A 288,358-nucleotide genomic window follows, 5' to 3' on the forward strand; every position below is an offset into this window, starting at 1 on the left:
GAATTCTCAGGGTCACCTCTGCCTCTCCTCTCCTCTCTATATCCAAACAGCTCCCTGCTCTTCCCTATACCCCCTGCCCTGGGTCTCCCCCATTCACCCTTCCCTTCTGCTCCAGGGCCCTCAGCCCTGGCATTTCAGCTGATTCCTTCCCCCTCCTCTCTAGGCGCTGGAATCTTGCTGTGGTTTAGCCCCTGCCAGGCAGCTTCTCCTGGAGACGCCTTCCTCTACGTCCAGAGACTCCCCACGGCCTTCCTCCGTAGCACTTCCCACACTGGTGTCCTGTGGAACACTGTCCCACAAGGTATGCAGAAGTTTCCATGATCCACTGCGTTTGGGAAACACTAAGCTAAAGAAAGTTAGGGGTTTATTGTTTGTTTGTTTTTTGTTTACTGTGGACTCATCAGTTTGATGTGGGTATAATAGGAGACATTTTTCAAATTTGGCTATAAGAATCTTGTTGATAGAAGTATCTCTTAGTTGAGGATTCCATGGAAAACAATTGGGGAAATATTGGTTAATGTTCAGACTGCTTTACTCTACATAACTGTAACACTTGCAAATGTAACAGAGCACTGTGTGTCAGTGCACTGTTCTCAGTGCTTCATACTTTGTAACTCAGTCCCTACAACAACCCTGTGAGTCAGATACTATTATTATCCCTAGTTGAGGAACAGAGTCCCAGAGAGGTTAAGTAACTTGCCTAAAGTGGCACAGCTGGGAAGAGGAAGAGGCAGAATCCCCGCCATCCAGTTCCACAAGCTGTGGTGTTTCATCTCTCTGCTAGGCTGCTAACGTTCAAGGAGCTCGGTTGTGTGACTTGCTCTGACCCCCTCTGCTTGCCTTTTCTCCCCAGCCCAATCCCTCTGCTCCAGTAGGTCAGGCATCTGATGTGTTTTCCCTGCCTGTAAGCCTTTGTTTCTGGAGTTCCTGTCACCCAGCACATCCTGCCCTATGCTCCTCCCACCTCTATCCTCATTTCCCCAGCAGCTATGGCTGCGGGGAACTGCAGTGCACCTGTCCCTGAGGCCACAGGGCCCCTGTTCCCTCACCCACCTCTGTTGGATAATGCTTCCCAGCTGGGGCCTGAGGCAGAGGGAATATGGAGCCTGGTCAGCAGTTACCCTGCTCGGTCAAGGATTTGGGCTCTACTGGGCACTGGTCTTGCTCCTTGTGACCCCCACAGGCTAGCCCTGGGTCCCTTCCTCAGGGCCTGAGTCCTTGCCCTTAGCTCTGCACAGCAGAGTCTTGGCCTGACTCCCATACCCCATCGCTAGGCTCTTGCCTTGCAGCTTCTGAGTCAGGATTGGCCCAGATACCTGCACTCACCCCACCCACAGCCGTGACAGGCATTGCTAATCAATCACAGGACTCCTTGCACTGAATCCAGAAGGGGCGTCAGAATCCGTATCAGCTCAGTGCTGGATGAGCCCACCTCCAAGTAATTCTAGGTGCCTTTTCTAGGTGGCACACTCTTTGCCACTCCTGTGCTAAGAAACAGACCCTAAGAACCCAAACTGCCATTGATTTTGTCTCGCTGGCCTGCGAACGTCTAAGGTTTTTGTCAAAGACTAGAAATCAAAGGGGGTTGGAGCAAAGAGGGATCCTTGCAAAGAATGAACCCTGTGTAAGTGGTTTGTCCACTCCGGGTTTATGTATTGTTTATTTATTCAATCAAGGGATACATATCGAGTACCTACTTTATTACTTGGCTTGGGCCACCATAACAAAGTACCACAGACTGGGCAGCTTAAACAACAGAAATTTATTTTGTCACAGTTTTGGAGGCTGGAAGTCCAAGATTAGGGTGCCAGCATGGTCGGTTTCTGGTGAGGTCTCTCTTCCTGGCTTACAGAAGGCCACCCTCTCACTGTGTCCTTTTATATGGCAAAGAGAGAAAGCAGCTCTCTTGGTGTTTCTTTTTTTTTTGCGGTACGCGGGCCTCTCACTGCTGTGGCCTCTCCCGTTGCGGAGCACAGGCTCCAGATGCGCAGGCTCAGCGGCCATGGCTCACGGGCCCAGCCGCTCCGCGGCATGTGGGATCCTCCCGGAACGGGGCACAAACCCGTGTCCCCTGCATCGGCAGGCGGACTCTCAACCACTGTGCCACCAGGGAAGCCCTGGTGTTTCTTTTTATAAAGGCAATAATCCCACCACCCTCCTGACTTCTTCTAATCCTGCTTACATCCCAAAGGCCCCATCTCCAAATACTGTCACATTGGGGATTAGGGCTTTAACATATGAATTTAGGGGGCACACAGTTCAGTCTGTAACACCTACTATGTGCTGGACTCTGAGCTAGGCAAGGGGACAAGCAGTGAACCAGACTCTGTAATGAGCTAAAGAACTGGAAACTTCCTTCAAGAAGAGGGTCAACTGGGGAGGGAAGCCCCAACAGAGACTGGATGGAGGTGGCTCCTGGCAAGGATTGCTTGAGAGGAGGGAAGGGGAAAATGACTCCAGCAGGGCTTGTGGGGCACCCATATGTGGCCTGGCCAATGGATTTTCTGAGGCTCTTAGTAGATTAGAAAGTGAAAATAATGCCAGAATAGGATTATACAAATTGCCATTTAAACTGTCGTATATATTAACACAGAATACACTGTAGTATCAGGTTATCCACTAGATAATGAAAAGATGTTTTTTTTTTTCAACGAAAGCCCAGTTCAATCATTTAAAAAGCCATTTTTATTCATATTTGAATATTTTTATTTCATATTTGAAAGCGCCAAATCCTAGTCACTAGACCACCAGGGATATATCAAATATTTGAATGTGACTGCGTGTTTTTACATAAATTAGTTTTCTTGAAATACGTAGATTCTGTGTTCTTCTATATTTAGTGTAATAACAATCAACATAAGAGATATATTCATCATTTAAAAAAAATTATTTTATTGAAGTATAGTTGATTTACAATGTTGTGTTAGTTTCTGGTGTACAGCATAGTGATTCAGCTCTACATATATATATAATAGTTTGCATCTGCTAATCCCAAACTCCCAATCCATCCTGCCCCTACTCCTCCTCTCCCTTGTTTTCTATGTCTGTGAGTCTGTTTCTGTTTCATAAATAAGTTCCTTTGTGTCATATTTTAGATTCCACATATAGGTGATACCATGGTATTTGTGACGTACTTTTTGTTTTACCCTTTCTGACTTCACTCACTATGATAATCTCTAGGTCCATCCATGTTGCTGCGAATGGCATTATTTCTTTATATTTTATGGCTGAATAGTATTCCATTGTATATATATGCCACCTCTTCTTTATCCATTCATCTGTTGATGGACATTTAGGTTGTTTCCATGTGTGGTTATTGTAAATAGTGCTGCAGTGAACATAGGGGTACATGTATCTTTTCGAATTATAGTTTTGTCTGGGTTTATGCCCAGGAGTAGAATTGCAGGATCATATGGTAGCTCTATTTTTAGTTTTTTTGAGGAACCTCCATACTGTTCTCCATAGTGGTTCTACCAATTTACATCCCCACCAACAGTGTAAGAAGGTTCCCTTTTCTCCACACCCTCTCCAGAATTTGCTGTTTGTAGACTTTTTTTTTAAAACAAATTTATTTATTTTATTTTATTTTATTTTTATTTTTGGCTGTGTTGGGTCTTCGCTGCTGCATGTGGGCTTTCTCTAGTTGCGGCGAGTGGGGGCTACTCTTCATTGCAGTGCATGGGCTTCTCATTGCGGTGGCTTCTCTTGTTGTGGAGCACAGGCTCTAGGTGTACGGGCTTCAGTAGTTGTGGCACGCGGGCTCAGCAGTTGTGGCTCGCAGGCTCTAGAGCACAGTCTCAGTAGTTGTGGCGCATGGGCTTAGTTGCTGCGCGGCATGTGGGATCTTCCCAGACCAGGGAAGGTGTGGATTCTTAACCACTGCGCCACCAGGGAAGACTGTTTGTAGACTTTTTAATGATGGCCATTCTGACTGGTGTGTGGTGGTACTTCATTGTAGTTTTGATTTGCATTTCTCTAATAATTAGTGATGTTGAGCATCTTTTCATGTGCCTATCGGCCATCTGTATTTATCATTTTAAATTAAGCCCTGGCGGGATGGCCTGGTCATGGACTCCTTTCAGTCACATGACTATATGAGTGACCTCATTTGGAGAGATTAGTAAAAGTCTACATTGGAAGCCCTTTCTGGATTGGAGACTCCTGTCCCCCTCCTGCTGCCCTCTGCTGCCCCCTGCATGTGCCTGACCATGAGCAAAAGGAATTGAAAGGGCTTCACTCATGGAAAGGGCTGGATGCCCAGAGCATGGTGAGAGCAGGGCTGGCTCTTTCCCAGGCAGGGCTGGCTGTGGCTGCCCACGGAGCTGACCACAGACAGGCTCAGAGCAACCAGAGATGTTGCCCCTGGGGGCACCGCAGAGGGGCTGTCCTGCCGGGGCGATGCGGGGAGGTAAGAACAATATGCCCTGTAGGGAAGGTCACTGTCATAAGCTCAGTGGGATGAGGCCCAGACAGGAGCCCATTGGTGGGTCCGGGCTTCATTCTGATGTCTGGGAGTGAGGGGTACATGCAGAGCGGGTGTGAAGAAGGGAGCAGCCCAGAACACCAGAGCCTGTGTTAGGCCACACCCAGTGGGGTCCACTCTGTGCTGAAGACTGTTTCCCCCCCAATTCGTCCTGGACCAATACTTGTAAAAAGGACAATACAAGTGAATTACTGGGAAAATAATAATAAAGGCATCTTTATTGTTACATTCAACACACATAAGATTACTCTGTCAAATTGCTATGCAGTTTCTGCATGTCACTTTCAATATTGATATTTACATTATTATAGATCTAGAAGCAGATGTGGACCACACCAGTCCATGCTGTGAATAGCTCTGTCCTATAGCATTTTCTGTTAATGAAAACTCTTCAGAGAATTGTTTCCTCAGATGATTTGTCCTGCATTTCAGATTCTCTAAGGGGAATTGGGAAAAGGCCATGGAACTCTGGTTGGAATCTATGAAACCTGCCTTTCATATGAAAGAATGCATGCAAAATTGCAAGGACAATAGCAGAATTCCAAATAATTTATGCAAATGCTCCCCACTCAAGGAGTGAAGCATAACTCCCCATCTCGTAAGTGTGTGCTATGCTTAGTAACTTTCTTCCAAAGAGTACAGTATGGAAATGGGGGAACAAGAAAGGAACTTTGCTGTAGAGAAGTCTGGCAAACACTTCCTTAGCCAGGTGGTCATGGTTAACCTCATCAGTGGTAAGTCCAGTTGATAACACATACCTTTGATATGTTGTGTTGAGAAGGGGACTTCACCTCTGTGGTCCTCCTCCCTGAAGCCCATAACCCCAGTCTAACCATGAGAAAAACATCAGGCAGACAAATTGAGACAGTCTACAAAATATTGATCCTCAATAATTTTCAAAACCGGCAGGGTCATTAGAAGCAAGGAAGGTTTGAGAAACTGTCACAACCCCAAGAAGCCTAAGGAGACATGACGACTAAATGTGTATTGTAGGGCTTCCCTGATGGCGCAGTGGTTAAGAATCTGCCTGCAGATATGAGGAACACGGGTTCGAGCCCTGGTCCAGGAAGATCCCACATGCCGCGAAGCAACTAAGCCCATGCGCCACAACTACTGAGGCTGCACTCTAGAGCCCATGCTCCGCAACAAAAGAAGCCACTGCAATGAGAAGCCCGCGCACCCCAACGAAGAGTAGCCCCTGCTCGCCACAACTAGGGAAAGCCCACAGGCAGCAACGAAGACCCAACACAGCCAAAAATAAATAAAATAAATTTTTAAAAATGTGTATCGTAGTGGGTTGAATTTTGTCCCCCCCAAAGCTATGTCCATAGAGAATGGACTTGAGGACACGGGGAGGGGGAAGGGTAAACTGGGATGAAGTGAGAGAGTGGCATTTACTTATATATAATACCAAATGTAAAATAGATAGCTAGTGGGAAGCAGCCACATAGCACAGGGAGATCAGCTCAGTGCTCTGTGACCACCTAGAGGTGTGGGATAGGGAGGGTGGGAGGGAGATGCAAGAGGGAGGAGATATGGGGATATATGTATATGTATAGCTGATTCACTTTGTTATACAGCAGAGACTAACACACCATTGTAAAGCAATTATACTCCAATAAAGATGTTAAAAAAAAAAAGCTATGTCTAAGTGCGAGCCCCCAGTACCTGTGAATGTAACCTTAGTTGGCAATAGGATTTTACAGATGTAATTAGGTTAAGGATCTCAAGATGAGATTATCCTGGATTTAGTGTGAGCCCTAAATTCAATGACTGGGTGTCTTTATAAGAGAAAGGAGAGGGAAATTTGAGGCACACAGGCACGGAGATGCACAAATAAGGCCATATAAAGATGGAGGCAGAGATCAGCACTATCAGCTCCAAGATATAGCCCACCCCATGGTGGCAAGCCAAGGAGCACCTGGGGACACCAGAAGCTGGAAGAGGCAGGAAGGCTTCTTCCTTGGAGCCCTTAGAGGGAGTGTGGCCTACACACTTAGGACTTCTGGCCTCCAGAACTCTGGAGAGAATACATTTCTGTTGTTTTAAGCTACCAAATTTGTGGTAATTTGTTCCAGAAGCCCTAAGAAACGAATACAGGTATCTTGGATGTGATCCTGGAATGGAAAAAATGACATTAGGGAAAAACTAATGAAATCCAAATATAGTATGGAGTGTAGTTAAAAACATATTAATAGCGGTCCATTAGCTGTGACAGTGTACCATGGTAAATGGGTGAGGGATTTATAAGAGCTCTGTATTATTTATGCAGCCCTTCTGTAAATCTAAAACTATTCTAAAAGTTACAAGTATATTTTTAAAAGTACATGGGGAAAAAACCCTGCCTTGACACAAGTGCTCTGTAACTTGTAAGTCAGCCTGTGTGTAGCTCTGTCCTAGACAATGCACGTCCCGGTAGGCAGCCCACCAAGTCTGTGAGTTGATCAATGAGCCACATTTACTCCCTTTCCACCAATTCTTCCCACGGCGCTGATCTCATCTCTCCCGACCCCTCACTTTATTTCAATAATGTGCCTTCAGCTGAATATGAATTAGTCCTGGCCTCTTTACAACCCCATGAAGAACATCATCTGCTTGAAATTACTTTTGACTCAGAATTAGTGAGCCCTGAGTTTGGACAGGACCCTATATATCATTTTGAGGGTGTTTGCCCCTCCCAACTTTTCTGAGAATTTTTATACCCACTGCATGGATGATCTCTGTCATCATGCTTTTATGTTTGAATCACAAGACTCCACCCCCATGACTATCATTGATTGAACAAGTACTGAATACCTGACTCAGGAGAAGCAAAGCTACAGTCTTGCCAATGGTCTTTCAGATTCTTGGGAAAGATTCAAACTGAAAAAAAAAAGAAAAAGAGAGAAAAAGAAACAGAGCTGAAAGCTGAGTCACCACAGTGGGCCTGGCTTGGAGCTGATCTCATTCCCACCCTTCCTACAGCCTAGTTGCTCAATTTTTCCTCTGATTCAATGAGAGCTGAATTCTTTCCAGAATCCCCTCTAACCTGAGCTAATGTGAGAAGGTTCCTTTTACTCCGCAAGCAAGAGGATGCTGCCTAGGAGAGCCACATTGTCAAACTCCCCATTCTGCTTGGAATCAAGTGGTCATCATCATTTCCTTGAATACCATCCAAACAAGAATCTCATTACCTCTCTGTGCAACCCATTTCATACTGGACAGCTCCACTTCTTAGAATGTTCTTTTTGATTTTGCATCAAAAAGGGTTCGCTTTTGATCCCAGTTTTGCCATTCTCAGATACTCAGAACAAGTCCAATCTCGTGTGTGTGTCTTTTTTTTTTTTTTACCAAAGTAATACTTGCTCATTGGTTTTATTTATTTATTTATTTATATAAATTTATTTATTTGTTTTTATTTTTGGCTGTGTTGGGTCTTCGTTGCTGTGTGTGGGCGTTCTCCAGTTGCGGTGAGTAGGGGCTACTCTTCGTTGTGGTGCACGGACCTCTCATTGTTGTGGCTTCTTTTGTTGAAGAGCACAGGCTCTAGGCACGCGGGCTTCAGTAGTTGTGGCACGTGGGCTCAGCAGTTGTGGCACGTGGACTCAGTAGTTGTGGCTTGTGGGCTCTAGAGCTCAGGCTCAGTGGTTGCGATGCATGGGCTTAGTTGTTCCGCGGCATGTGGGATCTTCCCGGACCAGGGCTCAAACCCGTGTCCCCTGCATTGGCAGGCAGATTCTTAACCACTGTACCACCAGGGAAGCCTGCTCATTGGTTTGAAAAAGTCAAATTTTGGGACTTCCCTGTTGGTCCAGTGGTTAAGACTCCGTGCTTCCACTGCAGGGGGCATGGGTTCAATCCTTGGCCAGGAAATTAAGATCCTGAATGCCGTGTGGTATGGCCAAAAACCAAACAAACAAAAACAAAACAATAATAAAATAAAATAGCATTAAAAAATAGTCAAATTTTATAGAAACCTTGTGGAAATGTTCTACTTCCTCTTCCACAAGACAGCCCCTTCAACTGTTAGAAGATGGCAACCATCCAGTCTTCCCTTCTGTGAGCTGGGAACCCTGAGTTCTTTTAGTTGTTACTCACATAGCATATAATAGTTTCAAAAATTGCCCCAGATCTGATCCGTAGTTGTTCTGTACTCATATACAGACAGTTCATGAGTCACGAGCAAATCCAAGGTTGAAGCCATAGCACAGGGTGGTAAATATGGGTGTAACCAAGATGGTGTGTTGGGACTAAAGACTAGATATAGCCTTGGGGAGGTATTTAAAAGAGGCAGACCTATTAGGAAGGAAGAGTGTTAAGAAGCTACATGCCTGCTTCAGAAATCCTCAAAGCTGATGGCTTGCGTGTTGAGAGTGAAACACCAGGAGGAGTTGTCATGGATGGAGAGAATGGAAGAAAGTCTTGGCCTAGATCGCAAAGGGGACCAGAGGTAGGATAAGAATGGTGTGGTTGGGACCTCATCTATTGGGACATCTATTATAACTCCTACTTACCCACAATCAAGGGTACAACAAGTTCCTAACTTGCCTGGGAAGTGATTTCCATTCCAGACGTGGAGGGAAATTGCTGCTTTGGACCAAGTTCTGACGAAGATGTGGAATGGTGAAGTGGGAGTAACCATGCCAACAGGGACTATGTGAGTGGAAATGAAGGAGGGGCTGACATAGCCAGGCACTTATTCCACACTTGAAAGTACAGGCATTCAAGAAGATGGCTCTGAGTGGAAAGTCAGAATGGAACTCTAGTTCTGCTGTAGTAAAATATCCCAATGAGGAAGGGAAGGCAGAGATGACAGAAGAAATCAGCACGGGTATAAGTGAATATCAGGAACCCGGCTTACAAGACTTTCAAAATAACAGACACCAAAATCTGACCGAAAGACACATGACCCAGCGTAGGAAAGATGGTTGGTTGTCCTCCAATAGTCATTCTCCCCCTTTTCCCTTTAGTAATAACTACATATCTAACTGAGCCAATGGCCTACCTTAAAGACTATATTTCTCAGTCTTCCTTGCAGCTAGGTGTGGCCATGTGACTAAGGTCTAATCAATGGAGTGTGAGAAGTCCAGCAGGCAGCCTCCAGATCATGCCCTTAGAGAAGGGGCCAGCAAAATTTTTCTTAAAGGGCCAGATAGTAAATATTTTGGCCCATATTATATCTTTTGCAACTACTCAACTCTGCCCTTGTAGTTTGAAAGCAGTCATTAGACAATATTAAACAAATGAGAGTGGCTATGTTCCAATAAAACTGGGTTTTCAGAAACATGGCCTACATGCAGTCTGTAGTTTGCTGAACACTGCCTTAGATGAAGGGACGCATCCTCCATATCCCTGGTACATTTCATAATTTTGCTCCATGCCAGTTGGAGCACAGATGGGAAGGTGAGCCCACTTAGGCAACGGAGACAAAGGCAACACTCTAGGGACAGGGCACTCACCAGTTAGAAGGAGCTTGAGCCCCAGAGGTCTTTGTAGAGCAAGGCTGCCGTGACAATGCAGACTTTATGTGAGTGAAGAAGAATGTCTATCTATCTTGTACATATTATTTGGGATCTCTGTCACACACACCCTGCCAATGGACAAGAAGAGCAAGACAGGCAGGTAGAAAGAGCAGGTTTGCTGCTCTGTGGGGTTCTTGATGAACAAATGGGAAACAACGAATGAGAACCAGCCATCAACCCTGGCTGGTTCTCTGGCAGTGTGGGTGGGTACAGTCCACTGGAGCCTGAAAAATGACCACTCCCACCAATAAAGTCCAAGTCTGAAATATAACACTCACTGGCCACCCAGACTTAAAAGAAGAAAGAGAGAAAAGAAGAAAGAGAGAGTCCTGATACACATGTGAGCGGAAATGGAGAGAGAGCTACGTGGCCAAACTGTAAAGTTTTCCAATTCAGCTTCATGACAGGAGAGCACGAGAGAGAGAGAGAGAGAGAGAGAGAGAAAGGAAAGAAGGAAGGAAGGAAGGAAGAAGGGAGGGAAGGAGGAAGGAAGGAAGGAAGGAAAAAAGAGAAAGAGAGAAAGGAAAGAAAGAAAGGAAGGAAGGAAGAAAGAAAGAAAGAGAAAGAGAGAAAGGAAAGAAAGAAAGGAAGGAAGGAAGAAAGAAAGAAAGAGAAAGAGAGAAAGGAAAGAAAGGAAGAAAGAAAGAAAAAAGAAGGAAGGAAGGAGGGAGGGAAGGAAGAGAGAAAGAAAGAAAAAGAAAGAAAGAAAGAAAGAAAAAAGAAAGAAGGAAGGAAGGAGGGAGGGAAGGAAGGAAGAGAGAAAGAAAGAAAGAAAGAAAAAGAAAGAAAGAAAGAAAGGGTCGTGGTAGGGTCATACCAACTCTGCGCCTCAGGCTTCGGGAAGCAGGCAGTGGAAAAGAGGCCAATCAGCTGTACAGAACCTGTGACTGTACAGTGACCTAGCCCACTAGTAAACATGGCCTGATCCATAAGGTAGACTCAAACCAAATAGACCTGCATTCCCTCCTCTTGGAGAACAGCGGGATGGAGCTAGAAGAAGGGCATTCCTCCCCACTCCTCAACCAGCTCCCCTCCTGCCCGCCAAGTGTTGCAAATTGTGTATAGAGCTTAAAAGAACAAGGAAGAGGTAAACTCACAAGGACTGTTTGGAAGAGATTTTAAATTCTCATACAAGTTTATGCTGCCATCTGACTTCTCTCCAAACAGTCACCTTCCTTGTCTTTTCAAGGTGGGGCTCTTTTTTCTTTTCTTTTTTTCTTGGCCACACCTCGTGGCTTGCGGGCATCTTAGTTCCCCAACGAGGGATTAAACCTGGCCCGGCAGTGAAAGCACTGAGTCCTAACCACTGGACCAGCAGGGAATTTCCAAAATGGGACTCATTTTTCATCTGTAAGTAAGATAGGTAATAACTGACGGATCCCGACCGGCACCCAGAATGCTACAGCTCTCCCAGAGGTCAGTACACACTTTGCATCCAGTGACTGCATGTGCTTAAACCAATGTGAGTGAGTCTGATGAGGCTTGGGAAGCTATCACACGGACTGCTTCTGTCATTCAGCTCCAACTGACAAAGGACACATGTTTTCCCAAGCAAAAATTTTGTTTTTCTTTCCAAGAAAAAAAGATAAGTCATTTAGGGTTGGGATGGGAAACTCACTTTGTAAACTAAAGATTGCTTTTATCTCCTGAAAGTTAGTTTCTCCATAAGATTCTTTTCTACTTTTAGAGGCATCACTTATTTATATTCTAACCGGAACTGTTTTTTTTCAAAGCCAACTCCTCAATTAGAGGAGAAATAAACTGTATCAAAGCACACAGCTCTCAAGGGATCTTTTCTTCCCAGTGCCCTGAGGGCAAATATCTCTAATCTCCTCTAATCTCCTTTGTTGGGGCCTGGGGCAAGCTGGGTTTTGCAATGTCAGCTGCTCTGAGCCAGAGTGTGGCCAAATGCCGGAGGCAGGGACCAGGGTCATACTGGTGAGAACAGAACCCATAGGTGAGAAAATCTGGTGGCTCGTTTGGGAAAGGAGGTGGCCCTCCAACTGAAAAGTTTCATCACTCAGTGAATCAATTTCATCTGTCTAAACTGGAATGGATTGCAGGAAGCTCAAGTCAGCAGCTCTCAACACACCCGTGGGCTTTATCACTTGGGAGGTGTGTCACAGTCATTTATTTGTTTCCCTATAGCAGCGAAAGTACTGGAGTTTATGAACAATTTAACTTTTTAATAAAAACTATATAAGTCAGAGTGGTATTTTACTCAGAATTCTTTTGGTTGTAAATGACAGAAAACAAATCAAATAGTTTAGGAGAAAAGGAAATGAGGGGCTGTCTAACCGGGAAGTTGCAGGGGGACAGCTCCAGGCCTCGGGACTCAGGGGTGGGTCCAGGCCTCTCTCTGTACCTCTCAGTCCCTGCTTTTCTTTGGATTTGTTTCTTCCTGTGTACACAGTGACCTCCTGCTGTTGACCTGGCTTTCTCCCTAAGGCTGGGATCCTGGCCATCAGAAAATCATGGATTCACATGGGAGCTCACTTCCCTGACAGCTAGTTGGGAAAAAAAAGGGCAAATCTTCAAGAGTGTGCTTGATCCTCTGGGGTCATAGGCCCTCCTCCAGAGCAACCACTAAGGCCTGGAAGGTGGGGGTGTAATGGTGGGTCCAGTCTGGCTCTTTGGTCCGCTCCCCCATCTGTCACTGTGACCCAGGAGGCAGAAGATGGTAGCTCCTGTTGGACAGCATGGTTGGAGACAAGGGGTTGGACAATTCCCTCAAAGAATGGGGGTGTTGTCCTCTGAGGAAAGGCAGCTATTTTTTTCTATATATCTGTAAAGACTTGCAATGGTAGCACATCTTTTAAAAGTTTTGAGATAATAGAAATAATGGAAATTCAGCTTTTGAAATAACCTAGAGAAAAGGGACTAACCTTTTCTGAATGCTTACTGTGGCATAAGTTATTTGCGTATGCCATCCTGTGTAATCCTCAAAAACAAAAACGAACACAACCTATGAAGGAGATATTACTCTCCCCATTTGGCCAGCGAGGGAACTGAGGTGTACAGGAGTGAGGTGGTGTCCTGCAGCTCAATTTTTTGAACTCAGTTCTGTTTGACTTTAATCCCAGACTCTTAACTATCGTAATGCTTTGGCTTCCTCGTTAATCTACCCAATGAACAGATATATGTGTAAAATACTTTAAATTATTCTCGTTCTGGTTAATAGTATTGGACTTCTGTGGCGGCTTACAAAGATGGCTGCACATTCCCTTTCAGAGGCCACTCTATGTCCCCTCTCCTTTCATCTGGGCAGGCTTGTGACCACTTTGACCAATAGAGTCTGGGGGAAACAATGCTGTGGGACTTCGGAGGCTGGGTGTCTCAGTCAGCTTGGGCTGCTATAACAAAATACCACAGACTGGATGGCGTAAGCAACGAACATTTATTTCTCACAGTTCTGGAGGCTGGGAAATTCAAGATCAAGATGCTGGCAGATCTGGCGTATGGTGAGAGCCCTCTTCCTTGTTTACAGATGGCCACATTCTGGCAGTGTCCTCCCTTGACTGAGGCTGGGGGGTATGCTCTGGTCGCTCATTTGTCTTCTTATAAGGTCACTAAACCCATCATGGGATTCTACTCTCATGACCTCATCTAAACCTAATTACCTCCCAAAGGCCCCACATCTAAATACCATCACATTGGAGATCAGGATTTCAACAAACGAACTTCGAAGGGACACAAACGTTCAGTCCATAGCACTGGGTCATAAAAGGACAGGCAGCTTTGGCCTTGTTCACTGGGATATCCGCTCCTAGCACCCTGATCTACCAGGTAAGAGGTTTCACTACTCTGAGACTACCATGCCTTGAGGAAGCCCAACCCACAAAGAGGGGTCACATGGGGGCACTAAGCCAGCCATCCCAGCTGAGCCCAGCCTCCAAGTCATCCAGCCAAAAACGCTAGATATAAGTGAAGGAGCCTCCAGGTGGTTCCAGCCCCCAGCCATTTGCATCTTCCCAGCTGAGGCCTCAGACATCATGGAATAGAGAGACAAGCCAACCCTGTGGAACCCCATCCAAATTCCTGACTCACTGAATCCTAGAGCATAACAGACAGTGGTTGTTTGGTGTGACTAGGTTTGGGAGGGTTTATTATACAGCAGTGGATAGTTGGAGCAGCTCCGGAGTAGGAATCAAAGATGTTTGGTTGCAGAGTGTTTGAATTAAGAGGAAGATGAAATTGAGGACTAGTTTGTAACAACCAAGTAGCAAAGTAGTGCTTCTTCCCAACAGGGAAACTTTTGCAAAAATCCTGGACTCCAGGCTGCAATCTCCCTTCCTCCACCAGGTGGAGTGGGTGCATCTGCTGTTCCCTCCCGGCCGGTGCCCGAGGCACTGTAAGAGAACAGGTCGGTGCTGCCAGACTGTGATGACCCCACCCCAGCCTGGATCCCTGGCTCCAAGGCTGCAGAGAGCAGAACCCCAGGAGGGCCTGGGTGAAGCCGCTGCTGGGAGCCACCTCCTTCTTTTGAGGAAGTCAGCGCCTCTAAAGGAGTGCAGGACCTGAAAACAAAATTCTCCTGGCAGGATCTACCATCCCACTACAGGAGGGTTCAATCTCCCCATAATGGGAGCCCCTTCCAATTGCTCAGTTTCCCCTCCCATCAATCGGATTTCATAAAGGGGCATCGTCCCCAGCCATCCTGATTCAAGGCTGGGATCCATGGAGAATTCCCGATTTATTCCCTCCTTCCCTCATTTCCTTTTTTCATTCCATCCAAACCAGAGTACTCCATATACATGATTTAAATGCCAGACAGTACCATAAGGTTTATAACAACAACAGAAAAGAAATTCCAGCAATTCCCTACCCCACTTTCCCCATCCCTGAATCCCTCCTTCAGACTCTCAGTTGCTTCTTCTGGTAGTTACCTACATATTTCTAAATAATGTACTCATATTGCTTTTTTTTTTTTGAAGTATTGATTTTAGATGCTGTATTTTTACTCCCCGTTATGGAGGATGAATCATTGACTATTTTATACCACTCATGCCCTACTTTTCCTTCTTTCATCCTCCCAATATGGTAATATCACAATTTTTGGTAAAGACCGTATTCCATTAATGCTTATTTACCTCATTATGGCTATATGTCTTGTTCATTCATGAACCACTATAATTACATTTCCTTCCTTGCACATCTTTTTATCCTTCTGGAGATATCACTATAATTCTCCTAATCTAATATTGTAAGATGCACCATTATTTATGTACCACCAAGAAACTAAACTGTGACACTCCATAGTTTGCAGGATGCATCTCAGTATCAGAAATGTTATAATGTGTACATTTTCAAGTTCATATAATACAATGTTTGCCTCCTCTTTGTTGCTGAGTTTTCTTTGCAGTTATCATTAATTCTTCCTAAATTTTTAAAGAATACTTTTTTTTTTTTAAGCCAAAGACCTTGAGACCTAGTTTCTGTAGGGTCAAACACATCAGACACTATATCTGATTCACCTTTTATTTTAAATTAATTAAGTTTATTTTTGGCTGCGTTGGGTCTTCATTGCTGCACATGGGCTTTCTCTGGTTGCCACGAGCGGGAGCTACTCTTCGTTGTGGTGTGCGGGTTTCTCATTGTGGTGCCTTCTCTTGTTGCGGAGCACAGGCTCTAGGCTCGCGGGCTTCAGTAGTTGCAGCATGCGGGCTCAGTAGGCGTGGCTCTTGGGCTCTAGAACACAGGCTCTGTAGTTGCAGTGCACAGGCTTAGTTGCTCTGCAGCATGTGGGATCTTCCCGGACCAGGGCTCGAGCCCATGTCCCCTGCATTGGCAGGTGGATTCTTAACCACTGTGCCACCAGGGAAGTCCCTGATTCACTTTTTTCCTGGAGATATTCCTTTTGGAGGCTTCCATCCACTGACTCCAGCCTGCTGTACAGCCGTCACCTGGGACCTTCCTACACCTCCCTCCGGTGTGGATCAACTATTTTCTTGTCTTTCTCATTTTGGTGGAGAATGCATACACAGGAGATAACATTTTCTGAGGCATCGCTTACCTGAAAATGTCTCTCTTCTATCATTACGCTAGGTTGCTAGTTTGGCAGGGAATGGAATTTAAGTTTGGAAATAATTTTCTCTTACAGTTTTGAAGACTTTATCCAGCTGTATTCTGGCTCCCAGTGTTGAGGCTGAGAAAGCTGATGCCATTCATTCTGATTTTTGATCATCTCTATATGAATGGCTTTTTCTTTCCTGGAAGCTTTTAGAATCATTTCTTTATCCTTGGTGTTCTAATGTCATAATGAATCTTTTTCCATTCATTGTGCTGGGAATTAGGTGGGCCTTTTTTTAATTGATGTATAATATTATATGTTACATGTGTACAATATAGTGATTCACAATTTTTAAACGTTATACTCCATTTATAATTATTATAAAATATTGGTTATATTCCCTGTATTGTGCAATATATCCTTGTAGCTTATTTTATACCTAAGAATTTATATCTCTAATTCCCCTACCCCTATATTGCCCTTCCCCCCTTCCCTCTCTCCACTGGTAACCACTAGTTTGTTCTCTATATTTGTGTCTGCTTTTTTGTTATATTCACTAGTTTGTTGTATTTTTTAGGTTCCACATATAAGTGATATCACACAATATTTGTCTTTGTCTGACTTATTTCACTTAGCATCATACCCTCCAACTCCATCCATTTTGCTGCAAATGGCAAAATGTCATTCTTGTTTATGGCTGACTAGTATTCCACTGTGTGTGCATCACACACAGTGGAATACTAGGTCTCACATCTTCCTTATCCATTCATTTATTGATATGGGTACTTCCATATCTTGGCAATTGTAAATAATGCTGCTATGAACATTGGGGGTATGTGTATCTTTTCAAGGTGGGCCTTTCAATCTGCAATTTTGTGTCATTAAGCTCTGGGAAGTTTTGTTTTGTTTTTGAATTTATTTATTTATTTTTGGCTGCATTGGCTCTTTGTTGCTGCGGGTTTTCTCTAATTGAGGTGAGCGGGGGCTACTCTTCATTGCGGTGCGCGGACTTCTCATTGTGGTGGCTTCTCTCGTCGCCAAGCACGGGCTCTAGGCGCATGGGCTTCAGTAGTTGTGGCTCACGGGCTATAGAGCACGGGCTCAGTAGGTGTGGCGCACAGGCTTGGTTGCTCTGCGGCATGTGGGATCTTCCCGGACCAGAGATCGAACCCATGTCCCTTGCATTGGCAGGCGGGTTCTTAACCACAGTGCCACCAAGGAAGTCCTCTGGGAAGTTTTTTTTATCATTCCTTGATAATTTTCTTTCACTTCCTCTATTCTTTTTTCTGGAACTATTATTTGACTGTTGGACCCTCTGGATTTATCGTCTACTTTTCTTACCTTTCTTCTGTGGTCTCTTTGTTTGTGATTTTGTTTGTTTTCTGGAAATTGTCCTTAAAGTTATCTTCCAACTTCTCTCTCAACTTTTTTCCTGCTGCTATGATTTTAATTTTCAAATTTCTTTCTTATGATTAGATTTTCTTTGTTTTTAACATCTTGTTTCTGTTTCATGGGTGCAATACCATTCCCTATGTCTCTGAGGATATTAATCATTCTAAGGCATTTTTCTCTGTCCATCTGTGTTGTCTCTGGGCCCTCCATTCCTTTTTGTTTTGTTTTTTTAATTTATTTTAATTTATTTATTATTTATTTATTTTTGGCTGTGTTGGGTCTTCGTTGCTGCACTTGGGCTTTCTCTAGTTGCCGCGAGCTGGGGCTATTCTTCATTGCGGTATGCAGGCTTCTCATTGTGGTGGCTTCTCTTGTTTTTGAGCACAGGCTCTAGGTGTGCGAGCTTCAGTAGTTGTGGCATGTGGGCTCAGTAGTTGTGGCTCGCAGGCTATAGAGCACAGGCTCAGTAGTTGTGGCGCACGGGCTGAGCTGCTCCGCGGCATGTGGGATCTTCCCGGACCAGGGCTCAAACCCGTGTCCCCTGCATTGGCAGGCAGATTCTGAACCACTGCACCACCAGGGAAGTCCTCTAGGGTCATCTGTATCCAGTCCCATACTCCCCTTCAACTCAGAGAAGTTATGAGTGACACAATGAAGCATTTCTTTGAAACAAGAACTGATATCCATCACTGCGTGAAGGGCTCACGCAAAGGGGTAAAGGGGTATATGGTGGGAGAGAATGCAGCAGCTTGGGGTCCTGGCTCCACCACACGCATGGTGTGGCCTTGGACAAGTCCCCTCTTGCCAAGCCTGCTTCCTTCTTTGAAAAGAGAAGCTGGATCACAAAATGTTAGATCTAAAAAGGACAGGGAAGTTCATCGGGTGGCCTCATATGTCAGGTAGAAGGCTTTGGGCTGCAGATAACAGAAGGCCCAACTAAAAATAGCTTACACAACGAAACTGTTTTACGCCACTTAACAAGGAGTTCAGATGTTGGGCGGTTATGGGATTACACTCAGGATAGCGAGGACACAGGTTCTGTCCATCTTTCTACTCTGCCACCCTCAGGTGTTGGCAGCTCTCCCTCATGGTGGTCAGGTTGCTGAAACAGCACCAGGCATCCCTTTCTTGCCCACCCATTCTGTAGGCAGAAAGCAGTCAGGTGTCTCTCTCGTGTCTCTATTTTCAGAGTGAGGAAAACCTTCCCAGAAATCCCTCTCCGCACCATCCCCCAGAGACCCCCTACATCCCATTGACCAGGGGTGTCACGTGCTCATGACTAAACCAATCCCTGACACGGGGAAAGGAGTGACTGCGATTGGCTGGAACCCATCAAGCATCACCCCATGGGCTGGGAAGGGCCTGGGAAGCAGGTGAGAGGAGAACGGCTTCCCAGGCCCTTCACGGTGTGTTGGGGAGGAAACACACCGTGTCTGCCATGGCTCAGCTCCTCCTTTCATAGGTGGGGACTGGAGGGGGAGGGGGACTTTCTCAAGTCAGGTCACACAGGAGCTGGTGGCAGTCAGGGGTGAATGCAGTTCTGACTCTTGGGCAGGCTATTTCATCACAACCTGTTGGTCCTGGCCTAGGTGATCTCGAGTCTGGAACTAAAATTCTGATTCTCTGTGAAAACTTTTCTCTCTAGAGCCACCTTAAGTCCATGGGCAGCCTGGGATATAATTGTCCAGAGTTAACTCAAGCCCTTGAAGTCTGGCTCAGTAGGAGGCAGACAGGCTTCCCTGCCTTAATGAGAAGTTGCTATGGCTCGGTACTTAAAAGCTCTGAAGGCAGGCAGAGCAAGATCAGACCCCATCCCTGCCATCCCTGCCTTATCCGCTGTTTGTTGAGCCCAGCGGACTACCCCGGCAGCAGCTGGCAGTAACACCTTCTGCCAGTGAGACTGTTCACAACAGTCACCCCATCAATGATTACATCAATCCATGGCCAGCCAGCAATATACAAACCACTCGAGATATCTCAGGCAAAGCAGTGTTGATGAGAGGAATTGGCTAAAAGGTGTTGGAAGAGCTGGAGACACAGAAGCATGACAAGGGTGTTTCCAAAGGGATCAGGAAGCCGCCAGGCCCCAGGAGGACACACACCTTGCTGCTGAGCTGCTAGAGGTGCCGCCCCTATGCTCACCGCCAGCTACTGTTGCCACCAACCCAGCTGCAGCCACTGCCGTGATGCTGCCAGAGCCAGACTGGCTTTTCCCTTCCTCCTGCATTCTAACCTCTTCTGTGCCTCCATGGGCTGAACCCAACTAGAAACCAGCTGGTCAGAGGAGTGGGATGGAAAAGAAGGGACGGAGGTCCCGTTAGATCCTATGTGGGACAGAAACACGTGAGATGAAGGTCAACAGCATGGATCTCAGAGTCAGAGAGGCCTGGGTTGGTGTCCTTATTCCGTGACCTGGAGCAGGTCACCTCCCCTGTGTGAGTTTTAGTTTCCTCATCTATAAAATAGGAATGGTAATACTCATCTCAGAGTTCTTGTGAAGGCTCAAAAGGAAATGATCGTAAGGAGCTTCGGAAAAGTGGCCAACAGCTTAGAAGGGGCTAGTTCCTGAACCTACCCTGCTCCTGCCTCTCACTTCAGGGCCTTTGTACTCTGTGCTTTCTCTTACCTCTGCCTGGAATGTTCCTTCCTATATACTTTTTAATGTAATTACTTTGTAGCCCAGATAGGACATTTTTAATTGCAAGAGGCCAAAATTTAGACCCAAAGAGGCTTAATCAAAAGCAGAAGTGGTTAAAGCCGAAAAGTCCCAGCATAGTTCGGACTTCAGGTATGGCTTGATCAGGGGTTCAAGCAGTAACATCAACACACATTAACTCTGGGTTGGATCACGTGCCTATCTCGAAATCAATTTCTGTGGCTGGGGATGTGGTACATACTAAACATTCCACCCAAATAATTTGAGTTGATACTAGGCGTGACTGTGGTTTCCCAGAGGAAAATTAGGTAGCTATAAGGATGAATGGGTGCTGGGCAGGAAAAACAGCTATCCATTCATATTTCAGCTCAGGGAAAACATCCTGGTGCTCACTCTCCTCTGTTCAAGGTTAAGTCATTTCCCACTGTGCTACACAATCAGAGCTCCTTGGACGTCACAGCATTCATCAGCTTATAATTATACTCTGATGGAGTTGAATGAAGGAGCCTGCCTTCCACCCCAGATTATGAGCTCCATTGATAGGCAGGGGCTATTTGGCCATCACTGTATCGTCAGTATCCAGCCCAGTGCCTACACTTGCCAGACGCTCAACAGAGTCTGTACATGAAGGGATGAATCTGGGACCCCGGTTATTATGAGGCCCAGCCTGCTACTGTGACTTTTTCCAGCTGCACTGCTTCTTAGGCTGGAGTCTTTCCCCTCCAAAGTCTTCTCTCCCCTGCAAGCAGGCTTGGGCACACTTATACAGGACACCCCTCCCGAGAGAAGGGAATGACAGTTTTCCCATGGGAGGTGGGAGGCCTGAGACCCAGAACTCAGGGCGGGTGATTCAGGCCATCAGAAGCAACTTGATGAATCAGGAGAGAGGCCAGAGGAAAAAGGAGGGTTACTTTGGATCAAGAGCTTTAAGAGGAGTGATTCATGATCGTTGCGGCTGACATTTAAAAAGCCCCAAATACTTTTGGTGAACAGTGTGCTGCTTTGCATTTTGCCTCCCGTTTATCCTGGGACTGAAGCAGCCCACAGTCGCTCTGGGGTGTATCATATTTCACTTTCTGCTTCTCAACCATCAGTGATGTTTCGCTCCTCAGTTTCCCATGTGTAACTTACTATCGCCAAAACTTATGTTCATGGAAGTGCTTGCACAGTAGAGACAGGTTGGGCTTTGGCGTCAGTTAGGGCACAGTGTGCACCCAGGTTCTGCCCTCTGCTCTCTGTGTGACCTAGGACAAGTTCCTTAACCTCCCCGAGCCTCCATGTTCTCTCCAATAGCGAAAAGATGACAACATCATCCTCTCAGGGCTTTGGGGATATTTAGACGGGGATGCTTCTTTGTAGTGCAAATTCCAGGTTTAACGAAAGCTGTGGCAGGTGGATGGAAGGGGTGGGAAGGAGCATGTGCGTCAGGAGAGGGAGGAGAACGGGGAAGCCACAGGGCTCTGGGGTCTCCCTGCTCTACCCAGGGGTGGGCGTGAGTCTGAGTCCCCAGTAGAAAATCTGTGAACTGACGCTGGAAGCGCTCTTTGCCCAGATATAAACTCTGCCAGACACAGGGCGCAAACAGCATGCCTTCAGGGCCTAGGAGACAAAGTGAGACACTGTGTGTGTGCGCACACGCGTGTGTATGAAGGTGTAGGGTGACCGGTCGGCCTGGTTTGCCTGGGACTGAGGGTTTCCCAGGGTGCAGGACTTTCAGTGTGAAAACCTGGAGAGGAGAGTCTTGGGCAACGTGAGACGCGGCTGGTGACCCTGTAAGTGTGTCTTTTCCCCGACTTGTGCCTGGAGCCCAGAGGAGCTTCAGCACCATGAGGACTCCAGGGCCTCAGCTTTCACAGCCTCAGGAGTCGGTGCCAGGGCCCAGCTGTTAACATGGTGTGGGGTGCCAGCAAAAGAGAGAGAGTGGGGGGTGATCTCACTGCCTCACCCCAGACCCCCTCAGACACTCCCAGAAGCAACTGGCTGAAACTTTGCAGGAGGCTGGAGGCCTGCCTTAGTAGAGGGGGAAAGAGCCAGCAAAATGTGGGTCATTACCACCATGGTGACCAAGGTGGGGTCCTGGGAAACATGGGTTCCATATAAGGGCCGAGCCAGAACCCGGCATTTGGTGTGATTTTTGTCATTATATTTTCTATTGGGCCATTGATAGTCTAGAGTACTACTTTTTACTTTTAATCTGGTCACTGTAGGGAAACCTTTCATGTTGATAACTCTTGAATTGATTTCTGAGTATCCTGAGTATAAAGCGACATTACTTGCCATTAATGATCAATTTTATCTCCAGTTCCAATATCTGTGCTCTAATTTCTAAGCCACGTCTCATTGCACTTCTCAGACCATCTAGATAACATTGGCTAATAGCAGCGCTGGTTGTTGCCTTTCGTTTTATTTCTGAATCCATTAATTATGCTCTAGTCAAGTGCTTCTTGGTCTTGGGGCACTCTTTAGAGTAGACCCGCTGAGTCCCAGCCCTGGGGAGTGTTCTAGTGCTTCACTATTAAATATCTTGAAAGCTCTTAGCTGGAAATAAATATGCTTCATTGTATTAAAGAAGCATCTTCTGTTTTTAAGAGCCTTTGTAAAGGGTGGGTATTGGGTTATTAAAGACCTGCATCAGCTCTCGTTCTAAAAAAACCTCAGTGTCTTCGTCTGTAAAATGGGGGCAGGGGTAGGGGAGCGGGAGGAGCAATAGTGACCACTTCATGGGGCCGTTTTGAGGAATACGTGAGCTCACACACGTGAAGTGCTTGTCACACAGGCTGGCCGGTGTCATTGCTGTCACAGGTTCCATCTCAGGGCTGTCTGGACACACTGCTCTCCTCCTCCAGGCCAGGAGCCCCTGTGTTGCTCCCCTGCTCCTGCCCTGAAGGAGGGGCAGTCAACAGCGATCCTGGCCCCCAGAAACCAAGTGCTCTTTTCAGGTGGAATTTGGCTGAGAGCCACAGGCTGGGCGGTTGGGAGGCTGGCTGGGTTGGGATGAGCCCCCAGGGAAAGAACAAGAGCTGGAGGACTTCATGGGTCCTGGCTGTGGCCCATCCAGCTGTGTGACCTTGGCGTGTCACTTGACTCCCTGTGACCTGCTTCTTGAGATGGCCATTCCTGAGGAAACCTGAGGCCGGTCCCACCTACCCGGGAGGTGGAGTGAGGCCAGGGACGGAGCCAGGGCTGGGGCAGTGGGTCCAGGGTAGAGGGAGGCATGGACTGTTTTTATTAAATAACAACATGACCTGCAGGGCAGACCCTGTGAATTTCCCCCAAGATACCAGATTCCTCCCCCGCACTGCCCCATGCTTGTCTCCCCCTGCACACACCTGGACAGTGTACTTTTCAGAGGAGGTAGGCAGAACTGGCCACAGAATTTGTGGGATCCAGTGCGACATGAAAATATGGGGCTCCTCATTCAGCACTTATTAAGAATTTTAAGATGGTCACAGCTGAGCATTAAACCGAGATTGGGACCCTTGTAAGCATGGGGCCCTGTGATGGGGGCCTGGGATTAGGGACATAACAAATTAGGAACTTGGGACAAGGAACTCCCTGTGGTGTGGAAAGCAACGGTGTTGCTGTGGGGCTGTGGAGGTAGAGACTAGGGCTCCCAAAGGCCATGCTCGCAGCATCACAGCAAACTGCATCTGGAGAGCTGAGGTGTCAGGACAGCGAGACGGTCCTAGTGGCATCTGGGTCCCTGTATTCTTCTCTTCCGGTATTCTTGGGAAATGAAGCAGTAAATACCTACCCTGGCTGAGCTAGTGGAGTTGGTCTCTGACCTTTACAAACAAATACAGCAGTGTTAGGAATTTGGGACTTTCTCCAGTAGGTGGGAGAGGATATGACCCCCTGGTGTGGTGGGCAAGTGTGGATGGAGCCAGGGAGCTGGCACTGGGGGCAGAGCTCCTTGTTGGGGGTGGAGGAGTCTGAGACGGCCGGAGCTAATAAGGTCGTTTTGAGGAAGGGGGTCCACATTAGGTTGTCAATCCTGAGCTCCAGGAGAACCACGAGTACCAAGGTCTGGAGCCAAATAGAGGAGAGAAATGCAGGTGTACGTCTGAATTCTGGAGCGAGAGGACAGCATCTGGGGGCTTCTCTCTACTGTTCTCACCTATAGGAAGTGCTGCTCCCTCCTTACAGTTCTGGCCTAGGGGTGGATCATCCAGTCCCTCCCTTATCTGAGAAAGGCTGGAACGTTCAAACACTTTACTAAAGGCTTGGGAGTACAGACAGAAATAAAGATAAGGAGGCCAGGGGCCTGGAGAGGATGATCAACAGAGGCCTTGCATCTGGGGGTGGCTGGATCCCCCTTATCCAGGAGCAGAGGGCATGTCCAAAGAGCTCCCCCTTCTCAGTCCCTCAGCTCAGCCAGGCTCTATGTTTTCATTTCCCCTCATCCCTTCTGGAGCTGCGGTGGGCTGAGGGGTACATAACTTTTTCACCAAGCAATTCAACTTTTAGCAGTCCACCTTACAGGAAAAGATACATTCAAGGATGTTCACGGCAGCCCTGTTTGTGATATCCTAATAGCTGTGTGTGTGTGTGTGTGTGTGTGTGTGTGTGTGTGTATAATATTTAACATAGAAACAGGTCTGGAAGCATATGGTCCAAACTGTTAACAGTAGTTACCTCTACGGAAGGAAGGGAGTGGGGAAGGAAGAGAGACTCTCCTTTGCCTCTGCACACTTTATATACTTCTGCTAAGTTTGATTTTTTTTTTTTACTATTTTTCTAGCACGTATTAATGTGTAAATTATAAAATGTGTAATTTTAAAACAATTTGAAAATTACATTGTAGAAATCTAGGGCAGGACAGGAATAAAGACGCAGGCGTAGAGAATGGACTTGAGGACACGGAGAGGGGAAAGGGTAAGCTGGGACGAAGTGAGAGAATAGAATTGACATATATACACTACCAAATGTAAAATAGATAGCTAGTGGGAAGCATCTGCATCGAACGGGGAGATCAGCTCGGTGCTTTGTGATCACTTAGAAGGGTGCGATAGGGAGGGTGGGAGGGAGACGCAAGTGGGAGGGGATATGGGGATATATGTATATATACAGCTGATTCACTTTGTTATACAGCAGAAACTAACCAACATTGTAAAGCAATTATACTCCAATAAAGACATTAAAAAAATTACATTGTACAAAAGTTTGAAAGCTAGAGAAATGAACCTGGTGAAGTCTGATGCCACAGATTTGTAGGGGTATTGAACCTCGGGGTCATTTCATTTCCTCCAGCAGTTGCTGGCAGTCTGTGCGGAGACCTGGAGGAAGGTGGTGTGGAAATGACCCAGGAGAAGGTGGGAGCTAAGATGCAGGCGCTCAGTAATTATTCTAGGCACCTGATGTCAGTTAGCCCATTTAATCCCTGAGAGGTAGATACCCTTAATCCCAGATTTACAGTAGAGGAAAGCAGCTTGGAGAGGGGATGTTTGGCAGGGCTGGGGTTCACACCTCAGGGTGCAGGATCTCTCCCACTTGTGGCTGCTTCAAGTCCAGTTCAATGGGGAAGGCGAGGAGAGGAGTAGAAAACTGAGTGCCAATAGCAGTCTTTGAACGCTGACTCCTGGGTGGAGGAGGAAATAAAGCCAGGAGGGAGCATCGGTTGTAAAAATGGTCAGCTTAAGTGTAAGAGGTGTGGAAACGGAGTCGGTTTGGGTTTTAGATAGAATAAAGCTGTGTGGGACCCTGCATCTTCATGTCTCTCATGAACTGGTGAAGCGGCCATGAGGACTGAGGAGTCTCCTGGGAATGGCCTGTGCTAGTGGGTGGGTGGGGGCCCAGGCTGGCCTCTGTCCCTTGGGTGACTTCTTTCCCGGCCCCACTGACCTCATGCCTGAGACCTCAGAGTAAGAACTGCTCGAGGGGACTTCCCTGGCGATCCAGTGGTTGAGACTTCGCCTTCCAGTGCAGGGCTATGTGGGTGGGGTGGCGTGGGGTGGGGTGCCGGTTGGATCCCTGGTTGGGGAGCTGGGATCCACTTGCCTCCGGCGAAGGAGCCAAAACACAAAACAGGAGCAATATTGTAACAAATACAATAAAGACTTTAAAAATGGTCCACATTAAAAACCAAAACCAAACTGGGGGCTTCCCAGGTGGCGCAGTGGTTGAGAGTCCGCCTGCCGATGCAGGGGACACGGGTTCGTGCCCCGGTCCGGGAGGATCCCACATGCCGCGGAGCGGCTGGGCCCGTGAGCCATGGCCGCTGAGCCTGCGCGTCCGGAGCCTGTGCTCCGCAGCGGGAGAGGCCACAACCGTGAGAGGCCCGCGTACCGCAAAAACAAAAAAAAACCAAACTGAAGTTGACCTCCAACTACAATTCTGAGCCTGGTGGGCGTCAAGCACCTCTGCTTGGGGGAATGGATTGGGGGGGTGGTGGAGGAGTATGTTCTCCTGCGTGCCATGGAACTTCCGGGTACCCACATGGCTGGGGGTGCCTCTCCTGCAGCAGGAGTGGGATTGTTCGTGAGCCCCCTACATACCGCACGGGCTGGGATTCTTCATAGGGGATCAGGAGTCCTGGGTGAGCCAGTGGGTGGCCCATGCCAGTGAGGTTTGGGTTAGTTCTGTCATTGTGACCCCTTTTGTGTCCCCTGTCACTGAGGTCTGGGGAAACTGGGTAGAGAAGTGTTCAGGGACCTCAAGGTGCAGATTATGGCCAGGGAAGGAGGGGTGGGATGGAACTGATGTTAGGCAGTTGAAGCTGAGATGGGGGGTGGCGGGGAGAGACTGACTTCCTGGAGTGTCCCAGGCTGAGTTCCAGAGTATGGATGAAAGTGAGTGGGCGGTTGTTCCTTGTGACCCCAGAAGTGGGCAGAGGACTCCTGCCGTTGCTGTCTGCTCCTGCTTTGTTCTTAGCCTTAGCTTTCTAAGTCTAGAGTCTCCAAATTGCAGAGCTGGAAATCAGTTAACGCTGCCATCCAACAGGTCTCTGGCAACAGAGAGGGCAAGAGTCCAGCTCAGGACAGCAAAGGGCAGCGCAGGAGGCCAGCGAGGCAGGGCTGGGGATAAGGGTCCCCACCCCGAATTAGAGCAGGGATCAAGGATTTCCAAGGTGAGCCCAGGACACCGAGGTCCTACCTGCGAAGGGGAACCCAGAGGGCAGCCTGAAGCCCCTGGAGGAGGCAAGGTCAGTGCCGGGAGTCATCAAGGCCTGGCTTCTCAGTGAGGTGGGGAGGGGAGGACAGAGGGCGTGAGATAGACTTTCAAGCACTCTGACGGTTCAAAGCGTTTTCTTCACCAATTACTCTTTATTTAGAAGAGTGCAGATTCTGCCTGGAAAAATTACGTTCAAAACCCAGCAAAACAGAGGCAGAAAACACTACAATTGATGGTAAATTTCTTTTTCTGTGTCTTTCAAGACATCTTCTTTGAGCCGCTGGTACTTTTATAAGGCATGGAGGCACACATAAGATTGCTAAATGTGCTTATGCTAAATGTGCTTAAACTTGATAGTGTAAGTCAGGTGCCAGTGGTTTGGGCCGGCTCGGCTAGTAAAGAGGGCCAATAGCACAAAACTGCCCTCGGGTTACCCGGCCTTTGAGCTCTGCCGCCCTCGGGAAACTGCCCGGTGCGCACCTCCGGCCCGGAATATCCCGGCTCGAGGGACGCCAGGGCTGTGGATCTTAGGCTCGTCTTGAAGCCCGAGTCACCGCAGGGAACCCGCCTCCCGAGCCCGTCTGGCAGTCTCAGCGCTGCAACAGGGACTCCAGCCCGGAGCACGCGTCCGGGTCTTTACAGTAGCCGGGCTGGAGGCGGGAGCCCTGGCACCTCAGGGTCGTGCCAGGGCCGCGCTAGGAAAGGTGTGGACGGCGGGAGAGGAAAGGGACCCGTCGCGCCGGGGTCTCGGCTGACCGGGAGCCGCAGGGAGGGCGGGAGAAAGGGCGGGTCCGAGGTGGGCTTCTCCGGGGTCCTTGATGGACGCCCAGGAGTGCCACCCTCTAGCTGATCGTGGGAGGAGACCCAGGCACAGAGAGGCTAAGTGATTCGCTCAAAGTCACACAGCGAGCCGCTGGCGATATGTGTGGGATGTAGTTCTGCCAACGCGTCTCGCGTCATCACAGGCCGCGCCCGGCACGGCGGACGCCTGGTTCTGCTCCCGCAAGCAAGGAGCCTTTGGGGCCTTGGGCGCCCCGTCCTTTGGTTAAGAGGAGAGTGGGACGGCGTCCCCAGCTTGCCCCTAAATGTAGCTTCTTAGCATCCCAGCATCACAGCCTCCCGGTCGCCTGTGTAGGCGGGCATGGTGCTCCAAGTCTTGGCGCCAGAGGGAACGCACAAGGACTGCGGCCCCCGACAATGACGCCCGGACCCCACCTGCCTGGGACCACCGAAACAGAGGTCCTTCCACCGGCCTTTTTTAATGGCTCCGAGATAGTGACCGTTATCTCTACTGATGTATTAGTCATGCAGCTGCTAAGTTATGGAGCCGGAGCCGGTTTTCGAACCCATTGGTCTGGGTTTTGGTGGCCGCAGGCCCGAGATCAGAGCCCACCGGCCCGGGGTGGCTGTGTGTGGCCTTGGGCAAGTCTTTCTCCCCGCAGCCAGGCAGCGCCCCTCCCGTTGTGGCCGCGCCTGCTCAGTGGCGGGAGGGGCCCGGGAGGAGGCAGCGGGCGCCCCAGCTGCTTTGCATTGACGCCAGCACCCGCTGGAGGTCACAGCTGGGGGCTGGGCGCGGCGTGCTGCCGGGAAGACCCGGCCCGGCAAACGGTGCCGGAGCCGCTCCGCCCGCAGCTCCCGGGTGAGCGCCGCCGCTTCAGCGCTTCTCGACGGCACGGCTTCAGATCCGACTGGAGCCGAGGTCTCTCCTTCCCTACCCGGGCGGACGCTGCCTCGCTGCCCCGACCGGCTTCCTCCGACCCCTACCCCTCAACGGCGAGAGATCTAGGCTAGCTTTCTCCGCCACCAGCCCTGGGACCAGGAGCATTTATTTATTCGCAGGGCGGCAGGCGGAGCGGCGTGGGTGCCCGAGCCTCGAGAGTCGGCTGCTAAAGCGCCGCGGAGCGGGAACGGGCCGTGAGCGGGCGCAGCAGGGAACTCACCTCCCTCGGGGGTCGTGCCGCCCCACGGCGCGGACTCGCATGCTCTCGGGTCGGGAGAGCTCAAATCTCCTCCCCCGAAATTCCCCGGAAGCGCGGCGCGGCGGAGGCGAGCGCGGCGATGTGAGGGAGGAGGCTAACGGCTCCTGCTTCAGGAAGGGCACGTTCGGAGGGGCGGCCGCGGTGCGCTGCCCGACCCACCGGCCCCTCCCCACCGCCGCAGCTGCTGCTCCCGCACCGCGATAAAAGGTGCGGCCGCACTTGCTGGCGCGAGACCGGCGCTCGCCGCCGCCCGCTCAGGCGGCCGCGAGGCGCCGGGCTGGCCGTTTACTGACCGTTTCGCGGCTACCCGCCAGCGTGTCGGCGACGCCGCCTCCAGCATGGGCTGTGCCCAGAGCATCCACGTTTCCGAGAGCCGGGTGGTGTACGACGGCGGCAACGAGGCCGAGGACGCGCCGGGCCCCGCGGCGCCGCCGTTGCAGCCCGGCGGGCCGCGCCTCCCACCCGGCCAGACGACGGCCGCCTCAGCCCGGTCCTGCGGCTCCAGCCTCGTGGAGTCCGAGTCAAGCGTTGGCAGCAGCAACGGCAGCACGGTAAGGGGTGCCGGGCGGGCAGGGGCTTCGAGTCTTTGGTCCGCGGTGAAATTCGGGCTCCGTGACGCGGCAGCTTTCCCACAGGGACGAGTGGGGCTCCCTCCCGGGCCGCGGTGTCCTGTCGCCCGGCTTTGGATGACTTTGACGGACGCCAGCGGGCCGTCTTTCCAGGACAGCGACTGGAGGCGTACCAACCCTAGTCCTGGGCACTGTGCTTAGTAGAGTTGTGCTTAAGACGCTTTCCGAGCCGCGGCTTCGGTTCCTGGGACACATCCGACCCGACGTGTGGAGCAGGAGGGACCTCTGTGAACTTGACCCAGGCGGTTGCATCCATTACCTCCCAAACAGAGGAACCCCCCCCCCCCGCCCCGCCCCAGGATATTCTGGCGCGACCCTGAACGTTAAGTCAGTGTGAACTTTGTTCCTTTGGTTCTCGTGGTGGAAAGGGAAGGTCGGCTAGCACTGTGAAGCCGGGGTACTGGACCCTACCACCGTGTTGCGTTTTCCCTCTGTCAGCTTTGCACAAGCATGCAGCTGCAGTTTTCCATTTTCTTTGGGACTATTAAAATGTAATCCGGAACATCAGCTTTGCTTCATTGCACATGTATTTGAGGTTCACTTTCATTAGCATGCATGTTGTACCTGAAGCATATGTAATTAGAATATAGTATCAGAAACGCGATTTTTGAAGCATTCAGCAGAACAAAGTTAATTTTTTATTAAGCGGTCTTACTGGGACAGTTTGTGACTGTGTTTTTAAACTGCATGTCTTCTCCAGCGCCTATTGCCTTGGCTATGTTTTGTCAGAGTTTCTGGGCTTAGTCTTTGTTAAGGTTTTCTAAAGGGAAGGTATTTTTCCTTTTTAAAAAAAGGAAAAAAATGTTCATGAAGGCAGACTGCAGCAGCTTTCGGGTTCTCTGATTTGAAATGTTAGAGCTGGAATTTCACGCGTTTGTTTATGTGCTATTAAACTAGGGGAAAATATTCCTGTATGAATGGCTGCAGATTGTTGAGGATCATCCCTCTGGTTGCTGCTGTGTTTTAAAAGAGTCATTTGCAAAACTGTCTTGATTTTCTTGCTTATTGAGTACTGCTAGACCTCCCAAATTAGAGGGATAGAAATTGGTTCATTTTCTGTCTTAAATTACTAGCAGTCATCATGCCTTTTCTATAAAAGTGAAAAGTCTTTTTCAGTGTTGCATAACACAGATGAAGTGATTTCTCCCCGTCTTGCGCTATCTGAAAATTCAAATTCATTCTGATGATCAGATTTGGATTCCTTCTCCTACAGAGTCTTTGTAGAAACCTGTGATAGTTTTAAACTATTAACCTAAGCTGCTCTTAATGTCACTGTAATGCTTGTATGTTAAGCTACCTAACTGGCTTAAAAAAAAAAAAAGACGTCACAGGTGAAGTTGAATATGGAAGCTTTAACAGCTTTCAAGTGTTTGACCCAAATCTGATATTGGTTATCTTGCATTAAGTAATATTAAACTTTTAGTCGCTAACGTAGCTTTTTAAGAGAGAGTCCTGGGTCCTGGGTCCCGAATTCACCCAGGTGTCTTGTAAGCATTTCCAGTGTAGCAGCTTGCTCTTCTGCCATCCACATTGCCTAGAGGTCCCCTGTGTTTCTAAGAGTCTCAAGTATTCTGCCCATTGTCAGACCATTGTCTTGAGTTGGGGTCCAGAAAAATACATTCATCATTACAGTGCTTAATCCACTGGTATGCGTATAGTAGGTGCTAAATAAATGTTTGTTGAGTTTTATTTTTGTTGTTAACTGAAGAAACTTTTTCAGTCCCTGGAATTGGATTCCATGAAACCTCCAATGTAGGCTTTAAGGTTAGGTTTTTCAGGAGGAGGAGTCAAATTATAAATAACCCCACAACCATAGAAATAATAGTCCCATGCTTGTTATTCATGAACTATATATGTTGATACCACATCTCAGTTACAGATATTTGTAATTAGGCATATCGGATAATAGCCAGAGGTAAATATCAGCATTTTTTTAGCTCAGTATTTTTTTCTTTAAGGAAATGAATCTTTTGAAATTAAGATATTCAATATACTTTGGAAATTTAAAAACCCATGTTTAGGGAAGATAAGTTTTCAGCAGTTTAGCAAAGTCAAATTATTGTATAATGAATTTGAATTCCTTTATATTAACATATCAAGATCCAATTTTAGTTCATTAAAAATATTTTTCTTAAAAATATATTAAGTTAGCTTATTGTTGAGTGAATTCCAGTCAGAAATTCATTGGGGAAGTTTTTGTATTTCTATAGCATATAGTAAACACCAGTTCATCAGAATGCTTGGGAGTTGATAATCAATTGCATTCTCGGATTAATCATCCCCTACACCTGTAGCGTATCCCACATGTGTTCCATGAAGCAATTTGTGAACTGTTAATAAGTATTAAATGAATAAAGTGTCCGTGGTCAAATTAGTTTGGGAATTACTGGCTCAGACTAAGTTTGGCAGATTTCTTTCATACAGGATTTGTCAGAAAGCTTAATTTCCTAAAATGCACTGTGAATCTCCAAGTGGTGTTTAGAGTGTGTAACATTTCCCAAACGTGTTTGATTATGGAGCCCATTTGTTGAGGTATATCTTAGGCCGCATGTTAAGACACGATTCCTAACATGAGATACTGATATTCAAAGTACAAGAAATGTACTTAACAGTAAAACTCAATAAACATAATCTGCTTCTTAATGATTCCAAAGGTACTTTAGGATCTTGTAATACATTAGACTGGGTCATCTTTATGAACGTATTTAAGTATTACTAAAAAATACTCTGGCTGTTTATCCATTTCAGGAGTTATAGTCTATGTGGTTACAGATAATGAATGCTGTGTTCAGTTTGAACACTTACAGTTTTGTATCAGGATGCACTCTAAACTGTAACATTTAATATTTTCTTGTCAGTCTTTAGATTTACTCCGTTTTCCCTTTCCTTAGCTAGGACTTTGAGTTGCCCTTGAAAGATTTATGTGAGTATCTGAGGAGACCCTACGCTCACCCTCCCTCCCTTTTTGCGAACACCTAGTACACTGCTAAAGACGGATGCCCTCCCCACCCTGTGTCACTGATCAGCTCTGTGAGGGGCAGTCGCATCTGTTTTGTTCCCTGCTGTGTCCCCCCACACATTAGGCCTTCCACAAACATTGGTTGAATTGGAGAGTTGTGTGGACTAGACTGTAGAAGTGAAAAATCCAGCCAGCCCATATAAAGGAGAAATAGAAACCAGTTTTAACTAGAGTGGAGGCTGTAGAATTTAGATTTGGTTTTTGGAAGTCTCTGGTACTGCTCTTTCAGAGCATTTGTGCTCAGGGAATAATATATTTCCACCCTGGTAAGCCCAGTAGATTTCCCTATAGAGATTTAAGGATTAGTGCAGCTGGGTGGGCAGAACACAACAGGTGACAGATGATGGCGTGGTCACACGCTAACCTGAAGGCAGGGGTTACTGCCTTCAGCTCTCAGACCGATTCTCCATTTGTCTATCTCTAGTATTTGCTTGTGTCATTTTTTTCCCCCACGTAGTTTTCTCTTATTTTTCACCACCTTCCCCTTCCTCCTAGTCTTCCTCCCTCCTTTTCCCTGCCAGCCCACCATCCTCCACAAAACTGGTGAAATTACCCACCCTAGTCCACCAAAGTTTAGTGGTTTCTTGGTGGTTCCTAGCTATGGAATAAAATTTGTTGCCTGCTCTTGACATACAGCGTGGATTAATCAAATTTTTATATTTTCCTAAAAGAAAGTGAATTTTTCTTTGTGTGTGACCTGAGTGACCCCCACCCCTGCAACTAGGGGTCACCGGCCCTTGGTAGATGATCTGGAGTTACTGAAAGTTTCCCTGTGAAAGTGTGGTTGAGAAAATGAGACCCAACTTTCTGTTCCTGAAATAGTGACTATAATTTTATCTTGAGCTCATGGGCTGTGAGTTCTGTCATCATTGTGTTCTTATGCCTTTTGGTGTATAGAATCTCATTATCTTGCCAGGCCTAGCTATAAAGATAACTGCTTTTAAAATTTTTCTTGAATGCCTATTATATACATAAAGTGCTTTGTATTATATATATATATATATATATATATATATTTTAGTGCTTAATATCATTGCCACCATAACTCTAAGTTTGGTTCTTAAGAGTGATGTTATGAATGTCACAGCTCTATCGGCTCAGACCTGCCCTGGGCTGGCCCTGACCCTATCCTTGCTGAAGCGAGTGTTGGGATGGGACCTGTGGTCCCTTCTGGCACAAATGTTCCCTGTGAAGTGGCTTATGACACTGGTTTTCCCTTGGACGGCTTGCCTGTTTGGATTGAGTTCTTCAGTAAGGGAAGGTTTGTGATGTGAGACTGCAGGGTGAGGCAGACATCTCAGAATAACCTAAAATGCCTTAATGGGCAGAGTATTTTTAAAAATTAACATAAAAAGAAATCAAAGAACAGAGGGAGAAGTTGCTTAGGACATGAGTAAGCCCTTGGTGGTATCCAAAGTCAGTGGCTTCAGCCTGGTTTCTCAACACAGTGGGATGGTAGGAGGCATTGGACTCTGAAGTTCTTGGAGAGTAGACTGTTCATATGAGTAATATCCCCCTTTCCTTGATGCCTCCTACGTGGTAGGCACTGTGCTGGATGCCTTTCAGATATAATCTCATCTCAACCCTGTGAGGTGGCTAGTGTCATTTCCCTTTTGCAGATAAGGCACCAGAGGTTAGAGACTCACCCAAGGCCATACATTAAGCTGGGGTTCAAAGCCATTGCTCCTGGTGCTTACCTCCTGGCTTGTTGCTCTGAGAACCACCTGTCTCTATTACATCTACCATTCTGTGGCCTTCTGCTAGGCAACAGACATCGCAGGTCCACCTGGGTTTTAAGCAGGCATCCTGAATCTGTGTTATTAAGATTTTGTTAACTCTTGACTTACTGGGGCAGTTGGTTCCAGCCCTACCTTAGGTTCCCATGTTTGTGGAAGTCGCAGCCATATTCAGCCCTATCCCAGTTAATTCCTCAAGTAAGGCATTTTGTGAGGCCCTCTGATCTGTCCTCTTCACTCTCTAAAATGAGTTGGCAGGCATCCCTCAGGGGTACTTTTTCCTCTCCCTCGTGGTCAGGCTGCAGGTAGCCTTCCTTAGCCAGGACCTCCGTAGGAGCCAGTCTGCAGTGCAGCCCCTCGCCCCCTTCTTCTGCCCACAGTTCTGCACATACATATCCTCCCAGACTTAGGCCCAGCTGAAATCTTTCTTGAGGCCCTGGTTATGCTTGCACTCTCTTTCCCCTGCTCTTGGGACTTTCTCCTATAGCCCTTGTGGGCTCGGTTTTCTCTTTCGAGCCTCCGGCTGGATTATAGGCCACTTGAGGGCAAGGACTGTGTCCTAGTTTCATTACGGTTCCCCAAGTGTCTGGCACACTAAGTAAATGTTCGGATAAATACACCAGTCTCTAAGGCTGAAAGGGCTTTTATTCATATTCCACGGGTCTATCTCACCTGTTTAAATTTAACCAAAATTATTGGAGTGTGTTGTTAAATGTTTTAATAAAAAGCCAAAATACCCTGAAGCCAGTGATTCATCTGTGGAGGGATTAGTAAAGCTTTTGCCTCTCATTTTGGCCGTGTCAGGGTTGAGCAGTGTTCCTGGGTCTCGTCCTTCTCTTCTACTTTTGTTCTGCTCTGGTAAGAAGAGTGGTGGAATATCTTGTCAGAGAGCTGTTTTGACAAGTTTTGTGTTGCAGTTTCTTAGCTACAGGCCTCGTATGCAGTTTGCCCATCTATATAGACAGGAAGGGTATCACAGATTTCCCCAGACTTTGGGGATGGCCTCAAAGAACTCAGCAAGGGGGGCTTGCCAGTTCTTTTATTCTGTGTGGGTTGGAAGCACACCTTCAGTCTGTTGAGTTCATGTTCATTTACTGTCTGCGTGCCTCTCCCTTTCATGTCCTGCTAGTGTAAGTACAACAGCTGCTTCAGCCTTGTCACTCTGCTCATGGGACAAGCAAAGGGCTGGTGGCACATCAGCAGTTTCCACGTGGTCTTCAAATGTTTGCGGTTGCCAGCAGGTCCCTCGTGAGGTGTGTTTGAAAGAACGGAGGTGGAGGAGCCGGAGGTGTTTGTTTTTAAGTCCAGCACTGTGAGGTACCGGCTGTGTAATATTTGGCAAGTTCTGATCCTAAGTTTTCTCAAGCATAAAATGAGACTAGAATACCTGGGTTTTGGTGAGGATCACTTAAAATAATCTGTGTGAAAGTGTTTTGTAAACTCCAAAGCACCAGTACATATAAGGATTGATCTTTTTCTTTCAGTTACCTTTTTCAAAGGCAAACTTCATTTAAATATATATGCTTCTTTTTGTTTTTTGCTAAATTTTTTTTAAGATTTTTGTTTTTTGATGTGGACCATTTTTAAAGTCTTTATTGAATTTATTGCAACATCGCTTCTGTTTTATGTTTTGGTTTTTGGGCCACGAGGCATGTGGGATCTTAGCTCCCCGACCAGGGATCGAACCCACACCACTTGCTTTGGAAGGCAAAGTCTTAACCACTAGATCACCAGGGAAGTCCCTATCTGCTTATTTTTTAAAGCACATCTCTTCCTTTTTAAAATATATTTTTGTCTTTTCCCTAATTACCTACCACCTAGATTCTGCTGTTAACACTTTCTTTTATTTGCTTTACCACTTCTCTCTATCCCTTTATCCACCCAGAAATCCATTTTACTTTTGGAGTCATTTCCAAGTAAGTTCCACATATCAGTATATGTGACTCCTGAACACTTCAGTATGCATATCACCTAGAATTAAAAATTTACCTTTTTTTTTTTTTGTACAAGTGTGTATGCTCGTGTAATGCAAATCTCTGTCAGGATACAGAATATTACCATCACCCCAGAAAGTTCTCTGTGTTCCTCTTGCATTCCTAACCCCACCCACTAACAACCACAGGTTTTTTTTTTTTTAACATCTTTATTCGAGTATAATTGCTTTACAATGGTGTGTTAGTTTCTGCTTTATAACAAAGTGAATCAGTTATACATATACATATGTTCCCATATGTCTTCCGTCTTGTGTCGCCCACCCTCCCTATCCCACCCTTCTAGGTGGTCACAAACCACCGAGCTGATCTCCCTGTGCTATGCGGCTGCTTCCCACTAGCTATCTATTTTACGTTTGGTAGTGTATATATGTCCATGCCACTCTCTCGCTTTGCCACAGCTTACCCTTCCCCCTCCCCATATCCTCAAGTCCATTCTCTAGTAGGTCTGTGTCTTTATGCCTGTCTTACCCCTAGGTTCTTCATGACATTTTTTTTTTTCTTAACTTCCATATATATGTGTTAGCATACGGTATTTGTCTTTCTCTTTCTGACTTACTTCACTCTGTATGACAGACTCTAGGTTCATCCACCTCATTACAAATAGCTCAATTTCGTTTCTTTTTATGGCTGAGTAATATTCCATTGTATATATGTGCCACATCTTCTTTATCCATTCACCCGATGATGGACACTTAGGTTGTTTCCATTTCCATCTCCCGGCTATTGTAAATAGAGCTGCAATGAACACTTTGGTACATGACTCCTTTCGAATTATGGTGTTCTCAGGGTATATGCCCAGTAGTGGGATTGCTGGGTCATATGGTAGTTCTATTTGTAGTTTTTTAAGGAACCTCCATACTGTTCTCCATAGTGGCTGTACCAATTCACGTTCCCACCAGCAGTGCAAGAGTGTTCCCTTTTCTCCACACCCTCTCCAGCATTTATTGTTTGTAGATTTTTTGATGCTGGCCATTCTGACTGGTGTGAGATGATATCTCATTGTAGTTTTGATTTGCATTTCTCTAATGATTAATGATGTTGAGCATTGCTTTCATGTGTTTGTTGGTAGTCTGTATGTCTTCTTTGGAGAAAGGTCTATTTAGGTCTTCTGCCCATTTATGGATTGGGTTGTTTGTTTTTTTGTTATTGAGCTGCATGAGCTGCTTCTAACTTTTGGAGATTAATCCTTTGTCAGTTGCTTTATTTGCAAATATTTTCTCCCATTCTAAGGGTTGTCTTTTGGTCTTGTTTATGGTTTCTTTGCTGTGCAAAAGGTTTGGAATTTCATTAGGTCCCATTTGTTTATTTTTGTTTTTATTTCCATTTCTCTAGGAGGTGGGTCAAAAAGGATCTTGCTGTGATTTATGTCATAGAGTGTTCTGCCTATGTTTTCCTCTAAAAGTTTGATAGTTTCTGGCCTTACATTTAGGTCTTTAATCCATTTTGAGCTTATTTTTGTGGATGGTGTTAGGGAGTGATCTAATCTCATACTTTTACATGTACCTGTCCAGTTTTCCCAGCACCACTTATTGAAGAGGCTGTCCTTTCTGTACTGTACATTCCTGCCTCCTTTATCAAAGATAAGGTGACCATATGTGCATGGGTTTATCTCTGGGCTTTCTATCCTGTTCCATTGATCTATATGTCTGTTTTTGTGCCAGTACAATACTGTCTTGATTACTGTAGCTTTGTATTATAGTCTGAAGTCAGGGAGCCTGATTCCTCCAGCTCCGTTTTTCGTTCTCAAGATTGCTTTGGCTATTCGGGGTCTTTTGTGTTTCCATACAAATTGTGAAATTTTTTGTTGTAGTTCTGTGAAAAATGCCAGTGGTAGTTTGATAGGGATTGCATTGAATTTGTAGATTGCTTTGGGTAGTAGAGTCATTTTCACAATGTTGATTCTTCCAATCCAAGAACATGGTATATCTACTCCATCTATTTATATCATCTTTAATTTCTTTCATCAGTGTCTTATAATTTTCTGCATACAGGTCTTTTGCCTCCTTAGGTAGGTTTATTCCTAGATATTTTATTCTTTTTGTTGCAGTGGTAAATGGGAGTGTTTGCTTGATTTCACTTTCAGATTTTTCATCATTAGTGTATAGGAATGCCAGAGATTTCTGTGCATTAATTTTGTATCCTGCTACTTTACCAAATTCATTGATTAGCTCTAGTAGTTTTCTGGTAGCATCTTTAGGATTCTCTATGTATAGTATCATGTCATCTGCAAACAGTGACAGCTTTACTACTTCTTTTCCGATTTGGATTCCTTTTATTTCCTTTCCTTCTTTGATTGCTTTGGCTAAAACTTCCAAAACTATGTTGAATAAGAGTGATGAGAGTGGGCAGCCTTGTCTCGTTCCTGATCTCGTTCCTGAAACCTGGAAATGGTTTCAGTTTTTCAGCATTGAGGACGATGTTGGCTGTGGGTTTGTCATATATGGCCTTTATTATGTTGAGGAAAGTTCCCTCTATGCCTACTTTCTGCAGGGTTTTTATCATAAATGGGTGTTGAATTTTGTCAAAAGCTTTCTCTGCCTCTATTGAGATGATCATATGGTTTTTCTCCTTCAGTTTGTTAATATGGTGTATCACATTGATTGATTTGCATATATTGAAGAATCCTTGCATTTCTGGAATAAACCCCACTTGATCATGGTGTATGATCCTTTTAATGTGCCTTTGGATTCTGTTTGCTAGTATTTTGTTGAGGATTTTTGCATCTATGTTCATCAGTGATATTGGCCTGTAGTTTTCTTTCTTTGTGGCATCCTTGTCTGGTTTTGGTATCAGAGTGATGGTGGTCTCGTAGAATGAGTTGGGGAGTGTTCCTCCCTCTGCTATATTTTGGAAGAGTTTGTGAAGGATAGGTGTTAACTCTTCTCTAAATGTTTGATGGAATTAGCCTATGAAGCCATCTGGTCCTGGGCTTTTGTTTGTTGGAAGATTTTTAATCACAGTTTCAGTTTCAGTGCTTGTGATTGGTCTGTTCATATTTTCTATTTCTTCCTGATTCAGTCTTGGCAGGTTGTGCATTTCTAAGAATTTGTCCATTTCTTCCAGGTTGTCCATTTTATTGCCATAGAGTTGCTTGTAGTAATCTCTCATGATCTTTTGTATTTCTGCAGTGTCACTTGTTACTTCTTTTTCATTTCTAATTCTGTTGATTTGAGTCTTCTCCCTTTTTTTCTTGATGAGTCTGGGCTAATGGTTTATCAATTTTGTTTATCTTCTTAAAGAACCAGCTTTTAGTTTTATTGATCTTTGCTATCGTTTCCTTTATTTCTTTTTCATTTATTTCTGATCTGATTTTTATGATTTCTTTCCTTCTGCTAACTTTGGGGTTTTTTTGTTCTTCTTTCTCTAATTGCTTTAGGTGCAAGGTTAGGTTGTTTGTTCGAGATGTTTCCTGTTTCTTAAGGTAGGGTTGTATTGCTATAAACTTCCCTCTTAGAACTCCTTTTGCTGCATCCTATAGGTTTTGGGTCATCGTGTTTCCCTTGTCATTTGTTTCTAGGTATTTTTTGATTTCCTCTTTGATTTCTTCAGTGATCACTTCATTATTAAGTAGTGTATTGTTTAGCCTCCATGTGTTTGTATTTTTTACAGATCTTTTCCTGTAATTGATATCTAGTCTCATAGCATCGTGGTTGGAAAAGATACTTGATACAATATCAGTTTTCTTAAATTTACCAAGGCTTGATTTGTGACCCAAGATATGATCTATCCTGGAGAATGTTCCATGAGCACTTGAGAAAAATGTGTATTCTGTTGTTTTTGGATGGAATGTCCTATGAATATCAATTAAGTCTATCTTGTTTAATGTATCATTTAAAGCTTCTGTTTCCTTATTTTCTTTTTGGATGATCTGTCTATTGGTGAAAGTGGGGTGTTAAAGTCCCCTAGTAATAATGTGTTACTGTCGATTTCCCCTTTTATGGCTGTTAGTATTTGCCTTATGTATTGAGGTGCTCCTATGTTGGGTGCATAAATATTTACAATTGTTATATCTTATTCTTGGATTGATCCCTTGATCATTATGTAGTGTCCTTCTTTGTCTACAACCACAGTTTTTTTTTCCCATTGTAAATTATTTTTGCCTGTTCTAGGTGTCATATAAATAGAATCTTAAAGAATGTATTCTTTTGTGTAAGGCTTTTTTCATTCAGCATAGTATTTTTTTTTATAAATTTATTCATTTATTTATTTTTGGCTGAGTTGGGTCTTTGTTGCTGTGTGCAGGCTTTCTCTAGTTTCAGCGAGTGGGGGCTACTCCTTGTTGCGGTACATGGGCTTCTTATTGCGGTGGCTTCTCCTGTTTCAGAGGACGGGCTCTAGGCACGTTGGCTTCAGCAGCCGTGGCTCGAAGCGTCTAGAGCGCAGGCTCAGTAGTTGTGGCGGACGGGCTTAGGTGCTCCGTGGCATGTGGGAACTTCCCAGACCAGGGCTTGAACCTGCGTCTCCTGCATTGGCAGGCAGATTCTTAGCCACTGTGCCACCAGGGAAGCCCCAGCATAGTATTTTTGAGATTCATCTATGTTACTCTTTTTTCTTGCTGAGTATTATTCTGTTGTGTGACTAGATCACGATTCACTTATTCATTCTGTTGTTGAGGGATGGTAGGGCCGCTCTTAATTTTTGGCTATTAAGAATACAGCTGCTATGAATATTCTAGTATAAATTATAATGTGGGCATATGCTTTCATTTTTCTTGGGTAACTACCAAGAAGTAGAATTGCTGGGTCATAAGATAGCTATTATATTTAGCTTTTTAAGAAACTGCTTGACCTTTCTCCAGGGTTATACAATTCCACACTCCTGCCAACAGTATATGACAAAAATGCCGTTGGTCTACGTCCTTGCCACCGTTTGGTGTTATCAGTCTTTTAATTTTAGCCATTCTGGTGGGTGTGTAGTGGTATCTCCTTGTGGTTTTGATTTTCATTTCCTTGATGGCTAATAATTTTGAGTATGTTTTCATGTGCTAATTGATTGTTTATATAACTTCCTTTTTGAAGTTTTTATTTTAACTGTTTTTTATTAAAAGGAAATGTAAATATTTTCATGATCTCTGGGTAGGGAAGGACTTCTTAAACAAGTTACACAAAGCAGTTACCATAAAGGAAAGGGTTAATAAATTCAACTAAGTTAAAATAAAGAACTTCTCATCAAAAGAGAGTGAAAAGGAAGGAAACCATAAACTGGAAGAAGATATTTGCAACACATAACACCAGTGAAGGATTGGTATCCAGAATAAATATAGAACTCTTACAGTAGATAAGAAAAGGACAGCCCAGTTGAAAAATACACAAAGACTTAGGGAGCTTATCAAAGAGGAAACCAAATGGCCAATACATGTGTGAAAAGATGTCAGCCTCACTGGGGAAATGCAAATTAAAACCACAATGAAATAACATTTTACACCCACCAAATGGGCAAATGTTTAAAAGCCTGACAGTATTTTTGAGGAATTCTTCAACACTGTAAGTAAAAGCATAAATCGGTTGGAAAACCGATTGGAAAACCATTGTCATTACCAAGTAGAGTTAAACATGTGACCCTATGACCTTGCAATTTCAGTCCTAGAGACACATATGTGTATTGAAACATGCATAAGAATGTTCATAGGAGCATTGCTTTTAATAGCAAACTTTCTGATAAAACCCAAATATCTCTCAGCAACATAATGGATGAATAAGTTGTGATATGCAAAGGAATGCTTTTCAGCTTTGAAAATGAATGGCTTAAAAAAAAAAAGAAAAGAAAATGAATGGCTTATAGGTACAGATATGAACATAGATCAATCTCAAAAACAATGTTGAAAGAAAGAACTTATAGAAGAATTTATAAAGTATAATTCTTTTTATTTAAAGTTTAATAGCTAAATCGTATGTTATATAGGAATATATGTGATGTACCTATAGATATTAAAACTATAAAGAAAACTAAAGAAATAATTACAATAAAATTCAGTTAGGCAGAGAAAGTTTATTTTACAGACTAAAATGATTAGCAGGTTAATTTGAGTGCCTAGTACAGAAGATACAGGAGCCAAGCAGGAGGCCCTGCCCTCAGGGCAGAAAGAGTCCTCTCTGGAAGTGTGGGGCAGGCCTCTGACCTGGAAGTGAGGATGACGCCTCAGGGATGGAGTGGGTGTTCTGAGAACTGGCAGGAGCTTGGTCTCAATTGGTCAGAAGGTGCAGAGGGAGGAAGGGAGGGAGGGGTTTGGCCTGGGCTAAGAAGACTGGGAGGACCTGGATGGGTAGAAAATGGGGGTGTGTATGGGGTGGGGGGTTGCTGGCTTGTTCCACAAACAGCGAGGAGGTTGACCAGGGATAGGAGGGGAGGCTTGAAAGCCAGGTTAAGGAGTTTGAAGTCCATCCTGTAAACTTCAGAGAACTTTCATTTTCAGCATTGTAGTTACAGGATGAATGTATTTTATGAAGATTAAGTTTTAGGAGGAAAGTGCACTGGGTGGGGTAAGGAAAAGTTAGAGGTGGGGCATCACCCAGGGGGCTATTGTGGTGGTTCAGGCACAAGGTATGACCAGGTGTAACTACGTAGTACAGTGGTTTGGGAAAGGAAGGAAGGAAGAGCTGGCAGGCTAGGGAATGGATTGGATTTGGGGAGTGAGGGAGGAGGGAAGTGGAGGGTGACTCAGAGGTTGGGGTTTACCAGCTTAGAAGGACTGTGATAACATGCTCAATTTCTACAGTGCCGTATAGTTGACTGGGCGCTATTTTTTTTTTTTTTTAACTGAAGTATAGTTGATTTACAATGTTGTGTTGATTTACAATGCTGTGTTTTCTGGTATACAGCAAACTGATTATATATATATATATATATATACACACACACACACACACACACACACATATATATTCTTTTTCATATCCTTTTCCATTGTAGTTTATTACAAGATAGTGAATATAGTTCCCTGTAATATACAGTAGAACCTAGTTGTTGATTTATTTTATATGTAGTAGTTTGTATCTGCTAATCCAGAACTCCTAATTTATCCCTCCCCCCTTCCCCTTTGGTAACAGTAAGTTTGTTTTCTAATGTCTGGGAGTCTCAGAATTGTTTCTCTCCATGGAAATCTTTAGTAAAAGGCGAAAGATTTATTTGATCTGAAGAGAAATCAGAGTATACTGAGTGCAATTTTTATACATGATCTCATTTGATGTTCACCAAACTCCTGTGAGGTAGGAAGGAGGGATTTTATTTTCCCTGTTGAAGACCTAAAAGAAGCAGAAATTTAAAGAGATCAAATGACTTGCCCAAGTTTGTGGTGACTGCTTACAGAAACAGGTCCACTATAATAGCATAGGGTAGAAGTCAGAGGAAAGAGAGGTTAGGGAATTTTTAAAAGCCTTTCTTGTATCTTGGTTCTGGATTTATTTTATAAAAGTAAACTTTTATTACTTTTTCTCTTACAAAAGTAATGTTCATTTTAGAAAACTTGAAAAAGAAAAGGACCTTAAATTGCATAATCAGGAGATAGCTACTCATAAAATGGTAGTATGTTTCCTTCCATCCATGTAGATCACTTTAAATAACTGTAATTAAAAACTATTTTTTAAAATGGTTTTATTCTTTTAGTTCTAGGAAACATTTAATAGTTATTTCTTCAAATGTTGTCCCCCCCTTCCATTTCCTCCCTTCCCTTCTGCAGATTCCTCCAAATGATCGGATTTAGGCACATCTTTGATCTGTCCTCTGTATCTCTTCAGTTTTCTTTTACTTCCCGTCTCTGTGCTATAGTCTGGGAGGGTTCTTTAGCTCACTCTCCTAGCTCATTGATTCATTCCTCAGGGTCTACTCAGCTATCTAGCCCTTTGAGTTTTTGTTTTTTAAATTTATTTTATTTTTGGCTGCACTTAGCCTTTGTTGCTGCGGGTGGGCTTTGCTCTAGTTGAGGCGAGCAGTGGCTTCTCTTGTTGCGGAGCACGGTCTCTAGAGCGCAGGCTCAGTAGTTGTGGTGCACGGGCTTAGTTGCTCCGCTGCATGTGGGATCTTCCCAGACTAGGGCTCGAACCCGTGTCCCCTGCATTGGCAGGCGGGTTCTTAACCACTGAGCCACCCTTCGAGTTTTTAAATTGGACAGTTTTTGTGTTCAAGATTTATGGTGTGTTCTTTTTATAACTGCTTATTCATGGGTTGTTTTGTTTTGTTTTGTTACAGCATTCTCGTTATCTTTTTGAGTATATTAATTATATACACTTTTTTTTTTTTTTTTTTTTTGTGGTATGTGGGCCTCTCACCGTTGTGGCGTCTCCCGTTGCGGAGCACAGGCTCCGGACGCGCAGGCTCAGCGCCATGGCTCATGGGCCCAGCCGCTCCGCGGCATGTGGGCTCTTCCCAGACCGGGGCACGAACCTGTGTCCCCTGCATCGGCAGGCGGACTCTCAACCACTGCGCCACCAGGGAAGCCCCTTAATGAGACTTTTAACTTTACCATACCCAAGTTCCTCACTTTATGGAGGAGGGAAGGGCAAAGTATTCTCTTGTCTAGCAGTTTTATTGTATCAGAAGCAATAAAGAAATTGAACACTTGAAATTTCTGGTATCATTTGGGTATCAGAATTTGGATATCATTAGTGAAGTTGCTTGATTATTGCAAAATGGTTATTTTTTCATTTTAAAGTCATATACAGATACTATTTTTTTTCTTTTAGGTTTGTAACCCATACATTTGGAGTTGGAGTTATGCAGTATTTATGTAGTCATTCACTACATATTTGACTGGCTTCCTTTACTGCCCTAACATTTTTATTTTTTATTTTTTAAGAATAAATCAATAAATGAATATTTATTCATTTATTGCTGGTGTTGGGTCTTCATTGCTGACTGTGGGCTTTCTCTAGTTGTGATGAGCGGGGGCTACTCTTCTTTGCTGTGTGTGGGCTCCTCATTGCGGTGGCTTCTCTTGTAGTGGAGCACGGGCTCTAGGCGCGTGGGCTTCCGTAGTTGTGGCACACAGGCTCAGTAGTTATGGTGCACGGGCTTAGCTGCCCCGCCGCATGTGGGATCGTCCTGGACCAGGGCTCGAGCCTGTGTCCCGTGCATTGGCAGGCAGATTCTTAACCACTGCGCCACCAGGGAAGCCCCCCTAACATTTTTAGATAAAAGCAGGAAGTCTTGTTCCTTTTGCCTCCCGAAGCATTTATGCCATATCTTTTTGTTATTCTAGTGTTAAGGGTCTTAACACTAGGGTCCTGAAAAGCCAAAGATTCCAAGTGAGGTGAGTCTTTATTGCAATAAAGCCTTGCCTGGGATGAAGGCAGGCATGAGGTCGGCCTGGCACTGCGGTCCAGCAGTATTATCAAAAGTTCAGAACACCATTATGGGGGTAACTGATAGTTGACGGTATGAGCCAACATATACTTGTTTTTAATACTGACAAACATCAGTACTTCTATTAGACACTCATCTCTACAGTGAGATTAGTTTTCAGAGACTGAGTTAGAAAGTGTTTTAGAGGCCTTCTAGTCTCACTTCTCCCCCATTGTAGGAATTCACGCATCAACTTTGCATCTACACAGAGAACTCTGGTTTGGTAAGTTTACGTGATAGTCACCCATTCTTTATTAGACAACAAAGTATTGTATCACAACAAAACCTTCCTTCCTTCATTGAAGCCACATTTATTTAGAGCTTACTGTGCACTAGGAACTGCACTAGGCATTTGCAGGTAATGTGAGATGAGTGACGTAGCCTCCCTTTTTAGATGATACACTTGTTAGGGAATAGGCTTGCCTCTATTTGTATGTGTTTCCCTGACCCCGGATTCTCCAGTGCTTGTTCAGAAATCTGAATATACCATTGCTGTGATACAAAGAGGGCAGGAGAATTAGCATCAGACTTGGATTTGAATTTTGGCTTTGGTACTTACTCAGCTGTGAGCTGGGGCAAGTCATGGAACTCATCTGTGAGCCACAGTTCCTTGTATATAAAATGAGTGTATGGGGGCTTCCCTGGTGGCGCAGTGGTTGAGAGTCCGCCTGCCGATGCAGGGGACACGGGTTCGTGCCCCGGTCCGGGAAGATCCCACATGCCGCGGAGCGGCTGGGCCCGTGAGCCATGGCCGCTGAGACTGCGCGTCCGGAGCCTGTGCTCCACAACGGGAGAGGCCACAACAGTGAGAGGCCCGCGTACCGCAAAAAAAAAAAAAAAAAAAAAAAAAGAATCTGCCTGCCAATGCAGGGGACATGGGTTCGAGCCCTAGACTGGGAAGATCCCACATGCCGCGGAGCAACTAAGCCTGCGAGCCACAACTACTGAAGCCTGCGTGCCTAGAGCCCGTACTCCACAACAAGAGAAGCCACCACAGTGAGAAGCCCGCACGCCACAACAAAGAGCAGACCCCACTTGCTGCAACTAGAGAAAGACCGCGCACAGCAACCAAGACACAACGCAGCCAAAAAAAAAAAAAAAGCGTATGAGAGAAGGTGTGAGAAGATACCTGTCACGCACCATAAACATGACAGATTTTTCTGGTTTCTCTTTGCTTATTGATCAGAATTGTGTTTTCTCACCAGTAGGTCAGGAGAGAAGGAAGCTCTGTTAAATACTTTCAGTGCTGCTGAATATACTGATAATGGAAAAATAAACAGGGGTGCAGTGGTTTTCTGGCCTGTAAACCAAAAAACAGTTTTCAGTGCCAAAAGCTATGTTTGTCTTGAGAGGCCAAGAATAGTTCTGCAACGTAGGACAGCTTCAGATCCCACATGAATCTCTCTGGTAATGGCACAGTTTTGGTTTGGGTTCACTTGTTTACAAGGCTAGCTTTGCTACACCGTCAAGTTTGCTTACTGTGCTCAGTTTTTTGCTGGAGTAAAATAACGTAGGCTGGCTGGAGAGGGTCTCTGGTCAGGGCTAGTAGGAATTGAACTTGTTCTTCCAGTGGGCAGTCTCTGGCCAATCGGAGCAGCGTGCCTGTCCCATTGCCAGGCTCTAGAAAGCCCTGCGAGCGTGACACTTTCTCTGGGCCCTGGCTCTTCCCCACCAGGTTGCTTTGGAGTCAGTGGTTTCTAATCGGTGGCATGAGGGCTTTGCCCCGCTCCCAGTATTCTCAGCCTTCTCTACTACTCTAGAGCCAGGTTGCTAAAATGATCTACCTTCTTCTTATTTCTCCGTCATGAGGAAAATTTCTGGAATTTCTACCCTACCTAAGCTATTCTTCTGAAAAACACGTCTTCAGACCTTATTTCTCTGGTTCCCAGATAAGCTGATCCCACATGCAGACGTCTGAGACATCTGCTACCCTGCAAGCAGAGGTTCAGAGGAGGTGCAGGGTGATCAGATGCAGACCTGATTATGCCATTCCCTGCTTCAAACCCTCTGTGGCTTCCCACTGCCAGATTCAGACTCCTTTCCATGACCTCAAAGCCCAGCCTGATGTACCTTCTGCCCGCTTCTCTAGCTTTATCCCATGCTTTTACAGACTGAATGCTTCAAATACTTACTTATACTTCTAGGCACTTGAAGACCTCTGGGCTTTTGACTGTGCAGTTTCCACGAAAGTGCTCTTCTGAGACTTTCTCCCCAACTTAATCAGCAGAAATAGCAGAAGAACTTTGGCGAAGGTAGAGCTCTGTAGGAAGTATCTTGTGTCTGGAAAAAATGCCGTCAACTTTTTGTGTTTGTGAAATTCCATTACTAAAAAAAAAAAAAAAAAAAGACAAGCCTAAGATGGACGAAGGTTTCTAACTGTCGAGGTCATGCATGCTCAGAAGATGGAGAGGTCCCTGTATGCTGCGCTGGGGCAGCATTTACCCTCCTGCCTGTTTCACTGTGGCCCTGAGGGCCCGGGGAGTTGAAGGAGGTCGGAGAGAATGGATGTCCTAGGGAGCAGAGGAGCGTGCTGGTGGCTGATACAGCTTATCCTTGCTCACCTCCTGGAGGGTTCTGAGACTGCCGAACTGGTCTTTCCTTGGTGGGCCCCTGAAGAAGTCCCTTCATTACAAATGAAAGAGCATCTGGATTTGATGGTGCACTGCTGAGCGTCAGGTTGTGTGGGACAAACATGCTTTTTTCTCTGGTCAGCACCTATTTTCACCTGGCTGGTTCCACCTTGACTTACTGAAAACACGGGACACTAACCTGAAAATCAACTCAGATTGATCAAATGTAACAATAAAACCATCATGTATTGAATGTTTACTACATACCAGGTACTGTTCTAAGTACTTTATGTGTATTAACTAATTTAATCTTTAAGAAAACCCAGTGGGCTTGGTGTCACCCTAAAGGTTCACCTTTAAGAGTAAGAAAACTGAGGCAAGTGGGAGGTTTAACAATTTCCCCGAGGTTTCCTGGCTAGAAACTGGCAGCACCTGGATTCAGTCCCAGTACACTGATTTCTGAGTCCATACTCGACATTGATACTTCTGTACTTTTCATTTTACTTTTGGAGATTTGTGAGATATTGTGAATTTTTTTGTTTATCTGTTTTTTGAGGCAATTTTCCTGATTCTGTTGGTCAGGATTCTTTTGATTGCAAGTTACATCAACCTAATCTAAACAAGCTGAGGCCCAAAGTGAAATCTGTGGGCCACCATGGCCTGGCTTACGTAACCAAACCATGGGAAGGACAGGGGTGTGCCCGCCTCTGGGCCACGTGAAACCAGGACCCTTCTCCATCTTTCCCTTTCCTGTGGTGTCATCTTCATTTTCTTGGGCTGCTGCTTTCTGCTCAGCAAGAAACAGTGCCCCCCAATAGCTCCTGGCCTCATATTTCACAGCTTCATTAATGGGGAGGGACTGAGCCTCTTCCTCTGATTCCAATTTGAGAGTCCCTGGGAAGAGCCAGGACAGCCTGGCTTGGAACACCTGCCTGCCCAGCGGCCCCTGGTGGCTTCTGTGATGAGCAACAGCTTTCACAGAAGTAGGTAGGTGGATGGGGAGCAGCTCTCAGAGGAAGGGAGGGTGCTGGTCAGACAGATGGTAGCTGCCCCTGCACTGGGGTTCAGCCCAAGCCCCACAAATGCTTTTCAGCTTGAGAATTAATACTGCTTTTTATGTGTAATGACAGTTACAAAGGCCTGGTTATGCATCTATTATTCCTAATTCTGACTCTGAGGCAGTTTGCACTCTCAGTTATCAGAGAAACTTTCCAGTAATTCTGTTTGCTAAGAGAAGAATGGATAACTTGTGGGAGATAACTTGTGGGAAAATTTCCACAAGTTTTGACATAGAAAGGGCTTTCCAGTTGACCCGCTTCCTCACTTGTGCATTCTGCCTAAAAGATACGTAGTGTTGCTGTATTGCTCATTACGTCTCTTTTTATCCTGTGGTTTCATAACTATTACTTTTTCTATTATGTTTTTGCATTCCAGTGGCAAGATCACTGCATTCTGTGTTTTTGTGTTTGTTTCGTCAGTTAACTGTATCTTGGGCAAGTCATCCAACCTTGTGGACCTTAATTCCTTCAACTGTTAGGATAGGCTGACTGTTGTAACAAACCCCCAAATATATAAAAGTCTCAACTTGAAAGAAGTTGCTCAGTCACGTGAAGTTTAAGATAGGTGTTCCTGATCAGTGGAGGACTCTTCTCTAAGTGGCGATTCAGGGACCAAGGCTCCTTCCATCTTGTGGCTCTGCCATCTTCAACACATGGCTCCCCAAGATCATTGTGCACATCTGCACGGACAGCTTGCAGAGGGGGAAAGAGCATGAAGGACTGTGGGTGAGAGGTTTTTAGGGACTAGATCTGGAAATAGTCCATGTCTGTTCCATTGGCCACTTGGCCACACCTGACTGCCCTGGAGGCTGGGAAATGTGATCCATCTGTATCTGTTTGTGCCCAGGAAGGAGAGGAACTGTCTTTGAACAGCCAGCCAGTCTCTACCACTTCTCTTTGGTAACTTTTGTAATTCTTCTCCTTTTCCCCTCTCCTGTGCGTAGCAGTTGTGAAGTTTGGGTGGGATTGAGCCCACCTCCAGCGCCAGGGTGGTCCCTCATGTCCTTATTGCCACAGTTATTTATTCAGTAATAGATGCATAACCCAGGCCTAAGTCAGACAGGACATGAAGTCCTCTGGTCCCAGTCACTGGTTCAAAGGCAGGCATGTGATATGTCTCAATTGGACTGGAGTGGTTATGGGATAGATGTCCCCACCCCCACCCCACCCCCCAGTGAGGACAACGCCAGCTCCTGGGCAAGAACAAGCTCAGAGAATTGCAGAGTCCCAGAGCCAGAGTCCCTACCGAACCTCTCCTGAGGCTCGAAAGATCTCACTCTGCACTTCGTGTTTGCATGAGTCGATAAATCGACTTTATCACACAATAATTTGAGGTTAATTTTCCTTACTTGCAGCCAGAAGCATCCTGACTGATAGAACTTAAGAAAGGGAAGGGGAGCAGGGAGAGAGAAAGGATAGAGTCTGGATGTCTAAGTTCTGCTTTGGCTCGTTGCTACCACGTCTGTGATGTTTCTCCAAATACTTGAACACCCAAGCAGGGTCCGAATGGATGTTATCCTAGTTTGACTTCTGAGTTCCCTGGAATTACAGCTGAGATAACTATTTTTTTAACATTCTTCTTTTTTCTACCTTTAAACAATAATTTCTCTCTGGATTGAATGACAGTTTCATTGAAGGATCAATTTGGACATTTTATTTGTCTTCTACCAAAGTGAACAGAGCATAGTTCATATGCTTTCTTTTCCCATGTTTTATTTCAGCAACTTCTCTAAAGTTTGCCTTTTCATCAAGAAAATATATGGAATAAATGTACACATTGAAGAAGACATTTGGTTTATATAGCTGGGTATTATCTCTGTATTATATAGGCCTTCTTTATTTCTTGAGTTGAAATGTTCCAAGCCCTTTTGAAATTTGAACAGTTTATCAAATTTGTTGATTTTATAGCACCTCCATCTTGAAAAAGAATGCCACATGGTGTTCCTGAAAGAACATTTTGAGAAAATTATATGATATTCAATAAGGCAGTTGAAAATAACCTGTTAAGTATTTAGGAATTGTTGTTCAAGAAACTAACTTGCACAGCCAGAAGCCATTAGCTCAGTGCACAGACACCTCATACTGCTGTGGTGACAAATGTGAACCTGAAGGTCCAACCTGACTCATTCAGAGTATGGAGAACAGCAGAGGGCTGACGACCTCTTCATTAGAACTGCCCTCCTTTGCTTATTCAAAAAAGATTTGAGGTAAAGAATACTTACTGTAGGATTAAAAAGAAAGCAGATAAAGAGAACTGGGGCCAAGGGAACACAGGGGTAGATAACCAGTTGAGTCAGGTGTCAGGTCGTATGTGGCAATGCATGCCACAGAGACTTGCATGGTTGCCAGGGGGTGGGTCACACATTTGGCTCTGAGCTTCTACAGCCTCAACAGATAGGAAAGCAGCCCCAGAGTTCCTGAGATTTAACAGAAGCCAGTGACTCAGAAGAAGTGTAGTTTCTGAGCCTAGGCCTGAAGAAATCACTCTCCCTTTTTAAGGGTCAGGGCTGTCAACAATGTTCCCATAATAAATATGGTGGTGAGTGTCCCTCAGTGCAAGCTGAGGGCGTGATACTTGTGGACTCCAGGTCAGGCCAGAGCAAGTGGACCCAGGCACCCTGCTAATTGGATTCAGGAATTAAAATTTAGTCTGTTTGGAAGAATGTGACATTATCAATTTTTAATCTTGGCCAATTTTATTTACATTTGTTTGATTAGAAGTGAAGATCAGTCTTTTGCCAAATGTTTATCAGCGATTTGTAATTTCTCTTTTGTGTATTGTCTGTTACTTTGGCGATTTCCTATTGGAGAACTAGAGGGTTTTTTTTTCAATTTGTACGTAATTTTTTTTAAAGTTACGAATATTATTAGTCTATTTGCCACTTATGGTTAATAACTTTTTTTCCTAGTTTGCCTTTTAAATTTGCTTATGGCAAATGTTTCTAGGATTGCTTACTGAAATGGGATAAGCAGTTGTGCTGGGAGTGGGAGGATGGGGTTAGGGAAGCTGGCCTGAGAAGGGGGAACGTTTGGAATAGCCTCTCTAAGGAGGGGAGAAGGTGTGGTCGGGGGCGTGGAGAAAGCACCCTGGGCAGCACGTGGCACCCAGCTGCCTTTGGACGTCACGCATTTACATTCCATTCTGCAAGGTCGTGTTACTCTCCGGCAGGGCTCTGCCACTCTTGTGTATGTGGGCATGAGCAGGACAGTTGGGCTGATCTGGAATTGGAGTTTTGCTTTTCTCAGAATGTCCACTAGCTATTGACAAGGCACACAAGAGAGCAAGAGTAAGGGCTGTGAGTTTGGGTTTGACAGAAGTAGCTGACCCAAGAAGAGATCTGGGAGTTTAGGATAACAGGTGAGCTAAGGCCTGGTAATCTCAGTGAAAGGCACACAAGCCTCGTGCTCAGCACAGCGCCTGCTGTGTAGAACTGCTCAGTACCACTAAGTCTCCCAGCAGCGTGCGCTGGCGGTGAGCAGTGAGGATGACAGAAGAGGCCAGCCACAGAGGCCCAAAGACGGGTAAACAAATCCTGCTGTCGGAGGGCACAGGGTGGCACTGGAAGGGGGGCCCGAGGAGCTTCCAGTATGCTGGTAGTGTTGCTTCTCCATCTGGGTGCTGGTTATACAGGGGTGTTCAGTTTGTGAAAATTCATCTGTTTGTACACTTATGATATATGTACTTTTCTCTGTGTTCAATAAAATGTAAAGAAATGAAAGAGAGAGCGAGTGCACACTTCGGTGCCAGACCACCTGTTTTCAAATCCCAGCTCTTTATAGCCACTTTATAGCTGTGGGACCTTGGGAAAATTATTGAACCTCTCTGTGCCTCAGACTTCAAATCATGTAAAATGAGGATAATAATAGCACTTAGACCCTAGGCGTGCTGTGAGGATTAAATGACTCAATACATGTCAAGTGCTCTGAATAGTGCCTAGCAAATAGTAAACACTCCCTATTATTAGTTATTTTGGTTAATAATGGTTATTGCTATTATAAAATGAAGAGGTATGAGAGAGAACTGATGAACTGGGAAGTTGTGGTCAGAGAAAGCTAGTGGACATTCTGTCAGATGATGTCCTGAGTGTGGCCATGCAGTGGTGCCTGAGTGGGGTTGGGTGGACCGGACCGGGGGTCAGTCAGAACTAAACGGAAGGAACTGTCGTGGGGTGGCGTCGCCACGTGAACCTTGACCTTGCCTAGGACGTGAGGTGGAGAAGACTGATGTCAAGTCCCAAGGCCCCTAGTGAGTGTGAGTAGCTGGTGGCCTCGCGGGGTGATGTGAGCCTCAGAGGGTCAGAGCTGGGGTCGCTGTCTGGGAGCGACAGTGGGGGCATCAGGAGCAGCCTCCCTCTGACAGAGTGGTCTGGAGGAGGGCAGCTGTGGGCTTTGCGGAGTTTTATTCCAGGGCTTTCCCAGCAGTCTCTCTGTTGCGTAGTTAGTGGCACAGAGAGGTGTCAGAAGCCAGGTGACATTCGCTGTGTTGTGACAGTGAAATATAGGTTAATTACATCTGCTCCAGTGTTTTTTCCGAATTCCATTCTCAGTCGGCTGATACCTGTGATGGTCTGCCTGGCTCCCTGTCACTGCCTTTCTCCTTGGACCTTGGCTAGATTTGTTTTGCCCCACCAGACAGACCCTTCCTCTTCACCGTGTAACGCCCCCCCCCCCCCACCAATTTAGTTGCAGGAAATTAAAGTCATCCTAGTTCCACGCTCTGGGACAGTCTCATTTCTAGTAACTGGCCCTTGTTGCTGCGGACACACTGCCATCTTTAATTCCACTGCCGGGTATGGGTCTTGCTCTTATATTCTGTCCTAGTTCCCTGCCAGTGCCCTGGCTTCCCCACAGCTGAGGCTTCCTTTGCATTTGGCCATCCCCCTTTTTTGACTGTAGGCCCCAAGGATGAGGTCCTACCACCCAACCGTGACTCTCCGCCCTCACTTGACTGTCTGCCCGAAGCCATGGTTGGGGAACTAGATGCTGCATGCATGCCGCAGCTAAAAGAAAAGATCCCGCATGTTGCAACTAAGACGCGGTGCAGGCTAAATAAATACATAACATAAAATATTAAATTAAACAAATAAAATAAAAATGTTTTCAGTTAGCATTTTTGACTTAGTGGGTGACACAAAGTAGAGTCAATAATCATCAAGCTACCTTAATCTTTATCCTCTGACGGATTAGGTATACTTCCACATTTAAATAGATGTTTCTTTTTTATAATTCAAGTCGCAAAGTCACATTTACATACATTTTGTGATTGCAGTCCATTAGGAGTCATTTAATTTCATAACAGAGTTGATTTTTATCACATCGAAAATGAAAAAAACTGCATTATTTCATTGCAAGGTTGGAAGCATAGTCTGCTAAACATTATATGGTTGTAAACCACTAAGACTCTGAGTTTGCCTGTCACTGCAGCATAACGTAACGAAAGCTGACTAATACAGCAGCAGCCTAAGGGGGTCCGAGTACCCCAGGATGATGTTGGGTGAGGGAAGCTCCAACCAGGGAAAGTCACCAGGTAAGACTGGCAGATGACAGAGCCAGCAAGTGTGTGAGACTGACAACAGCAGTACCTGTGACAGTAAGAGACATGCCCTTCCTCATGCAGAAGAGGCCAGATGATTTGTTGAGATATTAACTTTGATTTCCTCCCTCCCCTGGCTCTTTCAAGCAAGGAGCCAGTCTCTTGGTATTTCCTTGCTTTGGGTATTTTGGGTGGTCAGAGCACAGAAGCTTCTGGAAGTCGATGGCTCTCTTTTGTAATAACCTTGGGTCTGTGGAGATTCTGTGACACATCCTAGAAGAGGAAGAGAGGGTGGGCTTTTAAGAGCTAAAAGGAGGGAGAGAGAGAGATTTCTACCCAAGTCGGGAAACGGGCAGAGTGTGATTAGGGCAGGGAAGGGTAGGGAGAGTCCCCACGCCCTGATTCTAGGCAGTGTGCAGGAGGTGACAAGGCCTTGGAGGGAAAGGCTGCCAGGTGCACTCAGGGAGGGTCCACTAGACGCAGAGTGCACACCTCTTGCCTGCAATTCCCACACCCCGAGGGGCACCCCAGATCAGCTGAGTCCCCACGCCTGAGGGGGTACAAGGGCTGGGATAGGGGACAGTCCTGCAGCCACTGTTATGACCAGAGGGGTCACCCCAAGGCTTTGGTACTGTCTTAAGACCCCGGCACCTTGACAAAACATTGGAGTTGGGGGAGGGAAGCTCAATGATATGCCTGAGATTGAATTTTCTTACCAGCTCAGTGGGATAGTGACTTAGAGTCAGCTTTAAATTGAATTAGAAAAAATAAAGAAGCATGCCAGACCGCTGCAGCTTTGCAAAGCTCCTTGCAACCCTCCCCCCAGGAGTGGAGGCCGACCAATTGCATGTCCCTGGGCGAGGGGCCCCCAAATCCTCCATCCTGAGGTCCTGCTAGAATGGGCTGTCAGAACATTTCCTGACCAGAGGGAGGTGGGGAAGCAGGGCCCAGGTCTGGGAGCAGGGGACAGGCTAAACCACCCAATGGCGGGCATGAGGCACAGGGTGGGACATCTGTCACTCCACAGCGTGGCAGTGGGCAGGGCTGGCTCATCTTCAGCTCTGGCCTGACCAGGCAGGATACCTTCCTAGGGGTCCAGCTACACTCTTGTCTTCTACTATCAGCCACTGCCCACCAGGCCAGTTCATGATGGGATTGACCCAGGACAAGCCCTGGATGACAGCTGAGAGTACAAGGGCAACTGGGTGGTTAAGAGGCAGATGGCCCAGGTGGTCCTTTCAGGCAAAGTGCCAACTCCTCATCATGGCTCATGAGGACGGTTGTGATCCAGCCCCTGATGACCGCCCTCATTTCATCTCTAGCCACTTCCCAGCACAGCCCCTCCCTTCTCCTAGTTCCAACCTCCCTGAGCTGCTTCCAGTCCCTTGAAGGGACCACATTCTCTCCTGCCTTGTGGCTTTTCTACAGGCTGCCTCCTGTACTGGAACACTCCCTTCTCCCACTTAGCTCATTCTACTCATCCGTCAGGACTCAGCCCCTACTTGTCCCTCAGGACCAAATTTGGTCTTCTGTTCTAGGAAACCCTCCAAAACCCCAAATCTGGATTGGGGATCTGTTCTAGGCACCCCACAGCACTGGTTTTCTATCTTGGTCCTTGTCATACCTGTTATACAGGATTGTTTCACTGTCTGTTCCATAGGCTATTGTGTAATCTCTTGGATGCAGGAACTGTGTCTGTTTCATTTATCATGGTACCTTTAGTACCTGATGTCTGATAAGGAGGATGGAAAGGTAAAGGGAAGGAAGAGAAAGAGAAGGGAGGGGAGGGGAGGAAAGGGACGGCTGTTTTTGCCCTTCTTGCCTTGCCCATGAACCTTGAGACTTCCTTGCCTTTGAAGCTCTTCAATAAGGAAGCCTAGCATCCGGCCTGGGTGGCAGTTTAGTTGAGGTGGTTCAGGAGGCTGTGACTCCAGCAGTCCAGTCTCCGGCCTGGATTAAGCACAGGCTGGGGTGACGATACCCAGGGCAGCTGGGAGCCACATTGCCGGAGGGAAATTTTAACTGCAGCCAAGCAGAAAAATAAAAGTCAGAGGCAAGGGGAAAGCCTGCATCTGTGTGAGGTGCAGCAGCAGGACGTGCTCAGCGGGCGGGTTGGGATGAAGGAGGGACACCAGCAGGGACTGCTTGTTGATCCCAATATCTGTTTCCCCCTCTTTTCTTATATTAAGTGTTTAACTGAATATATGGCCACCAGAATAAAATCGCCATTTCCTGGCCTCCCGTGCAGCTAAACGGGGCCACGTGATTAAGTTTTGGCCAGTGAGATAGAAGAAACATGTTGTGTGACTTCCACAAAGTGTCTGAAGGGAGGGTCCGTGCGCTTCGTCTAGGGTGACCCACTCGTCCTGGTTTGCCTGAGACTCTCCTGGTTTTAGCACGGAAAGTGCCACGTCCTGGGCCATCCCTCTGTCCTGGGCAAACCAGGGGAGTCAGTCACCTCCTTCTGGCCAGCATGGGAACGTGAGAGAAAGCGGCCTGGAACCATGAGACGCAGCCACGTGCCGGGGATCGAGAAGGCTGGGCTGCTAGACCGGTGCCTGCGCAGTGAGTTCCGGCCGCTCAGATGGTCCTGAGTCTGGATCACCTGAGCCTGCATCTCTGATTACTCCCTTTGGGCTTTGTTGACCAGTGAGAAAAATCAACGTCTATGCTGTATAGGCTGCTGTTAATTAGGCTTCTCTGGCACATGAAGCTGCACCTAATCCTGATGGTAGGGAAACAGGACTAAAGCCTTGACAGGTGCTGGTTTGTTGCGCTGCCAGTTGTGCAGGGGGTGGGGGCTTGGTGGGCAGTCCTGAAACTGCTCACTGTTCTCCGCAGAGCTGCCTCAGGGGCTGCCCCTGGGAGTGAGGGACTGATGAGTGGTCAGATTTCTACTCCCATCTCGCCAAAGGCTTCAGTGCTTCCTGCGCTTATATCCTTTGACAAAATTGTTCCCTTCCTAAGAAGCAACTTGAAAGCCACTGGCTCTCCAATGAATGGTGACAGCCTGACCCACTGTCCTTCTCCGACCCTACCGCTCCCGGCTGTTTAGCTACTTCTTACCCGCTTACATAGGAGTTGCACAAAACTCATTCAGACACAGGCATAATAACGAACATAGAGACCAAAAAAGAAAAAGGAAATTAAATCCTAGAAAGAGTTGCATAAGCCTAAACCCCCAGGAGAGACCTGGCACCAGACGATGTTGCTGGCAGCAGCCCTGTATGGGACTTGCTGTTGCAGGGACCTCCCCGAGGGCCACTTTGGGATGGAATCTACTCCTGGGGGTGCTGCATCATGCCTCAGGTGGCCTTGTTTCTAACAAGCATCGCTGTTCCTGGACATACTGCCTTCAGGAGCACCTGTGCAACCCGGGAACTGTCTGGGTTTGTGGATAAGGCTGAGGGTGAGTTGTCAGCTCGGGGATGCACAAGGCAGGGTAAGTGCAGACATGGATTCAGCGAACCTGGGAGTAAAGATTTCCCACTGGCCCCACCAGAAAGCTAGGCAGTTTGGGAGGTACTAGCAGAGCCCTATACTGGAGGAATAACTGGGGTCCAAGACACCCAGGGCAAGTGGCCTAGAACAGGGGGTCCCTGAAGTGCTACAGTTAAGCAGGAGATGGGGCAGCTCTCCCAGCCTGACCCCTAAAGGGAGGGCTTTGTCTTATCCTATCTCAACCACCTCCTGGTTGTGCCGTTTCCTGCTCTGCAGCATGAGGAAAATAATAATGCCTACTGCATGCACCTGGTGAGGGTGATGTGCAAAAACTCAGTCCACGGCCCAGCGTGGTGTGGCTAAGCCGGTGGCTCCGGTCCGGTTCTCTCACAAGGTTGTGGTCAAACTGTTGGTCGGGGCTGCAGACTGCTGAAGGCCTGATCAGGCCGGAGGATCCACTTCTGAGATGGCTCACCCACGAGGCTGTTGGTAAGAGGCCTCAGTTCCTCTCTACATGGGCCTCTCCTACAGCTGCCTGAGTGTCTTCACCCCACAGCAGCTGGCTTCCTCCAGAGCAAATGATCCAAGGGACAGAATGAGGTGGAAACCACAGTGACTTTTACCATGTAGCCAGCCTTGAAGTCACATGCCGTCATTTCTGCAGTGTCCTACAGGCCACACAGCCCTGCGCTATTTTTTAGTATGTTTTTTTTTTTTTTGCCGCACCGTGCAGCACACGGGATCTTAGTTCCCCAACCAGAGACGGAACCCGTCCCCCCTGCAGTGGAAGCCCAGAGTCTTAACCTCCAGACCACCAGGGAAGTCCTCACAGCAGGGCAGGGGCTACACAAGGGTGCAAGTACCAGGAGGTGGGGCTCGTCAGGCTCTGTTGGGGGTTGGGGACCACGTGACCGCACAACCGCTGAACCAGTCCTGGAGCATCTGTTGCCTGACTTCTTGTCATGTGACATAAGAAGTCCTGTTGTTATTCTGCTGCTTACAGCCCAAAGCATCCTGATAGCCCTTCCCCAAAAGTCCTTCGTTTTTTTGCTTAAAACAGCCAGTGTTGGATTCTGTGACTTACAAACTAAAGTCCTTGACTGATACCAGAGAGTAAGTTTAGACCATCAGCCTTGAAGAGGGAAAGGTGGGCTCCTGGGCTGCAGGCATCCTCTGTGACTGTCACTCCAAACCTCACAAATGTGACCTGGTTGTCCAGGGTCTAAGAATAAGCACTGTGAGGGGAGAGACAACCCGGCTTTTCTCTGCCTAAATAGTCATAGTTAGGTAAAAATACTAAAGAAAAATCCTTGCTGCAGTGACACGACTTTGATTCTGCCTGATTCTCCAGCTAGCTCTGTGGCTGAGTCTCTGTGGAGGGATGGAATCCTTCTCCTTCTTTCTCTCTGGGCTGAGATTCCCTGCTTCCCTTTGGGATGGGGCTGATTCCAGCAGAGATTCCCAGGTTCTATCCCTTGGGTGGCCAGCAACCAGGAGGATCTCACAAGTTGCCACCGTGGGCCAGGAGAACACTAAATTTACACAAGTCTAGTCTCCTACCAAAGGGAGGCCAGAAATCAGGATTCTCTGAGCTCTCTGTAGCCTTCATGTGGGACTGGCAAGTTTTCACATTTCAGGAGGAAGAGGAGCCTCTTTGAGCTCACCCTCTCTGATCTTCTGGATCAGCTGCAGCTGGGAGCACCATCACTGCCAAGCTTACTAATTATGTGCTGGGAAAGAGTCAGACCCCACCCAGACTTCTGTATTCTGCTGGGTCCCAAGGGCACCCATGCAGAGGGACAGGCTGCAGGGTGGGAAATTATATAGGGTCATCTTTTTTCATTTTAATAAATTTATGTATGTATGTATGTATTTTTGGCTGCGCTGGGTGTTCGTTGCTGCGCGCGGACTTTCTCTAGTTGCAGCGAGTGGGGGCAACTCTTTGTTGCGGTACACGGGCTTCTTATTGCGGTGGCTTCTCTTGTTGCAGAGCACAGGCTCTAGGCATGCAGGTTTCGGTAGTTGTGGCGCAGGGGCTTAGTTGCTCTGCGGCATGTGGGATCATCCTGGATCAGGGCTTGAACCCGTGTCCCCTACGTTGGCAGTCAGATTCTTAACCACTGCGCCACCAGGGAAGTCCTCTAGGGTCATCTTTATCCAGCCCCATACTCCCTTTCAACTCAGAGAAGTTGTGAGTGACAAATGAAGCATTTCTTAGAAACAATAAGTGATGTCCATCACTGCGTGAAGGGCTCGCGCAAAGGGGTAAAGGGGTATATGGTGGGAGAGAATGCAGCAGCTTGGGGTCCTGGCTCCACCACACGCATGGTGTGGCCTTGGACAAGTCCCCTCTTGCCCCTTTGAAAAGAGGAGCTGGATCACAAAATGTTAGATCTAAAAAGGACAGGGAAGTTCATCGGGTGGCCTCATATGTCAGGTGGAAGGCTTTGGGCTGCAGGTAACAGAAGGCCCAACTAAAAATAGCTTACACAACGAAACTGTTTTACGCCACTTAACAAGGAGTTCAGATGTTGGGCGGTTATGGGATTACACTCAGGATAGCGAGGACACAGGTTCTGTCCATCTTTCTACTCTGCCACCCTCAGGTGTTGGCAGCTCTCCCTCATGGTGGTCAGGTTGCTGAAACAGCACCAGGCATCCCTTTCTTGCCCACCCATTCTGTAGGCAGAAAGCAGTCAGATGTCTCTCTCGTGTCTCTATTTTCAGAGTGAGGAAAACCTTCCCAGAAATCCCTCTCCGCACCATCCCCCAGAGACCCCCTACATCCCATTGACCAGGGGTGTGTCACGTGCTCATGACTAAACCAATCCCTGACACGGGGAAAGGAGTGACTGCGATTGGCTGGAACCCATCAAGCATCACCCCATGGGCTGGGAAGGGCCTGGGAAGCAGGTGAGAGGAGAACGGCTTCCCAGGCCCTTCACGGTGTGTTGGGGAGGAAACACACCGTGTCTGCCATGGCTCAGCTCCTCCTTTCATAGGTGGGGACTGGAGGGGGAGGGGGACTTTCTCAAGTCAGGTCACACAGGAGCTGGTGGCAGTCAGGGGTGAATGCAGTTCTGACTCTTGGGCAGGCTATTTCATCACAACCTGTTGGTCCTGGCCTAGGTGATCTCGAGTCTGGAACTAAAATTCTGATTCTCTGTGAAAACTTTTCTCTCTAGAGTCACCTTAAGTCCATGGGCAGCCTGGGACATAATTCTCCAGAGTTAACTCAAGCCCTTGAAGTCTGGCTCAGTAGGAGGCAGACAGGCTTCCCTGCCTTAATGAGAAGTTGCTATGGCTCGGTACTTAAAAGCTCTGAAGGCAGGCAGAGCAAGATCAGACCCCATCCCTGCCATCCCTGCCTTATCTGCTGTTTGTTGAGCCCAGCGGACTACCCCGGCAGCAGCTGGCAGTAACACCTTCTGCCAGTGAGACTGTTCACAACAGTCACCCCATCAATGATTACATCAATCCATGGCCAGCCAGCAATATACAAACCACTCGAGATATCTCAGGCAAAGCAGTGTTGATGAGAGGAATTGGCTACAAGGTGTTGGAAGAGCTGGAGACACAGAAGCATGACAAGGGTGTTTCCAAAGGGATCAGGAAGCCGCCAGGCCCCAGGAGGACACACACCTTGCTGCTGAGCTGCTAGAGGTGCCGCCCCTATGCTCACCGCCAGCTACTGTTGCCACCAACCCAGCTGCAGCCACTGCCGTGATGCTGCCAGAGCCACACTGGCTTTTCCCTTCCTCCTGCATTCTAACCTCTTCTGTGCCTCCATGGGCTGAACCCAACTAGAAACCAGCTGGTCAGAGGAGTGGGATGGAAAAGAAGGGACGGAGGTCCCGTTAGATCCTATGTGGGACAGAAACACGTGAGATGAAGGTCAACAGCATGGATCTCAGAGTCAGAGAGGCCTGGGTTGGTGTCCTTATTCCGTGACCTGGAGCAGGTCACCTCCCCTGTGTGAGTTTTAGTTTCCTCATCTATAAAATAGGAATGGTAATACTCATCTCAGAGTTCTTGTGAAGGCTCAAAAGGAAATGATCGTAAGGAGCTTCAGAAAAGTGGCCAACAGCTTAGAAGGGGCTAGTTCCTGAACCTACCCTGCTCCTGCCTCTCACTTCAGGGCCTTTGTACTCTGTGCTTTCTCTTACCTCTGCCTGGAATGTTCCTTCCTATATACTTTTTAATGTAATTACTTTGTAGCCCAGATAGGACATTTTTAATTGCAAGAGGCCAAAATTTAGACCCAAAGAGGCTTAATCAAAAGCAGAAGTGGTTAAAGCCGAAAAGTCCCAGCATAGTTCGGACTTCAGGTATGGCTTGATCAGGGGTTCAAGCAGTAACATCAACACACATTAACTCTGGGTTGGATCACGTGCCTATCTCGAAATCAATTTCTGTGGCTGGGGATGTGGTACATACTAAACATTCCACCCAAATAATTTGAGTTGATACTAGGCGTGACTGTGGTTTCCCAGAGGAAAATTAGGTAGCTATAAGGATGAATGGGTGCTGGGCAGGAAAAACAGCTATCCATTCATATTTCAGCTCAGGGAAAACATCCTGGTGCTCACTCTCCTCTGTTCAAGGTTAAGTCATTTCCCACTGTGCTACACAATCAGAGCTCCTTGGACGTCACAGCATTCATCAGCTTATAATTATACTCTGATGGAGTTGAATGAAGGAGCCTGCCTTCCACCCCAGATTATGAGCTCCATTGATAGGCAGGGGCTATTTGGCCATCACTGTATCGTCAGTATCCAGCCCAGTGCCTACACTTGCTAGACGCTCAACAGAGTCTGTACATGAAGGGATGAATCTGGGACCCCGGTTATTATGAGGCCCAGCCTGCTACTGTGACTTTTTCCAGCTGCACTGCTTCTTAGGCTGGAGTCTTTCCCCTCCAAAGTCTTCTCTCCCCTGCAAGCAGGCTTGGGCACACTTATACAGGACACCCCTCCCGAGAGAAGGGAATGACAGTTTTCCCATGGGAGGTGGGAGGCCTGAGACCCAGAACTCAGGGCGGGTGATTCAGGCCATCAGAAGCAACTTGATGAATCAGGAGAGAGGCCAGAGGAAAAAGGAGGGTTACTTTGGATCAAGAGCTTTAAGAGGAGTGATTCATGATCGTTGCGGCTGACATTTAAAAAGCCCCAAATACTTTTGGTGAACAGTGTGCTGCTTTGCATTTTGCCTCCCGTTTATCCTGGGACTGAAGCAGCCCACAGTCGCTCTGGGGTGTATCATATTTCACTTTCTGCTTCTCAGCCATCAGTGATGTTTGGCTCCTCAGTTTCCCATGTGTAACTTACTATCGCCAAAACTTATGTTCATGGAAGTACTTGCACAGTAGAGACAGGTTGGGCTTTGGTGTCAGTTAGGGCACAGTGTGCACCCAGGTTCTGCCCTCTGCTCTCTGTGTGACCTAGGACAAGTTACTTAACCTCCCCGAGCCTCCATGTTCTCTCCAATAGCGAAAAGATGACAACATCATCCTCTCAGGGCTTTGGGGATATTTAGACGGGGATGCTTCTTTGTAGTGCAAATTCCAGGTTTAACGAAAGCTGTGGCAGGTGGATGGAAGGGGTGGGAAGGAGCATGTGCGACAGGAGAGGGAGGAGAACGGGGACGCCGCAGGGCTCTAGGGTCTCCCTGCTCTACCCAGGGGTGAGCGTGAGTCTGAGTCCCCTGTAGAAAATCTGTGAACTGATGCTGGAAGGGCTCTTTGCCCAGATATAAACTCTGCCAGACACAGAGCGCAAACAGCATGCCTTCAGGGCCTAGGAGACAAAGTGAGACACTGTGTGTGTGCGCACACGCGTGTGTATGAAGGTGTAGGGTGACCGGTCGGCCTGGTTTGCCTGGGACTGAGGGTTTCCCAGGGTGCAGGACTTTCAGTGTGAAAACCTGGAGAGGAGAGTCTTGGGCAACCTGAGACGCGGCTGGTGACCCTGTAAGTGTGTCTTTTCCCCGACTTGTGCCTGGAGCCCAGAGGAGCTTCAGCACCCTGAGGACTCCAGGGCCTCAGCTTTCACAGCCTCAGGAGTCAGTGCCAGGGCCCAGCTGTTAACATGGTGTGGGGTGCCAGCAGAAGAGAGAAAGTGGGGGGTGATCTCACTGCCTCACCCCAGACCCCCTCAGACACTCCCAGAAGCAACTGGCTGAAACGTTGCAGGAGGCTGGAGGCCTGCCTTAGTAGAGGGGGAAAGAGCCAGCAAAATGTGGGTCATTACCACCATGGTGACCAAGGTGAGGTCTGGGGAAACATGGGTTCCATATAAGGGCCGAGCCAGAACCCGGCAGGCACTTAGTGTGATTTTTGTCATTATATTTTCTATTGGGCCATTGATAGTCTAGAGTACTACTTTTTACTTTTAATCTGGTCACTGTAGGGAAACCTTTCATGTTGATAACTCTTGAATTGATTTCTGAGTATCCTGAATATAAAGCGACATTACTTGCCATTAATGATCAATTTTATCTCCAGTTCCAATATCTGTGCTCTAATTTCTAAGCCACGTCTCATTGCACTTCTCAGACCATCTAGATAACATTGGCTAATAGCAGCGCTGGTTGTTGCCTTTCGTTTTATTTCTGAATCCATTAATTATGCTCTAGTCAAGTGCTTCTTGGTCTTGGGGCACTCTTTAGAGTAGACCCGCTGAGTCCCAGCCCTGGGGAGTGTTCTAGTGCTTCACTATTAAATATCTTGAAAGCTCTTAGCTGGAAATAAATATGCTTCATTGTATTAAAGAAGCATCTTCTGTTTTTAAGAGCCTTTGTAAAGGGTGGGTATTGGGTTATTAAAGACCTGCATCAGCTCTCGTTCTAAAAAAACCTCAGTGTCTTCGTCTGTAAAATGGGGGCAGGGGTAGGGGAGCGGGAGGAGCAATAGTGACCACTTCATGGGGCCGTTTTGAGGAATACGTGAGCTCACACACGTGAAGTGCTTGTCACACAGGCTGGCCGGTGTCATTGCTGTCACAGGTTCCATCTCAGGGCTGTCTGGACACACTGCTCTCCTCCTCCAGGCCAGGAGCCCCTGTGTTGCTCCCCTGCTCCTGCCCTGAAGGAGGGGCAGTCAACAGCGATCCTGGCCCCCAGAAACCAAGTGCTCTTTTCAGGTGGAATTTGGCTGAGAGCCACAGGCTGGGCGGTTGGGAGGCTGGCTGGGTTGGGATGAGCCCCCAGGGAAAGAACAAGAGCTGGAGGACTTCATGGGTCCTGGCTGTGGCCCATCCAGCTGTGTGACCTTGGCGTGTCACTTGACTCCCTGTGACCTGCTTCTTGAGATGGCCATTCCTGAGGAAACCTGAGGCCGGTCCCACCTACCCGGGAGGTGGAGTGAGGCCAGGGACGGAGCCAGGGCTGGGGCACTGGGTCCAGGGTAGAGGGAGACATGGACTGTTTTTATTAAATAACAACATGACCTGCAGGGCAGACCCTGTGAATTTCCCCCAAGATACCAGATTCCTCCCCCGCACTGCCCCATGCTTGTCTCCCCCTGCACACACCTGGACAGTGTACTTTTCAGAGGAGGTAGGCAGAACTGGCCACAGAATTTGTGGGATCCAGTGCGACATGAAAATATGGGGCTCCTCATTCAGCACTTATTAAGAATTTTAAGATGGTCACAGCTGAGCATTAAACCGAGATTGGGACCCTTGTAAGCATGGGGCCCTGTGATGGGGGCCTGGGATTAGGGACATAACAAATTAGGAACTTGGGACAAGGAACTCCCTGTGGTGTGGAAAGCAACGGTGTTGCTGTGGGGCTGTGGAGGTAGAGACTAGGGCTCCCAAAGGCCATGCTCGCAGCATCACAGCAAACTGCATCTGGAGAGCTGAGGTGTCAGGACAGCGAGACGGTCCTAGTGGCATCTGGGTCCCTGTATTCTTCTCTTCCGGTATTCTTGGGAAATGAAGCAGTAAATACCTACCCTGGCTGAGCTAGTGGAGTTGGTCTCTGACCTTTACAAACAAATACAGCAGTGTTAGGAATTTGGGACTTTCTCCAGTAGGTGGGAGAGGATATGACCCCCTGGTGTGGTGGGCAAGTGTGGATGGAGCCAGGGAGCTGGCACTGGGGGCAGAGCTCCTTGTTGGGGGTGGAGGAGTCTGAGACGGCCGGAGCTAATAAGGTCGTTTTGAGGAAGGGGGTCCACATTAGGTTGTCAATCCTGAGCTCCAGGAGAACCACGAGTACCAAGGTCTGGAGCCAAATAGAGGAGAGAAATGCAGGTGTACGTCTGAATTCCGGAGCGAGAGGACAGCATCTGGGGGCTTCTCTCTACTGTTCTCACCTATAGGAAGTGCTGCTCCCTCCTTACAGTTCTGGCCTAGGGGTGGATCATCCAGTCCCTCCCTTATCTGAGAAAGGCTGGAACGTTCAAACACTTTACTAAAGGCTTGGGAGTACAGACAGAAATAAAGATAAGGAGGCCAGGGGCCTGGAGAGGATGATCAACAGAGGCCTTGCATCTGGGGGTGGCTGGATCCCCCTTATCCAGGAGCAGAGGGCATGTCCAAAGAGCTCCCCCTTCTCAGTCCCTCAGCTCAGCCAGGCTCTATGTTTTCATTTCCCCTCATCCCTTCTGGAGCTGCGGTGGGCTGAGGGGTACATAACTTTTTCACCAAGCAATTCAACTTTTAGCAGTCCACCTTACAGAAAAAGATACATTCAAGGATGTTCACGGCAGCCCTGTTTGTGATATCCTAATAGCTGTGTGTGTGTGTGTGTGTGTGTGTATAATATTTAACATAGAAACAGGTCTGGAAGCATATGGTCCAAACTGTTAACAGTAGTTACCTCTACGGAAGGAAGGGAGTGGGGAAGGAAGAGAGACTCTCCTTTGCCTCTGCACACTTTATATACTTCTGCTAAGTTTGATTTTTTTTTTTTACTATTTTTCTAGCACGTATTAATGTGTAAATTATAAAATGTGTAATTTTAAAACAATTTGAAAATTACATTGTAGAAATCTAGGGCAGGACAGGAATAAAGACGCAGGCGTAGAGAATGGACTTGAGGACACGGAGAGGGGAAAGGGTAAGCTGGGACGAAGTGAGAGAATAGAATTGACATATATACACTACCAAATGTAAAATAGATAGCTAGTGGGAAGCATCTGCATCGAACGGGGAGATCAGCTCGGTGCTTTGTGATCACTTAGAAGGGTGCGATAGGGAGGGTGGGAGGGAGACGCAAGTGGGAGGGGATATGGGGATATATGTATATATACAGCTGATTCACTTTGTTATACAGCAGAAACTAACCAACATTGTAAAGCAATTATACTCCAATAAAGACATTAAAAAAATTACATTGTACAAAAGTTTGAAAGCTAGAGAAATGAACCTGGTGAAGTCTGATGCCACAGATTTGTAGGGGTATTGAACCTCGGGGTCATTTCATTTCCTCCAGCAGTTGCTGGCAGTCTGTGCGGAGACCTGGAGGAAGGTGGTGTTGAAAGGACCCAGGAGAAGGTGGGAGCTAAGATGCAGGCGCTCAGTAATTATTCTAGGCACCTGATGTCAGTTAGCCCATTTAATCCCTGAGAGGTAGATACCCTTAATCCCAGATTTACAGTAGAGGAAAGCAGCTTGGAGAGGGGATGTTTGGCAGGGCTGGGGTTCACACCTCAGGGTGCAGGATCTCTCCCACTTGTGGCTGCTTCAAGTCCAGTTCAATGGGGAAGGCGAGGAGAGGAGTAGAAAACTGAGTGCCAATAGCAGTCTTTGAACGCTGACTCCTGGGTGGAGGAGGAAATAAAGCCAGGAGGGAGCATCGGTTGTAAAAATGGTCAGCTTAAGTGTAAGAGGTGTGGAAACGGAGTCGGTTTGGGTTTTAGATAGAATAAAGCTGTGTGGGACCCTGCATCTTCATGTCTCTCATGAACTGGTGAAGCGGCCATGAGGACTGAGGAGTCTCCTGGGAATGGCCTGTGCTAGTGGGTGGGTGGGGGCCCAGGCTGGCCTCTGTCCCTTGGGTGACTTCTTTCCCGGCCCCACTGACCTCATGCCTGAGACCTCAGAGTAAGAACTGCTCGAGGGGACTTCCCTGGCGATCCAGTGGTTGAGACTTCGCCTTCCAGTGCAGGGCTATGTGGGTGGGGTGGCGTGGGGTGGGGTGCCGGTTGGATCCCTGGTTGGGGAGCTGGGATCCACTTGCCTCCGGCGAAGGAGCCAAAACACAAAACAGGAGCAATATTGTAACAAATACAATAAAGACTTTAAAAATGGTCCACATTAAAAACCAAAACCAAACTGGGGGCTTCCCAGGTGGCGCAGTGGTTGAGAGTCCGCCTGCCGATGCAGGGGACACGGGTTCGTGCCCCGGTCCGGCAGGATCCCACATGCCGCGGAGCGGCTGGGCCCGTGAGCCATGGCCGCTGAGCCTGCGCGTCCGGAGCCTGTGCTCCGCAGCGGGAGAGGCCACAACCGTGAGAGGCCCGCGTACCGCAAAAACAAAAAAAAACCAAACTGAAGTTGACCTCCAACTACAATTCTGAGCCTGGTGGGCGTCAAGCACCTCTGCTTGGGGGAATGGATTGGGGGGGTGGTGGAGGAGTATGTTCTCCTGCGTGCCATGGAACTTCCGGGTACCCACATGGCTGGGGGTGCCTCTCCTGCAGCAGGAGTGGGATTGTTCGTGAGCCCCCTACATACCGCACGGGCTGGGATTCTTCATAGGGGATCAGGAGTCCTGGGTGAGCCAGTGGGTGGCCCATGCCAGTGAGGTTTGGGTTAGTTCTGTCATTGTGACCCCTTTTGTGTCCCCTGTCACTGAGGTCTGGGGAAACTGGGTAGAGAAGTGTTCAGGGACCTCAAGGTGCAGATTATGGCCAGGGAAGGAGGGGTGGGATGGAACTGATGTTAGGCAGTTGAAGCTGAGATGGGGGGTGGCGGGGAGAGACTGACTTCCTGGAGTGTCCCAGGCTGAGTTCCAGAGTATGGATGAAAGTGAGTGGGCGGTTGTTCCTTGTGACCCCAGAAGTGGGCAGAGGACTCCTGCCGTTGCTGTCTGCTCCTGCTTTGTTCTTAGCCTTAGCTTTCTAAGTCTAGAGTCTCCAAATTGCAGAGCTGGAAATCAGTTAACGCTGCCATCCAACAGGTCTCTGGCAACAGAGAGGGCAAGAGTCCAGCTCAGGACAGCAAAGGGCAGCGCAGGAGGCCAGCGAGGCAGGGCTGGGGATAAGGGTCCCCACCCCGAATTAGAGCAGGGATCAAGGATTTCCAAGGTGAGCCCAGGACACCGAGGTCCTACCTGCGAAGGGGAGCCCAGAGGGCAGCCTGAAGCCCCTGGAGGAGGCAAGGTCAGTGCCGGGAGTCATCAAGGCCCGGCTTCTCAGTGAGGTGGGGAGGGGAGGACAGAGGGCGTGAGATAGACTTTCAAGCACTCTGACGGTTCAAAGCGTTTTCTTCACCAATTACTCTTAAGAGTGCAGATTCTGCCTGGAAAAATTACGTTCAAAACCCAGCAAAACAGAGGCAGAAAACACTACATTTGATGGTAAATTTCTTTTTCTGTGTCTTTCAAGATATCTTCTTTGAGCCGCTGGTACTTTTATAAGGCGTGGAGGCACGCATAAGAATGCTAAATGTGCTTATGCTAAATGTGCTTAAACTTGATAGTGTAAGTCAGGTGCCAGTGGTTTGGGCCGGCTCGGCTAGTAAAGAGGGCCAATAGCACAAAACTGCCCTCGGGTTACCCGGCCTTTGAGCTCTGCCGCCCTCAGGAAACTGCCCGGTGCGCACCTCCGGCCCAGAATATCCCGGCTCGAGGGGCGCCAGGGCTGTGGATCTTAGGCTCGTCTTGAAGCCCGAGTCACCGCAGGGAACCCGCCTCCCGAGCCCGTCTGGCAGTCTCAGCGCTGCAACAGGGACTCCAGCCCGGAGCACGCGTCCGGGTCTTTACAGTAGCCGGGCTGGAGGCGGGAGCCCTGGCACCTCAGGGTCGTGCCAGGGCCGCGCTAGGAAAGGTGTGGACGGCGGGAGAGGAAAGGGACCCGTCGCGCCGGGGTCTCGGCTGACCGGGAGCCGCAGGGAGGGCGGGAGAAAGGGCGGGTCCGAGGTGGAGCTGCTCCGGGGTCCTTGATGGACGCCCAGGAGTGCCACCCTCTAGCTGATCGTGGGAGGAGACCCAGGCACAGAGAGGCTAAGTGATTCGCTCAAAGTCACACAGCGAGCCGCTGGCGATATGTGTGGGATGTAGTTCTGCCAACGCGTCTCGCGTCATCACAGGCCGCGCCCGGCACGGCGGACGCCTGGTTCTGCTCCCGCAAGCAAGGAGCCTTTGGGGCCTTGGGCGCCCCGTCCTTTGGTTAAGAGGAGAGTGGGACGGCATCCCCAGCTTGCCCCTAAATGTAGCTTCTTAGCATCCCAGCATCACAGCCTCCCGGTCGCCTGTGTAGGCGGGCATGGTGCTCCAGGTCTTGGCGCCAGAGGGAACGCACAAGGACTGCGGCCCCCGACAATGACGCCCGGACCCCATCTGCCTGGGACCACCGGAAACAGAGGTCCTTCCACCGGCCTCTTTAATAGCTCAGAGATAGTGACCGTTATCTCTACTTATCTATTAGTCATGCAGCTGCTAAGTTACAAGCCGGAGCCGGTTTCGAACCCATTGGTGTGGGTTTTGGTGGCCGCAGGCCCGAGATCAGAGCCCACCGGCTCAGGGTGGCTGTGTGTGGCCTTGGGCAAGTCTTTCTCCCCGCAGCCAGGCAGCGCCCCTCCCGTTGTGGCCGCGCCTGCTCAGTGGCGGGAGGGGCCCGGGAGGAGGCAGCGGGCGCCCCAGCTGCTTTGCATTGACGCCAGCACCCGCTGGAGGTCACAGCTGGGGGCTGGGCGCGGCGTGCTGCCGGGAAGACCCGGCCCGGCAAACGGAGCCGGAGCCGCTCCGTCCGCAGCTCCCGGGTGAGCGCCGCCGCTTCAGTGCTTCTCGACGGCACGGCTTCAGATCCGACTGGAGCCGAGGTCTCTCCTTCCCTACCCGGGCGGACGCTGCCTCGTCGCCCCAACCGGCTTCCTTTGGCCCCTACCCCTCAACGGCGAGAGATCTAGGCTAGCTTTCTCCGCCACCAGCCCTGACACCAGGAGCATTTATTCGCAGGGCGGCAGGCGGAGCGGCGTGGGTGCCCGAGCCTCGAGAGTCGGCTGCTAAAGCGCCGCGGAGCGGGAACGGGCCGTGAGCGGGCGCAGCAGGGATCTCACCTCCCTCGGGGGTCGTGCCGCCCCACGGCGCGGACTCGCATGCTCTCGGGTCGGGAGAGCTCAAATCTCCTCCCCCGAAATTCCCCGGAAGCACGGCTCGGCAGAGGCGAGCGCGGCGATGTGAGGGAGGAGGCTAAGGGCTCCCGCTTCAGGAAGGGCATGTTCGGAGGGGCGGCCGCGGTGCGCTGCCCGCCCCACCGCCCCCTCCCCACCGCCGCAGCTGCTGCTCCCGCACCGCGATAAAAGGGGCGGCCGCACTTCCTGGCGCGAGACCCGCGCTCGCCGCCTCCCGCCCAGGCGGCGATGACAGGGCGCTCGCAGCAGCCGCGAGGCACCGGGCCGGCCGTTTACTGACCGTTTCGCGGCTACCCGCCAGCGTGTCGGCGACGCCGCCTCCAGCATGGGCTGTGCCCAGAGCATCCACGCTTCCGAGAGCCGGGTTGTGTACCACGGCGGCAACGAGGCCGAGGACGCGCCGGGCCCCGCGGCGCCGCCGTTGCAGCCCGGCAGGCCGCGCCTCCCACCCGGCCAGACGACGGCTGCCTCGGCCCGGTCCTGTGGCTCCAGCATCGTGGAGTCCGAGCCAAGCAGCGGCAGCGGCAGCGGCAGCAGCATCGGCAACGCGGTAAGGGGTGCCGGGAGGGCGGGTGCTCCGAGGCTGCGGTCTGCGGTGAAATTCGGGCCCTGCGTTGCGGCAGCTTTCCCACAGGGATTGGTGGGGCTCCCTCCTGGGCCGCGGTGCCCTGTCGCCCGGCTTTGGATGACTTTGACGGACGCCAGCGCGCCGTCTTGCCAGGGCAGCGACCGGAGGCGTACCAACCCTAGTTCTGGGCACCGTGCTTAGTAGAGTTGTGCTTAAGACGCTTTCCGAGCCGCGGCTTCGGTTCCTGGGACACATCCGACCCGACGTGTGGAGCAGGAGGGACCTCTGTGAACTTGACCCAGGCGGTTGCATCCATTACCTCCCAAACAGAGGAACCCCCCCCCCCGCCCCGCCCCAGGATATTCTGGCGCGACCCTGAACGTTAAGTCAGTGTGAACTTTGTTCCTTTGGTTCTCGTGGTGGAAAGGGAAGGTCGGCTAGCACTGTGAAGCCGGGGTACTGGACCCTACCACCGTGTTGCGTTTTCCTTCTGTCAGCTTTGCACAAGCATGCAGTTGCAGTTTTCCATTTTCTTTGGGACTATTAAAATGTAATCTGGAACATCAGCTTTGCTTCATTGCACATGTATTTGAGGTTCACTTTCATTAGCATGCATGTTGTACCTGAAGCATATGTAATTAGAAAATAGTATCAGAAACGCGATTTTTGAAGCATTCAGCAGAACAAAGTTAATTTTTTATTAAGCATTCTTACTGGGACAGTTTGTGAAGTAAGCCTTTCTTCTTCCTCCCCTGGAAAATTACCCCAAGCAACTAGGAGGGGGAAGAAAAACCCAGAAATGAAAACTCTGTCTTTGAAGAAGTTAGGAGATTTCTGAAACCCCAAACCAGAAAATAAGTGGAAAGGGTTTTTGAAAGATTGGACCAGGAGTATGAGAGGAAGTAGACAGAAGACACTTGCAGCTGCAGAACTTAGGAAAAGAAAACTCAAGTAGCAAATAGTACTTTCTAAGGTGAGGGATGCACCCTGGGGTTCAAAACCAAAATGTTTAGTTTGAAATGGTGGAAATGAGTGCACAGGCTGGTGGCAGAAGCTTCACCGGGTGCAGTTTGATACCAAGATGCAGAGGAGCATGGACTGAAGGAGGACTTATCTCAAGTAACATTTGTGGGGAGCAGGCTGAGCTGTGACGACAGGAAGGAGAGGACTCTGTGCTGTGAACAGCCCTCACAGCTGCCTGTCTCTTTGGAGAGAGAGAGAAGCTCAGGAATACCCGTCCCCATTCTGTGTGTCCACGTATACCATCCCGCCAGAAAAAGAAAGAACACTCCCGTTCCTCTGAACATGGCTCTGGCTCTTCTCCCAAGTGAGTCTTCTTCAAATAACTGGTCTAGAATAAACCACCTTCAAAAATGAGTAATCAAAAATGGACCAGTTCAGGATCTAGTCAAACATAATTACTTAAAAAAAGATGAAGAAACATGAAAAAACAGAAAGATGATGATGACCAGCACTCACTAGAAAAACACTGGCACAGAACAAGTGAAATTATGATGAAATATTTCACAAATTAAAAAAAAATGTCAGTTTACTGCTGTAAAGAGCTGGAGCACAAATCGGAAGTACAGGAGCTCAGGGAAGAAATGGCAAGTCAGTAGGCAAAAAAACCTAAGTTCAAGAAAGAAAGTGAAGGGAAAAATAAAACCCATCAAAGAAATGAAGGCAAGTTAAAAGTTAACCAAGACAGGGCTTCCCTGGTGGCGCAGTGGTTGAGAGTCTGCCTGCCAATGCAGGGGACACGGGTTCGTGCCCCGGTCCGGCAAGATCCCACAAGCAGCGGAGCGGCTGGGCCTGTGAGCCATGGCCGCTGAGCCTGCGCGTCTGGAGCCTGTGCTCCGCAACGGGAGAGGCCACAATAGTGAGAGGCCCGCGTACTGCAAAAAAAAAAAAAAAAAAAATGTTAACCAAGATAGTGTATAGAAAACAGAAAAGGAGTGAGCAAAGTGAAAACAGAAATAGTTTAGACTTATGAATGAAAAGTACAAAAATTCCCTGAAGAAGGAAACAAATAATAGACAAAATAAAAATTTAAAGGTTTCCAGAAAGGAGAACTTGAATCTACAGTTTGAAAGGACGCACTGTATACCCAGGAAAAATTAACATAGAACCGTCAGCATTGCAGTGTATCCCAGTAAAGTTATTGGACTTAAATTAAAGAATTTAATTTAATTTAATTCTTTAAATAATTAAAGAATTATTTGGACGGCCAGGCCAAAAGATCAACTAACTTATAAAAGGGGAAAATTTGGCTGTTCCTTATCATCAGTCAACATGGGAGAAGACTGACAAAATCCTTAAGAAGAGTAAGATTGACCCAAGGATTTTATATTCATTGAAATTGTATTTTTTTAAAAAACAAGTTTTGGGCTTCCCTGATGGCGCAGTGGTTGAGAGTCCGCCTGCTGATGTAGGGGACACGGGTTCGTGCCCCAGTCTGGGAGGATCCCACATGCCAGGGAGCAGCTGGGCCCGTGAGCCACGGCCGCTGAGCCTGCGCATCCGGAGCCTGTGCTCCGCAATGGGAGAGGCCACAACAGTGAGAGACCCGCGTACCGCAAAAAAACCCCACAAAAAAACAAACAACAAAAAAACCCAAGTTTTTAAATATAAGATCTTGAGAAAAAATATCCCCATGAACTCTTCTTGAGGAATCTAGTGAAAGACAAACTTCAGTCCACCAAGCGGTAACTGGAAAAACTCCAGCAAAAGAACCGTTAAAAGCATTGATCAAGTCTGTTTACCTGTAGATTAAAACAAATTTGGAGATTAGTGCAATAGAACAGAATGTGACGGTTGTATGACCTGACAATATGAAATTATCTAACCGAATTTGAGAGGAGAAGAGGAAAGAAGATGGTAGTAAATTTAGAATATTCTTTCCTCATCTTTAATAGGTAGGGTTCAAAGGGTATCGTTTAAAGCTAACAGACAAACTACTGGAGGTTTAGGTATATTTAAGAGTACAAAGTTAAACAGGATGTAGTATGATGGACTAAAATAGGACAGTGGAGGGATGGTGCAAGAGAAGAAAATATCTTAATTTTATTATTTCTCATGGGGGATTAAATAGATACTGTCTAAAGAAATAAAGGCTTTCAGATATTAATAAAAGTAACCAATAGATTAAAAAATAAACCATCTGAAATATCAAAATATACACACAAAGGAAAATGAACAGTCTCTACAAAGGATAACAAAAATAATTGATAGAACTAAGGCCACTATCTGTCATATCAGTAAATATAAATGGAAATTGGAGGTCATCAGCTTGGTCATCAGGAAGTCGAATCACATACTCCACTAATATGGTTCCCTAACAGAAGAGGCACTGCAGTGGGAGGGACACAGCAGGACACTCCAGAGAAACCACAAAAATGCTCCCTCCATAAGAGGAAAAGCTTTAAAAATCCATCAGGCTCCTAGAGTGAGAAATCGTCTAATAGAACCAGTCGCATGAGACCTTCTCCCTGGTCCTTTCTTATGCTCCCTGCCGCAGAAACAGCAGCTGGCAGGTAGGGGAGGAAGTGAGGGGGAGAGAAGCAGCACCTGCTTCTCCAAAGGCGTGCTGCCCCGCAACTGGCCCTGCTGGTGGAGAGAGAATCTTCTTCAGATGAAAACTGAAGTGCTGTTAAGCTACTGGACTGATCGTTTTCTTTTTAAAGTACCTAAACTCTTTTTGAAAGTTAATGCAGTTAATGCATAACTCATCAGTGTACAACTCGATGAATTCTTGTACATGTAACTAGCATCCAGACCAAGAAGTAGAATATTCCAGGAACCTATAAGTCTTCCTGATACTCTCTTTCAGTCACCTACTAGGCTACCCCCACCCCCGCCAAAATATGCTGTAGATTAGTTTTGCCTGATTTGAACTTTATGTAAATGAAGTAGACTGATCACTTTTAATTACTAAATTGAGGCTGTATTTGTGACTTAATGAGTGTACGGGGTTGAATAGTGTCCTCTCAAAATTAAGGTCCACTGGAACCTCAGAATGTGACTTATTTGGAAATAGTCTTTGCAGATGTAATTAGTTAAGACAAGGTCATACTGGATTAGGCTGGGCCCTAAGTCCAGTGACTGTTGTCCTTATAAGAAGTTCATGCCATGGCAGAGGCAGAGATGGGAGTGATGCAGCTACAAGCCAAGGAAAGCCAAGTATTCCCGGCAACCACCAGAAGCTGGGAGACAGGCGTGAAATAGCTTCTCCCTCAGATCCTACAGAAGGAAGCACCCCTGCCTACACCTTGATTTTGGACTTCTGGCCTCCTGAACTGTGAGAGAATAGCTTTCTATTGTTTTAAACCACCTAGTTTGTGGTAATTTGTTACAACAGCCTTAGGAAACTAATAAAATGCAACTCTAGGACTGAGTATTAAGAAAGAGAGGGCAGAAAATTTATGAGACTTGTCCTCATTTTAGGAGTGGAGGAAGCACTACTTCCATTAAACAGGTTTAAAGCCGGAAAATGACTTAAAGACCCTTTTGTTTACCCTGCAAGAGCCTTGCATATTCAACGTACCAATTATAGAAGCAAACTATTGGCTCACTGGAATATCAGACTCTCAAATGTTCACCTTCCAGAAGGGCAGTGGAGATAAGACTTTCCCCAGATTTATTTCATGCATTGCATTCACTACCAGGCTCTTTATTCTGAGTCCCATGTTCCCAAGCACATTCACCTCTGGAAGTGGGTTCTGTGAGAAGTTCTTCAGGGATTCCTGATGGGGCCCTGTCCTCAGACCCACCACAGGTCACAAGCCCGCAAGTTCACATGCCCTCTCTGCCATGCAGTGCATAAAGCTAATCCAAGTTAAAAGGTCGTAAAAACAAAACCACGTATTCAAACTTTTTGTTCTCTCCTGTTAAAAGTCTTTCTTCAAACCACCTGTGGTATGGTGGGTTAAGCCAGCCCCATGGACCTGTCCCACAGTGTCATTCTCTTGAAAAGTCTTCAGTGTGCTAGGAATCTGTATGTTTCCTCAAGTCCTCAGCTACCTGTTTACTGAAAACTATTTAGGAAAAAGTAACATATAATAGGTGAAACTAGCTACTTACAGAAGTCATCTGCCCTAATTTCATTTCTGAGGATAATTCATGAATATAGCTTCATGTTTTAGATTTATTCCTTATCACTGCCATGTATGTTTGTTACGTTATCTAATACTTTCTCTAATAACTCTTTTAAAAATAATTAATTTTTTTGGCTGCTTTGGGTCTTCGTTGCTGCACGTGGCTTTCCTCTAGTTGCAGTGAGCTGGGGCTACTCTTCCTTGCGGTGCACAGGCTTCTCATTGCGGTGGCCTCTCTTGTTGAAGAGCATAGGCTCTAGGTGTGTGGGCTTCAGTAGTTGTGGCAAGTGGGCTCAGTAGTTGTGGCTCATGGGCTCTAGAACGCAGGTTCAGTAGTTGTGGCGCATGGGCTTAGTTGCTCTGCAGCATGTGGTTTCTTCCTGGACCAGGGCTCGAACCTGTGACTCCTGCATTGGCAGGCAGATTCTTAACCACTGTACCACCAGAGAAGCCCTCTAATAACTCTTTTTACTGGAAAAATTTTAAGTCAGCATGATAAAATTAAAGTTTCATTTAGCTTGATACATAAAGATATTTTGAGTATATATAGATATACATTCAAAATTTATTATTAATCTCCAAAATAGTTTTGCTGTTATTTGTTATTGGTCTTACAAATTTTTCTACAAAATCACGTGGTCACATCCTAACCTTTTTTTTTTTTTTTTTTGGCCGTACGCCGGCCTCTCACTGTTGCGGCATCTCCCATTGCGGAGCACAGGCTCTGGATGCGCAGGCTCAGCGGCCATGGCTTACGGGCCCAGCCGCTCCGCGGCATGTGGGATCCTCCCGGCCGGGGCACGAACCCGTGTCCCCTGCATCGGCAGGCGGACTCTCAACCACTGCGCCACCAGGGAAGCCCACATCCTAACATTTTTATATGAGAATTGTGCCTTTGAATGAACTAGAGAAGGCTTACTTCCAGTTTTTTGTATATCATGCTTTCTTTTGAGATTCAATTACGTGTGCTCAAAACCAGTGCTGTTTTTCACTTATTATATGTTATAATTTAATGGCAAACAATTTTTCAAAAAGAGGTCAGGCACTTTCTATGATATCTAAACAAAATGTTGACAATAGCAGTTGACCTGGGGAGCCAAAATACCCAGAGTAGCAACAAGATAAGAATCTAATCAAGCAGAACTTCTCTTGAGTATTTGGCTAATTGAGAAGACACTCAACTGTAACAAAATTAAAGATTGGATCATTTCTTTGGAGACCTTTGAGAGAGAGGTAGAATAGCCATTCAGCTGGAAAGATCTCACAGTGAAATTGGAAAGAGAACAGAGTGATACAATATAAGCCTATCAGGAAACCTAGTCAATCTTGATTTTACTCTAACAGCTGGGATTTACTCTTTTCTTTTTTTCCTTAGGTATTTCCTTTAGGAACATTTATTATGAAAACATGGGGAAATGTTGGGGATTATAGTTATTTAGTAATTGAATTCAGAATTCAGTAATTCATTCAGCAGTTACTGAGCACTGTACTTTCCTAGGTTCCAGTTTTATGAAAGTGAATAGAACTCAGAAGCCAGTCTGGTAGGTGGGGAGACAAGTGCATATAATCCCACTGTGATGAAGATAAACCCAGGATGCCTTGGAAACACATAGGTGTGGCAGCTCATCCAGATAAGGGTTGGGGCCAGAGGCATAGGTAGGGTTTCCCCATGATTGGGTTTAGAAAGATGAGGAGGAATTAGAGGAGAAGAGGAAGAAAGCAGGAGTGTGCCACACTGAATGAGTGACATGGCCACGGCAAGCGACGTGGGCTTTCAAGGAGTTCTAAGTGGTTGGGGCAGCTGAAGCTTAGGCTTCAAGCACTACAGGAGCCTTGAATGCTATATCAGAGTGTCCAGGCTTTATGTAGGGCAATGTGGAGCCCCTGAAGGATTTTACATGTACTATATTTATGGGTCATATATTTCCCTCCTTTTGAAACGTAACATTCTGATGTTTTTCTGCTTTGGATTAAATGCATTCCTCACCCCCTCCCAACACCGACAGTATACAGTTTATCTATTAAATTCAGGTAGTGATGACAGAAGGAAGATAGAACTGACTTTTTTGTCTTGCTGTTCACACCGTTAGTACAAGAGACTGTTTAAGTGTAATAGATATGAAATGAGCAGAAAGATATTTTGAAATGTTTTGTGTTAGTTCTTTATGTATTTTTGTACATCCTGTAAAAATGTCATTCCCTATATGTTTTCAGGCACTTGTGAAACTTTAGAGGTATGAATTCCTTTTTAGGACTTGTGTGGATGTATTCTCATTATTAATTATTACTGAAGTGAAGAGGAAATGATATCAGCAGATGTGTGGAGCTTTTATTCGCACTGAATACACTATTCATTTAGACAAAAGGATCATTTCTCAATTCAAATCGGAATATTCTAATTTAAGGCCTAAATCAGTTGTGTCATAATCTCTATGGAAACAAAGCTTTCTACTGTGTAGTAATTGCATAAATAACTCATTTCCCCTGGTAGATACACAAATTGTAGATGCATATGCTTCTTTTTCCATTCTGTCAAGAACTCCCTTAAAATAGAAGAGACTTTAGCCAATGACATTTGTTTATATGTTTTATATATAACTTTAAACTTTATATAAAGTTTAAAATAACTGTTCAGATTTCCTGCTTACATGGATTTTTGTAAAATTGTTAAGACTTAAAAATTGTTGATGAGCTCACTTTCTTTTCCTGGTTGAAATTCTGACGCAGAGGATTGAATTATCCTTCTTAGTTCTTAGCGTATTAACATCATCTGCCTGTGCAAGGCTCTCTCCAGTTGGGTTGTCTAGTTTTGTCTCACTGATCTTCAGGCATTCATTATATATTATGGGTATGAGTCCTTTGTCGGTTATATGTTTTGCAAATACGTTCTCCCATTCTGTGACTTACCTTTTTAGTCCCTGACTGGGGTCTTTTGATGAACAAAATTCTTAATTTAAAAATCTAGTTTATCAATCTTTTCCTTAATGGTTATTGCTTTTTGTGTTTAAAAATCCTTGCCTACTTCCCAAGATTCCTCTCTTTTTTTGTTGTTTGGTTTATTTATATCTGGTTCTCCACTCCCTCCGTGCCCACCATTCTAATGTGTTTAATGTATGTCATTTTGTTTTTATGTGTTCTTATAAAGTATGTACTGTTAATGTGCTTATGTATTTTAATTTATGTAAGTGGTATTGTATTACAGATCCCATTCTGTTTTCTTACTTTTTTCACTTAGCATATGCTTTTAAGATCTACCATATTGGAATTCCCTGGTGGTCCAGTGGTTAGGACTCTGAGCTTCCACTGTAGGGGGCACGGGTTCAATCCCTGGCTGGGGAGTTAAGACCCCGCATGCCACATGGTGTGGCCAAAAAAAAAGAAAAAAGAAAGAAAAGAAAAGATCTACTATATTACTATCCCCCAGTTAGACATACCCATATTGCTTGCAATTTCCTGACACCACTACGCATAACCCTGGACAGGCATCTTTGCTCATGTCCCCTTAAAGATCTATGTGAATAGACCCAAAATTCTCACTTCTGGGACATAGGGTATGCATAGGCAGTTTTGGCGTAACCTTAGTGATTGGTTCCTGAACATCACATACTCTAAGTGAAAATTTCAACTAGGAGTCATTTCTTACTGTTTTGAATGGGAAAAATTACAATTCATTATAAGTCAACTCAAAACCCTGAACTTATTTCCTAAACCATAACTGTAACTTACTAAACCACTGTACATGAATAAGTCTAGCATATTAGAATGTAAAATGCTTAAAATAACACTTTTTAATCACCAATAGTTATTAACAAGTGGTTGCTCTGAATGCGCTAATAAGGTCAATTTGCCTGCCCTCCTTCCCCTCCCCCCCATAACCTGTCAAAGGAAGCAGAGAGCGGTCTCAGGGAGGATGGTGCTGGGATGCTCTCTGCACCAGTTTCAGAGATGACATTCCCTTTGACACTCCCTGCTTTCCAGCACTCTTATACAGTTATGACTACTATGATCTAACAAGTATATTCGGACTGTAAATTGAGACTTCCTGCACATAATTTTGTTCAAAATGTATTAGACTTCTGGTTTCCAGTTCTGTACATAAGGAGCTTGGAAGTCAACACTCTGTCCTAACAACAATTAAAGCTGAACAGACTGAAAAGTTAACAACTGTTCTTAAATCCATAATAGAGGGGAAGGCACAGGGTAAACTGTTGCCCCCGAGATTGGATAGCTAGGCAAATACAGGGAGTCACTGCTTACCAGAGACTCATGCAGAGAAACCTCCACACCAAACAGTGCCAGGTAGGAAAACCTGAACTGTGACTAGTGAATTGCTGGCAGCTCAGTGCAGGTAACTCAGAGTTAAAATCTCCAGGGGAACCGTGGCATGGCGGCCCCCACGACATTGTGAGGTTTATCTGCAGGAGCTTGAGCAGATTCCCACAGTAAATAGCAGAAAAAAATGTTATCTACAAGAAATCCACTTTAAATATAAAAGCGCATATACATTAAAAGTGAAGTGGATAGAGAAAGATGTACCACGCTAACACTAATCAAAAGCAAGCAGACTAGCTACATTAATTTCAGACAGGGCGGACATCAAAGTAAGGAAAGTTATCAGGGATAAAGAAGGGTACTACATATGACAAAGAGGTCAGCTCTCCAAGAAGTCACAACAATTCTTGATGTATATGCACCCAACAACAGAGCATCAAACTGCATCAGGCAAAAACCAATAGAACTGCAAGGAGAGATAGTGGATTCTTCTATCACAGTAGGAAACTTCAGCACCCCATTTCAGAAATGGACAAATCCAGCAGGCAAAACTATGGAGCGACATAGTTGAACTCGACAGTACCATCAGTTAACTGGATAAAATTGACATCTATTGACTACTTTATCCAGCAACAGCAGAATGTACATTTTTCTTGAGCTCATATGGAACCCTCACTAAGATAGACCACATTCTGGGCCACAACACCTTAACAAATTTAAAAGAATAGAAGGCATACAATGTCTGTCCTCAGACCACAATGGAATTAAACTAGAAATCAATAACATAAAGGTAACTGGAAAATCCCAAAATATGTGGAGATTAAACAGTACACTTCTAAATAACACATGGGTCAAACAAGAAATCTCAAGAGAAATTTTAAAATATTTTGAACTAAATGAAAATGATACAATTTATCAAGATTTGTGGGATGAAGCAAAAGCAGTGCTTAGAGAAAAATTTGTGGCATTGAATACATATATTGGAAAAGAGGAAAGATCTAAAATCAGTAATCTAAGTTTTCACTTTAGAAAACTTAGGGAAAAGGAAGAGCAAATTAAATCCAAAGTAAGCAGAAGAAAAGAAATAATAAGAATTAGAGCAGAAATCAATGAAATTGAAAACAGGAAATCAGTAGAGAAAATCCTTGAAACCAAAAGCTGGTTCTTTGAAAAGATCAATAAAATCTATAAGCCTCTATAGAAGGCTAACTAAAAAAGAAGACACAAATGATTAATATCAGAAATGAAGGAGTAGACTTCACTGCAGAGCCCACGGAAACTGAAAGGTTAGTAAAAGAATACTGTGAACCAGCTCTATGCCCACACATTTAATTACATAGATGAAATGGACAAATTCCTTCAAAGACACTATCTGCCAAAACTCACATGAGAAGGAATAGATCTGAATAGACCTATATCGATTGAAGAAATTGAGTCAGTAGTTTAATAACCTTCCACAGCAGAGAGCACCAGTCCCGTATGGTTTCATTGGTGAATTCTACCAAACATTTTTTTTTAATTTGTATTTTCTATTGGAGTATAGTTGATTAACAATGTTGTGTTAGTTTCAGGTATACAGCAAAGTGATTCAGTTATACATATACATGTATCTATTCTTTTTCAACTTCTTTTCCAATTTAGGTTATTTCAGTATATTGAGCACAGTTCCCTGTGCTATAACCATAGGTCCTTGTTGGTTATCTATTTTAAATATAGCAGGGTGTACATGTCAGTCCCAAACTCCCAGTCTATCCCTCCTCTCCACCCTTCCCTCCTGGTAACCATAAGTTTGTTCTCTAAGTCTGTGAGTCTGTCTGTGTTTTGTAAATAAGCTCATTTGTATCGTTTTTTAAATAGATTCTGCACATAAGCAATATCATATGACATTTGTCTTTGTCTGACTTACTTCACTTAGTATGATAATTTCCAGGTCCATCCATGTTGCTGCAAATGGCGTTATTTCATTCTTTTATTTATTTGGCTGCACTGGGTCTTAGTTGCGGCTGCTGGGCTCCTTAGTTGCGGCTCGTGGGCTCTTTAGTCGCAGCTCACCAGCTACTTAGTTGCAGCACGTAGGCTCCTCAGTTGTGGCAGGTGGGCTCCTTAGTTGTGGCTCACTACCTCCTTAGTTGCAGCATGTGGGCTCTTTAGTTGTGACATGCGAACTCTTAGATGTGTCATGCACATGGGATCTAGTTCCCTCACCAGGGAGGATCGAACCTGGGCCCCCTGCATTGGGAGCATGGAGTCTTATACACTGCGCCACCAGGGGAGTCCCATTATTTCATTCTTTCCAATGGCCGAGTAATATTCCATTGTATATACGTACCACATCTTCTTTTTTTTTTAAATTAATTTATTTTTGGCTGCATTGGGTCTTTTTTTTTAAATATTCAATTTTTATTTTTATTTATTTTTTTGCGGTATGCGGGCCTCTCACTGTTGTGGCCTCTCCCGTTGCGGAGCACAGGCTCTGGATGTGCAGGCTCAGCGGCCATGGCTCACGGGCCCAGCTGCTCCACGGCATGTGGGATCTTCCGGGACCAGGGCACAAACCCGTGTCCCCTGCATCGGCAGGTGGACTCTCAATCACTGCACCACCAGGGAAGCCCTGCATTGGGTCTTTGTTGCTGCGTGCGGGCTTTCTCTAGTTGCAGCAAGAGGGGGCGACTCTTCGTTGTGGTGCGCGGGCTTCTCATTGCAGTGGCTTCTCTTGTTTTGGAGCACGGGCTCTAGGCGCTTGGGCTTCAGTAGTTGTGGCACACGGACTCAGTAGTTGTGGCTTACGGGCTCTAGAGCGCAGGCTCCATAGTTGTGGCGCACGGGCTTAGTTGCTCCACGGCATGTGGGATCTTCCTGGACCAGTGCTCAAACCTGTGTCCCCTGCATTGGCAGGTGGATTCTTAACCACTGCGCCACCAGGGAAGTCCATGTACCACATCTTCTTATCCATTCATCTGTCAATGGACATTTAGGTTGCTTCCATGTCTTGGCTATTGTAGACAGCGCTGCAGTGAACATTGGGGTGCATGTATCCTTTCAAACCGTGGTTTCCTCCGCATATATGCCTAGGAGTGGGATTGTGGGATCATATGGTAGCTCTATTTTTAGCTTTTTAAGGTACCTTGATAACTGTTCTCCATAGTGGGTATACCAGTTTACATTCCCACCAACAGTGTAGGAGAGTTCCCTTTTCTCCACACCCTCGCCAGCATTTATTGTTTGTAGATTTTTTTTTTCTTTTGCGGTACACGGGCCTCTCAACTGTTGTGGCCTCTCCCGTTGTGGAGCACAGGCTCCGGACACGCAGGCTCAGCGGCCGTGGCTCACGGGCCTAGCCGCTCCACGGCATGTGGGATCTTCCCAGACCGGGGCACGAACCCGTGTCCCCTACATCAGCAGGCGGACTCTCAACCACTGCGTCACCAGGGAAGCCCTGTTTGTAGATTTTTTTTTTTTTTGTGGTACGCGGGCCTCTCACTGCCACGGCCCCCCCCTGTCGCGGAGCACAGGCTCCGGACGCGCAGGCCCAGCGGCCATGGCTCACGGGCCCAGCCGCTCCGCGGCATGTGGGATCCTCCCGGACCGGGGCACGAACCCGTGTCCCCTGCATCGGCAGGCGGACTCCCAACCACTGCGCCACCAGGGAAGCCCTGTTTGTAGATTTTTTGATGATGGCCATTCTGACTGGTGTGAGGTGCTCTCTCATTGTAGTTTTGATTTGCATTTCTCTAATAATTAGCGATGTTGAGCATCTTTTCCTGTGCCTCTTGGCCATCTGTATGTGTTCTTTAGAGAAATGTCTATTCAGGTCTTCTGCCCATTTTTTGATTGGGTTGTTTGTTTTTTTGATATTAAATGGCATGAGCTGTTTGTAAATTTTGGAGACTAATCCCTTCTAGGTTACATTGTTTGCAAATATTTTCTCCCATTCTGTGGATTGTCTTTTCATTTTGTTTATGGTTTCCTTAGCTGTGCCAAAACCTTTGAGTTTAATTAGGTTCCATTTGTTTATTTTGTTTTTATTTCCATTACTCTAGGAGACGGATTGAAAAAGATATTGCTGCGATTTTTGTCAAAGAGTGTTCTGCCTATGTTTTCCTCTAAGAGTTTTATAGTATCTGGTCTTAAATTTAGGTCTTTAGTCCATTTTGAGTTACTTTTGTGTATGGTGTTAAAGAATGTTCTAATTTCATTTATTTTTAAGTGTAGCTGTCCAGTGTTCCCAGCACCATTTATTGAAGAGACTGTCTTTTCTTCATTGTATAGTCTTGCCTCCTTTGTTGTAGATTAATTGACCGTAGGTGTGTGTGGGTTTATTTCTGGGCTTTCTATCCTGTTCCACTGATCTGTATTTCTGTTTTTGTGCCAGTACTATACCATTTTGATGACTGTAGCTTTGTAGTATAGTCTGAAGTCCGGGTGCCTGATTCCTCCAGCTCTGTTTTTCTTTCTGAAGATTGCTTTGGCTATTCAGGATCGTTTGTGTCTCCATACAAATTTTAAGATTTTTTTGTTCTAGTCCTGTGAAAAATGCCATTGGTAATTTGATAGGGATTGCATTGAATCTGTAGATTGCCTTGGGTGGTATAGTCATTTTGACAATATTGATTCTTCCAAAGAAGGACACTACATAATGATCAAGGGATCAATTCAAGAAGAAGATACAACAATTATAAATATATATGCACCCAACATAGGAGGATCTCACTATATAAGGCAAATATTAACAGTCATAAAAGGAGAAATCAACAGTAACACAATAATAGTGGGGTACTTTAACACCCTACTTTCATCAATGGACAGATCATCCAGACAGAAAATAAATAAGTAAACACAGGCCTTAAATTACACATTAGACCAGATGGACTTAATTGATATTTATAGAGCATTGCATCCAAAAGCAGCAGAATGCACATTTTTCTCCAGTGCACATGGAACATTCTCCAGGATTGATCGCGTGTTGGGCCACAAAGCGAGCCTCAGGAAACTTAAGAAAATTGAAATCATATCAACCATCTTTTCTGACCACAGCACTTTGAGATTAGAAATCAACTACAAGAAAAAAGCTGTAAAACCCACAAACACATGGAGGCTAAACAGTATGCTACTAAACAACCAATGGATCACTGAAGAAATCAAAGAGGAAATCAAAAAATACCTAGAGACAAATGAAAACATAAGCACGATGATCCAAAAACCAATGGGTTGCAGCAAAAGGAGTACTAACAGGGAAGTTTATAGCAATACTGTACAATCTTATCTCAGGAAACAAGAAAAATCACACATAAACTAACCTTACACCTAAAGCAACTAGAGAGAGAAGAAGAAACAAAACCCAAAGCTAGTAGAAGGAAAGATATCATAAAGATCAGAGCAGAAATAAATGAAACAGAAACGAAGAAAACAATAGAAAAGATTAATGAACTAAAAGCTGGTTCTTTGAAAAGATAAACAAAATTGATAAACCTTTAGCCAGACTCATCAAGAAAAAAAGGGAGAGGGCTCAAAGCAATAAGATAAGAAATGAAAAAAGGAGAAGTTACAATGGACACCACAGAAATGCAAAGGATCGTTAGAGACTACTACAAGCAACTTTATGCCAATAAAATGGACAACCTGGAAGAAATGGACAAATTCTTAGAAAGGTACAACCTTCCAAGACTGAACCAGGAAGAAATAGAAAATATGAACTGACCAATCACAAGTACTGACATTGAAACTGTGATTAAAATACTCCCAACAAGGGAATTCCCTGGTGGTCCAATGGTTAAGACTGCGGTTTCACTGCCGAGGGCCCGGATTCAGTCCCTGGTCGGGGAACTAAGATCCGCAAGCTGTGTAGCAGCACAGCCAAAGAAAAACAAAAACCAAAACCTCTCAACAAACAAAAGTCCAGGACCAAATGGCTTCACAGGCAAATTCTATCAACATTTAGAGAAGAGTTAACACCTCTCCTTCTGAAACTATTCCAAGAAATTGCAGAGGAAGGAATACTCCCAAACTCATCTGTGAGGCCACCATCACCCTGATACCAAAAACAAAGATACCACAAAAAAGAAAATTATAGGCCAATATCACTGATGAACATAGACGCAGAAATCCTCAACAAAATACTAGCAGTGTGAATCCAACAATACTTTAAAAGGATCATACACCATGATCAAGTGGGATTTATCCCAGGGATGCAAAGTTTCTTCAGTATTCGCAAATCAATCAGTGTTACACCACATCAACAAACTGAGGAATAAAAACCATGTGATCATTTCTACCAAACATTTAAGGAAGAAATTATACCAGTTCTCTCCAATCTCTTTCAGAAGATAGAAGAGGGAGTACTTTCTAACTCATTCTATGAAGCCAGCATTTCCCTCATGCCAAAACCAGACAAAGACGTTACAAGAAAAGAAAACTATAGACCAACATCTCTCCTGAACATAGATGCCAAAATTTTTAGCAAAGTATTAGCAAATCAACTAAAAAAGATATAAACAGACCCAGGTAAACAAGACTGCTCCTACATCAGAAAATTAATCCACAACATCAACTGACTAAAAAAGAAAAATCACATGATCATATCAGTAGATAGAGAAAACATTTGACAGAATCCAAAACCCATTCATGATAAAAGTTGCTCAGCGAACTAGGATTAGAGGGGAACTCCCTCAACCTGATAAAGAATATCTGCAAAAAACCTACAGCTCATATCATACTTAAATGGCGAGAAACTTGAAGCTTTCCTGTTAAAATCAGGTACAGGGTAGTGATGTCTCCTCACCACTTCTTTTTAACATCATACTGAAAGTCCTTGCTAATACAAAAAGTCAAGAAAAGGATATAAAAGGTATACAGCTTGGGAAGGAAGACATAAAACTGTCATTGTTCACAGATGACATGATTGTCTGTATAGAAAATCCAAAACAACAGACAGAAGAACTCCGGAAACTAGTAAGTGATTATAGCAAGGTTGCAGGATACACGACTAATATACAGAAGTCAATTGCTTTCCTATATACTAACAATGAGCGAGCAGAATTTGAAAATAAAAACACAATACCATTTACATTAGCACCCAAAAAACAACAAAAAAAACTTAGGTATAAATCTAACAAAATATGTGCAAGATCTATATGAGGAAAACTAAAAAATTCTGAAGAAAATCAAAGATGAACCAAGTAAATGGAGAGATATTCCATGTTTGTGGGTAGGGAGGCTCAATACTGTCAAGATGTCAGTTCTTCCCAACTTGATCTATAGATTCAATGCAATCCCAGTCAAAATCTCAGGAAGTTACTTTATGGATATTGACAAACTGATTAAAGCATTTACATGGAGAGGCGAAAGACCCGGAATAGCTATACAATATTAAAGAACAAAGTTGGAAGCCCAGAAATAGACACACATACATATAGCCAACTGATCTTTGACAAAGGAGCAAAGGCAATACAATGGAACAAAGATTGTCACTTCAACAAATGGTGCTGGAACAACTGGACAGCCATATCCCAAATAATAGATTTAGATACAGTTGTCACACCCTTCACAAAAATTAACCCAGGGTGGATTATAGGCCTAAAAGTAAAATGTAAAACTATAAAACTCCTAGAAGATAACATAGAAGAAGACCTAGATGACCTTGGTTATAGTGATGCTTTTTTAGATACAACACCAAAGATGTAATCCATGAAAGAAATAATTGATACACTGGACTTCATTAAAATTAAAAACTTCTGCTCTGTGAAAGACAGTATCAAAAGAATTAGAAGACAAGCCACAGACTGGGAAAAATATATGCAAAAGATGTGTCTGATAAGAGACTGATGTCCAAAATACATAAAGAACTCTTGAAAACGCAACAGTTAGAAAATGAACAATCTGATTAAAAAATGGGCCAAAGACCTTAACAGCCACCTCCGAAGAAGATATACAGATGGCAAATAAGCATATGAAAAGATGCCCAACATCGTCAGGGAAATGCAGATTAAAACAACAGTAAGATACTACTCTACACCTATTTAAATGGCCAAAATCTGGAACACTGACAACACCAAATACTGACAAGGATGTGGAGCAATGGGGTTGGAGGGTGCAAACAGTGCTGGGGGAATGCAAAATGGCATAGCCACTTTGGAAGACAGATTGGCAGTTTCTTACAATACTAAACATACTCTTATCATACGATCTAGCAATTGCTCTCCTTGGTATTTACCCAAAGGAGTTGAAAACATATCTATACAAACACCGGCATAAGCATGTTTATAGCAGCTTTATTCATAAGTGTCAAAACTTAGAAGCAACCAAGATGTCCTCCAGTAGGTGAATGGATAAATTTTGGTACATCCAGACAGTGGAATATTATTCAGTACTAAAAAGAAATGAGCTATCAAGCCACAAAAAAGACATGGAGGAACCTTAAATCCGTATTACTAAGTGAAAGAAGCCAATATGAAAAGGCTACATACTTGTATGATTCCAACTATATGGTAGTCTAGAAAAGGCAAAAAACTATGGAGACAATAAGAAGATAAATGGTTGCCAGTGGTAGGGGGTGGGGAGGGATGAACAGGTAGAGTACAGAGGATTTTTAGGGCAGTGAAAATACTCTATAGGATATTATAATGGATACACATCACTGTATATTTGTCCAAACCCATAGAATGTACAACACCAAGAGTGAACCCTAAGTAAGGTAGAGTATGGATTTGGGGTGATTATGATGTGTCAGTGTAGGTTCATCCTTGGTTAAAAAATGTATTGTTCTGGTGAGTGATGTTAATGATGGCAGAGGCTGTGCCTGTGTGGGGGCAGGGGGTATAATGGAAATTTTTGTACCTCCCTCTTAATTTTGTTGTAAACCTAAAACTACTCTGAAAAAAGTCTTAAAAATATATTTAGTTTGGAGGATGTAGATATACATTTTAGAAATATAAATACCAGACAACTTCTGGTCAAGATTTTACCTTAGGACTTCCCTGGTGGCACAGTGGTTAAGAATCCGCTTGCCAATGCAGGGGACACGGGTTCGAGCCCTGGTCCGGGAAGATCCCACATGCTGCAGAGCAACTAAGCCCGTGCGCCACAGCTACTGAGCCTGCACCCTAGAGCCTGCGAGCCACAACTGCTGAACCCACGCACTGCAACTACTGAAGTCTGTGCACTCTAGGGCCTGCGTGCCACAACTGAGTTTGGAAACCCACTTTCTGTCAAAACCTACGTTTTTAGCTTCCATACCTAGTAAGGATTTCTTCAATGCTCTAGAACCAAACCAGGGGCATCATGAATGCTCATGCATCCCCTTTCACTAGTGATAATGGCTACTCGCTATGGAGCGTTTAACTGTATGCCAGGCACCATGCAGAGAGCTGCATATCTGTTACTCATTTCATCTTCACAGTCACTAATTTCCAGGTGAGATTTAGCAAAGTGAAGAAACTTGCCTAAAGTTACAGTTTTTCAGGGGAGAGGAGTCAGAGTTCAAACCCCTATGTGTCCCACCTCAGGAGTACTGGTGAAGGGAAGTTTGGATGATTCTGGATAATTCACTGTGTTGCGTGGCTTGTCATTCTCAGTGTAATCCCCTTCAGACAGCACTGAGGTCCATTAAGCAAACCCAGTAAAATCTAGGCTGGGGCTTGCAGTCGGGTTTGTGGGAGTGGTCATGTGGGCGGGCAAGCAGCTGTGGAGCCTTCTGAATAAGGCTCACTGCTGTCTGAGTGTGCAGGGTGTGAGATAAACACGACTGATAAATGTAAATACGCCTGAAATAGACTTGTCCCAGACAGAGGCAGGATGCTAATTTATTAATTTATAAGTTAGGAATATTCCTTTTGATATCTAGATCATCCATGCCTGCTGGATTCAGTTTTTCTCTGGGAGGGAGCTGAATCAATAGCACTGAGTTCTCAACCTCTGGCTTCCCTCTGCTGGGCTGCCTGTACACCCTCCTCATTCTGACAGGAAGATCCAAGTGGTCAGTCTTCTCTTTTTGGAGGGGGTGGGGAAGAAGTAGATTCTGGTCTTGCCTCCATGATGTTATAGCTAGATTTCTGCAGTTGGATTTGAGGATTCTTAAATTTCACTGACACAGTGAAAGAGAGGCTCATGGGTTGGGTTAATCCTTCAGTTGACTATCCTCAATTTTTCTGGGTTGATTCTGTTTTCACCTTCCGAGGCAGTCTCCTTGCAGGGTTTCTAGAAAACCTTTATTTGTCCCCTGTATCAACTACATTAACATAATATTTAAGAAGTGGGTCCTATTTTGTACAGTATTTCAAGGTACTGTGATGTTAATGGTTCTTATTAGAGATTAAGTGCTCTGAAAGAAATAGCTCTTTGGAAAAATATAGTTTTAAAAATGCCTCTGTGTGTGTAAAATTATAGTTTCATAGCAAAAACTTCTTGGAAAACCTTTTCTGTAGATATTTAGAATTTATTGGGCATTTGCTCACTGTCAGGAATTGTGATAAGCTCTTTATTTTATTTATTTATTTATTTATTTATTTATTTATTTATTTATTTATTTATTTGCGTTACGCAGGCCTCTCACTGTTGTGGCCTCTCCCGTTGCGGAGCACAGGCTCCGGACACGCAGGCTCAGCGGCCATGGCTCACGGGCCCATGCGCTCCGCGGCATGTGGGATCTTCCCAGACCGGGGCACGAACCCGTGTCCCCTGCATTGGCAGGCGGACTCTCAACCACTGCACCACCAGGGAAGCCCCATGATAAGCTCTTTAAATAGTTCATTTAATCCAGACACCATTTTTTGCCCAGCACTATGGGTTTGGGGAAAAAGGACCTGAACTGTTTCACCCTAGCATGTGACTTGATTTTGGCATCCAGTTGAGGTAACATATAAAAGCCTTCGTGTAAATATGTGCTGTTTAAATTGACTGAAGGGCATATTAAGACCAGGTAAGGGGAGAAAAAAGAGACTGGGACATTGAGGATGGATAATGGAGTATTTTGCTTGCTCTGGGAGAAGGACCAGGGGAAGCGGCTAGGAAGGAGCTTTGCCTCAGGGTAGATCTTGGTGCCATCTTGTGGGTGGATCTGGAAAAGACCAAGCAGATCCACACCAGCTTCTACTAGGATGCCCTGCAGAACCCCAAATTTCCACACAGCACTGACGTAAAACTTCAAGTCAGATATCAGAATTCTGGTCTTGGAATCGGTGGATTTGGTTGTGTTCTGTCCATTGGCAAGTCCTGATCACTCCACCTGCAAAACACACCCCAGATTCATCTACTCATCTCCGTGGCAACTGCTAGGCCAGGCTACCATCGTCTCTCACTTGGACTACTACAGAAGCTTCCTTACTGTCTCTTTGCCTCTACTCTCACTCTCTCACTGACTGTTTTCCACAGGTAGCCAAAGGGATCATTCATTCATTTATTTTATTATTATTATTATTATTGGCTGCACTGCACAGTATGCAGGATTTTAGTTCCCCGACCAGGGGTCAAACCCGGGCCCCCTGCATTGGGAGCGTGGAGTCTTAACCACTGCACTGCCAGGGAAGTCCCCAAAGGGATCTTAAAAAAATAAAAATCAGATCATTATCATTCCCTTGTATAAAACTTTCTAGTGGCTCTTCATGAAATTTAGAATAAAACCCAGTTTTCTTGTTCTGGCTTAGAAAGCTCCGCATCTTACAGCTCCTGCCTAGCCGTGAGCTCATCTCGGCACTCTTCCCTCTCCTTTCCTCAAATGTCCACCCTGTTCCCACCTTCGGTCCTGTGCTCTGCCTGGTGCTCCCTCCTCCACTCCTGGCGTGGCTGACTCCTCGTCATTCAGATCTCGCCTTCCACAGTTCCCCCTCAGAGAGGCCTTCCTTGACTCCGATTCAAAACAGCAACCCAGTTACTCTCCGTCAAACCCCTCCCTGCTGTGTAGCAATATTATCTGTCTTGTTCTCTGTTGAATGACCAGTGCCTAGGAAACCATCTGATACATAGTGAATGTTCAACAGAGATTTGTCAAATGAATGGATGCTGCTTTCCAGGTTCTTGGTCTTATTTCAGCTAGATACAGGTTAGGGTCAGGTAACTTTAGGCCTTTCCCAGTGAAGCATGAAAAGACCACAGGGGGCTTCCCTCGTGGTGCAGTGGTTGAGAGTCCGCCTGCCGATGCAGGGGACACGGGTTCGTGCCCCGGTCCAGGAAGATCCCACATGCCACGGAGCGGCTGGGCCTGTGAGCCATGGCCGCTGAGCCTGCGGGTCCAGAGCCTGTGCTCCGCAACGGGAGAGGCCACAACAGTGAGAGGCCCGCGTACCGCAAAAAAAAAAAAAAAAAGAATCCACCTGCCAGTGCAGGGGACACAGGTTCACGCCCTGGTTCGGGAAGATCCCACATGCCACGGAGCAACTAAGTCCGTGTCCCACAACTACTGAGCCTACACTCTGGAGCCCGCGAGCCACAACTACTGAAGCGCACGCGCCTAGAGCCCATGCTCCGCAACAAGAGAAGCCACCGCAATAAGAAGCCCACGCACCGCAAGGAAGAGTGGCCCCCGCTCGCTGCAACTAGAGAAAGCCTGCGCGCAGCAACGAAGACCCAACGCAGCCAAAAATAAATAAATAAATTTATTATTTTTTTTAAAAAAAAGACCACAGGAATTAAGTTCCTGTGAATTGGGCCCAGTTCCCACCGTTGCCACTTACCAGCGCTTTAATAATACGGCTCTGAGCTTCAGTTTGGTCATCAATAAAATGGAGTTAATGAGCTTCCCTTACTCATAGGGTAAGGACTAAATTGGATTTAAATATGATTGGAAGCAAAGTCTTTAGCACATACTAGACACCTTCTTTCTATATTAAATCTGCACCATGTTGTCATAATTTACGTTTTCCCCTTCTCCTACTCAGGACAGGGTAGGCATTTGGTCTTTGCACTCTCAGTACCTACCTCTGTGCTTGGCTTATAACATAGTAAGTAGGTGGTCCCCAAATGTCTGGGTTAATTTTGACTCTCCCCACCTAAGAACTGGTGTCTCCTGACTCTTGTCCAGGCTGTGCCCCTTTGATCAATTTACCACTCTTTGCCCAGAGAGAGACAAGATGGCCACTGGCCGTACAGGGAAAGCCTGGAGGGACAATATGGCTCAAGACAAAATCTGATTTATGTCTTTGCTATAGTTCCTAGGTTTGTAAACAATTAATATAAATTGATCCCAGCATAACTTTCTGTTTCTAATAAAAGGATGTAGGAAAAAGATCACATGATTCATTTGTGGTTCCTAGTGCTTAGGCTTTTCCTACGATTGCTTCCTTCCTTTCTGTTCCTTTACAATATAAAATATATATGAAAATACTCTGAAAACTGGAAGTGCTATATTATATACATGTGTCTATGTATAAGCTGGTATGAGTATGATTTTTAGATAAATGATTGGTTCAAAAAGATTAGCTCATTGTAAAGCAATTATACTCCAATAAAGATGTTAAAAAATAAATATATTACATTTTCAAAAGACTTAATAAAATAAAAATTTAAATACAGAGATAAAAAAAGATTAGCTGTTGAGCAAACATTCATTCAGAAGTATTTTTTGAATGTCTGCCATGTGCTAGGCACTGTTTTGGGTATTGGAAATATAGCAATAAATAAAGCAGATAATCCCTGTCTTTGTAGGCATTCTCATGGGAGAGACACTCCTTTAATAAGAAGAGAATAAAATATGTAGTGGGGCAAATGGTAACTAAAGCTGCAGAAAAAAAAGCAGGCAAGGGATAAGGGAGGGTCAGAGGAGTAGAATATTTAGACAGGTTGGAATTATATATCTCTTTCCTCTTGTACCCCCACTGGTGATCAAGATTGGTAACATAGTAACTTTGCCTCGCAGTTAGGTCAGTTAGGCAAACAAAAGAAAACTGATAGGTGGTTCATCAGGGTGTCTAATAATAATGTATTTCAGATTTCCATCAGCCATATTAACAAAAAATTACTTTAAAATAATAAAATACAAACAGACATCATTCTTATCTGATATCCCAATTTAACAGTCTTTTTTTAACAATAAATCTTAATAAATATATAAATATTTAAAAACCCAAAAGACTAAATTCAACAACTTGTATAATTACTGATATCAGTTCATGAATATATTATTGCTCCTGTGTTACCTAAAAATATCAGTTGCTTTTGAAACTGAAAGCTGTTATTAAAACTGATTTGAAAATGACTATTCCCTTCTAAATATTAATGTGAAAAATAAATAATTATTAAGAGGGCTATGGCCTGAAGCATTAGGTCAGTTTGATTCTGATTTTCATATACAAAGAAAGGATGAATGCACGAATTCTAGTAGTTCCGATCCCCTTATCCAGAGCAGTTGGGAAGTTGTTTACTCTTTGAGGGCCCACTGCTGACATCTGCTCACTGAGTAATGTCATCAGATTTCCTGGTGGTGGTTATTTTGGGGGGGGGGCAGTGGTAAGTAATTGTCCGGCTCTGCTGGGACACCGCTTGACAGAGGTCCTGAGAGCCGGATATACCCTGTAGACAGGACGTAAGGTTAAAATGCAATCTAGTTAAGTAAATAAAGAAAGTATTCAATGGTAAAATAGAATTGCTGAAACATTAATGTTTTAAAATGATACTGCTAAAATTATACTGAAGTAGAATCCATGCTCTTTAAAAACATTAATCTATAGCTTCTTTTATTTCTTAGAATTAATGCGGCGGTGAGTTATTTTTACAAGTTGAGATCATAAAGTTACTCTGTCCTTTGTTTGTAAAAGTTATTTCACCCACTTTGGGTGTAGACCATGTACTCAGAATTGTTTTCCCAGGAAGAATGAGACTTTTGCCCTTAGCTGTCCATTCTTTTTATTTATTTATTATTTATTTATTTATTTAACATTTTCATCGGAGTATAATTGCTTTATGTTGTTGTGTTAGTTGCTGCTGTATAACAAGGTGAATCAGCTATACGTATACCTATATCCCTATATCCCCTACCTCTTGCGTCTCCCTCCCACTCTCCCTATCCCACCCCTCTAGGTGGTCACAAAGCATGAGCTGATCTCCCTGTGCTATGCAGCTGCTTCCCACTAGCTATCTATTTTACATTTGGTAGGGTATATATGTCAGTGCCACTCTCTCACTTCGTCCCAGCTTACCCTTCCCCCTCCGTTTCCTCAAGTCCATTCTCTACATCTATGACTTTATTCCTGTCCTGCCCCTAGGTTCTTCAGAACCACTTTTTTTTTTTTAGATTGCATATATATGTGTTAGCATATAGCCGTCCATTCTTTTATCTCGTCCCTCAGCTTGTGACCGACACTATATAGTATGTGTTTTTTAAAATCAAGCTAGTCGTTAACATTTTAAAGTTTTATTAATTATTATAGCCTTTAGCTTATTTTTCTCCTCCTGGTTTCCTTAAGTTTGTACTGTTGACTTTCTCAAATTTAGTGATTTGAAAGCTTAGTATATTAATTCTTGTTTCATGACAGAAAGATCTAAGACTGTGAATTTTGCCTCTGAGTAAAATTTACTAGTATCCTGTAGGTTTTATTACATGACATTCTCATTTTTATTATTTTCCAAGCAATCTGTAGGCATAGTTTGCATTTCCCTCTCTGATCTGGCAGTTACATGAGTTTAAAAATTTCCAAGGAGGGGGTATTTCTTCTGTTTTTAATTTTGGTTTGATTGCCTTATGGTTGGAAATAAAGGCTGTACAAGGAATATGTTTTAAAGTTTTCTTTGTGACCTAGTGTATGTTTTTACGATATTTATAAATATTTTCTTTCTGTCCGTTCAGACTTTATCTTTTGTCTCCTTGATCCTTCATAGCAAATTTCATGACTATCCTCTGTGAGAGGCTGCAGCCGCTGTTTCACACAGAGGACCCAAGTGCTGTCCAGCAACCGCTTCATCCTAGGCAGTGGCACAGCGCTCCTGTTGATGGGTTTTCTGGTTTCTTTTGTGCAACTCCACCCTGCCCCAACACTGTAGAAAATCAGCAAAATGATTTCCCTTCTTTTTCCTGTCATTTTCTTCCTTCTCTTTCTTTTTCCTGAGTAGTTTCACTGTCTTCTCCAAGCAGTAGGCCTGTATCATTTCTTGTTCTGTCATTCATTCATTTCTTTAAACTTTGTTCATAAAAACCAACAAAATAGTCATTGTTCAGATTGGTCTCTCTCGGTGCCTCTTGCCTTCCTTCTCACTGCACTGTGGGAGTATGATTACGTAGAGCACATCTCTCTCTTTTAAGACTCTCTTGGACCTCCTGGATCATATTCCGTCAGAAATTCTGGCTTTGGCATCCAGCTGTGCCTCTTGATGAGGCCGGTGACTGCCCAGCTCTGGAGGATAGACGGTGCTGTGGGATGTCTGTGCTCACCCTTCCACCCTACTGCAAAGCCCTCCTCCTCAGTCTCAGGTCTAGAGTAGTAGCGACCCTCATTCTACACCTTCTGAGAGATGAAGTTACTACAAAGCAAATCAGAAACTGAGCCAGTGTCCCATAATTAGTAGACATCAGCTTCTAGCAGTTAAAAATATACATGGACTTCCTCCATCACTAAGCAGGTTTTGTTGCATGTGTTTACTGTAGGAGAGATCACTGCTTGAGGGGAGAGATGGGAGGTGGCAGGCAGTTAGGAAGTATCTTGTGGGAAGGTTTATAGATCTAGTTCTGCTGCTGCTGTGTTTTAGGTATGAAATCACACCCGTCACCCAGCGGCCTGGAGTAGGGTAGGGATCCCCTCAACACATATATACAGTGTTTCTGGAAAAATTGCAAAATGTGTCTCTTCCTCCAGGTAGCAACCCAAGGCCAGGGTTCATGGCTTGGGGCTGGATTTTAGCTCTCCATTCTCCCTCCCTTGTGCTCCTTTGTGCAGTGCACAGACTTCCCAAACCTTCCAGTGGCCCTGGGTTTGCAGCACAGTTTATAAAACTAAACAGACTGGTTAGTGGAATCCCAGATGCCACTTGCTGCTGTGTGGCCTTAAACAAAGTACTTGGAACCTCAGCTTTCCAATGTAAACTCTCAGCATGTTGCAAAGGTTCAGCGAGATAACGTATGTTCATCCCTTAGCACAGTGCCCAGTATATGCTGAGCCCTCCATTGGCGCTATGATTCTATTACTTGTTGGGCTTTGGTTATGACACTGTATTTATCTTTGTGTGTTGGTGTTAAGTTCTCAAATAGATAAGCTTTTTTTTTGGCCGCACCACGAGGCTTGTGGGATCTTAGTTCCCTGAACAGGGATCAAACCCGGGCCCCCCAGCAGTGAGAGTACAGAGTCCTAACCGCTGGACCACCAGGGAAATTCCCAATAAGCATTTATTGATAAGCACCGTGCTGGTCTGTAAAATGAAAGTGTTAACCGTTTCTCAACAAGGAGTCTTTGAGGTCCCATGGTTCTGATAGCTGGATTTCTTTTTTTGTGTGTGTGCCATTTTAGATGTAAGATTTCGTTGTCCATCAGGGGAAAGATGGGAGTAGACGTGGAAGAAACCAATGTTCGTTCAGTGTCTAATCTTTGGGGGCTCTTTATATTGTAATCTCACGTGATCTCTTTAACACATGAGGAGTTGAGGCCGAAGGTTGGGTAATTCACTTAGAGTCACACACAGCTAGGAAAAGAAAAGCCGGGATCAGACTCATTTTATGTGTCCTTCTCTGCTCTCCACCTTTCCTGGGGTTTATAAGGAGATAACTGAGATCCCTGTGTCTAATAAGTATTTACGTAATTTTTCTCTAGAGTAGAAATTTCATTTTCATCTGTGGCACTGATGAGAGAAAAATTTAAGCAAGCTTATCTTTTTTTTTCTCTTTTCATTTTTAAGCAGATCTTTTTCTTGCAGGTAGCAGTAGCTGATATACAATTTGGCCCCATGAGATTTCATCCAGATCAGCTCCAGGTAATAATATACCATGCTGTAATTTTCACCTTGATTTTCTTTAAAGACGGGGAGGGAGAGGGTCTAAAGTTATACATTGAAAATAATCTTCTGTTTTAGATAAAATATTGGATCAATATTGAATTCCCTGAACTTGATAGCAGTACTACAGTTATATCAGGGAATGTACTCTTCTTAGAAATACACATTGAGGTATTTAGAGATGAAATGTCTGCAACCTACTTTAAAAGGTTCAGCAATAAAATAATATGTATAATTGTGTGTGTGTGTACGTGTGTAGTATGTATGTGGAGAGAGAGAGAAAGCAAAGGTGGCAAAATGTTAACAATTGATGAAACTAGAAGAAGGGTGTTCTAGCATTTATTGTCATTCATGACTTTTTGTAGGTTTGAAATTTTCCAATGTAGAGAGTAAAAGCATGGTCGTCTGTTACTGAATCAGCTTTAGCAGAGAGAAAATATCTATAAATTTTCTAATCCAAAATATTAAAATAACCAATTGAAATTTAGCTGCAGCGTTACTTGATGCTTCCTGTACACAAACGCATGCTCACTGTTACATTTTTTAAAATGTGAAAAGGACTGGCAGAAATGTGCTCTTGGGACTTCCCTAGTGGTCCAGTGATTAAGACTCCACGGTCCCAATGCAGGGGGCCTGGGTTTGATCCCTGGTCAGGGAACTAAGATCCCACATGCTGTGCAGCACAGAAGAAATGTGCTCTCTTAACTCTTTGCACTTGTGGTATTTGTGCACCTGGGTAAGCTTAGAGGGACTGAGTCTTGGGGAATGGGGTTTCTGTCAGCTTTGCAGTCTCTTTCCCTTAGGCTGTCCCACCTTGACTGTACAACGTACCACAGTTTCCCCCTGTTAGTCAGTCTGAGTGTGAAGGGATGGAGCAGTGCGCTCCTGCCCCAGGTTTGGCGTGGCGGCTTGGCCGCGCAGCAGACGCAGGCCTCGCCCATCCAGGCCAGGCGCGAGGACAGCCAGCTGTCTCTTGCACCTGGTGCTATTCTTGTGTCACTAAACGGGCAGTTTTTGAATTGTAATGTTTTGGTCTACTTTAAGTCTCCTCTCTTATAATCAAAGTCATTTTTTTTTTTGAACTTGGAGGAATTACATAAAGTCTTGAGTCAGAATACTTAAACGTATTATTTAAAGTATTAAGTATTCTGGGAGTTTGACTGAAATATTGGTGTTTGCCATCTAAGGACTTACCTAGTTAACTTACTGTTAACTAAAATAAATATTTGTGTTTTTTAATTGATTCAGTTTTAAGATAAAGTACTTAATCAAGTCTTTGTTGAGTTCTTCCAGTGGGCTTATTAGCAAAAGAAATAAGCATATGATCCATGCACTGACTTCCAGACTAAGAACAGATAGGATAGCACTCATTTCAGGGAGCTGAGTGATAACGTCCCAGGGTTACATGTAGGAAAAGGATTTACTCAACAGATCGTTATGCTCACATCTGTGTACTTGCCTTGAAAACACTTGGGAGTTTTCTGTGGCTTGTTAAGAAATGACAATTCTAACGACACCTTTCTTTTTTTTTTTTTTTAAAAGTGTTCATGCTTTTTTGATTCAGGTACTTTTAGTGTTTCCCAAAGAAGATAAGCAGTGTAATGGATTCTGTAGGGCATGTGAAAAAGCAGGGTTTAAGTGTACAGTTATCAAGGAGGCTCAGACGGCCCTTGCCTGTTTCCTGGACAAACATCATGACGTCATCATCATTGACCACAGAAATCCCCAACAGCTGGACGGGGAGGTGCTGTGCAGGTAAGCCTGAGACTCAGGCCTCATTTGTGACAGTAAACGCAGCCCCAGATACATTAGGTTAAACTCAGTGTCTTTTAAGTTGCCTTCCATACAAATAAAATAAGCAAGACATTAGAATATTATTATTTCTGGGAGGGATCTCTGTCTCTTTTGTTTTGTTTTGCTTTGCTTAAAACAGTAAGAAAATCTGAATGTGAACCGTTAAGGGTTAAGATGAAATCCTGTATGTAATTAACCACAACTGTCACCTGCATAGTACTGCAACAAGAGTTATTATAGTTTTCTAGATGTTTTTAAAGTTATAAAAATTTTGAAAATTGTCTTCTAATGTTAGGTGTATGTGCCTTGTTTCTCATACTTGCAGAATATCAATATCATGAGAGAATTTGGGTAGCAGACATAAATCTAAGAAAAGTACTTTCTAAAGAAAGTCATTTGCTGCTGATGGAGGCAAGGCGAAAGTGAAATATCAGTTTTATTTGAAAGAAAACTTTTATGTTGGGGAAGACAAATCATAATTTCAATATAATGTAAAATTTTATAATGTATTAATTTTAAGGACGTTTAAATGTTGACTTTTAGGAGATAGAAAAGGTTGAAAACCAAATATAACAGGAATTAAAAACTGAGCTGACAGGAAAATGACATCCTCTCAGAAGGTTGTTTACAGGTACATGGTGATTTCCATGTACTTGAGAGTTCACCTTTCAGGTAGTCAGATGAGGTGGCTTTTACCCAGGTGCGATCCACCTCCAGTAAAGCTTTGCTCGGGCCTTGCTCTGTGTTGCCTGCCTTGCTGCCTGTGTTCCTTTCCTGTTTCTGTCTGGTTGATGGCAGTTAGCCATTGTCACTGTAGCCCAGACTTGTTTGACGTGTTATCTGACAGCACACCCATGAGGGATGTGGAGGTGTGGAGAGAGCTCTGACCCTGGGTCCTATGCTCGGCTCTTCCCTTGCCCAGCTGCCTTTGGGTAACTCTCTGTCTTCTCTGAGGATGTGTTTTCTCAGCTGTAAATTTGGAACACTTGGTTTCCAAGATCCCTTCTCTCTCTAGCATTTGATGGATAGCACTCAGAGGAAGGGAAGAAAATATCTTAGTTACGTGGTGCTTTTAGTCTTGGTAGACTGCTGCTAGGCTGGAGAAATATCTAAGGAGAGCCAAAGAGCCCAAACAGAAAAGGTGAAGGGGGGTGAGGTGCTGAGGACAACTTGGCTTCCTTCACAGTCTTGTCCTGGCCACAGGTATGTGCTGGACAATGACATTCATACTCATAAAGATGGCTCTGCTAGACCGTCCTGTGTTATAAAAGAAAAACTAAGTTGTGGTAGTTACGGCCTACTTTTTTTTATTGTGGTAAGGTACACATAACATACAATTATGCTCTACTTTTTGAAGGAGGAGAAAGTACTGTTGTTACACATTTTGGGAATATTCTAAACAAATAGGGTAACTCATTCAGCAAATTTATAAATTTACAACTTATACAGTTTTAAAACAGAGAAAGTGACCTGGGTTGCTTAACGTGCGGTTTTAGAGAAGCTTAGACTGTCATGAGTGCATGTCTTCTACCAAGTCCCCACCACCCTCCATCCAGCCTCTGATGGGGGTTAGGGTTTCCCAAGGGAGAGTTTTGAGTTTCATAAGTTCTCCTCCATGTTGAGTCCAGCTCTGTCCATATTGGGCCCCAGATTTCCAACATTTGAGGACAGGAGTGGTCTTTTCTGGTTGGAGCACATCCTCACTGCTGTCAGCGGCTTCTCACAGAGTGTGGTTTCATATTCCAGCCCCATCAAGGAGGCCTCCTCTGAGTACCTTCTTCCAATCAAGACCTCTTGTAGGCGTGGCTCCCGAACCGAAAAGCTCGCGGGTTTGGGTAGATGAGCGTAGAGAAAGCAGAGCCGTCACCCCCGTGTTAGCCAGAGAGCAGACCTCTACAAAGGCACCCCGGTCACGCTCCTTTCCTGACAGCTGCGTCACAGCCCTGGCCAGGAATCGGAAGTCTTTCTTGCTAGCTGTGTTCTGCCACGTCACTTTTGTCTTGTTGGCTGAGGATTTGGAGGACAAGGGATGGGGGGGGAGTCCTTGTGCCATTTGTAGTGAGTTTTCTAGAGGCAGGAGTGGGCCCTGATTTACTTTCCTAATCAGTTTCATCTCAGTTCTGGCCCTTACCTGGTTTATCTCCCTTAAGATCATCCCTTTTAAGGGTGCCTGCCCACTGTGGACTGTTGCTTCAAGGAATCTTTCCAGGCCGTCCCTCCTGAACCTGCTCACCCTCTCTCTCCACTTACACTGCTCACTAAGAGACCTTAGCCCTGGCAGAGCCCCGTCTGTCCCTTCTTCTTCCTTTTGGGATACCTGATCAACACCCCCTGTGAAGGGTTTTTCATCAGTTGCTGATGTGTCTAAATGATTAGCATTCAGCTGTATCTCTCTACTGGGGGCATGTGGAACTCCTTACACTCCTTATCAGATGCCTTCCTAGAGGTTAGATATTCTGTGTCTGTGATATTTTCAAACTCACCAGTTCAGAGAACCCTACTTGGCAGGTCTTCTTGGTTCAGGACACTGTGCTTGTTACCAGAGCTACACAGGTGAATAAGACATGGTTCTTGCCTCTGAGGAACAAATGCTTTTGTTGGTGGGGGCAAGCGAGCGATTTCAGCACAGCTCGTAGATGCCCACAGAGGAGGTATGCTGCGGTTGCCTGTGTCTAGGAGGGCTTCACAAGGGGGTGTTTGAGTTGAGTCCCAAAGGATAAGCGGGAGTTCTGAAAGGAAGGACGGTGGAGAAAACATTCTGGGTGGAGGAAGCAGCATGTGTAGGACCGGGCAGGGTGTCCAGGGCTCCTCTGCCTGGTGTCAGGTGGCTGCTGGATCCAGCAGGTATGGGCCCTGCCTCAGGGTGAGGCTGGAGCAGCAGACGAGCCTGATCTGGAGGGCCTTGTGTGCTGAGCCAAAGGCTTTGGAGTCTGCCCTGTAGGCAGTTGAGACCCTGGCGTAGTCTGCGTATTCTACGCAGGGGAGTGTCCGGAGTGCACTGCCAGAGCACTGTGGCTGCCGCCTGGAGAGTGGAGAAGGAGATGGAAGGAGCGGAGGCCTGTCAGCCAGCTGTGAGGCTGAGGTCAGGGCCTCCTCCCAACTTCCTGTAGAGACAAAAACTGACCACAGCAATGAACGAACCAAAGATAAGATGACAGATATGTCAGAAGTTGGGAGACGGAAAAGGACAGGGATTCTCACTGTATCTCTTGTGCTATGGGGACCAATAAAGAAGCCTGTTCCTGGAATGTCCTCTGCATACTTCAGCCTCTGAGGCTGAAATTCCAATGGCCCTGCAGGAAGGAAGTGGGAAGAGGCTTTGCTTTACTCCCACTGTGTCCTGCTGAACCTGGGAAGCTGGAGTTGCACCGACCAGAGCCGAGCACCATCCCTTCTGTGATTTACTTTCTACATCCACTAGGAAACCCAAGACAGGGAGCAGAGGGAGATGGACAAAGACGTGGTTTTTCCTACCATGTTGTAAGAAGGGGCAGAGGCATAAGGAGCCTGGGAACATTCCTTCACATATTGCAGTTTCAAAACAGCAAACTGCATCAGTTGTCAGGTTTATCCAGAGAATGGCAGAGAGCAGGCCAGGAGTCCCCTCTGTGCAGCAGAGCCTTGCATGCCTGCTGGCAGCGCTCTCTGAGCACGAACTTGCACCTGTTGACCTGATCTGCAGGTCCAGACTTCAGGGGAGGACGGCTGCTAACCCCAAGGGGGGTGCAAGGGAGACTCCTCTGACCATCTCTGCTGCAGACAGTCTGCCTGGGTGGATGTTGCTCCTGTTCAAGGATAAAGAAGGGGACCAAAAAGCTGCCAAATTATGGAGGGGGAAAGAACAGCCTGAAGACAAAGAAAATTGTTTTCTATAAGAAACTGAAGAACCTTTTAGAAGACATATGCTTAGTGTACTCAGAAGAAATGAAGAGCTAGTCCTCTGTGCAACAGGAGCAGGGCTCTGTAATGAAAGGGAAGATTTTTATAAAGGGAGATGGAGGAAGTAAAGCACTGCATAGAAACCCAACATACGTTAACAGAATTAAGTCTGTGTTGACATGAAAGGATGCTCAACATCACTAATCATTAGAGAAATGCAAATCAAAACTACAATGAGATATCATCTCACACCAGTCAGAATGGCCATCATCAAAAAATCTACAAACAATAAATGCTGGAGAGGGTGTGGAGAAAAGGGAACCCTTTGGCACTGTTGGTGGGAATGTAGATTGATACAGCCACTATGGAGAACAGTATGGAGATTCCTTAAAATACTAGAAATAGAACTACCATACGACCCAGCCATCCCACTACTGGGCATATACCCTGAGAAAACCATAATTCAAAAAGAGTCATGTACCAAAATGTTCATTGCAGCACTATTTACAGTCGCCAGGACATGGAAGCAACCTAAGTGTCCATCGACAGATGAATGGATAAAGAAGATGTGGCACGTATATACAATGGAATATTACTCAGCCATAAAAAGAAACGAAATTGAATTATCTGTAGTGAGGTGGATGGACCTAGAGTCTGTCATACAGAGTGAAGTAAGTCAGAAAGAGAAAAACAAATACCGTACGCTAACACATATTTATGGAATCTAAAAAAAAAAAAGGTTCCAATGAACCTAGGGGCAGGACAGGAATAAAGACGCAGGTGTAGAGAATGGACTTGAGGACACGGGGAGGGGGAAGGGTAAGCTGGGACAAAGTGAGAGAGTGGCATGGACATATATACACTACCAAGTGTAAAATAGATAGCTAGTGGGAAGCAGCCACGTAGCACAGGGAGATCAGCTCGGTGGTTTGTGACCACCTAGAAGGGTGGGATAGGGAGGGTGGGAGGGAGACGCAAGAGGGAAGAGATATGGGGATATATGTATATGTATAGCTGATTCACTTTTTTATAAAGCAGAAACACAACATTGTAAAGAAATTATACTCCAATAAAGATGTTTTAAAAAAAAAGTCTGTGTTGAATGCAGAAGCAAGATTGAACTCAGAGTGCTGTGTGCTTTCATAACCATCTCTGGATTTACCTTGGTCTGAACATCCTTTTTACTATCGTAAATTCCATTCTTTTCAATGTGAAACTCATTCCACGTGGCAGAGGGAACAGTGGCATAGTACAAGTAATGGAGTTGTGGTTTTGTAAAATTTAAGTCGTTGAAGAGCTTTGCTATGTTCATACAGTAAGCCTCCAGCATGTGGCCTTTTTTCCAGTTTTGTATCAAGACCATCATCAGAATTACTTGTAGTTTCCTAGTGTATCTGGAGACTGGTAGTTGCCCCCCAATATCCATTTCTACTCTTTTCTTAATAGCAGAATATCTAGTGTTTAGGTGGGAATACGACCACCTAGAAAATATACTGCATTCCCTAGCTTTTCTTGGAGCTGGCCAATGGAAGTGTCATGTGCATCTTCTGAAAAGTGTCCATGAAGGGAATATGCATGTCCTTCTTCCTGCTGTCTGGGATGTGGATGTTATGGCTAGAGCTCAGCATCTGTCTTGGACCATGAGGAAGAAACCACGTACAGACAATAATAGAGGAACGTAAGACAGAAGGAGCCCGGTTCCTGGTGCTGCAGAGTGCCATTGCAGCTTGGACTGCTCACCTCTGCACACCTTGCATGTGGGAGACAAGTCTTGTTTAAGCCACTTTCTCTGGAGTTTTCTGTTGTGCATAACCAAATCAAATGCAAATGTTTCACCAGGTAGCATGGTTCTGAGAGCTTCCCAGTATGCTTGTGCAGCCTTTCAGAATCTCATGCTGTAGACTCACGGCCCATCTTTCTATTTTTACTCTTTTTTTAAGATTTTTTTTTTGACGTGGACCGTTTTTTTTTTTTTTTAAGTCTTTATTGAATTTGTTACAATATTGCTTCTGTTTTATGTTTTGATTTTTTGCCCAGGAGGCATGTGGGATCTTAGCTCCCTGGCCAGGGATCGAATCCACACCCCCTGCATTGGAAGGCAAAGTCTTAGCCACCAGACCGCCAGGGAAGTCCCTCACGCCCCATCTTTTTTTCTGACTTCTTGAAATCTTCCTTCCAAATGTCCGGGTGTATATTTTGATGACGCCATGTCATTTCTTTCTTAGTTTTCATGAATTCTAAAGTAAAGGGTGTTATTTTGCAACCCGGATTCCTGACATTTCTATTTTCTAGCCAGTTCTTCCTTCTTATGGACCAGAGAAAGTTAAGAATACACCTCTGCCTTTTCATACCGTGTTAGACCTCCTTTGCAGGGACCTGCTTATCTCCAGGAAACATGGTCTTTCCTTCTACTTTGTCCTTAGCCCAGTGCCCCTCATTTCTGTATTCAAATCTACTTAACTGAGACCATCTACGTGGTTGCGTACTTGCTATTATACCACTCAGATCTCTGTTTTTCTTGTAAAAAGATGAGAGCTAGTTTGAAATGGCTGGCTGCATACTTAAATTGCCTTTTCTCCCTCTAAATCTTCGTGATATGATAAAAGTATAAATGTAAGAACAACTACAGTGTCCTAAGAAGTCATGGAAGTACCATTCGTGAGTCCATGTCTTTCATTCCCTGTCTAAGATTAGTGCTAGGGTGAGTATTAGCCAACAGGTTTGAAAAGTGACCTGGCCTTGTCTGTTGTGTGAGGGTCTGCCATGCCAGTCACCCTCCCGAGCCGAAACAGCCCTTCCCATGGCTCCTTCTCCAGGAAGGTGAGCTTGGCTATTTTCTAGGCAGGGAGACCATGTTTGGACCAGGGCCTTGCACCTGGTCAGCAGGCCCTTCAGCGACCTGTCAAGAGGGCTCTTCCAGTAGAACCAGGTAGCCAGTGCCCTTTAGGTTGGCTCCCTCTGGAGATGGTAGGCAAATAGAAGCTGGAGGAGTACAGTGGACCCTAGGAGAAGCAGAAGTGTTGACACAGAGAGAGAGAGCAAGAGAGAGAGTGTTACGAGCTACGTGGTCCAGGAGAGAGACTGGCTGGTCCCTAGGGCTGCTTTTCCATCCCTGAGCAACTTCCCAACCCCAGAGCTAGTCTGCATCTGTTGTTGGACTTCAGCCTTTCTCACCCTGAGCTCCATGAGAAAATTAAGCCTCAGTGCCCTGAGGCAGGGATAGGCAAAGGGGAACACAGTCAGGCCCATTCGTTTACGTATTGTCTGTGGCTGCTTTCGTGCTACAATGGCAGAATTGAGTAGTTGTGACAGAGTCTGTATGGCCCCAAAAACCTAAAATATTTATTATCTGGCCCTTTACAGAGAAACTTTGCCAAAACCGAGGCATCCATTGTATATGATGAATTGACTTTTCTCTTATGCATCTGGAATGGTTATGTTATGAACCATCCTTGGGAGAATTGAGAAATAGTCACTCAAATCAGTTTCCGTGTTTAGTGATTCAGAAGTGACACAAGTGATTCTTGAACCAGCAGAACTGAAGTAAGGCAGTAAGTCTGGGCTACTCTCTGTCCCATCCCGGACACATTATCCAGGGGCCAGCGTGCTTCTGACTTGGCTGGGGCAGTCTGGATCCAGTCCTCTCCATCTCCTCCGTCTGAAGTCACCCTCCGGTGTGAGTCCTCTTCCTTCCCGGCCAGGGGCCGAGTTCCTCCCTCCCTCCCTGTGGCCTGGCTCCTCTTCTCCGGATAGATCAGCTTTCTTCCCCAGGGTAGGATGGGCCAAAGCCATTGCATATCTCCAGTGGAACAATTTCTTTTCCTCCTGCTCCTCTCTGTCACATTTATCTCTGCCCTCTCTCATCTTTTGGCTGGATTTTCATTCCCTGTGACTTTCTGGGAAGCTGCTTCTCCGGAAGGTTAAATTCAGTCCCTGCGGGCAGACTCATACTCCGTGGGTCATTTAAGTGGAGCAGTGTCTTCTACTTTTCTCAGCCAGTCTTCCATTCTTTTTTTTTTTTCAAAGTGTAAAATTTAATGTCTTGACATATGTATATGCCTAAGAAATCATCACCACAGTCAAGATAATGAACACATCATCAACCCTCAGTGTCCTCCTTTGAATCCCTCCTTCCTGCCACTCCCCACCACACCTGCCCTACCCCTGTCCCCAAGCAAATCCTGACAGTTCCTTCTATCATTATATATCAATTTGCATTTTCTAGAATTCCATGTAAATGAATCATATAATGTGCACTTTTGTTTGGTCTGTTTTCTTTCACTCAGCATAATTATTTTTAGATTCACTTATTTTGCTGCAAGTAGAAATGGCTTGGGATTGACATATATACACTGATATCAGTCTTCCATTCTTAATTTTTCCTGTCAGGTGTTGATTCTCCTCTTTCTGACTGATAAGAATATCTTGCATTTCCAAGCTTTGAATATTTATTGTTACTGTTTTTGCCTGCATTCTACTTGGGAACCCTCCTTTGCACTGCTTAGAATACAGTGGAGAGCTGACCCTTGGGCTTCTTCACCCCCACTGGACTTGTCGCCATCAGCTAGTGGTAATATACATAAACTTGCATTTTCCTTTGGTAGGAAGAGATGAGTAACCCCTTTCATGTAAGCCCCAGGTAGGGAAAATTTTCCGCCTGAAACAGCTTAGGTTAACAAAGAGCAGAACAAGTAGAAGGCACATCATTTGCACTATCTTCACACTCCATAATTGTTAGGGTTACCATAGGCCACTGGTTAGGAGTTTGTCCTCCAAAGAGAGAAAGATCAAGTAGCTAAGAAGGTGACTCCAGCGTATGAAGGGATCTTTTGCTCTTCCTTCTCCCTCTCTCCCAACTTTAATTGGTCTACCAAAATCGTTTAGGTATATTTAGTTTTTAAAGAATTGCTTTAAATTTATTTTAAAACTTTTTTTTAAAGGTCTATCAGATCATCAGAACTCTCAGAAAACACAGTTATTGTTGGTGTAGTACGCAGGTAAGATACTTCCTTCTTTCCTTCTTTTTTGATGTTGAAATTCAGGTGTCAGTGTAATGTTTGCTTTTAACAGAGGCCCAAATAACAGCTTGTGGGCCGTGACAGGCCTCACCCTTTTTAGTTGGGCCTTTTTTTTCTTTACTCTTTCTTATTTTCTTTCATTTTGGCAGTTAAATTCATGGCTGGAGTTTGTACTCTCATACTAGATTTTGTGATTTTGGACTGCCTTTCCCTTTAGAAATAGGCAAACCACGAGAGAATTCCATTCCTAAAGTATGAATGTTTTCCAGGCGTATTTCCTAGGGACTTCAAACTCCAGATATCTATGAAGATCTGAATTATACATAATTGGGGGAAATCTTATATTTCATTTTAAAATTGGAGGTAAGGAAAGAACAGAAGTAATTTAGTTTAAGTTAAAAGTTTTATGTATTAAATAGATATACAGTCACTCCTGTGTCCTGGCTGTTAGTGTAATCTCTGTATTTCAGGCATTAATACACACTGCCAAAAAGCCTAGTGTGAAACTAAAACAGAAAACTGTTTTTAACTTTATACGTTTGATTTGTATGTTAATCTAATTCATCTAAAAGGGCTCATTATGTGACAATTATAATATTATGTAAATTAATGAGTAGTTAAAGATGTGAGATGTAATTGATAAAAACTGTCTCTAACCATTTACTATATTCTTTTGAAGGGCGGTTAGAGAAGAGTCATCTGTAATGTCCCTCATTGAGGCTGGCTTTACAAGGGTAGGTACCCACTTTTTTGTTATACAAGTGTAATTCAGCATGAGAAGGTATTTTATCTCAGTTTAGAGCCCAGCAATAGTTTTGAATTAATTTGAAGAAAAAAAATTGTCCTTATGCTGTGTTACAGTTTGGTTTAACTTTATAATCTGGTAATCTCATAATCCACAACACTTTGCTTTCTTAGTCTCTCAAAACTATGCCTGCTAAAGTCATCTAAACATATTAAAATCTCCTTTAATGGCTTACTCATTAAAAATTATACCATAGGGTGTGTTGTTATAATGCTTACATGTATACATGCAACTTTAAAGCCAGTTTAAGGATTCTGGAAGTAAGACCTCCCCAACGTGGCTCCCTTTCTTTCCACCACTGGCTCCAGTCTGTTGGTTTCTCTTAAGCCAAAAAGCTTCTGAAGGCTTTGGTCAGCTGGTTGGCAATGAGCCTTGGGAATCATGATGGAGAGAGCTTATGTAAGGCTGATTGTTGGGCAGATTTGTAGCCCAAATTAATATTATCAGTGAGGTAGTCCAGAGACCTCAAGCCTTGAACTTAGTTTAAAGTGATTCTGGGGCTTCCCTGGTGGCACAGTGGTTAAGAATCCGCCTGCCAATGCAGGGGACATGGGTTTGAGCCCTGGTCCGGGAAGGTCCCACACGCTGCGGAGCAACTAAGCCCGTGCACCACAACTACTGAGCCTGCGTCTAGAGCCTGTGAGCCACAACTACTGAGCCCGTGCTCCACAACTACTGAAGACTGCACGCCTAGAGCCTGTGCTCCGCAGCAAGAGAAGCCACCACAGTGAGAAATCTGTGCACCGCAATGAAGAGTAGCCCCGCTCGCTGCAACTAGAGAGAAACCCGTGTGCAGCAATGAAGACCCAACGCAGCTAAAAATAAAATAAAATAAATGAATGTATTAAAAAATAATAAATAAGGTGATTCTGGATGGTAGCACTCCCAGGTATTTGGAAGAAGCAAATTACAAATCCTCCCAGAGAAAGACGCCTTCTTCTTTGGCCTCAGAGAATCTCTGCAAATAATCAGTCAAGGGCAGCAGGCAGCACTCAGCATTAACCAGTCCACCAGGAGACAAGGCATTGCAAGTGAGAACTAGCGGGGGGAGAAAGACAGCAGGAACAGACCCTCACAGTCACAAGGAATAAGAAAGTATAAAAAGTGACGGTACATTTTAGGTAGAACGTAATTGAATTTTGAGAAGTGTACATACAATAACTGAAAATTTGAAAACTTAGTAGGTCAGAAGAAGTTATCCAGCATGTAGCACAAAGTTAAAAAAAATAGAAAATAAGTTACAGAGGTTTAGAAATGTGGAGGGTAGAATGTACGGTTTAGCATATATATAACTGGAGTTCCAGAAGGACAGGAGAGAGAAGGGGGCAGTGTATTTGAAGAGAATTCTCCAGCAATGATGGAAGACTTTAGTCCACAGATTCCAAAATTCCAAAGTAGAGTAAATAAAAAGAGAGGACACATCATAGTGAAAAAACAAAGAGAAGATCTTAAAATTAGCCAGAGAAAAAAGATTAACTTTCAAAAGAATAACAGACTAACAGCTAGCTTCTCAGCAGCAATAAACGGAAGATAGAAAACAGTGGAATAATATTTTCAGTGTGATAAAAGAAAATAACTGCCAACCTAGATTGTTATACCAAGCCTAAATACTTTCAAAAATGAAGGTGTAATAAAGACTTTCAGAAATATGAAAATTGAGGCAGTTTGTAAGTAGCAGATTCTCACAAGGAAATTCGTAAGGAGGTACTTCAAACAGAAGCAAGGTAAATCCCAAGTGGGAGGCCTGAAAGGCAAGAAGGAATGAGGAACAAGAAAATGTGAATGTGGGGTCATTATACACACATATTTACTATATAAAACAGTAATAATGTCTCATCTGATTAGAGATTATGGTGAGAAAAGGACTGTAACCTGAGAGTCACACACCCAGCTAAGTTATTGTTCGTGCCCTTTAGGGCAAAAGAGATATTCCTTTTGGGGGATATACATAAAATTCAGAGATGTATTTCCCCAGTAGCCCTGTCTGAGGAAAATAATTGAGTAAGGACTTCAACCATAGAACAAATGAACTGGAACAGAAACTCTAAGATGAGGGAGAGAGCAGTAGAGAGAAGTGATGGGAGGTGAGCCTGCCCTGCGCACATGCTCCCCTGCTCCTCCCTCCTTCTCGAGCCCTCCTTCTTTCTGTGTCTGCGTGTGTACATACACAGGTACGGGTATGTGTGTGCAATGTAGAATATATATGTTTATATGTAATTATCATTACATAACATCCAATAATATCTCAGTATTTAAATTCTAGACTATCTGAACAAACCCTAGGTGTCTTCAAGGTTTGGGGGGAGGAAGTAGAGGTAAAAGGATTCTCGTGACCTCACCTAGCAGACAGGGAATGGGGGTGGGCAGTGAAAGTATTCTGAAGTTTGCTTCTTTATGGGAAATGTGCTGGTGGGAGATACTTTGTTCTGGAGGTAATTGGTATTTTGTTTTCAAATAATAGTAAAGAAATCTATGTCTGCTTTTGAGATCGGTGAAAAGGAAAGCAACCATTAATAGAGAAGTTTAAGTAAACTTCCAGATTAACAAAACATGGAATTTGCGGGAATTCCCTGGCGGTCCAGTGGTTAGGACTCCACGCTTTCACTGCCGAGGGCCCGAGTTCAATCCCTGGTCAGGGAACCAAGATCCCGCAAGCTGCTCAGCGCGGCCAAAAAACAAACCAAAAAAAATATGGAATCTATAGCAACTTGATCAAATTGGCAGATCCAAGGAAGGGGAAACAACAGTGTGAAAGCAATCATAAACACTAAGATAAGAGTAAAATCGAGTGCATGGGAATGGGCTGAATTCTCCCATTAAAGGATAAGCCATTAGACTGGGTTACAAAAGTACAATTATATGATGTTTATAAGACAGTGATAAAAGGAGCTTAATAATAAAGAAACAAAGAGGTAGCAAATAAATGCAGACAAAAGGAACACAGGAATTCCAATATGAACATCAGATAAGGTGGAACTTAAGACCTTGTTTTGTACACACATAATTTTATATAAAAATTTTAGATTATTATTATTACATAGTTTTTTGGTTCTCCCTTTTTGACACTCCCACAACATTCACACGTATCAGTGCCTGTCCCCATTCCCTGACCTCCAGTAATCCACGTGAGCTAGTTTGAGAAAAACCACGTCAGCCAGCGTGAAGGTGAGCATTCCTTTAAGAATCCCAGGTTAGAAGTTGTGGATCACCTATTCCCAAGAATCGTTAGGTCATCCCTCCTTAAACTGCTTAGGGAAGCATTCACAAGAGGCAAAAAACTTTCCCAGATAACTTTGAAGATCTTTATATTATTACTCTTAAGCTGCAGAACTGACTATCCTCTTTTTTTTTTTTTTTTTTTTTTTTTGCGGTACGCGGGCCTCTCACTGTCGTGGCCTCTCCCGTGGCGGAGCACAGGCTCCAGACGCGCAGGCTCAGCGGCCATGGCTCACGGGCCCAGCCGCTCCGCGGCATGTGGGATCTTCCCGGACCGGGGCACAAACCCGTGTCCCCTGCATCGGCAGGCGGACTCTCAACCACTGCGCCACCAGGGAAGCCCAGAAAAGCATTCTTAAGCGCTCTTCTTTTTCCTTGAACTTTTTTTTTTAGTGGAATTAAATATTGTGTTAGTTTCATGTGTACAGCAAAGTGATTCAGTCATTTATATATACATATGTATATATATACATATTTATACTTTTTCAGATTCTTTTCCATTAAAGGTTAGTACAAGATATTGAATATAGTTTCCTGTGATATACAGTAGGACCTTGTTGTTTACCTGTTTCACATACAGTAGTGTATATCTGTTAATCCCAAACTCCTAATTTATCCCTCTCCCCATCCTTTCCCCTTTGGTAACCATAAGTGTGTTTTCTATGTCTGTCAGTCTATTTCTGTTTTGTAAATAAGTTCATTTGTATTTTTTTTTTAGATTCCCACATATAGGTGATATCATATGATATTTGCCTTTCTCTGTCGGACTTACTTCACTTGGTATGATAATCTCTAGGTCCATTCATGTTGCTACAGACGGCATTATTTCATTCTTTTTTATGGCTGAGTAACATTCCATTGTACATACTGTACATATATAAACACACACACACACACACCCCCCACATCTTCTTTATGCATTCCTCTGTCGATGGACTATTAGGAGGTTGCTTCCATGTCTTGGCTATTGTAAATAGTACTGCTATGAATGTTGGGGTGCATGTATCTTTTTGAATTATAGTTTTCTCTGGATATATGCCCAGGAATGGAGGCCTATTTTTTTCTAATTCCATTTATTTACTACTTTATTGAGTTACTGTTCATATACCGTGTAATTCAGCTATTTATTTATTTATTTTAAACTTGATGTAATATTTTTATAAAAATGTAAAATAATTATAATGCAATTTTCCATTTCCTCATTTTACTTGACAGTGTGTCTTGTACATCATTCCATATAAGTGCATGTAATAGCTGCATGCTGTTCTATTAAATGGTTATACTATAGTATACTATAGTTTTTTACATTAATTTATTTAAAAATTATTTTATTTTTTTCTCTTTCCAGCAAATACCTTGCCCTTTCTGCCTTTCTTTCTCTTCCTTCCTTCCTCCCTCTCTCCCTCCCCCCTTCCTTCCTTCCTTTATTGAGGTATAGTTGATCGATTCAGCCACTTAAAGTGTACAACTCAGTGGTTTCTTAATATATTCTCAGATATGTGCAAGTACTATTTTTTAAAAGCTAATTTGGTACCCATAAGTTTTCATCTCTCATTTCCTGTTCATTATGAAAGATAAATTATTTTTTAGATTTTAGGTACCAAGTTGAGAAGCCTGTTGGAAAGAATTATTTTTTATATATGTATTTAATCATTTAAAGGTGCACATTTGTTTATCCACAAAATCCTCTTTCTGTTTGTAGAGGTATGTAGAAAACCCCAGCGCCATGGCCTGTTACAATGAACTGCTCCAGATGGAGTTTGGATTGGTGCGCCCACAGCTGAAACTCAGGTAATTCTGCTGCTTTTGGTAAGCCGACCATACCACACAGAGCATTGTTGCAAGTGAGGACTTCGGTTGTGGGCGGCTGTATTTTGGCTGTAACTGACCTCCTGCTAAAATGGGATGGGGTGGTGGGAAGGCATCTCTCCTCACAAAATGCTTTCGGAGTCTGCCTGGATGTCTAATAGGTGGTTACGTTAGTGATTGGAGACTCAGCATTTAAAGATGGGGCTCCAGTGGGGACTTCCCTGGCGGTCCAGTGGTTAAAACCTGACGCTGTCACTTCCGGGGCCCTGGGTTTGATCCCTGGTTGGAGAGGATAACACAAGCCACATGGCGTGGCCAGAAAAAGAAAGAAAAGGATGGGGCACCAAAATAATAGCAAATGAAAAAGCAGGATGCGAAAGTATATATACTGAATTATCTGTTTTGGTTTTTAATTTAAAAATTACTTTTAATGTACACATACACCCAGCCCGTTAACATTATTATCTCTGGTAGGTGACATGTTTTCTTCTCTACAATAAGCATTTTGTAATTTGCTCTTGCTCAGCAGTTTTTTTTTGTTTTTTAACTGATGAGTGGAAACCTAGTTCTTTGTAGAGTGAGAAAAGCAGAAAAATTGGTAAAATTATATGAGGTTGACAGAAGTGAAAAAAATGTCAGTATCTCTGTATCATCCTAGGTCTCTTCCTTGGGTGGTCTACTATACTTTAACATTTCCTTTACCAGGATCAAAGAGAGAATGAAATCATTCTGTTCATATGTGCCCAAGGCAGAGATAAGGGGATTAGAATTTGGGGTATTAATGTTGGTAGGGACCAGCACAGGGTATCACATGCAGAGAAGAAAATACTTCATAGACAAAATGAAGTGTGAGGTAGCAACGAAGTGCTGCTGAGCAGAGATGTTTCAGGGCTAGTGAGGTCTACAGAAGAGCTCCTTTTTATTGCCAGAGTTTTCAGGGAAACTTGAGATGGATGGTTGGCCTTGGGCCTGCCTCCTTCTCATTCCTGGGTCTTCCGCAGCCTGGCTGCAGCACTCCCACAGTGAGCTGGGCTGCTGCCCTCTCTTGAGAGGAGAGCCCAACTGTGGAGCAGGAGGTGATGTTAGAGCCTATTTCATCAAATCACGAATCACGATGCAAAAACCGAGACCCAGGGAGGTTAACTGACTTACATCCAAGATCTCGCACGCAGCACGTGGCAAAGGTAGTCCTTTAGGTTGTAACCCCCATTTTCAAAACTGCACTCATGGTCTCTCCTCATGCTCTACTTTGTTCTCTGTGTGCCAGCTGACAGCCAAAGGGAGATGTCCACTATGAAGGGAGATATGAAAATATTGATAATGAAGAAAAGGGGTAAATGTGGGGCTAGAGAATTGGGAGCAGTAGAGAAAGACTTGTTCTGAGAGATATTAAAATGCACTAAAAAGCTATAACAAGCATCTTTGTGTTATTGCTAGATCAGTAAACTAGAATGTAAAGTCTAGAAATAGACGTGCATGTATTTAAGAATTAGGAACATAAGTATATGTGTTCAACATGGCAATTTAAATCCACACAGGAAAGGGTGGACTTTTCAATGAATAGAATTGTGACAACTTATTAACTGGAAAGAAAATTAAGTTATATCCCGATCTCACACCCAGTCCCAAAATAAATTCCAGTGTGCATAATGTTAAAAAGTGTGGCCACATAAGTACTAAAAATGTAAGTGAGCATATGTATTTGGATAATGAAGTCTTTTTAAACTCAGCATGGTGTGAAAGCCAGATTTTATAAAGAAAGAGAATCAGATTAGACAACATAAAAATGTTAAGCTTGTCTCAGTAAGTATACCTTAAATAATGTTAAAAATTTAGACAAATAACAAACTGGGAAAAATACATTCTTAACATACAGGACAGATAGGTTAATATCCTAAATACGTAAAGAGCTTTGATGAATCAGTTTAAAAATGGAAACACCCAGTAGAAAAAATTTAAAAGGACATGTTGTGAACAAGCAGTTTGTAGGAGATATTAATGGCCAATAAACATGAAAAAAATGTTCAGCTTCACTAGTAACCAAAGAAATGAAAATGATGTACCATTTTATATTTACCACATCTGCAAAAATTAAAAAAGAGTGATAAAACCCAGTAGGGCTTCTCACAGATCCATCTCCTCCAAACTTGTTATATCAGAGGTGGGAACTTACTTCTCGTTGTTTTTTGGTTCTTGTTTTTTTAAATAACAGCTTTATTGAGGTAATTCACTTGATTTTTGTATGCCAAGAAAGAAGAGCTAATTTTTATTGGCTAAAGCTGCTTTGTCTTATTTAGCTAGACAGTTTAGTAATACCAGGAATAAAGTAAAAGCATTGTAATTATTGGTTTTATAAATGTAATCTCTGCGCTTTATGAACAAGTAGACAGTTGCTTTCTCTTTTTCATCTTCTGAGGCATATACAAGAAAAAAACTGAAAGCATTCCCCAGTTATGGGGAATTTGTTTGACTAAATTATGGTATAATTTTACAATAGAATATTATATAGTTATTAAGAGTGATGATAAGGAACTAATTATTGATATGGAAAGATGTTAATGTATATGGTTCAGTGGTACAAGCAGATGATAAAACTGTCGACTATGATCCTATTTTTATAAGTATATGTATTACATGTATATTTACACAAGAAATTGCCTAGAACACCAGTTGATATGCGTAGGTGTTGGGATTTCAGATGATTTAATCTCACTTATTTTTAAACATATTTATCGAGATAAAATTGACATTCTATACAGTTCACCTATTTAAAGTACACAGTTCAATGGCTTTTAATGTATTCACAGAGTTGTGCAACCACTGCCACAATTTTAGAATATTTTCATTACCCCCAGCCCTAGATAACCACTAATCTAATTTCTCTCTATACATAGATTTGCCTCTTCTGGACATTTCATATAAATAGAATCATACAATATGTGGTCCTTTTAACTTAGCATAATGTTTTTCAAGGTTCATCCATATCTTGGCATGCATCAGGGCTTTATTTCTTTTTATATCTGCATAGTATTCCATTGTATGGATATACCACATTTTATTCATCCATTCATCAGTTGATGGACTTTAGGGTTGTTTCCACCTGTGGGCTATAAGTTTTTGTGTGAATGTATGTTTTCATTTCTGTAGGGTATCTACCTAGGAGTAAAATTGCTAGGCCATATGGTAACTATGTTTAACAGCCTGAGGAACTGCCAGACTGTTTTCCAAAGCAGCTAGCTGCACCATTTTACACTCCCACCAGCAGTGTATGAGGGTTCCTCACCAACACTTGTTTTTATCTCTGTTTTTGATTGTAGATATCCTAGTGGGTATGATGTAGTATCTCATTTATTATTATTTTCTAATTTTTAAAAAATAAACCTTTAGTTACCTGTGCAATTTAAAAATGTTTTCAAACACTGAGGACAAGGGAGAATGCTCGCAATATAAGGCTAAGTGGAAGCAGAAAACAAAGCTCATGATCCCGATGATCCCAGTTTTGAGCAAAGGATTTGTTGAACGTGATAATAGCTACAGATGGTGGGCCGCCTCCTTTCTACCCGGCTTCGTGTGGGCTTCTTGACTCCATTTTCTCATTGAGTCCTCACGCGGACCCTTCAGATGGTGAGAAGGCAGAGACCCAGGGTGGTTCAGTCATGTCCCACAGCCAGCGAAGGGCTGTGATCAGACCCTGGGGTGTGTTTCACCGGGTCCACTTGTCCTTAGAATGAAGGAAAGGCACCAGATTGTGCGTAGTCATGATCCCAAGTACTGAGGTGGCAGGAGGTGCTTATTTCTTCCTTATGCTTTTTAGTATTTCCCCCTACTTTTTCTTGAGTTAGCATTAGTTACCTTTATAATCAAAGAACACATTTAAGTAAGTTAATGTAATATTCCAAGATTGTATTACATTTTATAATATTTACATTAAGCAGTCCTTTTTCTTTTCCACCCATAAAGGGCTTGTAACTCAATGTTCACTGCATTAGAGAAAAGTCAAGAAGCAATTGAAATTACAAGTGAAGACCACATTGTACAGGTTTGTTGTTTTGGAAGCTTGTCCTGCTGAATTTCTGGTTTGTTTGCATTTTTAAGATTGAACCCCTTCAGTATGTTTTTTTGTGTTTTTTTCCTCTCTTTGAAGTTCAAGGGACCAGTTTTTCCTTAGAGGATTATCAGAACAAAATCTATAAAATATATAATTTAAAATAAGTTCCCTACAGGTAAGAAAAGGTTCCAATAATTACTTAATGTGCTAGAAAATATTCTGTAAATGCAATTAGCATTTGCTATTTCTCACTTTTTTGCATATTTATTTACTTAGCAAGGAGGGACTTTTATCCAGAGGATGGTTTCTGCGGCGGAGTGGGGTAGAGAGAGACTGTTGCAGCAAGGAGAGGCTCTGCCCATAAGGGCTGCACGCTCTCACCTTTCTTACTGTTTTTGAAGATAGTTTACACCTATAGGAATTTACTAGAAGCTACTCAAAATTTCAAAAATAAACTAGCAATTACTTCACAAATTATCCATTATTAGAAAAGTGGCTTCATATAAGTGACTGAAGATAACATGGCTTTCAGATAACAGCAAACAGGTAACATGTATTTTCATATAACAGCAAAAGAGGGAGTTGTGCCAGGGGAATGTGCCTTTTGTCTGAGAATGAGCCCCACTTTGATTTTAGTTCTGAGCACTCCAGTTCTTCACTTTAATCGAACTAGTGACTTTCTTGGTAAAGAGTTGATGATGTTAGCATTCAGGATGGTGCCCTGACAGGCGACATTGGCCGGTGCTTGAGGGCACAGGCTTGGTATCAGTCAGGCCTGGCTTCCAGTCAGCCTCGGCCCCTTCCTAGCTGGGCATCTTCGGGCAGGTGACTTAATCTGTCTGAATTTGCTGTCTCATTTGTACAAATGGGAATAATATTAACGCTAACAACGACTTACCTTTTGTAAGGATGTTCTGAGGATTAAATGTGTTACTGTGTGTGAAGTGCTTTTACTACAGTGCCTAGCAAGGAAAACAAACCTTAAACAGTATGATTATTGTTTTATCATCGTCATTATTTGTTATTCCTATCAGCACATGCACAGCTTTCCCATACATTTTCTTCTAGTCTTACAGCCCTATTTGAAACTTAACCATAAAGCCTTGCATTTGTAAACACTTCCTAGTTCACAGCCTGCTTTCCAAACTCATTATTCATTTGCATCATATGAGAGAGGCGAAATAAGTGTTTCATTCCCATTAAACGGATGTGCAGACTGAGACTTGGAGGGGTTAAGTGACTTGTGGGAGTAGACCCTGGGTTTGCAGACTCCCAGTCTGGTGCTTTCTTCCACTGTATCATAATCTCAACAGCCCTTTTGTAGCAGCCCTGGGTCTGTCTCCATGCAGCTTCTTTCCTCTGCTGGTGTTTAAGTGGAGTGGGCCTGCTGCCCTCCCTGCAGCCTCAGGAGAACAAGGCAGCAAGCCCAGCCCGGTGTCATCGGAGCAGAGGCTTCTCCAGACTCCAAGGTTTTTCTGGGGTTGTGCTCTTGTGGCTTTAGAACCGTCGTAGTGAGCGCCAGGCTCCTGGGCTTTCTGGGGGAAAAATATGATGGTTTAGGTTGAACATCTTTGATTGTCCTCTTTTCAAAATTTCTTTTAACTCACATGATGTTTTTTCCTTTGTCTCCCCCCAGTATGCAAATCCAGCATTTGAAACAACAATGGGCTATGAGTCAGGTGAATTAATAGGGAAGGATTTAGCAGAAGTGCCTGTAAATGAAAAAAAGGCTGATTTGCTCGATACTATAAATTCATGCATCAGGATAGGCAAGGTAAGTAAGAGGTCACTACCCTTGTTACTCTCACATAACAAAGAGGGAAGGAAGGAGACCTAGCGCTCACTGAGCACTGCTAGAGCCAGGTGATCTCAGTCTCACTCTTCCCAGAAGCCTGGGGAAGTGTAGGTAGTGTTATCTCTGTTATGCCCATTTTGCAGATGAGGAAATTGAGGCCAAGAAAGTATATAAAACCTGACCAGCCAATAAGAGTAACTTTGACACTTAACAGCATTGTTTTCATTTTTGTAATAAGTGAGTTAAGTTGATCTTTCTCATAATTGATCTTCTAAGTGGTAGCTGTTGGCAAATGGTCTGGGTAAAGGATTGCCAGTGAGTTAACACATTCTCAGAGCACATTGGAGCCCATCGGTTCTCTGAGCCTCGTTCATTCATTCAGCATTTTTTGAATGCCAGGTGTGCTAGGTTCTGGTATAGAAAGAAGGGCAAAACAAAAATCCCTTAGAGAACTCATTCCAGGGTGCAAAACAGACAGATAAAAGTAGTCATTGCATTGTGATGTGAGAAGTTACAGCACCCTGGTGCTGAAGGGGTAGACAAAGCAAGGCAGGCTCAGTCTGAAGGGTTATTTCTCTCTCTGAACTGTGGCTTCTGACAGCACCTCACTGTTATATTAGGTTTTAAAATATGATGAGAAGGAAAAGGCTACTGCTTTCCATAGTCATTCTTAGGCTTTTCTGCTGGGCTCTTTTTAACTTTTAGAAGTTGGGACTGTGAATCTGATTATTCAGAACATTTGAAAAATTGGTGACCTGCTCTCTTGCTGGCTGTCTGGAGGCCCTGTGGAAGTGATGCCCTTTCTCTGGTGCCTATCCCTTAGCACACAAGGGCAGTCTGCCAGAGGGGGCAGAAGGGCTATGCAAAGCTTATACCCCCACTTGGCTTGGGCCCCTCGAAGACACCGTGAGTGGGCTGCTGTCCTTTGCTTTCCCGCGGCTCTGAGCACACGAGATGGCTTTGCAGTGAGAACAGGGAAAGAACAGGCCAGTGGCGGGGCCCGGTGATGCACTCTCAGGGGAATCACAAAAATGGGCACTGCTTGAATCCTATTTTGCCTTCAGCTTTTCTGTCAGGATGATGATTTTCTTGCTAGAGAGAGTGGCAGGTCCTCTGGATAGAGAAATGAAGGCTGAGATGAATGAAGAGACAGACCGTTAGGTGTTCAGGCCCACCAGTGTTCCCTGCCTGGGCCGAGAGGGGCGTCCTCGGAAGGCAGCTCCAGAACGGCAGCCATTCCAGACCCCCGCAGCCTTTGAGGGGCTTTACCATGGCCTCCCCAGTCCTGGCGGTTTGGTCCAGTGCTGCCACTGGGTCAGCCAGCAGTTCTGCTGTGAGGTTCAGCAGGGTGTGAAGCAGATGGTGGCTCTCATGCTCCTTGATCTGGCAGCTGCCCTTGCAGTGGGGAGAGCAAGTTGAGATGGGGGTGGGGGCACCCAGTGGATTAGCTGTAGGCCCTGGGATTCACCCAGATCCCTGTGAGCAGCATCTTGCCTCCTGAGGTATGCCACTGGGCACCAGGTGCAAAGGGCCTCGACAGCCGGACACCTGCTCTCTAAAGTCTGTATTTGCTATGAGCAGAGAATAATTGAAAGGTTATCACATTGTCCGCCTCTGTACTGCTTTATTTCAAAAAGAAACCAGGTGGGGATATATGTATATGTATAGCTGATTCACTTTGTTATACAGCAGAAACTAACACACCCTTGTAAAGCATTTATACTCCAATAAAGATGTTTAAAAAAAAAAAAAAGAAAAAGAAAAGGAACCAGGGCATTTGTTTTGCATGATTGCAAGTTCTTGGGGAGAGTGCAAAAGCTGCTGTTTGTCCTTTGTTGGTACCCTGCTGGTTCACGGGCAACACTGCAGCAGGACAGACCACTTAGCTGGGCAATTTTTTGAGGAGAAAGATATATGGCCTTTCTAATCAAGTCTCCCTCGGGAGAAGAAGGGCTTGTTGAGAATCAGCCAGCCCTTGGCAAACAATGGTACCATGGTCAGTGGAGAGAGTTCAGACACGTGCTGGGAACCAGGATGGAGCCTTTGGAAGTGGTCAGATGACCGGGAGGGGCTTTGGAATGTCAGATTCTAGGTGTCCAGCCAGTTGGATATTCTTGGGGGCAGAGGAGAAATTCTGATGATGTTCAAACAGAGAACACTGCGAACACCACTCTCTATAAACCTCCTCTGCCTGCTGTTCTCAGCCACTGGCTCCCCTTTCAGGTAAAACTGATACTATGAGGCACCTTGATTTTCAGTCCCACACTCCTGCTTCCTTCCTTCCTTTATGTATCCTTCTTGGCTCTCCTCCTGTTTCTTCTTCCCCAGGTCTTCTCTGTCAGGGCCCTAGAACCCCTGGCCTCCTATCTTCTCAGATACCTGAGCCTTATATTGCCTCTTCTCTTTTAGAAATTTTGCATTTTTTTCCCCTCAGAAACTGTCTTGCAGGGGCTGAAGGAATGTTGGCTGCTCGGCTGGCTGCCTCTGATAATGATGTGCAGTCGCAGAGCCCTTTAGCTCTTCGCACCTTTTACCTTCCCCAGCTCCTGGGAAGCCAGGAGCCTTCCTCCCTCTCCGCCTCCCCTCTTCTCCCACTTTTCCCCCATCTCTTTCCTCCCAGGTTTACCAGGGCTCTTTGTCCCCTGCTGGTTCCTCAGAAAGCTCCCTTTGTTGTTGAGCATCTTTCCTGCTCTGCGTAGATGTCTCCCACCTTCCCAGTTTTAGCCACAGTGTCTTTTCCAAGGTCTGTTTCAACATCCTGCTGTCATTTTGGTATCACCTTGTATAACGGTGATTTCCTCTCATCCCCCATTAACAAAAAGCCCGATCCCCCTCCACCTCTTCTGTCTACTGCTCGTTGACCGTCCACACAGTTGCCTGGACTTTGATTCCTGGAATAGTTTTGGTTTCTCCCTACCCTTTAGCCCCCTCCATCAAATCCATCACCAAGGCTTGATGTCTGTTGAACCCCTGCCTTTGAGGGTCCACTGCCTGGGCCTGACCGTGTTCAGAGCCCTCTTCCCACACCCTGAGACTGCGGTGGCTGAATGCAGTTAGGCCTCCCTGTCCCAGGACCCTCCACTTCTGGCCAGTCCACCCTACGCTACTGGAGATTTGTCTCACCAGATCACCACTTTGATCATGTCACTCCCTCTGTGTAGAGCTCAAGTCCCTTATCCTGGGTGCCAGGATTCCGTGATCTGACTTTGGCCTCACTTTTCCATTCAGTAAACAAAAGCCCCAAGTGTTCTTTGACTGTTTACCACCTGCCAGCACAGTGCTAGCCCCTGGGATAGGACAGCTGGATGATGATGATTTAATTCTTAAGCCAGTGGGCACACACCAAGAAGGAACTGTCTCAGTAGTCAGCGAAGTCCAGCTCGGTGCTGAGCTTGCCCCGGAGTAGAAGGGAGGTGCACGCCTCAGTGTAGTTCTGAGAGGAGCTCAGCCTGAGAGGGACAGACAGACACCTGTGTGAAACCAAACAGGCCATGTACTGGACATTTGCCGTGTGTCAGGACTTGGCTAAGAGTTTATGTGTGTTACCAGATTTAATCTTCATAACAGCATGCTAGGTAGGACTTTACTATTTTTAGGAACTGAAACTTCGATTTTTGATGTATTTTTGATAAGAAATATGATCTGTGTTAAGTGAATATTTTTTGTTTCCATTGTTGACTGGAAGACTTACAGGCAACTCTGTTATCTAAGCAAAGTCATTGGCTAAGTTGTCCTCCATTAGCTGGACCGTCCAGCGCTGGCTGACGTGGCTTCTTACACCTTGACTTGGGGTCCGGCAGCCACCCACTCTGTTCAGAAAGGATTGAAGGAGAAAATCCTGAATATGTGTTTTGAAGTGCTGGTTGATTGACCGAATCGGTCTCCCATATTTTCCCTCTCTTTTTATGTAACAGCTCTGTTGAGAGATAATTCACATGCCATACACTCCATCCATTTAAAGTGTACAGCTCAGTGGTGGTTGGTATGTTCACAGAGTTTTGCAAATACCACCTCAGTCAGCTTCCCGTATTTCTCTTGATAGTGAGCTTCAGAAGTAACTCTTAGACCTGTCTGCTGAAGCCTTCTCTGGTGGCCGCATGGGGCTGTGGACGTGGAGGACAGGCTCCAGATTCCTGCCCAGGGATTCCTGTCCAGTCCTTGCCCGATTCGGGCCCAGGCCACTCTCCCCTCAGAACTGCAGTGAGGAAGGCCCACACCTCCCTTCCGCTCCAGGGCAAGTAAGCACCTCGCTGGGCTCTTGGGCTGTTTTTTAACTTAGTCCTTTCTTGGCGCCCATTGTTTTCAGAAGGACGTCAGGAAGCCCCAGTAACCATCCTTTGCTTCTGTCAGTGTCCTGGTTTCTCTTGGATCCACTTTGCCAGAGGAGTCTGAAGATGGGATTTTACCATTATCATTTGCATGCAGGTCACCACGCCCCAAGCATAGATTTCAGAATTGACTTTGTGTAAGAGTACGGACAGGAGGCTTGAGCCAGGCTGCCATGGCGTTCCCCTTCCCACCCCGGTCAGCTTTAGCTCCTGTGGGACTCTGGAAGGTCGAGAAGGGTATGAAACACCCTGGGAGTTCAAGGTCCTACCGTGGGTTTTAGGGATTTTTCTAGCTTAAGGACCTTGGTGACTCTTGGAGAAATTCAGAACGTTTTAGGTGGTCACAAAACCCAGCTCCGTCCCACGCTTGTCTCCACCACCCTCAGAGTAGGGGAGCCACCTGTAGCCCCTGTTTGCTCGCTGTGGTCATAGCCTGGGCACACCTGCTCTCCCAGTGCAGTTCCATTCTGAAATGGCAGCTCTGGCTTTTAGGGTCTCACTTGGTTATTCTGCCTGAGCCCAGTCCTGGCTGTTACCTCATCATCCCCACCCTACCTGCAGAGGGTACACAACACAGAGGGTGGCTCCTTCTCTGCCCCAGGCTGAGACTCTCCCCCTCCCAAATGCAGGGGCAGAGGCCACACTTCCCCCCTCCACTGCGGCAGGTAGGAGTTGTGAGAGGAGGAACCTGGACGAGAAGGGTGTTCCTCATTCATGGGCCCAGGGCCTCTCTTGCCAGCAGAAAGCCACTGAAAACATATGGCCATTTAGACTGTGGTGACCTGGCTTTTGTTGTCAGTCTAGGGAGGAGATGGACTTGGGAGGTTGAGAAAGAATTGTCCGATTACCCAAAATTGCCTTTGGGGTTGGGATGATTTTATTATCCTAATAGCTTTAGTGGCCATGGTAAAGGTGTGGAAACCTGAGGTGGAAAATGCTCTTGGGTTTATGTTTTGAACACAATGTATAATGATGTCTACATTCCATTTATAGGAATGGCAAGGAATTTGCTCTGCCAAAGAGAAGAACGGAGATAATGTACAACAAAATGTGAAGATACTACCTGTCATCGGACAGGGAGGGTAAGTGGAAAAAACGAGTACTTCAGTCAACATACCATGTTCGGCTTATTGCAAAATGTGCTTTGAATACTTAAGTAAGTTGAGAACTGCATGCAGAAATTTATAAGAAAGACTTGTAACAAGGTCAGGTACCATCAAAGGATGGCCTTCCAGGGTGGCTTCCTCATGGTCACAGCCTGACTCTCCAGCTGGTGACCCAGAGCCGCCACACTCCGACAGTCTTAAGCTGTGTGAGCACATAAGAGACTAAAGTATTTCAATCTGAATGCCACTTTACTGAGCTGTGTGCTAAGAACACTCACTGGTGGACTCCCTGTGTTTAAAAGATTTTTATCTAATTTGATAGCCTATGTGTTATTTCTGCACAGAACTATCAAATTAGATAAAAGTATTTTAAATACTCTCATTTACGGAAACGCACATGAAACAGATGTGACCACAGATTGGAAGGCAGTGTATATCAGGAGCCTGAAAATGTCATATGGTTTGTCTCAGAATCTATCTTAAATAATACAAACAGTGGCAAATTATGAACGTGAACTGTAGAATACCCAACGATAAAATACGCAACCATTAGAAATGATGATCATAGAAAATTAAATGATAGGGGAAAATGTTTTTGATAAATGCAAAAGTCAAAATGTAAAATCGTACCTAGTGTACGCACTCAGTCATGAACATGAAAGAGGGACAAAAAGACCAGGAGGAGGTGTAGCGATGATGGTTGTAACAACTGCCGCTGTCCGTGAGCCCTTCCCTCCCTGGGCAGGCTCTCAGTGCCTGCTAGGTGTCACTTCATTTCATCCTGGCCACAGGCCCATGATGTCGGCACTGTGACCGTCTCTGTTTGACAGACGAGGAGGCTGAGGCTTAGAGAGGTGAGGCTGGCCCAGAGTCCGGCCACCAGCGCTCAGTGGAGCCGGGCTGCAGGCCTCTGCGTTGACTGCATGGCTCACGTGCTTGGTCACCAGGCTCTGCTGCCGGCTGGCGATTGCCTCAGGGAGACGGCTCTGTGTGGGCTCTCTGTTCTGATTCTCTGCCTTTTTATGGCCTTTCCAAATTGGGGGAGGATAACTGTAGGGATTGGATTATCAAGGGGAAAAGCTGAAAAATGGAAAATAAGTGAGGAGAGTCAGCATCTTCTGAGATAAGCCCCAGTTGCTTTGTTCTAGACTCGCACATTCGGCCCCAGTGTGGCCTGTGGCTGTTTCCATGAATGACTGTGAGCAGATTGTTTGCTGAAACTTGAAGAAGAGCATCAAAAGAAAGGGCTGTGAAACTGTGAAAACATGTTAAGGAATTAGAGGCTTTGGGGTGGTTAACATGTAGTACATTTTTAAAACCTAGGTACTTTTTATTGTGTGTTGTGATGACTCAGAAGGACTTTGTTGTTTTTACTGAAGAGTCAACTTCTCTTCTACAGAGACACCAGAGAATGCTTGTAGACTCTTGTTTGTTTATTGGTGGCCTTGGCCACACACAAATAGAACTGCTGTCCTCCAAGCATTGTATGTATTGTGAAAGAGAGATGCTCCTTTCGTAATGAAAAATTAGCTAGATATCCACCAGAATAGAGAGCCAGGAGAGAAATAATACATTGTTTTCTACTTGCAGAAAAATTAGACACTATGTGTCCATTGTCAGAGCGTGCAATGGCAACAATAAGGTATGTAAGGAGAGCCCTTGGGACCCCAGGGACCCAGCAAGATTTCCCTTACTGTATAACTAGGCACTCAAAACTAATGTCTTGTAAAATTCATTTTTAGGCTACGAAAATAGCTGAATGTGTTCAGTCTGACACTCATACAGGTATGGTGCCCCATATTCATTCTTAGGGTTCACTGAGCTTTTGAAAAAATAAAAAAATAAAAACAGGCCCTGCCTCTGACGAGCTTGTCTGTTGCGTAGGTGGGACTGTATTTTCCTAGCACCGTGGCAGCATTTCTCTCCCTGACTCCCAGGCTGGTTTATGAGTCAGAGGACCCGAGCACAGGTGGGCGATCTGACAGGTGTCCTGGGGTGGGTCTCAGCCTGTGGGGAGAGAACTGGTCACCTCCATTGCATGAACTTATGTGAAGATGTGTTGAGTGGAGTGTGGTCTGTTGGCATGATCTGTGCTCGAAGAGGCAACTGTGTTGGTTTCAGACTACAGTGCTTTAGCAGGGATGCTTTCACCACCAGCCTACGGGGAGGTAGGTGGACCCCATCAGACCTGCCTCACGTCGTATCCGTCTCGTGAGGACTTGATGTGCTTTGGACACCACCCGCTCACCCCATGTCTACGTGACTGCAGATGTTTTTCCCTGGCCTGGAATCACCTGTTTCCTTCCAGCATATATCATGGCTTCAGCAAGCCACTTTCCTACTCTGGCCGTTACCTGTGATGGTGCAGGTCCTCTCCGGCTCCATGCCAGAGGCTCTCCATCCAGCCTGTGTGGATGCTTTATAGCACCCTGCCATGCCCAGGCAGTGCTCTGGTTGCCCAGCTGGTCTGTAAGAGCCTCCAAGGAGAAGACTTTGTCTTCCATACCGTCAGCTGTTGATGGTGTGCTTTCAGCAGTACCGGCACAGTTCACTCATTCATTCTAGGAATGTTTCCCACAAGTCTTTCTGACTGTTTGTTGTGTACAAGGCACTGTGCTGAGTGCTTAACTTACGGTGTATTTAGTTGAAGCCTTGCAATAACCCAGAGGGATAGACGCTTAATAGATGAGGTTCCCTTTTTACAGATAAGGAAACTGAAAGGCTACCTAATTTGCCCAGGGATGTCCATCTAGGAAGTGGGAGAGTTGGCACTCAAATCCAGATGGCCAACTCCAGAAGCTCTGAAGCACATGCTGGAACAGTTCTTGTGGGCACCCCAAGAGTAATCAGGCTTTAATCGGAAAAGAGGAGAGACATATTGACACGAAGGGACACATAGCAAGTGATAAGAAGTGATCATTAGTGGGTGAGAAAGGCAGAGGAAGAGGGAAGGGGACGTTCCAGACAGGGAGAGGTGGATTTGAGTAAGAAGATGGGTGTGAGAGGAAAAGCATTCCAGAAATACATACAGTTACTGAACAGTGAAAGTACAGAGTGTGTTCTAGAAAGAGCAAGAGCAGGGTTAAAATTCTGACTGGTATAAAAAAGGTCAGTGTGGAAGGGAGTTGGGATCGTGAAGGATCCTTAGATGCTAGGTGGGAAATCAGGATTTTCATCTCTAGGCAGTGGGAGTTTGAGGATTTTTGAGCAAGGGAATAGTATAATGACGCCTGAGCTCTAAGCTTTTAGAGCCTGTATGTAACAGATTACATGGAAGGAGGGACCAGAGACGAGAATACCAGCATTGCCATCGTGTAGAGGAGAGAAAACAGGCCAGGGCATAATTCATCCAAAACAGTGCACGGGCACCACGTGCCAGGCCAAGTGACTGCCTCTGCTTGGCGAAGGCTGCTTTCTGTGCTTCTTAGCAGGGGGATGGGTAGCACAGGGGAGGCGGAGGGGGTCCGGAAGGGCCTTGCCAGCAACGTGCCAGGTTCCGGGTCGGGTGGTGCGGAGCAGGGCTTCAGCGTGTTTTACAGGTGTCCTCGTGTGCTGCCAGGGCGGGGGCTGGGCAGACCTGAAAGGAGTGTTACTCTGGACCTGGAGAAAGTGAGCTTTCTCGGGCGCAGGAGGAGGGAGCTCCCCGTGTGCGAGGCCGCAGGGAGCCCGCGGTTGGGCAGCAGCTGGAGGCTTGGCAGTGTGGGGTCGGTGAGACCCCGAGGCGGGGGGAGGGGGTGTCCCAGTGCAGGGCAGGCCCTCCTCAAAGGCTTGGACGGTTGAGAGTGTCTGAGAAAGTTCTCTGAAAGTCTGTTCCCAGCAGAGTAACTTTGGGGCAAGTCATGCAAGAAACCTGGTTCTCTGCTTCCTCCCCCCGGGGGACCACGGTGTTGGTGTTGGGATGGAGGCTGCCCGTTCGCGGGGCTGCGGGATGGTTCCTGCTCCTCACGGCTTCTCCAGGGTCTCCTGGGTTTGCCCAGCAGGCCAAGGAAACCCTGCTAACCTTCCTCTCCTAAAAAGATGGGCAGTGCGAAGGATCGCAGTTTTCTGGAACGGGGAGCTGAGTGCAGACACGTGAAGTCGCGGGCGGTGCTGAGCCCGAGCTGGCTGGGCGGCCGAGGCCTGTTGAGCGTTCCCTCCTGCGGCGCGCGGCTGCCTCAGGACTCGGGTCAGTCGTGGGCGTGGAGCCCTCTCGAGGCAGGAGGGCCTGTGCGCGGGCTCCTTCAGGCTGCGGGCTGGTTGAGAGGTCTAGGTCACCCTGCCGTGAGCCCCTCGGCCCTCCCTGGAGGAGCAGCAGCCCAGCAGGTGGAGGTACCTTAAGAACCAGCTGCAGAGCTCTGCAGGGACTCAGACAGAGGAAGAGAAGCAGGCTGAACACGGTGGTCACAGGAAGGTCTGGTCTTGCCTTAGGGGAGTCACTTAAACGCTGAGTAGAAGTTCAAGCCTGCTTCGCCTCTCTCCACACCTGCCACAGCCCTGGCCTTGGGACACGTTGCTCCTTGCTTCCCTCCAGCCAGCTCTGCCTCGTCTGCGCAGGCAGCGTCCTCCTCCAGGAAGTGCCTTCCTCCTCTGCCGACCTCCCGCTGCAAAACATGGCTCATCTCCTCTCTGCCCCCCCCTCCCAGAGGAGACCTGCCCCTTCCTCCTGGGGCTCCTTTTGCTCCCCAGCATCACGACTGTCACTCTTAGTTCACCCGTGTTTGTTCCCCTCCGACTACCCCCTTTGAGGGCATGGACCCTACCATATTCATCCTTACACCCCTAGCGCCTGGCTTAGAGCCTGACACGTGGTAGGTGCCCAGTAAATGTTTGTTGAGTGCCCTCGTGTCATTCACAGCTAGTGAGGAAGTCAGTCAAGTCAGTAAAGCAGGCGGTTACCAGCAATGTTGGGGGTGAGGCATTAGGGCAGGATTTCCCAGAGGTGATGATACCTGAGCCGCATCTTACCTGCATCTTCAAAGAGGATCGAGAGTTAACCAGGTGAAGGAGGCGTCAAGGGAGGGGTGCGTTCCTAGGTGGGGGTAAGCAGTTTGCACCAAGGCAGAGAGGTTTGGGAGGTGAACTAGCACATCATAAATAGTTCGTGATGGCTGGAGAGAGGAGGTCCAGATATCACAGGACTCTGGGTGCCACACTGGGGAATTTAAATCTGATCCTAAAAACAGTGATGAACCATTAAAATGTTTTAATTGGGAGAGTGATCTGATCAGATTTTTGTTTCAGAAGGATCACTTGGCTGCCTATGGAGAATGGGTCGAAGGGGGCAAAGTTGGGGCCGGTAGGACCAATGAGGGGAGGCTGTCATTATAATCCAGAGGTGGATGACAGGTGTCTGAGCCAGGACAGGGACAGAACAGGGGTAGATTAAAGAGGTGTTTCGGAGGTCGAATCCATAGATTTATCTGACCACTTGAGGGCAAGGAACAAGGAGGAGTCATGGATGACTTGTCTCCAACTTAAGCAAAAAGGTAGATGCCGTTCAGCAGCCTGGGATAAGCAGTGATTTAGGAGAAGATACTGAGTTCATTTGGGTAGTGAGCTCATGTGAAATTCCCGAGGGTGTCCAGATGGAGGTGACGAGTGGCCAGTTAAGATGTAAGTCTGGAGCTCAGGAGAAAGGCCTGGGATTAAGACAGCAACACAGGAATTGGGAAAAGCTGTAGAAAAGGATGAGGTCTCCTGAGGAGATTGCGTTGTCTGAGAGGGAGGGCTAAGAGGACTGAACCTTTGGGAACACCAGGGGTGCTGAGGAAGAGAGAATGAATCATGATGGAAACTAGGAAGGAACAGTAAGAGATGCAAGGAAAGCCAGCGTTGGACTTGTGCAAACCAGGAGTCTCCAGGAAGCATGATCAGTTGTGTCTAGTACCACAAGTCAGGTAAGAACTAAACGGTGTCCTTCAGATATAGCAACAGGGAGGTCATCAGTGACCTTGAGAAGGTCACTGCCAGTGCCCACACGGAAGAGAAGGTAGCAGATAGCAAGTGGAGAAGGTTCCGGATGGTGGGGAGGAGTACCAAGGGCCTGCCTTTGGATCCTGTTTGTGAGCAGGAATCCAGATGAGGAAGCCGGGAGAAGGCAGAGAAGACAGAAGCAGCTGCAGGTGCGGAGAGCTGAGCTCGAGCGCCGGCTGTGTGCTCACTCGTCCGCACAGCGGCTCCCAGTCTCCTCGTCTGTGAAATGGGGACAGGTTGGGGAGGCTTGCCACCACGTGTGACACGCGGCAGGTGCACAGAGGAGGGCACGAGAAGGAAGGTCAGCTTTGCCTTGTCATCGATTGGCGTGGAGTGAGGGAGAGAGGAGTCAAAGACAAGCCCTGTTTGGGCCTCGAAATGCAGTGGTGCCATCCACAGGAGGAGGGGCAGAGAAGTGCGCCCCGGACTAGTGCTCCTGTGCCACCCTCCCAGAGAGAGGCACATTCCTCCCAGGGACATTTTAGAGCTTGTATTGTAGAAAAAAAAATACAAAAAAAGATTTTTGTTTTTTTTTTCCCTTTGGGGCAAGGGTGGATGGAGATCAAAATTTTCCCACCACTTTATTCAATTACATAGAAATATAATAGGTGAAATTCTCTTGAGTTCATTTCTGCTAGTTTTTGCATCGTGGGACTCTGTGATTACATAATCTGGAAACTGAAAAGCACTACTTTATGACTGTACCAGGTGGGACATTTTGAGAAAGTCAGCCTCCCTTATAACGTAATTGTTCACAGCCTTTATCTCTGTGCACTCCGTTGATTTTTGTGGCTTCCTAAATGGTATTCTAATGCTTAAATTTTGTTTTTTAAAACCTTTATATTGGTAAGTTTCCTAATATGTTGTTAAAATCCCTTTGCAGAGGTAATTTATAATTTAATTGTTTCCACAGATCATCAGTCAGGCAAACATAACGACAGGAGGAAAAGCTCACTAGATGTCAGAACTGCTGCCTCTCGAACAAGCAAAGGTAGGTGACAAAGACGAGGAGAAAGCATGGTCCTGTGAGTGTTGAACCCATGGAGACGTGTGACACTCCCTCCCCAGTCTGATCTCTGGGTCACTGCCCCCCTCCAGCTCAGGAGAGGGAAGGGGACCCTCTAGCAGTCTGTGTCCATTTCTCCCTCACCCCCAGCTCCTTTGCCAGTGGGTTCCATTCTGACCCTTTTGATGGAGTCAGGGAATAAAGAAAAAGATACATTTTACCGTCTGTTCTCTAGTTGATTTTTTTTTTTTAATTAATTAACTTATTTATTTTTGGCTGAGTTGGGTCTTCGCTGCTCTGCATGGGCTTTTCTCTGGTTGCAGTGAATGGGGGCTACTCTTCGTTGCGGTGTGCGGGCTTCTCATTGCAGTGGCTTCTCTTGTTGTGGAGCACGGGCTCTAGGCACACCGGGCCTTCGGTTGTTGTGGCGCGAGGACTGTAGAGCGCAGGCTCAGTAGTTGTGGCGCACGGGCTTATTAGTTGCTTTGCGGCATATGGGATCTTCCCAGACCAGGGATCGAACCCATGTCCCCTGCATTGGCAGGCAGATTCTTAACCACTGCACCACCAGGGAAGTCCTCTAGTTGATTTTCTAAACTGTAACAGCAGATGTCAGTTTATCTATTGTAATTGTATGAGTAATGCATTTGGAAGTTCTCAGCGATATATTCCATTGTGGATTGCAGTTTGCCATGGAAGCTTACCTTTTGGTGGGGAAGTAAGTGAGCTGCATTTGGGGATGTGAAAGACTTTTCATAAGCAAATATTATTTAAGTTCTAAGTGGAATATAATTTTTTAACGGTTATGTAGATATGTGGCCTGAATGATCTAGAAGTTTTAAAAATGCAATGAAAATTATCTATAGATAGTGTGGAGGCAAATATTACTGCTAGCTATGTACTTTCTTTGACTCAGAGATGAATTGGGAAGCAATAGGGAGCTGATTGTTACTAGATAAACAGCGAAAACTTTGCAGATGTTACAGTGGAGATCCAGTGCCTCACTTCTCTCATGGGTTGGTCGTGAGGACCGGAAAATAAGCCGTGTGTCCCTTGCACTGAAAAGACGAAACAGATCCCACCCCTGCTGCAAGGGCAGGGAGCAAAGTGGTGTTACAGGGAAGAGTATGGACTTCGGCCTCAGCATTGCTTTGATTCAGGTCCCAGCTTCATCTACTTTCTGTGCAACCTTGGGGGTAGACCTTTGTGCTTCCATTTCCTCATCATCATATGGGGATCATTATGCTGTCCACAGAGGACCACGTAAGGATGAAATGAGTGAGCGTGGTGCCTGGCCAGGGTCGTGGCAGCAGCTGTCACCGTCCTCACTGTGGCCCTCATGGTCACGGCCCTCGGGCACAGCAGAGCAGAGGCGAGGTCACTCGTGCCCCAAACTGTCTTTACCGCCACACTCTGACTTCTGTTCATCCTTTGGATTACTTTGTCCATTTCTGTATTTTTGAGAGTTAAAACACTTTTCTTTTAATGTTTGTGGGTTTTAACCACTGTTCTTTTTAATTGACTTATAATTTACATATAATACAATTCATATTAAGTGTTGAGTTCAATAGGTTTTGACAGTTCTGTACATTGAACTGTATAGACTGTAACCACCCAGCCCAAAATAGGTACAGAAAATACACACGTGCAGGCCTGCACTTGCACACATATTTCACCACACAGAGGCATCCACTGATTTCTTGCACCATAAGTTAATTTGGCCTCTTCTTGCGCTTCATAGAAATGGAGTCGTATAGTCTGCACTGTCTGTGTGTCTGGCATCTTTCACTCATTTTAGTGTTCTTGAGATTCATCCTCGTTGCTAGGTGCTACCGTTCTTCTTTATAGCTTGGTAGTACTCCACTGTATGACTGTGCCACAATTTGCTTATCCATGCTGTTATTAATGGCCCTTTGTGTTCACCTTTTCACTTTGGGGCTGTTCAGAGTAAGGCTGCTGTGAATATTTTTATGCAAGTATTTTTTGTGTTGTGGACATGTGTGTTCATCTCCTACCTAGGAGTGGAATAGCCGGGCCTTTGTGCAGCTGCAGACAATTCTCCAGTGTGGGTGGTACCATGTACCATCACTAACCTATGAGAGTTCCAGTTGCTCTGCATCCTCCACACTTGGTTATACCAGTGTTCTAAACTCTAGCTATTCTACTGGATGTGGTTTTAACTTTAATTTTCCTGATGACTAATGAGGTTGAGCACCCCTTTTATATGCTTACTGGCCATTGGATATCCTCTTTTGTGACGTGAATGTTCTAATATTTTGCCCTTTTTTTTTTTTTTTTTGCGGTATGTGGGCCTCTCACTGTTGTGGCCTCTCCCGTTGCGGAGCACAGGCTCCGGACGTGCAGGCTCAGCGGCCATGGCCCACGGGCCCAGCCGCTCCGCAGCATGTGGGATCTTCCCGGACCGGGGCACGAACCCGTGTCCCCTGCATCAGCAGGCGGACTCTCAACCACTGCGCCACCAGGGAAGCCCCTTTTGCCCATTTTTATCACTGGGTTGTTTATCTTTTTCTTGTTGGTTTGTAGGAATTCTTTTTATATTCTAGATATGGATATAAGTATTCCAAATATACTGTTCTTAGTCTGTGGATTGCTTTTTCACTCTCTTAATGGTCTTTTGTTTTTTGTTTGTTTTTGCGGTACGCGGGCCTCTCACCGCTGTGGCCTCTCCCGCTGCAGAGCACAGGCTCCGGACATGCAGGCCCAGCGGCCACGGCTCACGCACCCAGCCACTCTTCGGCACGTGGGATCTTCCAGGAGCGGGGCACGAACCCGTGTCCCCTGCCTCGGCAGGCGGACTCTCAACCACTGCGCCACCAGGGAAGCCCCTCTCTTAATGGTCTTTTAATGAACAGAGGTTCTTAATGAATCTTAAAGTTCATTTTATCAGTGTTTTCTGTTATAGCTAGTGCTTTTTTGTGTCCTGTTTAAGAAATCTTTCTCTATCCCAAGGTTATGAAGAATATTCCCCCATGTTTTCTTCTAGAAGCTTTATTGTTTTATCTGTCACTTGGGGTCTGTGATCCATTTCAAATTAATTTTTACATCTAGTGAAGGTAGAGATCAAAGATTAATATCCCCCCCCTTACTGGGAAACCCAGCTGGCCCATCACCATGTTGAAAAACCATCTTTTGCAGTAGTATCATTATTGTAAACCAGTTGACTATAAATATATGGCCTGTTTCTGGACTCTATTTCATTGTTCTGTTAGTCCTTGCTTACACTGATACCACGATCGATTACTACAGTCATATGGTAAGTATTGATATCTGGTAGTATAAAGTTCTTCAGGATTATCTTGGCTATTCTAGGTCCTTTGCATTTCCATATAACATTTAGAATCAGCTTGTTAGTTTACACACACACAGCTTCTTGGGAGTTTATTTGGGAGTGTCTTAAATCTATAGAACAATTTGGGGAAAATTGAAATCTCGGTAACACTGAGTCTTTCAAAACGTAAACATGCTCTTTGTCTTTATTCAGGTTGCCTTTTATTTTTTCTCAGCAATGTTTTGCGTTTTCAGTGTATAAATCTTACATATCTTTCCATTAGATTTATTCCTAAATATTGATTTTTATGATGCTGTCATAATGGTGTTTATTTATTTCAGTTTCCAATTGTTTGTTGCTAGTATATAGAAATAAAATTGAATTTTTATGTATTGACCTTGTACCCAGTAACCTTGATAAACTAGCTTATTGATTATAAGAGTAGCGTTTGTAGATTCTTTCACTTTCTGCATATACAGTCATGACAATCTTTATACCTTTTATTTCTTTTTCTTACTTTATTGCATTCACACTATTGTTTGGTCTTTATAAGTATATGTCACTTTCATTATATTTTTAAATGAGAACAAGTCTTTTTATGACATAGTGATAGAATAGTGGTTTTTATTTTTGGTTTAATGACCTTGTTGGGTAAAATGGAAAGATGGCAACCATGTGCTGATCACCAAAATTAGATTTAAGGAGTTCTGTTGGTCTCTGAAATTTAGAGCATTTGAGAGCCCCTGAGTTGGTTAATCTTGGTTGTTTCTCCTTGGGCCCCAGTTTGGTAAAATAAGGCTGACGCATCAGGCTGTGGAACAGTCTGTGGTCCTTTAAGACCTTTGGTAAACAGCATTTGGCCTGACAGTGGGGCTTTCAGGGAGAGACACAGAACACTATGTGAGTATGTTTTCCTGCCAGTTCACTGCCCAGGCTTCTCCCCACCCCAAAGGAACTGGATCTTGACAGGAGCAACAAAAAAATTAACAAACTTTAGAGTCTAAGATTTGCTGCCTGCCTCACTTAAGGTATTTACCTAACCCGTCTAGATTGAGCAGAACAGTGGAAAGCACCAAAGGATGCCTTGAAAAATTGAACCAGAAATTCATGTATTTCAGTTAATTGAGTTGTATTTATTGCTCCCGCCATATATGAAACAAGGAGCCTCTGTGGCATTGTCTTTCAGAACATTTTCACTCCTGGAGAGCAGCAAGCTGAATAATTATAAAGCCTTATTGTTAGAAACACAAAAAGAGGCTCACTGTTTGGCCCTGACTTGCTAGATTGTTTCCTCTGTTTTCTCTCTGGCCTGTGACCTCAGAACTTCAGTCTGTGGGTGCACGTGCAACCTAGTGCCTAGAGCTGAAGGAAGCAGAGTTGGTGATGCCAGAATCCCAGGCTTGTTAGGATGGGAAGGAAGCTCAGCGACCAGGTAGTTCTGGTCCTACCCCTTCATTGTGCAGCTGAGCACGCTGGGTGGGGCCTGGGGCGGGAAGGGAGACAGATACCCAAGGCTGTGAACACCCTGATTTCTGTATCACGTGATCTCTCCACAGTTTCCAGCCAGAGACGACGCTCCTCCACGGCCCGGATACATTCCATGAAGATCGAGGCGCCCATCACCAAGGTGAAACAGTTTGTGGTCCGTCTCCATTGAGCATGGGAGTCCCTTGTTCTCCTGGTTGATAGTTTTCAGCAAGAAGAACCACCAAGGGACCCACAGCAATAACGATGCTCCTAGTTGTATGGAGCTGCCTCGTCTGAAGAGAGAGGATGCGTGACACGAGCACTTTAACTAGCCTTAAGTTAGCGTTGAGCCCTACTGCCAGCCTGACTCTCTGGATTGCTTTCCCATCGTCTTTAAGATTATGAAACTCAGGTCGTTTTCTTTCCGTATTATAGGCAATCAATATCATCAGTGCTGCCCAGGAAAGCAGTCCCATGCCTGTGACAGAAGCCTTAGATCGTGTGCTGGAAATTCTAAGAACCACTGAATTATATTCACCACAATTCGATGCTAAGGACGATGATCCTCATGCCATCGACCTTGTTGGGGGCTTAATGTCTGTAAGTATAGTTGACCAGGCTGCTGGCTAGATCCTGCTGTTCTCATTTGTTTTCTCAGAGGTTATTTGTTTACGTGCTGGCCTACACAGCGCTCTTTGTGTGTGGGGCTCAGTCAAGGCCTAAACCCTCCATTGCTGCCCTCTGGCCGAGCCATCACCCACCTGCTGCCTGCCGCCCAGGGGGACCTCAGCTTGAAGCAGAGAAGGGAGGAGCACGTTCTAGACAGCTAGCTCGTTTTAAGATTTTGAAGATGGGCAGAAAAGAAAAATTTATGAAACATTTCATACCATAGTACAAAACAGAATGACTGTCTATGTCTAAAGAGGCACCAGGGGGACTTCCCTGGTGGTCCAGTGGTTAGCACTCCGTGCTTCCGTTGCAGAGGGCATGGGTTCGATCCCTGGTCCAGGAACTAAGATTCCCACAAGCCGCACAGCGTGGCGCCACCCCCCAACCCCCACCCCCCCCCCAAAAAAAAGAGGCACCAGTGGATGGGGCGTGGTTTCCCTCTAGAGCATCCTATACAGATTTGGTGACTTCACGGGAAGGAAGGCCTTGGAACCATTTCATTAGAAGGAGGCTTTATACCATGGGCTCTTGAGGGGTCTAGATGCCTCCTCCACCCCATCTAGTACAGAGGCCTTACAGGGGAAGAACAGCTTGGTGGAAAACAGATCATTCCATTGCCATCTGTCACCGTTTTTGTCTTGGTGACAAAATTCAGAAGTAAAAATTCATCCCCCCTCCTAATTCCGGCTTTCTAAAGTCACTTGATTTCATAAAAATAAGGTTTTAAGCAAAAATCAGTTGGGTAGGGGGTTCCCAGCGATGATGATGTCTAGTTGTGGTCTTGTCTGTTTGAGACAGAGGCTCCTCCAGCCTGTAGGTGAGGGGGTGGGGAAAAAGGATGAGGGGCGGGGTGGGATAGTGCCCGGGGGTGAGGGGTGAAGAGAGGCAGCATGGGGAGAAAGCACCGCAGGGCTGAGGAGAGGGGCCGCTCCGGGGCTTGGGGGTGGAGCGAGGGTGCTTCGAGGGCAGGGAGGGATCTAGTTTTCCTGAGGAAGGCTGGTGTCCACGAGCGTTGAGGAGGGTGGCAGGAAACGGGGGAAGGGGTTGAGGGCAGAGGGGCGTCACCCGGTCCCGAGTGCCAGCAGGACGCTGGGCTCTGGGGAGTCTCCCGGGCTCGCCGTCCTGGTGATGCCCCTACCTCCGAGTTGAGCAGGTCCGTGCAGCGTCAGGCTGTGTGCTCCTGGGTGAGTGACTGAGCTCGGGGTTGGCCGCAGAGGTGAGCACAGGGAAGCCTCGGCATGCACTGATGGGGAGGGCTGCCCGCAGCGTCCTCTGGGGCCCGCTGTCCTGGGGTTTTCAAGGAGTACAGAATAGCTGTGACTTCCCTTTCTCTTCTTTCCTTGATTTTTATCAGGACGTTTTTCGAAGACCATCCAGGAATGAGTATGTTCTTTCAACAAAAAGTAAGTTTCTCCTTTTTAGTTTTTTGGACCACTATTACTATTATAGCCATGCTTAAGTGATGAAAATAACTTTTTCAGGTAAAAGCTTTAAGATAATTTTTTTTTATCAGTAAGAAGTTTTTTGGTGTATCATCAAAAATGAGAAACAAAGCAACCGCCCCCTGAAGCAGAACTGTTCTCCCTAAGGAACAGTTAATGCTGTAAAGCCTCTTAATTTTGTTCTCCGAATCACATCACTTTGCAGACCTTCAGCAGGCTTCCAGCGGTGTGATCACCCCCACCTCCCTTCACGACATCCCATCACAGATAACTCAGGCCATGGAAAATGAGGAATCCTGGGACTTTGATATTTTTGAACTGGAGGCTGCCACTCATAAAAGGTGAGTCCACGTGGAGCTCAGCAGACAGAGAGCTTGATTCCAAGGGCCGGTGTGGAGAAAGCCACCCGAGGAGTATGGTTTCTGCACAGAGCCAGTCCCTGGTCAGGGAGGAGGCTCAGGAAAGCGCAGCAGGGCAGCAGGTGCCCTGAGTCACCAGGGCCTCAACGAGGGGATCAGTGAGAAGCCAAGGGGAGTCTGCCGGGCGGTGACTTCCGCAGAGAGAGCAAGCGTGAGATTGAGCAAGTGATTTAACCTCTCCAAACAACAGAGGTTTCTTTGTCTGTAAAATATGGTTATTAATTTCTCCTGTAGGTAGTGGTATGTTGAGATAGCAGCAAAGAGCCCCCACTCAGAGCCTAGAACTGAAAATTAGAAATACACAAACATACACATTGTTAAGAGCTGTCCCCAGATCTTGGTTGCTGTGTTGGTGACAGGCATGGGGACACCCCAAACTCCAGCCATCCTGATCTGAACGTGGTCACCGAGAGTAGGGCGGGATTGGGATTTTACCTTCAGTTTTGTACCTTGCTGGAGAAGAACGGTCAAGCAAAGGCGTGTGGTTGGCTTGGCACACAGGAAAGGGTGTCCCGGCCTGCTGCCAGCCAGCGTTAACCTTCAGGAGGGTGAGGTCCGGACCCTGGCAGACAGAAGGCCACTGCAGGAGAGGGGTGCTCTGCTGGCCGTGGGATAACTCATCAGGTCTCATCCCAGTCTGGGTGACGGTCCCCAAGCCAGCCCCTACCCTTGGCTCATATGCTCACAGTGAGTCGACCCTCTAAAACATTCTGTGTCCAGGTACCCCACACAGCCAAGGACTGTAGAAAAGAATATGCCCGTGGCAAACAGAGCTTTGGGTACCTGGTTTACATACTGGTACGTTGTATTCGTGTGAACCTGGGACAAGGCAGGTCTGTTCAAGTCCTGTGAGCCCGACCACCTCTGGATACTGCCTCAGCAGAGCCAAGTTTCTTGATCTTCCAAGCAAAGGCCAGGTGCTGGATGAAGGTGACTTCTCGAGGAAGGGCCTGATTTGCTGGCCAGTTCGTCAGCTTCTCTGGGGAAACCTCCTCATACTGTAACACCCACTTCCAGATTGTCGAGACCATCACATGACATGTGACAGCCTCTGGCTCATAGGCTGTCATCAGGAACTGTTGTTTTCTCCCACACGGGACATCTGGCCAATGACATAGGTCCAGCAGGTCCAAAGGAGAGGATAGGGTTTAAGGTAGAACAGGTTTAGCCTGGCAGCATGTTGATTTGAAGACTCTACTAGTGTCAGTAGGAGTCTGCATCAGGAAGGGCAGGGTGAACAAACCTCGCCCCAGCCAGTGGGGCACGCCAGGTGAATGAATGCTCCCAGAACTGGAGCTGGGCCCCACCCAAAGGTTGGCATTGGCTACCAGGAGAGAGGGCAACAGAGCGCCAGCCGCGTGCCACCCACGTGCCACCTGCACAGGCTCCACTCTGCTGCCCTGCGCACTCTCTGAAGTCTGGCTCGGGTTTGCTTGTTGGATCTGAGTAGATCCAACACTTTGCCTGTTTCTTTGCTTTGTTTTAACACTGTGGATGTTTTTCTCTGTAGGCCTTTGATTTATCTTGGTCTCAAAATATTTGCTCGCTTTGGAGTCTGTGAAGTCTTAAAATGCTCTGAGACAACGCTGAGATCGTGGTTGCAAATTATCGAAGCCAATTATCATGCTTCTAACCCCTACCACAATTCTACACATTCTGCCGACGTGCTTCACGCCACTGCCTATTTTCTCTGCAAGGAGAGGATAAAGGTGAGCTGTGTTTGTGCTCCACGCTTAACAGGCAGGAGCAGTGGGGCGGGCTGCTGTGCAGTGTCACTGCTCAGGAGGGCCCGGCACGGGTGCAGCCTGGCCCGGGAAAGGGGCGGCCACAGGAGAAGTCAGGCAGGAGGCCACGCTGTGGCTCTGGGGAGTTGATAATGAATTCATGACATGACCCCAGCCATTCCTGGAAGAATAAGGAGCAGGGTTCGTTCTGGGGAGGAGGCCAGCAAGAACAGGAGAAGGCTGTTTTTCTGAGGGGTCTTACTCTGACCCTGCAGGCAAGGTTGGATATGGCCCCTTTAGGGCCCCCCGCATCCCTCAGAGTCAGCGGGTTTTGAGACCAAGTTCATCATCTTTGCCCAGCACTGCTCCCACCCAGGGTCACCTGCCTGGCCCAGAGTCCCATCATCCCAGCAGATACCCATGTCAGAAGCCTGGGGTCATCTTCAGTTCTCTCCTCTCCTCCAGCCCCCAGCACCTGGTAGGTCATCTGACCTTGCTGACTACAACCCCTAAGTGTTCTCAGAATCGTCTTCTCCTCGCAACGCCCCTGCCGCCGTCCCGGTCGGGGCCCCGTCACTTGTCGTCTAGATGGTGCCAAACAAGAACTCCTGGCTGCCTGGCCTCCTAGGGAACTCGCTCTGACCATATGGGTCCCAGGAGCAGCCTCCCATCTCCCACAGGATTTAAGCTTCAAACCCCACAGATGGTGTGCACCGCTCGCAACACACAGGCCATGTTTGGGCTGTGCTGAGCCACTTTAGTTTCTAACGCTCCTGCCCTTGACATGCCGTTCCCTTTGCTGGTGCCGGCTTCCCTCACATCTCCCCCTGCCCTTCAGGAATCAACACCAGCCTTCATTCCTCTAGGAAGCCCTCCCTGGGGCACCCTCCTCCGTGTCCCCACACCCTCCTGGGTACCCTCCTGATTGTACCGTCCACTTCATTTGGACGGCAGGCTCCTTTCGTAGCCCAGTGCCTGTCCTGCGCCATCTCGTCGGCGCAGGGGAGGAAGGGCGAGGCTCCTAGCATCAGGTGCAGTGGCCACTGGCACCTACTGGGGGCCATTCACAACTGGCCCAGGGTCTGCCTGGGGGCCATGTAGCAGCTTTAGCTCCAGCTTTGAGGCCATAGGGGGATGGGAGTAGGTCCCAGTAAGGAGGGCGTCACGGGAGAAAGGTTCCATTCAGGGAATGTTACTCACTGCCCACTCCCAAACCAAGCTTCCTTAGAAAGCCTTTTCACGTTGTCAGAAGTTTTCGAAGCAGCAACTAGACCTTCACTGATTTGCCAAAGTATTTGTGTTATTTCCTTCAGCATCCATCATAAAATGGCACAGAGGGTCCAGGGAGCTCTGGTGTGTGGCCATTTCACTTTCAGAAGTATTGTATACTTGAGAGCAGATGAATCAAACTGTTGGTTTTGTACCTAAGGAAACAGGGCCTCGGGAGGAATGAGACAGCGAGGCATCACTGCCTGATGTCCTGGCATCTGAGGAAGGCCACATGGTGGCCAGGACCAGCCCTGGCAGTCAGCAGAGTGAGGGCCAGTGCATCCCGGTCCCACTACCTCATCTGTACCTGCGACTAGTTAGTTGTAGGGAGGAGAGCAGCGCGCGGGGATGATTCCAGCACGTGGTCATGTTGAGTCACTCCCCACCCTGAAATCCTATCTTCTCAGAGCTGGGTCTCTCATTTGCGCTTTCTCTTTCCCTCTAGTTTGGTTTTTCGGGTTTTGTTGTTGTTGTTTTAATAACAACAGACTGTAGGCATAATAAGAGTCCAGAGAGAGGGCTGTTTTTATAAAGCATGAAGACAAATGGCAGAGGAGAGATGTCTGTGTCAATATGGTTCAGCATATAAAGACAACCTAACTTTTGCTGTAATTTATTGATTTTGAACTCCTCTATAGATAACATACAAATATATATTCATAAAGCTAACTTATTAATTTTTAATAGCATTTATTGATATAATTCACATCATAAAATTCACCCATTTAAAGATAAAACTGTTGAATTTCAATTTAAACAAATTTTACAAGACTGATTTATTAGATATACACCTTGTTTTCAAGTGTTTGTAGAATATTTCCAAAAATGATCTTATACTAGGACACAATTACTGTCTTGATAAACTTCAAAATTTCATAGTCTATATTTTCTAACCACAACAAAAACTAGAATTTAATAACTAAAAGTTAAATAAAAAATGTCAGTCACTACAAATGAGAAAATATTTCAAACAATTTAGGGATAAGCAAGGAAATAAAGCCAAAAATAACAGTTTAGAAAACAACAAAATGAGAAGCCTATGTATCAAAACCTGTAAAATGGCAAGAGCAAAGTGATAATCCAGAATGATTCTTTGAAACAGCAAGAGAATTAAGTTCTAGCCAAACTAATCAAAAACACAGTAAACACAGAAATGCACGCATTTGAAATGGAGATTAATAGAAGAAAGTACCATCACTTCTGTACTTAGAGTTTTAAATCAAATTAATGCTGGAAGTAGAAAACCAAGAGAGAGGTCAGTACCATGGGAGTTGTTTTTAAACTATCAACTAATTTCTTCAAAACCTGGCTCCTGACCCAGATGGACAGGTGAGTTCTTTAGCCCTTCAAGGAATTTTTCCATGTTACATAAACCGTTTCAAAGTCTTGAAAAAGATGGAAAACGTCCAGATCATTTTACAGAGTCACAAAACCCTGAAATCAACCTGACAAAGGTAGCAGCAGAAGGGGGGAGAAAACTATAGACCAATCCCCAGTTAATGTAAGAGATGCATAACTTAAAAAATTATTTCTCTCTTTTATTCAGTAATACTAGTTTATGTTGGTCTAAGTCAATATCTCAGACTAAAGGCCTTTTTTTGTGATGGGTCTAGAGACAGACTTTCTGAGGAGGTGACTCCTGTCTGTTGAGGACACCCTGTGTCTTGGTAAGTCCTTAACTTGTGTACACGAGACTGAGAATCAGAAAATGTTTCCTAATAAACATGCAAAGATGAAACCGTGTCTGAGTGGAGATGGGAAAACTGAGTTTGCTCAACATTATGCTTTTCTCAGAAATCCAAAATATCCTTACCTTAAAGTCATAGGGCAGAAAGAAAACTACTACCCAGAAGGCTACCTTGCTTTCAACGCCTTGCCCCAATTTTTAAATGATCTCTTGTTTTCAGCAAACTTTAGATCCACTTGATGAGGTCACTGCCCTCATTGCAGCCACTGTCCATGACCTGGACCACCCTGGGAGAACCAACTCCTTCCTGTGCAATGCTGGGAGTGAGCTGGCCATTCTGTATAACGACACTGCTGTGCTCGAGAGACACCACGCGGCCTTGGCCTTCCAGCTGACCACTGGCGATGATAAATGCAACATCTTTAAAAACATGGAGAGGTAAGAACAACGAGTTGGAAAGTATGTTTCCTCTCTCTTTTTTTTAAAAACAATTTTATTAAGATATAATTCACGTACTCTACAGTTCACCCGTTTAAAGTGTACAGTGTTTTTTCTTCTATTTAGAGTTGTGTGACCATCACTACAGTCGAAATTTAGAACATTTCCATCACCCCGCAAAAGAACCTCGAGCTCATTGGCAGTCTCTCCCCATTCCACCCTCAACTCCCACAGCTCTAGGTCTACTTTCCCTCTCCATAGATTTGCCAGTTCTGCACATTTCACATAAATGGAAGCATCCCCAATATGTGTCTTCTGTGTCTGGCTTCTTTCACTTAGCACGATGTTTTCAAGGTTCAGTTCCTTTGTGTCTTGACATTCCAAGACGACAAAGTATAAGGCAGACACCTCGAGAGACCCAGAGAAGCTGTCACCTTACATCTCTGCCTGGAAGACTCCACTCTGCCCAGCAGACGTCTCGTCGTTGTCTCTGTTCACACGTCACTTCTTTGCGGAAGCCTTCCCTGACCCCTCACATTAATTGTTCAGTCCCAGGTTCCTTCGTTTGCCTGATTCTGGTTTGACTGTTAAGCGCTGTAAGATCACAGTGTCATATGTCTTCTCTTCCTCACTGTGCCCTCAGTGTCTAGTGTGGGGCCTGATAACTGTTAGGTGGAAGAAGTGATCTGTCATGAGGAACACTTACCAATTTGGATTTTTAAGGAAGGCTTTTAAACTTTTAAGGGATTTAAAAAATAACTCCCTTTTGCCATGTTTTAGAATTTCATACGTGGACTTAAAGTTAGTTTATTCATAGTTGCCTGTATGTATATCAGTTACCTCTGGAACAAGTCACAAGAGCCTGATAACTTTGGTTGTCTCCAGGGAAAGGAGCAACGTAGCTGGGGCTGAATGGAGATTGCAGTTTATGTACCTTTTGAATTTTTAATTATATCATTTCCATCCTCAAAAAATAAAAATTTTAAAGTAATTAAATAAAAACAAGGGCTGGAGGAAGAGGTAATCAAGTATGCCCTGTGATTCTCTCAGCTTTCAGAAGGTCTGCCCTCTACGTTTCTGGGCACTAAAATTATTGGGTCTCAAGGTTCCTCTGTGTAGAGTACATTCTTCATAACCCAGACCTCCGTCTTCATTCAGAGAGCTGTCTTCATTCAGAGAGCTGGCTTTGGTCACCCCTGCTGCATTCCATCTTTTTTTATCTTAAGAACTATGTGCTTTTTACTTCAGAACGACAACACCATGAACATTGTGTCTATAGTCTTACCCATAAGCTTCTGATTTTAACTTCTGTTCAGGTTCCCCTTGCTAACAGCAATCTAGGCCGTAAAACCTTTAACTTCCACATTCTTTTAAAGTATGCCCTGCCACTGACTTCCAGTGCATTAGAATTTTAGCCACAGTGGACATGTGTCCTAGATAATAGCTTGTTTTCAGGAACATCTGTCTGGTCTGGATCAGTAACCAGCAGCAGCCTCTCGTTTGTTGTCTGAAACAGGAATGACTACCGGATGCTGCGCCAGAGTATTATCGACATGGTCTTAGCCACAGAAATGACAAAGCACTTTGAGCACGTCAACAAATTTGTCAACAGCATCAACAAGCCCTTGGCAGCATTAGAGGAAGATGGGGTAAGCGAGCTGGTTGCAAAGGGAGCCTGTGTTTGGGGCCCTTATTCCTATGTGTTGTGGGGAAGCATGGGCCTAGGATATCACGAGTGTTATCATTACCCCCATTGGGCTCACTGAATTTAATTTCCATTGGTTAAAAAGCTAAAGTACAAAAACTTGGAAGGAAAAAAAAATAGGATATACAAAAATAGATATGAAAACTCTGAAGGGAGGGTCAGGTTTTAGATAAACTGCCTTTAGATGGGTGGGCCATTCCTGAACCCTTTCTCAACAGTCGCCCCCTTCCCCTCTTCTTGCGCATTTTGGGGTCCGTTGGAGCCCACGAGGTCTCTCACCAGCCACGCCCTGCCGTACGTATTCTGTGGTAGCAGCAGCTGTCCTCTGTTGGTCTGTGTCAGAGGAGGGTGGGGTTGGGAAGGATTCTGTATTTGGACCACAAGGGTGACATTATCGTTGCTCCTCATTTTTGGATTTGAGGCATGGAGCCCAGAACAACTTCCTGGCAAGGAGAACATTAACCCTTTCCCCAGGCAGGAGACCACGGCTGAGGAAGCAGCCCAGTCTGAGTTCTCATCCTAGTTCTCCTTCACCACTTCCTTGTCTGTAGAATGGGTATAACAGGTCTAAAGGCATAGGACTGATGGGCATGGCACAAGGTAGGCACTGAATAGATGGTATCTGTTATACTAGATTCAAGGTGAGAGCAGCACCTAGAGAACATGCTCTTCTCATGAACCCTCTTCCTTTGAGGCCCACGTGCCTGCCCTACCACCCCATGTGCACTGAACATCTCGGCATCAGCTCACAGCCTTTTCCACATTCCTCCTCCCCAGCGCCTGTCACCACGCACAGGGATGACTTATGCTCAGGCTAGGATGACAGCTTCTTGAATTCTAACTCTACTTCTGCAACTCATGTGTTAGGCCATGGCTTTTGACTATCCCTGGCTTTCTAGCTTATTACCCTTCACCCTTGTTCCTGTTTCACCTGATTGGAAACCTGTTGAGAACTCTGCTCCCTTCATCCTTCCCTGTTCTCCAGTTTGTCAGTCTGCCTTTGACTTCACTCCCTTCCCAAGGACTTGCAGAGCAGAGGCACCCACACCAGCCTCTCACTGACTCATGCCCTGCCATCCTGGAGAGGGCTGGTTATTGCCTGGGCTACTGCTCCTGGCTGACCCCATTCCCACAGAAAGAAACCACATACCTCGTAGACTTGGGTTTCCTCCATCTATTCTGGGAAGTTCCTAGACTTAGCTGGGTCTTCCATTCCACTTGACAGTCAACGTTTCTCATCTCTTTTGTCGGTACTTGGAGTTACTTCTGAGAGACTGGAAATCAGTATCCAGTGGGTCAGAGCAGGGACAAAGTATCATGAAAGAAAATAGTTTCCAGCTGGCAGTACTGTAGTCAGCGTAGTCACACACCTGAAGAGAGAGGGGTCAGCACAAACCTGGTTGGCAGTGGGAAACAAGGAGAACTACTGAGGACACTCCCAGTGTCCACTCTGGCGCTCTCCAGGAGACCAGGCAGCCTGGGCTCGGGATGCCTCCTACCCATCTTGATGGTAGATCTGTCCCCACTGAGACAGGATCATCAGGCCTTCTTAGACTACTGTGACTACGCACAGAACTCACATGACTGACTCCTCTGCAAAGTTGCCCGATGGGCACAGGATCAGAATGAGGAGATGCTTGCTCATGCCTCTTACCATGTTCTTTGCCCCAGTGCTCCCTCTTCCAATCTGAATTTGCTTCCGGGGGCCAGTAAGCAGAGAGTCCCTCACACCCGGGATTGAGATTCCATATCCAGAGGGGCTCCTTGTGAATCAGATAGCATGTGGTACTGTGAATAGACAGAATCCAGGACTAAAGGCAGAACTTAGGTTCTTATCCTGGCTCAGCTGGGTAGCTTGGGTAAGTTTCTTCACCTCTCAGAGTCCCAGGGTTCTCATCTGTAAAATGTAATAGTGTAAATAATACTGATTTTCATGCCTACCACAGGACCTTTTTGTGAGTGCAGACCAAAAGAGAATGACTAAGTCCTCTGTACACCATAAAATGTTAGGGCAGTGTTGAGGGGACGTATCACTATATCTGACACAGCCTTGGTATATGGACAGCTAGTTCCAAGATCATACCTCTCACAGAGCTAGGTGATTGGAGATTGGCGTGTGAGAAGCAGAGCCCCTGGTGGACTATAAGATGCTTTGTTATGAGGGCAGAGAAATCTTTTATTTTTCAGTTCACTCTGTTTTTTTAGTGAATATAATAAAAGATAAAGCCAGTCTTTTGAGTGCTTACCAAGGGAGCATGATAGACATAATAGAACAGAAAGAAAAGGTAACTGTGAGAAACAGAGTGAGAGGAAGAGCCAAAAAGAAGAGGAAAGGCAGATACGCCAACCTCCAGCGCTACCCTCTACTTCTGGGTCCTGCTGGAATCTCACTAGGCCTTGGTTTTCCCGTTTGTAGAGTAAGGGCTAAGCTCAATCCGCAGAGTATCCTCCGCACTGTTTGTGAGATCCTAACTTGTAGATCCTGGGCAGTGCCTTACCGTGGTTACAGTGGGACCGCGGAGTAAACCGGCTTGGTACCTGGGGCCCCATTTTGATTGCTTTGAATTCCACTCATGTTCTAGGAAACTGATAAAAATCAAGAAGCCATAATCACTATGCTCAGAACTCCAGACAACCGCAGTTTGATCAAACGAATGCTGATTAAGTGTGCTGATGTGTCCAATCCCTGCCGACCCCTGGAGCAGTGCATTGAGTGGGCCGCACGTATCTCAGAAGAATATTTTTCTCAGGTAAGATGCAGCTTCTTAATTCCTTAAGTAAAAGAGAGAGAAACACCATAAGGACCGTAAGAAGTAATGGACTTAAAACTAGGAAGTAGAGTTCTAAATGCAATTCTGTCCTTGAAGAACATTGCCTGTATTACAGGCTTACTGGTTATAATTCTATTAGTTTTCCCTTGTCTGAAAATGTATTTTATTTTGCCTTCATTCTTGCCAGATATTTTCACTGGATATTTGACATTTTCTCCTAATAGGACTTTAAAGATGTTAATTACACTGTTGTCTGCCCTTCAGAGTCCCTCTGGGTAGGAAAAATTTCTTGTGAGGCAGAAAAAAAATTAGAAAATATAGTGGCTAAAATTTTTCCAAATTTAGTGAAAGATACATACATACAGATTTAAGAAACCCAACAACTCCTAACCCATGCCCAGGCACGTCACAGTCAAGCAGCTATAAGCCAAAGATACAGAAGAAATTTTGAAACCACCCAGAGAAAAATGATAGATTACTTATAAAGAGAACAGTGATTCTCATCTTTTATAAATTCATGTCAGAAACTATGAAGGCCAGAAGACACTGTGGAACAACATCTTTAAAATGCTGTTAGGAGAAAACTGTCACCCTGGAGTTCTGTATCCAATGAAAATATCCTTCAAGAATGAAGGCAAAAGAAACACATTGTGAGACAAGGAAAAGCTAACAGAATTCATCACCAGTAAACCTGCAATGTAAGAAATGCTAAAGGAAGTTCTTAAGGCTGAAAGGAAATGATACTAGATATAAACTTGGATCTTGAGGAAGGAATGAAAAGCACCAAAAATGGTTAACTAGCAAAACCACAATGAAATATCACCTCATATCTGTCAGAATGGCTATTATCAAAAAGATAAGAAACAACAAGTGTTGTCAAGGATGTGGAGAAAAGAGAGCCCTTATGCATTGTTGGTGGGAATGTAAATTGGTGCAGCCAGTATAGAGGTTCCTCAAAAAATTAAAAATAGAACTACCCTATAATCCAGCGATTCTACTTCTGGGTATTTATCCAAAGAAAACAAAAACACGAACCCCAAAAGCTGTACACACCCCCATGTTCATTGCAGCATTATTTACAATAGCCAAGTTGGAAACAACCTAAACATCTACTGATGGGTCAGTGGGTAAGATGTGTGTGTGTATTTAGCCGTTAAAAGAGAATGAACTCTTGCCATTTTTGACAACATGGGTGGACCTTAAGGGCTTTATGCTAAGCGAAAAAGACAGATACCATATGATCTTACTTACATGTGGAATCTTACAGAGAACAGATTGGTGGTTGCCAGATGAGTGAGTTGGGATGCAAAATTGGTGAAGGGAGTCAAAAGGGTACAAACTCCTAGTTATGAAGTAAATAAGTCATGGGGTTATAATGTACAACATGGCAACTGTAGTTAATACAGTACTGTATATTTGAAGGTTGCTAAGAGAGTAGATGTTAAAAGTTGTTATTACCAGAAGAAAATTCTGTAACTATATATGGTGTCAGATGTTAACTAGGTTTATTATGGTGATCATTTTGCAATATATGCAAATATTGAATCATTATGTTGTACACCTGAAACTAATATAGTGTTATATGTCAATTATAACTAAATAAAAAGACAACACACTTTAAAAAATGGTAAACAGCTGGGTAACTATAAAAGATTTTTTCCTCCTTTTCATTTCTCTAAATACATAGAACTATTTTAAGCACAAATTATAACATTGCATTGTGGAGGATAAAATAATTGAAATCATACAGAATATGTTCTCCAGCCGCAGTGGAATTAAATCAGAAATCAGTAACAGTAAGGTATCTAGGTAAACACCGACTATTCAGAAATTGACAACACATTCCTATATAATCCATAGGTCAGATAAAGGAAATTAGTAAATATATAGAATTAAATGTTAATAAAAGTATATTAAAATTGTGGGATGCAACTAAAAGTGATTAGAAGGGGGACATTTATAATTAGAGAAAAAGCCCTAAAGTTAATGACTTAGATTTCTCTGTAAGAAACTAGAAAAAGAAGACAAAGTAAAGCCAAAGTAAGAAAGAAAGAAATAATAAATATAAGAGCAAAAAATGAGGAAATAGAAAACAGACAGTAGAAAAAATTACAGGAGACAAGATGGTGGAGTAGAAAGGACTTGAGTGCATCTTCTCTTACGAAAACACAAAAATCACAACTGACTGCTTAACAACCATCAAGGACACTGGTGGCAGAGGCCCCTACGGGATATTCCTTGGTGTGAGCTCTCCTGGAGGTTGCCATTTTGGCACTGAGACCTGGCCCCACCCAACAGCCTGCAGGATCCAGTACTGGGATGCCTCAGGCCAAACTACCAACAGGGTGGGAACACAGCCCCAGCCATCAACAGACAGGCTGCCTGAAGTTGTCCTGAGCTCACAGCCACCTCTAGACACACCCCTTGACATGGCCCTGCCCATCAGAGGGACAAGATCCAGCTCCACCCACAAGTGGGCAGATACCAGTCCCTCCCATGAAGAAACCTGCACAAGCCCCTGGACCAACCTCACCCACCAGGGGGCACACACCAGGAGCAAGAAGAACTACAGTCCTGCAGCCCAAGGAACAGAGCCCACAAACACAGAAAGTTAGACAAAATAAGATGGCAGAGAAATATGTTCCAGACAACGGAACAAGATAAAACCCTGGAACAACAACTAAGTGAAGTGGAGATAGGCAGTCTGCCTGAAAAAGAATTCAGAATAACAATAGTAAAGATGATCCAAGATCATGGAAAAAGAATGGAGGCACAGACTGAGAAGATACAAGAAATGTTTAACAAAGAGCTAGAAGATTTAAAGAACAAACAGAGATGAACAATACAATAACTGAAATGAAAAATACAGTAGAAGGAATCAACAGCAGAATAAATGAAGTCGTAGAACAAATAAGGGAGCTGGAAAACAGGTGGGTGGAAATCACTGCTGCGGAACAGAAAAGAGAAGAAACAATGAAAAGAAATGAAGACAATCTCAGAGACCTCTGGGACAACATTAAATGCACCAAAATTCACATTATAGGGGTCCCAGAAGGAGAAGAGAGAGAGAAAGGGCCTGAGAAAATATCTGAAGAGAAGAGATAATAACCGAAAACTTCCCTAACACAGGAAAGGAAACACTCAAGTCCAGGAAACACAGAGAGTCCCATACAGGTTAAACCCAAGGAGGAACGCACTGAGACACATATTAATAAAACTGACAAAAATTAAAGACAGAGAAAAGCAACAAATAGCATACAAGGGAATCCCCAATTTTTCAGCAGAAATTCTGCAGGCCAGAAGAGAGGGGCAAGATATATTTAAAGTGATGAAAGGGAAAAACCTACAACCAAGAATACTCTACCCAGCAATGCTCTCATTCAGATTTGATGGGGAAATCAAAAGCTTTACAGACAAGCAAAAGCTAAGAGAATTCAGCACCACCAAACCAGCTTTACAACAAATGCTAAAGGAACTTTACAACTACAAACAATTACAAATGGGAGAGCTCACCAGTAAAGGCAAACATACAGTAAAGGTAGGGAATCATCCACACACAAATATGATATCAAAACCCGCAAAGAGGTTTTGAGGAGAGTACAAACACAGGATATTGGAAATCCATTTGAAACTAAGAGACCAGCAACTTAAAACAATCTTGTATATATATAGACGGCTATATCAAAACGTCATGGTAACCGCAAACCAAAAAACTACAATAGATAAACAAAAAAGAAAAAGCAATCCAAACACAATACTAAAGATGGCCATCAAATCACAAGAGAACAAAAGAGGTACGGAAGAAAAAAGACCTACGAAAACAAATCTAAAACAGTTAACATACATATCGATAATTACCTTTAATGTAAATGGATTAAATGCTCCAACCAAAAGACATAGACTGGCTGAATGGTTACAAAAACAAAACCCCCTACATATGCTGTCTACAAGAGACCCACTTCAGATCTAGGGACACATACAGACTGAAAGTGAGGAGATGGAAAAAGGTATTCTATGCAAATGGAAATCAAAAGAAAGCTGGAGTAGCAATACTCATATCAGACAAAATAGACTTTAAAGACTGTTACAAGAGACAAAGAAGGACACTACAAAATGATCAAGGGATCAGTCCAAGAAGAAGATATAATACTTGTAAATATATATGCACCCAACATAGGAGCACTTCATGATATAAGGCAAATTGCTAACAGCCATAACAGGAGAAATCAACAGTAACACAATAATAGTGAGGGACTTTAACACCCCACTTACATCACTGGAGAGATTATCCAGACAGAAAATCAGTAAGGAAACACAGGCCTTAAATGACACATTAGAGCAGATGGACTTAATTGATATTTATAGAGCATTCCATCCAAAAGCAGCAGAATACCCATTCTTCTCAAGTGCACATGGAAATTCTCCAGGATAGATCACATGCTGGGCTATAGAGCAAGCCTCAGTAAATTTAAGAAAACTGAAATCATATCAAGCATCTCTTCCAACCACAAGGCTATAAGATTAGAAATCAACTACAAGAAATAAAAACTAAAAAACACAAACACGTGGAGGCCAAACAATATGTTAGTAAACAGCCAGTGGATCACTGATGAGATCAAAGAGGAAATCAAAAAATACCCAGAGACAAATGAAAACTAAAGCATGACAATCCAGAACCTATGGGACATAGCTAAAGAAGTTCTAAGAGGGAATTTTATAGGTATACAATCTTACCTCAGGAAACAAGAAAAAAATCTCAAGTAAACAACCTAACCTTACACCTAAAGCAACTAGAGAAAGAAGAAGAAACAAAACCCAAAGTTAGTAGAGGGAAAGAAATCACAAAGATCAGAGCAGAAATAAATGAAATAGAAATGAAGAAAACAGAAAAAAATCAATGACACTAAAAGCTGGTTCTGTGAAAAGATAAACAAAATTGATAAACCTTTTTCTTGATAAAACTCATCAAGACAAAAAGGGAGAGGGCTCAAATTGATAAAATTAGGAATGAAAAAGAAGTTACAACTGACAACACAGAAATACAAAGGATCGTAAGAGACTACTCCAGGCAATCATATGCCAATAAACTCGACAACCTAGAAGAAACGGACGAATTCTTAGAAAGGTACAACCTTCCCAGACTGAACCAGGAAGAAATAGAAAATATGAACAGACCAATCACAAGTAATGAAATTGAAACTGTGATTAAAAATCTTCCAACAAACAAAAGTCCAGGACCAGAGGCCTTCACAGGCAAATTCTATCAAACATTTAGAGACGAGTTATTGGAAAAGGTACTTAGTATGATTTTGATCTTTTAAAATTCATTGACTTGTTTTGTGGCCTGACATACATATATTCTATCCTGGAGAATGTTCCATCTGCACTTGAGAAAAATATGTTCTGTTTTTGGGTGAATGTTCTCTATGTCTGTTGGGTCCAGTTGGTTAACAGTGTTGTTCAAGTCCTTAATTCCTTATTGATCTGGCTGTTCTATCCATTATTCAAAGTGTGTTATTGAAGTCTCCCAACTATTATTGTAGAAGTGTCTGTTTCTCCCTTCAATTGTCAGTGTTTTCTTCATATATTTTGGAACTCCAATTGTTTGGTCCATATGTGCTTATAATTGTTAAATCTTCTTGGTGAATTGACCCATTTATTAATAATGTCCTTTGTCTCTTAGAACCATTTTTGACTTAAAGTCTTTTTTGTCTGATATTACCAAAGCCACCTCAGCTTCCTTTTGGTTATCTGCATGGAATATCTTTTTCCATCCTTTCACTTTCAACCTATGTCCTGGTATCTAATGTAAGTGAGTTTTTGTAGACAAAATATAGTTGGATCATGTGTTTTTATCCATTCTGCCAGCTGTGCCTTTAGATTGGGGAGTTTAATCCATTTACATTTAAAATAATTACTGACAGAGAAGGACATACTTTTGCCACTTTGTCTTATGCATGTCTTATAGCTTTTTTGTCCCTCATTTTTTCCATTACCGCCTTTGTGATCCACTTCTCATTTCCTTTGCAGATATTCTATGGGTAACTTTTTTTACTGTTACCGTAGAAATTACATTATAACATCCTGAAGTTCTAGCAGTTTATTTTAAGTTGATACCAGCCTATATTTCAGTTGTATACACAAACTCCTCTACAGCTCTGTTTCTCCACCCCACCTTTTTTTTTTTTTTTTTTTTTAAATACATTTCTTTATTTTTTGGCTGCATTGGGTTTTCGGCGCTGGGCACAGGCTTTCTCTGGTTGCGGTGAGCGGGGGCTACTCTTCATTGCAATGCGTGGTCTTCTCATTGCGGTGGCTTCTCGTTGCAGAGCATGGGCTCTAGGTGCGCGGGCTTCAGTAGTTGTGGCTCAAGGGCTCTAGCGTGCAGGCTCAGTAGTTGTGGCGCACAGGCTTAGTTGCTCCGCGGCATGTGGGATCTTCCCAGACCAGGGCTCGAACCCATGCCCCCTGCATTGGCAGGTGGATTCTTAACTACTGCGGCACCAAGGAGGTCCCCCACTTTGTTCTTGATGTCACAAATATGTTCTTGATGTCACAGTTTATATATTGTGTGCCTATTAACACAGATCTGTAATTTTTATGCACTTGTCTTTTAAATCCTGTAGAAAATAAAAAGTGGAATTTCAAGCCAAAATTGCAATAATACTCTTTTTCATATGTGCTTATGTATTTACCTTTACTGGAGATCTTTATATCTTTATGACTTTAAGTTGCCATCTAGCTTCCTTTCACTTCAACCTGAAAAGACTCCCTTTATCATTTCTTGTAGGCTAGATCTAGTGGTAATAAATTTTCTCTGCTTTTGTTTATCTGGGAATGTCTTCATTTCTTCCTCATTTTTGAAGGACAGTTCTGCCAGATATAGAATTCTGGGTTGACAGTTTTCTTTAGCCCCTTATGTAATTATCCCAGTGCCTACTGGCCTCCAAGGTTTCTGCTGAGAAATCAGCTGATCGTCTTATTGAGACTGTCTTTCTTGTGTGTCTGTGATGAGTCACTTTCCTCTTGCTGCTTTCGAGATTCTCACTTTGTCTTGGCTTTTGACAGTTTGGTTATAATGTGTTTCAATATGGTTGTTTTGGGGTTTATCCTACTTGGAGTCGTTTACCTTCTTGGATTTGTAGATTTGTGTTTCTCTTCAAGTTACGGCAGTTACAGGCTATTATTTCTTCCTCTTTTTTTTTGAATTTATTATTTTTTTATAAAGCAGGATCATTAGTTATCTATTTTATACATATTGGTGTATATATTGTCAATACCAATCTCCCAGTTCATCCCACCAACACTATCCATGCCCCCGCTTTCCCCCCTTGGTATCCATACGTTTGTTCTCTACGACTGTGTCTCTGTTTCTGCCTTGCAAACTGGTTCATCTACCATTTTTCTAGATTCCACATATATGCGTTAATATATGATATTTGTTTTTCTCTTTCTGACTTACTTCGCTCTGTATGACAGTCTCTAGGTCCATCCACGTCTCTGCAAATGACCCAGTTTCGTTCCTTTTTATGGCTGAGTAATATTCCATTGTATACATGTACCACATCTTCTTTATTCATTCGTCTGTCAGTGGGCATTTAGGTTGCTTCCATGACCTGGCTATTGTAAACAGTGCTGCAGTGAGCACTGGGTGCATGTGTCTTTTTGAATTATGGTTTTCTCTGGGTATATGCCCAGTGGGCTATTATTTCTTTAAATAATCTCTGCTCCTTTTTTTTTTTTTTCCTCTTTTCTCTTTCCTACACTCTGATAATGCATGTATTTGTTTGAGGTTTCCTGTAAATTACTTAGGGTCTTGTCACTTTTATTTCTTTTTCTTTCTCCTCTTCAGACTTGATAATTTCGAATGTCCTATCTTCAAATTTTTATTGATTCTTTCTTCTACCTGCTCAGATCTGCTGTTGAACCCCTCTAGTGAATTTTTCAATTCACTTTTTGTGTTTTTCAGCTCCAGAATTGTTATTCGGCTCTTCTTTATAATTTCTGTCTCTTTATTGATACTCTCATTTTGTTCATATATCATTTTCCTGATTTCCTTTAGCATTTAATCCATGTTTTCTTTTAGCACTAGTGCATATTTAAGATAGTTGTTTTGAAGTCTTTAATAAATCATTGCGGGTACCTCTTTAGGGATGGTTTCTGCCAATTTATTTTCTTCTTTTGAATGGGTTATGTTTTTCTGTTTCTTTGCGCTTGTGATTTCTTTTGTTGTTGAAAATTGGACATTTGAAAAAAACAGCCACCTCTCCCAGTCTTTGCACTTTGGCTCTGTGCCAGGAAAGTCTTTCGCTAATTATCTGGGCATGCTCTGAGTCCTGGGGTTAGCCCAATGTGAAAGCTTACGGTCTCTTCAGGTCTTTTCTGAGCATGTCTTGCCCGAGACATTTCCCCTCTATATACAGCTGCTTTTGAATATCTTAATTTCCCCAAGAGGCTTTTCCTTGGGGCCTTAAATGGTGCATTTGTTTGTCTCCATCATTAGTAATCTCTTACCCCAGGCATCTGTGTGTCTGTCATCTCCATGCAGCTTTCCCAGGCAGTAACCATTGCTTTTCCACCTGAGAGCTGGATTAGGTGAAATAGAGGCTAGTCCTTTAGACAAACTCCAGACAGGTTGGAATGTTGTAAATGAGGTCAGCTCTACACTCCTTCCAGTTTGATTTAAACAGTTGAGAGCTGGGCTGCTGTCTCATCCGGACCAAGACTGTGCTAGGGAGGAGTGGGGCAAGGGTGAGTAAAAATACCATGACACTTCCTACCATTTTGAATATGACTTTTTCTTGATTGGAGATTCACCTGGTTACTGTAGAATCTTTGACTGTCTCCCAGGCATGGAGATCTCATTGGTGGCCTAGAAGTGGGGCATGGGCACGGAGGACTTCATTGGCAAACAGTGGTCTTCAAAAGCGAATAAGGGCCTGAGAAGCTCCATGTACCTGTCACATTGGGCCAAAGAGAAGAAATACAAGCATGAGCGTTTTCACTGCCCTTCAACAAGGCAGCTGCTTCCATGTGGAGGGGAGGGCAGGCCTAGAGTGCAGCACTGACAGAAAAGCCTCTGGAGCTATGAACTGCTGAGCTCAGTGAGCCTCTGCTATGGCTTTCCCAAGAGAGCTGGTTCATGATCCAGCATGACCAGGGGGGAGTGCCAGGAGAGCACCCACCCTGTGGTACTGCTCTCTGGCACCCTGTGGTACTGCTCTCTGAGCCAGACAGGCCAGTGGGCTGTGAACCTGAGGCTATTCCTGCACCCTCCACCCCTTCCCATACACACCAGGGCAGAGACTCACGTAGAGCTAACCCTGCAATTTTCTGCGACAGCACTGGGGGACGGGGCTGCCAGCCTGTGGCCTAACAGCAGAGGCTTCACCAGCCAGCAGAGGCCAAGACTTGTCAGTATTCCCTACTTAGTCTCTTCCCAGAGCACCCTCACCCTACCTTCCACACCTCCTGGAGTGTGCTCCTGGCCGGACAACTGGTGTAGATAGTCTCTGCCCTGCCTCTCAGGGCTCCCTGGCCTGTACAATCCTAGTCAAGCGTGTGCGACTTGGCTCCCTGGCCTGGAGCGGCAGGGGCTCTTACTGCTGGCTTCTGCCCTGACCCATAGTCTAGCACCATCCACCTGAACACAGGGAGCACAGGCCTCTTTCTTAGCCCTGTCCCCGGCACCCTCAACACCCACCTAGCATAAGTACATCTCTGCAGCACAGTGCTAGGTACAGTCCCTCCTAGGAAAACCCCCAAAGGTTACCTGCTGCCCCCAAGTGGAGATTCCATGTTGAGAGCTGTAGCGAGTCATTGTCACTTCCAGGGAAAGTCACCTGCCGTTAGCTGTGGGGCCTAGTTCTTCCAGTCGCCCGGGCCTCGGATCCACCTTTGTGCAGGGCAAGGTGACTTCTAACCAGTCCCTGCGGCCCTGCTGGTGACTGCCAGGCCTCGGCCAAGAGAGCAGAACAGAAGTGGAACGGAACAGGGGAGGCAGCTGCTGGCCAGTTGTCAAGATCAACAAGGGGGACTGGCCCAGTTTGCCCTGTGAGAACAGTTCCAGGGGTAAGAGTTGGATGGACAGGCTCCCAAGCCCCAAGAGTAGGTTTTCTTTTGGTCCCGCTGAACACCTGAATTCTTGTCCCAGTGCTGGCCGCTCAAGAAATGTCCTCCACTCTCCCACAGCCCCAGATGGCCCACAGAGTTCAGCCACCAGTCAGGCTTCTGGCAGATGGCCGAGCACACCACGTACCTCCTGTCCTCAGCCCTTGCTCTCACTGACCGGCCCTCCACAGGCCACGACTGGACAACAATTTATCTCGTCCCAGGATCGCCACCCCTCTGCCATCTTCTCACTGTGCCTGGCCCAACAGGGCAGCCTGCCCGGACCATCAGGAACAATGATCCAGGTGCCCCTGAGGACAGCTGTGCCTTCCAGAGCCAGAGGATGGCTCCAGCCCTTCTAGTCAGGCCCGCCCCGGCCTTACTTGTCTTACAGTCAGTCCCCCTCATCCTGCCCCTCGTGTGACCGTCTGCTTAACTCTCAGCCCTCGTTGCCTGCTCCAGCAGGGACCTCTCGGTGATTCTAATCGCACCTCATTCCCACCTCGTTCCAGGAAGACCTCCTGCTTCATCATCATCCTCCAGGCATCCCCTCATCCTTTTCTCCAGGACCCTTTGATGAAAGCAACCTTATGAATAAAAAGAACAAGAAACTCCTTTATATCTTTCAAGATATACTTGCCTTTCCCCCCAGGATCTTAATTATATTTTCAGTTTTTTACAAATCTTTCTGGAATCCTGAAGATGTTCTGGAAGCGCCTATCAAAGTACATTAAAAACTCATCCCAGAGCTCTTTTTTACCTCAAGCGTGTTCATAACTTTTTCAAATAAAATAATTTGGCCCAAGATGAGAAGCAGCCACTTGTCCCTTCTCTGTGAAGGGGGCTGTTTCTCACTCACCACTGCCGCCCTGGATCAGGCCCTTGAAATGCCTGCTGGGTGGGAGGATGGCTGAGCTGACTAGGTGCTCACGCACCGCAGGTACCATTTGCAGTCGTACCTCAGGAGCTTCAGCAAGAGGGTTCCAGGTGTTGAAAATGTGGGTTGGGTTGGGGTGTCCTTGGTGCCCCTGGCATAGAGCAGCCCCTATCGGGGACGACGTGGTATGTAATGGCAGATCCGGGTTGTTGGCTGGTGCTGCGATCGGCTTCTCCCCACGAGCACTCTGGGCTGCCAGGAGAGGCTTTTGGCAGAGGGGTTGCTGCTGACGGGGAGTGGAGCCAGATACTGGAGTCTCGTAATTCTGGCATTTTCTGCTTTGCAGACTGATGAAGAGAAGCGACAGGACTTGCCTGTGGTGATGCCAGTTTTTGACAGAAATACCTGCAGCATCCCCAAATCCCAAATCTCTTTCATTGACTACTTCATCACAGACATGTTTGCTGCTTGGGACGGTAAGAACGCTTTGAGCATATTTCCCTCAGTAACGGGGAACTGCATATTAAGTAGTGCATAGTGTAGTTTTTGACTGTAGATATGTTTGGGGGCTCAGACTTTGAAGGAGGGCTGAGGAGAAGCAGTGAGCTGACACCTAGGGCCGTGAGGGCGGGGTGCTCTCTGTACTCTTCCTCCTCAGCTGCCCCTGGCCCCAGGGGCTAGACGTTGCTGTGCCGGTTTCATAGATGAGAGGATCGAACTTGGGGCTGCACAGCTGAAGGTGGAGAGCCCAGGATTCAGAAACACTTACGTTGACTCCAAACCCCACGTCGTTCTGTGGGAGCCCTTTTGCCATCTGCTCCCCCAGCTTCTCCCGCCTCACGTGGTAGCCTACCCGAGAGCAGGCTGGTCTCTGACGGGTACACGTCCCTCTTCGTTAACCTGAAGTGCCTGCAGGAGCCTGTCACGTAAAGGACTCTCAGGGAAGGGGCCCCACTCCCTGTCCAGATCCATGGGCAGGAGACAAACCCCCATCTCAGGGTGCTGGGAGGTGGGGGAAGGACGACTCGGACGGTGGAAAGAGCTGCAGCTTTGGGGCCAGACTGCAGGCTCTCCCATTTTCTTCGTATGTAAAATGACTTGCTCCCCCACTCATGCCCTAGGGCATGTGCTGCAGGTGGAAGATGGTGGTATAAATTAGGGTGGGGGGGGGGGGAGCAGGGAGACACACCCAGGAGAGCCAGTCAGGGCCTAGGGCCTGGCTCCTGGCACCCTGGGCCCCAAAGGTGCTGATCAAATGGTGAGTACGCAGATGAGCTCCCCTTCTGCTTCACCTACCAGTTGTCAGCTCACCAGGTGGTTACAGAGGAGCTGCTGGCACTGAGCACAGGACTTGGCTTTAGTTCATTCCGGCCACTGGGTTTGCTGTGTCTGCTGAGCACTGTGCAGTTGTCTGCTCTCGTCTGCCCCTCTTCCGTAAAATGCTCTCTCCGTAGAAAGCCTCAAAGTCTAAATTTACTGAGGCTGTGAAAGGGTATCACAGTGCCATCTTTTTTCTCTAGCCTTTGTAGACCTGCCTGAGTTAATGCAGCATCTTGACAACAATTTTAAATACTGGAAGGGACTGGACGAAATGAAGCTGCGGAGCCTCCGCCCACCTCCTGAATAGTGGGCAGCACTGCCTGGGGCCCTGACGCTGTGTCCCTCCAGTCACTTGGGATTCCTGAGGGCAGTCAGATTTCCTTGGTCCTTTCGTCCCCCGGTCTGCAGAGCCTGTAAGAGCACACAGGGACGTCGGCAACCTTCTGTAGCCACGATCTGATGCCATTGCCATAAAGTGAGACTTAGTCCACTCAAGGTACCTGGGCCTGCTGCGGGGGCGCTTCAGAAAGTCACGTGAGAACCATGGTTTGCATTCACGTCCGTTAAAACATGAGCTCGGGACTGCCCCCGCGAAGGACGGTGATGGATTTCCTGCCAGTGACAGAGTGTGTCTTGTTGCAGTTTCTCTGTTATGTTCAGCACTTAAGAACAGCTAATGGCAATCGGATCTTTTTTCACATCGTAGAAGGTGCAATGACTTCTCTTTTAAAATTGAACAGAAAATGCAAAGAAAATTTGAAGTTATTAATATCAATTATTAAAATGTTTTATTTATTTTATTAGAAGTTCAATATTTTCTATGAATTTAAAAATACTTCAAAGCCAAAGCCAACTTTTAAATGCCATAACCAAATTTACATGATTCATATTCATTAAATATGTATTACTTTGTGTACAGACTTATTTTCATAATGCAAATTTAAAATATAAAATGACACATTTTTACTGCACTATAGAAATATTTGTGTATGTTAAACTTTCCTGATTGATGCTAATTGGGAAAAGCTGTTTTGTGGGTGGGTCTGATTCTAGAAGCACTCAACAAGAAGGGCTCCTGTACAGCAACCAGAGCTCAGAAACTGCTCTAGTTGTCTGACGGGCTCTGCAGGTGACTCCCCAAAGTGAAAGAAACTAGGACTTCACACTTTTTTCCTAAAATTTTATAATTGAATTTCCAAAAGTCTGCCTTATTTTATACAGTGTTTCTATGAAATATTCTCCATAAAAACAGAAAATGCAGTATTTAGTGAATTGACATTTTATAACCAATCTGTTTTCATCTGCATTTTGCTTCCTGAAATTTATAAAGGTTCTGTATCTTCACATTTTGAACAAAAGTAGTACCATAAAAAATGACACATGATGACATGTCAAAGCGCTTGCTGTTTCCTTTTAAACTTGTTTTGTTCCAGATAAAAGTGAAATTAAACTATTTGTTTTTAAGACAAAATGTGCCACCTTTTCTTTGAAGTTTTCTACTACTTAAAATGCTTTTTTTTTCTCCCTGTAAATAAAGAAGACACCTTTATTTTACAGAAAAAAGATGAATGGTTAAATGACTTTTTCAGGGTCACAAAGGGCCAGGTGAATATGTTGACAAATTCTCAGATACCTTAATAATTAATTCACCAGTTGGTACCCATTCAGAGAGATCATGCACCCTGGAGGGGCTCTCAGGGATGGGTCCTGGGTACCTGATGCCCATTCAGAGATGTCAGGGCACTCTGGAGGTCTGACAAGGCCAGCCCCTCAGGGGTCTCTTTGTCTAAAGAAACAAAGGCCCCTTTTTCCTGTGTGGAGACATGTGACCTAAGTTGATAACTGTGGACTGATGTGGGAAGAAAGCCCTCTCTGCTCCTCTAGGTGCCAGGAAAGAAAAGGAAATGATCCCACAAGGAACTCAACCATCATGAGGTAGAGACAGAAAAATCAGAAGGAGACTTTAAGTATCTTAACATGTTTGAAGAGGTACAAGAAGCAACAGAAACCATAAGGTAAACCAAAGTAGTTTTGAAAAAAATAAGATTTGAAAAAGAACCAAAGAGACATTCTAGGTATGAAGGATACAGTCATCAAAACAAATGGAGGGACTTCCCTGGTGGTCCAGTGGCTAAGACTCCACTCTCCCAATGCAGGGGGCCCAGGTTCCATCCCTGATCAGGGAGCTAGATCCCCCATGCATATTGCAACTAAGAGCCACATGCCACAACTAAAGATCCCGCATGCCATGACTAAAAGATCCCTCATGCCGCACCTAAGACCAGCACAGCCAAATGAATAAATAAATAAATGTGTTTGTTTTTTTTTTTTAAAAAAGGAAAACTTCTGTACAGGTTTAACAGGAAACCAGACATAACTAAAGAGAGAATTAGTAAATTGGAAGACTTAAGGAAATGACTCAGCATGCAGCACAGAGATTAAAAATGGAAAACGTGAAAGCAAAGTTAAAATACGGAGGGTAGAATGAAATGCTTCAAAATGTGTCGAAACTAGTGATCCAGAGGGGAGAAGAAATGGGGAGAAGCACTAGCCAGAGAAAGCCTGAGAGTCCCTCAGGACTTGACAGATGCAAGTCCGTGTATTTACAGGGCACATCAAATCGCAAGTAGGAGGAATAAACAACACAGTAAAACTGCAGAGCATTGAGCTCCAAGAGTAAAAGCTGTGAGAGAAGACAGATGGCTTACAAAGGAACTAGTGTTAGACTGCCATCAGACTTCTCATGTGCAACAACCAAAAGACAAAGGAGTGATACACTGGAAAAAACTGCTGGAAGAGATACTTCTTTAACATGAGTTCAGAAAGAAGAAGTAGGGTATAGAAAGCAGTGGTAAACAGACACTGGTAAACATCCAGACAAAACTAAGCAGGTATATACTGAGTGGGGGAAAAAATAACAGCAAGAACTGGGTCAAATTCTGAGGTTCCAGGGTATCTGAATTTGGGGGGACACTATCCAGCCCGTTACAGACGGTGATATCCATCTTGTGCACACACTCCTGTTCTTAGCTGCCTGCTCTGATGAAGCAAGCTGCTGTGCTGTGCGCTGCCCCATGGAGAGGCCTAATACATGGCAAGGAAGCAAGGGCAGCCTCCAGCCCACAGCCGCCATGGAACTGAGTCATATGCCAGCAACCACAGGAGTGTGTTAGAAGCAGATTCTGCCACAGCTCCAGCAGACACATTGACCACAACCTTATGAGAGACCCTGAGCCAGAGGACCCAACTTTGCCACACCTGGGTTCCTACCCACAGAAACCGTGAGAGGGTAAACAGCTAATTTTATGCCAGTAAACTACGGTAATTTGTTACAGGGTAACAATTAATACACATACGATACACAGCAGTTAAAAGGAATGAAGCAGAGCTACAGATGTCAACTGGGAAAGGCTTAATAATAATATTGAATGAAAAGGCTAAGTTGCATTATGACAGCATTTGCATCCATTTTTTGAATACCCAAAACAATACACTGTTGTTCATGGAAAAATTAATAGTAGGAGCATTCAAATGTTCAGGGAGTTTACAAATACTGTGAACTGGCTTGTGCGACACTAAGCCCCTGGTGTACACACAAACTAGAAAACCACAAAATTTCCCTCCACACTCCCTTGCACCAGGTTTCTGTATCTAATTTAGGTTCCCCTGTCAGATGCAAGGCTCTGATTTAGAAATGCGTCAACAACGGAGAGCACACGTAGAGGCATCGGGTTTTGAACTTTCTCTCCACCAGCAGCTCTGACTGCAGTAGAAGCAGTGAGCCTCTGGGGCTGCAGCAGCTGCCTGGGCGTCCCAGCCCTCAAGTGTGGTTTAGGGAGACTTTCCAGGAAACTCAGTCACGAGTCTGTTTCTTTAGCCCTTCCACTGATAAATCCCTTCCACTTCAACTAGCCAGAGGGGGTTCTCCGGTCTCAAAATAAAGGCTCTTGACCATGACCACTAGGACACATACTCCAACTTCACGAAGGCAGTTACCTCAGGGGCAGGGGAGGCACTGGTACTGGGGAGACTTCAAAGGGAACTATCTGTACCTTTTGGTTTCAAAGGCAAGAAATCTAAAGCAGACACAGCAAAATATTAACAGTAATTCTGGTGATGGGTACATCAGTTTTTAAAAAATATATCACTGTACTTTTCTAAATGTTGAAATATTTCATAGTCTTTTTTTTAATGTGGAGATCATGCCTGGTGATAAGATGGCTAGGAGAATATTTTATCTTTGACAAAGTCTAAGTAGTATACAAAACAGGGAAACCATATGAAAAAACAATAATGAACTCAATTATAAAATAAACATATTCTAGATACCAACGACAATAAAAGAAACAGGCATGTGACCAAAGACTGAGTTCTCCACTGGATATAATAGTAACTTGATAGTGCTATGTTTTCCGGATGGAGATACAAGCCACTCATACCCATGATTAGTGACGTGGGAAAGTAAAAATAAATTTAAATATCTTCCAACTTTAAAAAAGAAAAAGAAAAAAGAAACAGGGAGGGGCTTCCCTGGTGGTGCAGTGGTTGAGAATCTGCCTGCTAATGCAGGGGACACGGGTTCGAGCCCTGATCTAGGAGGATCCCACATCCTCATCCGCAGAGCAGCTGGGCCCGTGAGCCACAATTACTGAGCCTGCGCGTCCGCAGCCTGTGCTCCGCAACGAAAGAGGCCGCGATAGTGAGTGGCCCCCACTTGCCACAACTAGAGAAAGCCATCGCACAGAAACGAAGACCCAACACAGCCCTAAATAAATAAATAAATAAAATTTAAAATAAATACTCCGTTCTCTGTTAAAAAAAAAAAAAGGGAAATGTTTGTAATTCATTTTACGAAAAGCTTACTTCTAGAATACTGATTTTTTTTTTTTTTTTTTTTTTTTTGGTGGTTCGTGGGCCTCTCACTGTTGGGGCCTCTCCCGTTGCGGAGCACAGGCTCCGGACGCGCAGGCCCAGCGGCCATGGCTCACGGGCCCAGACACTCCGCAGCACGTGGGATCTTCCCGGACTGGGGCATGAACCTGCCTCCCCTGCATTGGCAGGTGGACTCAACCACTGCGCCACCAGGGAAGCCCTACAATACTGATTTTTGGAAACTTTTAACATAAATAGTAGGAAGAAATAGGATATGATATGAACAGAAATGACATGAACAGAAAGTTCATAGAAAAAAGTATAAAAGATTCTTAACGTTTATGCTAAATCTAATAGTAATTGAAATGCAAATTAGAACCAATTTGAGATATTTCTCACTTTTAAGATTAGTAAAGAACAAAGAGCTTGATAACAGTGTGTTGAGAAAGGTGTGGACACAGGCATGCTCATACATGGCAGGTGAGTGTAAATTAGTACAACCTCCATGGAGGGCAACGTTGCCAAATCCAGCCAAATCACAAATATATGTGTGTTGTGGCCCAGCAACTCTACTTCCAGAAATCAATTTCCAGAAATATCTTCCAAAGATATACTCACATGGGAAATGATACGTATACAGAATTATTTACGACAGCCATACTTGTAATAGTAAAAGATTGGAAACAGATGTCTATCATTTAAGAAGAGTAATTACTCTTCTTAAAGAGTAAATAAATGATAGTATGTCCCTACAATAGAACCCTATGCTTTTTTAGGTATGAAAAAGAATGAGAAGGGGACTTCCCTGGTGGTCCAGAATCTGCCTTCCAATGCAAGGGAGGCGGGTTCGATCCCTGGTCAGGGAACTGAGATCCCATGTGCCATGGGGTGACCAAGCTCGCACAACACAGCTACTGAGCTCGCGCACTTCAACTAGAGAGCCCGCATGCCACAAACTACAGAGCCCACATGCCCTGAAGCCTGTGTGCCACAATTAGAGAAAACCCACAAGCACAACTAGAGAGAAGCAGTTGTGCCACAACAAAAGATCCTGCATACCTCAACGAAGATCCTGCGTGCCGCAACTAAGACCCAACGCAGCCAAAAATAAATAAATAAATAAAAAAAAGAACGAGAAGGTTCTTCGTGTGCTGATATTAAGAGATTGCCAACATATATTAATACATGGAAAAAGAGCATAACACGGAACATACATATATGCTAGCATTTGTTTAAATGCTAAATAAGCTTAAAATCTCTGGATGTGCACACAAGAAACAAGTGACATGGATTGCCTCTGGTGACTAGCAGTCATAGCCTAGGGGAAGACTCTTCATTCTATGTCCATATGTGAATTCTGAACAGTGCTCCTGAGGAATACAAAAGGTTTGAATAAATGAAAAGGCGCAAACCCTATTTTCACGAGTTAATTTTGTAAAAATGTCAATTTCTCCCTAAATTATTCTATGAATTCAGAATGATTCCCAATTTTAAAACAATCTTTTTAATCTAGCTGTCATTCTAATGTTCATCTATTGTATGAAGGAAAGGAAAATTCTGAAAATGAAGAGTAAAGAGAGAGGACTAGCCCAAGGCATGCAAACATATCATAAAGCTGCCATGATTAAACCACTGAGACACTGACCCCTGCAAATGAGTAAATGGAACTGAATAGAGCCAGAAATATAACCAAACACACCCAGGAGTTTAGTAGAATATTAAAGGTGCTGCTTCACATCACTGGAGGAAAGATGGATTTATTCAATAAATGGTGTTGGGATGACTACGTGGCTTTCTGAGAAATTGATTCTTAATGCACCAATGCTTTAGAAGTGAAAATTAAACATAGAAGTATTAGAAAAAACCATGAAGAAACTATCTTTATCATCTCACAGTGGAAAAGGCATGATATAAAATCCAGAGTTTAATTCACTTCGTTATACAGCAGAAACTAACACAACATTGTAAAGCAATTATACTCCAATAAAGACGTTAAAAAAAAAATCCAGAGTTTATTTCAAAACAAAGCAACGAAACCCTGCTAATTTCACCCGAGTTTAAGAGAAAAGACAGTCTGCCCCTGGGCCAGGGCCAGCAGTGGGCAGAGAGAGATGGTGAAGTTGGCACACAGCACTAACTCAAGCAACCATGGGCACCATGCAGAAAACTCATGGGTGTGCATTACAGCTGTTCGTAAGTTTGGAAACAACCAAAATGCCCAGCAATAGGTGACTATTAAGAAGAAAAGTTTGGTATGATTCCAAACTGGAGTTCTTTGCAGCCAGTAAAAAATAATGATTTAGAAAATTATTCAGTGAAATGGGGCAAACTCAAGGCGGTGTTATTAAGTGAAAACTCGTTGAAGAATATGGAATGACCCATTTTGGAGGAAGAGGGGAAGATACATGTGATTAGAAAAAAAAAAAAGACTAGAAGGAAATGCACCGGCATGTTTGCAAGGGTTGTTACCTCTGGAGACTGGGGTTACTGGGGCTTCATTGCCCACCTTGTGCTTTTCCGGGTTTCCCCAAACTTAATACATGTGATTATTTCTACAGTTAGAAGGCCCTAAGGTTTGAAATCTGAATGGCGGAGAAGGTGGTGTGAGTCACATAACTAGGACTCGAGAGGGGAGACGGCCAGTCCAGACTTGGACGTAACTGCTCTGATGGCCTGTGGACACCCAAGGAGGGAGCCAGCTGGAAGTGAGGCCTGGACTCTGTAGTGAAGCCTGTGTCGTGTTTAGCTCTGTGGACATGACACAAGCCTTGAAGTAGTCAAGGGCAAGGTGGGGAGGGAACAGCTGAAGGGCACAGCTGTACACCCTGCTGTCAGGGTCCACAGGGCAGCCACAGATGAGGCCTGAACCCCCAGGGCCTCCCAAGGCTGGAGAGGAGCAGAGCAATGACAGTGTTCCAGATTTTTCACCTCCTGTCTGAGCAACCTCACAGAGGACTGTGGCCTCCCAGCTGGAAAGGACAGTGGCGAGTGGGCTCTGCTAGCATGTCCTTGGGGGCAGAGAGGGGCCAAGCAGTGAAGCAAAAGTTACCAACCTGGGAGGAGAAGGTTTGTGTGCCCACCTTGTTTGAGCTGAACCATTCCATAAAGGAGAGAAAAAGGCCAAAGAAAAGTAAGAAGTAGTTTTGCTCCCCCATGTTCTTCAAAGAAATAATTTGATGTGGAAGAACTGGCTTCTGAGTCACAAGGAAACCCTTTCCCCAAGGATTGGGATCAGAAACAATGGGGAAAGGAATTATTAAAACCATCAGTTCACAACAAGCTCAGGAAGAAGCTGAATAAACTTTGAACAATTTGTCTCATCCTGCTATAAAAAGAGGAAATATCGGAAAGTTAAGAACCATCACGTGTGTACAGTTACACGCCCTTTCATTCCACTGACACGGTCTCGAATCACGAGAGAAACAAGAATGTCTTCACTCCTTCCCAAAGGCCTATGCGCAAGAAAACAAAGCCCTCAGCCCCTCACCTCTCACAGTGGGGGCAGTGCACCGGCAGTGTGGGCGCTGGCCGGACACGCAGCCCTCTGGGCCCACAGACCTGCTGCCCAGAACCTGCATTTCAGCAGTCTGTCTCCCTCGGTCCCGAGCACACTGATTTTGAAAAGCGTGGTTTAACAGATGCTCTCTGTGCAAAATGAAAAGCACCCTGCAACAAGGTGTTTTCACAAGCCACCCTTCCCACTTCCTCTCACCCCCACTTCACCAGCGCCTCAAACCCCAGCTGAAAGGCCCCATTCTTGTCCCATGGAATAGATCCTATTTAATCTAGAAAAGGAGGAAACACACTCGGCCATCAGGAAGCAATAGCGTTAACTTAGGGGCCAAAAACAACACTGCAGACAGAGAACAATGCAAGAGGCGGCGTGGGGAGGATCAAGGCAGCTTAGCTGGGCGGTTTTGGTCACTAAGACAGAAAGGAGGCCCGAGTGCAAATTACATGTGGAGGGTGGACTGGGCAGTGTTTTTATAAAAATAGAAATAATGGTTTAAGAACTTATCTGAGGATTTTCAGATATTAAAAATAAGTTTCCTTCCAGACAGAGAGACTGGCCTCACAAGAGGCACTGGTTTCTCACTCTATTGTTCAGCTCAAATTATCCCAAAATACCTAGCAATTTGGCCACAAACCTGGTTTAAGGCCATGGCCTGTAGGCAGGGTGGAACTCTCAAAAAGAAAATGATTTCAGAAGGAAAAAAGTGATTTATGTTTGAAATGATTTTATAAAAAGACTCAAGTTTCCCTTAAGATTAACTTTTAAAAATTGAAAATTAAATATTTTTTAGTATGCTCCATTCCAAAAATGTATAGTTTCCAGAATTTCACACAAGATTAAAAATGAAGATTAAAACAAGCTAAAGGGAGGATAAAACATGCTACAATGTTTCATAATTGCTACAAGTAGCAGCAAATTTAGCTTGGAGTTTCCTAGCAGCCAAAGTAACAATAGAACAAGATCAGTTCAAAATTGATAACAACACAATAAGCATGAAACTCTGGAAGTCTTTTCTTAGAGATTTGAGAAAATTTCTCCTGTGGGATACTCTGTAAGGTAGTTCTGGTACTTCTGACTAAATGCTGTACTTGTACTATGACATCAAGACCTTAGAACAGGGGACTTCCCTGGTGGTCCAGTGGGTAAGACTCCCTGCTCCCACTGCAAGGGGCCCAGGTTCAATCTCTGGTCGGGGAACTAGATCCTGCGTGCATGCCTCAACTAAGAGTTCACATGCTGCAACTAAGAAGCCTGAATGCCACAACGAAGATCCTGCATGCTACAACTAAGACCTGGCACAGCCCAAAAATTAATTAATTAATTAACACACACACACACACACACACACACACACACACACACACTTTTTAAAAAGACCTTAGAACAAAGCTCCAAGTTCAGGTTTAATGTTGACACTCACTGCCTGCAGGAAGTCCACCATCTCTGCTTCACCGACACTGGGGTTACCTCTCCCACCAGATGATTACCCTCTATCTACCGCTGACTGCTCCAGCAGTGGACAGGTGACCCTATTCTACCCAATACGCCACAAAGAGAAGTCTACAAGGATGATTCTGAATCAAGTTCTCACTCCCACCAGAGAGCTACAGGAAAAGACCATCTCCTCTCTCTCTAGGTGGGTTGGGTCTGGATGTGACACTTGGGACTGCTGCAGCCATACTGCAGTCCAAGGATGAAGCCACCTCCAACAGTGACAGTGCTGAAGGATGGAAGAAACCTGGGTCAGTGTTTATCAACCACTCCCGGAACCCTCAAAACTCTAGACTACCTGTTCAGTGAGATAATTGCCTGTCCTTATGAATGAATGAATCCTGTTCATTCCTGTTCATGAATCTTGTTTCCACTAGATTCATTCAGGGTTTTCATTTCTATGGAAATAAAATGTAAAAGCCCAATTTTTAGAGGGCAAATACAAAATCAGAAATGGGAATTTTCGACACACAAGAGAAATCTTGCATAAATAAGACTATTCATCCCAGCATTATCTGAAAGAGCAGAAGACTGGATATAATCTTAAAATACATCGTTTAGTGAGTGGAGACAGATATCCATCATAAATCATTAGTCAAATGCATGCACAGTGGAATCTCAAAGAGCCATAAAAAAGGAATGGGATAATCTCCAAAATATACAAAGCAGCTCATGCAGCTCAATATCAAAAAAACAAACAACCCAATCAAAAACTGGGCCGAAGACCTAAATAGACATTTCTCCAAAGAAGATATACAGATTGCCAACAAACACGTGAGGATGCCTAACATCACTAATCATTATAGAATGCAAATCAAAACTACAATGAGGTATCACCTCACACCCGTCAGAATGGCCATCATCAAAAAATCTACAAACAATAAATGCTAGAGACAGTGTGGAGAAAAGGGAATCCTTTTGCACTGTTCGTGGGAATGTAGATTTGATATAGCCACTATGGAGAACAGTATGGAGGTTCCTTAAAAAACTAAAAATAGAACTACCACACGACCCAGCCATCCCACTACTGGGCATATACCCTGAGAAAACCATAATTCAAAAAGTCATGTACCACAGTGTTCACTGCAGCACTATTTACAATAGCCAGGACATGGAAGCAACCCAAGTGTCCATCGACAGATGAATGGATAAAGAAGATGTGGCACATATATACAATGGGATATTACTCAGTCATAAAAAACGAAATTGAGTTATTTGTAGTGAGGTGGATGGACCTAGAGTCTGTCATACAGAGGGAAGTAAGTCAGAAACAGAAAAACAAATATCATATGCTAACACATATATATGGAATCTAAAAAAAAAAAAAACAGGTTCTGAAGAACCTAGGGGCAGGACAGGAATAAAGATGCAGACATAGAGAATGGACTTGAGGACACAGGGAGGGGGAAGGGTAGGCTGGGACGAAGTGAGAGAGTGGCATGGACATATATACACTACCAAATGTAAAACAGATAGCTAGTGGGAAGCAGCCGCATAGCACAGGGAGATCAGCTTGGTGCTTTGTGACCACCTAGAGGAGTGGAATAGGGAGGGTGGGAGGGAAATGCAAGAGGGTGGGGATATGGGGATACATGTATACGTATAGCTGATTCACTTTGTTATACAGCAGAAACTAACAACAATGTAAAGCAATTATACTCCAGTAAAGATGTTTAAAAAAAAAAAAAGGAATGGGAAAGAAACCAGTATTCACTAAGTGAAAAAAGTGTAGGGCACTGTGTATAGTGTGCTCTAATATGTATTTAAGGGACTTCCCTAGTGGTCCAGTGGGTAAGACTCCACACTTCCAATGAAGGCGGCCCAGGTTTGATCCCTGGTGGGGGAACTAGATCCTGCACACATGCCACAACTAAAGATCCCGCATGCTGCAACTAAGACTTGGTGCAGCAAAAATAAATAATTTAAAAATAAATAAATATTTTTTTAAATAAAAAAATAAAAAGAAATATGGGGACTTCCCTGGTGGTGCAGTGGTTAAGAATCCACCTGCCAATGCAGGGGACATGGGTTCGAGCCCTGGTCCAGGAAGATCCCACATGCCGCGGAGCAACTAAGCCTGTGCACCACAACTAATGAGCCTGCGTGCCACAACTACTGAAGCCCACGTGCCCAGAGCCCATGCTCCACAACAAGAGAAGCCACTGCAATGAGAAGCCCGCGCACCATAACAAAGAGTAGCCCCTGCTCACTGCAACTAGAGAAAGGCCGCGTGCAACAACAAAGACCCAAGGCAGCCAAAAATAAATAAATAAATTTATTTTTAAAAATGTATTTAAAAAGAGAAATATATGTATTTTTTTGCTAATGGTATTAATAATCCATTGCTACATAATAAATTACTCAAACACTTAGCAACTTAAAAGAACAAACATTCATTATCTCAGTTTCTGTGGGTCAGGAATTTGGGAGTGGCTCAATAGGTGTCTCTCATGGGATTACAGTCAAGATGTTGGCTGGTGAGTGATACCATACCTCCATAAAGGCAATAAGAAAACTGACAAAAATTGTCAGAACAAATTTTTCAGAACTCTGGAAGTTAACCAAAATATTGCAGCAATCTGAGGAGTTTTAAGCAAGAAAAGTATCCAAATCTCAGTAACAACAGCGAGCTTTGTGGCAATTTAACTTGTCCTATTTTCATCCCCCTCTCTCCAGCTCCATGACAGCCTTGAAAATCAACAGTCACAAGTGAAAAATAGCAGGCTGGCAGACAACAGAAGAGGTGAATCAGGGTTGGGAGCTACTTAAAAGCTTCATTCCCGTAGAACTGTCATTATATGACCTGTCTGGTGGCTCCCTGGAAGACTCCACTTGCAAGGCCGTCTTCATTGATTAGACTTGGAGCTTGCCCAGTGTGAAAATCTTTTCCCTGGAGGTGTTGGTAAAAACATTTCAATGCAATTGTTTGATTTTACGGCTGCTGTAGGCAGTGGATAACAACTGGGGCAAACAACAGGCTACCCAAAAAGCTTAAAAGTTAGATCTAGGGAAGGAGATGTCCATAAGGGCTGTGAAAATCTGACATACTCCTCAGAACCTGTAAGGTTAAGGTATATGTAGGATTGTGTGCATGCTCAGAAGAGAACTGAGAATGCTGTCACCTCTAGCCGACGTTGAGGCTCCTTACAAGGAGAGAGTGAAGTCTAAGGCAGAGTTGTCAAGTGTCTGGCCGAGCGTTGAAGGCATGCCACAACAAGCATACAGAACCCATTGGCAATGACTGGGTGATTTACTGGTTCCAGATATTAAAGGAAATCTCTGACCAATCATTAGTTGGCCACTAATCTAACTAGGCAGAGACTTCAGTGGCCACACACAAAAAAGAATACAGACCTTACAAAAACAGTTCAGAAAAATCATTAAACAAACAACCCCAGCAACTGCGAAAACCTTTGAGGATGAGGGAAGAACCCGATTTCCAGAGTTCCCACATTATATCAATTTAAATGCCCAGTTTTCAACAAAATGTTACAAGACATGCAAAGAAAAAAAAAGTGCGATCCATATGGGGCAGGGGAAGCTATCAACAGAAACAGTTCCTGAGGAAAACCAAAGACTGACTTTATTTATTTATTTTTTGGCCATACCACATGGCTTGCAGGGATCTTAGTTCCCCGACCAGGGATTGAACCTGGGCCCTCCACAGTGAAAGCCTGGAGTCCTAACCACTGGACTTCCCGGGAATTCCCCAGACCAAAGACTTTAAATCAGCTATTTAAAATATGTTCAAAGAACTAAAGGAAATACTATCTGAAAAACTAAAGGAAAGTATTTTAAAAAATGTATTACCAAAGAGAATATCAATAAAGAGACAGAAATTATAAATAAAGAACCATATAGAAATTCTAGAGAAGTATAATGACTGAAATGAGAAATTCACTAGAGGTGTTCAACAGCAGATTTCAGCAGGTGGAAGAAGGAATCAGTGATCTTGAAGATAGGTAGATTGGGCTTACCAGTCTTGAGGAATAGAAAGGAGAAAAAAAATAAAGAAAACTGAACAAAGCCTCAGAGACCTCTGGGACAGCATCAAGTGTACCAACATATGCATAATGAGAATACTAGAAGGAGAAAAGAAAGACCAGAAAGAATATTTAAAGGAATAATGGCAGAAAATTTCCCCAATTTGATGAAAAACATTTGCCTACAGACCCAAGAAGCTCAAGGAACTCCAAGTAGGATAAACTCAAAGAGAGCCATACCAAGACACATTGTAATCAAACTATTGAAAGCTGGAGACAAGGAGAGAATCTTAAAGGCCACCAGAGAGAAATGGCACATATCATGTGCAAGACATCCTCAATAAGATTAGCAGCTGATTTCTCATCATAAACTGTGGAAGCCAGAAGGCAGTGACATGACATGGCAGTGAGATGTGGATGGGCATCCAATATACAAAGATTTAATGTGGATGATAATAACACAAAGGAAGGGAGAAATAGAGCTATATAGGAGCAAAATTTTGTATATTACTGAAATAAAATTAATCTGAACTATTGAATAGATTATTATAAATTAAGATATCCAGAACAACCACTAAGAAAATAACTCAAAAGATATTATATAATAAAAGAAATGACAAGGTATTAAAATGGTGCACTAGAGAATATGTACTTAACACAAAGAAGGCAGTCATGGAGAAACAGAGGAATAAAAAAGACATACGACATACAGGAAACAAATAGCCAAAAGGAAGGCATAAATTCCACCTTTACATTGAGTACACTCAATATAAATGGATTAAACACTACAATTAAGGTGGAGATTGTCATAAGGGATTTTTAAAAAACAGTCAAACCTTACGCTATCTACAAGAGACACACTTTAGATTCAGACACAAATAGGCTGAAACTAAAAGGAGAGAAAACAATATACCATTCAGACAGTAACTGAAAGAGAACTGAAGTGGCTATACTAATATCAGACAAAATACACTTTAAAACAAAAATTGTTACTAGGGACAAAGAAGGACATTTTATCATGATAAAAGGGACAATCTCTCAAGAAGATATAACAATTATAAACATATGTACCTAATAACAGAACACCAAAATACATGAAGCAAAAACTGACAGAACTGAAGGGAGAATTAGACAATTTAACAATAATTGTTGGAGTCTTCAATACTCCACTTTCAATTATGGATAAAATGAGTAGACAGAAGATCAACAAGGAAACAGACGATTTGAACAACACTATAAGGCAACCACTTAGAATGCATCTATAGAACACTGCATCCAACAACAGAAGTATACACATTCCTCTCTATTATACATGGAACATTCTTCAGGATATGCCATATGATAGGCCGTGATGTAAGTCTCAATAAGTTTAAAAGAATTGAACTCGTACAAAGTACTTTCTCTGACCAAAATGGAATGAAACTAGAAATCAGTAACAGGAAAATTTGGAAATTCACAAATATGCGGAAATTAACACAATCTTAAATCACCAATAGATCAATGAATAAGTCACAAGAGAAATTAGAAAATACTTTGAGATGAATGAAAATGAAAACATAAGAGGCTAAAATTTATGGAATGGAGTGAAAGTAGTGCTTACAGAAAAATTTACAGCTGTAAATCATACAATAAAAAAGAAGACAACTCAAATCAATAGGTTCTTAATACGTTAGTGTTTGGGTTGGCCAAAAAGTTTATTCAGATGTTATGGGAAAACCCCGATGAACTTTTTGGCCAACCCAATAAAAGAAGTGCAAACTAACCAAAGCAAACATTAGGAAAGAAATAATAAAGATTATAGCAGAAGTAAATGCAATAAAAATAGGAAAACTATAGAGAAAAATCAACAAGACCAGAAGTTGATTCTTTGAAAGAACAACAAATTGAAAAACTTCAGGCTAGACTGACAAATAAAAAAGAGAAAAGACGTAAACTGTTAAAATCATGAATGAAAGATGGGGGGGGGGGGGTGGGTGTGGTCACACTGCTACCAACCTTACAGAAATAAGAAGTTTTATAAGAGAATACTCTGAATAACTATGTAACAACACATTAGATAACCAGGTGAAATGTACAAATTCCTAGAAAGACACAAATTAATGAAACTGACTCAGTAAAAAATAGAAAAGTTGAATAGACCTACAATAAGCAGAGAGAGAATGAGTGATCAAAAAGTTTCCCACAAAGAAAAACTCAGGACCAGATGGCTTCACCCCTGAATTCTACCAAACACCTAAAAAAGAATTAACACCAATCCCTCTCAAATTCTTCCTAGAAACAGAAGAGGAAGGAACACTTCCAAACTCATTTTGTGAGATATTACCCTGATACCAAAACCAGACAAAGATATCACAAGAGAACTATAAACCAATATCATTTATGAATATAAATGTAAAAACCCTCTACTAAAAAACAGCAAACTGAATGCAGCAACATACAAAAAAGTGATATTTATCTCGGGAATGCAAGATTGGTCCAATGTAGGAAAATCATTGTAAAACATTTTATTGATAGAATAAAGAATAACTACATGATTGGCTCAATAAGCACAGAAAAAGCATCTGACAAAATTCAACTCTCTCTTATAATAAAAACACTAATAAACTAGGAATAGACGGGAACTTCCTCAACCTGATAAAGGGCATCACAAAAAACCCACAGCTGACATCATGCTTAATGGTGAAATACTGGAAACTCTCTCCTTAAGATCAAAGATATCTGCTCTCACTACTTCTATTCAACACTGTTCTGAGGCAATGTACTGGAGGTACTCACTAGGACAAATAGGCAAAAAAAGAAAAAAGAAAGAAAGAAAAGGCCTACAGATTGGAAAGGATATGTCTATTTGCAGATAATATAATCTTGTATATAGAAAATCTTAAGGAATACACACACACAAAAACCCATTAGAGCTAGGGTTGGGGCTCAGAGCAGGCCACCACAAGGTATGTCACACGGCATATTGATTTTTTTGAATTAAAACTACTTAAGAAACAGCTAGCGGAAAAAATGATATAAAAAATACTCTGACCTATTTCCCCCTGAAAGGGGGGGGAAAAATCTCCCATGTGTAAGTATCCTCCCTATACCAAGAAGATAGAAAGCATCCTTATCATCAGAGCTAGAGAATTCAAGGCTAAGAAAGCTGTATAAACACATTTTGCTACTTCTTTATTACTCTGCAACTCCAAGCACAAGACCCTTTTTTAAATTTTCACAAATAATTGTTTCTTTGTTTAAAAATGATATATAAACAGCCTGCTTTGGTCACTTTGAGGGTCCCATTTCTATGAGACCTCCACGTGTACAAATTATTTTTTTTTCCTCCTGTTAATCTGTTTTGTGTCAATTTAATTATTATACCAGCCTGAAGAACTCAAGAGGGGTAGGGGGGAAATGTCCTTCTCCCCAACAGTAGCAAGGTTGCAAGATACAATTTCAATAATATAAAAATCAAGTGTAGGGACTTCCCTGGTGGTCCACTGCTTAAGACTCTGTGCTCCCAATGCAGGGGGCCCAGGTTCGATCCCTGGTCAGGGAACTATATCTCACATGCGGCAACTAAGAGTTCACATGCTGCAACTAAAAGATCCCGCATGCTGCAAATAAGACCTAGTGCAGCTAAAAAGAAAAAAAGAAAAAAAGTCAAGTCTATTGCTATAGAATCAAAAAATGAAGTTAAGGAACTATATTCAAAATCTTGTAATAAACTATAATGGGAAAGAATCGAAAAAAAGAATATATATACACACACATATATATGTATAACCGAATCACTTTGCTGTACGCCCGAAACTAACACAATATTGTAAATCAACTACACTTCAATTTTAAAAAATGAAATTAAGAAATTCCATTTATAATAGCATCAAAAAGAATAAAATTACTTAGGAATAAAGAAGTACAAGGCTTGTATACTGAAAACTACAAAATATCACTGAAATAAATAAGTTGAAAAATATCCCATGTTCATGCATTGGAAGACTTAATACTGTTAGGCACACAGTAGTCCCTGTTAAGGGTTGAACTGTGTCCTCCCCAAAACGATACGTTCACATCTTAACCCTAGTGCCTCAGAATGTGACCTTATCTGTAACAGGGTCATTTGTAAATGTAATTAGTTAAGATGAGGTCATATTGGAATAGGGTGTGCCCCTAAATCAATATGGTTGGTGTCCTTATAAAAAGATGCCAGGAAACGACAGGAAAGGATTCACCTATAGGTTTCAGAGGAAGCATGGCGCTGAGGACACCTTGATTTCAGACTTCTAACCTCCAGAACTATAAGACAATAAATTTCTATTGTTTTAAGCCACCCAGTTTGTGGTTTTTACTATGGCAGCCCTAGGAAACTAATAAAGTCCACAAATTGATTTATGGATTCAATGCAATCACTTTTAAAGGCCCAACTGCTTTTTTTTTTTTTTGCAGTAATTGACAAGCTGATCCTAAAAATTCATATGGAAATACTGAAGACCTGAATAACCAAAACAATCTTGAAAAAGAATAACGAAGTTGGAATACACACAGTTCCTGAAACTTTCTATAAAGCTGCAGTAATCAAGACTGTGTAATACTGGCATAAGGATAGGCATAAGTTAATGGAATAGAATTCAGAGTCCAGAAATAAACCCTTACATTTATGATTAACTGATTTCCTACAAGGGTGCCAAGACCTTTCAATGGGGAAAAGAACAGTCTTCAACAAATGGGGCTGGGATAACTGTATATCTACACACAAAAGAATGAAATTGGACCCACTACCTCACACAACATACAAAAATTAACACAAAACAGGTCAAGAACCTAAACATGTGAGCTAAAACTACAAAACTTTAAAAAACATAAATTGGATTTCATCAAAACTTAGAACTCTGTGCTTCAAAGGACACTATCAGAAATGTGAAAAAACAATTGATAGAATGAGAGAAAGTATTTGCAAATCATGTATCTGATAAGGTCGTAGAAATCAGAATATATAAAGAATTCTTACAACTCAACAATAAAAGATAAATAATCCAGTTTTTAAATGAGCAAAGGATTTGAATAGACATTTCTTCAAAGAATATATACAAATGGTCAATAAGCACATGAGCAGATGCTCAACATCCTTAACCACCAGAGAAATGCAAAACAAAACTACAATAAGATACCACTTCACACATAATAGGATGGCATCATCAAAAAAGGCAGATAATAACAAGTTTTGGTGAGAATGTGGAGGAACTGGAATCCCCATACATTGCTGGTTGGAATGTAAAATGGCACAGCTACTTTGGAAAACAGTTTTGCAATTTTTCAAAAAGTTAAACATCAAGTTACCATGTGACCCCAACAACTGCACTCCTAAGTAATATACTCAAGTGAAATGAAAACATATGTTCACACAAAAATTTTTATACATTTCATAGCAGCATTATTCACAATAACTAAAAAATGGAAACAACCCAAATGTTCATAAACTGATGAATATATAAACAAAATGTGGTACTATCCATACACTGGAATATTATCCAGCCATACAAAGGAATGAAGTACAACATGGATGAACCTTGAAAACATTATGCTAAGTGAAGGAAGCCAGACACAAAAGGCCATATATTATACAATTCCATTTATATGAAACTTCCAGGCAAATCCATAGAAATTAAGAGTAGATTAGTGGTTGCCATGGGCTGGGGGTGGGGAAATGGGGAGTGAATTGGTATGAGGCTTCTTTTGGAGGTACTGAACATGTTCTGAAGTTATATAGCAGTGAGAGTTGCACAATTTTGTGAATATACTAAAAACCACTATATTTATACTTCAAAAGGGAAAATTATATGGTATATGAATTATATCTCAATTTTTAAAAATAAGATGTTGGGACTTCCCTGGTGGTCCAGTGGTTGGGACCCCATGCTTCCACTGCTGGGGGCACGGGTTTGATCCCTGGTTGGGGAACTAAGATCTTACAAGCTGCACGGCGTGGCCAATAAAATAAAATAAAATAGAAACCCGGGAACTCTTTAAAAAGAAAAAAAAGGTGTTATCCAGGCTGCAGTCATCTGAAAGTCTCACTGGGGCTGGAGGGTCTGTCTACTTCCAAGATGAGTTTCTTACATTGCTGTTACCGGGAGGCCTCAGTTCCTGTGTCTTTGCAACATGGCAGCTGGCTTGCCGCAGAGCAATTGATCCAAGAAAGAGCAAGGAGGAGGTCACAAAATATATGGATGACTTAGTCTTGGATGTTACACACTATCACTTCTGTCATGTTCTATTAGTTATAAGGGAGTCACTAAGTCCAGCCCATAACCAAGAGGAGGGATGAAACCTGCACCTCTTGAAGGGAGGGGGCTTTAATAATGTGTGGACACACTTTAAAACCCATCACATATACATGTAACATATCTAGGATACAAAAGAAACTGACAACAGGGCTCCATGTGCAAAGGGGGAACTAGAAGGCTGGAGGACATGAGTTGGATGGAGATTGCTCACTGTAAGCTCATTTTTATCTTTTGAATTGTGAACCATGTGACGTGCTGCCTGTTCAAATAATTAAAAACAATCTTAAAAATTAAAAAAAATTCATTTTCTTTTAAGAAGGAAAATATCTTGCTTTGCTAGCTGAATTTGTTAGGTTGAAGTCCTAAATCAAATTGCACTTTTATAAATAAAAATACATTTTTATATATTTATATTCAACTATCCATGCATACATACACATTTTCTCACTCCCTAGCTCCTAATAGCCAAGGTTTAACAGAAGAAAAAACTGGAGGGCTTCCCTGGTGGCGCAGCGGTTAACAATCTGCCTGCCAATGCAGAGGACACGGGTTCGAGCCCTGGTCTGGGAAGATCCCACATGCCACAGAGCAACTAAGCCCGTGAGACACAACTACTGAGCCTGCGCGTCTGGAGCCTGTGCTCCGCAACAGGAGAGGCCGCGACAGTGAGAGGCCCGCGCACCGTGATGAAGAATGGCCCCCACTTGCCGCAACTGGAGAAAGCCCTTGCACAGAAACGAAGACCCAACACAGCCAAAAATAAATATAACAAACAACAACAACAAAAAAAACTGGAATCCTTCTTTGGGTTCTAAAATTGGATAACCTAGATGAAACGGACAAATTCCTAGAAACACACAAATTACCTAAATTAACTGAAGAAACAGAAAATCTCACTAGACCTATAACAAATAAAAACATTGAATCAGTAATCAAAAATTTCCCAACAAAGAAAAGTCGAGGACCACATGGATTCACTGGTAAATTCTACCAAAAATTTAAAGAACAATTAACACCAGTCCTTCTCAAACTCTTCAAAGAAATAAACTAGGAGAACACTTTCCATCTCGTTCTATGGGGTCAGCATTTCCCTAATACCAAAGCCATATTAAGACCATCACAAAAAAGAAAATTACAAATCAATCCGTTATGAATATCAATGCAAAGATCCTCAACAAAATACTAGCAAACCAAACTGAGCACATTAAAAGGATTATATACCATGACAAAGTGGAATTTATAATAGAAATGCAAGGGTTCAACATAAGAGAAAAATGAATGTAATATATCACAGTAGTAGAAGAAAAAAACAACATACTGTCATTTCAATTGATACAGAAAAGGCATTTACAAAAGCCAACACTCTTTCATTATAAAAACTCTCAGAAAAACTAGGAATAGAGGGAAGATTCCTCAACATGATAAAGGGCATTTATGGAAAAAACCACAGCTAACATTATGCTTCACGATGAGAGACTGAAAGCTTTTTACTTGTAATTTCATGAATGAGACAAGAATGCCTGCTTTCACCACTGCTATTTAACACTGTACTAGAAATTCTAGCAGAGCAACTAAACAAGAAAGAAATAAAAGGCATCCAAATTGGGAATGAAGAAGTAAAATTATCTGCAGGTGACATGATCCTACACATGGAAAATCCCAAGGAATGTACAAGAAAGTTACTAGAGTGAATCAACAAATTCAGCAAAATTGCAAAAATCAGTTGTTTCTATATACCAGTGATGAATAATTAGAAAAGAAAACTGAGAAATCAATTCAATTTACAATAATATCTATGTGTGGGTTTTCCACACCAAAGCAATTCGCCAGTTCTCTGTAGACACCAACTGGGTGCCCTACAACTTATTTCACTTCTGACACTCACTACCCAGAGTTAGCACAGACCCCACAGATTAAAATCTCAATCCCCCTACCTCAGAGGCTAGTCACAAGTTTTGAGTCCCCAGGTTACCCATACTTCTGTCTGATTTGGCTACAAACTGGGGGTTCCCATGACCCCATCTCAGGTTCAGTAATTTGCTATAACAGCTCACAGAACTTGGAGAAAAACTTTACTATTACTGGTTTATTATAAAGGATACAAATGAACAGCCAGACCAAGAGGTACATAGGGTGAGGTCTGGAAGGATCCTCAGCACAGGATTTTCTGTCCCCAAGGAGTTTGGGATGTGCCACCCTCCCAGCACACATTCACCAACCTGGAAGCTCTCCAAACCCCATCACTTAAGAGTTTTTATGGAGGTTCAAATATGTAGACGTGATGGATTAAATCATTGGCTATTGGTGATTAACTCAATTTCCAGCCCCCTCCCCTCCACAGAGGTCAGGGGGTGGGGCTAAAAAGTTCCAATCCTCTATTCACATGGTTGGTTCCTCTAGCAACTAGCCCCCATCCTGAAGTGATCTACAGCCCACCAAGAGTCACCTCATTAGCATAAACTCAGGTATGGTTGAAAGGGGCTTATTATGAATAACACTCAGGAAATTCCAAGGGTTTTAGAAGATTTTATGCCAAGAACTGGGGAGAAAGACCAAATATATATTTCTTATTATACCACAATAGCACAATCTAAAAGAATAAAATGCCTGGGAATAAACTTAAGCAAGGAGTGAAAGGCTTGTTCCCTGAAAATTACAAAATATTCCTCTAAGAAATTAAAGAAGATCTAAATAAGTGGAAAGACATCCCATGCTCATGGACTGGAAGACTTAATACTGTCGAGATGTCAATACTACCCAAAGCCATCTACAAAATTCAGAGCAACTCCTATTAAAATTCCAGTGGGCTTTTTTTGCAGAAATGGAAAAGCTGATTCTCAAATTCAGTGCATGGAGTCCATGTAATAGGCTGAACTGTATTCCCCAAAATTCATATGCAGAAGCCTTAACCTCCAGTACCTCAGAATGTGACTATATTTGCAGACAGGGCCTTTAAAGAGGTAATTATGTTACAGTGAGTCCATTAGGGTGGGCCCTAGTCTAATCTGACCGGTGTCCTTATTAGATGAGGAAATTTGGATACAGAGAGACCAGGGCTAAGAGCATGTGAGGACATAGCAAGAAGACAGCCAGCTCCAAGGCAAGAAGAGAGGCCTCGGGAGAAATCAAACCTGCTTACATCTTCACCTTGGACTTCTAGCCTCCAGAACTGTAAGAAAATAAATCACTGTTTAAGTCTGTGGTATCCTGTATGGCAGCACTAGCAAACTTATACAGCCCAGGTAGACAAAAAAAAAAAAAAAATCTTAAAAAAGAACAAAGTGGAAGGACCCACACTTCGTAGCTCACTACAAAGCTACAGTAATCAAAATGCTGTGGACTGACAGAAGGACAGACTTATAGACCAATGGAATAGAACTGAGAATTCAGAAACAAACCCATACATTTATGGCTAACTGATTTTTGACAAGGGTCTCAAGTCCAATCAATGGGAAAGGAATAGTCTCTTTAACAGATGATGCTGAGACAACAGGACTTCCATATGCAAGAGAATGAAGTTGGACCCCTACCTCATACCATATACAAAAATTAACACAAAATGTATCAAAGGATTAAATATAAGGGCTAAAACCATAAAATTCTTGAAAGAAAACATAGGAGTAATTCTTCATGCCTGTGGATTTGGCAAAGGATTCTTAGATATGACACCAAAAGCATAAGCAATAAAAGAAAAAATAACACATTGAACTCCATCAAAAATTAAAACTTTTGTGTATCAAAGGACATTATCAACAGAGAGAAAAGACAACACACAGAATGAGGGAAAATATTTGCAAATCATATCTGATAAAGAATTAATATCCAGAATATACAAAGAACTCCTACAACTCAGTAACAACCAATTTAAAAACTGACAAAGAACTTGAACAGACATTTCTTCATAGAAGATATACATATGGCCAATAAACACCTAAAAAGATGCTCAGTATCACTAATCATTATGGAAATGCAAATCAAAACTACAATGAGATACCACTTCACACTCACAAGGATGGCTATTATCAAAAGAACAAAATCAAAACCAAGAAAAACCCCAGAAAGTAACAAGTTTTGGCAAGGATGTGGAGAAACTTGTACACTGCTGGTAGGAATGTAAAATAGTGCAGTTGCTGTGGAAAATAGTATGGCATTTCCTTAAAAAATTAAACATAGATTTACCACATGAACTAGCAATTCCAGTTCTTGGATATACTCAAAATAACTGAAAGCAGGGATTTAAACAGATATTTGTACACCCATGTTCATAGCAGCATTCTGCACAACAACCAAAAAGCAGAAGCAACCAAAATGTCCACCAAAATATGAATGGATAAACAAAATGTGATATGGGGAATAGGGAGTTATTGTTTACCGAGTACACGGTTTTTGTTGGGGATGAGGAAAAAGTTTTAGACATAGTGATGATGGTTACCATAACACCGTAAACATATTTATTGCCTCTAATTATACAATTATGAATGGTTAAAATAACAAATATTATATGTTAAGAAAAATTCACCACAGTTAAATACAACTACCAAAATTCATGGAACTGATGATGGTCAACTCTATGAGAGTAAAATTCACTGCTAACAGTACTGGTTCAATAACTGAAATTTAGATATTTTCTACAGAATACGTATTAATGAGTAACATAATGAATAACACAGGTTTTAAACACTTTACGTTTCTGCAAGCTTTGAAGTCTGTCCAAATAAGCCCTTTCTGCTCTGCATGTATTTCTACCAAAATCAGCTGTAACATTAGCTCAGCCAATTCCCACTTCAGGTTATACTGAATCAGTGATTTCTCATCTTTAAAATTATTCTCACCTGTAGCTGTTCTACGCAGATTATTCTAGAGGCTAATTCTTTACTCTTCAAAGTTGGCATTGACCCTTGCATAACAGCTGAGCAGTACTGGTAACATTTGACTCATCAAGAACCAAGGAAAACCATTCCAAATCATTTGCCTTGTTTTGAATTGACTACTACCCAATGTTCTCAACCCTTTAAGCAACGATTCTCACCCCTTTAAGCAACCATTCTCACCCAAAGGCTAATAGTTTTAAATAAGTTTACTTACTCTGCACACGTTTCTTCCAGAGAAATTAACTCACCATTGGTAAACAGCTTCCCTTGCCTACCGAATGAATGGGTTACTCATACCTTAAAAACATAACATTTAAAGCCCAGTTTTCTTTTTCTTTTTTTTGATGACACAATTGCATATATATTGTTTAAAATGAAAACAGGCGAGTTCACAAATTACTTCTGGACACTGAAAAATGAACTCTGGTTGCTTTTCTTCTGGGCAGCACCTAAACTCTGCTTTTCTTCTGGGCAGCACCTAAACTCTGGCTTTGCAATATTTCAGGTACATTACAGTCTTCTGAGAGAGGCCCAGTACTTCAGAATCCCTGGGGTGGCCAGAATGCCTCTGGTTTCTTCCGCATCCCGCAAAGGGCTCTCTCCGTACTCCTCCTTCAGCCACTGGCGGAAGTGATGGACCTGGTGCTCCTCAAACTCCTGGAGCTGCCTCTGGAAGCCCAGGTTGGGGTTTGCACAGGACCTCCCTGCATGCACAGTGCACAGGGCATCTTCCCAGCCGAAGTCGGTGACCGTCTCGATGTATGCAACCACCAGACTCACACTCCTGGAGACGCCGGCCAGGCAGTGAACAAGGCAGCCCTCACCTCGCAGGCGGCACTCGTGGATGAATTTAACACTTTCTTTGATGTCTTGTCAGGTTTTGAGATGGTGAATCCGCTGCTGGTATGCACAGGTATTTAACCCCCTCCAATGTTGGCCTGGTGCCGTCGTGCAGAGACAGAATGTGTGTCATCTTGTTCTTCGCTGGCATCTTTGAAGTTGCCGATATACAGGCCAGACAGGATTAACCATTCCCCATGGCGGCCGCGCGGTCTAGCGCCTGGGGGCGCAGCGGCAGGCGCACTGAGGGCATGTTGGAGCCGACGGGGGAGCAGCGGGCTGTCGGGCGGGCAGGGGGCACTGCGCGCCCGCAGCGTAAACAGCAACATGAACCGGCGGCGCCCAGGCCTCTCTGTCCGCTGCGCTCCTGTCCCCCGCGATCCCCAGCCGCCGGTCCGCGGCACAGGCGCCCCAGCGGGAAGGGGCTCGCAGCGCCTGCCGCCTCCCGGAGTGAGCCCAGCATCTGCCACGCCGGCCCCTGCCACGCCAGCCCCTGCCACGCTGGCCCCCGGGACTTGTAGACACGGTTCCTAGGGGCCCGGCCGGGGCGCAGGGATTATGTCTCCCGGGGGCCGGGGCGCAGGGACATGACTCCTGGGAGCGGGTCCCTCCAGGATTATGGCTCCCGGGGGGCCCGGGCCCAGGGCACACGCGCACCCCCACCCCGGCCGCCGTCGCCCTGCGCGTTCTTAGACGGGGCGGGGGGGGGGGGCTCTTTTTTCTTTAACGTTAAGTATGCACCAATAATTTTTAAAAAATTAGATGTCACGATATGGTGATAGGTATGGCCCTCATAACACTATTGAGTTATAAATGTATAACTGCAGTCTGTACTGCAAAGTGATAACACTGCTGCGTACTGTCTGTGGCAACTATTTAATTCAGCCAGTGCATCAGGAAAACAGCCATCTACAATTTGTAAACAAATGAATGTGGCTGCACGCCAATGAAACTCTGTATGTAGACACTGATTTGAATTTCGTATAGTTTCCGCAGGCCACAGTATTCTCCTCTTGTTGTTGCTATTGTTTTAAAGCATTTAGAAATGTGAAAAACCATTCTTAGTTCATGGCTTACCCATAAACAGGCAGCTGCGCATAGTTTGCTGACCCCTGCAGTTGAAAAAGGAAATGAGCTTTACTCACAGTCCTCACGATTGAATCCATGTTTTTTTCCAGTATCTAATGAGGAAAGTAAAAGTAAAGTAAAAAGAAAGTTACATCTCCAAGTGCTAGTTCTTTGAAACTATGGATAAAATAAACATCTGACAAGTTTAATTTAGAAAAGAAAACAAACATAACATTTAAAATGACACATAATAACGGAGTTTTCCTAATTATGAGAAAACTATAATTAATTATATACTAATAAAATTAAAAATATTAACAACATAAGCAATACAGAGAATATGAATTTACAGATAGAGGGGAAAATTTGTGCTTCAACTGTTAAGAGCAACAACCTGGGTTTTGATTTGGATTCTATAGAGAGGCTCTGCACCTTTCACTGCCTTGGAGCTATTTTACAACTCTGTAAGTTATAGATACCTGATAATACAAATAATTCTCATCTATAGACAAATGCAAATAAATAAATTCTGTTGGGTAGAGGTTCAGCTGACTTCCCTCCTGTGGAAGTCAGTCTCGTGTCCATTTATAAATTCATTTCAACATTCTTTTACTCCAAATTTGTCCTTGACTTCTCCTTTGAACTGACTGTAACATCTCAGTTCTTTGAGTTTTTAAAAATGCTTAACATGTGTTCATTTTATATCCATCTGTATGAGAGCCATTTCACTTTGTTGAAAATCATACTTTAACACAACTAAGGGCAATATAGAAAAAAAGAAGATAATTACCTCCAAAACTTTCCTGGGGCCTTTCAAATCTTGAAGAAGCAGAGTCTGTGACACAGAAGGCAGAAGACTCTCTTGTCTATTTTATGCGAAGAGCATTATCTGACCCCAAACATGGGAGACTGCACCGTGGGCCAGCCAGTGCTAGCTGCTAGGCTGGCAGTTTCCAAACCCAGCTGGGATTGGAACTGCCAGCAAGTACCTGTGGAAACACCCACGCAGGCCCCACCCACCTCCTGAACACACAAATCACGGCCCAAATCAGGGGCAGGGCCTGGCCACCTGCTTTTAACAAGCTCCACAGGAAGTTCTAATGAGCACAGGTCTTATTTTACAGATGAAAGAACTAAGGCCTAGAGAAGCTCTTCAACACTGATGGAGGATAAACAGCTTCTTCGTGCAGCCCAAGTCGGCTTCCTCCTCCTCCCCCAACCCTTCCCATCCCTCATCTTAAGTTATCTAGAGCACAGGGCCTAGAGGTAGAGGAGCCAGGCAGATGTGGAATAGCAATGACACTGCCTCCTAGTAGGCGAGTGTGGCAAACATCACAGCAAACGGCCGTGTTGCTGGTTTGGCATTTTGTTAATTTTCTTACCCATTGGTAATTTTAACCCAGCTCTAATTTCTCCCCCCATACAGAAAGCCCGCCCCTTTCCTCATCATTGACACCAAAAACCAAGAGGAAAGGCTTCTTTATACGGAGCTGTATTTAGAAGGCAAGAGTATTTGCTGAGAATGCCCGACTCCACATCAAAAAACGGAAAGAAAAAGTTTTAAGAGAAAGCTCTTCCTTACTGTACAATATTAATAAATATAAAGGTAATAATGGAGTTAAAATATTAATAGATGCTATTAACTAGTGAGTGAAAAGTTGAAGAACAGGATATTTAGCCTCGAAATACCTCCTTATAACTTACAGTGGAGAAACTTGACAGATGCCCCTTAATCCAAGTGCTCAAAGTAAACATCACTAAAACTCACCAAGTATTCTGTGCCTCCCAATATGATGCATCAAGTACACAGTATCTCTTCTGTGGTACACATCTTCCTTGACTTATGATGGGGTTATGTTGCAATAAACCCATCGTAGATTGAAAATACCCTAAGTCACAAATACATTTAATACACAACCTACTGATCATCATAGCTTAGCTGAGGCTACTTCTAATGTCCTAACACATTAACCTACAGTTAGGCAAAATCATCTAACACAAAGCCCATTTTATAATAAAGTATTGGGTATCTCACGTATTGAATGCTGTACTGAAAGTGAAACAATGTTTGTATGGGTACCAAAAAAAGAGTTGTGTATTGTTGGGTTTACCTTTGAGATCACATAGCTGACTAGGGTCTGTGGCTCACTGCCACCGCCCAGAATCATGAGCCCTACCACGTATCACTAGCCTGGGAAAAGATCAAAATTCCGTATTTGAAGTAGTTTCTACTGAATAATATCACTTTCACACCATCCTAAAGTCAAAAAATCTTAAGTCGAACCATTTTAAGTCAGGGACCATCTGTATTCCTACACAAAAAAGCTCAATTAAATCTAATTGTGAGCCGACATCAAACCCAAATTGAAGAACATTCTACAAAATCAGCCAATACTTTTCCAAGACAGACATGGAAAGAAGGCTGAAGGACATGAGAACTAGATGTAGTAATTCTGGGTTGGATTCTGAAACAGGAAAGAAAACTATGGAAGATATTATTGGGAAAATTGGCAAGATTTTACAATGGACTATGGATTAGGTAACAGTATGATATCAATGTTAGACTTCCCGATTATGATCATTGATCTGCAGTTATGCTTGTTCTTAGCAAACTGACAATAAAATATTTGGAACAAAAGGGCCCATCTCTAACTTGATCCTAATGGATCAGAAAAAAAAAAGTGTGTATAGAGACAGAATTGGGGCAAAATGTGAGCTGAGGTCGGGTAAGAGTATTTTAAAGTTCTTTGTGCTATATATTCTTGCAACTTTTCAAGTTTGAAATTGAATCAAAATTGTTACAATTTTTGTACTGCTACAATACACATTTTTAGGATGTTTGTTGCACGTATCTGCCTCACAGAACCAGATGTGCAAGGATCAATGGAGAGCCAGACTGACCTAGGTCCTGCCACTACCTTGCAGAGATCTTGACATGCACATGTACACAAACAGGCCCAGCTCAGCCCAGGACAGTCAAGCAGAGGAGCCTGTGCTGCAAGCTGTCCTCCCACTGCTCAGCAGGGACCAGCCCAACCCAGCACTCTCCACAACAGAGTTGGACCCACAGCCTCAGCAGCTCCCCAAGCTCAGATCCACCCACCCGGGATCCACCCACTGAGCTCAGCCTCCCTTGAACTGACACATCCCCTTGTGTTTCACTGATCCTCCCCCATACATCCATTCACACTCATTCAATCTCCTATGCTCCAGGTACTGGCCTCCACACCCATCCTATCTCCCACCCACAGAAAGCCCAACCCTCACACACAAGGAGCGTTACCCTTTCAAGACCGGCAGGTTCATTAACCCAAACTGCATGTACTCGGAGGAGGCTGAAGCAGGGCCTACAGGGTGAGGAGGGAAAAGCATCTCCTGACTTTTGTCTGAAGCCAGAGTGCGTGCTCAGGGCCTGGGAGGACCAAGAAGGGTAGAGCTGGCAACCAAAGAAGTGATGCAGGTGTCCAGGCTCAGGCCTCCTAACACATCCATAATCTGTATGGGCGTTGCCCATAGGCCACTTACAGATGCGTCACACTGCAGACCGCTCTTCTTCAGGATACATCTCCCTTGAGAAAGAATTCCTGCCCTTAGCTCCACCGGCACCCAACCCCACAGATGACACAGGCACGGTTGTTGTCCGAGGTTTATTGAAAATATTACAGCACAGCAGAAAGATTCAAACGGCTCCACGTGGTGTTTTGAAATTCATCCCAACTGTAGGCTGAGTGACCTGCAGGTTGGACAGACTGCCAAAGTCCTGGAACAATAAAAAGGGGCTTAGTGTGGCTGTACTGGTGAGATCTGTGTCCAGAGCCCCGGCACCACCATTAGGCTATGCTTTTGTCAGCCTCCACACCTTGGGGTCAGATTGGTGGGACCCTGCAGAAAACCAAGAGAGCCTTCTCCTCCCCACCCCAGAGCAATAAAACTCTGTAGGGGGTCTACCTGCGATCTGAAGGATCCTCCACAGTCAGCCATGAAGGAGCTGTCCTGTGCACTTTAAGACGTTTGACAGCATTCCTGGACTCTATCCACTAATGTCTGCTAGTATCCCCCAGTTGTGACAACCAAAAATGTGTCCAGATATTACCAAATGTTCCCTGTGGGGTGCAAAATCTGTCCCTTTGAGAATCACTACTCTAAGGCATATACAGTGCCACTTCATTTCCAAGACCAGCCCTCAGGTAGGAGGCACCACTTATGCAATCAACATTTGTGAAGGGCCCGGGTAGAATAGTGGTAGGACAAGGTCAGGGCCTGCCTTTAAGGTGGCTCAATCTAAGTGCAAAGAACCCAAGAGCATGTGTATAGCTGATTCACTCTGTTATAAAGCAGAAACTAACACACCACTATAAAGCAATTATACTCCAATAAAGATGTTTAAAAAAAAAAAAAACCCAAGGGCCCACCATATAACCAGAATTTAATTCCTCATTTTATCCTCAAAAACCAATTTTACAGTTGAAATTAAAAAGATGCATTCCAGATTAGTATTTCAGGACAAAATGATCTGTAGCAGGCGTTAGCTGTACTGGTTATGTTTTTCTGAGACCAGGTGGCAGTATATGGGTGTTCACTCTATTCATTATCTTTCTGAACGTCTTAAGACGTTTCATGATCATAAAAAGGAAAAATAAAGTTGCTCTAAATCACCAACTGCCTCCTGGACTTTGAAGCTCATGCTTTCACCAAACTACTAAAGTACTAAGATATGTCACAGAAGAGACACTTATGAGATTATTGAAGATAGCTGAACTACCCAAGTAGTGCCCAATTAGCAACTGGAAATGAGACCACAGCTCATTTAAGTGATTAGCATACAGATATAGAAGTAAGGAGGCAGACTGAAAAGAGAACTAAGGATGGAACCAAGGGGGTAAATGTGAGAAGCCAGCCACAAAATCGAGAAGAGAACAGAAGGAACTGAGAAAAGGGGTGTTCTGGAAGTCCTGGAAGAACAGCCACTGGATTTGGGAGTTATCCTCGTGTGGAGAGCAAACGGAACCTTCACTAACTAGCTAAACCCACTTTGGAGGCAGTCTAGGTTAGTGGTTAGAAGGGTGGATGGATTCCCATCCCTGCCACCTACTAACCTTGAAATTACCATTTCATCATCTATAAAATGTAAATACCAGGATGTGCCTCATGGGACATACTGAGGAAAAGGGAAACGCCATACAGAAACATTGAGATTACTTGATATATTTTGAAGACTCAGTAAGTGTTACCTAGAAGTATTACCCACAGTAGAAAGCTACTGATGGATGGTGACCAGGGAAGCCCTACTTTAGGAATTCAGCAAACACTTACCAAGAGCTTCAGCATTTCCTTAGTGTCAGGATCTACTTCAATGATTTCCTGATCCAGGGCTGAGACCTGTAAGGAACAAGGCAGGCCCCAAATAGCAATGAGTTATCTCTCACCTTCCCTGCCTTTTCTCTAAGACTCTTAAATGAGGAACAACAAAAGGGGGTGGGGGACGGGGATGGGTGGCATAGAGAGGATACAGTAGGATCCCACGAATCCAGTATTTAGAAAACCTTAAGATTGGGTTTATACTGCAGAAATACTATGCTAGGGCAAATAATCAAACCAGAAGACATAAGTCACCAAACAAATATCATTAAAAGGCTCTCATGTATAAAACAGAATGGACTTACATGATCCCAACAGGGCAGAACAGAACCTAACATACAGCCAAGTAAATTATAGGCACCTACAGCTGGTCAAAGGGTATATGAAGACTCAGCCGAGGTCCCTTTGAAAACCAGGTACCTGAAACGGTTCTCAGGAACCTGCTTTATCTTTCAGGATGAACAAGAGATCCAGAATAAGACCCAGAAAGTTTACCTCAGGCACGTAATTATCTCTCCTCTCTCTCTCCTCCTCCTGCAGCTTGATGGAGATACCTCTCACTGGGCCTCTCTGAATCCGCTTCATCAGATGTGTGACATAGCTACAAAGAACAAATGCCCAAGAACACACATTGGCTCCCACTGGTACCCAGAACGTCTGCATGTGTATTTTAGTTCTCTTCCCGCAGTGAGAAGGGAGAGGATTCACCTTGGGGGCCCTGACTCTGAACCTCCTACATACACAAAACCTCCACACGCAGCTCCACTTACCTAGGCATGCCTGTCCCTTTGGTGTCGCACATCCTCTCTATTCAAATTCGCTTTCAAAGCTATCGAGTACTCCCAACAAACCTTCACGACCCCTCCTCCCAACCTTCATTTTCTTCACTTCGAATCCCAATGTACATAAGTTAGCATTAAATCGAGTACACCCTTACTTAACGTTAGTCTTCCAGAGGTCGACTGTGGCTAACCTCGTCCAAGCGCCACCGCCAGTCAAACCGCCAAATACAACGCGAACGTAAGACAACCCCACCAAGAAACCCGGCAAAGGCACACCTCCAGCGCTCTTCTCGGAGCAGCGGGAGACTAGTGCTAACCCAGCTCTCACGACCCACCCGCGGGGCCACGACTCTCCGTCTCCCAGCAGGCCCTGGAGGCCGAGCGCCGGCTGAACTCACCCTGCGATCTTGTTGCGGAGCTTCTTGCTGGGAATGATGGCGATCTCCTCGCACACGCGCTTGTTGGTGTGAAAGTCGTTGCCCAGGCGCGTGTAATACTTCTCAATGATGACCCGGGCCGCCTTCTTCACGGTTTTGGTGCGAACGCGGCCCTGCAAGTGGAGAACACAGGGTCACTCGCGACTCAGGAACCCCCTCCGGGGAACAGCACGGCGTCACGCCCTAACCGGAGCGGGGTTCGTGGGCTGGGTCTGAGCCCAGGAGGGGGAGAAGGCCGGCCGGGCAGTGCTGGAGCGCGGGGTCAACGCGGAAGCCAGCGGCCCACGGAGGCTTCGGCCTCACAGGGTACTGCGCCCCTCCTCGCGGGCTGGGGGCCGCGCAAAGCGGCGGATGGAGGACGATTGTGGGGGGTACCAGCTTGGAAACAAAAACACCTACCATGTCGGCGGGTCCTTGGTAAAAGAGGAAACAGGAAGCACGAGAGGCCTATAAAGCGCAGGCCAGGAAGCCGCTTCCGCCTAGCCTGAAATGCGCTGAGCCGACTGTAAGCGCAGCACAGCGACCCCTAGAGGGGCGGGGCGGAATGGAACGGAAGTATGGCCAATTGCCACCCAGTGGGCGTAGCGAGTGGCTGACCCGCCCCACCCCGCCCCAACTAGGGTGGTCTTATCGCAGGTTTCTCTAGACCCTTCTTCAGTAGTTAGGTCGCCCATTAAAGTGCTCTAGACTAAGAGCGGCGGCGCATCTCTCCCACACATGATGCGGAGACGGATGAAGGTTTAAGAGCCATCAGGAAGGCGGGAGCGCGGAAAAGTGAGGAAGTAGGGGATGGCGCCGTGCACAGGATCCCCACCCAATCCATGGGTCACAGACTTGTGTCTAGCCTGGTGGAGACACAGGTACAACTGGGAAAGAATCATCTCACTTCTTCCGAGTCTTTGCTCAAACGTCACCTTATCAGAGGAACTTTCCCTCCAATTTATACAAAGTAACACTGCTATCCTTTTATTTTTTTTTAGCATTGCTAGCCTTTTAAAGTTGCTCTAGTATTTCTTAGCACGTCACAGTGACTTGTCTCAATTTTCTCAGCTAGGGATGAGTTCCATGGCAGTATTTGCCTTGAACAGTGCCCGGCACAAAGCAAGTTCTCAAATGTTTAAGTGAAGGGCCCAGTTCACCCGTAGCGCTCCCAGCTGAGGCACTCTCTCCAACCACCACCGTCCTAAGGCTGTTCCTGCTGTACCCATCCGCAAACCAGGTCCTTCTGAGGCCGCCAGCACAGGCTACCCCTGGTGGCCTCATTAGCCTCGGGAGTGCCCTGCTCCTTATCTCCAACTTGGCTTAAGTGGGTTCCAAGTCCCCGCCTGACTTAAAGAAAGACTGGGCTGCCCAGTTTGGATGAGTTAAGGGGCACCAGGCTGTGCTTCATCCCCCAACTCAACTCCTGGTCACCTTGGACAGTCCAGTCAGTCTCTGAACTGACTGAGAATGGAAGGCTGAAGGACAGGAAGCCCTTGCCCTGAAAGTAGCACCTGGACAAAAGAGGGACCAAAGGGGAGAAGAGATGACTCTCTGAATAGGACAGGACAGACCAGGACACCAAAAGGGAGAGTCAGACTCTCCTTCAAGAGAGATGCAGTTTACTTTACCTGCACACTTCAAACTATGCTGCTGCCATCAGGCCTCAAGGGAAAGATGAGGCCTCTCATTCTTGGCTGAAGGGACTCCCCACCCCCTAAGATAGTGACTTCTTGCACCTCTCACGGAACGGATGCTTCAGTGTGCAGGGCTCCCTCCACCGCAGACTAAAATGGAATCTTCCAAAGATCACTCCAGCAGCTGGGCCCAGGAACAACCTACCTGAAAAAATCGTCAGCAGACCCTTTCAAAAATCCTGGCATCCCGCCTGTGAGAAAGAGTCCAGATGATAGTCCTGAAGAACAGCAAAAATTTACTCCCACTCAGTAAAGAACTGGGTCAGCACAGCTGACTCCAAGAGATAGGAAGCCTCCCAAGAAGAAGAATCAGCTCTGAGGCTTACAGGAGAAGCTGAGAACAAGTGGCTCATGCCGACCTCTGGGGAGCTATGCCTCCAGTTTCTCCAAGCTGAGTCTAGGATTATGAAAAGAGGAGCCCCAAGAAGTTTATTTGTGAGGGCTTTTTACATACCTAGACTAGAGGTACCCACTTACTAGAGAGGCACCTCCGAGGTGCATTTGACCACGGAAGTGACCAAGAAGGACTTACAGGGGCAAGTCCCCACATGGCCCCACTATCAGCCTGGGCTGGAATCGCATCACAGAAGATCCAAGGAAATGTGGGTTTTTACTCTGGAATCTTGGTGTCCCACTGCCCCCTTTTTCCCACAGCTCAGACACAGAGACAAAACCAGAACTCTGCTGCAACGTGTTTATTATGTGCCAAAAAAACTACACCACAGCTTACTCCACACATCTGTAGGAGAGTGCAGTCTTGCCTGCATATACTACAATGAGGTAGAGACTTCACACACAACTTCACAAAACCCACAGAGTAGCTGGGATATGCAACAATGCAACGTCAGCTCAGCAGGAGGGAGGAGGGGGGGTTATGACACTGGTTCTTTGGCACACAGCTTCCCAAAGAGGGGCAAGTCGTTTTTTTTTTAAAAAAAAAAAAAAAAGAAAAGAAAAAGTCAAGTTTTCAAATTCCAGTAGCATTTCAGTCAACTGCAACTGTTGCTTCATACATTTCTCAAATGAAAGAAATAAGGGAAGGGTACTTGTCCCCTCTGAGAGAAAGGGCTCCTGTGAGCCTTCATCTGCCCCCACCAAAAAGCAGCCCTTTTTAGCTCAGTTACAAAAGAAAAAAGTCCTGTGACTTTGTGATTAAAAACTTCTATCAACCCTCCCCCCCCAAGTAAGTGCAACTTAAGAAGGTGCAATAAACCATTTAAAACTATATACAGCAGCCACTCAAACACCGTTTATCCGGTCCAGTTTCAAATCCAAAAAAATTTTTTTTTCTTGGTTGCAAATGCCTTGATTTGCAACTCTGAGAAACAGTGACCAGCAGTCCCCAGACACAAATTTGCTATAATGTTAAAAGCTGCCAGGAAAGAAAAAAAAATCTCTTGTTCCAAACGACTTAAAAACTGTTTTAAGGAGTGTAAAAAGGAACCGGTAAAAACCCTCGAGCGTAAAATATGAAATATGATTTTGGTTTAAATGAAGAGCAAAGTCTCCTTGTTGTTTACAGTAAAAAACACCAGCTGAACACTCAGTTTATGCCGTTCAGGTGGGGGTTAAATAAATGGAAAGGCACTGTATGGCAACTGCAAGAATGAAACCAATGAGACCTGCACATCATCACCATCAGTATTGCAAGGAATGTAAAAAAGCGCTTTTAATAAATAAACCTAGATGTAGGCATCGTGTCAATACCTTCTGGACACGTAGTTCTTTTTTGCTTTTTCATCGGCAAAATGAGGAACTAAAATCTGGGAAAACTACAGAGTCGCTTGGAGGGTGAGCCTAAGGGTCCTTGCCCTGGTACACCCCCTGAAAACAAAATCCGACAAAACTCATTGTGCATTAATTAGTGCAGAAACAAAGACAGATTCAGCAAGTGCAAAGGTGACTACGATTTTCCCTTGTCCTCGGGAAGCCAGCTCCCTGGTGGCCAGTGGCTGCAGGGTGGTGCAGGCTACTGCCTGACCTGCCAGCCTCAGGCGCCACAGGCCACCGGGCAAGGCCAGCTCCTCTAGCTGGAATCTCGGTTCTTCTGGTTCCGCATCAGGGGGCTGTGATGGCGCAGGCCCTCCATGCTGTGCCGCCAGTGCCAGCAGCTCCGGCAGAAGTACTTGAAGCACACCTGGGTGGAGCGGAGAAAAACAGAGAGAAGCCAGGCCTGTGTCAGCACCAGCCAGGGGGGCAGCTGCATGAGCTGCCTGCTCTGCCCAAGAGCAAGTGGGGGATTCCTGATGGCCTCTGTGGGGTTAGAAGAGATGGTCCTGGGGATCCCTCTCATCCCCAACAGAGGCCTGACCAAACCATGGCAAATCCACTGCCTGTTTCTATGGGTGCCCAGACTTAATCCAGCATGCTGGGCTCCTATTGTGTAGAGACTGTGCCAGCTTCCCTCATCTCCTCTTAGCACCACAGCTGCTCTTCCAGTCCCCTGCCCTTCCCACCTCCTATGGAGCAGCTGTAGCACACGCCTGCTAACATGGGAGAACGTTTAAAGACAGTGACTCCAGATCCTAATGCCGGGCAGCACGGCTCCCTCGTCACACTAAGTGAGGAGAGGTCACTGGGCACTACCTCAGTCCCAGGCCCACACTCCCGCTGGCTGTGTAAGCCCGGGCAAGCCACTAAACTTCTGAGCCATTATCTAAAAATGGGGATCATCTGTGGAAGATATACACACACACAAAAGCCTGCTAGAAGAGGCTATTCAGAGATACACTTATTCTCCGGCTTTACCCAGCAACCCAAACTCACTTCATATCCTCATTCTGCAGCCTCAGTTTAACTACTGTCTACCCAGAGACTCCAAACCTGAGTGACAGCACCACTGCAAAAATAACTAAGTATGGATGCACTGCTAGTATTCGAACACATCCCAAACTTGTCTTGTTGCCAGCAACACTGGCACTACTTGGAAACTTGTCAGAAACAAGGCATCTCAGGCCATACCCCAAACCTACTGAATCAGAATCTGCATTTACACAAGATCCTTAGGTGATGCGTATATACGTTAGACTATGAGAAGCACTGCCCAGATACATCCAGATCTGTGCTCCACCACCCAGAAACACTCAACAAAAACTGCCATGCTGCTTTCTGCCTGCTTCTGACAACTGGGTACAAACCAGGTACAAATATCAAAAAAGGTCCAGAGGTTCAGAAGTAAAAAAAAAGCAAGCTTCCATGCATAGGGGAAAATCCATCTAGAAGGCCTTAGACTTAGAACAACAGTGCCTGGCTCATAGGTACTGCTGACCACGCCCAGCAGGTTCCTATCATCCTCAAAAATCACCATTACCAATAGTGCCACACTGAAAACCAACATCCCAGGCAAGGAGAAGGCCAAAGTATCAAGACTCAACGAGCTTTCCCAACAGTTTTGGGTCAAGTGTGTCTCTGGTCTAATCATCAGCAAACATTACTGCTGCCTCTTCTATGCTCTTAAGACAACCGCGAGGCACCTGAGAACTCCAACATTCCATGTGACAAATGAGACATGACAATCTTTAACTGAAGGCGGGGATTTTATAAACATCTGAAGTGCCCAGGGGACTCACCTGATCTCGACAGAAAAAAGGACCAGGCTGAGAACTGCAGATATGACACAGAGAATCTTCTAAGTAGGGGTCAATCTGAACCTGCACAAAGCAAAACAGGATAATGAAGTGGTTGCTTCTCACCAGGAGGCCAAATGGGCCAGAAGAGAAGGGCATGTCATGGGCCATCCATATGAATACAGGGGGCTTCCTGTTTTAAGGGGGGCCCAGAGAGAACTATAGGCAGAGAGTACAGAGATCCTTGACGGCAGGTGCCCAAACTGCAGAAGCTGCCAGGCTGGCTCTACAAAGTGTGTGCAACCACACACACTACTGCCTGGTCTTCTCGGCAAACCGGACCATGGCACTCTATCATCCAGCAACAAGTAAGCAATCAGAAAATGCAGGTCAGGCTGGAGAACAGAAGTCAGGCTGCCTTGCAAAGCTGGCCAAATAACACAGCACAGGAAGGCACCCCACATGTTGAGGAGGCTCAACAGTCCCAAGCTCCCATCCCCCCGAGTAGACCAAGACCAGGCCCCTCCCAAACCCAAACCTCACCTCAAGTGTGTCCTCAGAAGCTTGGCTCATTCCCCAAAGCATATCCAGCACAGGGACAGCTTCCGTCTCAGGCCTGCCCTGGGTAGCGGCTGGCCCAGACCCCTCTCAGATGGCCCAGAGTGAGGGTACAGACCAGCCCACTCACCTTCTTGGTGAACTTGGTGGTTTTGATCTCCACAAAAGCAGCACTGACTGCTTTCAGGTAACTACGTTGGTTATTGAAAGTCACGCGACCAGACCCTAGGAAAAACAGGAAAACTTACCTTCCAGCCAAATTCTCCCGAACGCCACTTGTCAACGCTCAGGAAACCCTGTTCCTAGATCAGTGCTGTGCTGTCCAATAGAAATATAATGTGGGCTACTTATGTAATTTTAAGTTTTCTAGTAGCCGCATTTAATGAATGGAATGGAATGAAGAAGAAAAATGTAGTGGAATTAATTTTAATTAATTTTCTTTACCCCAATATATCCAAAATATTATCATTTCAACATGTGGCATTAGGCACACTTCAAGCACTCAGAGTCACATTCAGCTGGTGGCACTGTATCAGACAGTGTAGCTGTAGACCATGATGGCACAACCCCCTCAGGAATGGGGGGAGGACTTCCTGACCACAAGGAGGAGGGAAGAGACTCCTCCGTGTAAGCAGATGCACAGGCACGGTTACAAGGGTTCAGAGTGGAAAGCAAGATGCAGACAGAACACCTCTCTGAAGGCAGGCCCAGCAGTCAAGGCCCTCCTGGCCTGGAGGTACTCCAGAGCCTAGCAGGGGAGCCGGAAGCAGCCTCATCCTGCCAAGTGCCGCCTCTGCCCCTGCAGCCTCTGAAGTCCCTGTTCTCAATCTGCGGTACGGCACTGAAAGGCACAAGATGCTCCTTCCTGACCAGATTCTGTGTGGGTGGGCAGACGAAGAAGCATGTGGGAAGGTGGATTAGCCATGTGTTGATCAGGAAGCTGAGGCTCTGCTCCACCTCCAAACCCCACCACTAAGATTATTCTACCACGACTGGGAAACTGCCCTCCTTTCCCAGTGGGGCTGACCAAAACCCAGTGGTTAGGCCCCCAGACTCCCCTACACTAGGACAGCATAGGCCATGACCATACTCTGTTGGCTGAGTCACCCAGAGTCTTCCTTCAGCCTCACGTGGTCTCTGACCCTAGACAAGGCCGCTTTTCAAGGCCTCTTAACAAAGGAAACCAAGCAAGTTCAGGAAAGTCCTGGCCTTTTAATGAAATATTACCTGTTGTCTGTCTCAGACTGGTTTGGCTGTTAACTCTGAGCTTCCAACCAAAGTTCCTGTTTCATTTTCATCTCCTATCAATTTTTCTCCCCTTCAAGGGAAGTGGTGGGAGAGGGATGGGTACAGAGGGGTCAGTACTGGTGGCTTATCTAGAAAAAGATGCTATACTGCTGGTATATGCTGATCTGCAGGTCTGAGTCAGGTCTCCCCCTCCACTCCCATAGGGAAGTATCGCAATCTTGGTCTACATCCCAGGGGCCACCCAGCTTTCCCACACAGAAATGGGACACTTACCAATGGGATACTTGTGCTTATCTGTGTCAATCCCAGCATACACCACACCACCAAATAGGTCGTTCAGAATGGCTGCCAGGGCCTCGGCATTCAGCATCCCGTGCAGAGCACCAACGAATACCGTCCTGCTGGGGTCAAGTCTCTGAGATGGGCTCTGAACAAAGTTGCTGTCGGCCAAGACCCAGGGGATCACTTGTACCTAAAAACCACCCAAAGGTATATCAGCCCTGGTAGGGAGCCAGAAAAAGGCTCTCGTATGGAGAGGCACATGCTCTGGAGATGCTAAGCTGAGCCCCATACAGTCCCAGGCACACAGGTACTCGGCAAGCCACCCTCACCCCAACACAACTAGACTTGAATTTTACTGAGTCCATGAGTCCAAAATGGTTTTTTAAAAAAATGGTAGAGTAGTAGTCTACCCGTTCTGAAGAGTAAGCAAAATAGTCCCAAACTGTCATACCCAGGAACCTAGCACTATTACAACCTTCAACCATGTGGTTCCAACAAAGGACCATGGACACTGATGAACAGACAGCATGGTCTAGAGTCCTTGGGACAGGAAGGATTCACAGAGAACGACACGATAGGAGCTTGAAGGACAGAGGGTAGGGATGCTGAAGGTATCTGTATGAGATGGTTACTGGCCCAATGTGCTCACTACAGGGCTTGTGACAGGAGCAGTGGGAGTAACTGGAGAGAGGTAGTGTGAAAAGTCACACACAGGAGAACACTGAGGTTCTGCAGAGCAGAGTGACACTAGGGCAGGAATTGACCATGTCCTCTGCTTCCAAATCCTGAGCCTGGAACAAAATCTGGCATAGCAGACAGAAGGCTCCAGAATGAAGTGAGTTGACAGATGATCAGTAAGTGTTTTTGCAAGATTAATCTGTGCAGATCTTTTTTTTTAAAAAAAAAAAAAAAAAGGTCTCAAAGCAGGAAGAGACCTGAGGCATAAACCAGCAAGGAGGCAGAACAGTAGTTCACAGGACAGCTGATGAAGACCTGGAGAAGGCCGGTGGTACTGGGCAAAGAACAGGCCAAGATCAAGAAGATTCTTCAACAGGAGAATCTGCAGAATTCAGACTGCCTGGGCATGGTGGGAAAACAAGAATCAGGTCTGATGGGTTCTAGACCTAGATAACCTTGAGATGAGAGAGCCTGGGAGAAGTTACCAGGGGGAGCCAATTTCATTGGAAGATGCAAAAGCCCATCTTGCTTTTTCCATTACCATGGGAAAGTATCACAATCTTGGTTCACATCCCAACAGCCACCACACTTTCCAAGCTTTCTTAAAAGTAAGAGTTTATAATTATAGGACATGCCAAAGAAAGGCCCCACAGGAAGGTGGGGCTCCAGTAGGACATGAGACTAGAGAGGTGAGTCTGGTCTAAAGGTAAGAGCAGAGCCACACAAGTGAGTAACTTGTCTGACACGGGGAAGAGGAGAGGGGGGAATCAAATACCTACTACTCTGGTGTGGAGGGGGAAACACAAAGGAAATAGAGGGTCAGAGAGAGATGAGAACCAGAGCTGCCTACAGCCCATGCATCAAAGAAAGCTATTCAAACACTGTGCGATGCGGTGACGAGGGACTAGGAGCAGGAAGGTGTCTGCAGGGCACTGAGGAGGGTGAGGGCCTGTGGTGCTGCAATGGCAGCCTCTCACTGTGAAAGCAGGGGATAGGGAAGAAGGAGCATGTTGTTAAGTCCCAGAGCATCATAAGTTGTGATAACTACATGAGCTCCACACAGCAAGAAAGAAGGCAGGGAAACTGTGGGGCACCGTGCGCAGCCAGAGGACAAAATAAATGTGAACACCAGGAAACATCGTAGAACAAAGAGCCAGCTTTGTCATATGCATCATTTATTTTAAATCCAATGTGACTATCTCAATAAAACAGGCATTTTCTCCATTACCCTACAGATTTTAGTAGACTTTACTTTCTAGAGCAGCTTCCAGTTCACAGCAAAACTGAGCTGAAAATGTGGGGTTCCTATATAACCGCCCCCCCCCCCGCCTCCATACACGAACAGCCTCCCCCACTCTCAACACCCCTCACAGGACTGGCACACCTGCTGCAATCAGGAAACCTACCCTGACACGTCAGTATTGTCCAAAATCCATGGTTTACATTAGGGTTCACACTTGGGGTTTGTTTTACCACTGTAACTCTATGGGTTTTTGGCAAATGTATAATGGCATATATCTACCATTACAGTATCACAGAGAGTATCTTCACCATCCTCAAAATCCTCTGTGCTTTGCCTATTCATCCCCTCTACCCTCATAACCCCTGGCAACTGCTAATCTTCTTACTAAAAGAGGCATTTCAATTTTCCATTTTATAGATGAGGAAATGAAGTTTCATGATATTAATTATCTCATCCAGTATCACAAAAGTAATGTACTCTGGAACCAAATTTTAAAAAATAACACTGATTCCTGAGTTCAAAACTTCCTTTGACAAGTGGTTCTCAAACACCACCCACTAGCACCACTGGGGAACTTGGTTAAAGTGGAGATTCTTTTTTTTTTTCTTTTTTTTGGCGGTATGCGGGCCTCTCACTGTTGTGGCCTCTCCCGTTGAGGAGCACAGGCTCCGGACGCACAGGCTCAGCAGCCATGGCTCACAGGCCCAGCCACTCCGCGGCATGTGGGATCTTTCCGGACCGGGGCACGAACCCCAATGCGTCCCCTGCATCGGCAGGCGGATTCTCAACCACTGCGCCACTAGGGATGTCCTAAAGTGGAGATTCTTAAACTCCACCCAAACTGACTTAGTAAGCCTGAGATAGGGTCCAAGAATATGCAATGAGGCTCCCAGGCAGGATGGCTCTATGCTAGAGACTCACGATGCTGAGGTTGATACCAGAGACGGCCTAAGGAGAGAGAACCAGATGGAGGAAACTAGATAGTAAGTAATAAAGCCCTGAATGGCAGTGAAGAAGTCATCCATGGATAGATGTGGGCTAAAGAGGGGTCTACCCACCACAGATTAGGAGGTGAGAAGGCACATCCTGAGAGCAGGACTAGGGAGAAACAACTGTAGATTTTCAGTTAAGTCCAAGCAGAGAAAGCTGCTAATTTCAATTTCATTTCTAAGACAAGAGGTCTGGGACAGAAGCACTGGCTAGAATAGAAGGAGATCTGGGAGACAGTTTGATTTCCATGGGCAGAAGCACATACATACCATTATGGCCCAAAGGTGCGGGGTGGGGGGTTAATGCAGCTGAGAGTGTTCTGTTGTATTCAACGTGGGGCAAGAAGAGCAGCCCTCTTGCCTCAGTAGGGATACTTGTCTGCAGCCTGTGTATCCACCCACCCCATGAAATCCGCTGCCTCATATGCCAATCACCCGATCCAGAAAGGACGCTGTGCCAACTCACCTCCTTGCAGCGCATCCTCCGGCTGGACATCTTGAAGTAATATTCACTCAGGCCATCTGGGCTCAGCGGGTCATGAGAGCAAGCCTGAAGCAAGGCCCGGACAGACTTCTCTAGTTCGAAGACCAGATATACATACCCTATATCCAATGGAAGGAGAAACTGCATTAACATCCCTCAGGTGGCTAACTCCTCAGCCTTGGTTTTGCGGCAGGGAGTTTCTTCCGAGAAAGATGCCTTATGGGTGAGACACGTTTTTGTCCTACTCCTGAAAGTCTTGTTGAATGGAAGCATTTGCTATGCTGGACAACCAGGCCAACGGAGGGAGAAGCACACCATCTCCCACCCTAGTAAGGGAAGGGATTGGCAAAGTAGGACAGAGGATCCTATCATTACCACATAGCTCTTTATCCCACAACACAAAGCATGTTCAGGTCAGCAAGCCTGGCTTTCCTGGGGGCAGGAGCGATGACAGGTCTGGGGCCAGGGGATGGAGGTATTCCTTTAAAAGCCTAGTTAGACCACTGGCTCAGTTCATCGGAACACTTTCAGTGAAGATGGGGCAGAGTGAAAATAGCACTTGCTCCTTTCTACAGGGAAGGGATCTCATTTCAGACCAGTGAGAAATCAGATGCTTGGTCCTCATTCCTGCTAACTCCAAAGGGAGCTCAGAATTAGGTCAGGCAACAACGTACTGGGAAGGAAAGGCAAGTAAAGGAAAGCTTTTCAAACGCCTCATTTTGAGAGGTCAGGAACGGCTGGGGTTCAGGTTTGGAGGGAAGTGCACAAGGCCGTTTCACAGGGAGCTCCAACCGCAGTGTGAGTTTGGACAGATGGAACATTGGCTCAGAAGAAACAGAAGGATGTGTGAGGTTGAGAAGGAGTGCCGAGAGCTGAAAGTTCTGTGCTGTGGAGTGCCCAAACCTTGTTATCATCATGCAGCTGTGACACCCCAGCGTCCCTCAGTGCAATTACATACTAAGGAGGGAAAAAAAGCTCCTACCATGTCTTTATTACCTTTAGGCATATTACCTTTGGGAGGACACCGGGGGTGCTTGCCATCCTTACCAGGCCACTCCACACTCAAAGAGCCAAAAACACGGAAGGTGTTAACCAATCCAGCTGCAAAGAGATGAAAAGAATGACAGAAACTGAGACACCATCCTCCCGAGGAAGGCACAGGGCCACTAGTATTCTCTTGGGCTCATCCTCCTTGACAGACAACTCAGAATTGACCTTTGGTCTCAGGTGACAACTGTATGCAACAGACACAGAAGCACTGTAGGAGTCTATGAAGTGCACCTTTCCCATCACAGTTGCTCCTGTAATACCCTGTGCCCAGGCAGAGGTTCAGTTCTTGGCCTCAAGTCCAAGTTTCTTGTTCCTGAAAGACATGCCCCACCTTCAACACTTGCAGCAGAAGGTCTCAGAGCTCACCTTCCGTAATATCCCAAGGGACACCTCCTAGGAACACCTTGCAAGAGTAGATGGGGTTCTTGTAGTTCCGGGGAGGAAGCTGGCCACTCCAGGTACAGGTGGCTTCATTCACAGCTTTGGCAGAAGACAAAGAGAAACAGGAGTCAAAGAATTAACAAAGTCACTGCCCTTCTCTGTGGTGAACTTTTATCCAGGAAGGAGGAGAGAGGCCGCAGTCCTAGTCTGGCTGCCTGGGAGAACAGCCATGACTACTCTGAAAAGCAAGAAAACTTACACCTCACCAAACCAGTCAGCCCAGTATGATAACCCTAATTCACTAGTTCTGTCTAAAACCAGATGTGTAGGGTAAAAATGATCACAACTCAAGCTATTTTCATACATATAACATATAACCAGAAAGCAGTTTTATCTAGTCATTGCTTACAATACTAATTAATTTAAATTTGTAATTATAGGCACACCTCAGAGATACTGCAGGGTTCTGTTCCAAATCACAATAAAATGAATATTGCAATAAAGCTAGTCACACAAATCTTCTGGTTTTCCAGTGCATATAAAAGTTACATTTACACTATACTGTAGTCTATTAAGTGTGCAATAGCATTATGTCTAAAAAAACAATGTACCTACCTTAATTTAAAAATACTTTATGGCTAAAAAACGCTAACCATCATCTGACAACACAGGGTTGCCACAAACCTCCAATTTGTACATAAAAAAACCAAAATGCAGTTATCGATAGATTGGGAGTTTGGGATTGACATGTACACATTGCTATATTTAAAATAGATAACCAACAAGGACCTACTGTATAGCACAGGGGACTCTGCTCAATATTCTGTAATAACCTAAATGGGAAAAGAATTTGAAAAAGAATAGATACATGTGCATGTGTAACGGAATCACTTTGCTGTACACCTGAAACTAATACAACATTGTAAATCAACTACACTCCAAAATAAAATAAAAATTTTTTTTTAAATGCAGTATTTGTGAAGTGCAATAAAGTGAAGCTCAATAAAACAAAGTATGCCTGTACTTGAAAGTAAACAGGACAATTTTTCATACAACATCCTAAATGCTTACTGGTCCAAATGGACCTTCTCTCCAAATGTTCAAATAAGGAACATTATACTGTTTCCCTGAACTCATCACTCACAGAAGTTAGGACACTGCCAATAAAAACCAGCACCAGCAACCCAAGATAAGAATGTCACAACTGTTCCAAGTCAGAACAATTCCCCATCATTTCCAAAGCTATCGTTATGGTACCTAAAGAGACACCACCGGGCCTTCTATCGTATTGGTCTTTAATCCTGTCCCCACTCAGTCCGTGCCCTTCCAGATCAGAGACTGACCTTAGTGGGAACTGGCTAGTCCTCGCCTATTTTACTCTCCTCCTCCAGCACTGGAGCAGACAGTTAATGAAATGAACCACCATTTTCATTCAGGACAATAACATGGAAGGTCATTCTCTAAAAGGCATAGGCCCAATGTGTTGCTACAGCAAGAAATTAGGCACCATCAGCAATATTTTGCAAACAAAAACAGAAGTCGATATAATGGCCTCATCCAAAAGCACAGTAAAGTCATTTCACAGGAAAACAATGGCAACAGAGAAAGTACAAACACAGATTGCCGAAACCATTAAAATAGGGCAGGAGCACTGCTAGGGAGAATGAGATCAGGTCTAGCTCTGTGAGTAGAAAGACAGACATATTGAAACCTATGGAAACAAAGGGAATGGAGAAACTGAACATTCATTTAATCAATTTCAGAACCTTACAATAGTGGTCAGTGAGCATCTCCCTGAAGCACTAGTAAACAATGACATATACAGCTCATTTGCTTCCAAGTACTGGTATAAGATGAAGAACAGATTTAATAATGGATTTTAAGGTAACTTAAACGACAGAATCTAAGGGTTCCTGAGAGACCAGTACACCTGGGGACATCCCTTACCTTGGAGGCTGACAATGGACCACCCACCCCCAGTGCATCCCTGTGTATACCAATCAGACAGCCCTGGGGAAGGAAGCTCCAGCGTGGGTTGTGCGTGACCTGCCTTTGAATTAGAAAGGGGGAGGGAGACAAAATTCTAGGCACCATTTCCAGGGTTTCTCTTGAACACATGCACCTGTGAAAAGAATCAAAAGCGAGAGCAGTGCACAATCTCCACAGAAGAGAAGAAGTCAGAGATGGATCCAACCCCTAATAGGCACAACCCAGTGTGCCAGATTATCTATTGTTCCTCTCTGCTCAGCCTCAAAAGGGTTACCGAGTGTGTCCGCATTAGCACTCACTCCTCAGAATGGACCACTCTGTGCAGAAGCAGACTTCACCATGCAGTCAAGTCCTCTTGTGGACAGTTCCCCAGTCTGTGAACTAAGGTCACTTTCATTCACTGCCCGAGAACGAGGCCCCAGGCCCCCAGCAGGCCCACAGCCACACTCACCTGCAGCTTGCCTGTGTAGCCTGGCCTCTCTCTCTATGCTGAAGGGGTCTTTGGGGGCTTCAAGGAGGTCCCAGGACGGCCACACAGAAGCTCCTGGCCATCTCTTTGATGCGCTGGTTGGGGAGGGCGTGACTGCAGCCAGAGCAGCTTGCTCTTGGTCCAGCCGGGACCCAACCCCCATCTTTAAAGGGTCTCTGGGACCACCCCCCGTCAGAGACAGGAAGGGCAGGGGAGGAGAAATTCGGAGGCTTGACTAGGGAAGAAAAAAGGAAGATAGGTTTTTAAAGGACAGTTGTTACAAAAGTAATAATCACACTATAGAAATTATGAAAAATATCAATATTTGATATATTTTCGTTTAGACTTTCTTCCTATGCATTAAGATTAGCTGTCCTTATACCATAATTTAAACAAATTCTTTTCTCCCCAGTTCAGTCTTTTTCTCCACGTTGCCAGTCTTCATAACCATTTTTAATTAATTTATGATATTCTATTTAGGGAACAAGCTACACTCCACTGACCTATTCCCCCTACTGTTAAACACTTAGATACTTTGCAAGTTTTCAGGATTATAAATAAAAGCTTTAAACTTTATTTAAAAAACATTTAAATAAAACATAGCTTCTTCATATTTTGTGTGTACTCTGGTCAGATTCCTAGACGTAGAATGCCAAAATGCTTTCTATGAAGGTTCTGTGTTCTATTAGAAATGTATGAGAACACAAGTTTCTAAAAACAACAAGCTTGTGTCAAGGCTCTAAATTCTACTAATTTAAGTGGGCAGAAATGATACCACATTATCAAAAAATAAACTAAAATAATCACTCAATAGAATATTTCCTGTAAGTTCAAATACTGCCTCTATTTCCTCTTCTGTGACTTGTCTGTTCATACCCCTTCATCAATTGACCTTTGGGGTGGGAATCAGAGAAAAGTTCTTTAAACGAAATCCCAAAACATTAAAGCTGGTTATGAGGCATATTTCCAAGACTAAGGCCCATATAAAGTAATGAAAAGAATTATAAAATATATATATAAGCATCCCATCTAATCCCATTTTATAGGGGAATAAAAACTGCAGCCCAGAGAATCAAAGGAGCCCTGCTTGTAGTTACCTTTCTGGAAACACATCCTGAACAGATAAAACCAGGGAGGAGTGGGGACACCAATGCCAGCTTTCATATCCTAGGACAGACTGGCGGGAGGCAAGGTGGGCCCTAAGAGGTCATGCTATGAATGGGACATGGCAACAACCAGCGTTGCCAGTCTTGGATACGGAAGAGAAGGGGGAAGGAAAATAGCCATTATATTCATTGAACAGTCAGCTCAGTGGCTTTGGTAGTAGAGAAGAAGGCTCAGAAGGCACCTTAAATTGAATTTTACTTTAGGATGATTTCTCCCTGCCATTCCTATATATTTACTTCTAATATCCCCTATTCCTCATCTATCGTAATCCACTTTCCAACTCCCTTTAGCACGAGTGCCACACATGTCACACGTGGCTGTAGATGCAGAGCAGGAGATGCAAAGATTAACTCTGAGACATTATTTCATGGATTCGTCATGGCCTCTGAAAAAGAGCTGGAGTCAGATCTGGATTAAAACCCTAGCCCCACTGATTACTAACTTGTGATTCTTAAAATCATCAGTTAAAATATTTGAGGTATCATACATAAAGGTACATAAATGATATTGTTTAAAGGCTAAGAAAACACCCATGGAGGTCAAGAAACAGAACACTGCCAGGACTCCCATATTTATTTTTGAAACTAACTTTCCCAAGGGCTCTTGGAATAACCTGTAGAGTCCTCAGGTCAGGTCCTGAAATGTACTGCTCAATGCGCATAATGGGTATACGAGGCACCCTCTATTCTGTCGAGGATGGAAAGTTCTATACGTGTCTCCACACCTCCCATCATGCCACCTCGCGGCCTGCGTTCTAGTGGACATGCATCCCACCTCCAGCTCACGTGCTCTCCCCACACCACTCTGCAGCAAGTTACATACAATCAAATCTGAGAGATGATCTGATCCAGAGCTGAAGCCACTGGTGTCTGAGTCAGAGGGGCTGCTAGAACGGGAGTCCAGGATGGGCCGGGTGTCCAGGCGGGATCCTCTAACGGAGGGTGCTGGAAACTTGTCCACCAAGTCAGATCCAAGGGGGTCCAGAGGCAGGAAGCTCAAGGGGGGTTTCCCCAGGACAGTGCCCAATGGATTGTGGAGCATGCTCAATACTAGGAAGAGAGGGGAAAAAAAGGGAGGAAATAAAAAGGAAGTCTCATGACCTCTTAGTTTTCTTTCCAGCCAAGAGCCCTTGCCTTTCCCTCCCACAGCCACCCAGCAAGATGGACCAAGCCACGACCACCGAAAGCATGACAGAGCCGCAGTTAAGAGTGTAACGAGCAGACAGACACCCGGGGTCCATGAGCGGCAGGGACAGGATGGCATTCTGAAGACCCAAGTTCCTGCTGCAACAGAAGCAGCAAAACTCCTGCTCTCTGCCACCCAGGCTTGCGGGTCAGGGCCAGCATCTGGGAACCTGTACCACTGGGGACCCTGGTCACAACGGCTATTAATGTCTGGACACACATGCCCGTGTTGCCATAGGAGATGCCTTCAGCACAATTAGGAAGCCCAAACCATACTCCTTCCTTACTGTGTTTATTACAGGAACTCCCACCTTTCTAACACTACATAGCTAAAATACAGAACTTCATGGCACATCCCAGAAGTCTGGTAGAGCATGACATACCATCTCATCTAAAAGATTCCTTTATGCAAAATTCTAGCATATGCAGATTCTCTTCTATGCACCCTTGGACTTCACACATTTAGGATGGAAGCAGAGTGATGCTGTGGTTAAGCCGGCTCTGGCTTACGACAATCTTGGGGTGAAACCCTGGGTCTGACGCACCTTTATTATGGCTGCGTGCTCTGGGAAGCTCTCTGAGTCTCCATTTTCTCATGGCATCTTGGGTGGAATACCAACTATTTCATAACATTGTCAGGAGGGTTCAATAATTAAGACAGCAGATGGAAAGTGCTCAGCACAGCAGTACCCAGTGCACAATATTTAAATATTAAACATCAAAAAAGAGTGAAGCAGAGGCCAGGAAAGATAAGGGAGGTAAAGAGGACAGCAAGGGAGAGCAGCATTTTCCCACACTTGGCCTTGAGGAAATAAGGAATCCAAAGCAAAGCAAAACACCCTTTTATCCATGAGGAGGGGGTGGAAGAGGGCTTTGGCCATGGAGCTATGGTGGCACCAAAGCTAGGTAAGAAAGAAGGCATATTAATCTGATTTTGTTTTTTCATCTGGAGAAAGGGGAAAACATCCCCCTCAAAAAGGCTGTGAGGTGAAACCAAAATAATGCGTTTACATATGAAAGTGCTCAATAAACGGTGGCTGTGACTGGCTCTACCTCACAATTACTCACCAGTACCTGAGTGAGACACAGGTCACCAAAGCTGGTTTTCTTTCAGGGTCCAAGTCAGCCTGAAAGTCAGCCTGAATGTCTGGCTGGGGCTGTGGTGAGCCTCCTGAGGCAGGAATAAACCTCTCTAAGCATGAAATCAAAGTGAAAGCATTCTTTCAGGGTATTCATGACAGAGGGTACGTGCAAGATCAGACCAACCTGCTCTCCGTTGGCCAACCACCTCCCTCTCAGCTCAAAGTAAGGTAGGTGTACCAATTTTTTTTTTTTTAATGCAGGGAATAGTGTGGATGTGTTTATTTTATTGTGTTTATTTATCCTTGATTTTTAAAGAAACTGTCCTACTGTTCTCCAAAGCAGATGTACCATTTTACCCTCCCACTAGCACTGATGAATTTCAGACCCTCCACATGCTGGCCAACACTCAGTAGGGTTGGTTTTTTAAATCTAGCCAGTCTAACATGTATGTGTGCTGGGGAGGGGGGAGCTTTACCATCTTCAGCAAGGAGTTTATTACTTAGTTTATGACTTCCTTTCTTAAGGAAACATTCTTTTAAAACTAGGACTTTCAAAGCAGTTTCCCAAGCACAGGCACTGAATATGCACAGGTATGCTGAAACTAAGTGTCCCTCAACGCTTAGATTCTGACACCCATCAGAAATACTTTTGTCAAATTTCTCAAATACTCCTGACAAACCCCTACCTCAATGAAACACCGAGCCCAAGCCCCTGGAATTCACGCCCTGAGAGGGCAGGAGATGTGAAGATTTATTCCAGGCTCCTACTTGGTGCTGCAAGACGTGTCAAAAAAAAAAAAAAGCACTGTGAAAACTAACATATCACATGTATTGGTCTTAAAAGTGGTACCATTGCCCTAAGAGGGCCTCATCTTTCTTCACATTTTACAGAAACAAGGTTAGAGCGGTGAATGATGAGGTAACAATCACATCACAGAGAGCTTCGAAAACCAAATTAGGGTGTTTAGATTTTATCCTGAAGGTAAGTGGGAGATACTGGGGAGCTGCCATGGGGACAGCCAAGGAGGCTGAGCAGGGACACTGGGGAGGACAGTGCCGGTACCCAGTGCCCGGCTGGGACTGAGTATTAAATCAGACTTGGGTGACTCTCTCCAGCAGCGTCGGGAACCTGGGTGGACACTGCACCCATACAGGGCTGCGGGTTTTTCCCAAAGAGGGTGTGAAGGAGGAAATGAGACAACAGGGTTGATGGTCCCCAGCAACAGAGATGAAGAAGGGGTCATGCATTACAGGTGAAAGACAGGAGAGAGTCAAGATGCTGGAAGCAAATGGAGAAGCAGCAACGGCCATGTGCTGACAGCTACCAGAGGAGGGGAGGGGCAGACAGGAGAAACAGGAAGAGGGGAACAGTGAAGTCCAAAGTCCTGAGGACGGTGCGGTCCAGGGTGTGCGACCACAGGTGGTTGAGGTGGACTGTGTGGAGGCTAAAATACTGGATAGGTCATTCACGTGGACGTTAAAGAGACCCACAGTGACAAGTGGGCCTGGGGTTAAAACAAACAAAAAACACATACTGAGATCTTCAGAAAAGGGAAAGGACTGGGGAATTGGTAAGAAGAACAAAAAGAATGACCCTGAGGTAGATAAGGCTGGGAGAACATGCAGCCTCCACTTGAGAAAGTGACATCCTGAAGGAAAAAACCTTCAGCGGAGGCAGAAGTTGGCAGGAGCGTTCGCCAGAGACAAACAAGATAAAGGGCAGTTTGTTAATCCTAGGAAGGGTGGCACAGCAGAGCTCCAAGAGTTGTCAGGGAAACACAGCATTAAGCAGGATGCAGAAAAACGCTCAAGGAGGTGGCTGGCCCAAAGGACTTGTGTCAGGGGGGCATCAAGGAGGATAAATATGGGCCACAGTAACTACGTCTTTACCCAAGATTTTAAAATAGTGTATTTTGAGTCAAAAAGCAATATGGGTGCCAGTATAGACCACCTTTCTCATTTACAACAACCTGTATTCATGACTGTGTTGATACATCTGTTCTAACACCCACAAATCCATCTACCTCAACTAACCTACAATTTTTTTTTGACATGCCCACAAAGGTATATCTTGAGGCTTTGTCAAATTCCTGTGTCAAAGCTAGCGATTATGTCTGTAACACTCCTCTAATCTGATAATAAGCCCGTCTAAAAAGAAAATGGCATGACAACCCACAATGGCCACTAATGAACTCCACTTCCTTAAGTGCTCAGAGTTCATGGTCAATCATCTGTTCTCCAGTCTGGAACAGGTGCAGTCAAGCTCCGACCATTCACTAATAGCAGCTTCCACATGCTGCACATCTAGTATATGCCAGATACTGTGTCAGAAGCACTTTAGGTAAATAATCTTCCCTGCATCCTAAGAAGTGGGTATTATTACCCCATCTTAACAAAAGGAAACCAAGGCTTAAAGGGCAAGTGTTTGTAGTGAGTTTGTCAGCTTATTAGTGACAGAGTGGGACCCAACTCTTTCTGATTCCTTGCTTTATCCTTTGTAACACACCATTCCCTACTTTTTTTTTTTTTTTTAAATACTCAGGACTTTACATCTTCTTGTCTTCATGTTCTTGACACCTCTCTTTTGTTCAAATTCCTGTAAGACCATCAACTACAGACAAGCCATCTCGGGTTCCAGAGGTCAATACCTTGGGATCTAAATCATCCAGGTCTTAAAACTTCTCTAGGACCTTGCTGCTCCAGGAACTCATTGAAAATGTATCTTGGGCCCCACTCCAGACCTACTGAATCAGAACCTGCATTTTAACAAGATTCCCAGGAGATTTGTGTGCACATTAAAGTCTGAGAGGCACTAATCTAGAAAAATCTGAGGCTTGCTACTTCAAGCTTCTAATCAGTCCCCTTACCACACTCCAGAACCTTTCGTAGGTAATTATTTCCTTGACTTAAAAAACTGTAGGTTATTCAAATACACCTCTTGCAGGACGATGGCAACTAATACACAGGAGGAAAAAAGAACCCAAGGTGGCTATGTAGGACACTTCCCAAAGAGTCTGACCTCTGAAACATGCCCCCCAACCCCCCCGACCCCCACCAGCATGGGGAGGGGGTGCTGGAGGAGAGGAGAGAGGGAAAGAGACCTAACCAGGAAAAATAATTAATATTAAAAAAAATTGGCATGGACTGTGATAATAATTTCAGGAAAAGTGACAGCCAGAAAGAAGCTGAACACTGTGAAAAGCATTCAAGACAAGAACTCTGTAAGCTTGTATCAAGCAAATACAAAGAGAGCGTGGGCCTACTGCTTGAGGCAGACAACTGCTAAGAGACAAAGGAGAGAAAAGTGCTATTAAGGACACTATTGGGCCACCAGAGAAAACTGGAATATGAACAACAGTTTAATGAGAGTATTATATCAATTTTAAGTTGACTGAAGTTCATAGCTTTTGCTGTACATGAATGTACGTTAGAACATTATTCTTTATGGTACAGAAAGAAATTATAGAGAGAGATATACATATAGAGAGAGAATTGCAAATGATAAACCAAATGAGGTAAATGTCAACAACAGGAGAATCTGGATAAATGAAATACAAGTAACCTTTGTATAATTTTTATTTTGTATTTGTGACTTCTGTAAATTTGAAATTTCCAAACAAAAAAATTTTTTTGTGACCGAAGGAAAACCAGTCAATGCCCATTTGACTTTCTTCACCTTTTTCAAGGCAACTGATCCGACCAGAAAACAGAAATCAAGCACAACCAATAGGGACTAGAATCCCAGGGGGAAAAAATGGTAACTGAGTACCTTTGGAGTCTCTACCTGTAAGAGAAATCATCTTCTTTTAAACAAGCTTTTTAAAGCATCAGAAACACTTGCACAGATATTTGCAGACACACATAGGTACAAAGTTCTGCCTTCTTAACCAAGCACACCAAGGGCCATCCTTACCACCCCACTCCAGCAGTAATTAGCTCAACACCTGGCAGAAAGCAGGTGATCAACGCTTGCTGAATATGAATAGTACTGAAAGAAAGGGAGTATCATATCCCTAGGAGCCAGTATGCTCACTGAGGCTACTCCCCTTCTATCAAGGTTATTCAGTTTAAGGACACAGTGTTGACTGAGATGCTATTCAGAATTAGAGGGGAAAAAACCTTAGTTCATCCCAGCCCAGCCCATCACCAAAACAGAGGCTGAAAGTACTGTTACTTGCCATACCAAATTTGTGACACTATTCCTTCCACTAGTTTCAAATACTTTCTTCAAAGAGAACTAAACATATATAGATACAGGCTGAAGAGAGTCACTCTCCCTGGGATCCTCACAACCACTGAAATATACTTCTACATTCAAATACAAGGAGCAGGGAAGAGTATCCACTGAACACTAATTCCAACCACACAGGAAAACGGGAAAGGGGCAGTGCTGTCAGACAAACATGAAACATCAGAGTGTACCAGAATTAACACACCTGGGTCACATCAGCACCTCCACATCAGTTTCCTGCAAATATTAAATTGGAAGAGGCCAAGAATACAGGAGTTTGACTAGAAGATACAGGGAAGATAAGAAAACCTGTATCAAGAGGCCAAGGATTTTCTAGGTGGTTTGATAGTTTCTTCAACCCACAGAAGGAGCCAAGTTCTGGAAACTGTCACTCATGGCCAGATGCCCTACAGTGACCTGACTGTCCCTCTATATAGCCCAACCTCACAAAGGACCTGGCTATGCAGTTCTCTGAGTATCTACAGATCAAAGGGAGGAAAGCAGCAGAGACGGTGGGCTTCTTGGAAAGGTGGGACCTCGTTTCAAGAGACAGAGCCTGTCTTGCTCCCAGCTCAGCCCATGAGACTATATTCCCCTATATAAGGTTGCTGAGTAAGGAGCACTGATTCCCACCAGCTGGGAATCAGGAGGGAAGGAGCAATCACGTCTTCCTAACTTGAAGTATAAAGTATACCTCCTGGGAAGACACACTCTTCAAGCCATATAACCCAAAATCCAGTGGAAGTGACAGGTTCCTTATGCTGTAGGCCAGTGACCGATCTCAAACGACACTCCCCATCGTACGGCATAGAACTTCATCAAAGTCAGATGTCGAGTATTAACCTAGATGGACTAAGCGGGGGGAGAGTGTGGGAGAGAAGTCCCATAGTCCCTTTCAATGGTGGCCAAGGCCCTGACCTCTTTGCTCTGCTCCTATCTTGACCTCTACAACTCAGGGATCAAAGGAAGTCTGAGGTTTACCAGGTGCCTCCAGCCCTGGTGGCCAAGTGTACGGCAAATCCTTATCTTCCAAAAGTGACTAAGAAAAACAGTATGCTCTCCCTGGAGCACAGGCACCCATCCCCACTCACATGCCGGCAGGAATCCGCATCAGCTACAGACAGTTCTAACGGAAGTCACGGGGAGAAGAGGACCTGGCAGAGGGTTCCAGCTCATTAATGCTACCTCAGAGGGTACAAGAGACCAAATCAGCAGTAATATTTTTAGACTGATAACTTTCTCCACTTTCACCCTTCTGTGCCAGCTCCTGTGGGTTTTACAGCTGAGTCACTGCTGGAATTTTCTGAAGCCTTCCCCAAGAGTACAAAGGCACCCAAGAGTGATGGCGGCAGCAGCAATGGCAGCAGGAGCCAGGCACCGGATGCCTGCACTGCAAGACACTGAGCTTGAGCTCAGCTCAGGGAGAGCCCAGGCCTGAGACATCATAGTCTGTCTAACGGGAGTAATCATGGGAAGAACCCAGACCAGGAGCCATTATTTCCAGCCCGAGACACAAGGCTGCACCTGGAACCCTTCCTCCCTATCCCAACCCTTGGTCCTGGGTTGCCTGCTCAAAATCTACCTAAAGGCGTAAGTGAGGAGCACTCGTTGCAGGTATAACAACGCTCTCTGCCTATGACCCCAACCCTGCAACTCTACAACACACCCCAACTCAGGCGGTGATCCTGCGAGTCTGAACTCCCTCCACCAACTCTGGATCCCACAGGTCCAAGGTGGTACCCGACATAGCCTTCCTCCCCGATCTTGATCACTGGACAAGTTTCATTAACCTGAAGAAATGACATGCTCAAGTCCCATGTAAGGTCAGCAATACTCGGTCCCTGGACCCAACCACCTCAACTTCTTTCTCACCTAGGAGGTACCACGTTGTCACACTGCTCCTCAGGCCCTCCCTCCTCTCTGCACTAAAAACTATTCTCCTCAGTAGACTACCTGACTCCGTGACAGAATTCACGCTCCCGTGTATGAAAAAAACTTTCTGTAAATGCATCATCATGCCCTAAAAGCTATGAGGGCTCAGAGATACTGATCACTGAACCATCTGTCCGTCCAGATGATCAACACAAGTAGGAAGCAGAAGAGAAAGAGACTTTGTCTGAACTCTGTAGTTCAAACTTACCCGGAATTAACTCAGCACTCATCATTCACTCAGTAAATACTTACTAAAAAGACAGGAGCCAGGCTCTGTGCTACATACTGGGAATATAAGCAGTGAAGACTTGGACAGCTGAGGTAGATTTGCAGGAGAACTTGTTTTGGGCCCAGAAGTCCATGTTCCACAGAGAAGGAACCCAACCCTACTTTGAACGTTGCCTCAGAAAGGTTATTTGGAAGTAGAGCAGCAGCAGAAGCAAAATGCTGAAGCAGAAGCAAAATGCTGAAGACTCCCCTCTCAGCCCAGGCTGGTTCAGCCTGCAGACCAATGGGGAGCCTGTAAGTGACAAAGCACAGGGAACATCCTCTTCACTGGTTAGGGCAGAAATCAAAGAGGGTGAACAGGTTAATCTCCAAGGGACTTCTAAGGAGAGTGGGAGGAAACAGGACATGTCCTCTGGCATCCTTAGACTGAGCGTCTGGTCTGCCCACTGGGCTTCTGCACAAGGCCTTCATTAGGAGTCCTTGTTTCCAGGTCCCCTAAAGTAGGTTCTCAGTCACCCCACTTCCTGCTGAGTAATGCTGCATGCAAGAGTCACCGGGGGAAGGCAGGAACACAAATGCAACGGGAGGCACAGCTGATGAGCTGAGACTCAGGGTGAAGAGGGAGTCAGAACTGTCTCGTGCCCTAGCCTTGAGGGACCCTCAGCAAAGGAAAACATCATGGCTGAACAGCCCTGGAGTTGTATATACAGAGATACCTTCCCGGAAGTGTTCTTGCTCAGCATGTTAGGGTTCTGCCCACAGGAACACAGGTGTGATAGGAAGCATAAGAGGCTTGGAATCAAAGAAACCCAGGCTCGAATTCTGGTCGTTGTTTCACTTTTGGCACTTCACGAGCTCCGTGAGCATTATTTCCTCATCTTTCAGATAGGAACAATAATAGTACCCATTTCACAGGACTGTGAAAGCATTAAATCATGTGATATACTTCACATAGGAAGTAGTCGATAAATGGTGATTAGTCACTCTCTCCCCCATCCCAGGACATTGAGGATAGCCTTCATAGCCCTCCTGTTCCATTACAAGACTTAGGACACTGCAAGTAAGACAAAGGTAGCCCCAGACACATGTCACTGGGGTCACCTCTAACATTCATCTTGCCCTGATGGGAAGGAAGGCCTCCTTTCCCAGCATGAGATGAGGCCTTAGGGGTAGGCAGAGTCTAGAAGGGAGGGACCTCACAAGAGTACCACACCCAAACCAATGCTGGCCTTACAGGCACAACTCTCGAAAACAGATTACACCCCAGGGTCTTCCTGCAGGCCTCCCAGGCCAATGAAATCCATGTAGCAGAAGGACCTTAGCCCCTGGAGACAGGTCTCCATGTACCAGTCTCATGCTGAGAATCCAATGAAATGTTGCCCCAATGCCAAAAAAATCCTTAAGGGAGAAAATGAAAGCCCCCAAGCACAGCAACTATCATGCTGCATTTGGTATTCGTTCTCATCTATTTCCCCTTGATAGTTAAGGGGATTTTTAAGGGCAATAATTTTATTCGTTGATGTATCTTCAGTGCCTGGCACACAGCCAGTGCTCAAGTATTTGTTGAATGAATTTAGCCAAGATTTTTCAGGCAAGAGTCCTGCTATCTCCAACCTTGCCCCCTACACATTGCTGAAAACTTAAAGAGTTGTGGAAAATGGTCAGATGTAAACCCATAGCCACATGGGGCAATATAACCCCCAGCAGGGCCAAGGAAGAAGCTTGCACCAGGTGCTCCATGCAGAGACAGCAAGCTACCAGGCTGTCTGCAGTGATGACTCCCAGACTGTCCAGAGCTGTTGAAACACCTCCTCCCTCCCTGAAGAAACTGAGCTAGTTGGTCTTCAGATGGGGAGGCAGTGTAGGCACTGGAATGTGGGCTGCATGTTCCTGCATTGCTGGCAAGGGTGCAGCTGGCTGGTGGGAGGGCTGCGTCCTACTCCAGGAGGCGGCACCCTCATGTGGGCTTTCCAAGAAGGCCCAGAGCTCAGAGAAAGGAGAGAGATGGCCATCACCACAGCTCCCAAGGATAACGTGGGGATCAGGGATGGCTGCGCCCTCAACCCTCGGAAAGGAAGACATACACACACTAACCCTGCCCTTGGCTAAGTCACACCTATGGGGCAACTCTCTGGGTTCCCATGAATGCCAGGGCCACAGATTACAGGCCCTCCCTGATCCAAAAAATCATGTAGTGTTTATTACCTAAGTGCCTGACACAGAACATGGAGAAGTAAATCCATCCCCACTTCAGAGACAAATAACTACAAACAGGCCTTTCAGGTGGTGGGGAAACTGAGGAAATTATGGCTGGGCCCAAACCATTTTTTTTTTTTTTAACAGCCTAATTTCAGAATGACTTTCAGGCCCTCTCCAAGCCCCAAGTTGGCCCCTCCTGCATTTCTATTTGTTATAATACATTTCAGAAGGAACCCTGCAGCTAAGAGAAACCAGAGCCAAATAAGGGCCACACCCAACGTGATACCAGTGAGAGACACTGTCTTGGTCAAACACTGATCACCACAGACACGTGCCTGCCTCCTGGGTGGGCTTCCCTGTCTTTTGCTCAGATAGAGCAGTGAGGGTGGGGACAAGGTCAGCTTCACAGGCCCCCCCCACCCCCCGGCTGGCTTCGGAATACCACATAAAAGAAACTACCACTACCTCCAAGCCAAGATCTCCAGGCACAGGATACCAAACAGTGACACCACACTTCCCAGCCCAGGGAAAAACCTGAGTCAGCTAAAGGCTGGTACTTCAAGAAATTCTACCTCAACTCAACTAAGGTGAAGCTCTGCCCCACCTGCAGTCAAATAAAAAAAAATCCACCCTCTACCCCCAATCAAATGGGATTTACCAAAAAACCGGGCATTAAAATGCCAACAGACACAACAGTCCCAGGCTCTGCAAAGCATTCTAAAAAAAGACCTGCGCCAAACAGGGTGGAGGCCAGAGAAATCAACAAGACAGTACCTTGCTGCCATGACTGCCAGCTTCTGGAGATGGGAGGCAAGGAAGGATGGCAGGCTCTGTGAACCCCACTGTCAGCACCAACAGCAAATGGCCGCCCCCACCCCCCCTTCCCATCTTTTTAAAGTACCTGCTGCCAATATTCTTTTATTAAGGTATAATTTACATAAAGCGAAATACATAGATTTTTATGTATAGTTACAGTATTTCTTAAGTTCACATTTCTTCCTGAATACTCCAAGCCTTGCATCTGGCCAACCCTCCCCCTTGAACCACAAGAGGGAAATAAACGGGCAATGGGAAGGTCTGAGCAGAAGCAGTTCAAGGGGTTGCCAAGAGGCCCCTTCAACTTGTCCCCATCGAATCCTTCCAAGATGACAAGGGATCCTAAAGGGGAGTGGTTCTTCCTTCATCTACTTGGTCACCCTTAACACAAAGAAAGAAAAAGAAAAGCCTCCGCAGCTGAGAGTTACTCCACCCCACTTACCCTGCTTACCCCTTTCCAGGATCAATGCTCTTAACCTTATGTTAAGCCAATTCCAATATCCCAGTATTACCCAGCCTCACTTATGGTTAAAATTCTTCCCTTGCCATGATTCAGGGACCATCCATCCTTCACACATAGCTCCCTAGTTTTAAAAGCCACTGAGAAATAGAATCTGGACATCCAGTAATCAGCCCCTTAAGTCCCCTCCCCCAGCTAAAAGTGTTTTGCTTCATCATCTCCAAGACAGGCCTGGGCACTAGGGGGTTAGCTGGATCTTTTCTGCATAAGACTGTCACCTTGTGGACCCTTCTCGGGGCCACCTCAGGTACAGACCAACAACTCCAGGGAATTTATCAGGGTAAGTGGAAAAGCCATGCCTGCTTTTACAAGCAACCATCTGTCCTGCCACACTCACAGCCAGCATTTCCATCTTTTGCAAAACAGCTCCATGTTGTATGGGGAGGGGGGGAGATGCAAAGGTGAACAGAACAACTGTTGCTGTGGATATCTTCACTCACTACCCCATACACCACCACCACCACCCCAAGCCAACTCATTTTCTGGCACTCACCTGAGTGTGTGCTGCTCTGGGCTGAAGAATCTGAGTCCTGGGTGCTCCAGGGTCGGTCCCAGCCTGTGAGACTGAGGGACTGCAGGCCAAGGCACAAGTCATTTGCATCTGGGAGGCCACGGGAAGAATCTTGCGCAGAGGTGGGGAAAAGCATCCTGCTTGTAACTGTTTCTTCAGAGTCCTGGAAGTCTGCTTTGGACAGGAGGACAGCAGAACCCCAGAGTTAAGGGCTGTTTTCCCCAGTATTATCAACAATAAATAATATTAATAATAGTTTCCTTAGGCTCAAGGACCAGACATCCAAGCTGGCTGGATGCTGCAGCCGCTGCCCCTGCACTTTTGGGGGTATCAGAGGAAGAGCAGTTGCCATACAGCCCCCCTCCCCACATACACACCCCTATCCCCTCTGCATTACAGACTGGGCCAGCATGTGATCAGGCTGCTGATGCTTCCCGCTGCCAGTGACATCAGCCGGCTGAGCCGTGCAATAGAGAGCGGCATCATCCCTCACAGAACGGGGGAGGAGCAGGAGGGGACGACAGGGAGGAGACTTGCCTCCCAGGGAAAAGACAGCACAACAGCTACTTGGAACAGTCCGGGTGCAGTGCCGGTAAGTCAGGGTTGCGAGGCAGCGCCCTCCGGTCTACAGCAACAGTGGCCAAGCGGCCCTCAGGCACGACTGAAGTCCTCTCTGCCGACAGCAAAGCCAAAGCAGCAGACTGCCTGCTTGTGTAGCTCTGCCCTCCTGCCCCTCCCTTTCCCTCCCTCTGCTCTCCACCCCCCAAACCCAAAAACACTCTAGTCCTGGACTCTCTCCAGCTGCTTGCTCAAGCCCTGGTTTTGCAGCCCGATGCAAAGCTTCACAATTCTGCTAGCAAAAATCTACGTGCTCCAAGTGGCCCCTGAGCAGTACCCTGACACAGCAGTGTTTACCACTAAGGATGGGACAACCTTCAGAAAAACACTGTACACTCAGACCCTGGGGAACAACACTTGGTGCTCCAGGCTTGTCAGGAGCAGCTGATCAGAGAAAGGGGGTCAGCTTCGGCAGGGGGAGGGGGAGTCACTGGGCAACCCACATGCCAGAGTAAGATCTGTCCTGACTAGGATACTCCCTGCTCCCAAGTTCCCTCACCCCAAAAAGGATGGGCATCAATCACGAGCAGATACAGCAGGACCAGCTCCTCCCTCCTGCAAGTGTAGGTACAGACTGAGGAAACACTCCCAAAACAGTGTCTGACAGACCGAAATAAGAGAAACAGTCTCAGAAGCAGGACTATGCCTTATCAGAAACCCCATGTGCAGGAGTTCACATCACCTGTCTCTGTCAATACTGTTTCTCTTGCTTTTTTCCAGGAGCACTCAGGATACACTGGCCAGCTGTAAGGATCACTGATGCCTCTGGCTGCCCAGGCCCCCTCTCAGGGGTGCTGCCCAGGACCAAAGCCCTATTTCGGTGACCACTCACAGCTCCAGCACCAAGTCCAGCTCTGCCCAGAGCTTCTGGAAACTGCCATTTCCTGTCTGCCAACATACTCTCCTGCATCAGTCCTTTTCCAACATGCCCTCCAGTCACAAGGCTTCTTCCTCAGAAAGGAGGGTAAAGCGAAGGTCCCAGCTTCAGCAAGCAGGCCGCTCGCACCTAGACCAGGTAGGCAGCACTCCACCCTGCTTGTTTTCCCATGTTACAAGAAGAAGTAACCAGATACGGGAAGCATGCCCACCTGGGACCGCCCAGGACAGGGTTACGAAGTGGGCAGAGTGGAGGATAATGCTGTTATCCACAGGAACAGCTGGCCAGAGCCTCCTGAGTATACCCTTCTGTCCACAGGCACTCAGGCATAGCCTAGAGGGGGAAAATGGCCAGTCTGTGGGAGGGACTCCTCCCCTTGGCTTTTTTTTTTTTTTTTAAGAGCTTTGCTGCTGTGTCATCCATCCACATTATTCCTGTCTGGCTGTAGATACTCTGCCAGCTCCCTGTCTGTGTCTATCAAAGCCTTCTTCACCACTGCACAGGCTGAGCAAGAACTCACCCATGCTGGTGTTGCCCCCACCCCAGACCACTCCCTCCTGCTTCTCTGTCCACCCTTCCCCTAAGCTAAGGATATACTTCAAAAATAATCCATATGTATTAATCATAAAAACACAATGCTTCCTTTAAAAAATCCGTATTTAAGTACCTATTCCCCACCTACACCAGCTATCTATGTAGTCCCTTCCACCACAATGTGAGCACACCTACAACTAGAAGCAATCGTTCCTCCCTTCCCCATCTAAAATCAGGGCATTTGTGGATATGGGTACCCTCATGCCCCAGGCAGAGAGAATCTAATCACCTATACTCTTGCTACCCAAACTACAGTGTAGCAGACCAGCAATATCAGCATCACTAGGTGCTTGTTATAAACACAGAATCTCAGACTCCACTTGAGACCTATGGAATTGATCTACATTTTAACAAGACTCCCAGTTGATATTAATGCACATAAAAGTTTGAGTAGCACTGATCTATACAACTACCATGAACTTCCAAACCCAAGCAGAAAGACCCCAGGCCTGAGCAGCACATCAGTTTAAGTCCATTTAGAAACAAATGGCTACAAGCATCTAGGAGCCTGGAGATCTAAATACAGTGTAACTCTCTCCCTTTAATCCCAGCATTTCCACTAAGACATCACCTTTTTATCTTTATCCAGACATTCTCCACTCCACTGTTTCTTTTAGGTAAAGGCTTGCACTACCATTGCAGGATTCTTTCACTAGTTCCTCAAATTAATAGAAGACCCTGTTAACCCCTTGGTGTGGCAGGCTGGGAAAAATTAAGTCGCTTTAAAAGTCTGATAGACCTTGCTTTACTCACCAGGTCTGCCACCGTGTGATCTTGGTCACGTTACTAAACCTTTCTGAGCATCTTTTCATCTGTAAAGCGGCAACAGCAGCTACCTTTCAGGTGTTTTGCAAGGATTACATAAAGCATTTGGTACAGTGTCTGGCACAAAGTATTTTATCAGTATGTTGCTTTTAGTAGATGACCATATAAGTTATCATCCAAACGAAGGCACTTTTGAGAGAGAAAGGGGGCAAATATTAATAATCATACCAGGACAGCAAGCTTGAACAGAGACAGTCCTAGGTGAACTGGTAGGCATGATCACTCTTATCTGCGGCCATTTGTGTTCAAAGACATTTTACCCCCAAAAGCCTCTTTTCTATTGGCTTCCTGATCCCAGCTCTCCAAACATGCCCATTCTGTTCTACCTCTTCGATCTACATTGACAGAAAGTCTGAGAAGTTAACTGTCAACACAGGGTAACATTCAGGAAGTTGAAAGGTCTGAAACACAAAGCCTGATTTTACTAAGTAAAGCCCATCTTTGCTTCTCAAACTCACACCTGATGCTGGACAGGAACTTGACCCTTTTTATGGGAGGATATTCTTTATAACCTTTAGCCAAGCACAAACTAGACACTCCGAAGATTCTAAAAACTGGGAACGAGCACATGATGAAGTGAGACTTCTCCTTCTAAGGATATCTATTTGAATAATGTCTCAGTTTAAATGCTTTCTACATCAACCCTAACCCTAACCCTACACGTTTCTCTATCAATACCTACACAACATTTCCGATTTAAGTTTCTTAATTTGGTTCAAAAATTTAAAAGCATCTCCCTTTGAAAATATCAGTTATCTTCTTTATAGTTAATCTCTCAAACTTCTTAGCAACTGGACAACTCATGGAAACAAGTAAACTGACCCAAAGTCCAAAGTCTGCCACAGTCTAGAATACAGTAACCCCTGGCAGACTCAAAATGCAGAGGTGACCCAGGGGCTCTGGCTCTAGGGCTCAGAGTAGTATAGCCTCAACTCTAATCATTTCCATCCTCAGCAGAAGAACATGTCTGTCCTCTGATGACTCCTCTGCCAACAAAACTTAGCATGAAGCTGCTCAGGGTTCTCTGCAGCTATCATTCTTGAGCATCTGCCAAGTAGGGAAGTGAAACAAGAAAAGAGCAGTGAGCCCCCATTTATGAAACCATTAAGTCAGGTTCCATTGTGTAAAGGTAGATGGTGACTGCAAGAAGTCTGTTGAGGCCCCTGGGAAACCAGAGATGGCTTCACACAGCAGATGCATCAAGAGCTGATCCTCGGCAGAAAGGGACCTGGTTCGGAGGAGGTAATAGGGGAGAAGGTAATAAGCAACGTGTGTTTGGGCTAGCCAAGCCAGGAAGAACTGAGGCTGGAATATCAAACTGATGCTCAGGCACGCAGTGGAAAATCTCTGTACACTCTTAAACAAGAAATAATGTGGTAGAGGGCCCAAGATGAACCAGAGATCCAAGCTAGGGAGGCCAGCCAGGGAGGTAAGGGATGAGAGGAAAGAGAAGGAAGAAGATGGCAGAACAGCTGGATAAGGAGGGAAGAGGAGGAGCTGGGGAGCAGGGTAATATGTTAAATGACATAAAGCAGACTACAAAGTTGCATCTGTATCATGATTATATAACTATGTGAAAATTTGGTATGTTGACAGATGATGCTGGTAAAGGAATACAGAAAAATACAAACAGTTTATGTGTGAAGGTAGCAGGCTGCTAGTGGATTTATCGTCCTTTAGTTATTGCACAAACTGTACAACGAAAGCTGTGTTCTCCTTTCTTTCTCTTTAGACTTTCGACAAGTGCACTATTACAATTTGTACAGCAACCACACTTGAAATCATCTACAAAATCTCAACTTCATCCCCAAATTCCAGTCCCTGGGAATAGCAAAGGACATTGAATCACTTGTCCCCATTGAATTTCTTTTAAATAACTGACCTTACAGTCTGTTGAGGCTACTTAAATCAACGATATATGGTTCCTGAAGTTTTAAAAAGCCCATAAAGTAGCATTTCTAAGAATGTATTTCTAAAAAGACTGTTTGAAAGACTATTCCCCTGCCCCCACACCGCCAACTCAAGGAAACAGAAATGATTCTAAACATCCATTTTGACAATCTAAAGAGAAAGAGCCAACATGCAAGAAGTCAGACTTCTGCCACGATCATGTCAACTGTTGTGTGCACTGGGGCCCTGTAACCACTCACACCAGGGGGGCTGAACGTTTCCCTAAAGCAGTACTTCTCAGACATTCATGGGCATAGGAATGACTTGGGAATCTTTACAACACTGACTCTAACTCAGTGGGTGTGGGTCAGGTCCCAGAATCTGCATTCTTAACCTACTCCCAAGTGATATCTTACACTACTGGTTTGCTGAGCACACTTTGAGCATTAAGAGTTTAAAATGGTCTTCCTACCCCAGACTCTCTCTTCCAGGTAATTCATCCCATTCTTACACAACACCCCCTCTTCATGGTGTTCATTCTCCTAAACAAGTGCCTTCAACGGCTCCCTGTAGCCTCTCAGATCAAAGCCAATCTCCAGGCTTCCTAACTTTCTCTCACACTATTCATCAAACTTTAAAGGCTGAACTTGGGTCAATCACAACTCCCTGGAAGTTCACACTCTAAGAGAACCATGTACTGTTAACCTGTGTGTTAATAACAGTAGTTCAGAAGAGAGGGAATGCATGATGCCCAGGATGTTCAAAGAAAGCTTCCTTATAATTTCAGCTATACTTTAACCACATTACAGATTAAGGTTATGAGAGAATATTAGGTTTACTTTGTACTTCGCACCATAAAAATATGATCATTGGCTCATTTTAGTCTCAACCACATTAATGATCTTCAAATGAATTCTGTAATTTATTTCAAAGCAATTTCTATAATGTTTCTGAAAATAAATATTAACAATGTTTAGATTTTAAAATGGCATATAACATGTTTACATACTGGAAAATTCAATATTATTATTTTTATTATTTTTTTTTTTGCGGTACGTGGGCCTCTCACTGTTGTGGCCTCTCCCGTCGCGGAGCACAGGCTCCGGATGCGCAGGCTCAGTGGCCATGGCTCACGGGCCCAGCCGCTGCATGGCACGTGGGATCTTCCCGGACCGGGGCACGAACCTGTGTCCCCTGCATTGGCAGGCAGACTCAACCACTGCGCCACCAGGGAAGCCCTCAATATTATTAAAAAGTCATTTCCCACCAAACTGATCCACATACTCAATGCAACCCCAGTAATATACACGCCTTCAAGCAATTCAGTGAGGACATTTTTAACAAATGGTGCTGGAACAGCCAAATACCCATATGCGGGGGGGAAATGAACCTTGACCCCCTACCTCACACCATTTACAAACATTAATTTAATATTAATCAGAGAGACCTAAAAGTAAAAGTTTTAACTTTTTAAAGCTTCTCTAAGAAAATACAGACTATCTTTCTGACCTGGGGCGGGGGGGGGGGGTGGGGGCCCAGGGGGATGCATAGCAATGTTTCTTACGGAGGACACAGAGAGCAACAATCATTACAGAAAGTTCTGATACGCTGGACTTATCAAAATTAAAAACGTCTGCTCATCAAGACACCATTAAGAAAATAATTAAGTAACCTACAAAATGGTAGAAAGTATCTGCAACCATACCTGACAAATGGCTAGTATATGGAGTATATAAGAAATATTAACAACTCAAAAGTAAAAGAAAAAAACAATTTTTAAAAGGGCAGACAAATCTTCAAAAGGCATTTCACACAAAAATACAGAACTGGACAATAAGCACTAGAAAAAATGCTCAATAACATTAGTCATCAAAGAAATGCAAATTAAACCACAATGAGAAACTACTACATAACCACCAGATGGCTAAAATTAAAGACTGCTCCACAGTTTGCCAGCATTTGGTGTTGCCGATCAGAACTTCCATATATTATTTTATGATGGTACAATCACTTTTGAAAAAGCTCTGCCAATTTCTTATACAATTACACATATACTATCCTATGACCCAGAAATTCTACTCCTAGGTATTGAACTAAGAGGAATGCAAGTGTATGTCTACAAAAAGACCTGTACGTGAATGGTGATAGCAACTTTATGCATAATCACCCAAACCTGGAATGAATCCAAGTGACCATTAACAGAAGAATAAAATGTGGCGTATACATACATATACTAGAAATTACTCAGCAATAAAAAAGAATAGACTATTGATACATACACCAACATGGATGAATCTCAATTACACTGAGCGAAATAAATATGACAAATATGACAAAATGTTGACTGCAGAGTCTAGGTGATGGGTATTATGGGTGTTCACTTTATAATTCATTCATGTTTTCTGTATGCTTGAAAATGTTCAAAATAAAACGCTGGGGGAAAATGAAGTTACACTTTTTCTGACTAAAAGCAGTAACTGGTTTGATGATAAAAATCAACTACCAACTTCATTAAATTAGATTTTATGGTTGACATTTTCCATAAACAGAATGAGTTAAGATCTACAGACCCAAGGTTTTGACAAAACATAAAGCAAGTGATAAGATAAAAAGTATTTTAAGGGAATTCCCCGGCGGTCCAGTGGTCAGGACTCCACACTTTCACTGCCAAGGGCCTGGGTTCAATCCCTGGTAGGGGAACTAAGATCCCGCAAGCCACACGGCACAGCCAAAAAAAAAAAAGGCATTTAATAACACTGTATTCGTAAGGGCATATTTTTTAACTTAACAGCATTTTAATTTTCTCAATCCTTCAGGTAATGAGTTAAACAGGTCTCTAAGTGAAAGAAAAACAAAGTCATCTGAAATCTCCATAAGCATTCTTGGAATACTTCCAAAAAACTGAGAAATTCAATGACTGATGCCTCAGGTAACAAATCTTTTCACAACTTAGATGGTTTCCAGTTCCTTCTTTTCAACAAATATGAAGGAGTGAATGGAGTGAATGGAACTGCTGGCAAGTAGATGACTGATTTTTTGCATACAAGTCAAAGAGTTCAAACAACTGAATGACACTGCTCTATAACAATACCTTCATTTCCCATCTACTTATTTATGTGAACAAGTTTACTCAGTAGGGCACAGATCTATAAAAACAGAAAAGAGGAATGTATTTGGTGTTGAAAATGCTGAGTCATTCTGGCAATAAGTGAGTCATCCAAAATTACATGAGTTATAAAAACGCCTCATTTCTCTCATTAAAAAGCATTTCCAATAAAGTCTTAATCAATTGTCCTAGCAATCAACGGCCACAGCAATCCAAAACACTTACAGCCTTTTAGTCACAGGAAATAATTTAAATTTTCAATTTATGTAGTTTTTGTTGCAGAGAAGTATAACACGTGATCAACAGAAGACTAAAACTGTAAAACATTTCATTAGTATAATGTTCTGTGGGAGAAGTAGACTAGAAATACAAGTAAAGGAGAAAAGGAATAATGAGAAATTTCCCACTTTAAAGAGCTTTAACTTTAATTAAAGAGCTAATTTACAGTTTTTTAAACAGATAATATGGATAAAAATCTCTACAAATTTTGATTCCACTGGATACATTTTTCGATGAAATTTTAGATACCAAGTTAAATGTGCAAGGAGTACATTGTATTTTTTTAAATGTTTTTTATTGTGGTAAAATATATCTAACATAAAATTTTACCATTATAACCATTTTAAAGTGTTCAATTTAGAGGCATTAATTACATTCACATTTTTGCGCACCTATTACCACTAACCATTGCCACAACTTTTTCATCTCAAATTAAAACTCTGTACCCATCAAATACTAACTCCTCACTAACTCTTCCCCCAGTCTCTGGTAGCCATTTTCTGCCTCTGAATTCCATTATTTCAGGTACCTCCAAGAAGTAAAGTTATGCAATATTTGTCTATTGCGTCTGGCGTATTTCGCTTAGCAGAATATCTTCAAGGTTTATCCATACTGTAGCATGTATCAAATTTTCCTTCCTTTTTAAGGATGAATAATATTCCACTGGATGTATGTACCACATTTTGTTTATCCATTTATCTGTCCATGGACATTTGGGCCATTTCTTTCCACCTTTTGGCTACTGTGAATGAATAGTACTGCTATGAATATCAGTGTACAAATATGTGTTCCCGTCCTGAGTTCACTTCTTTTACATATATATACTTAGAAGTGGAACTGCTGGATCATACAGTAATTCTATGTTGAATATTTTTTTAGGAACCACTGTATTATTTACCACAGCATCTACACCATTTTGCATTCTGCAAAGCGTAAGTGTTTCAATTTCTCTACATCCTTGCCAACACTTGTTATTTTCTGGTTTGTTTGGGCTTTTTTTTTGCGGGGGGGGGGGACAATGACCATCCTAATGTGTGTGAACTGGATCTCACTGTGGGGTACATTGTTTTTTAAAAATTGGATAGTTACAAATGTTTGAAGACTGCTGCTGCTTAGTCCATGAAACCCCAAGATCATGTTTTTAAAAATTTCCAACACCCCAGGTTTTTGTTGAACTGTTTTTCTTTCTATACCATCCAAGTGGTCCTAATGGCAAATGCCATCTTCTTGCTGGATTCTGCATCACTGATTACAGTGATGGTCCATAGATGGGCATCTGACCCAACCTGGGTCATAATAACTCATCCCTATGACTACAGAGACCAGTCCTGGTATGGGCATAACTCAAGCCAAGCTAATTGAGACTTCTTCCCTAAGATTTTTCTAACTGGGTATTGGAAAGAAAGAATCATTTCCTGACTTCATGATGCCAGAGGATGTGAACACAGCCCCTTCCTTAGATAACAGAAAATTATGCAAAAGGAGAAAATGAAACTCACACTGGAAGAGAGGCAGCAAAGAGATACAACCTCAACAAAATTTCTTCCTGTTCTGTGAGCTATAATACCAACAGCCTTCCAACACATCCCGCGTTTTGCTAAAGTTAATTCTAATTAGGTGTTTGATCATTTGCAAATAAGAGTGTTCTGTGTAATTCAAGCCCTTCAGCAAGGACTGACCAAACAAGTAATTACTACAGGCAGGATGAGCATCTCTGGACAAAAGCCCCTGATGCCGGCACCAGATGAGAGAGTCAGCAATAAAGGAAAGCAAGAAAGGAGCTAAAAAGACCACCTGGTTAAATCATCTTCTTCTTCTTCTTCTTTTTTTTTTTAAAACTAGTGAGCAAACAAGGATCAGACAGGACCAAAGCAAGAAAGCTACTAAGTGGTAGAAGTGGGATCCAAATCCAGGGACCAACCTGCTTTCCTGCCTCTCCCCTGCTCCAGGGCACTTTCTCAGGTCCAGGTCTATACTCATACTACCCCAAATCAGACTTGCTTTATCAGTAAATTATTAATGGATTCTGTTTTCTCCAGTTAGGTCCCTATGGAGCTCTGTTCTAAACCTATCCCATCCTACCAGGAGTTCAACTCTCAATACTAGCTCCTCCCCCTTCTTATCATCCTTCCCCACTTATTCAGTAAAATGTCAATTTCACATTCTGGTGTTTCCAAGATTCCACTGCCATGTACATATATAGTTTTTGAAGGTGACAATTTCTTCCTCGTGGAGAACAAAAACAAAAACTGCAGATTTAAGTCTAGCTCCACGTCATCTATGGCTCTGGTGTGGGAGTTCCTGACGCAGAATGTTTTGAAGACTCTGGTACAGAGTCCTGGAATACAACATGCTGTCCAGGTGGTGTCCCCAAGTTGTAAATAAAACTAGCATAATCTAAACACAACAAAATGTTACCATGCCTGATGCTATACTGGTTCAAATTTTGGGATCTGCAGAAGTTCCTTGAACATTACACCAAATTGAAGACCCATTACAGTGCCCATCATAACAGATCTAGAGAATATAAAAGCTAATGATTTAGAAAGAACTGGGTGCTTTCAGATAGTATAGTAAGAGAGTAAACTAATACAACATTTCTGGAAGCCAATCTAACTAAATGCTTTAAAAGTACTTATCTGATGAAAAAATTTTGCTTTTAGAGATTTATCCTATGTCCAAATAATCACAGATATAAGCAAAAGTTTAACTTCAGGTACTTCTACTAGTGTTTAAAATAGACACCTATTTAAGCAAACTATCTCCAACAGTTTGAAATTCTTAACTTTTCGTTCCATGAACCATTTGGCAATGTGCTAAAGCCTATGAATGGATACCTTCTAAAAATAATGTTAAATATGTAAAATCGTGATCATAATTTTGTAGTGATGAATGTAAACACCTCAAGATATGTACAATGACTATAAAGCAATCAGACAAGAAATGTCTAATCATCCTACTGATGATTATTATTATTGCCAAAGAATTAGGTCCTGCTAATATTATTTTGACTTTTTGTCCACATTTAGAAGGAAATGCTACATTTCAGTTAAACGCTGGTGAAAATAAATATCTAAGTGTTTCCCTGCCCAAGATACTCGACTCCCTGAATTCTATCCACAGACTCAGGTTAAAAATCCCATAATGCGTCAATCTTACAAAGTAAAATGCTATGTAACGTTGAAAAAGACATGGGAAGTTAGTGACACAAAAAGATAAAAGAAGAGAAAGAGGCAAATTACTACATAGTATGTTCAGAAAGTTTTCTCTTTAGTAAACATAAGAAAAATACTGGAGAGATACACTAAAATGTTAACAGTAGTTGTATCTGGGTAGTGGGATTAGCTATGATTTTTTTCCTTCTAATGTATCTGTTTTCTTCAAAATTTTTACAATGAACATATTATGATAATAAGAAAAAATACATGTTATTAAGAAGCGTAACTCAGACTTAACATCCCCTAAATAAATTTGAAAAATTAAAAATTTCTACAAAGAAAAGTTCATGTAGAGAGATTTTAAATTTGACATTAGGAGTTCAATGACAATATAAAATTAGGATTAAAATTCAATTAAAGTAAAATAAACCACAGAATATTAAAAATAGAAGAGACTTTGGAGTCTACTTAGTCTAAGCCCCTCAACTCACAGCAGAAACACCCTCTCTTGGATTGATTCCAGAAGCCTTAATCCTTGACGTTTCCCTCTTCCCCCATTAATAGTACTCATTTCTTTTCCAGTCAGAAAGATGTAAAACATCTACATTCAGAAACTAGAATGCACACACTAAAGTGGGAGTAATCCTACTTGTGATCAAGACATAATCAAGCCTTAGGCTTTTGGTGGCAAAGCCCCGACATTGCAACAGATGGGGATGGTACTATGCAGACCAAGGATATCGGAAATTAAACATCACATTCCCTACTTCAAAAAGTGAGAAAAAGAGGAGAGTCTGTGGAAAGGCTCTAGAACAATCGCACAAGGTTTATTTATTTTCACGGATTGGAGTCTTAAGGTTGCACACACACACACACCCCCCTCCACTTTCCACTGCAGCTCTTTCACACTTGTACTCCTCAAGTCCAAGTATTGTTCTGTCCCGCTCTCCACAGGTGACTGTGCCTGGAATTGGCTGAGAAAGTAAAAGAACATCAGGTCAGCAGCGCTGACACAGTGAGGAACAGACACTAAGACGCTGGCAGGTTCCAGCTCTGCTTGTTCTCCTCCACTCCACATGCAACTCCTCCACCCTACAACAGGCCCTGAAGACAAAAGCAAGCCCTGAAGACAAAAGCAAGCCCAGGCCCACCACCAGGTGCAGTGTCAACAGCCTCCTACAGACTCTCCACCAGCAACCCTTCAGGCCTGACTCTAGCAGCTAGATGGGCCTGGCTTTCTGGAGTGCCCTGTGGGCCCCAACTGTCCACCTATGCCAGTGCTTCAGGAAGGCTGGTTAGTGCAGCTTCCCTGATCTTCCAAACCCCACTCCTCCCTCAACTGTGTAATGAGTTAAGTCCTATAATAAATCCCTTAGTCCACAACACTCATTGTGGTTCTGCTTCCTGATCAATGTCTGTCGGGACACAGGCGCAATGGAAGTCATCCCTACAGTAAATATGGTAGCTGGGAATTTCTCTTAGAGAGCCAAGGACAAGAGAAAACATGGATTGAAGAGCCCTAGTGAAAACAAAAGGACACCACTCACTGTCCTGTCAATCTAATACATATTCCTCTGGAATTGTCATGTCCAATTCGGAACCCACTAGCCACAGGAAGCCACTGAGCACTTAAAAAGTAGCTGTTACAAGTGGGAAATGAATTTTAAATTTTAACTGATTGAAATTTAAATTAAAAATCTGGTAATTCTAGTCTGTTACTGGAAAACTTTTAAGTATGGTTCAGAACAACCTGAATATGTGAATCTACATTTTCAACATTATGACACCTAAATACGTATCAACTACTTCAGATGAAAATTTATAGTTCAAATCAAGATGAGCTGTGAGTATAAAATATAATGCATATCAGGAAAATAAGCTGTATATCATTTCACAATAAACATGTATACAATCACTATGTTGTACACCTAAAACTAATACAATATTGTACATCAATTATAATCTCAAAATTTTTTAATTTCTGCATTTTGAAGACTTAGTATAAAAAAGCAAATCATAAAATACCTCAATTTTTATATAAATCACATTTTAAAATATTTTCTATTAAATAAAAAAAATGTTTCAATTGAAGTACAGGTGATGTACAATATTATGTAAGTTATAGGTATACAAACAGTAATTTACAATTTTTAAAGGTTATATTCCATTTATAGTTATTATAAAATATGGCTATATTCCGTGTTGTACATCCTTGTAGATTATTTTATACATAATAGTTTGTACCTCTTAATTCCCTACCCCTACCTTGTCCCTTCCCTCCCCCACCCCCTGCGCTGGTAACCACTAGTTTGCTCTCTGTATCTGTGAGCCTGTTTCTTTTTTATTAGCAACCTAAGTGTCCATCAACAGATGAATGGATAAAGAAGATGGGTAGATATAAACAACGGAATACTCCTCAGCTATAAAAAAGAATGAAATTTTGCCACTTGCAACAACATGGATGGACGTGGAGGGTATTGTGTCAAGTGAAGTAAGTCCGACAGAGAAAGATAAGTACCGTATGATATCACCTTTATGTGAAATCTAAAAAAAAATAAATAAATTGATGAATATAATAAAATATACTATTAAAATTTTAAAATACCATATGGAGAAGGCACTACGTCCATTTTACAAGTATTGATACCAAGGCTCAAAAGAAGTAAAGCAATGTGAGCAAGATGACACAGCTAGCACTCAGTGTAGACGTACACTTTATGTGTTAAAAAAGAATAAAAAAGGTAAAAATCAAGACAACACACAGAGTAAAAAGGAAAAGATCATTTTCACATTCTTGCAGCACTCCTCCATCCTCAATCTTATAGTCTCCTCTGAATTAACAGTTTAATATATATTCCTCTCATACCATTTTCTATGCATTTGTGAACACCTTTATCAACACTGATAAAATCCAACATTTAAGCTCTGCCAAAATAATAGGTTAAAAAAAATATTTACCTATTAAATGAGAGTCTCATGTGTCAGGCACTAGCTAGGCAACAGGAATATGATAAGTAAGGATAACCAGCTACAGCTCTTGCCTGTATGGACTGACAATCTAGTGGTGAAGACAATCTAAATAATCATACAAGTGATAAACTATAATGTGAGTGAAGAGCTAGGAAGGAAAGAGATATGATGATATTAAAGTATTAAGGGGGTTCCTGGCCTAATGGGGGAATGTCGGTTAAGATTTCCTTAAGTATGCTTTTCAAATATCTTGTTAATCTAATTTACAACATCTGATTATTAGACAGTTGAAGCATTTTTTTCCAAACAGAAGAAAAAAAACAGCCAGTAGCTATCAATTTCATTTCCTCTGCCCTCTTTTCTTTGAGGATGAGTTCTTATCCAGTGGCCTTTCCTCTACATTAGCAAGCTGATATTATTGTGCTCTGTAAGGATTAAAAAAAAAAAAAAGAAGAAGAAGAATATTCTAAAAATATTATGACTACATTTTTCTAAGCACTTGGTAAGACTTAAAGCACTTTAAAACTATGGCACTGTCTGTAGAGGTCTCTGGTTTTAAATATTACCTCCCTTTGGGATTCCCTGGTGGCGCAGTGGTTGAGAGTCCGCCTGCTGATGCAGGGGACACGGGTTCGTGCCCCGGTCTGGGAAGATCCCACATGTCGCAGAGCGGCTGGGCCCGTGAGCCATGGCCGCTGAGCCTGCGCGTCCGGAGCCTGCGCTCCGCAACGGGAGAGGCCACAACAGTGAGAGGCCCGCGTACCGCACAAAAAATAAAAAAAAAAAAAAAGAAAGAAATGGAAATTAAAATAAGAATTCTGGTTACCAAACTAGGAAAATTAAAGGTATAATATTCAACGGTGCTCAGTCATTTTGATAATTTCCTTCTCTGCATATATGGTGAGATAAACATTCTAACCTGCTAGAGGGATCATAAAAAGGGAGCATTTCCATAAATCATCAAAAACGTTAAAAATATTAACTGTTCAACCTAGTAACTTTACTGCTAAAAATCTCTAATTAAATACTCATAAATGCAGAGAAATATCTACCTATAAAGATATCTGTCACAAAGCTATTAATGGTGAAAAACTATTTTTCTGGAGTAGGAACTTATACATTAAAATTCATATCTCAGTACATGATAAAGAAGAATGCTCAAGTGTTGGGGAAAGAGATCACAACTGCATGAAAATATCCAGAAATATGTAGAAAGACCCTCTATCAGCATCTAAACAACTGAAGTAGACTATAGGTAGTAGGATATATCTGTACTTGAATTTTCCAAATTATCTATAGCAAATGTAAATAGCAAATAGTCTATTTGCTATTGTCTATAGCAAATATAAATTACAAAAAAGAATTCAGAAAATGGTTTTAAGAATTTAAAATCTGGGTATGGCTCTCTGACAAAGGAACTCACAATATGGTAAAAAAAAAAAAAAACAAAACAAAAAACAAAAACCACACACAGAACATTTAAATAAAAACAAACCGTCTTCTTTAAAAAAAAGAATTTGGTAAAACTTTTGGGATGCACTTCATCTCTTTATGTTTATATCCAGAACAAATGTTAGTAGTCTAGTACTTCTAGGATTCTATTAGGAGAATGAGATACAAAGACTTACAGGGAAGTTCACTGCCACATTAAAAGTTACTGATAATAGCATGCACAACTTCATATTTTCCTTTCTTACCTGAAGTGAGAATCATCTCCTTCCTCAAATTCCCCAGCCCCAAGGTGCCTTTTGAAGATTCTTTCATGCACACAAACATGTAAATGCACAGTTTCTTTAAAAAAAAAAAAAAAAAAAAAAAAAAACCGGGACTTCCCTGGTGGTCCAGTGGTAAAGAACCTGCCTTCCAATGCAGGAGACGCAGGTTTGATTCCTGGTCGGGAAACTGAGATCCCACAGGCCATGGGGCAACTAAGCCCAAGTGCCACAACTACTGAGCTCACGTGCCTCGACGAGAGAGCCCACATGTCACAAACTACAGAGCCAATACCCTCTGGAGCCCATGTGCTACAACTACAGAGCCCACAGGCCCTGGAGCCCATGCACCACAACTAGAGAGAAAACCTGCACACCACAGCTAGAGAAAAGCCTGTGCACCGCAGAGACTGTGTGTCATAACAAAAGATCCCACACGCCTCAACGAAGATACTGTGTGCTGCAACTAAGACCCAATACAGCTAAAAGAATAAGGAAAATAAATACTAAAAAAAGTTTAAAAAATAAAAATTTTAAAATATACACCAGAAGTCAAATATACTATTTCACAATTTTTTCAAATGATGTATTTTGGATATCTTTCCAGATGTGTACATAGAGATCAACTTTCTTCTTTTGTGACAAGTAGTCCATTTTATGAACATAATAAATATATTCAACTATTTCTCTATTGATGAACATTCAGGTTGTTCCCAGTAGTTATTGCTTCTTCTAAAATAATAGGGCAAAAATTAATTATAGGAGTAGTAAGATCTCATGCTTCAGGAGGTTAGCAGATAAACCAAGATGATATAGGAAATTGTTTCTTTTGTTACTTCCATGTTGGTCTACCTGAAACACTGTAAATTCCATTTACAGTCTTTTAAAATACTAGACCCTAAGGGCAGGACTTCTGCGTTAACTAAATTGGTAATATGATTAGGTGTATGGTAAAAACCATTTGCTCACAGAAGCAAGTTATTTAATTATTATAAGTCATAAAATAATTGCATAATGAGGTATCATCTGGAGTATTTTCAGTGTATCAAAGGTGGGATTAGAATTTATAATAATGGTACCCCAATCTCTCAAATCTATTTGTTGGGAAAAATCAAATTTTGGTATCATGTTATTGCCACTCCAAATCAAATAAATCATGTGTCTTTGGTCATGTTCTTCAAAAAACTAAATAAATAAACATAGGACAATAAACATCTATTTATTTTTGACTTTCTCAGGCAAACATACTTGGTAAGTGCAAATACCTCATGATCCAATAGGTTTAAATCAATAAGACACTGGCCAAAACTGCCCCAAGAGTCATACCAGTTTACATTTCCAACTACAGGGACTTCCCTGGTGGTGCAGTGGTTAAGAATCTGCCTGCCATTGCAGGGGACACAGGTTCGAGCCCTGGCCTTGGAAGATCCCAAATGCCGCAGAGCAACTAAGCCCAGGCACCACAACTACTGAGCCTGTGTACCACAACTACTGAAACCCATGCCTAGAGCCCATGCTCTTCAACAAGAGAAGCCACCACAATGAGAAGCCCACGCACCAAAACAGAGTAGCCCCCACTCGCCGCAATTACAGAAAGCCCGCGTGCAGCAACGAAGACCCAACACAGCCAAAAAATAAATAAATTAAAAAATTTTTTTCCAACTACTAAGGACTATTTCTCCACACCCTTGCCAAACTTTACTTTTTATGAATCTGACAGGTAAAAAATAAAATCCTGTTGTTTAAATTTGTGATAAGATTCTGAGACTGAATGACAAGGGTCTACCATATCTCCTTAACTTACTTTTACAAAATTCAGCATTCTTTCATTTGTTATTTGTCCCCATTTCCCCCAATAGTTCCCATTTCAGAAAATGGATCCACTTAAGTTTGCCAGACAAAATTTGATTCTGCTCTCCTTCACCCCCCACAATTGGCAAGTCTTATTAAACCTACTTCTGAAATTCATACTAAATCTGTCCAGTTACCTTGTCTCCATTATTACCATACTAGTCCAAGCCAAACACACTTTTCACCTGGACTACTGCAGCAGTCTCCTAACCGTTCTCTCTGCTTTATCACCTCCCACATCCTTAAAAGCCTTGCCGCCCCTTAAATATACCAAATTCAGGCCCATCCACCCACTCCAAGGCCTTCCTGTTCCCTCTGCTTATAACAGTTTTATCCTGGTATTAAACCAGTTTCTCTACATGGCTGGCTCATCGTGCAGGTCTTCAGCTTAAATGTCACCTCCTCAGACAGAGGCCTTCCCTCAATAATGTGTGGAGAAATAATTTATGTAACCACTAATCCCCTACCCCAGTCATTCCTTATCACGTCCCCTTGTTTAGTTTCTTTCCTATTACTTAGCGTAACCTGAAATATTATTTGTTCCTATTCCCCACCATACTTCTGTAGTTACATATAGTTCACACCTCTTTTATAGGAGCATATGTGTTCACAACTGTATTCACAGCATCTAGAGCAGTTTATTATACGCTGACTAAAAGAACTGTCTCTTCGTGTGTGTTTTAACTTTTTACAGGGTTGTTAGTCTCATTAAATTCATAAGAATACTCTAATTTAAGAAATTTAATCCTCTGTTATGTAGTACAAATATCTTTTCTCCTTGAGCACATATTCACCCATTAAAAGCATATAATTCAATGGTTTTTAACATTTCCACAGAGTTGTGCAATGATCACAATTAAATTTAGCACATTCCATCACCCCACAAAGAAACCCATACCCTTTCAGCAGTCACTTCAATTCCCTCCTACCTCTCCCAGCCCTAAGCAACCCATTAATCTCTGCATTTGCCTATTCTGGGCAACTCATATAGGTGGAATGATATAATATGTGATCTTTCTTAACTAGTTTTTCTCACTTTAGCATATTGTTTAAGGTTCATCCATGCTTTAGTATGAATCAGGTCTTCATTCCTTTTTACTGCCAACTATTCCTCTGTATGGATATACCACATTTTGTTATACCACTCATCAGCTGACATCTGAATTGTCTCCATGCTTTGGGTACTATGAAAAATATTGTAAACATTCATGTACAAGTCTTGCATGGACACATGCTTTCATTTCTCTTAAGTATACTCCCAGGAACAAATTTCTGGGTCATACAGTAACTCTGTGTTTAACCTTTGGAGTAACTGCCAAACTGTTTTCCAAAGCGGCTATAATATTTCACATTAGCAATGTATGAGAGTACTAGTTTTTCAATAACGGTTATTATCTTTTTTTTTTTTTCTTACAGCCATCCTACTGGACGTGAAGAAGCTCAACTGTTCAAAGACTAGATAATCTGAGCAAAAAAGGATGACTGCAATGGATCAAGACACATCAAACACACTAAATCCATGAGTCCACAGTGACACTGAAAAACAATTTACTGGTCAGCTTTGAAGAACTCTGGAAAATCAGGTCAATATTATGAAAGAAAATAGAGAATAATCATCAAGCGTTTATCTGCCTTTTCTAAGTGTCCTATTTTTCAGGTTAACCAGTTGATGAAAGTAAGTTTACTTCTGTAAAAGTATACCAGCTAATAAATGAAGGCATGAGAATTAGAAAACTGCTATTTGGCAACCCCTAATAAATTAATGCAACTAGGTAGTAATGATCAATAGCTGCTAAGATCAATTCACAGAAGTACCCAATATCACCTATGAAGTATTCTTTCCATTCTGAGGGCAGGCTGGAGTAAACTTACACAGTGCATGCAAACATGCCTTCAGGCAATCTCAAATACAAAACCCATTTTAAAATACAAATTACAACCGGTACTGACCAAATATTTTCAGAAAACCAACAGATTCAATGAGGCAGCAAATCTTAACATAAAACCTATACTTGACGAAATAAAGGAAAATAAAGCCAAGAACAAGACTTTAAAATAAATATTGTATTCCCAGAAAGATCCTAGAAGATCCACTGGAGACACTGAAAGTTAAAATGTGATTATGTAAGTAAAGTCCGTATGTGGTCTGACTGATAGAAAAGATAGAGCCTGAAAACTTAATAGTGAGGTGGAAAGACAAAGCAGTTTTCCCAGAATTATATTAAGCAGGAGGAAAATATATGTTGAAAAATGAAAGAAAGCTGCAAAACTACCATTCAACTGGACACTTCCTAAGCTCTTTACATGTACTATCTCACTTCTCTTTATAGCAACTGTTCACAATAGGTACTAGTACCAGAGGACAATTAAAATAAGAGTTAAAAAAATTTTAAACCATTCAAGTTTCATCTGCGGTAATGACAAGGTTATTCAGATTAATCTTCTTCCTAAAAATAGAAAATCCTGAATTAATAAAAAAGACATCTTAGATCTTAGAAGATAGTGGAAAACCAGTCTAATTCTGGGGAAAAAAGAAAAGCCAAAATCCAGAAGAGAAAGCAAATTACCAGAGCACCAAAATCACTGATCCTATGAATGTATCTGCCCATTCAGCAAAGTTGGGTTTTGGTTCTAAGGCCTGGAGAGGCAAAGGGAGAGAAGATTCAAAGCATGCCCCAGCAGGGAGTCTAATAGGACACTGTACCTATTGAGCTGAGATCCCCAAGAATACCTCAGGGTAAAAATGAACCAGAATGAAATCAAGGCCCAAAACCTCTGCCAAGATACTGGAAATTTAAATCTCAAAGGTGGACTTTGGCAGCAAATGAGGCACAGTTTGGGAAAAGAAGTGAACTAGAACATAGCACCAAAATATTCAAAATGAAGGGGAGAAACAACAAAAAAAGAAAATACCAAAGAGAGGATGCGAGAAGGACAGAATGAGAAAGTAGAATAAATGAAAGTAGAATAAATGTTTAATTAGAGTCACAGCAAAAGAAAACAGCAAAATGAAACAGAGGAAATATATGACGAGATAATGGCTGTAAACTGAGTACCGAAGATACCAATCCATACATAAAAGAAGATCAAGAACTCATAAGCAAAAAAAAAAAAGGTATCACATGTAGACTAAGAGTGAAATAGCAGAAAAAAACACAGGGAAAATTAAAACAAACAGAACAAGAGACAAAGACAAGAGATTTCAAAAAAAGATTGATTTGTCAACAAAACCTTGAAAGCCTGAAGATAAACAACAAATACAGACTGAATGATAAATGCCAAGCCAGAATTCTACAACCAGCAAATATAGCCTAAGAAAGGAAGATGAAATAAAGACATTTTCAGGGAAAATAAAAAAGAATTCATTACCAGTACACTCACACTAAAGATGTTCCTCAGCCAGAAGGAGAATGAACCCACATGAAAGCACAGAAATTCAGAAAAAAAGAACAATGAAAATAGGAAATATGTGAGCAAGACTAATAATGATTATATAAAATAATTCCTTCTGGGATTTAAAAAATATATATACAGGGCTTCCCTGGTGGCGCAGTGGTTGAGAGTCTGCCTGCCGATGCAGGGGACACGGGTTCGTGCCCTGATCCGGGAAGATCCCACATGCCACGGAGCGGCTAGGCCCGTGAGCCATGGCCGCTGAGCCTGCGCGTCCGGAGCCTGTGCTCCACAACGGGAGAGGCCACAACAGTGAGAGGCCCGCGTACCGCAAAAATATATATATATATATATACACACACACACACACACATATATATATATATATATATATACACACACACACACACACAATTAAAATGCTTAGTAACAACATAAAAACTGTGGGGACAGGCTAACTGGAGTTCTATAAGGTCTTCACGTTTTCCAGAGGTGATGAAAGCACTAATTTGTGAGATACTAATAAGTCAAAGATGTGCGCTGTAATCCCTAGGGCACCCAGAAAAAGAACAGTAAAAGAATGTTTAATCATACAACAGGGGTCATGCGCGAGCGTCCTGTGCCAGCCTCGCGGGCTTCTTCCGTGCGCGGCATGAAAGCGACAGCCTTTCCCTCGCACCTGACTGGGCCTCTGCGGCGAGGAGGTGCTGCACGAAAGGAAATCTGAGGCACAGAGAAGCTAACTGCCTGGTCCAAGATCACAGAACTAAGCTGTGAGACTTTAGTTGGTGTCCTTCATGCATCACATCTTCCCCATCACTTAAGAAGCCACTGAGATACTTGCATATTTAGCTGACTCCTACCTGTGGGAGACTTCCGGGAATATGGCGGAAGAGTAAGACGCGGAGATCACCTTCCTCCCCACAGATACACCAGAAATACATCTACACGTGGAACAACTCCTACAGAACACCTACTGAACGCTGGCAGAAGACCTCAGACCTCCCAAAAGGCAAGAAACCCCCCACGTACCTGGTTAGGGCAAAAGAAAAAAATAAACAGACAAAAGGATAGGGACGGGACCCGCACCAGCGGGAGGGAGCTGTGAAGGAGGAAAAGTGTCCACACACTAGGAAGCCCCTTCGCGGGTGGAGACTGCGGGTGGCAGAGTGGGGGAGCTTCGGAGTCGCGGAGGAGAGCACAGCAACAGAGGTGCGGAGGGCAAAGCGGAGAGATTGCAGCACAGAGGATCAGGGCCGACCGGCACTCACCAGCCGAGAGGCTTGTCTGCTCACCCGCCGGGGCGGGCGGGGCTGGGAGCTGAGGCTCCGGCTTCAGTCGGAACACCGGGAGAGGACTGGGGTTGGCGGCGTGAACACAGCCTGCAGGGGGGGGAAATCTGGACCTGCCGAAGAGGCAAGAGACTTTTTCTTCCCTCTTTATTTCCTGGTGCGCAAGGAGAGGGGATTAAGAACGCTGCTTAAAGGAGCTCCAGAGATGGGCGCGAGCTGCGGCTAAAAGTGCAGACCCCAGAGACAGACATGAAACGCTAAGGCCGCTGCTGCCGCCACCAAGAAGCCTGTGTGCAAACACAGGTCACTATCCACACCCCCATTCCGGGAAGCCTGTGCAGCCTGCCACTGCCAGGGTCCCGGGATCCAGGGACAACTTCCCCGGGAGAACGCACGGCGAGCCTCAGGCTGGCGCAACGTCATGCCAGCCTCTGCCGCCGCAGGCCCGCCCCACACTCCATGACCCGCCCTACCGCCCCCCCCCCCCCCGCCTGAGTGAGCCAGAGCCTCCGAATCAATGGCTCCTTTAACCCCGTCCTGTCTGAGCAAAGAACAGACGCCCTCCGGTGACCTACACACACAGGCGGGGCCAAATCCAAAGCTGAGCCCCTGGGGGCTGTGAGAACAAAGAAGAGAAAGGGAAATCTCTCCCAGCAGCCTCAGAAGCAGCGGATTAAAGCTCCACAATCAACTTGATGAACCCTGCATCTGTGGAATACATGAAGAGACAACGAATCATCCCAAATTAAGGAGCCGTGTGGATAAAAGGCTCTTGGTGCTGCAGCCAGGAGTTAGTGCTGTGCCTCTGAGGTGGGAGAGCCAACTTCAGGACACTGGTCCACAAGAGACCTCCCAGCTGAACATAGTATCAAACGGCGAAAATCTCCCAGAGATCTCAACGCCAGCACCCAGCTTCACTCAACGACCAGCAAGCTACAGTGCTGGACATCCTATGCCAAACAACTAGCAAGACAGGAACACAACCCCACCCATTGGCAGAGAGGCTGCCCAAAATCATAATAAGTCTACAGACACCCCAAAACACACCACCAGACGTGGACCTGCCCACCAGAAAGACAAGATCCAGCCTCATCCACCAGAACACAGGCACTAGTCCCCTCCACCAGGAAGCCTACACAACCCACTGAACCAACCTTAGCCACTGGGGACACACACTAAAAACAACAGGAACTATGAACCTTCAGCCTGCAAAAAGGAGACCCCAAACACAGTAAGATAAGCAAAATGAAAAGACAGAAAAACACACAGCAGATCAAGGAGCAAGATAAAAACCCACCAGACCTAACAAATGAAGAGGAAATAGGCAGTCTACCTGAAAAAGAATTCAGAATAATGATAGTAAAGATAATCCAAAATCTTGGAAATAGAATAGACAAAACGCAAGAAACATTTAACAAGGACCTAGAAGAACTAAAGATAAAACAAACAATGATGAACAACACAATAAATGAAATGAAAAATACTCTAGATGGGATCAATAGCAGAATAACTGAGGCAGAAGAACGGATAAGTGACCTGGAAGATTAAATAGTGGAAATAACTCATGCAGAGCAGAATAAAGAAAAAAGAATGAAAAGAACTGAGGACAGTCTCAGAGACCTCTGGGACAACATTAAACGCACCAACATTCGAATTATAGGGGTTCCAGAAGAAGAGAAAAAGAAAGGGACTGAGAAAATATTTGAAGATATTATAGTAGAAAACTTCCCTAATATGGGAAAGGAAATAGTTAATCAAGTCCAGGAAGCACAGAGAGTGCCATACAGGATAAATCCAAGGAGAAATACGCCAAGACACATATTAATCAAACTGTCAAAAATTAAATACAAAGAAAGCATATTAAAAGCAGCAAGGGAAAAACAACAAATAGCACACAAGGGAATCCCCATAAGGTTAATAGCTCATCTTTCAGCAGAAACTCTGCAAGCCAGAAGGGAGTGGCAGGACATATTGCAAGTGATGAAGGAGAAAAACCTGCAACCAAGATTACTCTACCCAGCAAGGATCTCATTCAGATTTGATGGAGAAATTAAAACCTTTACAGCCAAGCAAAAGCTGAGAGAGTTCAGCACCACCAAACCAGCTCTACAACAACTGCTAAAGGAACTTCTCTAGGCAAGAAACACAAAAGAAGGAAAACACCTACAATAACGAACCCAAAACAGTTAAGAAAATGGGAATGGGAACATACATATCGATAATTATTACCTTAAATGTAAATGGACTAAATGCTCCCACCAAAAGACACAGATTGGCTGAATGGATACAAAAACAAGACGCATATATTTGCTGTCTACAAGAGACCCACTTCAGACCTAGAGACACATACAGACTGAAAGTAAGGGGATGGAAAAAGGTATTTCATGCAAATGGAAACCAAAAGAAAGCTGGAGTAGCAATTCTCATATCAGACAAAATAGACTTTAAAACAAAGGCTATTACAAGAGATAAAGAAGGACACTACATAATGATCAAGGGATTGATCCAAGAAGAAGATATAACAATTGTAAATATTTATGCACCCAACATAGGAGCACCTCAATACATAAGGCAAATACTAACAGCCATAAAAGGGGAAATCGACAGTAACACATTCGTACTAGGGGACTTTAACACCCCACTTTCACCAATGGACAGATCATCCAAAATGAAAATAAATAAGGAAACACAAGCTTTAAATGATACATTAAACAAGATGGACTTAATTGATATTTATAGGACATTCCATCCAAAAACAACAAAATACACATTTTTCTCAAGTGCTCATGGAACATTCTCCAGGATAGATCGTATCTTGGGTCACAAATCAAGCCTTGGTAAATTTAAGAAAATTGAAATTGTATCAAGTATCTTTTCTGACCACAATGCTATGAGACTAGATATCAATTACAGGAAAAGATCTGTAAAAAATACAAACACATGGAGGCTAAACAATACACTACTTAATAACGAAGTGATCGCTGAAGAAATCAAAGAGGAAATCAAAAAATACCTAGAAACAAATGACAATGGAGACACGACGACTCAAAATCTATGGGGTGCAGCAAAAGCAGTTCTAAGAGGGAAGTTTATAGCAATACAATCCTACCTTAAGAAACAGGAAACACCTCGAATAAACAACCTAACCTTGCACCTAAAGCAATTAGAGAAAGAAGAACAAAAAAACCCCAAAGGTAGCAGAAGGAAAGAAATCATAAAAATCAGATCAGAAATAAAAAGAAATGAAGGAAACGATAGCAAAGATCAATAAAACTAAAAGCTGGTTCTTTAAGAAGATAAACAAAATTGATAAACCATTAGCCAGACTCATGAAGAAAAAAAGGGAGAAGACTCAAATCCAGAATTAGCAATGAAAAAGAAGTAACAACTGACACTGCAGAAATACGGAAGATCATGAGCGATTACTACAAGCAACTCTATGCCAATAAAATGGACAAACTGGAAAAAATGGACAAATTCTTAGAAAGGCACAACCTGCCAAGACTGAATCAGGAAGAAATAGAAAATATGAACAGACCAATCACAAGCACTGAAATTGAAACTGTGATTAAAAATCTTCCAACAAGCAAAAGCCCAGGACCAGATGGCTTCACAGGCGAATTCTATCAAACGTTCAGAGAAGAGCTATCACCTATCCTTCTCAAACTCTTCCAAAATATAGCAGAGGGAGGAACACTCCCCAACTCATTCTACGAGGCCACCATCACCCTGATACCAAAACCAGACAAGGATGTCACAAAGAAAGAAAAGTACAGGCCAATATCACTGATGAACGTAGATGCAAAAATCCTCAACAAAATACTAGCAAACAGAATCCAACAGCACATTAAACGGATCATACACCATGATCAAGTGGGGTTTATTCCAGGAATGCAAGGATTCTTCAATATACGCAAATCAATCAACGTGATACACCATATTAACAAACTGAAGGAGAAAAACCATATGATCATCTCAATAGAGACAGAGAAAAGCTTTTGACAAAATTCAACACCCATTTATGATAAAAAACCCTGCAGAAAGTAGGCATAGAGGGAACTTTCCTCAACGTAATAAAGGCCATATATGACAAACCCACAGCCAACATCGTCCTCAATGGTGAAAAACTGAAAGCATTTCCACTAAGATCAGGAACAAGACAAGGCTGCCCACTCTCACCACTCTTATTCAACATAGTTTTGGAAGTTTTAGCCATAGCAATCAGAGAAGAAAAGGAAATAAAAGGAATCCAAATCGGAAAAGAAGAAATAAAGCTGTCACTCTTTGCAGATGACATGATGCTATACATAGAGAATCCTAAAGATGCTACCAGAAAACTACTAGAGCTAATCAATGAATTTGGTAAAGTAGCAGGATACAAAATTAATGCACAGAAACCTCTGGCATTCCTATACACTAAGGATGAAAAATCTGAAAGTGAAATCAAGAAAACACTCCCATTTACCACTGCAACAAAAAGAATAAAATATCTAGGAATAAACCTACCTAAGGAGACAAACGACCTGTATGCAGAAAATTACAAGACACTGATGAAAGAAATTAAAGATGATACAAATAGATGGAGAGATATACCATGTTCTTGGATTGGAAGAATCAACATTGTGAAAATGACTCTACTACCCAAAGCAATCTACAGATTCAATGCAATGCCTATCAAACTACCACTGGCATTTTTCACAGAACTAGAACAAAAAATTTCACAATTTGTATGGAAACACAAAAGACCCCGAATAGCCAAAGCAATCTTAAGAACGAAAAACGGAGCCGAAGGAATCAGGCTTCCTGACTTCAGACTATACTACAAAGCTACAGTAATCAAGACAGTACGGTACTGGCACAAAAACAGAAATATAGATCAACGGAACAGGATAGAAAGCCCAGAGATAAACCCACGCACATATGGTCACCTTATCTTTGATAAAGGAGGCAGGAATGTACAGTGGAGAAAGGACAGCCTCTTCAATAAGTGGTGCTGGGAAAACTGGACAGGTACATGTAAAAGTATGAGATTAGATCACTCCCTAACACCATACACAAAAATAAGCTCAAAATGGATTAAAGACCTAAATGTAAGGCCAGAAACTATCAAACTTAGAGGAAAACATAGGCAGAACACTCTATGACATAAATCACAGCAAGGTCCTTTTTGACCCACCTCCTAGAGAAATGGAAATAAAAACAAAAAAAAAGAAATGGGACCTAATGAAACTTCAAAGCTTTTGCACAGCAAAGGAAACCATAAACAAGACCAAAAGACAACCATCAGAATGGGAGAAAATATTTGCAAATGAAGCAACTGACAAAGGATTAATCTCCAAAATTTATAAGCAGCTCATGCAGCTTAATAACAAAAAAACAAACAACCCAATCCAAAAATGGGCAGAAGACCTAAATAGACATTTCTCCAAAGAAGATATACAGACTGCCAACAAACACATGAAAGAATGCTCAACATCACTAATCATTAGAGAAATGCAAATCAAAACTACAATGAGATATCATCTCACACCAGTCAGAATGGCCATCATCAAAAAATCTAGAAACAATAAATGCTGGAGAGGGTGTGGAGAAAAGGGAACCCTCTTACACTGTTGGTGGGAATGTAAATTGATACAGCCACTGTGGAGAACAGTATGGAGATTCCTTAAAAAACTAAAAATAGAACTACCATACGACCCAGCAATCCCACTACTGGGCGTATACCCTGAGAAAACCATAATTCAAAAAGAGTCATGAACCAAAATGTTCATTGCAGCTCTACTTACAATAGCCCAGAGATGGAAACAACCTAAGTGTCCATCATTGGATGAATGGATAAAGAAGACGTGGCACATATATACAATGGAATATTACTCAACCATAAAAAGAAACGAAATTGAGCTATTTGTAATGAGGTGGATAGACCTAGAATCTGTCATATAGAGTGAAGTAAGTCAGAAAGAGAGAGACAAATACCGTATGCTAACACATATATATGGAATTTAAGAAAAAAAAATGTCATGAAAAACCTAGGGGTGAAACAGGAATAAAGACACAGACTTACTAGAGAATGGACTTGAGGCTATGGGGAGGGGGAAGGGTAAACTGTGACAAAGCGAGAGAGAGGCATGGACATATATACACTACCAAACGTAAGGTAGATAGCTAGTGGGAAGCAGCCGCATAGCACAGGGAGATCAGCTCGGTGCTTTGTGACCGCCTGGAGGGGTGGGATAGGGAGGGTGGGAGGGAGGGAGATGCAAGCGGGAAGAGATATGGGAACATATGTATATATATAACTGATTCATTTTGTTGTGAAGCTGAAACTAACACACCATTGTAAAGCAATTATACTCCAATAAAGATGTAAAAAAAAAAAAATCATACAACAGGAAGGCTAAGTATGAATAAGGAACACTTGATTAATCCAAAAGAAGGCCACACAGAACATGAAGGACAAAGACCCAATAAAGGTGATATACTTAATATTATTAGTATATTAATAGTTCAACTACATGTTTTTTAAAAAAACCCAAACTGCAATTAAGACACATATTGGTAGAATTAGTTAAAAATCAAAATTTCAACTATATGCTGCTTTCCAAAGTCGTGTCTTAAAAACAGAAGGTTACTGATAGGTTGAAAAATATGAGAAAAGATACTCCATGCCAAAACTAACCAAAGAAAGCTGGTGTAACTAAACAAATGTCAAACAAAATAATGTTAAGGCAAAAACATAAGAGATAAAGAAGGGCATTTCATGAGTATAAAGGGACCAATCCACTAGAGGGATAATTCTAAAACTCAACAGTCTATAAAAATCTATAACAGGGCTTCCCTGGTGGCGCACTGGTTGAGAGTCCGCCTGCCAATGCAGGGGACGCGGGTTCGTTCCCCGGTCCAGGAAGATCCCACATGCTGCGGAGCAGCTAGGCCCGTGAGCCATGGCCGCTGAGCCTGCGCGTCCGGAGCCTGTGCTCCGAAACGGGAGAGGCCACAACAGTGAGAGGCCCACGTACCGCCAAAAAAAAAAAAAAATCTGTAACAGAAAAAAAAATCAACAAACCTCAAATGAGAGATAGTCAAGACTACAGTAAAAGCTAGTGATTTTAACACATTTAACCACAAATAAGAATATGGAAGATCAAACATAAAATTAACAAACCTGACCTAACTGACACAAACACAACACTGCATTGAACATGTGGTCAACACACTTTCTCCACAAGTGTACATACAACCTTTAACAAAGCAGGGCATAAAGAAGTCTCAACAAATTCTGAAGACTAAAACCACATGGAAGATTTTCTATGAATATAGTACAATTAAGGTAAAACTATTTATAAAAAGACAACAAAAAGTCCCAAATGTTTTGAAGTTAAACCAAACACTTCTTCAGGGATCAACAAGACATCCAATGGAATTAAGAAAATATTTTTAACTGAATGATAAGTAAAAACACATCACAGGTCACAGAATGCACTTAAATCCATGCTTAGAAGGAAACGTACAGCCTGTGGTGCATGTATTCGGAAGATTACAAATCAGTGATCAGGATGATGTCAGTGGAATGGCAGAGCAAGGACCTCTCTCCTCCATAAAAGAAGTGAGAACACCAGCAAAAACTGTCAGACTGAACTTTTTCAGAACTCTGAAAATTAAACAAAGGCTTGCAGTAATCAGGAATATTTAAATCACAAAGTAGCTGAATCCTGGTAAAAACAGTACACTTTCAGGCCTTTTAACTTGCACTACTCCCATCTCCTCTCTAGCTCTGCAGTAACCTTAAAAACCAAGAGCCCACAATCACAGTGAAAATTAGCATCCTGGAAGCCACCAGAAGGGGCAGAACAGGATTGGAGGTCAAGTCCCATCCCCAGAGACTGTCATTACTTGATTTTTGCAGTGGTTCCATGGAAGCTTCCATTTTTCTAGGCTGTCTTTGTCCTGCCTTGGAGCTCACCCAGTAGGAACAGCCTTTCTCTAGGGGAAGTCTGTTAAACAATCAAAGGCAAGCATTAAACATCTGGTGCCTCAGGTAGTAAGTAACAGTTTAGGCAAACAATAGACTACCAAAAAAGCTTAAAAGGAAAAGCTGAGGAATGAGATACACACAGAGGGCTTTAAAAAGTTCAACATATCCCTGTGAAACTGGAAGGCCCTAAGTTCTCACTTCTGATTAACCATGAGCCTCTGCACAAGCAGGGAAGTGAAGGCTACTCAATAAGCTGTATGGATCAGCATGGAAGGCATGCTGGACCCCTTGGCAAAGGACAAAAGACTTACTGGTTCCAGGCATGTAAGGAAACCTCTGTCCAATCGTTAGCTGACCACTAAGATAACCAAAGAGAGATTATACACTATTGATAGTATTATAAAGTAAACAACTAATGAGAGTCTACTGTATAGCACAGGGAACTCTACTCAATGCTCTGTGGTGACTTAAATGGGAAGGAAATCCAAAAGAGAGGGGATATATGTATATGTATAACTGATTCACGTTGCTGTACAGTAGAAACCAACACAACACTCTAAAGCACCTATACCGCAATAAAAATTTTTTTAAGAAGTAAAAAGAAAAACTTTACAGAATTAGTTGAGAAAAGTCACTAAACAACACAAACAGAAAGAACAAACTCTGGGGAAAAGGGGTAATCTGATTTCCAGACTTGTCATATTAAACTATTTAGTGTCCCCTTTTCAACGAAGTATTTACAAAATATGACCCATTCACAGGGGGAAAAATAAATAAATCAATCAAAAGAAATGACCTTAGATTAAGCATTTCAAGTACTAGACCAAGACTTCAATCAGTTATTTTAACTACGTTTGAGGAGCCAAAGGAAAAAATGTCTAAAAGACTAAAGGGATGCATAGGAACAATGTCTCACCTGTGAAAGGAAAATCAAAATCGAGTCAGTACTACTAAGGGAGCTCTCTAAAATGGAGCCAGGAGGCCACTGAGAAGTGTGACTTATGCATGCCTCAGCCTGGATGGAACCTGGCCTTTTGACCACTTATTGTCTTAACATGGGCATCCAGAACATCTGCTCAGTGTTCCAAGAACTCAAGATCCTTATTGAACGCTTACCCTAAAATAACTCATTACAGCCTATCCCTTAAGGGCAAACATCTCCTTTCTTGTCTCAGAGCCAATCATAACTTTTTTTTTTTTTCCGGTACTCGGGCCTCTCACTGCTGTGGCCTCTCCCGTTGCGGAGCACAGGCTCCGGACACGCAGGCTCAGCGGCCATGGCTCACGGGCCCAGCCGCTCCACGGCATGTGGGATCTTCCGGGACCGGGGCACGAACCAGTGTCCCCTTTATCGGCAGGCGGACTCTCAACCACTGCGCCACCAGGGAGGCCCCAATCATAACTCTTGCCAGACTATTTTGACAACCTTGTAGCCCTTGTGGCTTTTGCCATTATAATCCCCTGACTGCTGCTCTTCCCTGAACACTCTTTCAGTTTTACCTAAATCTATGTCTCCTGAATTGCAATTACTAAGACTCCAAGTAAACTCTGATTTGTAGCCTTCTGTTTTTCGTGGTAGACATGCCAAACAATATCAATGAAGAAAGAGAAATTATAAAAAAGAACCAGTTAGAAATTGTGGCACTGCAAAGTACAGTAACTGAAATGAAAAATTCACTACAGGGTCTCAGGATTTAAACAGGCAGAAGACAGAATCAGTGAACCTGGAGTTAAGTCCACTGAGATTATCCAGTCTGAGAAAGAGAAAGAAAAAGTAATGAAGAAAAATGAGCAATCTCAGATACCTCTGGGATATAATCTATAAGTCCCAAAAGGAGAGGACAGAGAAAACAGGGGAAAGAAGAATATGTGAAGAAAAAAATGACAGAAAATATCCCAAATTTGATGAAAACCATCAATCTATACATCCAAGAAATTAAATGAACTTCAAGTAGGATAAATTCCAAGAGAGCCACAATGAGACACATCATACTCAAACTGTTGAAAGCCAGAGACAAGGAGAATCTTGAAATGTGCAAAAGAAAAGCAACCCATCATATATCCTCAATAAGATTAGCAACTGATTTCTCATCAGAAACCATGGAGGCCAGAAGGCAGTAAGATGACACATTCACAGTGTTGAAAGAACAAACTCAACCCAGAATTCTATGGCCAATAAAACATTCCTTTGAAAATGAATAAATTAAGATATTCCCAAATAAAACCTGAGAGAGTTTGCTGCTAGCAAACTTGCCCTACATAAATACTAAAGGTAGTCCTTCAGGTTAAAATGAAAAGATAAACTAGAAAGTTACTTTAATCCACACAAAGTAACAAAGACACCAGAAAAGCCAACTACACAGGTAAATATTAAAGACAGCATAAATATAGCTGTTCATAATTTTTCTATCTTATTAAAAGATAAATGAATACAGCAGTAATTATAAATCTGTGTTGAAGGGCACACAATGCACGTAATGTAATTCATATGACATTAACAGCACAAAAGAGAGAGGGGATGTAGCAATACTGGAGCAACGTTTTTACATACAGTTGACCCTTGAACAATGCGGAGGTTAACCTTATATAACTTATACTCGGCCCTCCATATCCATGGTTCCTCCACACTGACAGAATTCAACCAACCACAGACTGTGTAATACCGCAGTATATACTACTGAAAAATATCTGCATATAAGTGGTTCCATGCAGTTCAAACCCACATTCAGGGTCAACTGTACTACTGAAATTAAACTGGTATTAATCTGAACTAGACTGTTATGAATTAAGATGCTAGTTGTAATCTCCAGGGCAGTCATTAAGAAAATAACTAAAAATATTCTAAAAGAAATGACAAGGAAATTAAAATGGTACACTAGAAAATATCTACTTAAAAGAGTTAATGAGGAAGAGAAAGAAAAAACATACAATAAATGGAAAACAAACAGCAAAATGATAGATGTATATCCTACCTTGCCATTAATTACATTAAATATAGGTAGACTAAACTGTCCAATTAAGAAGTCAGATTTTTAGGGACTTCCCTGGTGGCGCAGTGGTTAAGAATCCACCTGCTGATGCAGGGAACATGGGTTCAATCCCTGGTCCGGGAAGATCCCACATGGCTCAGAGCAACTAATAAGCCTGTGCGCCACAACTACTGAGCCTGTGTTCTAGAGCCCACGAGTCACAACTACTGAGCCCGCATGCCACAACTATTGGAGCCCATGCGCCTAGAGCCCGTGCTCCGCAACAAAAGAAGCCACCACAATGAGAATCCCACGCACTGCAACAAAGAGCAGCCCCCGCTCGCCACAACTAGAGAAAGCCCACGCACAGCAATGAAGACCCAACACAGCCAAAAATAAATAAATAAGTCAGATTTTTTTAATGGATTTTAGAAAACCATGATCTAAATATATGTTGTACAGAAGAGACAAACTTTAGACTCAAAGACACAAATAAGTTAAAAGTAAAAAGATGGAAATATATATATCCTGCAAAGAGTAATCAAAAGACCACTGGAGGGGCTATACTAATATCAGTCAAAATAAACCTTAAGACAAAAATTGTTATTAAAGACAAATAAGGACTTTTTCTAATGATAAAAGGGTCAATCCATCAAGAAGACGTAACAAGTATAAACACAGGTGAATCTAAGAACAAAGCACCAAAATATATGAAGTAAAAACTGACAGAATCGATAGAATAAATAGATATTTCAGCAGTAATAGTTGGAAACATCAATACCACAATTTCAACAATGAACAGAACAAGAAGACAGAGGATCATCAAGGACACAAGATTTGAACACTATAAACCAACTAGAACAGATACCTATAAAACACTCCATCCAACAACAGCAGAATACATATTTTTAAGTTGATACTGAATATTCTCCAAGACAGATCATATGTAATTCCATAAAACAAGTCTCAACAAATTTGAAAGGCCTCAAATCACACAAAGAATGTTCTCTGAACGCAATGGAGTTAGAAATCTATAACAGAAGGAAAAATGGAAAATTCATGAATATATAGAAATTAAACAATCAGTGGCTGAAAGAAATCACATGGGAAAAAGCAAAATGAATGAATTGAATAAAAAACGAAATACTAAAATTTATGGCATATAGTGAAGGCAGTACTTGCAAGGAAAGTTATAGTTTTAAGTGCCTATATTAAAAAAGATCTTGAATAACCCAACATGCCTTAAGGAACTAGAAAAACAGCAACGAAACAAAACAAAGCAAGCAGAAGAAAAGAAGTAACAAAGGTTAAAGCAGAAATAAAATAAAGACCAGAAAAATATAGAGAAAAATCAACAAAACCAAAAGTTAGTTCTTTGAAACATCTGCAAAATTGACAGACCTTAAGCTAGACTGATCATGAAACGAGATCAAAGACTCAAATTACTAAAATCAGAAATGAAAGTGGGGACATTACTACCAACCTTACAGAAATAAAAAGGGACTACAGAAACTAAAAGAGATTACTATCTCTTGTAAAATTGTATAACTGTAAGTCAAATTAGAAAACCGATGTGAAATAAATTTCTACAAAGACACAAACTACCAAAACTGACACAAGAAGAAACAGGCAATTTGAATACACCTATGATAAGCGAAGAGCCTGAACAACAACTTCCCACAAAGAAAAGTCCAGGACCAAATGGCCTTACTGGTGAATTCTTCAAGGCTTAAAAAGAAATAACACCAATTCTTCAAAAAATCTTCCCCCCCAAAAAAGGGAAGAGCGAACACTTTACAACTCAGTCATGAGGTCAGTATATCCTGATACCAAAAGTAGATAAAGACATCACCAGAAAAATCATACCTATATCCCTTATGAATATAAACACAAAAATCCTTCACAAAATACTAACAAAGCAAATGTAGTAGCACATAAAAAGGATTATACACCATGACCAAATGAGACTTTTCCCAAGAATGCAAGGCTGATTCAACATGTTAACCAACCAGTATAATATACCATACCAGGACAAAAATTACACAATCATCTCAACCGACCCATAAAAAGTATTATATTTGACAAAACAGAACACTCTTTCCTGATTTAAGAAATTCAATAAACTAGGGACAGAAGGGAACAATCTCAACCTTATAAAGTGCTTCTACCAAAACCCCATATCTAACATTATATTTAATGGTCAAAGACTGAAAGCTGTCCCCTGTGACTGGAACAAGACAAGAATGCCTACTCTTGTAATTTGTATTCAAAATTGTACTGAAGGTTCTAGTCAAGGCACTTAGGCAGGAAAAACAAATAAAAGACATCTAGATTGGAAAGGAGAAAGTAAAACTCTATTCACAGAAGACATGATCTTGGATATAGAAGGTCCTAAGATATCTACAAAAAATCAATTAGAGCTAATAAATGAGTTCAGCAAAGTGGCAGGGTACAACATCAATATACAAAAATCAATTCTATTTCTATACACTAGCAATGAATAATCTGAAAATTAAATTAAGAAAAAAAATTTCATTTACGACAGCATCAAAAAGAATAAAAAGACTTACACAGTGCAAGACTTACACACTGAAACCTATAAAACACTGTTGAAAGAAATTAAACTTAAAGCTACCTCATGTTTATGCGTTGAAAGACTTACTATTAAAATAGCAACAGTCTCCAAATCGATCTACAGATCAAAGTCGCAACTGCCTTTTCGACAGAAATTAACAAGCTGATCTTAAAATTCATATGGAAATGCAAGTAACCATGAATACCCAAAACCATCTCAGTGTTGGAAGAATCGTATTTCCCAATTTCAAAACTTACCACCAAGCTACAATAATAAAGACTGTGTGGTACTGGCTTTATCAATGGGATAGAACTGCGAGTTCAGAAATACATCCTTGTATTTATGGTCAACTGATTTTCTACAAGGATGCCAAGATCATTCAATGGGGAAAGAATATTCTTTTCAACAAACAGTTCTTGGACAACTGAGTATCTACATGCAAAAGAATGAAGCTGGACGCCTACCTTACACCACATACAGAAATTAACAAAAAATGGATCATAAAGCTAAGCGTGATAACTAGAAAACTTTTAGAAGAAAACAAAGGGATAAATCTTTGCAACACTGGATCAGGCAATGGTGTCTCAGATATGACACCAAAAATACTAGCAACCAAAGCGGGGCAAAAATAGATGAATAAAGCTTCGTTAAAATTAAAAACTTTTGTGTTACAAAGGAGGACACTATCAAGAAAGCAAAGAGACAACGCACAGAATGAAGAAAATATTTGCAAATCATACATCTCATCAGGGTCTAACATCTAGAATGTATAAAGAACTCATAGCTCAACAGTTAAAAAAAACACCTCATTATAAAATGAGCTAAGGATTTAAAGAGATATTTGTCCAAAGAAAATATAAAAGAGCCAATAAGCTCAACATCATTAGAGAAATCAAAAAAACAATGGGGGACTCCACTGGTGGCGCAGTGGTTAAGAATTTGCCTGCCAATGCAGGTGACACGGGTTCAATCCCTGGTCCTGGAAGATCCCACATACCTTGGAGCAACTAAGCCCGTGTGCCATAACTACTGAGCCTGTGCTCTAGAGCCCACGAGCCACAACTACTGAAGCCCACGCGCTCTAGGGCCCGTGCTCTGCAACATGGAGAAGCCACTGCAGTGAGAAGCCCAAGCACCACAACAAAGATCAAAAATATAATAAAAAGTACTGATGAGGATATGGAAAAACTCAAACCCTCATACATTGCTGGTGGGAATGTAAAATGGTGCAGCTGCTTTGGAAAACAGTTTGGCAGTTTCTCAAAAAGTTAAACACTGAGATACTACACATGATCCACAAACTCACTCCAGGTATATACCTAAGAAAACTGAAAACATATTTCCATACAAAAACTTCTATATGAATGTTCTTAACAGTGTTTGTTATTCATAATAGTCAAAAGTAGAAACAACCCAAATACCCATCATCTTAATGGATAAAGAAAATGTAACATGTCCATATAATGGAATATTATTCAGCCAGAAAAAGGAATGATGTACTGATTCATGGTACAACATGGATGGATCTTGAAAATACTATGCTAAGTGAAAGAAGCCAAACTTGAAAGATCACATATTACATCATTCCATACATGAAATATACAGGGTAGGCAAATCCACAGAGACCAAAAGTAAATTAGTGGTTGCTAGGCAATGGGGGAACTGCAGATGGGAGTGATGTTTAATGGGTAGGGGTTTTCTTTTTGGTGTGATGAAAATGTTCTGGAACTAGGTAGTGGTGATGGTTTCAGAATTTTGTGAGCACACTAAAACCACTGCATTGTACATTTTAAAATGGTGGACATATTATACATGAATTTTATCTAAAATGTCATACGCTAAGCACCTCCACTTCAAGAAGTCAGAAAAAGAACAGTAAATAAAACCCGAAGAAAGCAATAGGAAAAAAAGAAAAAAACTAATGCCATATAAAAGTATGAGAGTGGGGTAAGAAATTCAAAGCCAAAAGTTCATCTTTAAAACAATTAATAAACCTGACAAAGAAAAAAAAGCACAAATTACCAATGTCAAGCATGTCAGTAATTCTACCACCAACAAAATGAAACAGCAATCTACTGAATGGAAGAAAATACCTGCAAGTCACATATGTGATAAGAGGTTAATATTCAAAATATATAGAAAATTTATACAACTCAATAGCAAAATAATAATAATAATAATTAAATGAAAAAATAAGCAGAGGGTCTGAATACACATCTTCCAAAGAAGATATACAGATGGCCAAGCAGTATATAAAAAGATGCTCTACATGCCACTAATCATCAGGGATATGCAAATCAACACCACAATGAGATTATCACCTTACACTTGTTAGAATGGTTATTATCAAAAAGACAAAAAGTAATGAGTGTTGGTGAGGACGTGGAGAAAAGGGAACCCTTGTGCACTGTCGGTGAGAATTTAAATTGGTGTAGCCACTACAGGAAACAGTATGGAGGTTCCTGAACAAATTAAATCTAGAATTATCATATGATCCAGCAATTCTATTTCTGGGTATTTATCTGAAGAAAACGAAAACACTAACTTGAAAAGATATATGCACCCCCATGTTCACAGTGGCATTATTTACAAGAGCCAAGAAATGTAAACAACCTACGTGTGTTCACGGACAGATGAATGGGTAAATAAAATGTGTGGGGTGTGTGTATACAAAGAATATTATTCAGCTGTAAAAGAAAAGTGAATCTTGCCATTTGTGACAGCACATACGGAGGGCATTCTGCTAAGTGAGATAAGTCAAAGAAAGACAAATACTATATGATCTCACTTACATGTGGAATCTAAAAATGAAAAAAAAAAAGTTACCACCAAGCTCGCAGATACAGAGATAGATTGGTGGTCGTCAGAGGTGGGGTGGGGGGAAGTGGGGAGTGAGTGAAGAAACTCAAAAGGTATAAACTTCCAGTTATACAATAAATAAGTCAAAGGGATGTAATGTACAGCATGGTGACTACAGTTAATAGTACTGTACTGCAGGCTTCCCTGGTGATGCAGGGGTTGAGAATCCGCCTGCCAATGCAAGGGACACAGGTTGGAGTCCCGGTCCGGGAAGATCCCACATGGTGCGGAGCAACAAAGCCTGTGTGCCACAACTACTGAGACTGTGCTCTGGAGCCCGTGAGTCACAACTACTGAGCCCACGTGCTACAACTGCTGAAGTGCACCTGGAGCTGGCGCTCCACAGCAAGAGAGGCCACCGCAATAAGAAGCCCGCACATGACAACAAAGAGTAGCCCCCGCTCTCCACAACTGGAGAAAGCCCATGTGCAGCAACGAAGACCCAACACAGCCAAAGATAAATAAAATAAATATTTTTTAAAATTCAATGTTAAAAATATATATATATACTGGGCTTCCCTGGTGGCGCAGTGGTTGAGAGTCCGCCTGCCAATGCAGGGGACACGGGTTTGTGCCCCAGTCCGGGAAGAGCCCACATGCCGCGGAGCAGCTAAGCCCATGAGCCATGGCCGCTGAGCCTGCGCTTCCGGAGCCTGTGCTCCGCAACGGGAGAGGCCACAACAGTGAGAGGTCTGCATACCGCAAAAAAAAAAAAAAGGAAAAACAGAAATCAATAATTGTCCCTGAAAAAGACCTAATGGCAGATATGCTAGACAAAGAATTTAAAACCATGGTCTTAAAGATACTCAAAGAACTAAAGGAAGATGTAAAGTCAAGAAGACAATGTGTGAAATGGAACAATGGAAATGTCAATAAAGAAACAGAAAACCTAGGGAATTCCCTGGCAGTACAGTGGTTAGGACTCCACCCTTTCACTGCCAATGGCCCAGGTTCAATCCCTGGTCAGGGAACTAAGATCTCACAAGCTACACAGTGCAGCCAAAAAAAAAAAAAAAAAAAAAAAAAAAGACAGCCTAAAAAAAAAAGGAAATTCTGAAGCTGAAAAATGCAGTAACTGAAATGAAAATTTCACTAAAGGGATTCAAAAGAATATTTGAGCAGGCAGAAGAATTAGTGATCCTGAAGATGGGACAATGAAAATTATAAAGGCTGAGGATCAGAAAGAAAAAAAGATTTAAGATATGTGAACAGAACCTCAGGGACCTGTGGGACACCATAAGTAGACTAACAAATGCATCATGGGAAGCCCAAGAGAAGGAGTGGGGTGGTGGGGAGGGAAGTGGAGAGAATATTTATAGAAATAATGGTTGGAAACTTCCGAGATTTGATTTAAATGAATATAAATACTGAAGGTCAAAATACTCCAAGTGAGGTGAACTGAGAGACTCACATCAAGACGCATTATATGGGCTTCCCTGGTGGCGCAGTGGTTGAGAGTCCGCCTGCCGATGCAGGGGACACGGGTTCGTGCCCTGGTCCAGGAAGATCCCACATGCCGCGGAGAGGCTGCACCCGTGAGCCATGGCCACTGAGCCTGCGCGTCCAGAGCCTGCTCCTCCGCAACGGGAGAGGCCACGACAGTGAGAGGCCCGCGTTTCGCAAAAAAAAAAAAAAAAAAACACGCACTATAATCAAATTTTTAAGAGACAAAGACAAAGAGAACCTTGAAAGGAGCAAAGAGAAGCAAATCATCACTTACAAGGATCCTCAGTAAGATTATCAACAGATTTCTTATCGAAAGGTTTTGATGCCAGAAAACTGAGGGCTAATACAAACTACTAAAAGAAAAAAACTGTTAACTGAGAATCCTGTATCCAGCATAACTGTCCTTCAAAAGTGAGGGAAAAATCAAGACAGCTCCAGAAACAAAAGCTGAGGGAGCTCAGGACCACCAACCTGTCCTGCAAGAAATACTCAAGGGAGTCTTGAAAGGTGAAATGAAAAGACACTGGACAGGAACCTGAAGCTGCATCGAGGAAAAAAGATCTCAATAAAGGTAAATACACGGGCAATTATAAAACCTAGTTTGATTGTAACATGGTTTGTAGCTGTATCCTTTTTCTACATGATTTAGGCTATAAGGCATATAGGAAAAAAACAACACAATGACAAATGTCAATCTTCTCCTTATCAGCAATTAAATGATGTAAATGGATTAAACCAGGGATCCCCAACCCCTGGACTACAGACCAGTACCAGTCCATGGCCTGTTAGGAACTGGGCCACAGGGCAGGAGGTGAGCGGGGGGGCAAGCAAGCGAAGCTTCATCTGTATTTACAGCTGCTGATTCTGCTTTATGGTGAGTCATACAATTATTTAATTATATGTTACAATGTAATAATAATAGAAATGAAGTTCACAATAAATGTAATGCACTTGAATCATCCCGAAGCCATCCCTGCCCCGTCCGTGGAAAAATCGTCTTCCACAAAACCAGTCCCTGGTGTCAAAAAGGTTGGGGACCATTGGATTAAACTCTCCAATCAAAAGACAGATATGCAGAATGGATAAAAACATATGACCCATGTATGTCCTGTCTACAAGAGACTCACGATCCAAAGAGACAAACAGAATGAAAGTGAAAGGACATAAAAAGATATTCCATGCAAACAGTAACCAAAAGAGAGCAGTGGTGGCTATACTAATGTCAGATGAAATAGACTAAGTCAAAAAAGGTTAAAACAGACAAAAAAGGACATTATATGTTAATAAAAGACTCAATACAGCTAGATGATATATATACTACTTATAAACATTTATGCACCTAATGACAGACCATCAAAACATATGAAGCAAAAACTAAGAATTGAAGGGAGAAATAGATGGTTCTACACTAATAGCTGGAGATTTACATATCCCACTCACAATAATGAACAGAACAACCAGACAGAAGACATTTAAATAAGCAAATACAAGACCTCAGCAACAAAATAAACCAACTAGATCTAAGAAACCTATATGGAACATTCTACCCAACAACAAATGCACATTCCCAAGTGCATATGGGACATTTTCCATATGTTAGGCCACAAATTAAGTCTCAATAGATTTTAAAAGATATCATACAAAGTATCTTCTCTGACAACAACAGGATGGAGTTAGAAATAATAACGAAAGTAAAACTGAAAAATTCACAGAACTGTGGAAACTGAATAACATACTTTTAAACAACCAATGGATCAAAGAAGAAATGAGAACGGAAATCAGAAAACATTTAGAGACAAATGAGAAAAACACAACATACAAAAACTTAAGGGATGCAGCAAAAGTAAAGGAAATTTATATCTATAAAAGATCATATTAAAAACAAGAAAAAACTCAAATCAGCAACCTAACTTTACAACTTAAGGAACTAAAAAAAAGAACAAACTAAACCAAAGCTAGGAGAAGGAAGAAAATAATAAAGATTAGAGCAGAAATAAACAACATAGAAAACAACACAGAAAAGTCAATAAAATCATAAGTTGGTTTTTTGAAAAGATCAACAGAAACGAAACTTTATCTAGATGGACTAAGAAAACCTGGAGAGAAGACTCAAATTTCTAAATCAATAATGAAGGTGGGGACGTTACTACCTATTCCACAGAAATAAAAGAATTAAAAGAGTACTGTGAACAACTATATACCCCAAAATTTGATAACCTAGACGCAGCGGACAAACTCCTAGAAACATAACTTACAAAGACTAAATCACAAACAAATAGACAATCTGAATCTATGTATTACTAGTAAGGAGACTGAATCAGTAATCAAGACTCTCCCAACAAAGAAAACTTCTGGACCTGATGGTTTCACTGGTGAATTCTATCAAACATTTAAACAATAATTAATACCAACTCTTCTCAAACTTTTCCAAAAAACTGAAGAGGAGGGAACACTTCCCAATTCATTCTATGAAACCAGCATAATCCTGTTACCATAAAAAAACACTACTAGAAAACTACAGACCAATACCCTTTATGAACACTGATGTAAAAATCCCCAACAAAATACTAGCAAACAGAATTCAACAGCACACTAAAAGAATTATACACCATGACCAAGTTGGATTTATTCCTGGAGAGCCAAGGATGGTTCAACATACAAAAATAAAAACACACACACAAAAAAGACAAAACAAAAAGCCCGTGTAATACACCACATCAACAAAATGAAGGGAAAAAAACCACATGATCAACTCAGTTGATGCAGAAAAGCATTTGTCAAAATTCAACACTTTTTCATGATCACTCAACAAAATAGGAATAGAAGGAAATTACCTCCACATAATAAATGCCATATATGTAAAACCCACAGAAAACATCATATTCAACGGTGAAAGACTGAAAGCTTTTTCTCTAAGATCAGGAACAAGGCAAAGATGCCTGCTTTCACATTTCTTTCAACATAGTACTGGAAGTTCCACCCAGAGCAATTAATTAGGCAAGAAAAATAAATAAAAGGCATCCAAGTTGGAAAGGAAGAAGTAAAATTATCTCTGAGGAGAATACACTCTTATATGCAGAAAATCCTAGACTCCACAAAAATACTGTTAGAACTAATAAATGAATTCAGCAAAGCAACAGATAAGAAGCCAACACACAAAAACCAGTTGCAATTATATACACAAATAACGAACAATCTGAAAAGGAAATTACAAAAACAATTCCATTTATAATAGCATCAAAAAGAGTAAAATACTTAGGAATTAACTTAGCCAAGAAGATAAAAGACTTGTACAATGAAAACTACAAAACACTGCTGTAAGAAATTAAGGATGACATAAGTAAATGTAAACACATCCCATGTTCATGAACTGGAAGACTTAATATCGTTAAATTGTCAATACTACCCAAAGTGATCTAAAGATTCAGTGCAATCCCTATCAAAACCCCAATAACATTTTTTTGCAGAAACAGAAAAATCCATCCTAAAATTCATATGGAATCTCAAGTGACCCGAATAGCCAAAACAATCTTGATGAAGAACAACAAAACACAAGGACTCATGCTTCCTGGTTTTAAAACTTACTACAAAGCTACACTAATCAAAACAGTATAATATTAGCATAAAGACAGACATATAGACCAATGGAATAGAAGGCCTGGAAATAAACCCTTGCATATATGGTCAAATGATTTTTAACAGGAATACCAAGATTATTCAATGGGGGAAAGTACAGTCTTTCCAACAAATGGTGCTTGGAGAACTGGATATCCACCTTCAAAAGAATGAAGTTAGACCCTCACCCAACACCATTTTACTCTAAGTGGATCAACGACCAAAATATAAAACCTAAAACAATAAAACTCTTGGAGGAAAACACAGGACAAAACCTTCATGACACTGGGTTTAGCAATGATTTCTTGACTATGACTCCACAGGCACAAATAACAAAAGAAAAAACAATCAGATTTCATGAAAATGTAAAAACTTTGTACATCAAGAGACACAGAGTAACAAGTCAACCCACAGAACTGGAGAAAATATTTGCAAATCATACATCTAATAAGGAATTAATATCCAGAATATATAGAGAACTCCTAAAACTCAACAAGAAACCAAACCACCCAATTTAAAAGTGGACAAAGGGCTTGTAATAGACACTTCTATAGAAGATACAGAAATGGCCAATAAGCACATGAAAAGATGCTAAACATCACTAATCACTAGAAAAATGAAAATCAATACTATAAGATAACACCTGGGCTTCCCTGGTGGCGCAGTGGTTGAGAGTCCACCTGCCGATGCAGGGGACACAGGTTCGTGCCCCGGTCCGGGAGGATCCCACATGCCGCGGAGCGGCTGGGCCCGTGAGCCATGGCCGCTGAGCCTGCGCGTCCAGAGCCTGTGCTCCGCAACGGGAGAGGCCACAACAGTGAGAGGCCCGCGTACCGCAAAAAAAACAACAACAACAACAAAAAAAGGAAACACCTCACACCCATTAGGATGGCCACATTAAAAAAAAAAAGCAAACAAGTGTTGGTGAAGGTGTGGAGAAACTGCAACCCTTGTGCACTACTGGTAGGGATGTAAAACAGTATAGCCTCTGTGGAAAACAGTATGGCAATTCCTCAAAAAATTAAAAATAGAATTACCATGTGATCCAGCAATAACACCTCTTGGTATATACCCAAAAGAGTTGAAAGCAGGATCTCAAAAAAATATTTGTACATCCATGTTCATTCACAGCAGCGTTGTTCACAATAGATAAAATGTGGAAGCAACCCAAGTATCCATCGATAAATGAATGAATAAGAAAAATGTGGTACATATGTACAATGGAGTACGATATTCAGCCTGAAAAAGGAAGAAATTCTGCTAAATACTAGAACATGGATAAACCTTGAGGACATTATCCTGAGTGAAGTAAGTCACAAAAAACAAACATTGTATGATTCCACTTACCTGAGGTAGTCAAAACCATAAAGACAGAAAATATAATGGGGGTTGCCAAGGACTGGGGGGAGGGAAGAATGGGGAGTTATTGCTTAATAGGTATACAGTTTCCTTTTTACAAGATGAAGAGAGTTAGGCAGATGGATGGTGGTGACTTTTGCACAACTATGTGAATGTATCTAATACCACTGAACTGTACACTTAACAATGGTGAAGATGGTAAATTTTATTTTGCCACAATAAAAAAGAAAAAACGCTTAGATGTTATCAATACTGAATGTGGGAGCAGACTTTATTTGAAATGTTTTTTTTTTTGGCCGCACCACACAGCAGGCAGGGATCTTAGTTCCCCAACCAGGGATTGAACCCACACCCCCTGCAGTGGAAGCACAGAGTCTTAACCACTGGACCACCAGGGAAGTCCCAGTAGTTCAACTTTTAAAAATACATGACCCCAGGGCTTCCCTGGTGGCACAGTGGTTAAGAACCTGCCTGCCAATGCAGGAGACACGGGTTCACGCCCTGGTCTGGGAAGATCTCACATGCTGCGGAGCAACTAAGCCCATGCACCACAACTACTAAAGTCCGTGAGCCACAACTACTGAGCCCCTGTACCGCAACTACTTAAGTCCGTGCACCTAGAGCCCATGCTCCACAACGAGAAGCCACCACAATGAGAAGCCCGTGCACCGAAACGAAGAGTAGCCCCCACTCGCCACAACTAGAGAAAGCCTGCGCACAGCAACAAAGACCCAATGCGACCAAAAACAAATAATAAATTAATTAAAAAGAAAACAAAACATGACCCCAGCAATGCTCTCATGACTGCATTCTTCATATACACACACCACCATAATCACTGCCACCATTTAGTAAGTGCAGTTATAGGCATTATTCTAGGTACTCAATACACGTATCTTAAGCTTCACAAAAATCCTATAAATGGGTACTATTACTATGCCTGTGTTACAGAAATTTAATCTCTATGGTTAGAGCAAATCAGTAACACAGCCACCATTTGTTCTCAAGTAAGCCTGCATCCAGAGCCTGCACTTTACTTTGTGTAGGTTTATCATGAAATGGGCAAATTTAATATGCTTTTTCAAAACTATACTTTAACCTCCCCACTTCAAAATACGTGTTTACATTTATACCACCATATAGTGGGTTAACAAACAATCTGGAAGAACCAAGAATGGCTCTATTAGATGGAGCAAGATCAAACAGACAATGGAACACGTTAGGCAGAAGAATGTGAAAAAGTTTTCAGAGGTGATAACCAAGCCAATCTTGAAAAAGGGTAGGATTTTTTTTCTAGGTAGAGAATACTCAATTAAGTATTCTGCTTAACAATTCTTCTATGTACCAGAATAGCATTCCCTCCATGATTTCACCTCAGTGATTTTAATTATATACTAATATATAAAAGAATCTCAAGAAACGCACCAGACAGTATAAAGGAAAAGAACCCTGGGGCACAGTTCTAGAGACCTTTTCTGGGTTGACAGCAGATCATATATGCTACATGTATTCTTTTAACTGAAGAAAATATTTTATAATATGAACAAAAACAAAATTAAGTTAGCTTTATACCCTGATTGACTGAAATTTTGAAGTGTGACAATAATTAAGGTCTGCAAAGATATGGAGAAAAGCTCTCATGAAATCCTGACTGGATTGTAAATTGATAAATTCACTTTGAAAAAGAAGTCAGCAACTTAAAAGTTTAAAGATAGTATACCTAATTACCCTGCAATTCACATCTAGGCACATATGCTAAAGAAATTCTTGTTACATGCACACAAGGAGATATAAACAAGGATGTTCACCAAAATACTGTTTACAACAGCAGAAAACTGGAAGAGACCTAAACATGTACCAGCAGAGGGTCAGGTAAATAATGTATATATTTATGTAAAATACTAATACACAGCAATTCAAATGCACTGGTTTGACTTAAATATCGATATGGACACAGTGTAAATGTAATGATACACTGGGGGTGGGTAGCATATACGAGAAAGACAATATATGTTATACTATTTATGTAAACCTTTAAAGCAGGGGTCCCCAACCCCCAGGCCTCGGACCAGTACCAGTCTGCGGCCTGTTAGGAACCGGGCCACACAGCAGGAGATGAGCAGCAGGCAGGCGAGCGAGCTGTCGCTCCCCATCGCTCGCATTACCGCCTGAACCACCTCCCCGACCCCATCCGAGGAAAAACTGTCTGCCACAAAACTGGTCCCTGGTGCCAAAAAGGTTGGGGACCGCTGCTTTAAAGCACGACATTTAGATAGAGGTATAAGGGGTCTTCTTAGGTGCTGGTAACATTCTGTTTCTTAATTTGAGCTACGGTTACATGGGTGTTTCTTTGTGATAATTCACCCCATTGTATACTTACTTGTGTACTTTCCTGAATGTATGTTCTATTTACATAAAAAATTAAAACACACAAAGCAATGTTTATGGACAAATACGTAAAAGTATAAAGGAAATACACCAACTTTAGGAGAGTTGTTATCTCTAGAAGAGAGAGTAGGGGGACTTCCCTGGTGGTCCAGTGGTTAAGCACCCGTCTTCCAAAGCAGGGGACGGGGGTTGGATCCCTGTTCGGGGAACCAGGATCCCACATGCCACGGGGCAACTAGGCCCGTGAACTCTAGAGCCCGCGTGCCCCAACCAGAGAGCCTGCATGCTGCAACTACTGAGCCCACGCACTCTGGAGCCTACATGCCACAACTAGAGAGAAGCATGCACACCGCAACAAAGAGCCCTTGCACTGCAACAAAAGATCCCACATGTTGCAACTAAAGACCCGACTCAGCCAAATAAATAAATAAATATTTTTTAAAAAAGATGGCGCTGGCCTCAAGGAGACTAGGGGAAACAGACAAACACAACAAACGCAAAGTTTTATTTGATGTTTCATGTTGTCTCAAAAAGTTTCAAACATGTCAAAATCTTAACATTTGTTAAAGATGGGTGGTAGATACAGAGATAATTGATTTTCTACTCGTTTCTCTATTTTGAAATATTTAATAGTAAAAAATTCTCTACAAAAGCAAAACAAGTACATTTAAATCCCACCATTCAGAGATAACTGCTGTTTTAAAAATGTTGACAGATCTACTGAGGTATAATTGACTTAATAAACTGCACATATTTAAAGTGCAAATTTTGATGTTTCAGTATGTTACTTCCATGGAACCACCACCACAATCAAGAAAATGAATATATCCATCATCCCCAAGTTTCCTCATGCCCCTTTGTAATCCCTCCCCTTCCCCGTCCCTGTGCCCCTTTCCCCAGCAAACTACGGATCTGCTTTCTGTCACTACAGACTAATTTGTATTTTCTAGAATTCTATGTAAATGGAATTTTAAGTATATTCTCTTTTTTTGTCAGGCTTCTTTCACTGAGTATAATTATCCTGAGATTCATCTATGCTGTGGCACACAATGATAAATAATATTCTTTTGTATGGACATGCCACCATTTGTTTATCCATTTCCCAACTGATGGGGTTGTGTCCACTTTGTTGGCTATCACAAATAAAGAGGTTATGAACGTTTGTGTACAAGTCTGTCTATGGATATATGCTTTCATTTCTGTTGAGTGTGACTAGTACTGCCTAAAACTGTCAAGGTCATCAAAAACAAGGAAAGTGAGAAACTGTCACAGTCTAGAAGAGCCTAAACAGACATGGGACTAAATATAATATGGGATCTTGGTACAGAAAAAGGACATTAGGCAAAAAATAAGAAAATCAAAATTAAATATGCACTATAGTGTCAATACTGTTTCATTAGTTGTGACAAATGTGACAGAAATTCACCATACTAATGTCAGATGTTAACAACAGGGGAAACTGGATGGGAATATATACAGGAACTCTTTGCACTACTTTTGTAATTTTTCTATAAATCAAAAACTATTCTAAAACAAAATTTTCTTTAAAAAATCTATGAGTAGAACTGCTGGGTCATATGGTAGGTAAGTGTTTAACTTTTTAGGAATCTACCAAACTGTTTTCCAAACAGTTGTACCATTTTGCATTCCCCCCAGCAGTTTATGAAAGTTCCAGATCTTCCACATTCATGTCATTCTTGGCATGGTCAGTCTTCTTAATTTCAGACATTCTAAAAGGTGTGTACATCATTAATATTTTAATATAAAAAATTTTGGTGTACATTTTGCCAAGATATGTGTGTACACGCACATGCATATTTTTTTCAAACAAGATCAGCACGATCAGATTTCCTGGTTCCTATTGGAAAATGGGCAGCTGCCTAAATCCAAATCTCTCCACATATCCTCCAAAAACCACACGGATCAACAAAAGTGAATAAAACCACTCGCAGACTGAAACTACAGAACATTTAGAAAACAGAATACCATAAACTTAAATTTGCATGTAAGAGGGACTCAAATTTCCAAAACTCAACAGTATGTATATCCAGCTCTGGAGCCCACATTAGAAAAGACCATCAGGCAGCAGCAACTAAACAGAAAACGACACACACAAAAATCATTTACAGTAGCATTAGACAGACACCTACCCAGACCTAGAGATGAACCTAAAAAAGGATGTCCAAGATGTCTATAAAACATTGAGAAAAATTAAAGACCTGATAAATGAAAGGATACACCAACTTTATGAATTCAAAGATTTGTCATCAACATACCAATTTTCTACAAATTTATTCATAGATTCAATGAAATCTCAATCAAAATTCCAGCAGAGTTTGGGAGTGGGGTTTGGGGGGGGTGGAACGACGTGATACTGACAAGCTAAATCTATGACCATGTGGAAATGCAAAAATCCAAGAGGAACCAAGCATCATGAAGGACAAAGCCAGAGGACTTCACTACCAAATATCAAAATCTACTATAAAGTTGTAGTAACTAAGACAAGGACAGATAAACAGCTCAATGGAAGAAAACCGATATGCACATACAACATATATACTTGATTTATGAGAAAGGTGACAGCAGTGCAATGAAAAGGGATTTTTTTTTTCAACATAGTACGGGGTCAACTGGCTATCTATACAGAAAAAAAATGAATCTTGACCTTCCACCATGTACAAAATTAATCCCAGATGGGTTGGAAATCTAAGAGTGAAAGGTAAAACAATACGTTTTTAAAACGAGACACAAAATATCTTCATGACTTTGGAATAGGGAAACATTTCTTAAACAGGACACAAAGCATTAACCATATTTGAAAAGTCGATAAACTGGACATCATTAAAACTTAAATTATGTTATTCAAAATATACCAATTAAAAGCATAAAGAGGGCTTCCCTAGTGGCGCAGTGGTTGAGAGTCCGCCTGCCGATGCAGGGGACACGGGTTCGTGCCCTGGTCCGGGAGGATCCCACATGCCGCGGAGCGGCTGGGCCCGTGAGCCATGGCCGCTAAGCCTGCGCGTTCGGAGCCTGTGCTCTGCAACGGGAGAGGCCACAACAGTAAGAGGCCCACATACCACAAAAAAAAAAAAAAAAGTATAAAGACAAGCTACAGGTTGGGAGAAAACATTTTTATTCTATATGTCAAAGAACTCATATGCAGAATATATAAACAGTAAACAGGAAAGAACAACAAGTAAACAGGAAAAAGGCAGGTAACCATAAAGAAATATTAGGGTAAGACCTGAAAAGGCACTTCAGGAAAGAGGACAGCCAAAGGTCAACAGACATATGAAAAGGTGTTCAACTTCATGAGTCATCAGGGAAATGAAAATTAAAACCGCAATAGAGATGCCATTACATACTCACCAAAATGACCAGTGAAAAAGACAATACCAATTGTTAGTGAGGATGTGGAACTAACCCAAACCATCTGACATTGTCACAAGTGTAAACCGGTGCACTTGCTGTGAAAAACTGGCAGCATCTATTAATGCTGAAATCACACATACCCTATAAGCCAACACCTCTCCTAGGAGTACACCCAAAAGAAATAAGTTCACCAAAAGACATGCTCATAGCAGCACTATTCATAATGGCCCCAAATGTCTATTAACAGTAGAATGAATAAGCCAGAATGAATATTCATACAACAGAATACAGTATAGCAATGGGAACAAATGATCCACAACTACTGGCTGTGATATGGATGAATTTCACAGCTGAAGAGTACATATTTATGATTCTATTTATGTAAGTTCAAAACCAGGCAGAACTAATGTATGCATCTAAAAGTCAGCATGGTGGTTTACCCTTCACTAGTTAAGAACCTGCAGAGTTTCTGGGGGTTTCTGGTCTACTGCCTCTATATATGAGTGGATATATACAAGATGTGTTTGGTATGTGGAAATTCATTGAATTTGCATAGTAAAAGTATCATACATACTTTTCTGTATGTATGTTATACTTGGATTTAACTGCTAAAGCCATATATTAAGGTTCTACAAAATGTTTATTTTGTGGGAAACAAGACTTCCCGAGAGTAATTTCAACTGTTGCCTGTTAGCTGGGGCTGAATATAGTAAAATTATTATTATTTGTTTTTTGGCTGCATTGGGTCTTTGTCGCTGCACACGGGCTTTCCCTACTTGCGGCAAGCGGGGGCCACTCTTCCCTGCGGCGCGCGGGCCCCTCACCACGGCGGCCTCTCCCGTTGCAGAGCACAGGCTCCAGGCGTGTGGGCTTCAGCAGTTGTGGCACACGGGCCCAGTAGTTGTGGTGCGCGGGTTCTAGAGCTCAGGCTCAGTAGTTGTGGCACACGGGCTCAGTCACGCTGCGGCATGTGGGATCCTCCTGGACCAGGGCTTGAACCTGCGTCCCCCGCACCAGCCGGCAGATTCCCAACCACTGTGCCACCAGGGAAGTCCCTGAATACAGTAAAATTTATTTCAGAATAGCTTTTCAGACAATTTACTGATGATACTCCAGAATAAAAAAGGAAACCATCTCAGTCAGAAATTCAATACATCTATACAATTATACACTTCTTTGGTCCTAAACTGAAAGTCAGCAGTTCATCTAGATCTGGGTGCCAGTTACATGCTTGTGTTCAGTTGGAGATGTTGTGAGCTCTTCACTTATGATATGTACTTTTCTGTATGTGTATTACATTTAAATAAAAAAATCTTAATCAGTGTTTCAGTCCCACACCTTACTGTGAACTACTCTGACTAATCTTTCCCTTTTCTCAGGGAGTTAACATGAAACTTTTTCCTCTAGTCACTGCCTCCAGCCCATCCAGTAGTTAAGATGTCCCTTAACCTCATCTTACCAATTTTCACATTTTACAGACACTAAATAAATACTCAGTTCATTTATGCTTTAATTACATGTCCATTTACAGCCCATTTCCCTCCTTCCTCAGAGTTTAATATTGATAGATTATGGTTTAAGGGACCAGGGAGTGGGGAAAGGGCCCTCTAGGTAGCAGACACCCCTCTCATGAGGAGTTGCTTGTGTAAGGGATCCGGCTCTAGCCTACCCTTCCAGCCCCATCCCAACTCCTACCACCCCATACACAACAACAAGGGCCATCTTGGTGGGATGCTAGCCCAAAAGCTCAGGCCTTCTGCAACTTCTCCTGAACCACAGAAAGTCACAACTTCCCTGTGTGTCAACTGGTGGGAATCAGACAGCTCCAGCCACCCTCCACCCTCCTCCCTCCCTGCCCCACATCTTCTCTCAATTTCTCTTTCATCTCTACTCAGTCAAGGACAGAGAGCAAGTCTGCTGCCTAACAATGGGCTCAACCTTGCCTTCCTTCTTGGAAGCCCCCTCAACCTATACAAATGCTTCTCTTGGAAGACACTTCCAAACTCGCTTGGCTTGACAGCAGAAGCAGCATTGCGCCCCACTGTGCTCCACTAAGAGGGGAGGGAATCACTTCAAATGCTGCCCTCCCTAAGCAGTCTTCTTACACAGACCAGGGAAAGGCTGAGATGATGTTTGTGGTAGTAGGGACAGCTCTGTGACCTCTTCGTATCTGTGAAGCCAGTGAGGTGTACCTGGCTCCAACTCTTGGGGACTATCATTGTACCACAGGTCATTTAACAACACCTCTTCAATTTCAGCTTTGGACCCCAATGCTAATTCTGAAGCGACAGTAAAAAAAAAAAAAAAAAAAAAAAATCTACTCAACATCCAGTTACAATGAAATGGCTTTCTCTTCTTCAAGGCACGTTTCAAATGCTACTTCATCCAAAAGTGTTTCCTAGTTCCCTAACCAGTACAGTCTCTCCTTCCTTTGACCCTGCCACAGCACTTTCCCAATAATACCTTATCAACTGAGCGTGTAGTTCTGATACTACTCTCACTGCATACTATATGTAATGAAATTTTGTCACAGCTAACACACAGCCTTGCAAATGACAATGCAAACATTTGCTCAAATGAAAAAAATAAATGGTACATAACTATTGCAAAGTTAGGTATACCTATATGAAACAAGGTGTGCAATTAAAATTAAATTCGCCTATGCAAAATTCAAACAGCAATGTGAAACACTGTGCCAAGATACACCATTTTTAACAAGTTGTTTTTATTATAAAACATGTTTGGGGACTGCCCTAGTGGCGCAGTGGTTAAGAATCTGCCTGCCAATGCAGGGGACACGGATTTGAGCCCTGGTCCGGGAAGATCCCACATGCCGTGGAGCAACTAAGCCCATGAGCCACAACTACTGAAGCCCACGCACCTACAACCTGTGCTCCGCAACAACAGAAGCCACCGCAATGAGAAGGCCACGCACCACAATGAAGAGTAGCCCCCGCTTGCAACAACTAGAGAGAAAGCCCACGTGCAGCAACAAGGACCCAATGCAGCCAAAAAATATAAATTAATTAATTTATTTATTTTTAAAAAACCCATGTTTGTCACAGAAGAACCAGTAGGGGAAAGCACACAGAAAACAAATTACCCATTACACCTTCACTGCTACATTCATGTCTTGTCATTCCAGTCTTTTTCTATACATATATACATACCTACCTGAGACCATACTGTTTTGCACTTTGCTTTTTCACTTCAGGTACTGTGATTATCTATATCATTAAGTAGTCTTCTACAAACATCATATCAATAACTGCAGAGCATTCCACTGCATGGTTACACTTCAGCTTTTGTTGTCATCAAATTGTCCCTAGTTATAATACTGTGATAACCAATCTTGTTCTTAGGTTTTTTTTTTTTTTTTTTTTTTTTTGCAGTACGCGGGCCTCTCCCTGTTGTGGCCTCTCCCGTTGCGGGGCACAGGCTCCAAACGCGCAGGCTCAGGGGCCATGGCTCACAGGCCCAGCCGCTCCGCGGCATGTGGGATCTTCCCGGACCGGGGCACGAACCCGCGTCCCCTGCATCAGCAGGCAGACTCTCAACCACTGCGCCACCAGGGAAGCCCTTGTTCTTACGTTTTTATCATTCTGATTATCTCCTTAGGTAATAGGATTACTTCTGACCAGAAGCTGCAAATTCACGTTGAAGTTCCTCATGGAAAATACATGCCCAAGTTTACTTGCTCATTAACCACAAGGTGGGTTTTCCTGCTGGGGAAACCTGGGAAAGCTGCTCTCTGCTCTAGGCCAGGCAGCCCTGCCTCACCACTCAAGACCAAGAGCCCACAGCCCTGCACCAACATCTCAGGTGGGGACAAGGAGAGAGCTGACCATACCGTGGGGGCTACATATGTGCGAAGGACAGCCCAGAACACCTTGACCAGAACCTCTCCTACAATCCCTTGAGGTCCCTTCAAACTGCAGTACTGCTTTCCTTATTGAGCCCCCCAGGAGGACTCTGTGAGGCATTTGGGGAGGTACCATTCTGCCCTACAGCTGGAAAAACTATCTACTTTATCTCACTGCCCAAGGGCAACCTTACAAGCCAGGTTTCCCTATTTCTTCAAGGTACTCTTCTTGAACCCGTGCCCTGAGAAGACCCTGAAGAGGCCAAGAAGTCTGTACCTTGTAGTCTGGCCAGTCAGTGACCTGGGCAGAGTGGGATGGTAACACTTTCACCAGCACCTGGCATCTTGCCAGCGAGGCCACTGGGCGCCCTGGCCAACTGCAAACGTATACTCCTCAAAGCTCCTGCCTCACTGACCAGGAGCCTTCCCCTCACACAAGTCAACAACCTAGCATTAGCTGAAAAATACTTTGCTATAAACCATAAAAGTTCCAGCATGTCTGAAGCACCCCAGTGAAATTTAAGTCATTGTTGAGTGTCATTCTTATTGGAATATAACTCATGCAACTTTCTGAAAAGGAAAAAACAACGCATACATAGCAAGCAGGTTGTCTGAATTTTTAACTCAGCATAAGCTAAAGAATAAGGGTTAGCTCACAGCTGACTCCAAATAACAGAAAACATCACATGTATACTCTTTTGGAAGTTAGAAGAGACAAGACCCACCGGTGTCTCCCAGCCCCCATGCTCTTCTCTCATTTCCCTTCCAGCACAATTTAATAAATAAATTCCATGGGGCCATCTCCTTCCTAATGGACTTCTCCCTTAAACATTTAGCTACTTTATGTTCACATGCTCCTATATCTTTGTGGGAATTATTTCCAAGGCCAAGTTAAAAATAAATCAAAGAATTTGTAACTAAAAATCAGCAATTACCAGTCCTTGTTCTGAGAATCTGTGTTTTACCAAATATTTTCAAGGTCCGTTTAACACGTTCACTTTCATCTAAAATAATTCAAACAAAAAATATTCCATCAACATTCCTATAATATGTTGCAACTCCCACAAAAAGATTATGAAACACTGTTAGGACACCCAAGCCTCCTTGTGAAAAATCATCTTCAGGAGATGCTCCCCTCTCCCCCACTATTCTGTGGAATATACTAAATATCATAAAAATCAAATGCTTGTTGACTTGCACTCATTTTGAAAGAAATTAAAACACTGAAGAGCTGCACCATCCCATACAGTAGCCACTAGTCACATGTGGCTACTGAGCACTTGAAATGAAGCTAATTCAAATTGAGCTGTGCTGTAAATGTAAAATATACACTGGATTTTGAAGTCTTAGTACTAACGAAAGAATATCTCATTAAAAGTTTTTTATGTTGATTACATGTTGACACGATATTTTGACTACGCTGGGTTAGATCAAGTATTACACTTTTTTAAACTTTCCTAATGCAGCTATTAGAAAATCTATCTTAACATATGTGACTCTACTGTAATTGTATATATAAATAGCCCTGTCACTTTGACCTATCCTTTTTCACCTAATCGCCTTGTGAATCATAAAAAAGATTTCTGTATTATAATCGAAGGAAGTCTTCACCCCAAAGGGGACCCAATCCACAAGGCAAACTACAAAAGGGGCAAGTGTTGTCAGAGATTCAAGGTCATTCTTCATAGGCGTCACCAGGAAGCTGCCTAGAAACAGCTGTGTACACATGCCTAGCACATCCAAGTTTTCAAATCTAAGTCACCTGGCAAATGATCATGGATTCCTCGATTTACAGGTGTAGTGCAGACTCTACTGAAATCCAGAGAATTATCCAATATGGCATTTATCCTTCGAAAGATACTGGCATTGCTACACGTGGAGAGCGCAGGTGCTTCCTGATTGTCCCAGCAATCTTTTATCCTTCCTGCGTCTTCCTCCTAGACGCAGAAAAAAGATGTTTAGATTTTCTACTCTCCCTTTTTCTTTCTTTTTTTCTTTTTGCGGTACGCGGGCCTCTCACTGTTGTGGCCTCTCCCGTTGCGGAGCACAGGCTCCGGACGCGCAGGCTCAGCAGCCATGGCTCATGGGCCCAGCCGCTCCGCGGCATGTGGGATCTTCCCGGACCGGGGCACGAACCCGTGTCCCATGCATCGGCAGGTGGACTCTCAACCACTGCGCCACCAGGGAAGCCCTCTACTCTCCCTTTTAATAGAGACTTCACACCTCCTTTCTTCTAATCCAACACCACAAGTTAAAGTTAACAAGGACTTGGGTTTTTTGCGTATATGTTAAAATACTTCACTCTAAGCAAAGCACCCTGAGAGAACCATAAGAGGGAGAAACACTGAAATGTAAGATGCTGCCTCAAGAACCTTCTAACATAATGGGACACGTATAGGAAGTAGAATGGCATGGTAGCAGCAACATGAGCTTTAAGAACCAGACACACCTGGTTCAAATCTTGAATTTATCTACACAATAGATTATTTGGCAATAAAAAAGAATGAAGTACTGATACAAACTACAACACAAGTAAACCTCAAAAACATTAAGTGAAAGAAACCAGTCACACAGGACCACAGATTATATGAGCCCAATTATATGAAACGTCCAGAATAGGCAAATCTAAAGTAGATTAGCTGGGGCTTCCTTGGTGGTGCAATGGTTAAGAATCGCCTGCCAATGCAGGGGACACGGGTTCCAGTCCTGGTCCAGGAAGATCCCACGTGCTGCGGAGCAACTAAGCCCGTGTGCCACAACTACTGAGCCTGCGCTCTAAAGCCCACAAGCCACAACCACTGAGCCTGCGTGCTGCAACTACTGAAGCCTGTGCACCTAGAGCCCGTGCTCCACAGCAAGAGAAGCCACCACAATGAGAAGCCTGTGCACCGCAACGAAGAGTAGCCCCCACTCGCCGCAACTGGAGAAAGCCCGCACGCAGCAACAAAGACCCAACACAGCCAAAACTAAAATAAAATAAATTTATAAAAAAAAATAAAGTTGATTAGCTGCCTTCAACTGGGGATGTGGGGAGCAGGTTAGAAGGTCGTGTCTAATAGGTACAAAATTTCTTTTTGAGATTATGAAAATATTCTAAAATTAGACTACGGTGATGGTTACAAAACTGTAAATATATGTATGGAAAGATGGTGTATATGCTTTAGAGTACAAATACTAAGTTTACCACTTAAGTATCTTCTTTGAGCCTTGGTTGCCTTAGGTACAAAATGGAGTACCACCTACTTTACAGTTGAAAGGTGAACTTTACGGTTATGCAAATTGTATCTCAATACAGTTGTTTAAAAAGTTTGGTTCTGCCATTTATTGGCAGTTATTAATCTCTGTGCCACAGTTTCCCCATTTGTGAAATGGGAGAAGAGTACCTACCAACTTTCTGATGAGATGTTTACAGCACTCAGGATGGTGCTGGCATATGGTAGCTACCATTTTTACATCTGAAGATATAATCACAGGAAAAGACACGATCAGGACCAAGAGTGGTACAAACACCACCCAAAGGGAATTGTTTAAATAAGTTATACAATTCCACATGGTCATTAAAGGTACTTACAACTCAGGTAAGACATTACTGAATGAGAAAAGCACTCCCAGATACATAAACATGAACTGAACCCCCACCCAAGTGATTCTTTTGGTATTCTCTGTCTTAGCAAAAAACACCACCATCCTCCAGGTGCCCTAGACAGAAATCTAGGTACCATTCTTCACTTCTCAATCTCCCTCACTCACCACATCCCATGCCTGACATTTAAGCAATGAGATACTGGCTGACAGACTGAATCTTCTAAGGGGAGCCTGACTCATCAGTTATATCATTCCCAATTACCTTGGGGCGGGGGGAAACAGACCAAGTAAGGAAACTAGCACCTAAGATCTTGTAGGTGATAACTTCAAAACAAAATTTAAAAAGCCTGGTGTTATTTTGTTTAACCTATTAAAATCCAGGTATAAGCATGAGAATGACCAGAAACATTTACAATTTTATAAACTCTGCAGGATGGCCTTAAAGGGACAAACCTGAGTTCCATATCATTTTCAAGCTCTTGAAAGAGTCCTGCAAGGTTGTTTTCCCAAGCCCTCCAGAGAGGTCCCACCGAGAATGGTTAAATCCACTGACACAAGGCCCTTTTCACAACTGTAGATTTCTAAGATGATTTTCAACTTCGTTAAGGCAACTTCACAAGGGCTAAGATAATAAGCACTTATAATCAATCTGCGGATCTTAAGGCTACATGCTTCATTCATCCCCTGCCTAATAACCATTAACCAATTGCCTGCTATCTACAGCAGCATTCTAAGGGTAGGCAGGTTAGACAGAGACTCAGTCAAAAAAAATTTTTGAAGTCTAGAAAGAAGAGAATGTGCCTGGAAGTGAGGGTAAGACGAAGGTCTGAAGAACACAGAGAATAGAGCAGCATTATCAAAAGTGGTCCAGCATGGCGGAGTGTTAGGTATGGGAGAAGAGAGCAGACTGGAAAGAAGGTCTATATACTTTGGAGTACAAATACTAAGTTTACCACTTAAGTATCTTCTTTGAGCCTTGGTTGCCTTAGGTAGAAAATGGAGTACCCACCTACCTTGCAGACTTTGTGGTAATGAGAAATTAAAGTGCCTGGATATGCTCGATAACTTATTAGGGACAAATGTCTCCCAACTCCATCACTGTTACTCATAAGTATGCTTTCAACTTATCCTAATCAAGTTCACAGAGAAGCTTACAGCACATAACTAGAGGGATTTTTGCCTTAATGGTTTGAAACTACCACTCATAATTCTTTAAAATCTGAACCCACACCATGCAGCTATGTTTGCTAGTTCAGGAATAAGATCCTAAAATGTTATACCTATTTGTATGCCAGAACAAATCTAGATTTGCCCTATTTTAGAAACCCTGGCCTTGTCTTCAAATACCGTATAACCCAGGATCAACATGGTGATGAAATGGCCATTCCTTTAGGTCAAAATCCTGGTTTGTGGATATTTGTCACAAATGAATGCCAACTCTACCACCTTCTGGGTTTGTTTTCATTAAGTTTGCCTTTAATCAACAACAAAATATCTACACTGCAGACCACTTCAAGACTATTACCTGAGTCCTCAAAAGCCAGCTGAAAGATTTATGGAAGACTGTCTGAATGGGACACAGTTTATCTACTCCTCCTGATGGAGTTTTAAGCCTGGGGTTCCATGGATTGGAATCCACTGACTCCCTTTGCAAAACCGTTCATGCTAAAAATTTTTCTGAGAATAAAGTTTTCTAATTAATCAGATATTTTTAGTTAATAGCACTGGTCTTGAACATTTTGTTTTTTCTAACCTATTGTACAGCAAAAGAAAGTAATATACTTAGGTATCCCAAAAAAAGTGGTTCTGAGACGTACTTTGGCAATTTGGTCTCAATTTTTTAGTAAGTAATAATAAAGCTGAATAAAACCTCTTTAGCATGTACACTCAGGATTTTGAGGATACTGTTTACCACAATTTCGAACAGCACTTGTATGACTACCCACTCAGTAAAATGTCACTCAGACCAAGATAAGGAAATGTTACAGTTTCCCCTAAGGAACTGATGTTTTCCTTACATTATGGGAAAATGTAAATCTAGCCAAGTTTCCATGTTTGCTTTAGTCTCCTGGTCACTCAAAGCCAGTTTCTGTTTGAATTTCAGTGACTCTACAGCTGTTAAGAAATGCTTCTCTAACTTTCTCCTTGGTCCTTGCTTGTCCATTCTTAAACTTCCACCTCAAGTCTTCTGTGCAAGAATGTAAGGAATAAAAATTTATTGGTTGATCCATATGAAGTTGTCAATATCCTACCTTTTCTACCAACAAAATGACAGTGTCCATAGTCTAATATTTCACAAATACTAAAAACCTGCTAGGTCAGATGTTGAGATTACTGAAATATGTAAAACATAATCCATGCCCTAGGGAGAACGAGCTAAGTGGGAGAAAGACAGACAACCAGCTAGGTAAGTGGAGATCAAGGTAAGTACAAAATACTACAGAAGAGATGAGTATATTTAAGGTACCTAGGATGGTTTAACAATTCAGACTTTTAAGCTAGGGATTAATGAAAAAGCAGAATTTCAATAAGCAAGTCTGAAGAAGAACATAATAGACAAAGAACAAGCACAGAGTGGATACAGAACACAGTAAATTCAAGGAAAGGGAGTGCAGGAACAAGACTGGGCAGGGAGGCTCACCAGGAATAAAGGAGATAAGGCTGCAGGTCCTTATCTGCAGAAAGAGACCAGATACAAGACTCAAGATACCACCTCCTCTTCATTCATGATCTCACTTCCCTCTCTGTTCTCCACTGGTTCCTTCCCATTAGTAAGTATGCTCAAGGCTCTCTCATCTTAAAAAAAAACACATCTTCCTTGATTTAACACATTCTGTTAAGCCACTGCCTTTCTTCCTTTTGCTCTACCACCAATCTTTTAGAAAATATGCCATATTTACTTCTGAACCTCCTGTTCATCCTTCCTCTCAACCCATAATATCCTGCCAGCATGTCCTTCTCCCCCCAAAAGAAACTACATTAATGACCTGAGTTGCCAAACCCAACCGATACTTCAAATCTATCTTACTTGACTGATATCTTTGGGTATCTGATCCTCGGCTACTCTCCACTCATTTAATTCAGGAACCACTTTCTCCTGGCTCTCCCTTTACTTTTCTGGTTATTCTTCAGTTTCTACAGAATGCATTTAATGCCCAATATTCTTTTCGCTCTATAAACTCAGTCTGGAAAAGGAAATACTACAATTTCCAGGACAGGTTTATGAGAACATTAAGGGAATATTTAATACCAAGACTGCTCAAGAATACGTAAAACACACGGTCACTATAACTGTAGCTCTTGTCACACTTACCTGTCAAACTGTTTGCTGTATGCATAGTTAGCTCTGCATTTGATAAACTGTAAGATCGTTCAAGGCCTTTATCAAAGTAGCACCCAACATAATATCTGCTAAATTTGCAGGCACTCAATACAGATACCACAGGAAAAGCAGACCCATATTATATTCATTTAATAGGTATTTTTACCACCTCCATCACAACCTCCATAAATTGTAGTGACTCCTTTCTTAATTATTAAGACAAGAACAAAACCAATATTCACTCATCAATTCTATCTCTTTTCACTGTCAAAGCTCTTGGCCACTCAAAGTCATTTCAGGATTTGGGATTTTAAGTTTGGAGCAGAGACAATTCCACATGAACAAAAAACAAGGAACCCATGAACAATATGACCTCGTGCTTGGGGACCCAAAGATTACAATTGTATTTACTGATTACATTCTCACCATACACCAGGAGCTATTCTGGGGAGAGAGGATAAATAAGACAGCCCCAGCTCCCAAGGAATTAGTCTAATGGGAACACAAGCACATAAACAAGTAAGTTATATGCTATATCATAAGCCTAATAATAAACATACATAGAAATTAGAAAGGATAGTAGGTAGGTAAAAAGGTTAAAAGGTTTTGCCAAACAGGCATATTACTATACCTAAACCATATTGCTATACTTAAAGCCAATGATTTACTATACCTAATATAGTTTATGCAGAGTAAATCATTCTTAACCAGTTCTGGGAATGGTGGCAACTCAAAATCCAAGTTCCCAGACACCAGCCAAAGGACAGCAGTGAGATCTGCTATGTTAACTCTTTTCTGCATACCCATAAGCATGTCTAAATTGTTCACATCTGTAACGTGTAAGATGGATAATTATTCACATCTCTAATGTAGTACTATACAGCAAAAACAAAACTTCTGTACTACACTGCAACTTACAGAAACCTCACAGAAACTGAACTGTGGGGAAAAAAAAAAGGCCAAACTCAAG

At 43.8% G+C, this 288,358-nt stretch overlaps 3 protein-coding genes and 1 pseudogene across 8 annotated transcripts; 1 reads left to right on the top strand and 3 right to left on the bottom strand.

The window, feature by feature from the left end:
• The first annotated feature begins 29,374 nt into the window (after nt 1-29,374).
• PDE8A (phosphodiesterase 8A) lies at nt 29,375-164,929 on the top strand. 3 transcript variants are annotated; one of them, XM_082852614.1, is made up of 22 exons: nt 29,375-29,682; nt 99,505-99,561; nt 101,147-101,337; nt 110,196-110,252; nt 110,953-111,007; nt 115,997-116,085; nt 120,064-120,142; nt 121,788-121,925; nt 127,268-127,356; nt 128,971-129,022; nt 129,123-129,165; nt 134,246-134,323; nt 139,184-139,254; nt 139,530-139,694; nt 141,118-141,166; nt 141,411-141,546; nt 143,135-143,333; nt 146,525-146,742; nt 148,259-148,391; nt 151,030-151,197; nt 162,552-162,681; nt 163,726-164,929. In XM_082852614.1, exons 1-22 carry the CDS (start codon nt 29,470-29,472, stop codon nt 163,830-163,832), a joined length of 2,517 nt encoding a protein of 838 aa, XP_082708740.1. In that variant the 5' UTR covers nt 29,375-29,469; the 3' UTR covers nt 163,833-164,929. The 3 variants fall into 3 exon arrangements, with proteins under 3 accessions (XP_082708740.1, XP_082708741.1, XP_082708739.1); XM_082852615.1 differs by lacking the exon at nt 29,375-29,682 and adding an exon at nt 69,605-69,776; XM_082852613.1 differs by lacking the exon at nt 29,375-29,682 and adding an exon at nt 71,700-72,298.
• Nucleotides 164,930-189,035: 24,106 nt separating this feature from the next.
• On the bottom strand, nt 189,036-189,694 carry LOC309960546 (dual specificity protein phosphatase 22-like; annotated as a pseudogene). The gene has a single exon. The product of its transcript is annotated as a dual specificity protein phosphatase 22-like (transcript).
• A 4,371-nt stretch (nt 189,695-194,065) lies between these two features.
• RPS17 (ribosomal protein S17) lies at nt 194,066-197,499 on the bottom strand. Its single transcript, XM_082851288.1, has 5 exons — nt 197,410-197,499; nt 196,972-197,123; nt 196,287-196,392; nt 195,747-195,812; nt 194,066-194,193 (listed from the first exon to the last, which is right to left on the bottom strand). The coding sequence occupies exons 1-5, from the start codon at nt 197,410-197,412 to the stop codon at nt 194,113-194,115; spliced, it is 408 nt and encodes a 135-aa protein (XP_082707414.1). The 5' UTR covers nt 197,413-197,499; the 3' UTR covers nt 194,066-194,112.
• Nucleotides 197,500-200,712: 3,213 nt separating this feature from the next.
• On the bottom strand, nt 200,713-225,667 carry CPEB1 (cytoplasmic polyadenylation element binding protein 1; the record flags this gene model as incomplete). 3 transcript variants are annotated; one of them, XM_082852674.1, is made up of 10 exons in its annotated part: nt 225,476-225,667; nt 213,613-213,839; nt 211,606-211,858; nt 209,151-209,264; nt 208,782-208,835; nt 207,717-207,853; nt 204,332-204,530; nt 202,941-203,035; nt 202,256-202,336; nt 200,713-200,823 (listed from the first exon to the last, which is right to left on the bottom strand). In XM_082852674.1, exons 1-10 carry the CDS (start codon nt 225,627-225,629, stop codon nt 200,713-200,715), a joined length of 1,425 nt encoding a protein of 474 aa, XP_082708800.1. In that variant the 5' UTR covers nt 225,630-225,667. The 3 variants fall into 3 exon arrangements, with proteins under 3 accessions (XP_082708800.1, XP_082708799.1, XP_082708798.1); XM_082852673.1 differs by having other exon boundaries at nt 208,746-208,835; XM_082852672.1 differs by having other exon boundaries at nt 208,731-208,835.
• Nucleotides 225,668-288,358: the final 62,691 nt, after the last annotated feature.

This window comes from Leucopleurus acutus, assembly GCF_964270905.1.
Source record: "Leucopleurus acutus genome assembly, chromosome: 1".
NCBI lineage: Eukaryota > Metazoa > Chordata > Mammalia > Artiodactyla > Delphinidae > Leucopleurus > Leucopleurus acutus.

Bases quoted from the DNA above. Each gene is read 5' to 3' on its own strand.
- RPS17 (XM_082851288.1), bottom strand. The intron at 195,813-196,286 runs GTAAACTTTCTG...TGTTCCTTACAG, and splicing joins GAGATAATTACGTGCCTGAG to GTCTCAGCCCTGGATCAGGA. The intron at 194,194-195,746 runs GTAAGTGTTTGC...TTATTGTTCCAG, and splicing joins AGGAAATGCTGAAGCTCTTG to GACTTTGGCAGTCTGTCCAA.
- PDE8A (XM_082852613.1), top strand. From the start codon at position 72,074: ATGGGCTGTGCCCAGAGCATCCACGCTTCCGAGAGCCGGGTTGTGTAC. The intron at 72,299-99,504 runs GTAAGGGGTGCC...TTTTTCTTGCAG, and splicing joins GCAGCAGCATCGGCAACGCG to GTAGCAGTAGCTGATATACA. The intron at 139,695-141,117 runs GTAAGTATAGTT...GATTTTTATCAG, and splicing joins TTGTTGGGGGCTTAATGTCT to GACGTTTTTCGAAGACCATC.